This window comes from Diorhabda sublineata, chromosome 6 (assembly GCF_026230105.1).
Source record: "Diorhabda sublineata isolate icDioSubl1.1 chromosome 6, icDioSubl1.1, whole genome shotgun sequence".
In the NCBI taxonomy this organism is placed as follows: Eukaryota; Metazoa; Arthropoda; class Insecta; order Coleoptera; family Chrysomelidae; genus Diorhabda; species Diorhabda sublineata.
In genome coordinates, this window is record NC_079479.1 from 34,870,304 (window position 1) to 35,140,779 (window position 270,476).

At 32.7% G+C, this 270,476-nt stretch overlaps 10 protein-coding genes and 1 long non-coding RNA gene across 14 annotated transcripts; 4 read left to right on the forward strand and 7 right to left on the reverse strand.

Moving 5' to 3' along the window:
* Positions 1 to 430: 430 nt before the first annotated feature.
* LOC130445637 (uncharacterized) lies at positions 431 to 13,316 on the reverse strand. The gene is made up of 21 exons (XM_056781383.1): positions 12,719 to 13,316; positions 11,258 to 11,575; positions 10,882 to 11,174; positions 9,922 to 10,337; positions 9,313 to 9,473; positions 9,199 to 9,252; positions 8,978 to 9,145; positions 8,527 to 8,674; positions 8,068 to 8,193; positions 7,807 to 7,963; positions 6,689 to 6,805; positions 6,542 to 6,632; positions 6,304 to 6,488; positions 5,850 to 6,073; positions 4,807 to 5,343; positions 3,933 to 4,154; positions 2,711 to 2,838; positions 1,948 to 2,170; positions 1,657 to 1,885; positions 1,234 to 1,584; positions 431 to 1,181 (listed from the first exon to the last, which is right to left on the reverse strand). Exons 1-21 carry the CDS (start codon positions 13,113 to 13,115, stop codon positions 573 to 575), a joined length of 5,154 nt encoding a protein of 1,717 aa, XP_056637361.1. The 5' UTR covers positions 13,116 to 13,316; the 3' UTR covers positions 431 to 572.
* Positions 13,317 to 13,818: 502 nt separating this feature from the next.
* Positions 13,819 to 16,509, reverse strand: LOC130445599 (UDP-glycosyltransferase UGT5-like). The gene is made up of 4 exons (XM_056781326.1): positions 15,307 to 16,509; positions 14,756 to 14,978; positions 14,277 to 14,499; positions 13,819 to 14,190 (listed from the first exon to the last, which is right to left on the reverse strand). The coding sequence occupies exons 1-4, from the start codon at positions 16,120 to 16,122 to the stop codon at positions 13,926 to 13,928; spliced, it is 1,527 nt and encodes a 508-aa protein (XP_056637304.1). The 5' UTR covers positions 16,123 to 16,509; the 3' UTR covers positions 13,819 to 13,925.
* A 1,026-nt stretch (positions 16,510 to 17,535) lies between these two features.
* On the reverse strand, positions 17,536 to 22,021 carry LOC130445600 (probable pseudouridine-5'-phosphatase). The gene is made up of 4 exons (XM_056781327.1): positions 21,618 to 22,021; positions 20,982 to 21,209; positions 20,277 to 20,500; positions 17,536 to 20,087 (listed from the first exon to the last, which is right to left on the reverse strand). Exons 1-4 carry the CDS (start codon positions 21,670 to 21,672, stop codon positions 19,911 to 19,913), a joined length of 684 nt encoding a protein of 227 aa, XP_056637305.1. The 5' UTR covers positions 21,673 to 22,021; the 3' UTR covers positions 17,536 to 19,910.
* Positions 22,022 to 22,531: 510 nt separating this feature from the next.
* On the reverse strand, positions 22,532 to 23,611 carry LOC130445601 (protein D2-like). Its single transcript, XM_056781328.1, has one exon. It carries the CDS (start codon positions 23,326 to 23,328, stop codon positions 22,732 to 22,734), a length of 597 nt encoding a protein of 198 aa, XP_056637306.1. The 5' UTR covers positions 23,329 to 23,611; the 3' UTR covers positions 22,532 to 22,731.
* Positions 23,612 to 23,692: 81 nt separating this feature from the next.
* On the forward strand, positions 23,693 to 35,629 carry LOC130445603 (molybdenum cofactor biosynthesis protein 1). 4 transcript variants are annotated; one of them, XM_056781332.1, is made up of 8 exons: positions 23,697 to 24,012; positions 24,066 to 24,159; positions 24,257 to 24,424; positions 24,481 to 24,729; positions 26,163 to 26,365; positions 26,426 to 26,657; positions 28,021 to 28,095; positions 33,461 to 33,534. In XM_056781332.1, the coding sequence occupies exons 1-7, from the start codon at positions 23,932 to 23,934 to the stop codon at positions 28,074 to 28,076; spliced, it is 1,083 nt and encodes a 360-aa protein (XP_056637310.1). In that variant the 5' UTR covers positions 23,697 to 23,931; the 3' UTR covers positions 28,077 to 28,095; positions 33,461 to 33,534. The 4 variants fall into 4 exon arrangements, with proteins under 4 accessions (XP_056637308.1, XP_056637310.1, XP_056637309.1 ...); XM_056781330.1 differs by lacking the exon at positions 28,021 to 28,095 and having other exon boundaries at positions 23,693 to 24,012; positions 33,461 to 35,629; XM_056781331.1 differs by lacking the exon at positions 28,021 to 28,095 and having other exon boundaries at positions 23,716 to 24,012; positions 24,069 to 24,159; positions 33,461 to 35,629.
* LOC130445602 (integrator complex subunit 7) lies at positions 35,541 to 41,431 on the reverse strand. The gene is made up of 14 exons (XM_056781329.1): positions 41,175 to 41,431; positions 40,992 to 41,121; positions 40,650 to 40,934; positions 40,163 to 40,323; positions 39,843 to 40,109; positions 39,634 to 39,790; positions 39,377 to 39,582; positions 39,020 to 39,318; positions 38,780 to 38,965; positions 38,424 to 38,722; positions 37,467 to 37,665; positions 36,985 to 37,281; positions 35,832 to 36,073; positions 35,541 to 35,682 (listed from the first exon to the last, which is right to left on the reverse strand). The coding sequence occupies exons 1-14, from the start codon at positions 41,263 to 41,265 to the stop codon at positions 35,625 to 35,627; spliced, it is 2,877 nt and encodes a 958-aa protein (XP_056637307.1). The 5' UTR covers positions 41,266 to 41,431; the 3' UTR covers positions 35,541 to 35,624.
* Positions 41,402 to 43,629, forward strand: LOC130445605 (glutaryl-CoA dehydrogenase, mitochondrial). The gene is made up of 9 exons (XM_056781334.1): positions 41,402 to 41,654; positions 41,766 to 41,792; positions 41,889 to 42,023; positions 42,257 to 42,490; positions 42,549 to 42,678; positions 42,732 to 42,886; positions 42,939 to 43,236; positions 43,287 to 43,447; positions 43,500 to 43,629. Exons 1-9 carry the CDS (start codon positions 41,573 to 41,575, stop codon positions 43,559 to 43,561), a joined length of 1,284 nt encoding a protein of 427 aa, XP_056637312.1. The 5' UTR covers positions 41,402 to 41,572; the 3' UTR covers positions 43,562 to 43,629.
* Positions 43,630 to 43,717: 88 nt separating this feature from the next.
* LOC130445606 (coiled-coil domain-containing protein 130 homolog) lies at positions 43,718 to 47,331 on the reverse strand. The gene is made up of 4 exons (XM_056781336.1): positions 47,152 to 47,331; positions 45,086 to 45,402; positions 44,769 to 45,029; positions 43,718 to 44,596 (listed from the first exon to the last, which is right to left on the reverse strand). Exons 1-4 carry the CDS (start codon positions 47,159 to 47,161, stop codon positions 44,192 to 44,194), a joined length of 993 nt encoding a protein of 330 aa, XP_056637314.1. The 5' UTR covers positions 47,162 to 47,331; the 3' UTR covers positions 43,718 to 44,191.
* LOC130445608 (uncharacterized) lies at positions 46,788 to 50,139 on the forward strand. Its single transcript, XR_008910066.1, has 2 exons — positions 46,788 to 46,880; positions 49,862 to 50,139. It is a non-coding gene; the product is annotated as an uncharacterized LOC130445608 (long non-coding RNA).
* A 19,759-nt stretch (positions 50,140 to 69,898) lies between these two features.
* Positions 69,899 to 74,133, reverse strand: LOC130445884 (uncharacterized). Its single transcript, XM_056781772.1, has 2 exons — positions 74,060 to 74,133; positions 69,899 to 71,651 (listed from the first exon to the last, which is right to left on the reverse strand). Exons 1-2 carry the CDS (start codon positions 74,131 to 74,133, stop codon positions 69,899 to 69,901), a joined length of 1,827 nt encoding a protein of 608 aa, XP_056637750.1.
* Positions 74,134 to 82,332: 8,199 nt separating this feature from the next.
* LOC130445607 (uncharacterized) lies at positions 82,333 to 197,383 on the forward strand. The gene is made up of 6 exons (XM_056781337.1): positions 82,333 to 82,649; positions 132,157 to 132,359; positions 132,421 to 132,556; positions 158,596 to 158,729; positions 176,622 to 176,868; positions 197,153 to 197,383. The coding sequence occupies exons 1-6, from the start codon at positions 82,580 to 82,582 to the stop codon at positions 197,224 to 197,226; spliced, it is 864 nt and encodes a 287-aa protein (XP_056637315.1). The 5' UTR covers positions 82,333 to 82,579; the 3' UTR covers positions 197,227 to 197,383.
* Positions 197,384 to 270,476: the final 73,093 nt, after the last annotated feature.

Consider the following 270,476-nt stretch of genomic DNA (forward strand, 5'->3'; position numbering starts at 1 on the left):
TTCGCGGCTGATTTTCAAAACTAATTGAGAATAGAATCAAAGACATACCAGGAGATGTAGTCGCGGGATGCAATGGCAATCAAATGAGGAATGACGGAAACTAACAGGCAAATGGCCGCAAGACTAGATCTAGTGGTAGCAAATACGAATACTCATTACATGATGTTGTAATGACCTTGTATAGAATGCTACCACAAATCGAAGGGTGGTGGGTTGTCGACCACCAGTACATCTTAGATGTCGTAGACAACAGACACCGCGATGGAACCTTATAAAATTAGATCCACAGAAATTCTGTGACGAATTGATGCAATGCCAAAAACGTTTTATTCTTGCAGTTTCCACGGGAAAATAAGAATTTATTGTTTAATTTTCCACGAAAACATTCATTCATTATCCTCAATCGTTTCTATAAAAATTTAAACAACAATTGAATTGCTACAGATTTATTTTTAAACAATATTATAACACAATATAAGGATTAATTGATGAAATAATAAAAAATAAATAAATTAATTCTACAAAAATGTAAAAACAATAATAAATCCCTCGAATAAAGTGGTTTAAATGAACTATTTCATTTTGATTAAACCCTTTTCCAGTAAGGATTTATAATAAATTTCACCGTCCAAATCGAACAAATCGATAGAAAGCGGTGCCTTAGAAACAATATTAGCAAGCTTATTTTTACCATACAGCTTTTTCATAAACTGAGTAACATGTTGAATATTTTTATCCGAAACCAATTCGATATTCACGTTAGCAATATGACAAGAAACCGGTAAATCGAACCATTCGGGTCGCATCATTTTAATATCCGTCACCGGTACTGATTCCACGTTACCGAAATCGACGAAAAATACAAAAACGTAACCGCAATCCAAGCCGTCCATGTTGTATATTTGCGCCCTGTACCAAATCATGTCTTCCGAGAATTGGCAAGCGCAAGGCATACCGTTCTCCAGATTTTCTATCACTGGTTGATACTCGATGGTTTTTTGCATTTTCTCGCCCAATTCGAAAAATTCGTCGGTTATAGTTGCGGTTTCTTTCAGTGCAATTTTGTTGTAATCCAATACAGACATTATAGAAACGGCGATTTTTTCGTTTGAATCTCCGTTGGATAATGGTAACACCTTGTAGGTATATTTAGTGGTATCAATTATAGAACCAATTTCGATCTGAAAAAAAAAATGTAATTTGATTTTTAGTATACTGTTAAGAAATAGTTACCAAACCGGATTCTTCATCGACGACGATTTGCTCGTCTTCGATTATCACTTCTTCTTCTAAAACACTGTCGCTATCAGATCCATCGACTAATTTAGGTTCGCTTCTTCTTAAATTCGGGCAAGTATGTACTAAATATTGATTAACGTTAACTCCTTTATCTGTAAAAACTTCTGCTGATGGTATTTCGTCTTCTAATGAACTCTTTATGATTATTTTACTGTATTCGGATACTATGTCCAAGAGAGTTTGGTAATCGGAATCCAACCATGCTCCGGACTTTGGGTATATTTTATGTAGTTTTATTTTTGAAGCAAACGCCGGTATTTGCGGGTACAGAATTTTACGTATCAACTGAAAATTAATTAGAATTAATAAAACATTTTAAATGAGCGAAAAACAATAAACTAAATAGATAATACTCACATTTTTGGAGGAAAGTTTATGATCACTACCGAAATCGATCATCACAACCGTGATATCATCAGGATTGTTCACTTTATAAACTTTTCCCCTATAATAAAGGTCGTTATAATTTATGGTACACAAATGGCCCGGTTGCCAATCGTCATCGGGAGGCGAAGGAGGTTCCTTATCAAAATATTCTTTGATATTCTGCTCCATTTCTTTATAAACATTTTGTAACTTCTCCTCCCTGAGGAAAATATGATAGTCTAAATAAATATGTATGTCGGTATATATCAATTACGTGGTTACCTTAAATATAAAATTCCTCCGGTTTCGGCGCAAGTGATCCAAGCATAAAATTCCGTTTCTTTTATAGAAAAAGGTTCTATCCAATCTTCGATTTCTTCTTCTTCTACGTCATTTTCACACTTCTTCAACTTTTCTTCTTCCTCCATCAATTCGTTCCAATCAGTCAAAGATTTAAAACTTTTTATCGGTTCTTCTTCTTTGTGTTGTTCTATAGACTTTGAATCTAAGAAATACAACACCAGTAACTCATACTGAGACACAACTAGTTCAGATTATTAATAGAAAAAAAGTGTATGTATTTAAAATGGCTGTATACAAAGTTTGATAACTGTAACAAGATTATTCTTCTTTTTTTATATAGATTGGGTCTTGTCTATACGATTACGCAGTCATCGAATGATCTGAAGTATACGGGAAAAAGATATTCATGAAGAAATTGAAGAGACTGTTAATAGGGGAGCTTAGAAGAGGGTTGGGAGCCAAAATAACCTTAGTAACAGTATATTTAGAGAAGAAATATAACAAGCCGATGATTCAACTTTCAATAATACAAAATTTCACTTTATAAACTTTTTAAGTACATCGCACATAGAGTAATGTATCAAAATTTTGTGAAACTTCACATGAAATTGTTACCGAAGTTAAAAAAAATTGAATTTTCTGAAAATAGGAGAAAATTCAACATTAATTGGAACATCTAATGACTGAATTGTTTGTTTTAGATATAAGTGCAAAGATATGATTTTTTTTATAGGACAATTACCTGGTGCATCTTCACTTTTAGTTTCTTCTACGATAGAATCTTGATCTGAACAAGCATCGGATGAAGAATCGAGGCCTGCTGTTTTTTTAATAGCACACAACAAAGGACTGTCGCTGGATTTAGTCGATCTAGAATTTCAAATAACCATCAAATCATATGAAAAATTACGAAAAAAAAAATAAATAATGAATAAGTAAACGACTCTCCGTAGAAGAGCACGGTAATTTCTTTTAGCCGTGGATTGTTTGGGGAATTTTTTGCCTTATTAGTCGCTCTTCACATATTCCCAAGAGCATAACTCTCGAGTCTCATTGTTCTGCCTCCATAACACAGAAACTATTCCCAATGAAGCTATTTTTCTTCTAAAAGTACTACTCCAGTACCAGAGTAGATATTTTTTTCATGCTCGTAGAATTTGCAATTACCACATTCTACCATTCCTATCCAACTCAGTTCCTTAAGCTAACTTAGAACCATCTATATAACAGAAATGTGCATTTCGACCCATATTGACCCATGATTGGTGGTAATTGATTACCATTTCGAATGGATCTGTATCCGTCTTGCTACTTCGAACCGTATTATGCTCCCCAATTGACAGATACCTAGATTTCAAAGAGATAACTTGTAACCTATTCCACTGCGACCTTTTGAAATCTATTCTAATCTAAAAACGCCCAATGCAGCTCCTTGAGTTAGCTTCGAACCATCTGTATCCGAAAAAGTTTTAGATTTCAAGTGATCCATTCCACTGTTACCTTTCGAAATCCATTGTGGTCTTTATTCTTCTTATAGTCTATTAGCTAAAAGACTGAATTATTCAAATATTTTCTTCCCAATGGGTCTCCTATGCCTTATACTGAGAAATGTTGGTTAATACAACCCGTATTCTCTTCTTCTTATTGGCACAATGTATATAAGGACATCTAATAGGGTTCAGATGTCCTGATCCAATATTTTTGACAGTTTTCGTGTCTTTTTCAGGCCTATATTAAATTTGATGATTATTTTATTATAATTTGACTTTGACCTAGTTGGACTCCACCAATTTCTTTGTAATAATTCTAATTAGAAACATAGATAAAAGAGACCTACATTTCCACGTCCTTTTTGAAGGTCTAAGACTAATATTTAATCAAAAAATCATCGTTTTAACTAGATTTTCCCTCATTATGACAAATTTTGCTCATTTAAAAAAATTATGAATATTTTATTCGTATACCTAATTGAAATTTCAGTGTTATTCGGTGAACTTCTTGTACTATGTAATTTGTAAGCGAATCCAAGTTTAATAAGCAACTGATTTAATGAAATAAATTTTGTTTTGGAAGCTTCTAAAGCGCCACCCATTTTGACGTGTGCGTACCACATTTGCATCGGTATTGATTTTCCAGTAGTATCACCTTCTACTCTGGTACCGAATATCTCGTACTTCTCAAACAACCTAAAAAGGATACAAATATAGTTAACATGTCACTACTATTGTTCGAAAACTTGTTTTTCCATAATCGCTGGAGATACATAAAGTTTTAATGCAATTAACAATATTTTTTGTTATTCAGCAAGTTAAATTAATTAGGGAAAGTAATCAACATTCTGTCATAAGAAAATTGAGCTGGAGCTTAATAAAAACATGATTAAGTTAATTTTTCTTCACCTCTCTAAGTGATTTACTCCATCATTGACAAAATTTCTTCCAATTATTTTTATTTTTGAGTTATTCACCGAAATAAATTGATTTGGGAATTTAATCAACATCTAAACACATGAAAATTGAGGTACAACACAATAAGAATATGATTAGGTTGGTTTTTCTTCATTTCTCTAATCGATTCATTTTATAATTGACAATTTTTTTTTGTTTTTTAGTTATTCGATGGTTTCCTTTCCTCTATCTTTCATCAAATAATTGAATAAAACATAAATTAGAACTTCCACCACTACATTACATTAATTGGTCCTTTGATTCTTCCCCGGTTCATATCCGGCTCGAAGGACCAGACAATTGTAATTGTTGTTTTAGTGGTCTTCAGTATAAATAAAATATAGTAAACGTTATAAAGTATCCAAATATTTTTTTTATATTACTAATTTACCTTTCTAAAGCTTCGATAGAAGATAAACTCCATTTGTCCCCTCCCGCTGGTCTAATATTAGCCAAATGCGCCTTATAAGCCACGTTGGGAAATTTACTAAAATATTTATCAAATTCGAATATTTTATTTAGAGAAACTTCCACATTAGCAGCTTTATCATAAACGTTTACTCTATATTTGTTGTTATCAATTTTTTCCAAGATTTTCCCTCTGACATAACTGAAGTTATATAGGACGATACAAAATTCTCCAACGTCCCAAGAGTCCTTAGTCGTACGTTCTTTACTGTAATGAATTTGTAACTCTTTGTTTAAATTCATTTCTATTTGTTCGTTCTTGCAAAACTTTATGTATATCAAACTGGGATCGACGAATTCTACAACTTCGATTTTTTGTTTTACAACGTTGGTATCGTCCTCGTTATCTGAATCGTTGATGGATTTATCGAAACGTTTCAAGAGTGCATCCAAGAGACTGTCGTCTTCGAGGAAAGGCTTCGTTTTGGCATCGTTCCTCGGCCATTCCAAAGTTTGAGATCTATAAATATAAAAGAATTAGCACCGCACATGAAAATAAAATTTATTTTCTAATTTCAACAACTATTTCACATTTCGATGAGTATAAGAGGTATTTGGAAAGAAGATTCACCCCTACAAAGTCTATTAATGATCACAATATTGATATTAACGCCACCAGATTATTGATTATCCATCTTGACTGTATAGGGACATCATTACCCAACCGGGGGACTCCGTTCAATAAGTTCAAGGACATTGAGCCACCGGTCTTCTTCGGTCTTCCACTCTGTGCTAATCACCTTGTACTCTGCACCATAAAACTCGTTCAGTTGTCGATTAATCTCCTCGGGTGGACTTAGCACCTTCCTTCGAGGTTGTAGCTCATTGGAAACTTTATTTTTAGCACTACACTCGTTCATCCAAAATAAATTTTATATTAAAGGCATCGAAACCTAATTTTAATTCTGCTAGATCAATAAATCGATACTATCCGAACTATTGGTTGTATAAATTGTTATTACTAACATTTTTCCTGTTGATACTGCGAAATGTTCCAATACAAGTTGCGTATTTATACATATATCTACGTCACCGACAATTTCAAACAAAGCAATCTCGAGAGGATCAATTTCGTGTACGATCATTTTCATAATTTCCTGCGATCTAAAATATTTTTGAATGAAAATTGTAGCTGTATCTACCCATGTCGTATCTATCGGTTCAACGTGGGCTAACTTCACTAATATAGCCTAAAAAAATTGTTACAATTACAAAAAAGAGTAATTAACAACAAAAGCAATAATATTCACCTGACAAATGACAATTAATGAGTGACAAATGACAACTAATTGATGGCACATGACAAATGACAACTAATAAATGAATTAATGATAAACGACAATTAATAAATGACAAATGACAACTAATAAATGAAAACTCAGTTATGATAATGACAAAAAACAAGTGACAAGGTAAACACCTGACTTTCCAATCTTGTAAAATCTTCTTGCATCATCCGTATGTTCGACCAATCGACTGTAACGTTTAAACCCCAATCGATCAGTAAAACGTGACATTTTTCGGTGGTGACATCTATTTTGTTGACGAGTCCTCTGTGCCAATTACCCCTGATATTATCTTTGTATTCGACTATCACGTATGTTCCTGAAAAACAAAAAATTTAATAGCGGGTTTTTCTCGATAAATATGTAACATACCTTCTATGGGGATGCAATTGTTTTTCTTCGAATTCCTATAGGTTTGTCTAAGGCAGTTGTTCATTTTTTTTAGAGATTCCGAATGCGAAGCCTGCGAAAATTTTTAAAAAAGTTCGTACACCTTTAAATTTACTATGCGATACTTACAATGTGTACAAATATGTGATGAGGATCTATAACGTTTACGATAATTATTTTCTCTTGTTGAAATTTACGAAATTCCGTACTATTGGCGAAAATTTTATATCCACGGTTAAAGGACGTCTGGAAAATTTGAAAATGATTAATTTCTCAAGTATAATATATTATTGATATTCAAAATATTGTAATCTTTGTGAAAAAGCGTTTTTTCAAAATCTATCCATAGAACTATATACTCCGTATGTCGGAAATGACAAATGACACCTCCTTATTGACAAGTGACTAATGAAAAATGACAAGTAATTACTGACAACTTAGAATTGAGTATTGACAAACGACCAAAACATACAAAAATGAATGTATATTCAGTATTTTCAAATTAATCCACAAAACTAAATATTTTGTATGTTATTATGTGTAGGATGAGGAGAAAACAAATAACAAGGTAATCCCAATACTTTTTATATATTTAAAAATATTTTTTAAAACATGTTCTAAGCACAATAAAACACTATTTTCCACTATGTATCCACAGGACTGAAAAACACCATGTGTAGGTTAATTAAACTGACAGTTGACAACTAATTAATGACAGATGACAATAAATGGCATCTACTTATTACCAACTGATTAATGACAAATAAAATGTCATAAATGGAAAATGTCAATTAATTAATGACAAATGACAACTGACAAAGGGGATAAAAAATGACAAATGACAATTTAGTACTGACAAAGGGCAAAAAACAAGTTCAAAGTTTAAAATATAATTTATTTTTATAAATCTTTTGGAAAACCAGTATTTTAAATTCATCCTTCATACCTTGTTATGCAGAGATTAATTAAACTGACAGTTGACATATGACAATAATTAACTATAAACGACAATGACAAGGTAATCACAATTCGTCCGAAACATCCAAAAAATCTCTATTTCAAATGCATCCACAACATACGCCATAATGTGTAAGTTAATTCAAGTGACAATTGACAAATGACAATTAATAACCAATGACAAATGGCAACTAATTAATGACAAATGACAATTAAGAATTGACAAACGACAAAATGATCTAGAAAATGTACTAAAGGCCAAACAAAACTTATCATTATATATTTCACACCTTTTGAGAGGCTGTGGTGTCAGTGTCGCTGACATTGCTGCACATATGACTTAAAATGTCTATAATGGACGTTTGTCCTCTGTCAGATGAAGTTACCATGAGATCGACTACGTGAACACCACTATGGACTTTTTTCACCAACATACTCACTTGCTTCCTGCAAAAATGAATATTGTTAATAAAAAATCTAATAAAATTACCATAAACATGGAAAACATGAATATTTATAGAATAAATTCAAAAATTCGTACGAAAACTTACCCGTTTATTATTCTTGCCATATAAACGTGCGCGTTTTTATTCCAGCTAGATACAGATGGATTAGACAGGGTACACTGAATGGCAAATGCTTTTTTGCGAGATATATCAGGTGTAATTTGTCTAATTCTGTAAATAATCAAAAATAAGCGGAAATGGCACTTCCTCTCAATTATAAAAACACGTTAGTTTAGCGTTTTCGATGTCGCAGAATCCATTTATCGACTACTACTTCCGTTTTACTAATAAATAGATCGGTTTACATCCGGTTTAGCCTTTTGAAGTGGATTTTCCTAGTGATCAGCTGGTTATGATGACATAACCTAAAATAAATTAAACCTGACCTAATCAGAACGTGGATCCAATCCTCAGTGTGCTTAATAACATCAAGTGACAGTTTTTATGACCTCGAAAACGCTAAACTAACGTGTACTTATTGAATGAGGTGGATACTGTACTCACTTAGATACATCAACTGTTTGAGAACTTCCGTAATCGATGAAAAATACTTCATACATTGGTTCCATTTCGCCATTTTTAATTTCAGTAATTCTACCTCGGCACCAAATTTTTTCGTTTCGTGATTGATACAAAACTAAATATAGTTCATCTAAAACAACAGAAAAGTATTAATATATTTCCTAGAGGTTTTTAACGATTGAAAATAGTTATTTAATTCAATAATATTTAACAAAAATAAACCGAAAAATCAAGTAATGCTTTAAATTTATTAAAATGTATACAATATATTGAAAATAGCCTCAAGAGAATAAAAATAATCATGAATTTATAAATCGTCTGTTATTATCCGGCTCGAAGGACCAACTAACCTCACTAAAATATAAATAAAAGCAACACGTCCGAATATGTAGCAAAAAATCGATTAATAGGGAATAAAATAATCCACTCTTACTTAATTGTGGGTGTTCAACCATCGGCGCCCCAAATTTGATGTAATTATTAATATCAGAATTCATTTGCGCAAACTGATATTGAATTTTTTTCAACTGCACGTAGAAACATTCCAAACTTTCTATATGTGTTACTTCAACCATTTCGTTTTCCAATGTAACTTGACGCCCTGTCGACAAATTCCAATAAAAAACAAATAAATAAATAAAAATTGATGTTTACCCGTTTTGAAAGCTTGTTTAGTCGGTTTGGATTCATCGGATAGTACAGTCTTATCTAAAAATTTAAAAAAAATTATACATACATGTAAAAATGGAACAAAAAATTAATTATTACTTAATGAACTTTCCACATCAGTGTCGTAGTACAAATCATTGGCGTCCATTTCATAATCAGACGGAAGATCCTCTCCAGATACCAATCTGAACGTACCGTTGTCATTTTTCTTTAGAGTAAACATTTCTTCCAAATTGTCGATAACAGGTTGAACCTCAAACCTATAATATAAATGTTAATATCGTGGGATTGTGGCAATAAAACGCCAAAGTGTACTCTTTTTAACATGTACTACATATTCATCGAACCTCAAACCTATAGTATACATATAAATGTTATTATTGTGGGATTATGGCAATCAAACACCAAAGCGTACGATTATTAATATGTAGGGATTGAAATAATGGTCGAAATATAACATAACGACTGGAAGATATATCAATTAGATTTCCAGTAAACCGAAAATTCTAGAAAATGAGATAGTGTATATAAAGGAGTATCTAGAAGGAGAATTAGTAAACAATTTGATGTAATAATGACTGTTAGATGTGATAGTGTTAGTTTCCACGTTGTTTTCGATGATGAGAAGATAATTTCAGATCAAACGATTTTGAAATTTCGTTTCAATTCATATTATTTAGTTCTTTATTCCTAAATCCCGATACTTACGTCAATTGTTCCAATTCTTTAGCATCCTCTGATATCAAATAACAAGGAATATCCTGGACCTTTTTAAGATCGAGAGCGATTTGTTTCAAATTCATTTTTTTCACTTCGGCAGCATCGCAAGCAGAGCAGATGGTCTTCAATTCGTTAACGTAATTCTGAACTGTACCGTTCAAATCGTTCACGTTCGTTAATGAACAACCTTCTTTTTCGTAATTGCTTATCTCCTTTTTCAACTGTTTCTCGATACATTGTAACTTGGAGTGGAGGTTAACGAAGTAATTGGAAATTCTTTTTTGTATATTCGCTGTATTGCATGTACGCATATCTCTTAATCGCTTTTGTGTTATAAGTAGCTGCTTCAACGTTTTCTTCGCCTTTTCTCTATTCAATTTGAATTCTTCAATTTCAACTTCATCCTAAAAACAAGTTAGTAGCAAATCAGCTGTAAATATATTCATAAATGGAAATTCCAAGCAAGGAAAAGGGCATATTTGAAAAAAAATTTATTTAAAAATGATTAAAAAGAACCATAATCTTACTAAATCAATCTATTTTGTATTTTTAACTAATTTCCCTAGTAAGCAGCACAAATATTGTTTGGGATAGAAGATATTTGGGGCATTATTTTTAGTTTTGGAATTGATTTACCCCCAAAACAACAACCTAACCTCAATTTTATTATGTGTTTGATTTTATAGGTTCTGGGCCCATCGATGAGTCCATCTCGTCGTTGCTTTTGTTGTTCGAGTGACCGAGCACCAAATCGAACTGGATCTTGCAGGCTATTCAGTTTTCATAATGTAATTAATAGTTTCAATATATTTTTTAATGATCCACAACAAGTATTCTTAAGAACTTTATCACTATTTTTCATCAGTTTCAATTTTTAAACTAAATTAAATATATATCACAAAAAAAATACTCAATCTTCTGATGATAAGTGATAATAATACTACTCACCAATTTTGCCAAATTTTCTTTCGTGTGTCCTTCATGTTTTTCGATAAAACAATAACAGCATACTTCAATATTACAAATGGTACAATAGAAATCGACATCTAACTCATGTTCTGAACAGAATTCTAATTGTGAGTTTGGTTTCTTGTTATCATCTTTGAGAGAAATCTGTTTATGGGACCATAAAGATTTAGCGCTTTTATGCACAGCGGTGCAACAATCAGGGCAATAAACATCGCTGCAATCTTGGCATTTAAGAGTCGCTTTTTTATTGCAGGATAAAAAACAGCAAGTTTCTAAAAAAATTGATCCACACGTATCGATTTACCTGTATCTTGTTTTTTCTGTAAGAAAAATAGAATTGAATTGTTCAACTTACCACCTGTATGTTGCTTTTCGGGTGTCGGACAAGATATTGGAGATATTGACCTTCTATTTTGAACAGGAACCAATGACATAAAATGAGGATTGGCCCTTTGCGTTTTGCACCACATGATATAACCAATAAGGAAGAAATTCGGAGAGAAAAAGTCCTGTAAATTTTCTGGGGAATATCTAGGTGGTAACACAGAAGGATTTTTACAAATTGGACAGAGGACTGCGTTATCCTTAGCTATTTTTTGTATACAATCTTGACACACAGTATGTTTGCAGTTCAAAATCAAAGGGACTTTTCCAACAAAAAAGTTATTTCGATCTAAAAAATGACTTTATATATTTTGAGTCGAAAATATTTCGTTCCGTATCAAAATATGACTTAACATTGATAATTTATGAAATTATATTAATAATAGATCATCTTCAACATGAATATCTAAGGGGATGTGATTTTATCTGACTCTATGTCAGCATTGTATGCTAAAAAGAGACTCATCTCAAAATAATTAAATGTCCTATCTTATGTTACCTCTAAACAAAATTATTAAGTTTGAATATGACATTGGCAAAAAATTCAGTTCTTAATAAAATTTTTTGTAACTTATATGTACATCTCCTGACAGAAACACCCTGATAACCCCGCATAATCCTCAAATAACATCTATTTTCAAATTTATCCTACAGAACCCTCACCTCCAAACTACATTTTCAAGTACACAACTCCAAAATTTTATTGAACTAGTATATTTAGAATGAAGAAGATTCCTGCCCATCTTGCAAAACTGAGTTTCATAGAATCATCAGTCTGTACCTGCTATCATAATTCTCACAATGATCTCAATCACATTTTTCTTGGATGCAACAATTACATTATCAAAACAAATTATGACGGTCATCTTTAAACCTCAATCACCTATTAAATATAGATAACTGTCACACTTTAAATTTTTTGGTAAATTTCACCAAGAATATTAAAATTAATATTCAGTTAGAAGCGTTTAAAAATTCTGTGGCTGATGGGACTTTTTTCTAAGGTATTTTCTATCACAAACACAATATAAATATCAATTTACAAATTTTTGAATCTTTACAATTGAAAGTATGTTTTTCTAATATTTAATGTTTTGTTAATGAAATTTTTCAAGGTCTTGATTGCCTTTTATTCTATTTTCTAAATATTGAGAAGTTTGCCCTATGTAAACAGTGTCACAAAATATTTTAATAAGTAAAAAGTTCAAGAAAATTTATAATTATTTAGTTTTTTTTAATACAAAATATTTTGTAATAAGTCAAAACGTCAAATTTACCTATTATTTTAAACTAATTTTCTATCAAAATAGACATAAAATGAAGAATTTAATTTATATGGTTAAAATGCATACATAAATGGCAATGGCCAGAGTTTTGAGCTTTAGTCTTAGTGTACATAATAACATTAGTTAAATAGTAAAATTATACTTACTAATGAAATCAAACTGTAAAGAGCAATTTGGACATTTATAAATTTTATAATCAAAGTCTCCAGATTTTATTAACGTGTCATTTTTTTGATCACTGTTGGAATTTAAGTTGTAAGTTTTGTTTTTCCAGTTTTGATGAGGGTGTCGTTTATTATATTTTCTATCCTTCTGGTGATTCTGGATGTTTGTTGGAGGAATCATATTTTGGGGATGCCATTGAAGATGAGAATAATTCATCATATTGGGATTATGTTGTATATTTTGTGTATTATGACGGGTTCCTCTATTACTTTCACGAACTCTATCAGCTGCTGTATTTCTAGTGAAATGATCACTATAAAAACTATAATTGTAAGCCTGTCGACTGGAACCGGGTTGGTTCAATTCTAAATTGTACATTTTGTTTAATGTAAATATTCAAATCATTCGAAATCAAAATCCACTTTTCTGTTCGTAAACAATTAACACTATTTTGATTCAAATCGTTACAATGTATAATTGTTAAAAACCATTACGAACGTAAAATGGACCCTCCTCATTACCCACAGATAATCAACTAACAGTATTGTATTAATTATTATTTCAATCTTCAAATCTAACGTCATTCACAGAACTAACACAAATAGTTTTATGGCGCTTTGTTCGAATCTTACTATTTAGAAAATATAAATATAATTTAATAAATTAAAAATATATAGAGGTACATAATTTAAAAGTCATATTAGGTACTGTAAGAATGTATTTTGTGCTAACATGTGAGAGCTTTCCTCTGAGCAGTCCAAATGCTCAAAATGTTCCTTCAAATGACGTCATACATTTCCTCGAAACGACAAATTTGAAGAGAAGAGACGAAACGAACCTTGTTGGATTTAGCGCTTATTTCAAATCTTGATAATGGCGGCCGCAACTGCTAATATTTCTAAGTTGCATTCTATCAATTTTCTATACGTAAATGAAATCCACGATGATAATATGGCCGTTACTCGAAATGATCTCATTGGCGTTAAATGGAACGTACCCTTTATAAAATGCATTAATAACTTGTAATTTTCAATATCTTGTATATACTCTGTGATTTGAGCGGGAAAAAACAAAAACAACATAAGACCTGTGTTTTTATATTTATTTTATTATTTATTACAATATTAAATTTTATGGCAAATGAAATAATAACATTTAAGATATATGAATAATCAATGTTTTTCAATATTATAATTTTTTTGAATTATTTTGTTTGATAAATAATTTTAATGTATATGAAATTATTTTATAAATCGCAAAATTTATCAAAGTAATAGTAGCTGTAACGTCTAAGTAGTAGAATTCGTAAATAGGCATATCTAACGATGGATTTCTTAAATGTTTTCCTCCGTTATGTCTAAGTATGTGCTCTAACCAAAGTACTGCTTTCTCTGTACCAGTTTCAGGTTGATCTAACAGTAAATCGGCCATTTTTATAATATTTTCTTTATATCTGAAAATAAATGAATAGTGGAAATAATTGTTTTTGGATGTCGGTACTTTGTAATTGTTTTGCATTGTCGTGTTTTTCCAACTCACTTTGGATTTTGAATAACCTCTAAAACGATACTTTTAAATTCTTCTTTTCTTGGTAACGGCTTGTGCGGTACGGTTTTTGAAACACCTCTATGTTCCATTCTCCTTGCATTGGCTGCTTGATCTGCGAACATAGGCAACATAACCATAGGTTTATGATTTATGACTGATTCTTCTAGAGATTGCATTCCTCCTTGGGTGATAAAGAGCTTCACATTCGGGTGCCCTAAAATATTCAAAATATCCCGTATTTAATATGTGCAGTACTAATCGTACTATTTTATTCCAAAACTAACCTAATTGACATTTATTAAGAATGAGAAAAGTGGCCGGGCCGGGTCTGTCAGTTAGTGAGAAGTGAAAAAAGAAGAAGATTGCCGACAACAACAGGTGTTAGTGTTTATATTATTAAGTGGTGATAAAGTGTTTTAGTTATGATTCGATAATTAGTATGATATTTTATAACAAGTCGTATTTCTTACTTAGTATATCCTGTTGCGGCGCCCATGGTATTAATTTAATATTTTCAGGTACATCAATTATATCGGTACCATCATATTTCCATAATATTTTATATGGTAATTCGCTAAGAGTATCAATGATTATATGAATTTTTTCGTTTGTCATCATAGAATTTTTTACATTTGTTCCTAAACTGAAGTAAATACATCCTTCTTCGGCATTATCTAAATAAACTTGCAAATCCTATAATTTGATATCGAGTGAAATTATAAAGTTTATACATAGTTAAACATGATCTAAAGATTATTTTTCATATTTCTTATCAAACCACTCAAAAAAATGTGCTTGAAACCAAGTTGATATAAATATGGGAAAACCCAAAGAAAAATAATCAAGTGGATTGTCATTGGGAAAACCTTAAGTATATCAAAGGGAATTTTTAAACCAAACATTAAAAATACTCAAAAAATGTATATTTTCTTTTCTATCTATTTTTTGGCTATAGTTATTAAAATAAATGTATTATGTCGCATGTAAGAATTTTGTGTAGATAATTAAATTTAATAATTACCTTTGGTAAAGGTCGAGGTGGTAAAACATGATTAGCTCCTCCAAATGTAATTGTATTAGGTCCTAGAGGTCTTATATCGTTAATAATAGGATTAGTATTGATTAACAATAAATCAACATCGTTCCATAGTTTTTCAACAGAACGTACTTCTTTTCCAAAGTATTTTTGCATGAGTATTTTCCTTTTAGACACAGCCAACATTTTATAACCATAAAATAAATAGCTGAAAAGAAAACTGATGATCCTTTCTCTAAAACTCAATTGTCCTCCTATGAAAGGTAAAACCATTTCTGGGTACGCTATAGGGTTAAAAGGGTTACCTAAGGCGGTGTAAACTGTAGAACTTACTTCAAAAGGTGATATTACTACAGAAGGACAATTGAATAGATCTGCAAATGCCAAGTATTCCGGTACTAAATTTTCCACTATCACCAAATCGAAGACACTTTCATTTTTTAAGAGGGGTTTAAGGAATGTGGATAAAGGATAATCGAAAGTAACGTCACCAATCCGGTAAATCAGCTCTAATATTTTCAAAACGTTTGCTGTAGGTACTTGAGTATGTAAATCCATCAACACCTGGTGATTGTACATATCGTGCATGTTAATTTCGGTTAAATTTACCAGTTTCGGGTCATGTATAGGGTCCGTAGTGGCTAGGGTTACTTGGTGACCTCTTAAAGAAAGTTCCTTCCATATCGGCCAAAGAGCAGATTGGTGACTGTACGATGGAGTTGGTATAACAACAAGAATTCTTGAAGCATTTGTTTGAAAAGTGAAATAAATGACAGTAATAACTAGAATAATCTTCAACATCTTTAAATCTCGATAAAAACACGACTTATTCTGAAGGAATTAAGGAAAAACATGTTTACTAATAAATTATTATCTTTGAATTACTTTTCTATTTGATATATATATTAATATGAGCAGATTAGATGTTGATAGCACAATAGATTATTACACTGAGAAAAGGTTTCTAAAGGTACTCTGCAATTAAATGTGTTAATAACCATAGGATACTATGAAATAATATTGAAAAGATTTTATATCTCTTACTGTGATTGAAAATGTAAGAAAATTACAGTAGGTTATCAAAAAATTCGTTCTAACCTCTTTTTATTAGAGAGAGGCATTTAGAAATAAGAATTTTCTAAACCACCTTGTATATACTGTGTTATAAGTGATATTATTGTTTCGAAGGATCTTCAAGACCAAAAACTATGGGAAAAAATATGTTATTCCATTATTTCCTTCAGAATTATTACTGAGTACATTCAAATGAAACATTATTGAATACCACTCGTATATATATATTATCAGGTTTCTTATAGATAATTGTAAGATGAGTTTCATAGAAATTCGGGATTATTTTTGTCTTGAAGGACATTGAGAACAAAAAAACGAATTTTTCTTTTATTTCCTCTGGTATTCTTGATAATTAAATTCAAATGAAATATCGACCACCCCTCGTGTCTTGTATTATAAGGTTTCTTATCAATGATTGTATAATTTGTTGGCTTCAATCATATTTTATCTCCTGGAAACAATTCCATTCTGAAATTGAATTGAAAACTACGAGGAAAAACAAAAATATATTTTTATCCCTGTAGTTATTAGAAGAAATCGAAAATCCTTGAATCAACCTTATATAATTAATCTATTTTTAATCAATTGCAATTAAAGCATTGAAATTATAAAGAGGACGGATAATTTATGCATTAATTCTTTTCATTTTATGCAAAAAAATGTAAATATTAAATTTGATAGTAAATTGAGGTTAGAAATATTCATTTTTCTCAATATAGAGATTGTTCTCCGAGTGTATTTTCCTGTATTTCACGTCATAATTGCTTTTTAAAGTTGTTTTTCTTTTGTTTTAACGTGTTACAATACGAGTGTTGCTCAAAAATTAATAAAGTTTTATTTTGGCATTAATTTACCTTCATTCAGTAACCCGACTATCTATATACGACCAGTGGTAATGTTGATTCATTTCGAAATACATAATTTTTTTTTTCATTCCCTTCATCTACCAGAGATTATACACAATTGTTACCAATAAATAATAATAAATGGTTTAATTCAAAAGGCTCGTATGTAAAGTAAGAAATGTTGTTGTTTTTTGCTATTTTCTTGACAGCCCTCGTAACCTATGTCCAGATAATACAATATAAGATATAATTTTCTACTGTCGAGTGGTAATTTGACAAATGAAACAGGATTTAATTCTTAGAAATTTATTTTCTAAAACTCTGCATATAACTGAATTTAAATAAATATCCAACAAATAATACTGAGAAGCGTTGTTAAACTCTTTGGTATTATTATTAAAAATAAATAAATATCTATCTAAAAATATAATTTCATCAGAGGTACTAATAAATATACTACAAAATGTCATTTAATATTTTGAATACTAGAAATGTCAAAGAATTTATAACCTCAATTATTAAAATTGAAATTATATCATTTTAATACTGTGAGAAAATAAAACAAAATGGCAGACTTGGAAGTGAGGGTACAACAAATAAAATAATCAAAGTGAACAAGTACAAAAAAGTGCCGTTTGTTGTTACAAAATTGAAATGCAAAAGTTACCATTTGACGTCTCCATAATATCGTCCATAAAACCAGATTACAAACATATCACGAAACAAAAAGTAGTACAAACGTCAAAAAGAGTAACAAAATTTTTAGGTTTACGGCAGCAACGACAAATTTATGAATCGGCGTTGATTGCGAAATTAGGGTCAAATCGCATGCGTACTTTCAAAATCGTTAGTTTTAAATTCAGACTACATCGATTCAGTTCATCAAGCATGCGTATATTACATCGATTCGGTATCGATTCTAAATTGATCCGCTAACAAAGCTAGTTATGCACAAACATGGAACCATTTTGTTTAACCTTAAATAAGACGTAGCAAAATAATCGGTTTATTTCAATTTCAACTATATAATAACGAAACTGAAAAAAATAATTTATGAAGAAAATCAATTGAAACAAGATCGATAGGAAAGTAAAAAAGCGGGCAGTGATAGAAACTGAAACAGATACTATTGGAAAATATTGATTCGGTTCTCGTAGATAGAGATTTTATGGACATAGTTACAGAATGTATGAAAACAGACAAAAAAAGTGTTGTAACCCGAAAAATATGTCATGAGAAGAAAGTGGACAAAAAAATGAGTAAGGAAATAATGAAAATATACACAAAAAGTTATGTGAACAGGAAATAATATCAAAAGAAGAAAATAGACACTGAGAAAACAATGGACAATAAAATGAGAGTTAAAAGAATAAAAACCTTCACACTTAAAAGTGATTTAAGCAGGAAATAATATCGAAAGAAGAAAATATACACTCAGAAAAAGTAGACAAAAAATGAGAGTGAAAATATGGGGCACAAGAGGAACAAACGCTTGAAAAGGTAAGAGAATAGAAGAATATTAATATGTAGAACAAAATTATCAGCTTCAATTGTGACATTTTCAATAAAAATTCTTTCAATTTGTAAAATTGCGAAATATATTGGAATCTGTTTACGCGATATTCTTATATTTAGCAATAGGAAACAAATTGACTATGTAGAAGTGCAGTAGTAGTCAGGACATTTTTGGAAAAAAATGTTTTTCTCCTAAAATTTTATCGAGGTAAAAAGGTTTTGAATGACACAATGCGGTCATAGGCTTTCTCCAACTAAATTCCGAAAAGAAAGCAAACAGATAAACCAAAGAAATTAACAAAAACAGAAAGGACTCTCAGTAAAGTTAATCAGATACAATATTGATTGAGAAAGCCAAAAAAGAAAGTCCCAAAGTGAATTGTTGAATTCCTATACTTTTTTTAGTTTTTTCTTTCATGTAGAGCAAAAAAAATTTCATCGAATTGCAAAAAATCATTTTTTCCGATTACTTGAAGACTTAGATTGAGATGAAGAGGATATGTAAGGGCTCAGCGACCTAAAGAGTCTATTGTATCCCCCCTTTGGCAATTCTACACTAAATATGTGTAATACAGCTTTCATACAGTCCCAGAGCTTTGATAAATAATAAGTTATTTTCAGTAAGAGAGATTACTTTTGGAGATATCCCTATAATTCACTTTTTAGCTAATTTTTTATAATAAAAAAATAACTTAATTTCATTTAGTAGATCAACAGCATTCAACTGGGTTGTACTACCTAGAAATATTGGTGATATTTTCACTACCACTATACTAAAACCCTTAAAAACACTTTTTGGTCCTTGGAGCCTTCCATTTACGGTTCGAAAGACCATAAATTGTGTTCAACTTCCAAATCTACCATTTTCGTCTAAAAATAAGTACACATGTTGCTCAAAAACAAATACCTAGTATATAAAATCTGTGTAAGATGAATAGTTTAGGTTTTTAAAGGATTTATTAACGTTAAAAAGTCAGAAAAAAATTGCACTACTAGATAACAGGGTCTTGCTTAATAATAAAAAAATCAGTAACGTAACCCTGTAATCATATTACCATTTTAGCAAAAAAAAATTACTAAGAAGCGGCACCTAAATAAATTATCTAACCCGCAGGAATTTTTAAGTCCTTTAGAACGTGTGTTTAAAAAAATTGACTAGTCATAAGCTGGTAGACCAAACAATTCCGGTCTGAAGCTAGTTAATGAATGTAAGACTTGGGTAGCTTGTTTGGTCAGTTCTTTTGGAACGTAAGGAGCCGGTACCATCACGGCTTGCATACCCGCAGATATTGCACCTCTCACACCATTCGGAGCATCTTCGAATACCAGACACTGAAAAAATTACATCGAGGAATAAAAACCTAACCGCAATTGGATCAATAACAACGTTTGTATACTGGAAAGTCAGCTGATACTGTGAAGACTCAATTCAAAATGTCTACCCTCATCCAAGTTCTGTGTTCCAAATTTTTTTGAGTGAAATATTTAAAAACGATCAAATATAAAGTAGAGAATACTTACATTAGACGGTTCGGGTTTATCAGGAAATCTTGAAGCACAAACTAAAAATATATCCGGAGCTGGTTTTCCATTTTTAACGTCAGGATCTGAGCTACCACAAACTATGTGACTGAACAACTTGAAAACTTCTTGATGATCTTTCGTTTTAAGTAGCATGGCTTCTAATGAAGAAGACGTTGCCACCGCTATCGGTACTTCATTCTTATAAAGGTGCTTCACTAGCTCTAGAATATTTAATTGAGTTTTTACTCACAATTACAATGTGTAGTACTTTTTGGTGCATATCAGGATGAAACCACCAGACGAGTATACAATATACACACATTCACTTCTGATTGACTCAAATGAAAGATTTCGCATTTCTCAATATACCTCCCAGTTTTCTCAAACTTATCTCTTTATGCATTGAACCCATTAGTGATTTGAGGGCAGGGGTTAACTTAGGAGCTAGGGGTTCTCTTACTTGAAGTGTACTTATAGGTGAATGCTTTTAAAACAGAGACATAAGCATATTTTACATAGGAAGTGAATGATATACCATAATTGATTATCAAACATAATTATATGATTTAAAAAAACTATTATGTGAACTCAAATTAGATAATATTAATAATAATTGCCTATAAAGAACCGTTTACATAAAGAAAATTATGTATATTCAAATATATAATTTGAAATATTGAAAAATACTGTATTAAGACAAACCTTTTACACCTGGTAATAGAGGTGGATGTGCTAGTTCATCCTGTTGTTTTTTCTTATACACTTTGAGGAATTCTTCTGGTGTAATTGGTAATCCTAATTCTCTAACTACTATTTTAGCAGTGTCCACTTCGGGAGTACCCAATACTTTCAATTTACAATCTTCTGTATAACTTTTCCCGTATTGATCGGCTATACAACCGATAATGTTGTCGTAAACCGATTCTGATTCTGTAACAGTCATAATAAGCATTTCCAGACCTCATTTCATCACCAAAAGAAATAATATTCATACAAAAACTATCTGACATTAATGAGCAATAATTTTATATAAAGTTTTTAAATTTAATTAATATAGTCTTTAAGTGCAAATGTTTAACGATTAAAAATAGCATATATAGATTGGAAATATTTTTTTTTCCTGTAGCTTTTGATATAAATGGTGCTGTAAATAGATTCATATTAAAATAGTTATTTATAAATGTAATATCTAAATATCTTATATAGTTCTTGCTATTTTAAAAATTATACATTTTGCAAGAGCAACAAATTACTATAGTCATTTCTGCATAATTTTTTTATGAATCATTTTTTTTGTTACAATATTCGTTAATTTGATAAAGAAAATTGAATACTTACCGAGTAACAATCCATCCATATCGAAAATTACATGTGTTACTTTTTTAAACTGCATAATTCTTAATCTGCTATTTGTGCCTTTTATTTAAAACATATGCTGCTGATATTCACTTTAAAAATAATCTTCAATGTTCCTTAACCTTGCACTTGTCCTCTACATAGCACATGCGTGCACGTGTATATCAATTTTTAAAAAACGGGGGAATAGAAAAACAATAAACTACAAATTTAATTGAAGATAAAGATGTAAATTATTCATTTTATTAATTTATACGCGTTTTAAAATCAAACCATGTTTTATAATTGTTATAATTCAGTGACATTTATATCAAACATGATGGAATAAGGAAACACCAATCACCGCAATTCTTGATGTCACGTGGTTACCAATCAGTATAGTTTTGAATACACGTGTTTATTTATTTAGAGATTTATAATTAGAAATGTCAATATTTGATTAAAATTAGTTACGAAAATCAATTTATACTCTCGAAAATTCGATTTATTTATTGAGTTTTTATTACGTTCAATTAATATTTTGTATTGTTGATAAGATGTTACTTTTCAAATGTAGGTATGTACAGAAGTTTCCATAATACTTGGTTATGGTCTAAATATAAATTAAATTACTTATAGTTAAAAGACATCTAAGTTCTTAGTTTAATCCCTTAATTTTGTGAGGTTATGAGTACAGAATAAGTCAGGTAAAAATCCTTACAACAAAATATAATACTTTTACTCAAAAAATATCAGTATCTGAAAATACGTGGCTAGGTTAGGAAACATTTTTTTCATCCCCTTTCCTTGCGAGACCTCAAAAATCTTTCTCATCTAGTGTTTAAATTATCCTTAATTTATTGCAATAACCAATAATTTTTATTATAAGACTGCTGAAATTTTAATAAAACAACTTATTGAAAACTGTATTTTTATTTAAACATGTAACCAATACAATTTAAAATATTGAAAAGCTCACATTCATAGAATAATATAAACTTGGAAGCATCATTAAATGATAAAACTATTTTTACCACAAAAAGAAATATTTATTCAAACTGTTACCCTTATAATTAATAATTCACAATACATAACCAAACTTGTTGGATCGTATTAATTAAGCACCCAATTGTTTATACAAAATAGGCACGTAATCATCATATTCAGCTTGATAAAAGTTAGCGGCTACAGGATCTCCGAGATTGTACTTTTTAGCAAACTTTCTAATTGAAAATCCCCCACGATTATCCGCGGATGTATTAGTCAGTCGTTTTTCATCAAAACTCAACTTACCGGATTGCTTATAAACTAGGAAAACATATCTGTGAAGTCCTGTTTTTGGTGGAGGACCTGAGCCGACGTAATCGCTAAGTACTTCTCCCTTGGACACATCACCTCCGGGTATATTTCCAACAAGCCAATGGTGCCATTCACGAAATGTTGGTTCTTTACGACTTGGGGCATCCGGATCGGTCATACAAAGTGTGTAAAAAGCATCCTTATCAGCCGGCCATTTTACATTAGGTGCATCTTTAACTTGTGTCGGAGTTAATTCGTTACCAAGATCAACTTTTACACCGCTCGGATAAGAAACTTCAATTACCTGTTCAGGTGCAACATCGACAACATCTGGAACGACGCAATGCTTTTCCATATTTTTGGTTAACGTTGAAAAATATCTCAACAATGCCGGTTTTCTCAATAATGACAACATGACCAAATCACGTGATTGACGTAATTATAGGGAGAATAAATTTTCGTTGTTGGTAAATTATGAACTATTTTAAGCGCGTTCGTACAAAAAAGTATAAAAACACAAGCCTCGGTAACTTCTTACTTACACGAGAATTAATTATTGGAGCAATAATTAATATTTTTTAAAGTTGTAAATTACAAAACAAATAAAAATAACTGTCAGCTGATCGTATATACCCACTTCGATCAGTTTCTGAAGATTCAGAATCCGATCATAGTTTTAGTTTGAGCAACCATTAATGACATTGATAGATATCACTATAGGCGCGTTCGTTAAATAGTACTCCCAGTGTAATTGATAGATAGAATACTACAAGTAGAATAGTAGAGAAAACGAAGGGGTCAACCAATGTGAACCGGCTTCGCGATATGTTGCGATTAATAATTTGACTTTGACCGCGTTAATTATAGTTTGTAACTTAACAGCGTTCTAGGGAACGAAATATTTACCAATATAAAATGTTTCTTATTCTGTTTTTTGCATAATATATATTCCCGTTAGTGAAATTTTTGGAACAAATTATTTGTTGTATTTAATACTTGAACTTTTATTTATTTAGGAATGCATAAATTGTTTTTTAGAATTTTAAGCGATGTTTCAAAAAGAACTTTTTCTACGAAGATATCAGTACCAGTGGCAAAGGTTATTAATAAATTCTTGTATGTATAAGTAGTTTTAAGTGATTCATATTTCAGGAGGATGTGAAATTACCAACCGTTCTCACAGATTTGTTTGGAAGAAATCATACTTATTTAAGAATTTCTTTAACGGAAAAATGCAATTTGAGATGTAAAATAAATCAATAAATTGCATTGTTAATCTTAAGAAATATATTTTCTCAAGATTAACACCGCTTGCGACGATTCTTAAATACTTTAATTTTAAGGTAAATATTGTATGCCAGCCGAAGGTGTTAAACTAACAGAAAATTCTAAATTATTAACCACAGATGAGGTACTGAAAATAGCCGAACTTTTTGTAAAAGAAGGAGTGACAAAAATTAGATTAACAGGAGGAGAACCTACAATTAGAAGGGATTTAGTTGATATTATTTGTAAGTACATTTCGCTTTGTCCTTAAATCAAATTGATGTGTGATATCATTTCTTAGACAATTTAAAAAAAATTGATGGACTTCAGATCGTCGCAATGACTACAAACGGTTTAGTTTTGACTAAACAATTGGTATCTTTACAAAAAGCCGGTTTAGATATTTTAAATGTTAGTTTAGATACTTTGAAACCAGAAAGGTATGAAGTTATGGCACGGAGAAAAGGATGGCAGAGAGTAATGATGGGTATTGATTTGGCATTCCAATTAGGGTACAATCCTGTTAAAATTAATTGCGTAATGATGAAAGGTAAGTTTATATTCTTCCTTGAATATCTGCAACTTTATTCTGCTTAAAAAAATGGTTTTAAGGGTAGTTTGTTTGTATTATTTAATCTCGAAGGTATGTTGGAGTTGAGTCATTACGTGGGCTCCTTTTTCCACAGTAGTTTCCATTCTCTCCTATCTTGTGTCTTTTGTTTCCTGCTGCCATCTTATTCGTAGATTTTCCTCTGCTATCTTAATTTCTTCTGTCCAGATCCTCTTCGATCAGTTCTTTTTTTTGTAAGTTTGTGCTTCATATATCTTCCTTATTAATCGTTCCTTTCCCATTGTTAATTCTCCTCCTTCTATTTTGTTTTGAAATTAAATTTTTTCTTTATTTTGTCATATCTTGATTTATTGTTTATTTTCTTTAGAAATCTCATTTTAGTACTTTTTATTTTATTTTAATATGGGTGTGGTTACTTTATATGTTTTAGATTAACATTTAAATAGTTTGATGATATAAATGTATGAAGAAAACACCGGACAGCTTTTGATATTTCCTTCTCAGTTGAGTACCACTGTGCTATTTTTCTTGTCATTTTTAATCCAAATTTTTATTTGATTGCTGAAAATAACGGTTTTATTTGGAATAAAATATACCTAAAAATGAAATTAATATCAAATTATCTTTATTGCGGTTTATAAATTGTTTGTTATTTGGATCCAAGGTTATTTTTTAATATAACAAATGGCTTTTCAACATTTACAGCATCTCCACATTCACATCTTTAGTTTGCTTTGCTGTAGATATCTGATTATATGGAATTATTACAACAAACAAACTTTTAAAAATATAATTAATTAAATTATAATATCCTGAATGCGTTCTAGACTTTACAGAATGTTAGTTTCCTTCCAGAATAAGTTGTTTCTTCACTTTTATTTTCTCCTTTAGTATTATTTACTTTTTTACTATCTTCGGTCATTGTAGAGTATATTATTTCCTTTGAATGCTAGTTAATCACACTGTATTTGCTCAATTATGAAAAATAATTGATCTAACATTAAATTTTGAGTAAGCAAAAGCTTTTTCATCATTTTTTCAACTTATTTTACCAGGAGGTTTGCAGAATCAGTTGGGTCATTTAGTTTACAGATGAATGTTCATTAGTTTTTTGCTTTTCTTACTAAGTTTCATTTTGTGATAATCGTTACTTGTATTACTGTTTCTCAATAAAATTATAAATATTGTCTTATCTCTTGATGACTTATTAGTTATTACTTTAGCTTCTCTCTTCTGTTAACGTCCACATTTTAGATAATTTGGTTTTGTTGTCAATTCTGTTTTTTTTATTAATTATTTTCACTTTCATGAGATATTTACCTTTCTATAGCACATATTTGACTTTTTTGCTTCCATGTATGTAATTATGAGTTATGAGTCTAAAGTGTTGATATTAAAAAAAAGAATTTTAGATTTCAACGATGATGAAATATGTGATTTTGTGGAACTTACTAGAGATAAAAATTTTGATGTTAGGTTCATTGAATATATGCCCTTTACTGGTAATAAGTGGGATGTTAAAAAAATGGTGTCTTACAAGGATATGGTTAATAAAATACGTCAAAAATGGCCGGATTTTTCACCTTTGGAAAATAATCCAAACGACACATCTAAAGTAAAGATACATTTAATAATTTTTCGTTTTTTCGTGATGATAGCGAATAATTATTTTAAGGCTTGGAAAGTTCCGGGATACGAAGGTCAAATAGGTTTTATAACTTCAATGAGCGACCACTTTTGTGGTTCTTGTAATAGGTTAAGAATTACGGCTGACGGTAATTTAAAAGTTTGTCTTTTTGGTAATACTGAAGTGTCTTTACGAGACGCAATTAGAAATAAATGTTCCGACGATGATTTAACTGCTCTTATTAGCGCAGCTGTCAAAAGAAAGAAAAAACAACACGCAGGTATGTATATCTTCATTTATAAAGTCGAAATTTAATAAAAAACATTTTCAAATCCAATTTTTAAAGTTTTTATTAGAATTAGAAAACTAAAATGTATTGAAATCAATTAAACACATTACCTGATCACTCTTCTTATAAAACTTTTATTTTTATTATATTTTTTCAATATGAACATTAAATTTTTATTTATTTCTACTTCATTCACGCCCATCAAATTTGTTTATAGAAGTTAATCGAATGAGGTTAGAAATTAATCGAATTATAATCGACGTTAGTTTGGTTATGACAAGTTTATTAAATGATTATGTTTTATTATGTCAATGGCCGAGCGGATGAAAAGAAGAAGAATTTTATTAGCTTACCTTGTTGACATAACAAAAATTTTAAAACGAAACATTTTGAGATGTAAACGTTTGTTATCACGAATATAATAGACTTTAACTGATCTTTTGAACTTGTGACCTATAGTTCATAATAAAATGGATAATCACCAAATATACGATTCGTAAGTTGATGTAATCGGTAAGTTGGGTTAGTGATATTTAATCTAATAGTTTATTTTTAATTGGTAAATAAAATTGGATTTGGAACATGAATAATTCCAGCTCGTTTTAATATTTCGTGTATTAATTTTTCATATAAGTTTCGTTTATTTGCTTTGTGGTGGATAATAACAATCGCCGGGGTTCAGTATTAACAATTTGAATACTAATAAACATTTTTATCATATTAAATCCCTGAAAAATTTTATATAATCTTAATGTATAATATATAGAACTGAATCTTAGAAACTCTATATATTTTTTAATATATTTACCTGATACTATATAAGTTTATTGTAAATATTTCGATTTTGACTAGAAATTATAAAAGGTATACCTAAATAATTTACTAATTGGTTTATAAAATGAAATAGTAAATTTTCTGTTGAACTACATCTCAATTATCTTTGTTATATGTTTAGATGACTTCTTGACCCTCTGTTCCACGGGTGTGGTCTACCAGTTCATGTCAAAACAAAAATCTGTTAAATTCTCACATAACTCTTTTTTAAATTTTAATTTCTACAGTACCTTTCAGACTTATTAAAATTCATGAATTGTTTTTGTGCAATATTGGTTAGTAAAAATAATAATTGATATTTTGTACTAATAGACATTGAAAATTGGGAAATTATTTAGTAAATATTTATTAATTCTATTGTTAGTTCCTTGGTTCCTTAGCTCGAAGGACCAGAAAGTAAAATAATCAGATATTACCAATATTTTCAAATATCCAAAGATAAATAACATAATTATGTTGAAAATTGAGGATTAACCCTTAACCCTTTAACCTCTATTGACTCTAGTAAACTATTTTCCAGGAATGATGAACATATCTCAAATGGCAAACCGTCCTATGATACTTATTGGTGGCTAGAAAGTTATATAGTTAAAAGGTAGAGTAGTTTGTTAAAAATAATCATAATTGCGGTTATGGTCAGTCGTTTTAAAACAAATTTCATAAAAATATCAAGTCAACGTCTTGCTATTTAAGTTTCCGGAATGAAATTTGAAAATTAGATGTGTAAATATAATTTTTTTGTAAATAGAGAGTTTATAGCTACAATAAATAGTAGGGGAAGCTAAAAATAGATTATTTGAAGCAATATATTTCCATTTTTATAATTCAAAAATAGTTTCTTTGGAAGTGACGAAGATACAAATGAAAAATCTCATCTCTATACTAAAAAAAGGTGTTATTTTTTTTTGTTTGTTTGTTTATTATATACTAGAGGAACTGTAAGTAACTGAAGTGCAAGTTGAAAGTACCACCTCTGGTATTTTAGAAGTATCAAATAGGTAAATAAAAGCTCCATCTCTATACTTGACAAACTAGTTATTTTCGAACTGAAACTTAAACCCCATCTCTATAATTAAAAAACTGTTAGTTTACAAGTGTCTGTGGTGGTAGTAGAAGGTCGTCGCGGAATTCATATTTTAATGAATGATTATTAAAAAAGTTCATTTTTGATCATGTTGATTATTAATAAATATTTATTGTGACTAATATCCGGGCGTTTGTGTTTCAATTTATTTAGGTGAGGTACAATAATCGTTCTGGTGTAAACGTTTTTATTTCCATTGCATCAACTTTATCCGCATGACCATTTAGTTGAAATCATATTTGGATTGTTGTCGCAAATAAATCTGTCTCGAGATTATTTTTAAAATATAACTCTTATCGTAATTAGTGATTTATTTGTCTGCATAAAACTTAACCTCAAAAATTTTTTATTTGAGTAACCGACTAAGGAAACGAAAGTAATTTTACTATAAATATAAAATTTCAAGGATTCAGCTTGAGCCATCAATTAAAACTAGATAAAACTTTTGAGTTATGTAATTGTAAAAAAAACTATCTGATATAAAATCAAAAATCGGTTGGTAGTAAATCGGGCTAATACGAGTTCCTTCCAGAAATTGTATGGGATCATTTCAAAAAGGCTAGATTGGATTTTAATTTTGCTATATACCCTCAAAAATATTTTTTTTGTTATACTTGTTAGATCAGTCGTCCCAAAGAGGTTCTATTGGATTCCAATTTTGCTATATACTCTGTTTTTGGTACTTGAGTTTGATCCTGAGAGGCTCAATTGGATTTTAATTTTACTAGATCCTCTTAAAAACCATGGTAGTAAATCAGGTGGATACGTGGGATGGTTTATAATATCCAAAATGGTCCCAAAGATGTTCAATTAGATTCCAATTTGCTCCGTCCTCTTAGGAATCTATTTCTGAAGCGTCAGCTTGTTCCGCAGGAGCTCGAGTGGATTCCATTTTTGCTATATACTCTTAACGACTCTGTTTTTGGTACTTGAGTTTGATCCTGAGAGGCTCAATTGGATTTTAATTTTGCTACATCCTCTTAAAAATCAGTTTTCGGTATAATTTTTACCATTAGAGGAAAAAACAACATGGTAGTAAATCGGGTGGATACGTGGGATGGTTTATAATATCCAAAATGGTCCCAAATAGGCTCAATTGGATTCCGATTTGCTCCATCCTCTTAGGAATCTATTTCTGAAGCGTCAGCTTGTTCCACATGAGTTCGAGTGGATTCCATTTTTGCTATATACTCTTAAGACTCTGTTTTTGGTACTTGAGTTTGATCCTGAGAGGCTCAATTGGATTTTAATTTTGCTAAATCCTCTTAAAAACCTGTTTTCGGTATAATTTTTACCATTAGAGGAAAAAACAACATGGTAGTAAATCAGGTGTATACGTGGGATGGTTTATAATATCCAAAATGGTCCCAAAGAGGCTCAATTGGATTCCGATTTGCTCCATCCTCTTAGGAATCTATTTCTGAAGCGTCAGCTTGTTCCACATGAGTTCGAGTGGATTCCATTTTTGCTATATACTCTTAAGATTCTGTTTTTGGTACTTGAGTTTGATCCTGAGAGGCTCAATTGGATTTTAATTTTGCTACATCCTCTTAAAAACCTGTTTTCGGTATACTTTTTACCATTAGAGGAAAAAACAACATGGTAGTAAAACAGGTGTATACGTGGGATGGTTTATAATATCCAAAATGGTCCCAAAGATGTTCAATTAGATTCCAATTTGCTCCGTCCTCTTAGGAATCTATTTCTGAAGCGTCAGCTTGTTCCGCAGGAGCTCGAGTGGATTCCATTTTTGCTATATACTCTTAACGACTCTGTTTTTGGTACTTGAGTTTGATCCTGAGAGGCTCAATTGGATTTTAATTTTGCTACATCCTCTTAAAAACCTGTTTTCGGTATAATTTTTACCATTAGAGGAAAAAACAACATGGTAGTAAATCAGGTGTATACGTGGGATGGTTTATAATATCCAAAATGGTCCCAAAGAGGCTCAATTGGATTCCGATTTGCTCCATCCTCTTAGGAATCTATTTCTGAAGCGTCAGCTTGTTCCACATGAGTTCGAGTGGATTCCATTTTTGCTATATACTCTTAAGACTCTGTTTTTGGTACTTGAGTTTGATCCTGAGAGGCTCAATTGGATTTTAATTTTGCTACATCCTCTTAAAAACCTGTTTTCGGTATAATTTTTACCATTAGAGGAAAAAACAACATGGTAGTAAATCAGGTGTATACGTGGGATGGTTTATAATATCCAAAATGGTCCCAAAGAGGCTCAATTGGATTCCGATTTGCTCCATCCTCTTAGGAATCTATTTCTGAAGCGTCAGCTTGTTCCACATGAGTTCGAGTGGATTCCATTTTTGCTATATACTCTTAAGACTCTGTTTTTGGTACTTGAGTTTGATCCTGAGAGGCTCAATTGGCTTTTAATTTTGCTAGATCCTCTTAAAAACCTGTTTTCGGTATAATTTTTACCATTAGAGGAAAAAACAACATGGTAGTAAATCAGGTGGATACGTGGGATGGTTTATAATATCCAAAATGGTCCCAAAGATGTTCAATTAGATTCCAATTTGCTCCGTCCTCTTAGGAATCTATTTCTGAAGCGTCAGCTTGTTCCGCAGGAGCTCGAGTGGATTCCATTTTTGCTATATACTCTTAACGACTCTGTTTTTGGTACTTGAGTTTGATCCTGAGAGGCTCAATTGGATTTTAATTTTGCTACATCCTCTTAAAAACCTGTTTTCGGTATAATTTTTACCATTAGAGGAAAAAACAACATGGTAGTAAATCAGGTGTATACGTGGGATGGTTTATAATATCCAAAATGGTCCCAAAGAGGCTCAATTGGATTCCGATTTGCTCCATCCTCTTAGGAATCTATTTCTGAAGCGTCAGCTTGTTCCACATGAGTTCGAGTGGATTCCATTTTTGCTATATACTCTTAAGACTCTGTTTTTGGTACTTGAGTTTGATCCTGAGAGGCTCTATTGGATTTTAATTTTGCTAAATCCTCTTAAAAACCTGTTTTCGGTATAATTTTTACCATTAGAGGAAAAAACAACATGGTACTAAATCAGGTGGATACGTGGGATGGTTTATAATATCCAAAATGGTCCCAAAGAGGCTCAATTGGATTCCGATTTGCTCCTTCCTCTTAGGAATCTATTTCTGAAGCGTCAGCTTGTTCCACATGAGTTCGAGTGGATTCCATTTTTGCTATATACTCTTAAGATTCTGTTTTTGGTACTTGAGTTTGATCCTGAGAGGCTCAATTGGCTTTTAATTTTGCTAGATCCTCTTAAAAACCTGTTTTCGGTATAATTTTTACCATTAGAGGAAAAAACAACATGGTAGTAAATCAGGTGTATACGTGGGATGGTTTATAATATCCAAAATGGTCCCAAAGAGGCTGAATTGGATTCCAATTTGCTCCGTCCTCTTAGGAATCTATTTCTGAAGCGTCAGCTTGTTCCACATGAGTTCGAGTGGATTCCATTTTTGCTATATACTCTTAAGATTCTGTTTTTGGTACTTGAGTTTGATCCTGAGAGGCTCAATTGGATTTTAATTTTGCTACATCCTCTTAAAAATCTGTTTTCGGTATAATTTTTACCATTAGAGGAAAAAACAACATGGTAGTAAATCAGGTGGATACGTGGGATGGTTTATAATATCCAAAATGGTCCCAAAGATGTTCAATTAGATTCCAATTTGCTCCGTCCTCTTAGGAATCTATTTCTGAACCGTCAGCTTGTTCCGCAGGAGCTCGAGTGGATTCCATTTTTGCTATATACTCTTAACGACTCTGTTTTTGGTACTTGAGTTTGATCCTGAGAGGCTCAATTGGATTTTAATTTTGCTACATCCTCTTAAAAACCTGTTTTCGGTATAATTTTTACCATTAGAGGAAAAAACAACATGGTAGTAAATCAGGTGGATACGTGGGATGGTTTATAATATCCAAAATGGTCCCAAAGAGGCTCAATTGGATTCCGATTTGCTCCTTCCTCTTAGGAATCTATTTCTGAAGCGTCAGCTTGTTCCACATGAGTTCGAGTGGATTCCATTTTTGCTATATACTCTTAAGATTCTGTTTTTGGTACTTGAGTTTGATCCTGAGAGGCTCAATTGGCTTTTAATTTTGCTAGATCCTCTTAAAAACCTGTTTTCGGTATAATTTTTACCATTAGAGGAAAAAACAACATGGTAGTAAATCAGGTGTATACGTGGGATGGTTTATAATATCCAAAATGGTCCCAAAGAGGCTGAATTGGATTCAGATTTGCTCCATCCTCTCAAAAATTTATTTTTGAAGCGTCAGTTTGTTCCACAGGAGCTCGAGTGTATTCCATTTTTGCTATATACTCTTAACGACTCTGTTTTTGGTACTTGAGTTTGATCCTGAGAGGCTCAATTGGCTTTTAATTTTGCTAGATCCTCTTAAAAACCTGTTTTCGGTATACTTTTTACCATTAGAGGAAAAAACAACATGGTAGTAAATCAGGTGGATACGTGGGATGGTTTATAATGTCCAAATTGGTCCCAAAGAGGCTCAATTGGATTCCAATTTGCTCCGTCCTCTTAGGAATCTATTTCTGAAGCGGGAACTTGTTCCAGAGGGGCTCAATCGGATTTTTTTTGCCATAACCCCTTAAAATCCCATTTTTGATATACTTCTTACTATTAGAGGAAAATTTTTACAAATTTTTCCAGTCTACATCAAACAGTTTCTACCGAATTAAAATTTTCGGTATCCTTATTGATATTGACGACGTAAACATTGAATTAAATGATAAATTCGTAAAATAAATTGAATTTGACTTCAATTGGTTGATATGAAGCAAATTTTCGGCGTATAAATGTCATCGAAACGATGATACCGATTATTGATTAAATCGCTTATTATTTTCAGATTCCAAAATCAACATGTTTTTGCCTCGCAATAAATTGTCGCACCTTTTCCCGCGCGTTACGTCGTACCAATCCAAAAGACACTGTTCCACCAAACACACCGACGAAGAAGAACTGTCGCACGTCGATAAACGCGGTAAAATCCACATGGTGGACGTCGCCGGTAAAAACGTAACTCAACGTTACGCGACCGCCTCGGCGGTAGTTAAAGTAGGTCCTCGTATCACTCAATTGATCCTCGAAAATTCCACGAAGAAAGGAGACGTTTTAACGCTAGCGGAAATAGCGGGAATCACCGGGGCCAAGAAGACGTCCGAAATCATACCGCTTTGTCACAATATCGTTTTATCCAGCGTCAAAGTGACCGCTCATCTTAACAAAGAAAAAGAAACTGTCGAGATACAGGCTCAGGTGCATTGCGAAGGCAAAACCGGTGTCGAAATGGAAGCGATGACCGCCGTTAGTGTTGCGGCTTTAACAGTTTACGATATGTGTAAAGCTGTTAGCAAAAGCATCGTTATATCGGATATACATCTATTGAATAAAAAGGGGGGCAAAAGCGGGGATTATGGTGCCGAGGTATTCGAATTGAGGGATTATAATAGAAAACCGACGACCGGTGTTTTTTCTCCGACCGTGGGAGTTGTTTAATACGCCGTTTCTTTCGAAATCTATCATTCCATTTGTAAATAGTTTAATTTGATCGTTAAAAATCAAGAATTAGGCGTCATTAGGATAAGAATTTTAAATATGAAACGTCCTCGAGTATTTTATTCACTTCAACCGTACTGTTAATGCTATTCTGACCGAAAAAGTGGTAAAAGATCTAAAAGGACTAAGGACAAAACGTTTTTTTATGATTCTACATTTCTTGGAGACCACACAGACAAATCTAGCTTGAAAAATTGAAGACAAATCGTCTCATCGGTGAGTTCTCATTCTATTTCTTCGGTATAGAAGTCTTCCCTTGGAGAGAAATAGTCGCTCCGGTGAATTTTCATTCTATTTCTTCAATATGGAGTCTTCCCTTGGAGAGAAATCGTCGCACCGGTGAATTTTCATTCTATTTCTTCAATATGGAGTCTTTCCTTGAAGATAAATCGTCGCACCGGTGAATTTTCATTCTATTTCTTCAATTTGGAGTCTTCCCTTGGAGAGAAATCGTCGCACCGGTGAATTTTCATTCTATTTCTTCGATATGGAGTCTTCCCTTGGAGAGAAATAGTCGCTCCAATGAGTCCTCATTATGTTTCTTTGGTATGGAAGTTTTGGCTTGATCATCAGTTTTTATATTGTGTCTTGTGGTTCAAAAAATCTCCGAAAAAGAGGCTCAAATAATGGTGGATGTTACTAATTCTTCGAAATAGATCACGTTATCTAATCCAATCGCTAGCTGAAGAAAAGTAGTTCCGACAAATTAATTAAATCTCCAATTTTATTCCAAGAATGCTGATCGAAAGATTTGTCTTTATGTTTTAAGTCTGTTATTCACGAATTTAAATTTTATAATTCAGCTGTTGGGTTACAAGCAGTGAATCCCATCTCTATACTTCATTTTTTAATTTATGGATGTGGAAATTTCCAAATTTAGGCTTGAAATCTGTATATTTTGATAATGTCCTATTTTCTACTGTATGGATATTTCCATATTTATTGTTATTGACAAAAATTCGAGTCGAAAGTCCCATCTCTAACTTTCAAGAGCAGTTATTTCCGGGTTAAAAGAGATCCAAGTGGAAATTCCCATCTCTATACTGGAAAAATGTTACTTTTATAGTTACAAACAAGTAACTATAAAAATCACATCTCTATACACTTGATAGAGGTGAATTTGAAAGTTTTGTTTGAATATACACTAAAAAAAAAAAAAAGATTTTTTCCTACATGATATCGAGCGAAATAAATTTCATGTTTTCCCTTCTCTTTAAATAATCAATTTTGTAGTTTCGGGTACGGTCAGGGGTATCTGACTCACTACAAACTTCACTTTTTCACTTGAAACAAATAACTTAAATTCCAAGTGCCTTTTAGATAACGATAACAAGTTGAAAATGATTACTTATAGAAAAAAAAGATCACAAATAATAAAGTTTATAATTGTTAACATATTTTTTATTGGAATTGTTTATAAAATATTTTTTTAGTGTAAATATAAATTCTATTAACTAAATAGTCTTTTTTTGTTGGGGACGTACGAATAGGCTGTCTTCCGGCATAAGAATCCTGAAAAAAAAGAAGATTCTAACGAAAACTCAAGAAATATGTTTGTTGATGAAAATCCACATTATTATGGAGGTTAATTGATATATTGATTGATACCGTTGTAATTTTATTGTCCACACACTATATACATTAATAAACATCATACTTACACGTTTGCATTGTTGGCCATACCAGGTACCGTTATAGGAGCCAATTTAGTTTCTTCTGGTACTTTTACGGTTAAAGTAGATTTCGGTCCAGTTTTCCATATATTAGTTTCTTCGTCAATAACGGATGCTTCGACCGATAACAAATATTGCCCACCTCTAGGAAAAGCCAATAAAAATTGAGCGGTGAAAAAATCTTTGTGTGGTGTAACGGTTTGTGTCAAAATTGACACTTGTTCCAGCAGCTACAAAGTAAAAAAATTACACTATATGACAGTTGTTACAAGTGAAACAAGAAATTAACATAACCTAACGTCAGTTTTGATCGGTAAAAAAGAAGAACTAAAATATGACAGTTGTTACTGGTTAAAGAGTTACGTTTGAGGTTATATTTTACATTTTTTAATAAGTTAATATCTTGCAAGTAATATGATTCCGTATATTTTATTATAACATTAATAAAAAAACATGAATTACATTCCTGACTAAAGACGATAAAGTATAAAACGTCTTGTTGACATTCGGTGTGACTGTATCGTACATTATATCAAGTTATTTATCGTTTTCTGTATATTTTAACGAATTGTGATTAAAGAAATTCTGTAAACAAAACGTAACGTCAATTATATTCGATAAAAAATAAGAACTAACAGTTGCCTGACAAATGACAGTTGTGGTTACAAGTGAAACAAAATATAAATACCACGTAACGTCATTTATATTCGATAAAAAAGGAGAACTAAAATGTACTGACATATGACAGTTGTTACTATTGAAAGAGTCAAGTTTGAGGTTATATTTTACACTTTTTAATAAGTTAATACCTTTCAAGTAATATAATTCCGTATATTTTATTATAACATTAATAAAAAAAATGAATTACATCCCTGACTAAAGACAATAAAGTATAAAACGTCTTGTTGACATTCGGTGTGACTGTATCGTACATTATATCAAGTTATTTATCGTTTTCTGTATATTTTAATGAATTGTATTAAAGAAATACTGTAAACAAAACGTAACGTCTGTTATATTCGATAAAAAAGGAGAACTAAAATGTACTGACATATGACAGTTGTTACTATTGAAAGAGTCAAGTTTGAGGTTAAGTTTTATACTTTAGAATAACAATTTCGAAAATTTAACGATACTATACCTTAGGATCCAAACTATCTTTATTTTTCGGATTAGTTTGCAACTGCGAAGTGACGTTAATAATAACCTCGTCTATTTTTCGGAATAATCCCGGTTTCATGCCGTGTTGTATAACGCCCTCTACTTTGACAGCTAATTGCGAACCGGCTTGTACGCTTATAAATTCCCCCAATACTCTAGGTTGCGGTGATATGGCCAACTTCACGCTGGTTGATTGTAATACTTGGAAAAAATACCGGGGTATCGGTAAAGATGCGTTTATTAATATTTCTATTATTTTTTTTAGAACTTCTACTTGCTACAAATATAAATTGATAAATATATCAGTTTCATAACCTCACTTGAACTAAAATAATAAATATTCGCTCAAATAAATTTGGGTTTAGTTAATAAAATCTGATCAATTCTAAGTACATATCAATGTTTGAAGTTAAAATAATTATCAACGGTGATGAAATTTAGGAAATAAATGAAAATACTCACACTATGCGTTATAGTGGAATTATTTTCCTCCGAAACGCTTTGGGCGATTTTTAAAGCGTTTTCGCAAGCCTTTACAAGTTGCTGCGATTCCAATTTAGTTTGCTTGGAACCGAATTCGATGTATTCGTCTTTCAGTTTAGTACCACTCACACACAAACTTTCCACACATTTTTCTAATAAGACACAAGTTTGTTGCAGACTGAAACAAATAAAAGTCATAAAACAATATTCTTTGTACAAGATAAGTTTACGTTTAGGAATAATATTTCCTATCAATCAATTTCCTCCAGTTACCTTTTTACGTAGAAGTTCCAACTATTATATTCATCTTTGGTATTCACTAGATATTGATTTTATCGAGGAATAATTATTTTTTTGGAGCAAGCAAAAAAACTTTCTTTAAAAAAAACAAGTTTTCAACCCTAAAAGTATCTTTAAGGGTTTTAATAATCTGTCCCCAGTGGTTCTTTAAACATGATCTTTACAATGAAATATTATATAAGAGCAATTTTAACATTAACATTCAGTTATAGGTAGTTTCATTTTTCAGTTAAATTAAAATGATCTTATTAGGGAATATAACCAGATCTATTGACAAACACAATAATATTTATTAACTAAAATAAAAGGAAAACCATTCTCATCAACATAACCTCATTAGTTAACATTTCCTAAAATGTGTCTGACATATATGACAGTTTTTGTTACTAGTGAAACAAGACTGCCTCCATAGCTGCTATCCCTTGACTTTGACTATAATTCGCATAGTTCAAATAAACGCAACCTAACGTCTGTTATATTCGATAAAAAAGAAGAACTAAAATGTGTCTGACATATATGACAGTTGTTGTTACTAGTAAAAGAGTTACGGTTTGAGGTTATATTTTCCATTACACTTTCAAAATCTGATAACGTTGTTAAATTATCACCTAACACCTGATATTTTCATGTACTTACATTTGTATGATTTCAAGTGTGGCAGGATCGGCATCGAAAGTTGTTTGATACAATTTCCAATGCATATCACCGCAATTTTTAAAATCCTTGGCGCATTTTCTCAATTGATTCGTAATATAACCGTGCCTCTGGTATTCGTCTCTAGTATTCTGAACTAAAGTGGCTGCTATCGCCGGAGGTGGTACTATACACAATATATTACAACTATAAATCAATTGTAATAAACAATGTAAGTAATCGGTTCTAATTTTCATATATTCCGCTTGAAATGCCAGATTATGTTGAGGGGTACTAGCAGCCTGAAAAGACATTCATCAAAAAATCTTTACAATATTAATTAAACAATATAAACTCGCCTTTAAAGCTGCTATCGCTTTATTATAATGTATCACGGCGGAATCTAATCTAGTGATAAGCGTTTCGGAATCTTCACTGTACAATTCGCATTCAGCTTTGGATAATTCTTTCAAACATATCAACCAAAAGTGGAAATGTTCTGAACTAACTTGTTCAGTAAGTCCAAGGAAAATATGATGCGCCACCTGGAATATTTTTTTATTGAAAAAAAAATAACGATATTGATAATAAAAACATACCTTATGATGACCGTATCTCATAGCAGCTCTTGCTATACAATAATTAGCCCACATATTATTATTACCCACTACTTTCATCACAATATCAAAAGTATCTTCATTCCATTTGTGACCACATAAAGTCTGAAACATCAAAGTACATAACATGGTTTTCGTTTGGGTTTGCAATTGAGTCGGTTCCCTAATTTCATTCAGAGCCGTTAATATATTTATAATAGTATCAATAAGTGGTATTAGAGTTTCCGGTCTTAAACTACCAATAGCGCCAAGAGTTTCACATATCGTCAGAGTATTATCGCCTAAAAAAAATAATCACGTGGGGTTAAATCTGTCGATTATCATCATCTATTTATTTACCATCAACATTATCCAATCGAGTTCCTAACAATTCTACAAATATTTCACAGAATTGATCTTTAGCTTCACATAATTGAACGGCACATTTTAAAACTGTTTTTAAATGTACCGAATGTTTTGTTTTCATAAAAGTTAATAATAAAATTAGCGTTTCTAATGCTGCTGTTATTTCTTCTTCCCCTTCAGTTGGTATATTTTCTTTATAGCTAAAAAAAAATAGATTTAACAAAAAAAAAATTATTATAATAAATAATTACCAATAACACAATATATGGCTGAGTATTTGTATCGCTTGCGCCCCTATTTTGGGTTCTGGAGAATAACAGTGATTGTAACAGAGTTCTCTAAGTTTGGAACCCGATGATCTGTGCTCGTAACACATTTTTGGGGATTCCACCAACACTTGCAACACTCCTAAATGAAAATGTTATGAACATCACAATAATTACAATAAAAAAATACTTACTTAAAGATGGAGACAAAATTTTCTTTTGATCGGTATTCAAAGCAAAATTTATAATCTCATCAATTGCACCTGGAGGCCATAAGTGTGCTCCTGGTTTCGCTAACTCATATAAATGTTGTAATGCTCTCAATTTAATTTCCCAACGAGGATCGCTCTTCAGATAGTTCAATAATAAATTAACCTGACTCGGTATGTCTACTAAAGTGGCTTCAGCTAATTTTGTTAAAGCATTTAAAGTTACTAAGACAAATTCCACAGCGGGATATCCTAAAAATGATTCGAAACAATACTAAATATTTATTTAATTAACATTATTTCACCTGGTAACAGTTCAATACAGAGAGATCTAACCATAGCTGATGTATTTGTATCATGATGCATATATTGTAGAATTGGAATTAGTTGTAGCTTCATATTAGCAGGAGTTGACTGCCTTTGTATCATATCAGATACTTTGTTACACATACTTATTGCAAATGTTCTAAAAATAAGTATTTTATACTAAATAATAATCAAGGGATTTTGAAAATCAACAATTCCACTTTCTAAACAATTTTTTATGGTTTTGTATACTTCTGTCTACTTTCATTTATCAACTTGAGCGGTCATGAAAATTCAATTATTTATTCCAGAAATTCCAAATACTCAAGTCTTAGAATTCTAACATTTTTCTCAATTTTTGTTAAAGCCTACCAATCATATCATACAAAGCTTTCCACAACAGCAAAACTATTCAATTTTATATTTATACTGAATAAAGCGTTTAGAAACAAAGAAATAAAAGCATATATTTGACTAAATTCTTACTTTGACTGTGCTGCGAACTGAACTGCACCATAAATGGCTGCTTCCACTTCAACACTATCATGTGAATCCAGACTACTCCTAATACAATGTTGAATTTGCTGCCGTTCTGGAATAATCGCCGCAACAGCTCCGAATATTCTTATAGTCACAGCTCTAGCAATAGGATCGTTGCTATGTATGACAGTATAAATTCTACGTACAAATTCATCAACGTTTGATATTTTATCTAGATGTTTTTCACTCTGTTGACAAACTCTCAAAACGCATAGTCTCAAAAAATTGTTACTGAAAATTAGAATATCACAGAGAAATAATCTAAATTGTTCTTGTTAGTGTACTTACCCCATACGAAATACATCTGCCAATTTAAGCAGAGATGCATTTATTAAAATCGGGAAAGGATATTTTTCAAATAGTTTAGGGAATCTTACAATAGCTTCACATTGTTCACCTACTTTAGCCGATCTTAAACCTTGTGAAACAATATAATTATACTTTAAATTTCGTACTTTTTTTGGTACAAACCTTTGTCTAGTTCGGTTAAAGCTGAATTGGCATCTTGATCAGGTTCACCTAAATTATTTTCGTTGAAAGTATTTACTCTTACTCCCATCATTTTAACAAATTCTTAATTAAACATTTATTAGAAACAATAATTAAATAGCTTGTTTTGGTATTTTTCGGTAGACTTAACCGCTATATTCTTCTTCTTTTTCTGTCATTACTTTCTATAGAAACAAATGATCTACCAAGTTTTTATAATAAACAATTTATTCATAACCATGATGAATTTAATTAAATAATTAACTTAGTATAGTTATGAAATACGTGACCCTCAGTTGAACTTATGTATACAGTTAATACTTTAATAAATATAGAGATAAGCAATACATGTATGTGCAATTTTAATTATTACGTATTTTATGAATATTACTACAATGTCTTTAAATATATTAAGTAAAACAAAGAAATTATCCAGAAATTTGCTAAGAACTATCAACAAAAGTATCCTTTTTTATATAGTGAGATAAAGAAGTTATTTTTCTAATGTATATATATAATTTAATAGGCAACAACTTTATTATAAGTTTTATACTTTTCTTACCATAATTATAGGTCATTTTCTACAGTTTTCTAATGCAGGTAAGCATATATCTATTATTGGTGTATAATCTAAGAAAAAATTGAAATCTTAATGTTTTTTTTTTCAAAATTTCGTCTATTGACATGTTTTTACAGCTTCATTTAATTGGCAAGACCCTTTAAATTTAGAATCACTATTAACAGATGAAGAAAAATTAATTAGAGATCAATTTAGAGCATATTGTCAAGAAAAATTATTACCACAAATTAAAGAAGCTAATAGAAATGAGGGTAAGTAAATTAAGTGCTTATAAAGTAAGTTTCTTTAACACTTTACTTGCTAGACCTTTTTATATGTTTTTCATAATGAATAGTCTCGATTTAAGTTTCTTTTAATACAAAATTAGTTCTACTTGTTATTTTAAACTGATTTTCTATCAAATATCAAGACTAATTGGAACGAAGAAAACAAATTACTGTGTAAATGGTTTATATTTCTTTAAAAATTAATTTCTTCTTAACAGTTTTTGATAGAGAAATCATGTCCGAAATCGGAGCATTAGGGGGCTTAGGATGTACTATAAAAGGTTACGGTTGTGCGGGCGTATCTAGTGTATCTTATGGACTATTAACACGCGAAGTTGAAAGAGTTGATAGCTCTTATAGATCAGCTGTAAGCGTACAATCTTCTTTGGTTATGGGAGCTATTTATTCTTACGGCAGTCCAGAACAAAAGCAACAATACCTTCCAATTTTAGGTAAAATAAAATCTTTATATTTGAAGGTATTCTAGAGGAAAAATAGTTTGATTTTCAGCAAAAGGGGAATACGTTGGTTGTTTTGGTTTAACCGAACCAAATCATGGTAGTGATATTGGACAAATGGAGACAAAAGCAAAATACGATTCTTCTTCTAAAACCTATACATTAAATGGTAGTAAAACTTGGTAAGTTTCGAATCCAATAATATATAAAAATTAAATAAATAAAAATCTTTTAGGATTACGAATTCACCTATATCAGATATTTTTATTGTTTGGGCTAGATGCGAAGACAATAAAGTAAGAGGTTTCATTGTTAATAAAAAAGAACATGGTAAAGGCTTGGAAGCACCAAAAATAGAAGGAAAATTTTCACTTAGAGGCTCAACGACAGGTAAATTATATATTAACTGATATTTTTGTAGATTTCTTTATCAATTTTTCAGGTATGATTCTCATGGATAATGTAAAAGTACCAGAAGATCATCTACTACCTAATGTTGTCGGTATGAGTGGTCCTTTCGGTTGTCTCAACAACGCTCGTTATGGAATCGCTTGGGGCGCTTTAGGCGCCGCAGAAAATTGTTTAGAAATCGCTAGAAATTATACGCTAGAGCGAAAACAATTTAATAAACCTCTAGCCGCCACTCAATTGATGCAGAAAAAAATGGCTGATATGATAACTGAGATTTCTTTAGGTTTAATGGGATGTTATCAAGTTGGGCGATTAAAAGATCAAAATTTGTGAGTTGAACGTTTTCGGGTGAAATTATTCACTAATTTTTAAATTTCAGGCATACACCTCAAATGATTTCGTTATTGAAAAGAAACAATGCTGGTAAAGCTCTAGATATAGCTAGAACTGCTCGTGATATGTTAGGGGGTAATGGAATATCTGATGAGTATAATATTATCCGTCACGTTATGAATCTTGAGGCTGTTAATACTTACGAAGGTTAATTTTCTGTCAGACGCTTCAAATTATTATTAAAATTGATTAATTTCAGGTACTCATGATATTCATGCGTTGATTCTAGGACGAGCAATAACAGGAATAGCAGCGTTTTAATTATTGACAGAGACAGAAATTTTATATATTTTTATATATATGTTGAAAAATATAAGTTTTATTTTAAATTTGTGTTTTATTTAGAACCTTAACCAGTTTTACAGTTAGCTGGGGCAGCATTGGATTAATAAGTAGTGGGACCTAGGGCTAAAATGGAAATCATAATCAGCTCGAAACTTTTTTAAATATATTAGTTTCCAAATTAATCCAAATTATAAATAAAAATAAATCTTATAAACTGTATAAATTTTTAATTAAAAAACTCGATACAGAGTACAACCTTTATCTAATAACTCCACATTCAGAATTAGTTAAGGGCTCAATATTTTGCAATGTGAAAAAAATGCACAATCATTTGCCAATTGAAATCAAATCTATTACATCTTTTACCGCATTTTGCGATAATTTGAAGGAATATTTACTGGAAAGTGCAATTTTTACTTCAATTTTTTTTAAAACCATATGTGAAATAATAACAAATTATTATATTGTTTGTTTCTTATATATCAAGAAAATGTAAAATTCATGTCACCACCGCCCCTATCTGTGGCTTTACACCAGACACTTCTTCTCCAAAGTTACTGTTCCATTTTTGGTATTACCATTGTCTATTCAACCACTTCTTCACTTTCATTCCGATTCAGATGATCCATAATCTTCAACCAACGATGTAATTTTACATTTTTTAACATCATCATTTTCTGTAACATTTGATTTTCCATCATTAGTCAAGGAAGAACTACTTCTCTTATGAACTATACCCAATTCTTGTTTACCCTGATGTAAAATCTTCATAGCCTTTTCTTCTTTACTCCTTGAAAAATTAACAGTAGGTAGGGAAGATTGAGATATTATATTTTTTCTAATAGTTTCTGTATTTTCAGTTATACTTTTAGATGGTTTTAATTTCATACTGAGAAGCGTCGCTACTTTTTTATCTTCTTCCCTTTCTGGTAGTAGAGGTATATCAAGACTAGATTTCTTCAAAAGAAGCTGGTCTTGGGAGGCCGTTTGCTTCAAATCATAATTAGCTTTCTGTAAATCAACACTTCATTTATGGTGATACCAATAACAAGTACCTCTAAGAAATTTACTACTTTTTAAAGAAGACTAAATGTAAAAAACACTATAAACAATACTCAACTTTAAAATTGTTGTTTAAATGTTATAAATCTAATAGAATTTACAATTCAAATATACAACTTACCCTAAACTGTGCTCTGAGCATCTGATTTGCCGAATAGGAATCAGCCCATACATCTTCATTCCTGGTAAATAATTTGACCAATCTCGGTTTTGCACTATCCGCTGAATTTTTATCCTCACTCCCATGCTCAAGTTTATACATGGAATCGTCGAATAATCTCTTCTGCGTTTCTTTGGTTTCAGGTACGATTTGCTCATTTTTGGTTGGATCCCATCTATTTTCTTGTCGCCTAGCTCCCGACTGAATAACGTAATCTAGATTCTACACAAATATATTTTATATATGATATCATTTCCTCGTATATTTCATGAACTTACTGCTGGATCTGCTCTGATCACAAAATGGTTATCACATAAATGGCATTTCATTTTAAATTCATATACTGGAGTTGTATAGTACATTCCTACTTTTGTTTTTTCCGCGTTGTATCTAACCCCCATTCCGATGTGATTTTTACAACCCTCACACCATATATTATAGGGCATTTCGAAACGAATTATAATAATACCTTTATCTATTTTTCGGGCTCTTTCTCTAAGGGCGTGGGTACCCAAAAATTTATTGAGCCCCCCGACTCTGGGATCATAATCGGGGGGATAATATTTATTTACACCTTTTCTTTCACCCATTGTGTCTAATTAAACAGAATTAAACTTTTTGTCAATAACTCTAGTTTACATATCTGTCAATGATGTCAATTAATAAATTTGACATTGACATACATTAACTGAAATAATTTATAAAATCATCTAATCCAATGTATGGAGAAATTACTAAAGATTGCAAACGTTTTCTAATTCTCTTCTAAGATTCAAATTGGTAATTATTGAAAATATGAAAATGTTATATTCTGTTTATCTATGTTTTATTTTTGAATCAACTTGACAGTAATAGTATAAAAGAAGAATAAGTGACTGAAGTAGTACACGTACAAGATCTCGTTACAGTTTTCTCTTTATTGATTTTACATATATTTCTACTAGTGTATAGATGTCGGTAAAATTCCGGATATAGTAAAAGTTGTTTTATAAGATTTATTGAAATATTAATCACAACCGGAAATCAACTAAGCAATCCAAAGAGTTTAAAGTCTTTAATGGGATGTTGTTTATGCTGAGATAAGATACATCGGCTGTGTAAACACTTCTCGGTAGTGCTGTAAATTAAAACTCGTTTTTAATTATATTTTTTGGAAGTGAGGGTGTAATTTAAAATATAATAATAAAGAGCCACGGTTTTCTCATTATTTTTATTATAACGGTGATTATCACTAGAGTTTTCATTATAAAAAAAAAAACAAGAAACGTAACGTAAGAGATAATAAATTTTAAGAAGTGCATTCGAACAACCAAACCTGTACGAAACCGTAAACAATGCCGTTAAGGATGAAATAAGTGACAGATTTGGAAATTATAGAAAAGAAGTCCGGTCCAAGGTCCACCTTTATTTTTATTTGTCTAATAAAAAGCTTAACGTCTCTACTAAATGAAGATTAATAGCAGCAAGAGGACATAGAACCGACGATAGAGTATAATATATTTGTACGTGTATATGTTGCTTTTCGGGGTCAGAAGTAATGTAATCAAAAGAAAAAAATAATGTCTGCTCTTGAAGATTTTATGTTTAATCTTCACATTCATATACGTAAAAGGTCACCTGATTAAAATGGAAGCTGTTTCAGTTGCGAATTTGATATACGTCTATGATCTTGGGAGACAAAAATTTGAGATTAGAAGAACAATTTTTGATCAAATATGTACATATATACCTACGTTTATTGTAATGATTATCTTAGATATGGAATTATTGATAAAAATATTTATCTATTACCTTTAAACTAGGCAAACATAACTACAACTATTTTTAACAAACTATCATAGATGTCGCTGTAATGATTCATTTAGCTATACGTTTTTCTCAATTAAACCTACGTATTTTTAATTTATCTATGATAATATGTCACTCAGCTACTATAAATTTATGATAGATGTCGTTGAAACAGTCTTCTTTTAATCTGAGGTTAAGAGATGTGATTTTGTTTAATTGCTATTTATCATAATAGTTTATGATATAATTTTAAAGTTTTCTGTTATAGAAATAAGTTGAATAAAAGTAAGTATCTTTATTGTAATAGTTCGTCTCATTGTTATCAATATAATCTCTAAATTAGAGGTCAACAGAAACTATTTGTCTATTAGTATACACTTCCGTTTAATTTATAACGTTGAATGTATTTGTATAATTCACAGATACAATTTTTTATACGATTTAAAATTCGAGACGTATATCGTTATATGTTTCCCCGGGGATATTTCCGAATACTTGTACCTTTATTTATTCCTACAGGCTTCAGAAAATAAATTTTTAATCGTATCTGACTCACCGAGTTCCATATAGATTACTCAAATCAATCAATGCTATTCACTCAATCATCAAACTAAATAACATGCCTTTTAGGCGTTTGATGTTACTTTGCCGGTAGCGATTTAAAAATGAAATAAAATCAAATTCATTTAGATCATTTGGAGGTATTTCATTACCGCCAACTTATTACAAAAACAGAAAAAAATTTATAAAAAATGATGTAGAATTTTTTAATAAATAAAGTTATTCAGAAATATTGGCTGCTTAAAAAACCAGAGGCGTAGAAATCAAAGGGGTTTATGTGGAATATTTAATATTAATAATTAGATATATTTGACAAATATTAATTGGTAAATGCCGAATCGCGGTTTTGGTTGAATAATTATGAATTGCTAGTCTGTATACTGTTTTTCGGGAATAGTTTTTGATAATTTTCAAGGTTGATTTTCAAACTAAAATAATATTTAGGTGCTGACAACTTGATAACTTCAACTAGGACATTTTCTAAATATCGTCACGCAAAGGCGCAGAAGATATGAATTGGATGAATGTTCTTAATTGTTAGCGACATCCCTTTATATTTTAATGGTACCGAGTTAATAGGGAGGAGCTTTAAAATTCGTAAATAAAGTTATCTAGTTAGACTTAAAAGCTTTTAAAGTGAGTCAATGCTCAGGTAGCAGGTGTCTTTCATATATTTAATACGGGTTTATTTCAGTTTTGTAAATGCACTACTTGTTCTGAAAGTTTAAGCCCGCCGTTGAGTTAAGTGCATTCGGGGACTCCCAATTTATATCAAGTCGTCCTTTGTTCGTTCATAATTCGGAGATTTTTTTATCAGCTTTTATGTATAGATATTAAAAGTTTAGTTTAAAATATCAGATTGTTTTGAAACATTAAAAGGTGACAGTAGAATAATCAAACATATTGACAGTTGACAGTAATGACACATTTTTATTACACTAGCACCACAGAACTAAATTTACATGCAACTTCTTCTTGGATATGTTTTGTACGTTCACGAAGATATTTATTTATTTATTTTGATTATTATTATTATTACCAATAACAATTAAAAGTCATCTATCATTGATGACGTTCGTTTGACTTGATCTTATTATTATTTTGATTCTATTTAACTCGTTATGTCACTTTAAATGTGTAAACAATGTTACCAACATGCGCATTTATATTTAGGTCTGAATCATTTCGAAGCTGTCAATTTTTAAATATAAACAGACGCATGCGCAACAGTTTTAAAACTATTTCTGTCTAACACGTTGACTTTTTGTTTTCTAGGAGTTTTATTTTCATAAAAAAAAAACTCTTTTCGTACAATAATCGTCATTATTTGACATAAGCCATCTCGATAAAAACGATAACTAGATAAAAATTGACGATGTGGTGGTTATTAACCCCGAAGGTCATGAAAAAACATCTAAAAGGTAGTTATTGTACAACACAATCCTTATTGTTTACTACAAGTCTCTCAGATAAAGACCACAATATGGGCGTTTTCGTAGTGGGATTGTGGCAAAACAAACACCAAAGCGTACTAACTTTTATTAGTTAAGATTTCGGTGTGATAATTGAATCAATACAAAGCTCGGAATATATTAGAGTTAGTACACTGTATTCCCGATTGGGGATTTACGTTAATCCTTGGAGTTGGCATAAGATTTAAGCGTTATCCTTCAACATAACCATTTACCAGGAGTCAATGGCATTTGGGAGGACGGTTTGTTTTTAGATACATAAATATTTCAAAGGAAATTAATCATATTTGATTTTAATATGCAGTGGTTAACTAAATTCGAAGATATCCTTGAGGCGAGTGTATCCCGTAAAACCGAATGAACCTCAGAGACCACACACTAATTATTCTCTAATCTAATTCACAAAAGCCCTTCCTATAAAACGAGGAATATGACTGTTATATCCACCCGACTGTGAAAGATCGTTCTTAAGGGTAATTGGGAGTTTGGTTTCACCGACACCGGAATGATGTTTGTTAACAAGACGCAAGCACTTTCATAATACGTTTTCGTTGAGGTTTTCCATTTTAAATTTGGGTTTTATCTCTACATAAAAACAAACAAGTGGAAAATATGGTACAACCCTCGTATTATTATTTTTCGTTGTTAATTTTTTGTATTGCATAAAGGTCGAATCGAAATTAACCAATCGAGATCGTGGAATGGTAATTATAAAATTATTAATAGAAAAAAATTTCATATAAATAGACCTAACGTTATCTCGCTATTTCGTATAATTATAATTCGTCAACCCGATTGATATAAATTATTAGATCATCTAGAAACTAGAAATAGTATCAGAAAACATGTTTTTTTTCATATTATGTTGATTTATCACCTGGTTTAATACATATTTCATATATTTCAACGTATGGCATGAAAATAAACATTCTAAATTAAAATTCTGGTTGGTAAACTCACAAACACGTGTCACGATATAGTCCAGGAGCCAATATTTACAACAATTTTTAAAATCAAATAGTGACGAACTCTACGAATGTTTATTAAATCAGATCAATATCATGCAAAAATTGATATATATCTACATTAAAAACACGTTCTAATAAAGAAATTCACAATAATTAATAACATTCAGGGTTATCTCAAAGTAGCTTTTCTAGGTTATATTTACAAAATTATTTTGTTTAGTTTAGATTTTGTATACCAATTTTTAATTTTAATATATTTGAGAAGGTCATTCAAATAAGACGGACGGAAGACGGAACTGAACGACCATATGATATCTCGTCCGACAGGAGCGCCATTCTGGTCAAATTTAGAATTATATACACATACAAAGATGCCTATATAGCAATCGTACATGTATTGAATAAGGAAAGAAATAAGCGGAAAAACGTTCTTCGATTGACGGTTTCTTATGATCTGTGGTTTTGACAACGATCTGTGCGTAATTATATTTGCACGTGTTTTGTTAAGAGATTTATATCGATCCTAATAAACTTGTACTGAAATTTTCTGTATTTCCTCAATCAATTCATCATCAATCAAATCTTAATCTTGAAAGTCATTCATATTAAATATTATAAACTCGAGGTTTATTTCATTAGGAGGTGAATTTGAATTGAATACACATTATAAAAGATGCCTATATAGCAATCGTACATGTATTGAATAAGGAAAGAAATAAGCGGAAAAACGTTCTTCGATTGACGGTTTCTTATGATCTGTGGTTTTGACAACGATCTGTGCGTAATTATATTTGCACGTGTTTTGTTAAGATTTATAACGAACCTAATAAGCTTGTTCTGAAATTTTCTGTATTTTCTCAATTAATTCATCATCAATTAAATCTTCTTAATCTTGAAAATCATTCATATTAAATATTGAATTATTTGTATTATGAATATTTCCAAAAATGAACTAATCAAATGTAGGTATAATAAATAAACAAACTACTTTTGATGTATAATATTATAAGTTAAGTTTCTACCAAATTATTGTTGTGTACTTCATTAGAAGTTGTAGACACCGAATTTTTAGTTATTGGGTAAATAATAGTTGGTAGGGACTTTATTAGGAGGTGAAGAAACCCGGCCTGAAAGTCAGTCAGTTTAGCAGGTTAGTAAGTAAGTAAGTGTATTTTTGCATATGTAACTTGTTGATTCGTAGATTTTGGTGCATGTACAAGATTTCACATAAAGTATGTCTATTATAAACGCACTTTTTAATCCCCGGTTTCAGATTATTTCACTGCACAAATTGATGTTTGAAAAGTGTATAATTTCAATACAATTATGAAGATATAATTTCTGTTTTTTTCAATATTGTCATTGAATTTGCACTGTTTCACATCTTCATCAATTAATTTTTCTATAAATACACCATTTTCGTTAAATTAGTTTCATCTTCATATTTTTACTACTTGTTTTATTAACATTCTACTAATTTTCCCAATTGCAATGATTTTTAAAACAATGTCACTAAAATAATATGAAGTTTTATTTTGAAATTTGTTGTAATAATTAACTTAATATTCGCCATTCTATTTTCCTAAATCCTAAAGTCTCAAAAAACGAAAAAATAGATTTTTAGAGCACTTTTCTTTGACGAAATTTCATGTTTCAATATTTGAACCAATATCATTGATAATAATTAATGTACGCTAGCGGTTAAAAGTTTTTCCCACCCCTCACATATTTAAATTTTTTATTTATTCAAAATGCCAGAAAGCAGATCTCTAGATTCATTAATTTGAGCTGCTATCTTTGAGATTTTTACAACGGTTATAGTTTTAGTCTACCCTGAACGTTTCTTTGTATCGTTATGCATATTTCTTCACTTTGTAGTCCAAGTCCTTGAAGGAAGTGCCTTCTTTAGATGAAGCGGTTACAAATTGCTTCATCAATCCGAGCTTTATGTGTAGTTGTGGTAGCAAAACCTTCTTAGGATCAATCAAAATTTTGTTTACAGTGTTTATCACTAGTTCTACTATCCCATTCACTTAAGAAGCACGATATTTTAAAAGGAAAATAATAAATCTCTTTCTTTATATCGAGGAAAGAATGTACTTGGAGGTTTAGATATCTTTTGCTTTCTGTTTTGAGCCTAGAGCTTCAAAATCATTTAAATTCTGTTTGGGTGAACAGCTATGGTTTTCTTGGAGTAAATTCATTCTCAGATTTAGCTGTCCAAAGACTCAGTCCTTCTACATAGGCGTGAAACACTTTATTTAGTGGTCTGGAATGAATTTTCATTGAAGAAATTATCGATTTGTGAGTTAACCAGATATAGCAGACAAAAAACTGCTTAAAGAAGATCCGTTTTATCATAGGGGTGGTGTAATGGGGTTATTTTATAACTATAGAGTGAAGTAAATAAATAAATTTTCGATTTTTCGGGTACTGGAGTATAATGGAGAGGTCCGGAAACACGGAAATTAGTTGAAATGTATTTAAACTTTCCGCAACTCGCTCTCAAAACAAAGTTGGAAACGAATTAAGCCATCGAGAATGGAATCAACTTCAAACACGGAAAAACTAAAGTTTTGGAGATATTTTAAGTGATTTATATACACAGATAGTAAAGCGCAAAAAAATTGCACGTCAAATAAGGATTTAGAATTCATATAAACTGTCTGCCTTACAACAAATTGTTTATCAGTCGTTTGTAGTTAAGAAACTTGTAGGAGATGATCCGGAATGATTTTTGAACTTCGTTGGGGGAAAATTTATTGATCATAATTTATTTCTGAGCGATTTATAAACATTTTAGTCTGGTAGTATTTAATTCCAACTAGGTCAAGATCAATGGAGTGGACTCCTAGGTTACTAGATCTTATTCCTTGTTATTTTTTCTATGAGGACGTTTAGAAAGTGGAGTCCGCGTTAATAAATAGTAGCTACAAATAAAAAGTTGTAACGAAATGAATTTTTCTTTGTTTGTCTTGTCAAATTTAATGTTTGGATCGGTTCGTGTCACTTTTTAAGGACGGTTTTTATTCGCTTTTAGTCCAAACAAAATCATTCACGTTTCTACAATTAAGATTCATAATTCTTTCCGGCGAGGTCGAGTCTTAACTTTTCAGCTTTATGGAAATTTATTCATGCAAAACTGTTAGGTTTCCTTTGCTTTTCGATTCGTATTTTTTGCTTTTTGCGGTACGGTATGGGACATTTATTAAATGTTGGATAATTTATTTTGTGAAACGGAGCTCAGTTCAAATATGGAATCGTAAAAATTGTGTCAAATATTCTCGGTTCTGGCCACCCGATTCTTTGAAATGAAAATTAAAATGAATGTGTTAGTTTTTCATTTCAACTTTCCCAGATATTAAAATAGACGACTAAAGACCTCGTCAACATATTCGTAAAATATCATATATTTTTTTTAATATTTCCATGATTGCTTCTAAAAATATTGTCAGGCACTCGTATACGTTATTTACGAGGATCATCTTGAAAATTTTCAACCACAACCTGAAGATAATAGATACAGAAGTTAGTTTGTTTGTTAAGTAAGAAACTTCTCAAATAACCCTCGTATTTATATTAAATAATGATGTAGTATTTACGGTTATAAGAATTCGGTTAATTAAAAACTTTGTCAGGGAGAAAATTTTTTATACAAGGACGATATTTAAGGTTATCCGCTGTCACTTTTTTCTGACTCATCGATATGTCATTAAATTTGACAATGACAGCGCCATGACTTTTTCAACCTGAAAGGACATTTTGAGGTTACAGCTTCTACGTAAATTACTTTTCAAGGCTTCGGTGAAATATTATACGACATTAATTTATGAATATAAACACGTAAATTGAAGCTCGGAGTAAATAGAATCCCCAAAATCAAAAACCCATAGCTTACTTATTTCAAAGTAAATTTCCAACAGCATAAACTATCAACGAGGCAGCTTTTAAATTCAAGTCAGAGACTCTCTACGTACGGCATATAATATATCGTGTTTCTGTATTTTGCTTGTGGTCGTGTTGTTGATCCTTCAGACGTCTCTGTGCTCAACAAATCCGAAGGATTATGGAACGCTCCTTCTACTATACTGGCACTGCTCCAAATAGATAGGATATAAGGATAAAGGAGGTTATGTACGTTGTATTCTCTTCTGTTCTCGAATTCTGAACGAGTATTCAATTTCAGTCCTTCTTGTCAATCATACGAAACGTTTGTTGCCATAAGAGAGTTATTTAAAATAATATCTCGGGTTTGGGTATATATGAAAACAAAGAAAAAAGAAACCGACCGAGGAAATGTATTAAATATGAATATTTTTTATGAAAAATATAGATAGGTACAGACATTTTTGTACAAGGTTGCCTATAATTAGGGTCCAAAATGTTTAGAAACAATCAGCTGTTTATTCAGCCGAATTTCGTTCGATATGACCGTCGTCTTAAGTAATTTTACATGCGAAAAGTGTGTGGATTCATTACGTACCGTCTCTCAACAGGTTTCTAATCAAGTACAACATCCCAGTATTAAAGCATCCAACTTATTCGCCGGATCTTACACAACGCGACTTGTACCTCTTTCCTAAAACCAAATCTGCGTTAAAAGGAACATTGAGGACGCACTGTATATACTAACGAAAATATTAATTACGTTATGAGGTACCCTTGTGATATGTATAGTTTAATGAACAATATTAGTTGGTTAATATATTATCCTATTAGGGCGATCCTAGGGACGAAAATTACTTTTCCACACGTTCCTTTCCATTTTCCTCTAACATTTGATTCACCCTTATACTTTTTATTGAGATTAATGAGTCCGGTACTTTTACCTTTCAGAATTTAGGGTGGTTTGTACACGAGACGTGTCTGGACAAGTTTTGTTTTTAATTTTACCTATTAGTTAATATGAAAACGTCGATTTTTATCAGTAGTATAAGTTTCCCAATATTAAATTATTAAACATCCATCGCTTTAGCTCTGTAGTTAAAATTTTTTTCTGTATAAACAAAATTCCCGTATCCTCCCATAACATACCAATTTTGTTTTTCCGAAACGTTCACAGTCAATCGAGTTTAAAATCCCTTTTTATGTTGTTTTCGAAACTTTTAGATTCTTTGTTGTTTCCATGTCTCTTTACATATCTCCCAAATCTTTTTTGTCCAAACGGTTTCGAGCTGTTCTTAATCTTCTGTAAGTATAGGTAGAAAATATAAGAATTCCATTCTTTGTAATTCTTCAACAAATACATCAGAAATAAAGTATAAAATTGGACCTAAACTACAAACGATTGTACAATTTTATTATGATTTAGAATCGGTCGACATACATAAATCGTATCGACGACCCTCGTATGTATCGTAAATTCGATGTAAAACGGAAGTAACGGTATGCTGGAGGGTAAACAATCAACTCTCTGATTAGTTTGCTGCGATTGATCAATCGCAGCTGTTTCGTGTTTAACGTATTTATGGAAATATAAATTAGGCAAGGAAATATACATATATGCAAAAGGTTGGATATTCGTAGAACGGTGTCGAAACCTTCAGATATTATTACATTTGAATAAGACAAACTCGATCATTATTATAATAAATGTCGTGGTTCGAATTTCCACGGTCTTGTACTATAGACACAATTAAAAAGCAACAACAGGATCAGTTTATACAGTTTTTTCCTTAATTATATTATATGTTTAGCATGCAAAATTTGACGTTTCGACTTACCTTCGGTCTTTATCGTAATTATCAAACGCTATTTTAAACTGAAAAGTTACAGAAAATCCATATTATTATTGATTGATAATGACTTATTAGTTCTTATATCGACTAATTTTATCAGCTGTCATACTATTCTAACCAATCGTTCGATTCTTAGTTATCATAGATAAAATTTAAGTATAGAGGTTCAACTTCGGTATATTTGTTTAATTATCAAATTTATAGAGATAGTGACACACTGTTTTCATTCTTTTATTAATAAAACAATAAAATAATTCATTCATATATGCAATAAATTGAAGAATTGTATCTTTATTTTCTTGCACAATCTTGCATAAACTTTTTGAGGGAATAGTTTGTTTTTAAAACTATTAATTCTATCAGCTGTCATACTATTCTAATCAATCATTCGATTATCAGTTACCATAGATAAGATTTAAGTATAGAGGTTCAACTACGGTATATTTGTTTAATTATCAAATTTATACAGATAGTGACATACTGTTTTCATTCTTTTATTAATAAAACAATAAAATAATTCATTCATATATGCAATAAATTGAGGAATTGTATCTTTATTTTCTTGCATAAACTTTTTGAGGGAATAGTTTGTTTTTAAAACTATTAATTCTATCAGCTGTCATACTATTCTAACCAATCATTCGATTATCAGTTACCATAGATAAGATTAAAGTATAGAGGTTTAACTTCGGTATATTTGTTTAATTATCAAATTTATAGAGATAGTTTCATACTGTTTTCATTTTTTTACTAATAAAACAGTAAAATATCATCGAGTTATCGGTCTAGATTACATAATTCATTCATATATGCAAAAAATTGAAGAATTGTATCTTTATTTTCTTTTTTAATTGTCAAATTAATAGAGACGACATACTGTTTTCATTATTTTCTTAGTAAATTATTAAAATATCATCGAGTTATCGATCTAGATTGCATAATACACACTATATGCAAAGGCTTTAATAATTTGTTTTTAAATCGATTAATTCTATCATCATGGTAATCATTCGATTTTCAATTACCATAGATTAGACTTAAATATAGAGGTTTCACGTTATTTCGTTTAAGACTATGACATTTAATGTTTTATATTCGTATAATTAACAAATTAATAGAGACAAAAAAATATTAAATAGTTAGTTGTGATTTTGGTTGGCCTCGCCTTGTTCTTTTGTGCCATTGAACTTATCCAGTTCAAGAAATAAACTTCACAATTTCAAAATTGAGAAATACTTTTCGATATGAGAGTAAAATGCAGCGGCGGTAAGTTAAATATGTAAATGTTGAAGCCGGCGATGTTGAACAATGAAAGTTTTCGAAATTATATACTTTTTCTTCTCATGGTTAGAGAGATTAGACGAGAGTACGCCCTCGAATTTCCATTTTAGATAGGAAACGAATTGAATTTGTAATCGTTTAATCGCGTTCTATTTTCTTGTCGAAAATTCCGAATATTTACAATTCTTCGATTATTTTTTTTGTTTTGGTTCAGTTATGACAACCTTAAATCTCTTAATACTATGAATTAGGTCGATGGCACGATTCCTAATACTAACGTCGATTAAATTGTTTACAAACGACGTCGACGCCTGTATCAAAAGTAGACGCATACCGTACGAACGTTCATAATAATATTGAAACAATAATTAGATTATTAATTTTCGATAAAAGTAGTTTTCTTTTAACGAATAAAGTCACTAACAATTCATCCCCCGTTTGACTAACCTCCTTATTGGTAATCTTCCAAGGTAATCAAATAAGGAGCCATATTCTTCGAAGGAATAAAATACCCCGAGGACCGAGCCACATGATTAAGGGTCACTTTAAAGGAAAATCCTCTGAAATTGAGGCGCTCGTCCAGAGATTGGATATTGACCAAAGTATCAACTCTGCTTTAAGCGGATATGTTCGGGTAAATTTTGGAAAGTTTTCAGTTAGGGATTCATTTATAAGAATATGTAATAGGGCTGAATCATAGTTTGGTACTGGGTGGTCAGCATTTCGGATTATGAAGGTGACTTATAGGTTATGTGTATAGTTTTATGTCGATATTGAATATCGAATAAAAGAAATTGAAAATATTTAGCAAATCGGGAGGGTTTGTGCTGAAATTTTAGAAAGATGTTTATATGAAGGTTGGTTGAATATAGACATAAATCGGGACGTTGATAGAGTTCACAGTATTGTAAATACTGTATTGGAAATACGAGGGATCAAAGTTGTTCAAATACTAATACAAAACATCTGCTTGTTTAAAAAACTGCACACCCCAAAATAATTCGAGCATTGAATTGAAATTTTGTAGAAATGTTTTTGAAGGTCAGTTGTACGTAGAAAAAAATCAGAAAGTTGATAGAGTTCACACTATTGGAAATACGAGGGGTCAAAGTTGTTCAAATACTAATACATAACATCTGCTTGTTTAAAAAACTACACACCCCAAAATAATTCGAGCATTAAGTTGAAATTTGGTAGAAATGTTTTTGAAGGTCAGTTGTACGTAAAAAAAAATCAGAAAGTTGATAGAGTTCACACTATTGGAAATACGAGGGGTCAAAGTTGTTCAAATACTAATACATAACATCTGCTTGTTTAAAAAACTGCACACCCCAAAATAATTCGAGCATTGAATTGAAATTTTGTAGAAATGTTTTTGAAGGTCAGTTGTACGTAGAAAAAAATCAGAAAGTTGATAGAGTTCACACTATTGGAAATACGAGGGGTCAAACTTGTTCAAATACTAATACAAAACATCTGCTTGTTTAAAAAACTGCACACCCCAAAATAATTCGAGCATTGAATTGAAATTTGGTAGAAATGTTTTTGAAGGTCAGTTGTACGTAAAAAAAAATCAGAAAGTTGATAGAGTTCACACTATTGGAAATACGAGGGGTCAAAGTTGTTCAAATACTAATACATAACATCTGCTTGTTTAAAAAACTATACACCCCACAATAATTCGAGCATTAAGTTGAAATTTGGTAGAAATGTTTTTGAAGGTCAGTTGTACGTAGAAAAAAATTAGAAAGTTGATAGAGTTGATAGTATTGTAAATACGAGGGGTCAAACTTGTTCAAATACTAATACAAAACATCTGCTTGTTTAAAAAACTGCACACCCCAAAATAATTCGAGCATTGAATTGAAATTTTGTAGAAATGTTTTTGAAGGTCAGTTGTACGTAGAAAAAAATCAGAAAGTTGATAGAGTTCACACTATTGGAAATACGAGGGGTCAAAGTTGTTCAAATACTAATACATAACATCTGCTTGTTTAAAAAACTACACACCCCAAAATAATTCGAGCATTAAGTTGAAATTTGGTAGAAATGTTTTTGAAGGTCAGTTGTACGTAAAAAAAAATCAGAAAGTTGATAGAGTTCACACTATTGGAAATACGAGGGGTCAAAGTTGTTCAAATACTAATACATAACATCTGCTTGTTTAAAAAACTACACACCCCAAAATAATTCGAGCATTAAGTTGAAATTTGGTAGAAATGTTTTTGAAGGTCAGTTGTACGTAGAAAAAAATTAGAAAGTTGATAGAGTTGATAGTATTGTAAATACGAGGGGTCAAACTTGTTCAAATACTAATACAAAACATCTGCTTGTTTAAAAAACTACACACCCCAAAATAATTCGAGCATTGAATTGAAATTTTGTAGAAATGTTTTTGAAGGTCAGTTGTACGTAGAAAAAAATCAGAAAGTTGATAGAGTTCACACTATTGGAAATACGAGGGGTCAAAGTTGTTCAAATACTAATACATAACATCTGCTTGTTTAAAAAACTATACACCCCACAATAATTCGAGCATTAAGTTGAAATTTGGTAGAAATGTTTTTGAAGGTCAGTTGTACGTAGAAAAAAATTAGAAAGTTGATAGAGTTGATAGTATTGTAAATACGAGGGGTCAAACTTGTTCAAATACTAATACAAAACATCTGCTTGTTTAAAAAACTGCACACCCCAAAATAATTCGAGCATTGAATTGAAATTTTGTAGAAATGTTTTTGAAGGTCAGTTGTACGTAGAAAAAAATCAGAAAGTTGATAGAGTTCACACTATTGGAAATACGAGGGGTCAAAGTTGTTCAAATACTAATACATAACATCTGCTTGTTTAAAAAACTACACACCCCAAAATAATTCGAGCATTAAGTTGAAATTTAGTAGAAATGTTTTTGAAGGTCAGTTGTAGGTAGAAAAAAATTAGAAAGTTGATAGAGTTGATAGTATTGTAAATACGAGGGGTCAAAGTTGTTCAAATACTAATACAAAACATCTGCTTATTTAAAAAATTGCACACGCCAAAATAATTCGAGAATAAAGTTGAAATTTTGTAGAAATGTTTTTGAAGGTCAGTTGTACGTAGAAAAAAATTAGAAAGTTGATAGAGTTGATAGTATTGTAAATACGAGGGGTCAAACTTATTCAAATACTAATACAAAACATCTGCTTGTTTAAAAAACTGCACACCCCAAAATAATTCGAGCATTGAATTGAAATTTTGTAGAAATGTTTTTGAAGGTCAGTTGTACGTAGAAAAAAATTAGAAAGTTGATAGAGTTCACAGTATTGTAAATACGAGGGGTCAAAGTTGTTCAAATACTAATACATAACATCTGCTTGTTTAAAAAACTGCACACCCCAAAATAATTCGAGCATTAAGTTGAAATTTGGTAGAAATGTTTTTGAAGGTCAGTTGTACATAGAAAAAAATTAGAAAGTTGATAGAGTTGATAGTATTGTAAATACGAGGGGTCAAACTTGTTCAAATACTAATACAAAACATCTGCTTGTTTAAAAAACTGCACACCCCAAAATAATTCGAGCATTGAATTGAAATTTTGTAGAAATGTTTTTGAAGGTCAGTTGTACGTAGAAAAAAATTAGAAAGTTGATAGAGTTCACAGTATTGTAAATACGAGGGGTCAAAGTTGTTCAAATACTAATACATAACATCTGCTTGTTTAAAAAACTACACACCCCAAAATAATTCGAGCATTAAGTTGAAATTTGGTAGAAATGTTTTTGAAGGTCAGTTGTACATAGAAAAAAATTAGAAAGTTGATAGAGTTGATAGTATTGTAAATACGAGGGGTCAAACTTGTTCAAATACTAATACAAAACATCTGCTTGTTTAAAAAACTGCACACCCCAAAATAATTCGAGCATTAAGTTGAAATTTGGTAGAAATGTTTTTGAAGGTCAGTTGTACATAGAAAAAAATTAGAAAGTTGATAGAGTTGATAGTATTGTAAATACGAGGGGTCAAACTTGTTCAAATACTAATACAAAACATCTGCTTGTTTAAAAAACTGCACACGCCAAAATAATTCGAGCATTAAGTTGAAATTTAGTAGAAATGTTTTTGAAGGTCAGTTGTAGGTAGAAAAAAATTAGAAAGTTGATAGAGTTGATAGTATTGTAAATACGAGGGGTCAAAGTTGTTCAAATACTAATACAAAACATCTGCTTGTTTAAAAAACTGCACACCCCAAAATAATTCGAGCATTGAATTGAAATTTTGTAGAAATGTTTTTGAAGGTCAGTTGTACGTAGAAAAAAATTAGAAAGTTGATAGAGTTGATAGTATTGTAAATACGAGGGGTCAAACTTGTTCAAATACTAATACAAAACATCTGCTTGTTTAAAAAACTGCACACCCCAAAATAATTCGAGCATTGAATTGAAATTTTGTAGAAATGTTTTTGAAGGTCAGTTGTACGTAGAAAAAAATTAGAAAGTTGATAGAGTTCACAGTATTGTAAATACGAGGGGTCAAAGTTGTTCAAATACTAATACATAACATCTGCTTGTTTAAAAAACTACACACCCCAAAATAATTCGAGCATTAAGTTGAAATTTGGTAGAAATGTTTTTGAAGGTCAGTTGTACATAGAAAAAAATTAGAAAGTTGATAGAGTTGATAGTATTGTAAATACGAGGGGTCAAACTTGTTCAAATACTAATACAAAACATCTGCTTGTTTAAAAAACTGCACACCCCAAAATAATTCGAGCATTGAATTGAAATTTTGTAGAAATGTTTTTGAAGGTCAGTTGTACGTAGAAAAAAATTAGAAAGTTGATAGAGTTCACAGTATTGTAAATACGAGGGGTCAAAGTTGTTCAAATACTAATACATAACATCTGCTTGTTTAAAAAACTACACACCCCAAAATAATTCGAGCATTAAGTTGAAATTTGGTAGAAATGTTTTTGAAGGTCAGTTGTACATAGAAAAAAATTAGAAAGTTGATAGAGTTGATAGTATTGTAAATACGAGGGGTCAAACTTGTTCAAATACTAATACAAAACATCTGCTTGTTTAAAAAACTGCACACGCCAAAATAATTCGAGCATTAAGTTGAAATTTAGTAGAAATGTTTTTGAAGGTCAGTTGTAGGTAGAAAAAAATTAGAAAGTTGATAGAGTTGATAGTATTGTAAATACGAGGGGTCAAAGTTGTTCAAATACTAATACAAAACATCTGCTTGTTTAAAAAACTGCACACCCCAAAATAATTCGAGCATTGAATTGAAATTTTGTAGAAATGTTTTTGAAGGTCAGTTGTACGTAGAAAAAAATTAGAAAGTTGATAGAGTTGATAGTATTGTAAATACGAGGGGTCAAACTTGTTCAAATACTAATACAAAACATCTGCTTGTTTAAAAAACTGCACACCCCAAAATAATTCGAGCATTGAATTGAAATTTTGTAGAAATGTTTTTGAAGGTCAGTTGTACGTAGAAAAAAATTAGAAAGTTGATAGAGTTCACAGTATTGTAAATACGAGGGGTCAAAGTTGTTCAAATACTAATACATAACATCTGCTTGTTTAAAAAACTACACACCCCAAAATAATTCGAGCATTAAGTTGAAATTTGGTAGAAATGTTTTTGAAGGTCAGTTGTACATAGAAAAAAATTAGAAAGTTGATAGAGTTGATAGTATTGTAAATACGAGGGGTCAAACTTGTTCAAATACTAATACAAAACATCTGCTTGTTTAAAAAACTGCACACCCCAAAATAATTCGAGCATTGAATTGAAATTTTGTAGAAATGTTTTTGAAGGTCAGTTGTACGTAGAAAAAAATTAGAAAGTTGATAGAGTTCACAGTATTGTAAATACGAGGGGTCAAAGTTGTTCAAATACTAATACATAACATCTGCTTGTTTAAAAAACTACACACCCCAAAATAATTCGAGCATTAAGTTGAAATTTGGTAGAAATGTTTTTGAAGGTCAGTTGTACATAGAAAAAAATTAGAAAGTTGATAGAGTTGATAGTATTGTAAATACGAGGGGTCAAACTTGTTCAAATACTAATACAAAACATCTGCTTGTTTAAAAAACTGCACACCCCAAAATAATTCGAGCATTGAATTGAAATTTTGTAGAAATGTTTTTGAAGGTCAGTTGTACGTAGAAAAAAATTAGAAAGTTGATAGAGTTCACAGTATTGTAAATACGAGGGGTCAAAGTTGTTCAAATACTAATACATAACATCTGCTTGTTTAAAAAACTACACACCCCAAAATAATTCGAGCATTAAGTTGAAATTTGGTAGAAATGTTTTTGAAGGTCAGTTGTAGGTAGAAAAAAATTAGAAAGTTGATAGAGTTGATAGTATTGTAAATACGAGGGGTCAAACTTGTTCAAATACTAATACAAAACATCTGCTTGTTTAAAAAACTGCACACCCCAAAATAATTCGAGCATTGAATTGAAATTTTGTAGAAATGTTTTTGAAGGTCAGTTGTACATAGAAAAAAATTAGAAAGTTGATAGAGTTGATAGTATTGTAAATACGAGGGGTCAAACTTGTTCAAATACTAATACAAAACATCTGCTTATTTAAAAAATTGCACACGCCAAAATAATTCGAGCATTGAATTGAAATTTTGTAGAAATGTTTTTGAAGGTCAGTTGTACGTAGAAAAAAATTAGAAAGTTGATAGAGTTGATAGTATTGTAAATACGAGGGGTCAAACTTGTTCAAATACTAATACAAAAAATCTGCTTGTTTAAAAAATTACACACGCCAAAATAATTCGAGAATAAAGTTGAAATTTTGTAGAAATGTTTTTGAAGGTCAGTTGTACGTAGAAAAAAATTAGAAAGTTGATAGAGTTGATAGTATTGTAAATACGAGGGGTCAAACTTGTTCAAATACTAATACAAAACATCTGCTTGTTTAAAAAACTGCACACCCCAAAATAATTCGAGCATTGAATTGAAATTTTGTAGAAATGTTTTTGAAGGTCAGTTGTACATAGAAAAAAATTAGAAAGTTGATAGAGTTGATAGTATTGTAAATACGAGGGGTCAAACTTGTTCAAATACTAATACAAAACATCTGCTTATTTAAAAAATTGCACACGCCAAAATAATTCGAGCATTGAATTGAAATTTTGTAGAAATGTTTTTGAAGGTCAGTTGTACGTAGAAAAAAATTAGAAAGTTGATAGAGTTGATAGTATTGTAAATACGAGGGGTCAAACTTGTTCAAATACTAATACAAAAAATCTGCTTGTTTAAAAAATTACACACGCCAAAATAATTCGAGAATAAAGTTGAAATTTTGTAGAAATGTTTTTGAAGGTCAGTTGTACGTAGAAAAAAATTAGAAAGTTGATAGAGTTGATAGTATTGTAAATACGAGGGGTCAAAGTTGTTCAAATACTAATACAAAAAATCTGCTTGTTTAAAAAATTACACACGCCAAAATAATTCGAGAATAAAGTTGAAATTTTGTAGAAATGTTTTTGAAGGTCAGTTGTACGTAGAAAAAAATTAAAAAGTTTATACAGTCCACAGTATTGTAAATACGAGGGGTCAAAGTTTGTTCAAATAGTAATACAAAACATCTGCTTGTTTAAAAAATTTGGGAAACTCTTTAGTTTCCGGAGTTGATAACTTGGTTATCGAAACACGTATCAAACAGTGTGATTATAACAATAATTTGCATAATAAAATCAGTATTAAACTACTTATAGCGCTTTTGTTAAACCATTTTTCGTTCTCGGAACTTTAAAGACAATTGTAGCGCAAATGACTGTTCGCAAATTGCCAAATATAAACTAATTTCCGAAACACTCGGTACAAATACACGGATTATAAACTTTTAATGAACGATAATGGCTAAACTTGCGAATATAAGGAAAACAAAGGAGGGTGTGCGCGAAACTTCTCGCTATTACGAATCGTAGTTTCCTCCGAAACATCTTATCGATCAGTTCGCCAACAACATAATTATTTTGAGAAACATTGACACCCATTTCGAATTATAAACATGACAAAAACAAACTAAAAACACTCTTAAACAGACGTCGAGAATGCATTTTTCACTTTTTAATTCGATTTATTGTCAAAAATAAAAGTTTCAGTCCATCAGTATTATAAATTTGAACCCACGACCGGCGAATCCGGAGATTGACGACTTAGTCCGCGAAGAAATTGACAATTTTTTGATTAATCCTAACATCTAAACTAAAAATTGGGTTTGAGTTCGATGGTTGGCAGGCTAAAAATAACGCGGCGATTAACAAACTCAACCTTGTTGTTAATAAAATGTCAAAAATTAGAAGTACTACAAAGGTTGATGTCTTTTCACACAATAGCCAAATATTCGGCAGATTTTGAGCTTGTAATTGATTCCCTTCGAAATGATTCGATGGATATGATGGCGGTAACAGAACAAATCAAAAATTGGTCGCCGAAGTTGTTTTTGGAGTTAGTTTTAACCGTTGATTCACTGAGATACATGATTTTTATTGAGTTTTCAACAAAATAATTTGCTATCGTTTCTGAAGTAACACGGGGTAAATTGCTTGAATCAGCTTTAATAAAATCAGTTTCAACCTTAACCATTTTCACACTATTACACAACTATTTTCACTATTTTCAATCTTTCACTTTGATAACTACAAAATTCATCAACAAATATGTAAACAAAAATTTGAGGTTATATTTATATATGTTTATTAAAATACAGGGCTTGCTTGCCTTCTTTGTCGTTTTAAAAGTAACAGAAAAGGAAAGACAAAGTAAATAATCAAATGACCAATCAGATTACAGATATAATCACGTCTACTACGTTATTCAACCAATTAGAATTGAGACAAGTATCACACCTATGCGAGGTTGCCAAATATTGAACTAGAAACAAAACGCTTTAAAAATTAAATGTCCAATCTTTTTTATCAAATTTAACAGGGCAGACATTTCTTTTTAAAAAAAGTACCGAATATGTGTCGTCTAAAATTCGTTGAACTTTCATTATTTGTAATAATTTAACATGACTTTGGTTATAGGAGAATTCCCCATTGTCAAAGTAATAGAGACGACATACTGTTTTCATTATTTTATTAGTAAATCATTAAAATATTATTGAGTTATCGATCTAGATTGCATAATACATAAAAATAGGAAAAATATTGAAGAATTGTGTCTTTATTTTCTTGCATAATCCCACTTTTTGAGGGAATAATTTGTTTTTAAATCGATTAATTCTATCAGCTGTCATACTATTCTAACCAATCATTCGATTATCAGTTACCATAGATAAGATTTAAGTATAGAGGTTCAACTACGGTATATTTGTTTAATTATCAAATTTATTCAGATAGTGACATACTGTTTTCATTCTTTTATTAATAAAACAATAAAATATGATCGAGTTATCGATCTAGATTGCATAATACATAAAAATAGGAAAAATATTGAAGAATTGTGTCTTTATTTTCTTGCATAATCCCACTTTTTGAGGGAATAATTTGTTTTTAAATCGATTAATTCTATCAGCTGTCATACTATTCTAATCGATCATTCGATTATCAGTTACCATAGATAAGATTTAAGTATAGAGGTTCAACTACGGTATATTTGTTTAATTATCAAATTTATACAGATAGTGACATACTGTTTTCATTCTTTTATTAATAAAACAATAAAATATGATCGAGTTATCGATCTAGATTGCATAATACATAAAAATAGGAAAAATATTGAAGAATTGTGTCTTTATTTTCTTGCATAATCCCACTTTTTGAGGGAATAATTTGTTTTTAAATCGATTAATTCTATCAGCTGTCATACTATTCTAACCAATCATTCGATTATCAGTTACCATAGATAAGATTTAAGTATAGAGGTTCAACTACGGTATATTTGTTTAATTATCAAATTTATTCAGATAGTGACATACTGTTTTCATTCTTTTATTAATAAAACAATAAAATATGATCGAGTTATCGATCTAGATTGCATAATACATAAAAATAGGAAAAATATTGAAGAATTGTGTCTTTATTTTCTTGCATAATCCCACTTTTTGAGGGAATAATTTGTTTTTAAATCGATTAATTCTATCAGCTGTCATACTATTCTAATCGATCATTCGATTATCAGTTACCATAGATAAGATTTAAGTATAGAGGTTCAACTACGGTATATTTGTTTAATTATCAAATTTATACAGATAGTGACATACTGTTTTCATTCTTTTATTAATAAAACAATAAAATATGATCGAGTTATCGATCTAGATTGCATAATACATAAAAATAGGAAAAATATTGAAGAATTGTGTCTTTATTTTCTTGCATAATCCCACTTTTTGAGGGAATAATTTGTTTTTAAATCGATTAATTCTATCAGCTGTCATACTATTCTAATCGATCATTCGATTATCAGTTACCATAGATAAGATTTAAGTATAGAGGTTCAACTACGGTATATTTGTTTAATTATCAAATTTATACAGATAGTGACATACTGTTTTCATTCTTTTATTAATAAAACAATAAAATATGATCGAGTTATCGATCTAGATTGCATAATACATAAAAATAGGAAAAATATTGAAGAATTGTGTCTTTATTTTCTTGCATAATCCCACTTTTTGAGGGAATAATTTGTTTTTAAATCGATTAATTCTATCAGCTGTCATACTATTCTAATCGATCATTCGATTATCAGTTACCATAGATAAGATTTAAGTATAGAGGTTCAACTACGGTATATTTGTTTAATTATCAAATTTATACAGATAGTGACATACTGTTTTCATTCTTTTATTAATAAAACAATAAAATATGATCGAGTTATCGATCTAGATTGCATAATACATAAAAATAGGAAAAATATTGAAGAATTGTGTCTTTATTTTCTTGCATAATCCCACTTTTTGAGGGAATAATTTGTTTTTAAATCGATTAATTCTATCAGCTGTCATACTATTCTAATCGATCATTCGATTATCAGTTACCATAGATAAGATTAAAGTATAGAGGTTCAACTACGGTATATTTGTTTAATTATCAAATTTATACAGATAGTGACATACTGTTTTCATTATTTTATTAGTAAATCATTAAAATATTATTGAGTTATCGATCTAGATTGCATAATACATAAAAATAGGAAAAATATTGAAGAATTGTGTCTTTATTTTCTTGCATAATCCCACTTTTTGAGGGAATAATTTGTTTTTAAATCGATTAATTCTATCAGCTGTCATACTATTCTAACCAATCATTCAATTATCAGTTACCATAGATAAGATTTAAGTATAGAGGTTCAACTTCGGTATATTTGTTTAATTATCAAATTTATACAGATAGTGACATACTGTTTTCATTCTTTTATTAATAAAACAATAAAATAATTCATTCATATATGCAATAAATTGAAGAATTGTATCTTTATTTTCTTGCATAATCTTGCATAAACTTTTTGAGGGAATAGTTTGTTTTTAAAACTATTAATTCTATCAGCTGTCATACTATTCTAATCAATTATTCGATTATCAGTTACCATAGATAAGATTTAAGTATAGAGGTTCAACTTCGGTATATTTGTTTAATTATCAAATTTATAGAGATAGTTTCATACTGTTTTCATTCTTTTATTAATAAAACAATAAAATATCATCGAGTTATCGGTCTAGATTACATAATACATTCATATATGCAAAAAATTGAAGAATTGTATCTTTATTTTCTTTTTGAGGGAATAATTTGTTTTTAAATCGATTAATTCTATCAGCTGTCATACTATTCTAACCAATCATTCGATTATCAGTTACCATAGATAAGATTTAAGTTTAGAGGTTCAACTTCGGTATATTTGTTTAATTATCAAATTTATAGAGATAGTTTCATACTGTTTTCATTCTTTTATTAATAAAACAATAAAATATCATCGAGTTATCGGTCTAGATTACATAATTCATTCATATATGCAAAAAATTGAAGAATTGTATCTTTATTTTCTTTTTGAGGGAATAATTTGTTTTTAAATCGATTAATTCTATCAGCTGTCATACTATTCTAACCTATCATTCGATTATCAGTTACCATAGATAAGATTTAAGTTTAGAGGTTCAACTTCGGTATATTTGTTTAATTATCAAATTTATAGAGATAGTTTCATACTGTTTTCATTCTTTTATTAATAAAACAATAAAATATCATCGAGTTATCGATCTAGATTACATAATTCATTCATATATGCAAAAAATTGAAGAATTGTATCTTTATTTTCTTTTTGAGGGAATAATTTGTTTTTAAATCGATTAATTCTATCAGCTGTCATACTATTCTAACCTATCATTCGATTATCAGTTACCATAGATAAGATTTAAGTATAGAGGTTCAACTTCGGTATATTTGTTTAATTATCAAATTTATACAGATAGTGACATACTGTTTTCATTCTTTTATTAATAAAACAATAAAATATCATCGAGTTATCGATCTAGATTACATAATTCATTCATATATGCAAAAAATTGAAGAATTGTATCTTTATTTTCTTTTTGAGGGAATAATTTGTTTTTAAATCGATTAATTCTATCAGCTGTCATACTATTCTAACCAATCATTCGATTATCAATTACCATAGATAAGATTTAAGTATAGAGGTTCAACTTCGGTATATTTGTTTAATTATCAAATTTATAGAGATAGTTTCATACTGTTTTCATTCTTTTATTAATAAAACAATAAAATATCATCCTAACCTCCTAACCTCTAAACTAAAAGGCTAAAATTAATGCGGCGATTAACAAACTCAACCTTGTTGTTAATATAATGTCAAAAATTAGAAATACTACAAAGGTTGATGTCTTTTCACACAATAGCCAAATATTCGGCAGATTTTGAGCTTATAATTGATTCCCTTCGAAATGATTCGATGCATAAGATGGCGGTAACAGAACAAATCAAAAATTGGTCGCCGAAGTTGTTTTTGGAGTTAGTTTTAACCGTTGATTCACTGAGATACATGATTTTTATTGAGTTTCGTTTGACACAAGGAGTAAACACCAACTCCCATTTAATCCTGAGGTTTCGAAACCTATTTTGAAGCGCCCCCTATTTCTACAACCCGAATAAAGCAATTGACGGCACCCTGTCATAGCCGCAGCGCCATCTGTAGCCCAACTTTTACAATGTATCGATTACGATTTCGCCATCAAATTAAGAGTCAATTTTCTGGTGCCGACGCGCGGGCTTTTAGACGATAATAAAAGAAAAACAATCCGAAAACGTTTTATAAACAAAAACAATACATTTTTAAATATTTATCGTCAATACAATAACTTTGTTGAGCGTATAAATCCAATCTACTTATCGTACCGATAACTCGTAATTCATTTTCGGTGTGTCGAACGGTCGATTCGAAAATCGCGTCGCCAGGAACCGTTTCGAAATTAATCATGTAATCTTCAATCGCGTCCATCTTATTTACATGTAAAGTAACAGTTTTAATGTCGGATAATCGTAATTTCGCGCATTTTTTCGAACCGACAAGCAATCGATTTATATAATCGACGACGAATCGCGCGGATTTAACCGCTATCGATTTATCGGTCGGTACGTCGATAGTTTCCCGACACGTACACCAGTGACTCGAAATACCGGCTTGATCGCAACTTCTGTTACCATTAATTTTACCAAACAAACTACAACCTCTACTGAATTTTCCGGTATTCGATTCACCGATTAGATTTTCGTGATAAACCAAATCTTTTAGCGTCTCGTGGAGATCGAAAGGAGTAGTGAGTCTCTCGGCGTTTTCAATTAAATTATTCACACCTCGTTCGTACTTGTTCGCGAACCATTCCGGTAGGCGGATGAAAAGAAAAGGTAACCGTTCCTCGAATCTACCTTGAAGCGTTCGGCGTACGCCGCCGAATCTAATGCCGTGGTCGCTCAAAAAAACCGTCGCGGCGTTTTCCAAATGACCGCCGTTCTGCAGTCGCCGGAAAAATTCGTAGTAGGCCTCGTCGGCCGTGCGGGGGTAGTTCAAGTCGTCGTGGGAGATACTGACTTCCCAGAAGAAAGCGAAATAAGGTAGAGCGTTAAGTTTCATAGTAACGACGAATTTTTCTACATAATTTATGAAATCCTGATAAACGTAACGAGAACCTTGACAAATGAACGTGTTTACGTTGAAGTTGTTGCCGATACGTTTCTCCGCGTATCTGCTGAAGTGGCTGTAATAAAAATTCGTCGGTTGTTGTTTGAATCCTTTGAATCCGTAAGTGAACAAAGCCAAATGTGCCGCATCTTCACCGTAGGCTGTTACGTACCCTTCGTCTTTATATAGTTTCCATATGAAAGGACATTCGTCGAAATAATCGTTAGTTTTCGGCGTACAAGTTTTATTTAGTTCTTTAACGTTTAGTCCCGTTAGAATCGGGACGAGATTGGGAAAAGTGTTATCGGCCACTTTATTATAACCTAGAAATTCTACGGCGCCCAATTTTTTCAAATAATTAACCGTTTTGGGCATTTGTCTGTGAAGATTTAGTCTCGATACGGAGTCTAAACCCAAAATTAGTACATTTAGCGGTTGTGGGTGGTCGAATCGTTTTATATTTGTTATTGGTACGAAAGAAAACATGTCTTCGTAGATTAAAATATTGTTATAGTGACAAACGGCTCGGATGAATTCGTATTTGACGTTTATAGATTTTGTAAAGTTGTACCAGATACCGCTGAAACTGATCCTCGTGTCCGATTCGCCTCTTTTAGGTTTCTTTCTGAAAAAACCGTTGTAACGGCATTCTAATAAAGTTGTATCGCTAATATTATAGGCTGATAACGATGCGGTTATCACATAAATCGACGTTAGATTCGACGCTAATAAAGCCGGTTTTCCGTGGTTGCAAATGTGATTTTTGGGTTTTTCGATGAATTTTTTTACGAGTTCGTCGAATGGATCGAAATCTGGTATTCTACATCCTGGTGTATCTACGATGAAACCGACATGTTGTAGAGGTGATGTTCTGGTAGTGGAACTGTCGGTTTTTTTGGAATATTTCCATAAATTGTCGTTTTTGTAAATGATATAAAATACGACGTAGATGAATAATGCGCATAACAGTTTGTATCTGAATTTTGACGTTGGATATCTGGAAGAGAATTGAAAATCGATTAGAATTATATCATTCTGATGTGGAGGAGTCTGAATTACAAATAAAATGGGCTGTTGCTAACCACAGATCTATAATTTTTCAATGTATAATCATCATAATTCAGTTTCCAATAATTTTATGAGAAGACGACATCCTTAAAATATTGATGCAGGGATTTTGTTTCTTTACATTGTAGTTCAAACTAATTAGCTTCAACAAGAGCTGGAATTTCTTCGCCGTCTCCTATATATTTAATCAAATTAAGCGCCTAACAATCCCATAATGAAAAACGACCCTTTAGTTACTGATTCAAACCTTCTGGTTCTTAAAAAAATCCAGTTTTTGGTATTAGAGCCATTTGGGTAGCCTCAGATCTACAGTTTCTTCAATGCCCCTGTATATTCAGTCAAATTAACCACCCAACATTTCCATAATGAAAAAATATCCTTTAGGTACGGATTCGAAGCTTCTGGTTCTTAAAAATTCTAGTTTTTGGTATTAGAACCATTTGGGTAGCCTCAGATCTACAGTTCCTTCAATATCCCCAGTATATTCACTCAAATTAAGCACTCAACAATTCCATAATGAAAAACGACCCTTTAGGTACTGATTCAAACCTTCTGGTTCTTAAAAATTCTAGTTTTTGGTATTAGAGCCATTTGGGTAGCCTCAGATCTACAGTTTCTTCAATGTCCCCTGTATATTCAGTCAAATTAACCACCCAACATTTCCATAATGAAAAAATATCCTTTAGGTACGGATTCGAAGCATCTGGTTCTTAAAAATTCTAGTTTTTGGTATTAGAACCATTTGGGTAGCCTCAGATCTACAGTTTCTTCAATGCCCCTGTATATTCAGTCAAATTAACCACCCAACATTTCCATAATGAAAAAATATCCTTTAGGTACGGATTTAAACCTTCTAGTTTTTTAAAAATTCCAGTTTTTGGTATTAGAGACATTTGGGTAGCCTCAGATCTACAATTCTTTCAATATCCCCTGTATATTCACTCAAATTGAGCACCCAACAATTCCATAATGAAAAACAACCCTTTAGGTACTGATTCAAACCTTCTGGTTCTTAAAAATTCTAGTTTTTGGTATTAGAGCCATTTGGGTAGCCTCAGATCTACAGTTTCTTCAATATCCCCAGTATATTCACTCAAATTAAGCACTCAACAATTCCATAATGAAAAACGATCCTTTAGGTACTGATTCAAACCTTCAGGTTTTTAAAAATTCTAGTTTTTGGTATTAGAACCATTTGGGTAGCCTCAGATCTACAGTTCCTTCAATATCCCCAGTATATTCACTCAAATTAAGCACTCAACAATTCCATAATGAAAAACGATCCTTTAGGTACTGATTCAAACCTTCAGGTTTTTAAAAATTCTAGTTTTTGGTATTAGAACCATTTGGGTAGCCTCAGATCTACAGTTCCTTCAATGTCCCCAGTATATTCACTCAAATTAAGCACTCAACAATTCCATAATGAAAAACGATCCTTTAGGTACTGATTCAAACATTCTGGTTTTTTAAAAAATCCGGTTTTTGGTATTAGAACCATTTGGGTAGCCTCAGATCTACAGTTCCTTCAATATCCCCAGTATATTCACTCAAATTAAGCACTCAACAATTCCATAATGAAAAACGATCCTTTAGGTACCGATTCAAACCTTCTGGTTCTTAAAAATTCTAGTTTTTGGTATTAGAGCCATTTGGGTAGCCTCAGATCTACAGTTTCTTCAATGTCCCCTGTATATTCAGTCAAATTAACCACCCAACATTTCCATAATGAAAAAATATCCTTTAGGTACGGATTCGAAGCTTCTGGTTCTTAAAAATTCTAGTTTTTGGTATTAGAACCATTTGGGTAGCCTCAGATCTACAGTTCCTTCAATATCCCCAGTATATTCACTCAAATTAAGCACTCAACAATTCCATAATGAAAAACGATCCTTTCGGTACTGATTCGAGGCTTCTGGTATTTTCGAATATAAAAATTTGGGGCATCAAACTTGAGATATCGATTCAAGTTTTCTATTTTTTTTTCGGTTTTTGTTTTTGGTATTAAGTCAAATCTTTTCATGATTTAGAAGAGTTGAAGTTACGCAAATCGTTTTATGACTTTGCAGTATCGAATAATAGTCTGAACTAATTTATCTTCAAGATTTTTTACTCGATATAAAAAATTGTTTCGTTACTTTAAAATCAAATTACTCCTTTGTAAAATATTGTTAGTTAAACATCAGTGAATTACCTGAAATATTTCGGTCTCTTTTATAGTTATACCTCTCAAATTCAAAGAGTTTCAGTTTATTTGGAAACGCTTCTTCAATTTCTCTGAATATCCCGACTAATTTCATTTTCCTCGACGACCCTTTGTTCGTTTGTTAAATCTTTTTTTTTTCCAGATACAATGTTAATTTGTTATTCAAAATTCCCTCCAAGATTTTGCAGATAGTGTGCTTGTTAAGCACATCCGAATGCAGGATCGGTTCGTCAAGTTTTTATTATTTAAATAATAGATTATATCAGAATAATATATCTTATAAGTTCAGTTTTTGTATCTCATAAATTTTGTATCTCATCATATGAATAAGCGTTTCCCTTAAAGCGATTTTCTCGTTCAAATTACCAATGCGAGATCCATTAATTATTATATTCGAGTCTATAGATACGTTACTCCAAATTGAGATTCCATTATACGGTTATCGGGGTGGAAATTCGCCATTTTACATTCCGCATTCGGATGTTACCCAAAGAAAATTTCAATATCACGTCAAAAGCGATTTTGTATCGGTAAATTTAGGTTATGTTAGGTTAGGTATGGTAACACGAAAATGTAAAACACCCAGTATCAAAATATCATTTAATAGTAGTTTTCGGAAGGCAATAAGCAATAATTGTTTCATTATTTCGCTCAATTTCGTATCGTACGGCCTCTATTTGTGTTTTAAATGAGAATTATTTGACTTACTTGATCTTCGCATATTTCATATTGTCACTTCAACAACAAATAATGAATTGTTTTGTCGCGCATTTCAAAGTTTAATGTAAATAATTGAGACAAATAATTTTAATCTGATTAAATTTATAACGGTAAATATTTTTTTGGAATATACGAGGCTACTATACGATAGAGGCTATTTAATATTTGACATATGGCAACACTGATGCGAATATGTCAAAACTGACATGAAATTTGACATTTTCAATGTTGAACGTACTCGGCACTAGTTCTATGACTTTTGACGTGTATTAAACCGACAGCAGTCGAATCGAAGTTGTACAGAATGTTAAACTGTATAATAAAACTATTTTGAAAAGCAATAAAGCCTCATCCAATTGAAAATATTTGTTTTTATTTGTCTATCTCAAAACTTATGTAGCAACCCTCGTATTATACCTGATATTTCAGAAGCCGCGTATTCTTCTATTCTTGTTTATAAATTATTCGAACTGATGTAGTTGATTTAATGCAGCTGTTAATACTAAACCGCTTCGTTTTATAATTCTTGTAAATAAAGTTTATTTAATTTCATTGTTTAAATGTTTTGGATAAAAATCTCAGATCCGTTTATTCACTAAACTCACTTGTAAAAGATAAAAATAATATTTCAGTTAACAACAATGTGTTTTATGACAATCCTCGTATATTTATAGATGGTTCTATTTGGTTCGGTTGGACTGGAAACATTTTGATATTCTTTGATTTACCTTTACTTTCGTTTTTGTATTTTCGAGTGTTATTTTCGCTTTTTTGGAATATTAAGATCGTTAATAATTCTGTATAAATTGTTTCTGATCATAGTATCGAAAATCTATAAACCCTCTCCATATACTGTGTAACTTTTATCTATGGTCTTAGTCTAAAATGTTTTGTTGAGTCTTCTTCTTTTTTTTGTTATTTTGCTTCATTTGTCTTAATAAATTATTGGTTATAAACAAACATTCTTGTTTATATTACTAAAGTCTTATATTTTGAATTACTCTGTATAGAATTTACGCGAATGGTCAACCTACATCGTGACAATATAATTTCGCGTCGCATAAGTCTGAACTCGTGTATGTTTATGTAAAAAAATGATAAATTCATGAGAAGCGAATGTAAATTATTGACATCGGTACGTAACAGCTTTTTATTTAGCATGTCACGAGCCTTTTTCCAAGTGCGAATTAAAACCTTTTGAAGTGCTTCATTTGTTATAATTATTCGAGTGATATGACTTTGATTCTACACCGTTTGTATGTTTATTCATGTTTCCTTTCAGTCGAATTTCACTGCTGAAACTAAACTACACATAAATCATTCGACAGTTTTAATAATCATATAAAGAGAAGGAAATCAAACCAGTCGTTAAGGATACGGTAGAACTTGTAAATTAACTGAGATATCTGGAAGAAGCCATACAAAATTACATGACGACAAGGTATGCAATAAACTATGAGAGAAATAAGAAGAGCCAAAAGAATAAAACTATGAAAGCTAGTTAAGATCCTGAATCACGATAGAAAGAGGATTTAACAACAGTAGATGACATCCGAGAAGCTTTTAGGAGAATCATAGAGATTAAATTAACCCTCAACGAAACCCCAAACAAAAATGAAATCAATAAGACAACAACGACCAAGACTAAAATTCAGGATACAACATTTCTGATGAGGTATCATTCAGATTAAATAAACGAACGAGAAACTTGGACTGCTGAAATTAACCCTGTCCATAGATCTCTTCTCTCTAAGACTAAAAGGATTCAACCAGTGCAATACAAACATCTGGGAGTCCGGTTGAGGGCTGTAATCATCCCGGATTTTCATATATTAAGTCCCAGTTTTTTCTTTTATATAAATATAATTTGTTTTTAAATTATAACTGTAAAAAATAATGAGGGAACACCGATGTAAATTACTAAAGAAGGAATGGAATTGGCTTGAAACATAAAAAAAATTGTTGTAGACACCTGGAATTTCGTGAGTACTTAAATATAAAAAGCAAAGTTGAAAAGATATTTGGAAAAATTATCAGGGCATCTGAAATTTTTACTCACAGTTGTAGAATTTAGACAGGTAGAGGACGATTCAGAATACGTACCGAGGTTTTATTAAATTTCTCTAATAGAGTGGGAGGAATGATAACAAATTAATTTAGAAGTGACTACTGAGCCGAAATACGGAATATTAACAAACTCAATGGTATAATTACAAATATTATAAATATAAATAGTTGAGAAGATGTTTTAGCGTTCATTTTATCCACTGATTCGTTTGGTTTTTTTATTTTATTTCGAAATTCGGTATAATCGATACATGCTACATCATATTTTTTATTGCTCTAACATTGTCTTACACGCCGTTTCGCTCAAAAACGATTGGAATCACGGAGAATTGTTAAGGAAGAATGCTTTGTGCTAAGCGGATCCAACAGAGTACTCACATTTCAATTGTGAAAGACCTGAATATAACTAGTGACTATCTAGCAAAGTCGTTCACGACCGGAATTCTTTAGAAACGTATAATGAAGAAGAGAATTTAATGGAACAGTAAATCATTTTTTTCGTATATAGATTTTTAGTTCATTTTATGTAGTAACCTTTAATAATGGAATTTAAATTGATTGTTTCGTAGCTTTGATGATATAAATTAAAAATTTGCGCTTTATTATGAGAAATTGTTTAATTTTTTAAAAAAATATTGCTGCTGTCGCTTTAATACACGTCAAAAGTCATAGAACTCGTGCTGAGTACGTTCAACATTGAAAATGTCAAATTCTATACAGAGTAATTCAAAATATAAGACTTTAGTAATATAAACAAGAATGTTTGTTTATAACCAATAATTTATTAATACAAATGAAGCAAAATAACAAAAAAAAGAAGAAGACTCAATAAAACATTTTAGACTAAGACCATAGATAAAAGTTACACAGTATATGGAGAGGGTTTATAGATTTTCGATACTATGATCAGAAACCATTTATACAGAATTATTAACGATCTTAATATTCCAAAAAAGCGAAAATAACACTCGAAAATACAAAAACGAAAGTAAAGGTAAATCAAAGAATATCAAAATGTTTCCAGTCCAACCGAACCAAATAGAACCATCTATAAATATACGAGGATTGCCATAAAACACATTGTTGTTAACTGAAATATTATTTTTATCTTTTACAAGTGAGTTTAGTGAATAAACGGATCTGAGATTTTTATCCAAAACATTTAAACAATGAAATTAAATAAACTTTATTTACAAGAATTATAAAACGATGCGGTTTAGTATTAACAGCTGCATTAAATCAACTACATCAGTTCGAATAATTTATAAACAAGAATAGAAGAATACGCGGCTTCTGAAATATCAGGTATAATACGAGGGTTGCTACATAAGTTTTGAGATAGACAAATAAAAACAAATATTTTCAATTGGATGAGGCTTTATTGCTTTTCAAAATAGTTTTATTATACAGTTTAACATTCTGTACAACTTCGATTCGACTGCTGTCGGTTTAATACACGTCAAAAGTCATAGAACTAGTGCCGAGTACGTTCAACATTGAAAATGTCAAATGTCATGTCAGTTTTGACATATTCGCATCAATGTTGCCATATGTCAAATATTAAATAGCCTATATGGTATAGTAGCCTCGTATATTCCAAAAAAATATTTACCGTTATAAATTTAATCAGATTAAAATTATTTGTCTCAATTATTTACATTAAACTTTGAAATGCGCGACAAAACAATTCATTATTTGTTGATGAAATGACAATATGAAATATGCGAAGATCAAGTAAGTCAAATAATTCTCATTTAAAACACAAATAGAGGCCGTACGATACGAAATAGAGCGAAATAATGAAACAATTATTGCTTATTGCCTTCCGAAAACTACTATTTAATGATATTTTGATACTGGGTGTTTTACATTTTCGTGTTACCATACCTAACCTAACATAACCTAACCTAACCTAACCTAACCTAACCTAACCTAACCTAACATAACCTAAATATACCGATACAAAATCGATTTTGACGTGATATTGATAGTTTTGGCAGTTTCGACAGTTTCGACAGTTTTGACAGTTTTGACAGTTTTGACAGTTTTGACAGTTTTGACAGTTCCGACAGTTTCGACAGTTTTGACAGTTTTGACAGTTTTGACAGTTTTGGCAGTTTTGACAGTTTTGACAGTTTCGACAGTTTTGACAGTTTTTGACAGATTAAATCCGGCTCGAAGGACCAAATTGAGTAAATATTGTTGTGAATCGAGTAAACGAATTGTTCTAATCATGAAATAAATTTCGGTGGTACTAGATTTTCTGATTTTTCGTTATCAAATGCTAAAATTAATAAATTTTCGTGGTTTCTAATTAAATAGATTTGACCTAATTATGAATAAACGTGTTTTATTTTTTTTATACCCTTCCTTTAACGAAATTAACGATAATTAAAAAATGATGGTGTCACAATTGACAGTATGTAAACAACGGAAGAGTTTTGACTGTTTTTTATTGACTTTTATATATGTATCGATGTACATCCCTTGTGAAATTGAGTTGCGTAAAGCTTTTTGAGGGGTGAAATAATCTCCATTACCTTTTTATTCCGTTCTGTCGTTTATTATTTTACTCGTGGTCCTGTTTTTTATTTTTTTTACCAATCGCTTGTTTCCCATTCTATTGTAGTCCTCTTCTTTTTTTACATTCTGTATCCCATTGTGGGATTCACAGAGCTATTGTGTTTCATTTTATGTAGGTTTTTTGGTTATTTTTTCAAAATTTCAACATTTCTTTCGGTGAAAATTTAATAGTTTGAACTAATTGAGGTTGATTTGTTGAGCAAAAAGAAAAAATAAGACAAATTTTTAGGTCTACTATTAATTTTTTTATGTATAAACTTATTTTTTACTATATTTCGATAAATTTTTCAATTTCCATCATATTTTTTCCAAATTTTCATCAGTCCAATGAGGCAAATTTAAATGTTCTGAATATTCAGACTCTTTTTTGTGGTTTTTTACTTATCTATTCAAAATTAACTAATTTTTTATCATTTGCAACTTTTTGGGCACCATTTTCTCGATTATTTAAACGAAAGAGAAAAATTTTATCATTTTTCCAACAAAGAAACTTCGTTTTAACAAATTTCTTATAATTTTTCCAAATTCCGCCCCTTTTTTAATGCAAATTTATATACGGGGCAAATTTAAATGTCCGTTAAACATTTTTTTAATATTCTGATTATTCTTTGTAGTTTTTTGGTTATTTTTTCAAAATTCACTAATTTATTATTATTTACACCTTTTTGGGCACCATTTTCTCGATTAATCAAAGAAAAGAGAAAAAGTTTATCATTTTTTCAACTTATAAATTTCGTTTTAACAAATTTTTCCAATTTGCCCCCCATTTTTTATGCAAATTTATATACGAGGCAAATTTAAATGTCCGTTAAACATTTTTTTAATATTCTGATTATTCTTTGTAGTTTTTTGGTTATTTTTTCAAAATTCACTAATTTATTATTATTTACACCTTTTTGGGCACCATTTTCTCGATTAATCAAAGAAAAGAGAAAAAGTTTATCATTTTTTCAACTTATAAATTTCGTTTTAACAAATTTTTCCAATTTGCCCCCCATTTTTTATGCAAATTTATATACGGGGCAAATTTAAATGTCCGTTAAACATTTTTTTAATATTCTGATTATTCTTTGTAGTTTTTTGGTTATTTTTTCAAAATTCACTAATTTATTATTATTTACACCTTTTTGGGCACCATTTTCTCGATTAATCAAAGAAAAGAGAAAAAGTTTATCATTTTTTCAACTTATAAATTTCGTTTTAACAAATTTTTCCAATTTGCCCCCCATTTTTTATGCAAATTTATATACGAGGCAAATTTAAATGCCTGTTAAACATTTTTTCAATATTCTGACTCATTTTTTGTGGTTTTTTGGCTATTTTTTCAAAACTAACTAATTATTTATCATTTACACGTTTTTGGGCAACATTTTCTCGATTAATTAGAGAAAAGAGAAAAATTTTATCATTTTTTCAACATAAAAACTTCGTTTCAAGAAATTTTTTATAATTTTTCCAATTTGTGCCCCATTTTTTATGCAAATTTATATACGGGGCAAATTTAAATGTCCGTTAAACATGTTTCAATATTCGGACTCATTTTTTGTGGTTTTTTGGTTAATTTTTCAAAATTAACTAATCCTTTATCATTTACACGTTTTTGGGCAACATTTTCTCGATTAATTAAAGAAAAGAGAAAAATTTTATCATTTTTTCAACATAAAAACTTCGTTTCAACAAATTTTTTATAATTTTTCCATTTTGCGCCCCATTTTTTATGCAAATTTATTTACGAGGCAAATTTAAATGCCTGTTAAACATTTTTCAATATTCTGACTCATTTTTTGTGGTTTTTTGGCTATTTTTTCAAAACTAACTAATTATTTATCATTTACACGTTTTTGGGCAACATTTTCTCGATTAATTAGAGAAAAGAGAAAAATTTTATCATTTTTTCAACATAAAAACTTCGTTTCAACAAATTTTTTATAATTTTTCCAATTTGTGCCCCATTTTTTATGCAAATTTATATACGAGGCAAATTTAAATGCCTGTTAAACATTTTTTCAATATTCGGACTCATTTTTCGTGGCTTTTTTGGTTATTTTTTCAAAATTAACTAATCTTTTATCATTTTCAACTTTTTGGGCACAATTTTCTCGATTAATTAAACGAAAGAGAAAAATTTTATCATTTTTTCAACATAAAAACTTCGTTTCAACAAATTTTTTATAATTTTTCCAATTTGCGCCCCATTTTTTATGCAAATTTATATACGGGGCAAATTTAAATGTCCGTTAAACATTTTTCAATATTCGGACTCATTTTTTGTGATTTTTTGGTTAATTTTTCAAAATTAACTAATCTTTTATCATTTTCAACTTTTTGGGCAACATTTTCTCGATTAATTAAAGAAAAGAGAAAAATTTTATCATTTTTTCAACATAAAAACTTCGTTTCAACAAATTTTTTATAATTTTTCCATTTTGCGCCCCATTTTTTATGCAAATTTATTTACGAGGCAAATTTAAATGCCTGTTAAACATTTTTTCAATATTCGGACTCATATTTCGTGGTTTTTTTGGTTATTTTTTCAAAATTAACTAATTTATTATCATTTTCAACTCTTTGAGCACCATTTTCTCGATTAATTACAAAAAAAAGAGTAAAATTTTATCTTTTTTTCAACACAGAAACTTAGTTTTAACAAATTTTCCATAATTTTCCCAATTTCCGCCCCATTTTTTTTGTAAAATTTCATATACGAGGCCCATTAAACATTTTTCCAATAATTAAACTTCGATCTTCATCGTTGATTAAATGTATTTAAGTTATTAATACAACCGAAATTGAATATCGGAGGGAGTGGCTAGTACTTACCACCCTTATCGTTTACATCGTAGACGGCGATCCCGTCTGACTTTCGAAATTGGGCGGCGGCGCATCGCGGTGAGATTCGTCCGTTTTGTGGCGTCCTGAACGCAGTTTACTGTGACATTTCCACAGATAACAACATATATAGATAAATTCCGGCGTCGTCGCTTTTCTTTCGGTTCGTCGCACGACGTGTCAGTTTTTCGCCGCTCATTAAAACCTTTAAAAACATTTATTTAAACAAATTATCGATGATATAAAAGGAATGTGTCGGGAATGTAAACCGTTCGATTTCAGGACGATTTTTGACTAATCTTAATCTGATATCGAGTTTCAAGTGTTGATTAGTAATTAATATGAAAAAGGATACAGTTTTTTTCCCGGTACAAGGACTCTTAATGTTTATCCTGTTAGCTCATATCGACGGTTCGTACATTACAAATTAATTTCACCCAAATTCATTTAAAATCAAAAGTTTTTGTTCGATACTAAATTTAGAGTCGTAACTTTCACGGTTGTGTCGAAAAACGAAGTTTCAGCTTTCAGTAGTTCACGAAAATTATTCATATCGCTCTTTAAATATTTTTGAGGTTATAGTACAACATTTATTCAACATATCGTTAACAAAAACGTTTCCTAAGTAATGAAATAATAAAGGATTTTAATCAGTTTTATAATTTGGTTCCTCGAAACTAAATTACGAGTAAACATCGATGGGGTTCCGCAAGGTTCCTTTCTTGGTCACTTATTATACACATTTAGACTTTAGAAACATCTCAAATAGTGTTTATATCACTTATCATGGTTCTTCTAGTAGATATATTATCATACAGGATGTCCCAAAAGTAATTGTTTTAATTCTTCATTCATTCTTCATAAAGCGCCGTCTTCAGGTCTAATTTCGTAGCTGGTAGAAGATTTCTAGCTCGAGCTTTCATTTTAAGTCCATACCATGAACGCTTGACAGGATTTTAGACCATACGGAAGCCGCAGTTTAAATAAAAACTCGGTTTTCGCTTCTATTCGAATTCCCGCTCGAACCTACCGAGAATCTCCTCCAAAAACCACGGAATTCTTCTTTAGAATACTTCAGGTCTTCTATGGACTCGTTGCTACCATTCTGGCATCTTCTGCTTTCGTCTAATTGGGCCCCATTCATTGGGTCAGTCCAATTAACGTGTTTTATGGTAAATCGTGGATGGATTGCTCGGTGGACTGAGGCCACTGACGTTTATAGCTCAAGGTTAAGTCTTCTTCTGATTGTCCGACCACTTCTAGGTCTTGTTGGACTTGGGATACCAGTGAGGACACGATTTTTTAGCGATGAACAGTTTTAGTTTCTTCATTATGTCGTAAACTACTTGGACAATCCTCGTATTAGAATAATTGGGTATGAATAAAATATTTTAATTGTTGATCTGGTACATTTTGAAGTATTTTTTCATAAAATTGATTTGTGTAAATATAATTTAGGTTAAATTGGAATTTTCGAGTGGAGAATCTGATCTGCACTTTACAAAATGAGAGGTGAAATATTTGCAGGTTCCGTTCGGCTTTGCCGCAATCACATGAGCTAATCAAAGGGTTGTTTATCATTTTGCGATGCTTATTTTGTTTGAAAATTTAAACGACGTGGTCGAACAAGCACCCCGAAAGTATTTTACTTGGTTAGTATCAATTTTACGTATAAAATACAGAATGATAAATTTAACTTACCCCGTATAAATTATTTTTTAGGGAAAAGCTACTTTGTATTTTTGGAATTATAGTATACGGGGAACGGGGAAATGAATTCCTGAACGAAATGAGAAATTATCTTTTTGAGTACCATTTTTTTTGCTTAATTAAAAAAAAGAGAAAATTTTTTTCTTTTTTTCAACATAAAAACATCGTTTGGTTGAATTTTTTATAATTTTTCCAATTACCGCCCCATTTTTGATTCAAATTTATATACGAGGCAAATTAAAATGTTCGTTAAACATTTTTTCAATATTCTGGCTCATTTTTTGTGGCTTTTTGGTCATTTTTTCGAAATTAACTAATTTTTTATCATTTACAACTTTTTGGGCACCATTTTCTCGTTTAATTGAAGAAAACAGAAAAATTTTGTCTTTTTTTCAACTTACAAACTTCGTTTTAACAAATTTTTCCAATTTGCCCCCCATTTTTTGCAAAATTTATATACGAGGCAAATTTAAATGTTCGTTAAACATTTTTTCAATATTCGGACACATTTTTTGTGGTTTTTGGTCATTTTTTCGAAATTAACTAATTTTTTATCATTTACAACTTTTTGGGCACCATTTTCTCGATTAATTAAAGAAAAGAGAAAAATTTTATCATTTTTTCAACATAAAAACTTCGTTTCAACAAATTTTTTATAATTTTTCCAATTTGCGCCCCATTTTTAATGTAAATTTATATACGAAGCAAATTTAAATGTCCGTTAAACATTTTTCCAAAATTCTGACTCATTTTTTGTGTTTTTTTTGGTTATTTTTTCAAAATTAACTAATTTATTATCATTTTCAACTTTTTGGGGTACCATTTTCTCGATTAATTAAAGAAAAGAAAAAAATTTTATCATTTTTTTTACATAGAAACTTCGTTTTAACAAATTTTTTACAATTTTTCCAATTTGCGTCCCATTTTTTATGCAAATTTATATACGAAGCAAATTTAAATGCCCATTAAACATTTTTTCAATATTCTGACTCATTTTTTGCGTTTTTTTGGTTATTTTTTCAAAATTAAATAATTTATTATCATTTTCAACTTTTCGGGGCACCATTTTCTCGATTAATTAAAGAAAAGATAAAATTTCATCATTTTTTTAACACAGAAACTTCGTTTTAACAAATTTTTTACAATTTTTCCAATTTGCGTCCCATTTTTTATGCAAATTTATATACGAAGCAAATTTAAATGCCCATTAAACATTTTTTCAATATTCTGACTCATTTTTTGTGTTTTTTTTGGTTATTTTTTCAAAATTAAATAATTTATTATCATTTTCAACTTTTCGGGGCACCATTTTCTCGATTAATTAAAGAAAAGATAAAATTTCATCATTTTTTTAACACAGAAACTTCGTTTTAACAAATTTTTTATAATTTTTCCAAATTCCGTCCCATTTTTAATGCAAATTTTTATACGGGGCAAATTTAAATGTCCGTTAAACATTTTTTCAATATTCGGACTCATTTTTTGTGTTTTTTTTGGTTATTTTTTCAAAATTAACTAATTTATTATCATTTTCAACTTTTTGGGGTACCATTTTCTCGATTAATTAAAGAAAAGAAAAAAATTTTATCATTTTTTCAACATAAAAACTTCGTTTCAACAAATTTTTTATAATTTTTCCAATTTGCGCCCCATTTTTAATGTAAATTTATATACGAAGCAAATTTAAATGTCCGTTAAACATTTTTCCAAAATTCTGACTCATTTTTTGTGTTTTTTTTGGTTATTTTTTCAAAATTAAATAATTTATTATCATTTTCAACTTTTCGGGGCACCATTTTCTCGATTAATTAAAGAAAAGATAAAATTTCATCATTTTTTTAACACAGAAACTTCGTTTTAACAAATTTTTTACAATTTTTCCAATTTGCGTCCCATTTTTTATGCAAATTTATATACGAAGCAAATTTAAATGCCCATTAAACATTTTTTCAATATTCTGACTCATTTTTTGTGTTTTTTTTGGTTATTTTTTCAAAATTAACTAATTTATTATCATTTTCAACTTTTTGGGGTACCATTTTCTCGATTAATTAAAGAAAAGAAAAAAATTTTATCATTTTTTCAACATAAAAACTTCGTTTCAACAAATTTTTTATAATTTTTCCAATTTGCGCCCCATTTTTAATGTAAATTTATATACGAAGCAAATTTAAATGTCCGTTAAACATTTTTCCAAAATTCTGACTCATTTTTTGTGTTTTTTTTGGTTATTTTTTCAAAATTAAATAATTTATTATCATTTTCAACTTTTCGGGGCACCATTTTCTCGATTAATTAAAGAAAAGATAAAATTTCATCATTTTTTTAACACAGAAACTTCGTTTTAACAAATTTTTTACAATTTTTCCAATTTGCGTCCCATTTTTTATGCAAATTTATATACGAAGCAAATTTAAATGCCCATTAAACATTTTTTCAATATTCTGACTCATTTTTTGTGTTTTTTTTGGTTATTTTTTCAAAATTAAATAATTTATTATCATTTTCAACTTTTCGGGGCACCATTTTCTCGATTAATTAAAGAAAAGATAAAATTTCATCATTTTTTTAACACAGAAACTTCGTTTTAACAAATTTTTTACAATTTTTCCAATTTGCGTCCCATTTTTTATGCAAATTTATATACGAAGCAAATTTAAATGCCCATTAAACATTTTTTCAATATTCTGACTCATTTTTTGTGTTTTTTTTGGTTATTTTTTCAAAATTAAATAATTTATTATCATTTTCAACTTTTCGGGGCACCATTTTCTCGATTAATTAAAGAAAAGATAAAATTTCATCATTTTTTTAACACAGAAACTTCGTTTTAACAAATTTTTTACAATTTTTCCAATTTGCGTCCCATTTTTTATGCAAATTTATATACGAAGCAAATTTAAATGCCCATTAAACATTTTTTCAATATTCTGACTCATTTTTTGTGTTTTTTTTGGTTATTTTTTCAAAATTAAATAATTTATTATCATTTTCAACTTTTCGGGGCACCATTTTCTCGATTAATTAAAGAAAAGATAAAATTTCATCATTTTTTTAACACAGAAACTTCGTTTTAACAAATTTTTTACAATTTTTCCAATTTGCGTCCCATTTTTTATGCAAATTTATATACGAAGCAAATTTAAATGCCCATTAAACATTTTTTCAATATTCTGACTCATTTTTTGTGTTTTTTTTGGTTATTTTTTCAAAATTAAATAATTTATTATCATTTTCAACTTTTCGGGGCACCATTTTCTCGATTAATTAAAGAAAAGATAAAATTTCATCATTTTTTTAACACAGAAACTTCGTTTTAACAAATTTTTTACAATTTTTCCAATTTGCGTCCCATTTTTTATGCAAATTTATATACGAAGCAAATTTAAATGCCCATTAAACATTTTTTCAATATTCTGACTCATTTTTTGTGTTTTTTTTGGTTATTTTTTCAAAATTAATCAATTCATTAGAAAAGAGTAAAATATTTTACTACAATTGAATACCTTGTAGTCCATCGTGTATATATTATTTTAATAATAAGTTACTTCGTTTTCGATTTTCTCGATAAATGAAACTTTTACATTTTTTTACATTTTACTTTACATAAATTTTTACACTATAATTCGAAAAAACTTCACAAACTATCAAGAATCAGTTAGTTTCGAGTTCTGACGCGAATCTGCATCCAGTACGAGTTCACTCGAATTATGGCCAATTACATTCCCATAAAGTATTAAAGTTTTTCCGTGCGAAAACACATCTTGTTAACGAAATTACCGCCAGCTGCACTTATTCCCATCATTACCACACCAAACTGTAACTTGCTGTTTTAGTTTTTTCCTTTCTCTCAAATTTCACAGAAAATAAATCCAGCTGAGCTTTGATTGTGACGATTTCCATGACCCACATTCCAGATTATTCCGAAAGAAATCAAGCAAACGGTCTGACAAATAGTTTTTTTACGTCTCGTGGATTAGATGACAAAAATTCAAGTAAATTTAGATCCATCCAGGACCGTAAATTTGATTGTTGGGTGTAGGAAATTGGAAGCGATATGTCCAAGTGGTCGATTTAGTCTGAGCAGCTTCACCAACGGCTTCTAATGCTCGTACATTTCGAGTAGAGGCTCTAGAAGATACTCGACCCGATACAGAAGGGAGCAGATCGACTTCTAGGCGATCTAGAGTTGACCAGAAAGCTGGACAACCTAGAGAATAGAAGATAAGTCACGGATAGATACTACCACGAGCTGTCTAACATAATCCCGCCTAGACCAAGACCTACTCGACCGGCAGACATGGCTCGTGGACACTGAGTTTACCTGCGGACTCCCAGAAATTTTTTTTGAGCACTGCAATCTACAAAAGTTCAAGATCAATATCCACGGGCATTTCCACACGACAGGCATCACTTGAATCACGATAAAAGGCTTTTTATGTGTATGGATCAAGGTTTGGTTGAATCAAGTTGGTAAACTGCAGCTTTTCACGGGAAAATGCTGTGAAAGCCATCAAACATCCACTTTATTGGCTTGATTTGGCTATGTGTGATTTGTGGTTTTAACTTTAAGCTAAATAAAGTTTTACTCGATAGACGTTTCACGCAGAGGATGAGAAAGATGATGAATTTCGTCAAAAGACTACTGGCTAATATTTTTAGAATATTTTGATGTATACAAGGTGACTCAAATTGACATAAATAATTTTTTTTGTTTATTAGATTTAAACTGAATAAATTTTTCTCATTTTCTGTATATAAATGAACTTTGACACGTTGTTTTTTCCAACATATTTCATTACGCAACCCCAAGGATACGAGATCAGGTATACCCGACAAAAATTAAGCGAAAACAACCCTTTTTTTTGTTCATTTTTTGTGCGTGTTATCACGAATCGGTGAAGCGGCTTAGTCATGTTTCAAATTCTATACTAGAACGAAACGTTTGTTGGGAAAATTGATCTTTTCAATCAATGAACAGTTGAATGATAATCCAATTATAGAGAGTGACTTTTTAAAATTGTATATAGTTGTCTTACTTTGATGGTAAAAAGTATCAAACTCAAGTAGCAACCCTCGTACAGTGAAAAAATTATACGTTGTTCAAGAAATTACGATTACAATTGATTACTTTGTATTAAACTCATTTTTTGATCCCACCCTGTATAAATTTTGTTCCAAAAAAAGTGAGAGTGGAGATTTCTCATGTCTGGCAGTCAAAAATGACAGTTTTTGTTGTCAATTTGAATATTATTGAATCGTTATTACTAAATTTAAATTTAATTTTTTTTGTTCGAAGAAACCACGACTGCGAGTGAATTAAACTCATTTTTTGAACCCATCCTGTATAAATTTTGTTCCAAAAAAAGTGAGAGTGGAGATTTCTCATGTCTGGCAGTCAAAAATGACAGTTTTTGTTGTCAATTTGAATATTATTGAATCGTTATTACTAAATTTAAATTTAATTTTTTTTGTTCGAAGAAACCACGACTACGAGTGAATTAAACTCATTTTTTGAACCCATCCTGTATAAATTTTGTTCCAAAACAAAGTAAGAGTGGAAATTTCTCATGTCTGGCTGTCAAAAGTGACAGTTTTTGCTGTCAATTTGAATATTATTGAATCGTTATTACTAAATTTAAATTTAATTTTTTTTGTTCGAAGAAACCACGACTGCGAGTGAATTAAACTCATTTTTTGAACCCATCCTGTATAAATTTTGTTCCAAAAAAAGTGAGAGTGGAGATTTCTCATGTCTGACAGTCAAAAATGACACTTTTTGTTGTCAATTTGAATATTATTGAATCGTTATTACTAAATTTAAATTTAATTTTTTTTGTTCGAAGAAACCACGACTGCGAGTGAATTAAACTCATTTTTTGAACCCATCCTGTATAAATTTTGTTCCAAAACAAAGTGAGAGCTGAAATTTCTCATGTCTGGCTGTCAAAAGTGACAGTTTTTGTTGTCAATTTGAATATTTTTGAATCGTTATTACTAAATTTAAATTTAATTTTTTTTGTTCGAAGAAACCACGACTGCGAGTGAATTAAACTCATTTTTTGAACCCATCCTGTATAAATTTTGTTCCAAAAAAAGTGAGAGTGGAGATTTCTCATGCCTGGCAGTCAAAAATGACAGTTTTTGTTGTCAATTTGAATATTATTGAATCGTTATTACTAAATTTAAATTTAATTTTTTTTGTTCGAAGAAACCACGACTGCGAGTGAATTAAACTCATTTTTTGAACCCATCCTGTATAAATTTTGTTCCAAAAAAAGTGAGAGTGGAGATTTCTCATGTCTGGCAGTCAAAAATGACAGTTTTTGTTGTCAATTTGAATATTATTGAATCGTTATTACTAAATTTAAATTTAATTTTTTTTGTTCGAAGAAACCACGACTACGAGTGAATTAAACTCATTTTTTGAACCCATCCTGTATAAATTTTGTTCCAAAACAAAGTAAGAGTGGAAATTTCTCATGTCTGGCTGTCAAAAGTGACAGTTTTTGCTGTCAATTTGAATATTATTGAATCGTTATTACTAAATTTAAATTTAATTTTTTTTGTTCGAAGAAACCACGACTGCGAGTGAATTAAACTCATTTTTTGAACCCATCCTGTATAAATTTTGTTCCAAAAAAAGTGAGAGTGGAGATTTCTCATGTCTGACAGTCAAAAATGACACTTTTTGTTGTCAATTTGAATATTATTGAATCGTTATTACTAAATTTAAATTTAATTTTTTTTGTTCGAAGAAACCACGACTGCGAGTGAATTAAACTCATTTTTTGAACCCATCCTGTATAAATTTTGTTCCAAAAAAAGTGAGAGTGGAGATTTCTCATGTCTGGCAGTCAAAAATGACAGTTTTTGTTGTCAATTTGAATATTATTGAATCGTTATTACTAAATTTAAATTTAATTTTTTTTGTTCGAAGAAACCACGACTGCGAGTGAATTAAACTCATTTTTTGAACCCATCCTGTATAAATTTTGTTCCAAAAAAAGTGAGAGTGGAGATTTCTCATGTCTGGCAGTCAAAAATGACAGTTTTTGTTGTCAATTTGAATATTATTGAATCGTTATTACTAAATTTAAATTTAATTTTTTTTGTTCGAAGAAACCACGACTACGAGTGAATTAAACTCATTTTTTGAACCCATCCTGTATAAATTTTGTTCCAAAACAAAGTAAGAGTGGAAATTTCTCATGTCTGGCTGTCAAAAGTGACAGTTTTTGCTGTCAATTTGAATATTATTGAATCGTTATTACTAAATTTAAATTTAATTTTTTTTGTTCGAAGAAACCACGACTGCGAGTGAATTAAACTCATTTTTTGAACCCATCCTGTATAAATTTTGTTCCAAAAAAAGTGAGAGTGGAGATTTCTCATGTCTGACAGTCAAAAATGACACTTTTTGTTGTCAATTTGAATATTATTGAATCGTTATTACTAAATTTAAATTTAATTTTTTTTGTTCGAAGAAACCACGACTGCGAGTGAATTAAACTCATTTTTTGAACCCATCCTGTATAAATTTTGTTCCAAAACAAAGTGAGAGCTGAAATTTCTCATGTCTGGCTGTCAAAAGTGACAGTTTTTGTTGTCAATTTGAATATTTTTGAATCGTTATTACTAAATTTAAATTTAATTTTTTTTGTTCGAAGAAACCACGACTGCGAGTGAATTAAACTCATTTTTTGAACCCATCCTGTATAAATTTTGTTCCAAAAAAAGTGAGAGTGGAGATTTCTCATGCCTGGCAGTCAAAAATGACAGTTTTTGTTGTCAATTTGAATATTATTGAATCGTTATTACTAAATTTAAATTTAATTTTTTTTGTTCGAAGAAACCACGACTGCGAGTGAATTAAACTCATTTTTTGAACCCATCCTGTATAAATTTTGTTCCAAAAAAAGTGAGAGTGGAGATTTCTCATGTCTGACAGTCAAAAATGACACTTTTTGTTGTCAATTTGAATATTATTGAATCGTTATTACTAAATTTAAATTTAATTTTTTTTGTTCGAAGAAACCACGACTGCGAGTGAATTAAACTCATTTTTTGAACCCATCCTGTATAAATTTTGTTCCAAAAAAAGTGAGAGTGGAGATTTCTCATGTCTGGCAGTCAAAAATGACAGTTTTTGTTGTCAATTTGAATATTATTGAATCGTTATTACTAAATTTAAATTTAATTTTTTTTGTTCGAAGAAACCACGACTGCGAGTGAATTAAACTCATTTTTTGAACCCATCCTGTATAAATTTTGTTCCAAAACAAAGTAAGAGTGGAAATTTCTCATGTCTGGCTGTCAAAAGTGACAGTTTTTGTTGTCAATTTGAATATTATTGAATCGTTATTACTAAATTTAAATTTAATTTTTTTTGTTCGAAGAAACCACGACTGCGAGTGAATTAAACTCATTTTTTGAACCCATCCTGTATAAATTTTGTTCCAAAAAAAGTGAGAGTGGAGATTTCTCATGTCTGGCAGTCAAAAATGACAGTTTTTGTTGTCAATTTGAATATTATTAAATCGTTATTACTAAATTTAAATTTAATTTTTTTTGTTCGAAGAAACCACGACTGCGAGTGAATTAAACTCATTTTTTGAACCCATCCTGTATAAATTTTGTTCCAAAACAAAGTAAGAGTGGAAATTTCTCATGTCTGGCTGTCAAAAGTGACAGTTTTTGTTGTCAATTTGAATATTATTGAATCGTTATTACTAAATTTAAATTTAATTTTTTTTGTTCGAAGAAACCACGACTGCGAGTGAATTAAACTCATTTTTTGAACCCATCCTGTATAAATTTTGTTCCAAAAAAAGTGAGAGTGGAGATTTCTCATGTCTGGCAGTCAAAAATGACAGTTTTTGTTGTCAATTTGAATATTATTAAATCGTTATTACTAAATTTAAATTTAATTTTTTTTGTTCGAAGAAACCACGACTGCGAGTGAATTAAACTCATTTTTTGAACCCATCCTGTATAAATTTTGTTCCAAAACAAAGTAAGAGTGGAAATTTCTCATGTCTGGCTGTCAAAAGTGACAGTTTTTGTTGTCAATTTGAATATTATTGAATCGTTATTACTAAATTTAAATTTAATTTTTTTTGTTCGAAGAAACCACGACTGCGAGTGAATTAAACTCATTTTTTGAACCCATCCTGTATAAATTTTGTTCCAAAACAAAGTAAGAGTGGAAATTTCTCATGTCTGGCTGTCAAAAGTGACAGTTTTTGTTGTCAATTTGAATATTATTGAATCGTTATTACTAAATTTAAATTTCTACTAAATAACAAACAAAAAATTTTCAAAGAGTTTTAAATGACAGTGTATTTTTGAAAAAATATAAAAACTGATTGTATGTGATCCCTGTTATTTTTTTAAAAGAGAAAACACCCGAAACAACCTTTCATGGATGACTTAACACCCTGCAAGGACCGAGAGGATTCGAATAAATGCTAATTTATAATAAAATAATGGACAAATTTCAAAAAGAAAACTATGGTCTGTTTTTCTATAATTCGAAATAAACAAAATAAGGTACAAGTTATAGTATATGATTTTTCATTTCGAATGAACTTTGATTCATCAAAAAATATCAATTATACATTATGATCTGATCGTCATAATATACCCCAATAAAAATTTTCTAAATGACATATTTTTCGACATATCAGCTTAACGAACGAATTTTGAAAACTTTGTGGTAATTTTCCAGAGTCTACCCCGCCCTATTTATTCCAGAATATGTTTGAATTTCAACCTACTAGTCGGAATTCACTAATTAAAACACTATAAGGATTTTTTCCGAGACTGAAACCTTTATTCACTGGACTATAATCAATTATGTTGAAATTTTTTCATTTTTATCAACCCAGAACCATCAAAAAACTATTTAAAATTATTTAATCTATTTAACTAACGTTTGAAAAGGGATAATTCATTTTATATGGTGTTATTTTTTATTAAATCCACCTAAATTCCAAATGATCAAATTTCTCGCAAAGTTAACAGTTAAAATTCACAGTATGCCTGCTGGATTCGTCTTTTATCCCGGCTAGGATTGTCACTTCCTTTTCATTTGGTATTCTATTTCGTAGGAATGTGATATAATGAAAAAAGTAGTTTAAACGTCGAACATTCGCAGATTTTCAATTATGAATGATAAACATTAAACTAGTTTACAAAATTTGACACATTTTGAATATACCAGGGGCCCCGAAAGTCAACTAATTAAGTATCTATTCATACGATTACAAAATTAAATAAGTTGTGTGCGGACGAAGCTTTTCAAAATGGTAACCTGGAAGGTACCCCAGCAGACAGAAAAGCTTCGAATCACTGGATGTGAGGATCCTGGAGGAGGCTCCTGATTCTGCTATCAAATTACCGGAGTCTTGGCAAGAGACTTGGCAATTCGACGTTGTAACTGAGTGCCAGGTTGCCAATTCCTGGCGGTTCAATTGAAACCACCTTCCATCCCTCAAATCTTGAGAGTCGCGGACCAGTTCAATTGCTGTTCCAGCAGCAGCCAGCAACACAAGATAGTCACGTTCCATCAGCATGTTTTTATTTGTCTACCACGAAACTTAAGTAGCAGCCCTCGTATTTTCCTACAATTGCGCCGAATTTCTTGAAAAATACGATTATCGTACACAATTGGGCGAATTAATCCGTGGGGGATAAATCTGGCGAATAGGTTGCATGATGTAGCAAATAAAATCTTCAATTCGTCAGCTGGTTTGTTATCTCGAAACAAAACTTTCTTTTTAGCCAAATGCGGTTGTTTTTGCTCGATTTTTTCGTTCAAAAGTTGCAACAATAATACCCCTCGTTATAGTTTTTGATTTTTCGAGATGGTTGATGAAAATTATCCCAAAAAATCGACGCCACGATCTTGTCCGCAGCTTGAACGGTGTTTGCCTTTTCAAGACAAGGTTCTCCATTTTCAGTCCATTGTTTTGATGATTCTTCTGTTTCGGTTGAGAAATTACGGATCCACGTTTCATCTATGGTTATGAAACGGTTTTATTTATGTGAAACATTCCCAAAAACTTAATGGAAACAACTTCGCGACGTTGTTTTTGTTCCGTTGTAAGTAAACGCAGCAAACGGATTTCTTATGTCCAAAATTTCAGTTAATATGCTTTTTGAAGTGCCTACCATATCATCAAGCTCCTGTACTTTCAGAAGACAATAATCCAGTTGTTCTTTGTGGATTTTTTTCAACATTTCTGGAGCCATCACCTCATTTGGTCGACCACTGAGTTGCTGGTCTTCCTAGGCCGTACAGTCTCGTTGAAACTGTGCTTTTTAATAATTTCCTATTAATAACGGAGAAGCAGTCTCATCCAAAGTAGAATCTAGTTCAGCTTTTATATTGATTGAGCTAAAGCCTTTCAAATAAAAATATTGACGATGATCAATCAATTCACTGAAAACGTTCACTATTAATGGATGTCAAACTAAAATTAAACAAAATGGCGTCTTCAAACTTGAAATATATGATGTGAAGATTGTGTACTTTCTAATACAGTGGGATGTTTCAAGCAACTACCGCCATCTGTAGGCCAGTTTAGGTATCTTACCACATTTTTGGTTTCTCCGCGCGTTCTGGTGATTAAAAATGTCAAACAATACTTTTTGTTCGATAATTGATGTTCGAAAATAGCGACAAACAAATCGAATGTCAATTTCTATCGGTGACATTCCATTTCCCTTGAAAACTATGACGCAGATCGTCATTTTCATTCATTTCGAAGTGACAGATGACAAATATCGCTGATCGATTCGAACGGTTTTCGACACATCGTGAGCCGATGGTATCAACAAGAAGTTTAATTGAATAAAAGCCGTTCGCGTATTATTTTTCTTTTATTTATAGGTGCCATCGATGCGAACTACATTTTCACTTGGCACATTCCATTTTGGAGGAGCTTCCGAAACGGCCGCCGCCCGCGCCGCGCCGTTCTTGTTTTATTTGTAAACAAGGATAAATCAAATCATGATAGACAGTTTGTTGATTCAGGGTAAAATGTTTCTAACTGAACTGCTCCTATTTCACTGGATGAAGTATTCCGCGCTAGATTGTTATGTTCGGCCCGACACTAAAATCGGAAAGCTCAATGAGATAATAATAATGAAAGGAGCCGTAAAAGTTTTGGAGTTCCAAAGAATGTGAGAGGGATCGTAATACTGGAACTGGACGTTTCTTTTATATGTGGATCGATCGTAATAAAATTAATACACTAGTTATTGATAAAAGACGATAATCTGATATGGGAACTCAAATAAAAATTTATTTCTTTCATTTCCTTATTTCTTAGATGTTTTTATATATTTATGTTTCTAAATCTACTTCATTTTATGTCTCTTCTGTTTAAAAATTGGTTTTTTTAAATAATTTTCGAGAGATTGATAAAAAATTGACGTTTCGACTTTTCTTCAAGCCTTTATCGGAATATATTTTTGAGATATTGACGTTTCGACTTTTCTTCAAGCCTTTATCGGAATATATTTTTGAGATATTGACGTTTCGACTTTTCTTCAAGCCTTTATCGGAATATATTTTTGAGATATTGACGTTTCGACTTTTCTTCAAGCCTTTATCGGAATATATTTTTGAGATATTGACGTTTCGACTTTTCTTCAAGCCTTTATCGGAATATATTTTCGAGATATTGACGTTTCGACTTTTCTTCAAGCCTTTATCGGAATATATTTTCGAGATATTGACGTTTCGACTTTTCTTCAAGCCTTTATCGGAATATATTTTCGAGATATTGACGTTTCGACTTTTCTTCAAGCCTTTATCGGAATATATTTTCGAGATATTGACGTTTCGACTTTTCTTCAAGCCTTTATCGAATTATGTTTTTGAGATATTGACGTTTCGACTTTTCTTCAAGCCTTTATCGGAATATATTTTTGAGATATTGACGTTTCGACTTTTCTTCAAGCCTTTATCGGAATATATTTTCGAGATATTGACGTTTCAACTTTTCTTCAAGCCTTTATCGGAATATATTTTCGAGATATTGACGTTTCGACTTTTCTTCAAGCCTTTATCGGAATATATTTTTGAGATATTGACGTTTTAACTTTTCTTCAAGCATTTATCGGAATATATTTTTGAGATATTGACGTTTCGACTTTTCTTCGAGCCTTTATCGGAATATATTTTGAGATATTGACGTTTCGACTTTTCTTCGAGCCTTTATCGGAATATATTTTGAGATATTGACGTTTCGACTTTTCTTCGAGCCTTTATCGGAATATATTTTTGAAATATTGACGTTTCGACTTTTCTTCAAGCCTTTATCGGAATATATTTTTGAGATATTGACGTTTTAACTTTTCTTCAAGCCTTTATCGGAATATATTTTTGAGATATTGACGTTTTAACTTTTCTTCAAGCCTTTATCGGAATATATTTTTGAGATATTGACGTTTCGACTTTTCTTCAAGCCTTTATCGGAATATATTTTTGAGATATTGACGTTTCGACTTTTCTTCAAGCCTTTATCGGAATACATTTTCGAGATATTGACGTTTCGACTTTTTTTCAAGCCTTTATCGGAATATATTTTTGAGATATTGACGTTTTAACTTTTCTTCAAGCCTTTATCGGAATATATTTTTGAGATATTGACGTTTCGACTTTTCTTCAAGCCTTTATCGGAATATATTTTTGAGATATTGACGTTTTAACTTTTCTTCAAGCCTTTATCGGAATATATTTTTGAGATATTGACGTTTCGACTTTTCTTCAAGCCTTTATCGGAATATATTTTTGAGATATTGACGTTTCGACTTTTCTTCAAGCCTTTATCGGAATACATTTTCGAGATATTGACGTTTCGACTTTTTTTCAAGCCTTTATCGGAATATATTTTTGAGATATTGACGTTTTAACTTTTCTTCAAGCCTTTATCGGAATATATTTTTCAGATATTGACGTTTTAACTTTTCTTCAAGCCTTTATCGGAATATATTTTCGAGATATTGACGTTTCAACTTTTCTTCAAGCCTTTATCGGAATATATTTTTGAGATATTGACGTTTTAACTTTTCTTCAAGCCTTTATCGGAATATATTTTTCAGATATTGACGTTTTAACTTTTCTTCAAGCCTTTATCGGAATATATTTTCGAGATATTGACGTTTCAACTTTTCTTCAAGCCTTTATCGGAATATATTTTCGAGATATTGACGTTTTAACTTTTCTTCAAGCCTTTATCGGAATATATTTTCGAGATATTGACGTTTCAACTTTTCTTCAAGCCTTTATCGGAATATATTTTTGAGATATTGACGTTTTAACTTTTCTTCAAGCCTTTATCGGAATATATTTTTGAGATATTGACGTTTCGACTTTTCTTCAAGCCTTTATCGGAATATATTTTTGAGATATTGACGTTTCGACTTTTCTTCAAGCCTTTATCGGAATACATTTTCGAGATATTGACGTTTCGACTTTTTTTCAAGCCTTTACCGGAATATATTTTTGAGATATTGACGTTTTAACTTTTCTTCAAGCCTTTATCGGAATATATTTTTCAGATATTGACGTTTTAACTTTTCTTCAAGCCTTTATCGGAATATATTTTCGAGATATTGACGTTTCAACTTTTCTTCAAGCCTTTATCGGAATATATTTTTGAGATATTGACGTTTCGACTTTTCTTCAAGCCTTTATCGGAATATGTTTTTGAGATATTGACGTTTCGACTTTTCTTCAAGCCTTTATCGGAATATGTTTTTGAGATATTGACGTTTCGACTTTTCTTCAAGCATTTATCGGAATATATTTTTGAGATATTGACGTTTTAACTCTTCTTCAAGCCTTTATCGAAATATGTTTTTGAGATATTGACGTTTCGACTTTTCTTCAAGCCTTTATCGGAATATATTTTCGAGATATTGACGTTTCGACTTTTCTTCAAGCCTTTATCGGAATATATTTTTGAGATAATGACGTTTCGACTTTTCTTCAAGCCTTTATCGGAATATATTTTCGAGATATTGACGTTTCATCTTTTCTTCAAGCTTTTATCGGAATATATTTTCGAGAGATTGGTAAAAAATTGACGTTTCGACTTTTCTTCAAGTCTACGAACGTAAAATTTTGAGCAGCTGCATTAATCAGCCTTAATATCAAGAAAAATCACCAAATGGTAATGGAATATAATTAAATAAAGGTTAGGGAGATGGAAGACGCTATATACAAATTAAGGTCACGTTGATTACCCAATCTGCTCACTATGAACCAAAATTTCAATCGAAAGAACATTTTCCATTCCTCATCGATACGGTTTTTTCAAAATATAACTCTTTGTTATCTCATTTTCCCACCATAAACACATTTTATTATATTTCCAGCTCAATTCCATATATTATTAAATTCAGTTTATTAATAATACAACAAAAGGAGGTAATAAAATAAATCTGGCAGATAATTATAGTTAGAAACAACCCAATTTAGCTCGACTTTTGTTGCCGTTCCATATCCTTTTTATACTTTTATTCACCTAATTGTTTTTAATCCTTCTAACCGCGACCGTCTTTATGTGTCAAAGGGGAGAAAAAAAGCCTCAGACGAGAAACTGGTGTCTCACTTAGGTTCTTATCTGTAGTATTAATCCGAATACACGCCTTTTTTTTTTCATTATCTCTCTGGAATATCATTGGATCGCGTGTTACTCGATCAGATGGTCCGTACCGATTTAGTTTATAACAACACACTGTAAAATCAAAATTCGGGCCACCAATTGAGGTTCATTTAAAATTATGAAAACATACAAAGTAAACATTCATATTCTAGTAAATTTTTCTGAAGTAAAGTTTGGTTATTTTATTGAAATTTACGCACCTACTCATTCTAGGTCATATCGGTGTTTATACTGAAAAATTTCGTGAAATCTGTAGTCAATCACGTTTATAGTTTACTAGTTTAGAAATTGATGGGCAATTTTGGAAAATTACATTTTTCGTATAAATGTAATACCGAATTTTACACACGCCTGGCCGTCAACTCCATAAATCAAACTCCAAAGCTATTTAAACCATTTGATTAACCTCTGAATTTTACACTCAAATAATTTTTATCGGTTTGATGGAAAGTAGGTTCGCGAACGAGGCAAGAATAAGTACGGGGACAGTGCCGGAAACACAATTTTTTAAACCACGGGGTTTTCCGGCGGTTTTTACTACAAAAAAACTTTATTTCTACTAAAGAAATTGATCGAAATCACGTTAATATTTATGAGGAACTAGCCAAACCGATAGATAAATAAGAGACATAAACTTTTGTATGAAATAAATGATTATAAGAAAGCTTTTGACTGTGTGTCGCACCAAAACATGATGATCAACCTGAGCCCTCGAAAATACAACATTATAAACAATCTTTGTTACCCAGATGATGCCGAGGTAGTGGCCAGTAGCCTTTACGTGAATACGTCCAAAACCAAACTATTGGTATTCTCAAAAATACAAAGAAACGCCTCCCAAAAACTCCATGGACGGACCATCGAACAAGCGCCATCTCTGAACAACATGAGGACGATTCTAGCGAAGCGCAACCTCAGCTTGGAACTCCGGACCAGCTTTCCCTGTACGGATGCGAAAGTTGAAACGACTGACCTTGCGATTTATTTATGGTTATCGCAAATTCCAGACGTACCGGAAATTGTAAACGTTTAAAATCGAATCATCGGTATATGCGGGATCAAGACATTTCTTCTTTGTACTTTCCCTTTATGATTGTTGCCTCAATGAGGTTATTAATCACTTTTTTCTCACAGCCAGTCTCGTTCAAATGCACAGTCGAGGTTGATTAATCTATTCGGAATTATGACAACTGATTCTTTTACTGCAAATCAGAAGGCAATTCCAATCTAGCCAATTGAGGGAAAACACGCTGAAGAAAGCTCCTCATTTGAGTCTGTCACGTGACAGAAATCTGTGGGTAAAGTGATGATGAATCCGGTCGAGGTGTCCACTGCAAATTTATTATTTCCAAAGTCTATCGACTGCCTCGCAAATACATTTGCAGTTTCTAACAAAGATAAAAGGACGATGAAGGATGTCTGGGATGTCGATCGACGTAGAGGTTGTCAAATGTCAAATGTCAAACGTCAAATGTCAAATGTCAAATGTCAAATGTCAAATGTCAAATGTCAAATGTCAAATGTCAAATGTCAAATGTCAAATGTCAAATGTCAAATGTCAAATGTCAAATGTCAAATGTCAAATGTCAAATGTCAAATGTCAAATGTCAAATGTCAAATGTCAAATGTCAAATGTCAAATGTCAAATGTCAAATGTCAAATGTCAAATGTCAAATGTCGAATGTCAAATGTCGAATGTCAAATGTCAAATGTCAAATGTCAAATGTCAAATGTCAAATGTCAAATGTCGAATGTCAAATGTCAAATGTCGAATGTCAAATGTCAAATGTCAAATGTCAAATGTCAAATGTCAAATGTCAAATGTCAAATGTCAAATGTCGAATGTCGAATGTCGAATGTCGAATGTCGAATGTCGAATGTCGAATGTCGAATGTCGAATGTCGAATGTCGAATGTCGAATGTCGAATGTCGAATGTCGAATGTCGAATGTCGAATGTCGAATGTCGAATGTCGAATGTCGAATGTCGAATGTCGAATGTCGAATGTCGAATGTCGAATGTCGAATGTCGAATGTCGAATGTCAAATGTCGAATGTCAAATGTCGAATCGGTCCAGCCGATATCAATTTTTATCGAAATTAACGAAAGGCAATTACGTGAAACGGCAACGTTGTAATAAGGAAAAATCGGGCAACTTCGAAAAAATTACGACAGCCCTTTCGTAATTAGACAAAGCGACGAAGTTATGAAACAAAATTCTTTGCTCGAAAAGTAAAAAAAATTAAAGATTCTGCCAGGAATTCCAAAAAAAAAATATTATAGGCGGGGACTTGAGGAAAACTCATTGAAATTATATTTCCGGAAACTAATTTTTAGATTTTTTTGAAAAAATAACAAGCTGTTAATTTGAAAATATGTAAATTTATAAAAAAGTTTATTGCGTTTTTGGGGATCGTGATAAAAATATTCTCGCTGGAAAGTGAAATATTAGCGTGGATTCCGTACTTTGTATTCATCCCCGTGCCCAAAAATTCCCACTCGTGTTTTAAATGTGACTTTCCGCGTTCGTTTTCTAATATACAAAAGTTGCTATTTAACTTTCGAGATATGGCAACATTGATGCGAATATATCAAAACTGACATTTCCATAATGAAGTTTGACGTTTGAGTCATACGTCAAACTATTTGAGTTGTTCACAGATAATTGGTCAAATTTTAGACGTGGATTAAACCAACAGTGTGTCTCGATTAACTAGCTTCGATACTGGTTTTATTATTTCGAGAAGTTCGTGCAAAATACGGACATACCGTGACATTGAGTCATACTTGAGTATTGATTTCACTCGCATACATTCATTTGGCTGTCAAAAAGATTTGTTCGCGTTAAAAAATCACGAAAACAACGTCTCCAAAATCAGATTTTATTCGAATTTAAATTATTTTTTAATAAAATTAACATGAAATCAAATAATTAACAAAACAAAAAACGATTATATTAATTAAAGATATAAAATTAATAACGGACTCTTCTAAATTATTTATAACTGGTGTAGCAGCCTCTCCGTTATCGTTTGTGTTGTTAATGACATAAACATTAGTTGTGTCAATATCTTTATCATCATCATCATCAGTTTTCTGGCTGATCTGGATGATCCCAAAACAATAAAATCATCTTATATATTAAAAAAATTGATCATTTCTATTCCGAGTCCGTTCAGGCGTTCTACCCAACCGATTTGCTTAATTTTTTTTTTCAATGAAAGGTATTGATGCACAGATCAGCCATCAACCATCGGCTTTCATCTAATTTTCACCATTCTCAAGTTATACTCAAAATGCGATTTCCCCCTGTACATTACTTATGGGAGTTTTTCACATACACACGTTCTATCCTCAATATCTCAGGTTCTATTCAAGATAGAGACTTCGTTTTGGTTTAAGAACACTTGCTGAAATACCTTCTTTCTTTTGAGTTTTTGAACACTTAAATCGGTTGAGTTGGAGTGGAGCTAGGCGCGGACATTCAATGTGGAGTTATGGATTTTTGTAGGTTTTCGGCAATTTTTCTACATTCAAAGATCTATATCTCAGGTTCTGATATAGCTACAGAGTTCGTTTTGGTTTAAGAACACTCGCTGAAACACCTTCTTTCTTTTGAGTTTTTGAACACTTAAATCGGTTGAGTTGGTGAGGAGCTAGGCGCGGACATTCAATGTGGAGTTATGGATTTTTGGCAATTTTTCTACATTCAAAGATCTATATCTCAGGTTCTAATATAGCTACAGACTTCGTTTTGGTTTAAGAACACTCGCTGAAACACCTTCTTTCTTTTGAGTTTTTGAACACTTAAATCGGTTGAGTTGGAGTGGAGCTAGGCGCGGACATTCAATGTGGAGTTATGGATTTTTGTAGGTTTTTTGCAATTTTTCTACAATCAAAGATCTATATCTCAGGTTCTAATATAGCTACAGAGTTCGTTTTGGTTTAAGAACACTCGCTGAAACACCTTCTTTCTTTTGAGTTTTTGAACACTTAAATCGGTTGAGTTGGAGTGGAGCTAGGCGCGGACATTCAATCTGGAGTTATGGATTTTCGTAGGTTTTTGGCAATTTTTCTTGATTCAAAGATCTGTATCTCAGGTTCTAATATAGCTACAGAGTTCGTTTTGGTTTAAGAACACTCGCTGAAACACCTTCTTTCTTTTGAGTTTTTGAACACTTAAATCGGTTGAGTTGGAGTGGAGCTAGGCGCGGACATTCAATGTGGAGTTATGGATTTTTGGCAATTTTTCTACATTCAAAGATCTATATCTCAGGTTCTAATACAGCTACAGAGTTCGTTTTGGTTTAAGAACACTCGCTGAAACACCTTCTTTCTTTTGAGTTTTTGAACACTTAAATCGGTTGAGTTGGAGAGGAGCTAAACGCGTACATTCAATGTGGAGTTATGGATTTTTGTAGGTTTTTGGCAATTTTTCTACAATCAAAGATCTATATCTCAGGTTCTAATACAGCTACAGAGTTCGTTTTGGTTTAAGAACACTCGCTGAAACACCTTCTTTCTTTTGAGTTTTTGAACACTTAAATCGGTTGAGTTGGAGTGGAGCTAGGCGCGGACATTCAATGTGGAGTTATGGATTTTTGTGGGTTTTTCCAAACTCTATATCTCGTTAAATAAATCAACACAATTTAAATCTAGTTTTTTAATATATTTTGTGAATAAGGGTATGAATTATTTGAAGATTTCAAGTTGATAAACGATTATTCTGGGTCTGTAGGTTGAGCAGTATTTACCAAAATATCATGGATTTTCGAGCCGGGAGATGATTTACCACAATAAACTATTTCATGCATAATTCTAGTGTCATTAATTAAGTTTCGATTTAGTCGTATCCCGAGTTAGTTTCTCTCACGTCAACCGTGGAAATTACTTCAAGTCATGATAGATTATTCCGAAATTGTTTGCCAAGTTTTCAGACTTGATTATGTCAAATTCATTGACGAGACAAGAGAAAACGACGTTCGTATTTCGAGTTCTACCAACTTTCAAATAAATCCGAATTTATTTGTTATAAAAGATATAAGACGACATCCGAAGTTTCATAAATCATTTCGAAATTAAATCGACGTTATTTTAAATATGCAAATTTAATAGATTAAATCTTATTTTCATGATTTATTGGAAAGAACTAATATCTAATATCAGTTTCGAGGTTTTTAAGATTTTTACAAAAATATAGGCAACGTTGTACAGAAATTCTATACGAATCTGTTTTGGATCTAATCAATTTGTTTTTACCTCCGATTTTCATAGATGGCGCTAGTTACAAGGTTCGTACCAAATGGTATTGTGAATTACTGATTTTATGATCAAAATTTGGTCAAACTCAATATTTTGTCTGTCATCGGAGTTATATTTTAACAGTTTTGACTTTCTTAAATGAGTTTCCGGTACTTGTTTCCGGCGACGTGAGGTTTAAAGGTTTCAAAAGTGAGTTGGCGTTGACCATTTTGGTAACACGCGGCCACATACTTATATCCTTGAGTTGCTGCAAGTAAATTTTATTTTGTACACCTATTTTCAAATCGGACTGCAAACTATCCCCAGTTTTCAGTATTGGGATCACTACAACCTTCTGAATCACTACTAGACGATCCCTTTTCTAGAGATACAACAGAAAACTTCTCGAGACAATGCACCACCTCAAAACATCCGTTTGAAACGTTTGAATTGGTATTTCATGCCACCTATTCGCCAGATTTGACTCCTCGTACCCAGACTTGGATGTTCCAACAATGAAGTCGGTTATTAATGGCTATTTAGAGCCGTTTAAATGATCTCCAAGAACAATAAGTGAATCGTACCATCGAATCAAACAATTTTTGTGCTAAAAACATATTTTCCACCTTCTGGATCACTACTAGACGATCCCTTTTTACGAAATACAACAGAAAACTTCTCGAGACAATGCACCACCTCAAAACATCCGTTTGAAACGTTTGAATTGGTATTTAATGCCACCTATTCGCCAGATTTGACCCCTCGTACCCAGACTTGGATGTTCCAACAATGAAGTCGATTATTAATGGCCATTTAGAGCCGTTTAAATGATCTCCAAGAACAATAAGTGAATCGTACCATCGAATCAAACAATTTTTGAGCTAAAAACATATTTTTCACCTTCTGGATCACTACTAGACGATCCCTTTTTACGAAATACAACAGAAAACTTCTCGAGACAATGCACCACCTCAAAACATCCGTTTGAAACGTTTGAATTGGTATTTAATGCCACCTATTCGCCAGATTTGACCCCTTGTACCCAGACTACGACTTTCCAACAACGGAATCGGTTATTAATGGCCATTTAGAGCCGTTTAAATGACCTCCAAGAACAATACGTGACTCGTACCATCGAATCAAACAATTATTGTGCTAAAAACATATTTTTCACCTTCTGGATCACTACTAGACGATCCCTTTTTACAAAATACAACAGAAAACTTCTCGAGACAATGCACCACCTCAAAACATCCGTTTGAAACGTTTGAATTGGTATTTCATGCCACCTATTCGCCAGATTTGACCCCTCGTACCCAGACTTGGATGTTCCAACAATGAAGTCGGTTATTAATGGCTATTTAGAGCCGTTTAAATGACCTCCAAGAACAATACGTGACTCGTACCATCGAATCAAACAATTATTGTGCTAAAAACATATTTTTCACCTTCTGGATCACTACTAGACGATCCCTTTTTACAAAATACAACAGAAAACTTCTCGAGACAATGCACCACCTCAAAACATCCGTTTGAAACGTTTGAATTGGTATTTCATGCCACCTATTTGCCAGATTTGACCCCTCGTACCCAGACTTGGATGTTCCAACAATGAAGTCGGTTATTAATGGCTATTTAGAGCCGTTTAAATGACCTCCAAGAACAATACGTGACTCGTACCATCGAATCAAACAATTATTGTGCTAAAAACATATTTTTCACCTTCTGGATCACTACTAGACGATCCCTTTTTACAAAATACAACAGAAAACTTCTCGAGACAATGCACCACCTCAAAACATCCGTTTGAAACCTTTAAATTGGTATTTAATGCCACCCATTCGCCAGATTTGACCCCTCGTACCCAGACTTGGATGTTCCAACAATGAAGTCGGTTATTAATGGCTATTTAGAGCCGTTTAAATGATCTCCAAGAACAATAAGTGAATCGTACCATCGAATCAAACAATTTTTGAGCTAAAAACATATTTTTCACCTTCTGGATCACTACTAGACGATCCCTTTTTACGAAATACAACAGAAAACTTCTCGAGACAATGCACCACCTCAAAACATCCGTTTGAAACGTTTGAATTGGTATTTAATGCCACCTATTCGCCAGATTTGACCCCTTGTACCCAGACTACGACTTTCCAACAACGGAATCGGTTATTAATGGCCATTTAGAGCCGTTTAAATGACCTCCAAGAACAATACGTGACTCGTACCATCGAATCAAACAATTATTGTGCTAAAAACATATTTTTCACCTTCTGGATCACTACTAGACGATCCCTTTTTACAAAATACAACAGAAAACTTCTCGAGACAATGCACCACCTCAAAACATCCGTTTGAAACGTTTGAATTGGTATTTCATGCCACCTATTCGCCAGATTTGACCCCTCGTACCCAGACTTGGATGTTCCAACAATGAAGTCGGTTATTAATGGCTATTTAGAGCCGTTTAAATGACCTCCAAGAACAATACGTGACTCGTACCATCGAATCAAACAATTATTGTGCTAAAAACATATTTTTCACCTTCTGGATCACTACTAGACGATCCCTTTTCTAGAGATACAACAGAAAACTTCTCGAGACAATGCACCACCTCAAAACATCCGTTTGTAACGTTTGAATTGGTATTTAATGCCACCTATTCGCCAGATTTGACCCCTTGTACCCAGACTACGACTTTCCAACAACGGAATCGGTTATTAATGGCCATTTAGAGCCGTTTAAATGACCTCCAAGAACAATAAGTGAATCGTACCATCGAATCAAACAATTTTTGAGCTAAAAACATATTTTCCACCTTCTGGATCACTACTAGACGATCCCTTTTCTAGAGATACAACAGAAAACTTCTCGAGACAATGCACCACCTCAAAACATCCGTTTGTAACGTTTGAATTGGTATTTAATGCCACCTATTCGCCAGATTTGACCCCTTGTACCCAGACTACGACTTTCCAACAACGGAATCGGTTATTAATGGCCATTTAGAGCCGTTTAAATGACCTCCAAGAACAATAAGTGAATCGTACCATCGAATCAAACAATTTTTGAGCTAAAAACATATTTTCCACCTTCTGGATCACTACTAGACGATCCCTTTTCTAGAGATACAACAGAAAACTTCTCGAGACAATGCACCACCTCAAAACATCCGTTTGAAACGTTTGAATTGGTATTTAATGCCACCTATTCGCCAGATTTGACCCCTTGTACCCAGACTACGACTTTCCAACAACGGAATCGGTTATTAATGGCTATTTTGAGTAGCTTTTTGTTTTTTTTTTGTTGGGTGAGTTACTTTTGGACTGATCCTCGTATTATCGCGGTCATATAATGATAATGGAGATCCCCTTTAATACTATATTAAACACGAAACTTCAATTTTTCCACACAATACAAGAACCTTATCGAAATCGTAGCTTACAAACCAAAAGAAGGGATTTGAAACTGCCGTCCCTCAGAAGATGATATTGCGAAAGAACTTGCGATAGAAGCTTAAATTCGGCATGCTCGGACAAGGATTCGATTTTATTTAGGAGCAATTTTGAATACCCTTGAAGTAATAAAAGACCTTCGCGTCACTCTTATCTGAATCGATGCGAAATTACGTAACGTATTCGATATTTGTTAATTGCGTTCTTATTCACGGATCGCGTACTTTCCAATTGACATCCTGATGTAATATAACGTTTATCCGACTTGGCAACGCCGTAAACTGATAGAGAAATAACTCGACGGTACCTTCGTCCCTTATTTCGCATTCGGAACGGCGAAAGGTTCATTATGGAACCTAAACAAGTTGAATTAATAAAATAAAAAATGAAATTTTTCTACCTCTCGCTATTTTTAATGAGAATTTTCGTTGAGCGTTTCTTTGAAATTTTTTCACACGTGAAACAATGTAAATGGAAGTATGTTCGAAAGACTCGATCAATGTTACGATGAAAAATGTAATAATATGAAGGAGAAGAAGAGCGATGAAGAAAAAAATGGTGAAGTTCCGAACATTCCGCTTATACGGATTTATATAGTTGCTTTAAATTACAATTGTATAAAGCCGGGCTTAAACGAGAACAAGAGTTCGTGATGGGAATCGTATAATTTTGATAGAGTTAATAAACGTACGGGGTTTTCCTTTACGAATTTCCCGCTTCTTTATACAACTCTAAACGTATTTATTCCACGACCTGACAAACAATCGTTTTTTTATTTACAATTGGAGGAAAAAACTCTCCAATTCAATTAAGCTATTGAAGTTCACTTTTTCCTTGATGGACTGTAACTGGTCCAACGAAAGAAAACACAGTTTGAGCAAACGCAGCATCCGTTTTGCAAACAGCTTTCTGGTGATCAAATTTCCAGTTAGATCTAGGAATTATACGATTATCCGGTACCGTTTTGCGGATTTTTTCGTATTTGGTGATGTTTTCATATGAATTTTAGCGACCATGAGTTTATAACTTTACACCAGAAGCAAAATAATCATCAAAACAATGGACTTTAGAAGGAAAACCGGCTACGAAGAAGGCAAACACCGTTCAAGATGTAGACAAGGTTATGGCGTCGATTTCTTTGGGATAATTCTCTTTGACTATCTTGGAAAAGGAAAAAACCATCAACGATAAGTTTTATGCGACGTTTGAGCGAAGGATTCAAGTAAAAACGATCCGATTTGGTTAAGGAGAAAGTGTATGTTTCATCAAGACAATTCAGCAGCTCGCGCATCCGTATTTTAGCCCATGGATTCAATTTTGGTTATGGGATGCACGCATCCAACGAGGATTGTTACGTGAACAGTATGTCGATTTACGATTTTATTAATACAAAAAGTTACCACATCGCGAAACTTGGAATTACTTGAAAAATTTGAATCGTGTTAATTTTTCCATCATTTTCATTGCGAAATATCTTACTAGATATTTGTCTGCTACTCAAGTGTGGATCGTCTTCTAACAGGTGACAATTATCTATAGTTTAATGCGACGTTTGAGCGAAGGATTCAAGTAAAAACGATCGAATTTGGTTAAGGAGAAAGTGTATGTTTCATCAAGACAATTCAGCAGCTCGCGCATCCGTATTTTAGCCCATGGATTCAATTTTGGTTATGGGATGCACGCATCCAACGAGGATTGTTACGTGAACAGTATGTCGATTTACGATTTTATTAATACAAAAAGTTACCACATCGCGAAACTTGGAATTACTTGAAAAATTTGAATCGTTTTAATTTTTCCATCATTTTCGTTACGAAATATCTTTCTGGATATTTGTCTGGTACTCAAGTGTGGATCGTCTTCTAACAGGTGACAATTATCTATAGTTTAATGCGACGTTTGAGCGAAGGATTCAAGTAAAAACGATCGAATTTGGTTAAGGAGAAAGTGTATGTTTCATCAAGACAATTCAGCAGCTCGCGCATCCGTATTTTAGCTCATAGATTCAATTTTGGGTATGGGATGCACGCATCCAACGAGGATTGTTACGTGAACAGTATGTCGATTTACGTTTTTATTAATACAAAAAGTTACCACATCGCGAAACTTGGAATTACTTGAAAAATTTGAATCGTGTTAATTTTTCCATCATTTTCATTGCGAAATATCTTACTAGATATTTGTCTGCTACTCAAGTGTGGATCGTCTTCTAACAGGTGACAATTATCTATAGTTTAATGCGACGTTTGAGCGAAGGATTCAAGTAAAAACGATCGAATTTGGTTAAGGAGAAAGTGTATGTTTCATCAAGACAATTCAGCAGCTCGCGCATCCGTATTTTAGCCCATGGATTCAATTTTGGTTATGGGATGCACGCATCCAACGAGGATTGTTACGTGAACAGTATGTCGATTTACGATTTTATTAATACAAAAAGTTACCACATCGCGAAACTTGGAATTACTTGAAAAATTTGAATCGTTTTAATTTTTCCATCATTTTCGTTACGAAATATCTTTCTGGATATTTGTCTGGTACTCAAGTGTGGATCGTCTTCTAACAGGTGACAATTATCTATAGTTTAATGCGACGTTTGAGCGAAGGATTCAAGTAAAAACGATCGAATTTGGTTAAGGAGAAAGTGTATGTTTCATCAAGACAATTCAGCAGCTCGCGCATCCGTATTTTAGCCCATGGATTCAATTTTGGGTATGGGATGCACGCATCCAACGAGGATTGTTACGTGAACAGTATGTCGATTTACGTTTTTATTAATACAAAAAGTTACCACATCGCGAAACTTGGAATTACTTGAAAAATTTGAATCGTGTTAATTTTTCCATCATTTTCATTGCGAAATATCTTTCTGGATATTTGTCTGGTACTCAAGTGTGGATCGTCTTCTAACAGGTGACAATTATCTATAGTTTAATGCGACGTTTCAGCGAAGAATTCAAGTAAAAACGATCGAATTTGGTTAAGGAGAAAGTGTATGTTTCATCAAGACAATTCACCAGCCCGCGCATCCGTATTTTAGCTCATAGATTCAATTTTGGGTATGGGATGCACGCATCCAACGAGGATTATTACGTGAACAGTATGTCGATTTACGTTTTTATTAATACAAAAAGTTACCACATCGCGAAACTTGGAATTACTTGAAAAATTTGAATCGTTTTAATTTTTCCATCATTTTCGTTGCGAAATATCTTTCTGGATATTTGTCTGGTACTCAAGTGTGGATCGTCTTCTAACAGGTGACAATTATCTAGAGTTTTATGCGACGTTTGAGCGAAGGAATCAATTAAAAACGGTCCGATTCGGTTAAGAAGAAAGTGTTTGTTTCATCAAGACAATTCACCAGCCCGCGCATCCGTATTTTAGCTCATAGATTCAATTTTGGGTATGGGATCCAACGAGGATTGCTACGTGAATAGTATAGTGAACGTGAACGATCGGATTTGATTGCGATGATCATTAATGAATAAAAGTTTGGTTTGGTACATCAATTTAGCCCTCATTTGACAAAATGGCGCGGATTAGTAGACTACAAAAGCAAATTGACAATAAACCTGACATTTTTTCAAACTCCTTACCAATCTAATAACATGAAAACCGATATAGTGAAATCGGGATGCTTTTCCGAGTTTGTAATAGTATTTTGGAATTTTATTCGGGATCTTAAATATAAGTGATACCTTGTATTTAGAAAACAATTAGATGGAATCACGTTTTCTGGATAAATCGTCGTCGCGAAAAACTATTAGACTTCTAAAAAGTTTTTTAAATTACGAGGAAAGAAAATCAGTCAAGTATGAAATCACATCTCGCCGACATTACTGCAAACAATAGAACTAGAAATTGGATCAGAGGAAACAAAAGACATTGATTAATGATAGTGGAAGAATTTTGCCTTGATGTAAACTGCACCCACATCCTCTTGATTGATTATAAAACAAGTGGATGTTAAACCAAAACTGAACTAACACTAGTTTTCGAAATTTGTCTTGTTCGTTTTTGATTTTTTTATCATATTTGAGAGCTTGTTGAGATAATTCAGCTTGATCAACATCTCGAACAATCAATTTCTGATAAATATATACAGGGTGACTCAATAAAATAGCTGGAAGTATGTAACTATGAAGCGTTTCTCGGGAGTGAATAAATTACATATTTTCCAATACGCCTTCAATGAAATTCAATTTTTAGTGTGGGATTCACGCATCCAACGAGGATTGTTACGTGAACAGTATGTCGATTTACGTTTCTATTGATACAAAAAGTAACCTCATCGCAAAATATGAAATTATTTGAAAATTTTGAATCGTTTTCATTTATCCATCATTTTCATTACGAAATATTTCGCTGGATATTTTTCTGGTACTCAAATGTGGATCGTCTTCTAACAGGTGACAATTATGTAAAGATTTATGCGACGTTTTGGCGAAGGATTCAAGTAAAAACGATCGAATTTGGTTAAGGAGAAAGTGTATGTTTCATCAAGATAATTCGCCAGCTCGCGCATCCGTATTTTAGCTCATAGATTCAATTTTGGGTATGGGATCCAACGAGGATTGTTACGTGAACAGTATAGTGAACTTAAACGATCGGATTTGGTTAAGGAGAAAGTGTATGTTTCATCAAGATAATTCGCCAGCTCGCGCATCCGTATTTTAGCTCATAGATTCAATTTTGGGTATGGGATCCAACGAGGATTGTTACGTGAACAGTATAGTGAACTTAAACGATCGGATTTGGTTAAGGAGAAAGTGTATGTTTCATCAAGATAATTCGCCAGCTCGCGCATCCGTATTTTAGCTCATAGATTCAATTTTGGGTATGGGATCCAACGAGGATTGTTACGTGAACAGTATAGTGAACTTAAACGATCGGATTTGGTTAAGGAGAAAGTGTATGTTTCATCAAGATAATTCGCCAGCTCGCGCATCCGTATTTTAGCCCATAGATTCAATTTTGGGTATGGGATGCACGCATCCAACGAGGATTGTTACGTGAATAGTATGTCGATTTACGTTTTTATTAATACAAAAAGTAACCTCATCACAAAACTTGGAATTACTTGAAAAATTTGAATCGTTTTAATTTTTCATCATTTTCGTTGCGAAATATATCGCTGGATATTTGTCTGGTACTCAAGTGTGGATCGTCTTCTAACGGGTCACAATTATCTAGAGTTTTATGCGACGTTTGAGCCAAGGAATCAATTAAAAACGGTCCGATTTGGTTAAGGAGAAAGTGTATCTTTCATCAAGATAATTCAGCAGCTCGCGCATCCGTATTTTAGCTCATAAATTCAATTTTGGGTATGGGATGCACGCATCTAACGAGGATTGTTACGTGAACAGTATGTCGATTTTAATTTTTCCATCATTTTCGTTGCGAAATATCTCCCTGGATATTTGTCTGGTACTCAAGTGTAGATCGTCTTCTAACAGATGACAATTATCTATAGTTTAATGCGACGTTTTAGCGAGGGATTCAAGTAAAAACGATCGAATTTGGTTAAGAGAAAGTGTATGTTTCATCAAGACAATTCAGCAGCTCGCGCATCCGTATTTTAGCTCATAAATTCAATTTTGGGTATGGGATGCACGCATCTAACGAGGATTGTTACGTGAACAGTATGTCGATTTTAATTTTTCCATCATTTTCTTTGCGAAATATCTCCCTGGATATTTGTCTGGTACTCAAGTGTAGATCGTCTTCTAACAGATGACAATTATCTAGAGTTTAATGCGACGTTTTAGCGAAGGATTCAAGTAAAAACGATCCGATTTGGTTAAAGAGAAAGTGTATGTTTCATCAAGACAATTCAGCAGCTCGCGCATCCGTATTTTAGCTCATAAATTCAATTTTGGGTATGGGATGCACGCATCTAACGAGGATTGTTACGTGAACAGTATGTCGATTTTAATTTTTCCATCATTTTCGTTGCGAAATATCTCCCTGGATATTTGTCTGGTACTCAAGTGTAGATCGTCTTCTAACAGATGACAATTATCTATAGTTTAATGCGACGTTTTAGCGAGGGATTCAAGTAAAAACGATCGAATTTGGTTAAGAGAAAGTGTATGTTTCATCAAGACAATTCAGCAGCTCGCGCATCCGTATTTTAGCTCATAAATTCAATTTTGGGTATGGGATGCACGCATCTAACGAGGATTGTTACGTGAACAGTATGTCGATTTTAATTTTTCCATCATTTTCTTTGCGAAATATCTCCCTGGATATTTGTCTGGTACTCAAGTGTAGATCGTCTTCTAACAGATGACAATTATCTAGAGTTTAATGCGACGTTTTAGCGAAGGATTCAAGTAAAAACGATCGAATTTGGTTAAAGAGAAAGTGTATGTTTCATCAAGACAATTCAGCAGCTCGCGCATCCGTATTTTAGCTCATAAATTCAATTTTGGGTATGGGATGCACGCATCTAACGAGGATTGTTACGTGAACAGTATGTCGATTTTAATTTTTCCATCATTTTCGTTGCGAAATATCTCCCTGGATATTTGTCTGGTACTCAAGTGTAGATCGTCTTCTAACAGATGACAATTATCTAGAGTTTAATGCGACGTTTTAGCGAAGGATTCAAGTAAAAACGATCCGATTTGGTTAAAGAGAAAGTGTATGTTTCATCAAGACAATTCAGCAGCTCGCGCATCCGTATTTTAGCTCATAAATTCAATTTTGGGTATGGGATGCACGCATCTAACGAGGATTGTTACGTGAACAGTATGTCGATTTTAATTTTTCCATCATTTTCGTTGCGAAATATCTCCCTGGATATTTGTCTGGTACTCAAGTGTAGATCGTCTTCTAACAGATGACAATTATCTATAGTTTAATGCGACGTTTTAGCGAGGGATTCAAGTAAAAACGATCGAATTTGGTTAAGAGAAAGTGTATGTTTCATCAAGACAATTCAGCAGCTCGCGCATCCGTATTTTAGCTCATAAATTCAATTTTGGGTATGGGATGCACGCATCTAACGAGGATTGTTACGTGAACAGTATGTCGATTTTAATTTTTCCATCATTTTCGTTGCGAAATATCTCCCTGGATATTTGTCTGGTACTCAAGTGTGGATCGTCTTCTAACAGATGACAATTATCTATAGTTTAATGCGACGTTTTAGCGAAGGATTCAAGTAAAAACGATCGAATTTGGTTAAAGAGAAAGTGTATGTTTCATCAAGACAATTCAGCAGCTCGCGCATCCGTATTTTAGCTCATAAATTCAATTTTGGGTATGGGATGCACGCATCTAACGAGGATTGTTACGTGAACAGTATGTCGATTTTAATTTTTCCATCATTTTCGTTGCGAAATATCTCCCTGGATATTTGTCTGGTACTCAAGTGTAGATCGTCTTCTAACAGATGACAATTATCTAGAGTTTAATGCGACGTTTTAGCGAAGGATTCAAGTAAAAACGATCCGATTTGGTTAAGGAGAAAGTGTATGTTTCATCAAGACAATTCAGCAGCTCGCGCATCCGTATTTTAGCTCATAAATTCAATTTTGGGTATGGGATGCACGCATCTAACGAGGATTGTTACGTGAACAGTATGTCGATTTTAATTTTTCCATCATTTTCGTTGCGAAATATCTCCCTGGATATTTGTCTGGTACTCAAGTGTAGATCGTCTTCTAACAGATGACAATTATCTAGAGTTTAATGCGACGTTTTAGCGAAGGATTCAAGTAAAAACGATCCGATTTGGTTAAGGAGAAAGTGTATGTTTCATCAAGACAATTCAGCAGCTCGCGCATCCGTATTTTAGCCCATAGATTCAATTTTGGGTATGGGATACACGCATCCAACGAGGATTGTTACGTGAACAGTATGTCGATTCACATTTCCATTAATACAAAAAGTAACCTCATCGCAAAACATAAAATAACTTCAAAAATGTGAATCGTTTTAGTTTTTCCATCATTTTCATCCATCCATTCAATATCTCGCTGGATATTTGTCTGATACTCAAGTGTGGACCGTCCTCTAATAGGACACAATCATTTAAAGATTTGTTTACAGTCGATGGAGTTTTTCTACGTCCCAATTTTGGATGAATATTTGACTAAACCAGTTTCGTTGAACTAGGGGGATTTGGGATTTCGGTTAGGATATACATTATTAAAGATATGATACCATATTAAGTTTACGAAAGTTTCCTTTCGGTAAATTCGAAGTAGAATTGTATGAAACACCTCTAAACGTTCATTTAATATGAAAAACGTTGTGAAAATGAATTCGTTTCACGTGATAATCGAATATTAAAACAATTTTCCTAATCACGAACATAACTTCTAAGTAAGGCGATGGTTAATATCCAACCCCTAACATAATCTTTCCCATAAATATTTCACTCCTCATCATTCTTCGTTCTCGTTTTTCTTTATTTTTTTTTTTTGGTAAATAATGAAAAAAGCTGGGCGAGACAAATTGACAAGCAGTGGTGCGTTGTCGCGAACTTCTTATTAAATAATAAAAATTAATTGCGACACTCTAAACGGTCCCGAGAAAGCTTCTCCGTCGCCTCGTAAAACAGGAAAAAGCTTTTACATTTAATACGATATTCATATATCAGGGGGGAAATTGCATCCGTGGTAGTCATTGAAAAAAAATTTTATGATTATTTTTGTCTAACTACCAACCAATAACTTTTTAACGGTTTTTTTTTATCCCGAAAGAAAATTGAACGCGTCAAAAACATGAAACTTTTTGTACCTTGTACACCACGGCCAAAAGGATCTGTCCTGTCCCATTTTCTTGCTGCTATACTGATGCTTCCAGCTGTTATATCAAGCTCAGAATGTAGCTGTAGCTGCCGGAGATCTTCATCTTCTATTTAATGCACTCCCGGGTGTAGTGCTTTGGAGTTTCGTAGTATCTCACAGAAATTGATTCAAAATCGATTATATCATGTCCCAAACTCGGATCTTCCCGTATAACTTTCTATCCACTTTTTATGGATCTCCTTCTATCCCCAAGAAATCTTTTTCTATGAATTTAATCATGTCCAAAATGTCTTCCACGTAAATCTGTATTTGTTTTATTTGTCCTAGGATTAATCTTCTTTTTTCCATAATAGATCTGTTCCTTCTGGAATATCTTTCTTCATATTGGCTCCAAATTGCCTCTCCACCTTTTTATGTCGTCGATTTTTACTTCGAGTGCCAATTGGAGATGGCGTTTTCTATTTTGTACACTCCCAAGTGTAGTGCTTTGGAGTTTCGTAGTATCTCACAGAAATTGATTCAAAATCGATTAAATCATGTCCCAAACTCGGATCTTCCCTTATAACTTTCTATCCACTTTTTATGGATCTCCTTCTATCCCCAAGAAATCTTTTTCTATGAATTTAATCATGTCCAAAATGTCTTCCACGTAAATCTGTATTTGTTTTATTTGTCCTAGGATTAATCTTCTTTTTTCCATAATAGATCTGTTCCTTCTGGAATATCTTTCTTCATATTGGCTCCAAATTGCCTCTCCACCTTTTTTTGTCGTCGATTTTTACTTCGAGTTCCAATTGGAGATGGCGTTTTCTATTTTGTACACTCCCAGGTGTAGTGCTTTGGAGTTTCGTAGTATCTCACAGAAATTGATTCAAAATCGATTAAATCATGTCCCAAACTCGGATCTTCCCTTATAACTTTCTATCCACTTTTTATGGATCTGTTTCTATCCCCAAGAAATCTTTTTCTATGAATTTAATCATGTCCAAAATGTCTTCCACGTAAATCTGTATTTGTTTTATTTGTCCTAGGATTAATCTTCTTTTTTCCATAATAGATCTGTTCCTTCTGGAATATCTTTCTTCATATTGGCTCCAAATTGCCTCTCCACCTTTTTTTGTCGTCGATTTTTACTTCGAGTTCCAATTGGAGATGGCGTTTTCTATTTTGTACACTCCCAGGTGTAGTGCTTTGGAGTTTCGTAGTATCTCACAGAAATTGATTCAAAATCGATTAAATCATGTCCCAAACTCGGATCTTCCCTTATAACTTTCTATCCACTTTTTATGGATCTCTTTCTATCCCCAAGAAATCTTTTTCTATGAATTTAATCATGTCCAAAATGTCTTCCACGTAAATCTGTATTTGTTTTATTTGTCCTAGGATTAATCTTCTTTTTTCCATAATAGATCTGTTCCTTCTGGAATATCTTTCTTCATATTGGCTCCAAATTGCCTCTCCACCTTTTTTTGTCGTCGATTTTTACTTCGAGTTCCAATTGGAGATGGCGTTTTCTATTTTGTACACTCCCAGGTGTAGTGCTTTGGAGTTTCGTAGTATCTCACAGAAATTGATTCAAAATCGATTATATCATGTCCCAAACTCGGATCTCCCCATATAACTTTCTATCCACTTTTTATGGATCTCCTTCTATCCCCAAGAAATCTTTTTCTATGAATTTAATCATGTCCAAAATGTCTTCCACGTAAATCTGTATTTGTTTTATTTGTCCTAGGATTAATCTTCTTTTTTCCATAATAGATCTGTTCCTTCTGGAATATCTTTCTTCATATTGGCTCCAAATTGCCTCTCCACCTTTTTTTGTCGTCGATTTTTACTTCGAGTTCCAATTGGAGATGGCGTTTTCTATTTTGTACACTCCCAAGTGTAGTGCTTTGGAGTTTCGTAGTATCTCACAGAAATTGATTCAAAATCGATTAAATCATGTCCCAAACTCGGATCTCCCCATATAACTTTCTATCCACTTTTTATGGATCTCCTTCTATCCCCAAGAAATCTTTTTCTATGAATTTAATCATGTCCAAAATGTCTTCCACGTAAATCTGTATTTGTTTTATTTGTCCTAGGATTAATCTTCTTTTTTCCATAATAGATCTGTTCCTTCTGGAATATCTTTCTTCATATTGGCTCCAAATTGCCTCTCCACCTTTTTTTGTCGTCGATTTTTACTTCGAGTTCCAATTGGAGTTTGTCGTTTTCTATTTTGTACACTCCCAGGTGTAGTGCTTTGGAGTTTCGTAGTATCTCACAGAAATTGATTCAAAATCGATTATATCATGTCCCAAACTCGGATCTCCCCATATAACTTTCTATCCACTTTTTATGGATCTCCTTCTATCCCCAAGAAATCTTTTTCTATGAATTTAATCATGTCCAAAATGTCTTCCACGTAAATCTGTATTTGTTTTATTTGTCCTAGGATTAATCTTCTTTTTTCCATAATAGATCTGTTCCTTCTGGAATATCTTTCTTCATATTGGCTCCAAATTGCCTCTCCACCTTTTTTTGTCGTCGATTTTTACTTCGAGTTCCAATTGGAGATGGCGTTTTCTATTTTGTACACTCCCAAGTGTAGTGCTTTGGAGTTTCGTAGTATCTCACAGAAATTGATTCAAAATCGATTAAATCATGTCCCAAACTCGGATCTTCCCTTATAACTTTCTATCCACTTTTTATGGATCTGTTTCTATCCCCAAGAAATCTTTTTCTATGAATTTAATCATGTCCAAAATGTCTTCCACGTAAATCTGTATTTGTTTTATTTGTCCTAGGATTAATCTTCTTTTTTCCATAATAGATCTGTTCCTTCTGGAATATCTTTCTTCATATTGGCTCCAAATTGCCTCTCCACCTTTTTTTGTCGTCGATTTTTACTTCGAGTTCCAATTGGAGATGGCGTTTTCTATTTTGTACACTCCCAAGTGTAGTGCTTTGGAGTTTCGTAGTATCTCACAGAAATTGATTCAAAATCGATTAAATCATGTCCCAAACTCGGATCTTCCCTTATAACTTTCTATCCACTTTTTATGGATCTGTTTCTATCCCCAAGAAATCTTTTTCTATGAATTTAATCATGTCCAAAATGTCTTCCACGTAAATCTGTATTTGTTTTATTTGTCCTAGGATTAATCTTCTTTTTTCCATAATAGATCTGTTCCTTCTGGAATATCTTTCTTCATATTGGCTCCAAATTGCCTCTCCACCTTTTTTTGTCGTCGATTTTTACTTCGAGTTCCAATTGGAGTTTGTCGTTTTCTATTTTGTACACTCCCAGGTGTAGTGCTTTGGAGTTTCGTAGTATCTCACAGAAATTGATTCAAAATCGATTATATCATGTCCCAAACTCGGATCTCCCCATATAACTTTCTATCCACTTTTTATGGATCTCCTTCTATCCCCAAGAAATCTTTTTCTATGAATTTAATCATGTCCAAAATGTCTTCCACGTAAATCTGTATTTGTTTTATTTGTCCTAGGATTAATCTTCTTTTTTCCATAATAGATCTGTTCCTTCTGGAATATCTTTCTTCATATTGGCTCCAAATTGCCTCTCCACCTTTTTTTGTCGTCGATTTTTACTTCGAGTTCCAATTGGAGATGGCGTTTTCTATTTTGTACACTCCCAAGTGTAGTGCTTTGGAGTTTCGTAGTATCTCACAGAAATTGATTCAAAATCGATTAAATCATGTCCCAAACTCGGATCTCCCCATATAACTTTCTATCCACTTTTTATGGATCTCCTTCTATCCCCAAGAAATCTTTTTCTATGAATTTAATCATGTCCAAAATGTCTTCCACGTAAATCTGTATTTGTTTTATTTGTCCTAGGATTAATCTTCTTTTTTCCATAATAGATCTGTTCCTTCTGGAATATCTTTCTTCATATTGGCTCCAAATTGCCTCTCCACCTTTTTTTGTCGTCGATTTTTACTTCGAGTTCCAATTGGAGTTTGTCGTTTTCTATTTTGTACACTCCCAGGTGTAGTGCTTTGGAGTTTCGTAGTATCTCACAGAAATTGATTCAAAATCGATTATATCATGTCCCAAACTCGGATCTCCCCATATAACTTTCTATCCACTTTTTATGGATCTCCTTCTATCCCCAAGAAATCTTTTTCTATGAATTTAATCATGTCCAAAATGTCTTCCACGTAAATCTGTATTTGTTTTATTTGTCCTAGGATTAATCTTCTTTTTTCCATAATAGATCTGTTCCTTCTGGAATATCTTTCTTCATATTGGCTCCAAATTGCCTCTCCACCTTTTTTTGTCGTCGATTTTTACTTCGAGTTCCAATTGGAGATGGCGTTTTCTATTTTGTACACTCCCAAGTGTAGTGCTTTGGAGTTTCGTAGTATCTCACAGAAATTGATTCAAAATCGATTAAATCATGTCCCAAACTCGGATCTTCCCTTATAACTTTCTATCCACTTTTTATGGATCTGTTTCTATCCCCAAGAAATCTTTTTCTATGAATTTAATCATGTCCAAAATGTCTTCCACGTAAATCTGTATTTGTTTTATTTGTCCTAGGATTAATCTTCTTTTTTCCATAATAGATCTGTTCCTTCTGGAATATCTTTCTTCATATTGGCTCCAAATTGCCTCTCCACCTTTTTTTGTCGTCGATTTTTACTTCGAGTTCCAATTGGAGTTTGTCGTTTTCTATTTTGTACACTCCCAGGTGTAGTGCTTTGGAGTTTCGTAGTATCTCACAGAAATTGATTCAAAATCGATTATATCATGTCCCAAACTCGGATCTCCCCATATAACTTTCTATCCACTTTTTATGGATCTCCTTCTATCCCCAAGAAATCTTTTTCTATGAATTTAATCATGTCCAAAATGTCTTCCACGTAAATCTGTATTTGTTTTATTTGTCCTAGGATTAATCTTCTTTTTTCCATAATAGATCTGTTCCTTCTGGAATATCTTTCTTCATATTGGCTCCAAATTGCCTCTCCACCTTTTTTTGTCGTCGATTTTTACTTCGAGTTCCAATTGGAGATGGCGTTTTCTATTTTGTACACTCCCAAGTGTAGTGCTTTGGAGTTTCGTAGTATCTCACAGAAATTGATTCAAAATCGATTAAATCATGTCCCAAACTCGGATCTCCCCATATAACTTTCTATCCACTTTTTATGGATCTCCTTCTATCCCCAAGAAATCTTTTTCTATGAATTTAATCATGTCCAAAATGTCTTCCACGTAAATCTGTATTTGTTTTATTTGTCCTAGGATTAATCTTCTTTTTTCCATAATAGATCTGTTCCTTCTGGAATATCTTTCTTCATATTGGCTCCAAATTGCCTCTCCACCTTTTTATGTCGTCGATTTTTACTTCGAGTGCCAATTGGAGATGGCGTTTTTCTATTTTGTACACTCCCAAGTGTAGTGCTTTGGAGTTTCGTAGTATCTCACAGAAATTGATTCAAAATCGATTAAATCATGTTCCAAACTCGGATCTTCCCTTATAACTTTCTATCCACTTTTTATGGATCTCCTTCTATCCCCAAGAAATCTTTTTCTATGAATTTAATCATGTCCAAAATGTCTTCCACGTAAATCTGTATTTGTTTTATTTGTCCTAGGATTAATCTTCTTTTTTCCATAATAGATCTGTTCCTTCTGGAATATCTTTCTTCATACTGGCTCTAAATTGCCTCTCCACCTTTTTTTTTTGGTCGATTTTTACTTCGAGTTCCAATTGGAGATCTACGTCTGAAGTTTTTGCTACTTTCTCTTTGTAGTAGTGATCCCCCTGGGACTATTTAATTCTGTGGTCTCCAAGAGTTGTTTCTCAGTTCACCCAGTGCTTCTGGGTGAACTGAGTAGCCTAGTGGCGCTCCCAAGCCAGGCAAAAAGAGGTGGATTGAGGGGATAAGCTAGCAGCCTACAGAAAAGAGATGAATCGTTGAAAATATCGTGGATAAGACAAATTCCTCAACTTCTTTACTGCTTTTAACCTAACTTTGATTCGATGAAACATTTCTTGGAGGTCTTCTTCAGGATCCAGAATGGATTCCATCTACTTTATCATGGTTTTGTCGATGTGATCCATGGTTTTAGAAATTTTCCATGCAACCCGATTTCCGCGACATAGAAAAATGAATTACTTGAGTGAGAATTTTCTATTGAAGCTTCCATATCTGTGCTTCATTAGTTTCATACATAGGGATAAGATTTATTTCCATTACAACACATCATACAGGGTGTCCCACGACGAGTTAAAACTATTTGTATATGGTGAAATACTTATAGTAGATTCATGAAAATTTCTACGTTTGGGTTTTCGGATACGATCTTTTTAACTAATATATTATCAAAGATGGCCGACTTCCGGTTCTACCGGAAATTGACTGTAACTTTGTTATTTTGAATAGAACATACTATATATTGATACATTTTGGAAATCTACGTGAAATTTTAGTATACTTTTGTTAAAAAACTTTTTTCAAAAAATTCATACTTTTCGAGTTATTAATTTTTTTGTGAAAAATTTGATAGTTGTAGACCCTTATAAATTATTTTTTTACGATGATACCCTTAAAGATATGAAAATGGTTTCTACTCGGTTGCTTTAAGCAAGGTTGGAGGTATTTGAATATATGTTGAAAAATTGTTCATTCCATACAGGGTGTGTATAAAAAGTGTTCAAAGTTTAATTTCATAAATATCAAATTTCTTAATTTTTTTATATAGAACCACCCGGTTTTTTCGATATTAATGCATTCAGGGGTAAAAAATAAGGTAACTTTTTGTATACTTTCTTATACTTAAACCTTACCGTTAGCCAGATATTAAATGTTTTCTGAAAATATTTAGAGATGAGGATGTGTTCTAAATTTTATTTTATATCTGGATAACGGTGAGGTTTGTGTATAGGAAAGTATTTGAATTTTCCTTATTTTTTACCCCTGAATGCATTAAAATAGAAAAAACTGGGTGGTTCTATTTAAAAAAATAAACAAATCCGATATTTATGAAGTTGAAATTTAAATACTTTTTATACACACTCTGTATAAAATGAAAAATTTTTCAACATATATTCAAATACCTCCAACCTTTTTTAAGGACACCGGGTAGAAACCATTTTCATATATTTAAGGGTATCATCGTAAAAAAATAATTTATAAGGGTCTGCAACGGTAAAATTTTTAACAAAAAAATTAATAACTCAAAAAGTATTTTTCGAAAAAGGTTATTAGACAAAAGTATATTATAATTTTACGTAGATTTCAAAAATATATTAATATACAGGGCGTTCTATTTAAAAAAATAAAGAAATTTGATATTTATGAGGTTAAACTTTGAACACTTTTTATACACACCCTGTATAAAATGAACAATTTTTCAACATAGATTCAAATACGTCTAACCTTGCTAAAAGCAACCAAATAGAAATAATTTTCATATATTTAAGGGTATCATCGTAAAAAAATAATTTATAAGGGTGTGCAACGGTCAAATTTTTAACAAAAAAATTAATAACTCAAAAAGTAAGTATTTTTCGAAAAAACTTATTAGACAAAAGTATACTATAATTTTACATAGATTTCAAAAATATATTAATATACAGGGCGTTCTATTTAAAAAAATAAAGAAATTTGATATTTATGAGGTTAAACTTTGAACACTTTTTATACACACCCTGTATGAAATGAACAATTTTTCAACATATATTCAAATACCTCCAACCTTGCTAAAAGCAACCGAGTAGAAACCTTTTTCATATCTTTAAGGGTATCATCGTAAAAAAATAATTTATAAGGGTTTGCAACTTTCACAAAAAAATTAATAACTCGAAAAGTATGAATTTTTCGAAAAAAGTTTTTAGACAAAAGTATACTAAAATTTCACGTAGATTTCAAAAAATGTGTTAATATACAGGGTACACCATGTATATTAACTGTTTTATACATCGCAGTTATTAAAAACATTTTAATTTACCCATAAAACTTGTTAGTCCAACTTAAATCTTTCACGAAGTAAAATTCAACTCAGACATGTTCGGTGAGTTATGGCCCATTTCGATTTCATTGCTCTATAAAAGGGCCAGCAAAGTATTTTAGTTTCGTATAAATACATAAAACGGGCAAAGCTGGTATATGGTCAGAGTGGTAGTTTTTTTTTTGATTACTTTCCTAACTTCCCCCTCATAAATAGAAAAGTTTTTTGGCTTTTAACTTCCAAATATATTCCCTAAAAATGTGAAAGTTCTCAAAAACTTAGAGGACGAACTCTTAAAGTAAACACAAGGACCACACCTTAGGGAAGTATCGATTTTGATTAAGGTGACTGATGAATTGCTTGACAGTTTTTTTGGTATCTTTGCATCCCAAGCATTTTTATATTCAAATTCGAATTTCGCGCTCTAGGAAGGGAATTTTGAGAGGTTAGGTTCGCAACACCGATCGAGACTTGCGTCACATAGATGTAAACACAATAAAAAACGAAGAACATTTTCAAAAAAGGTTTTTTGAATTTATTCTGGCCATCCAAGAAAGAAGTTCACAGTTTACATTATATTTTATCTATTTTTTATCGTTTGAAATCAATTTATCCGAAAAAACTACAAGAATTGAATGTAAAATGTTGTATTCATTTGAGAGCTCTATAAAATTTTTGTTTTTACTCAACAATATAGAGAATAATCGATTTATTACTACTTAATTCTTCTTGGAAACAAGTGCAAGACTTGCGAGAGTCTTCCTGCAAGACCAAGACCAAGACTGCACCCTGCAAGACCTAAATTAAGACCAAAGAGCCAGACCAAGACCAAGACTGCACCCTGCAAGACCTAAATTAAGACCAAAGAACCAGACCAAGACCAAGTCTGCACCCTGCAAGTCCTAAATTAAGACCAAAGAGCCAGACCAAGACCAAGTCTGCACCCTGCAAGTCCTAAATTAAGACCAAAGAGCCAGACCAAGACCAAGACTGCACCCTGCAAGACCTAAATTAAGACCAAAGAACCAGACCAAGACCAAGTCTGCACCCTGCAAGTCCTAAATTAAGACCAAAGAGCCAGACCAAGACCAAGTCTGCACCCTGCAAGTCCTAAATTAAGACCAAAGAGCCAGACCAAGACCAAGACTGCACCCTGCAAGACCTAAATTAAGACCAAAGAGCCAGACCAAGACCAAGACTGCACCCTGCAAGACCTAAATTAAGACCAAAGAGCCAGACCAAGACCAAGACTGCACCCTGCAAGACCTAAATTAAGACCAAAGAACCAGACCAAGACCAAGACTGCACCCTGCAAGACCTAAATTAAGACCAAAGAGCCAGACCAAGACCAAGACTGCACCCTGCAAGACCTAAATTAAGACCAAAGAACCAGACCAAGACCAAGTCTGCACCCTGCAAGTCCTAAATTAAGACCAAAGAGCCAGACCAAGACCAAGTCTGCACCCTGCAAGTCCTAAATTAAGACCAAAGAGCCAGACCAAGACCAAGACTGCACCCTGCAAGACCTAAATTAAGACCAAAGAGCCAGACCAAGACCAAGACTGCACCCTGCAAGACCTAAATTAAGACCAAAGAGCCAGACCAAGACCAAGACTGCACCCTGCAAGACCTAAATTAAGACCAAAGAACCAGACCAAGACCAAGACTGCACCCTGCAAGACCTAAATTAAGACCAAAGAGCCAGACCAAGACCAAGACTGCACCCTGCAAGACCTAAATTAAGACCAAAGAGCCAGACCAAGACCAAGACTGCACCCTGCAAGACCTAAATTAAGACCAAAGAGCCAGACCAAGACCAAGACTGCACCCTGCAAGACCTAAATTAAGACCAAAGAGCCAGACCAAGACCAAGACTGCACCCTGCAAGACCTAAATTAAGACCAAAGAGCCAGACCAAGACCAAGACTGCACCCTGCAAGACCTAAATTAAGACCAAAGAGCCAGACCAAGACCAAGTCTGCACCCTGCAAGACCTAAATTAAGACCAAAGAGCCAAACCAAGACTAACTTGATCTTTGGTGCGGAACTCAGCAATTGCTTCTTCATTTGAGCTGAATTTCTTTTCAGCGAGCAATTTTTTGAGATCAGCGAATAGCTAAGAGACAGATCGACTGTTGATCGATGCTTGGTGCTTCTTTATTTTGCATCCAAACGATCTAACAACCCAAAATATTGAAGTCATAACTTTCCCAGCTGATTTTTTGAGCATTTGCACGCTTCGGACCTGGTTCGCCAGCTGTAGTCCACTCAGTCATGTTATTTTTGATCGACAGTGAAAAAAGCTTTCTCGTGGTCAAAAGTTTACGTATAATTGTGAAAACACTGCCTTCTGATGTATTTACAGCCTAAGCTATTTCACGCAATTGCAATTTACGATTAGATATAACTAATTTGATGTTTTCTGGAGTAATCACCTCAATCGAACGTCCACCATCATCAGTGACTGTACGACCACGTTTAAATCCAGTAAACCATCAACGAATGGTACTTTACGATAGAACAGAGTCCGAATAATACTTTTGAAGCTTGTACGGTATTTTTTATTCAAAAACAACGATAAGTTAACACACAAAATTGCTTTGAATTCATTGTATCGCAAATAACAAAAGTAGCTTGACTTAAATGGCTGTCACTTTTTTCTGACTTATGTCAAAGTCATGACATTTGACACGTAGTCTTTTGACAGTTGACACTTTATAAACGTCATATGGATTTGACAATGGCAGCGCCATCTGTGCGTCAGTCGCACGACTTATCTTGCGATGTGATATATTGGAGAAAATCACAATTTTTTCAGTACTTAATAGCAAATAATCGATTGCCATTTAGTTTTAATACATTTTCATGAACTATATCATTCTAAACGTTGTTTCTGTTAAGTAATAAAAGTAGTTCTGGAAATATAACATCGTCTGAAAGTAACAGAAAAAAAAATATATATAAAACTTGTCGCGAAAAGCTATAAAACATTCGTCAACGACTACACTCTACGGATTCGAAACTGGAACTCCATTGGGCTTAAACCCAGAAGCAGATAAAATCCTGAAACTTTTGTATAATATCCTGTCATCCCCTAATCTCTCCACCTGAAAAATGTATTTTTCTTGAAGGTAATAATACAACCGCCTTAAGAATTTATTCCTCACTATATTTTCGCCAATTGAAACTAAAAAGTATTGTGGGAAATACAATGGCGATTAATGATAAGAAATCACGACTTTTCATTGTTTTAAATAGTCAACTGAAGGAAAAAATATTTCCATAGTAGTTAAAAACGTTAGATTAATACGAATATTCAAGAGGAAATCCGTTTATGTAACTTCTGGAGCAAATTCCAATCCGCGGACATCGCACAAACGATTTAATAACCACTCTCTTGATCTGGAGCGTTTTCGTAGTGGGATTGTGGCAAAATTAAACACCAAAGTGTGCTAACGCTAATAAATTTCGAATACTTATGTATTCATCGTCTAGGACTGGAATTATGGTTTGTATTAGTTAGATTATACTCGGTTGTAACATCCAACTTTGTTATTATCAAGATAGAGGTGGGGATACGGTGGTTATTCGTTCATTGATCTAATTCCGTGGACTCAATCTCCACGTAACTCCACGTAATGAATCACTCACTTCTTTGTTTTGGTTCCAAAGTCTAAATCTGCCTTGTCTTGATCTAAGCCTTGCTTATGGCCTTCTTCCTCCAAATTACCTCCAATTTTTACAAGGTTTCCAGTCGCCCTTCCTCCAAAACACCTCCAAACCGTTACCGAGCCTCTGCAGTGTTTTTTCAGGACTGCACAGGGATTTAGTAGTTCTTCCTTCGATATGTCCATGAATACTCGAATTTAACAAACTTTGATTCATCGCTACGTAAAACTCTTTAATTTTGACGTGTTGGACAGCTTTTTTCAATCTCCTTTTCATTGCAAAAGACAGATCCTTAGATTCGTTAGAAAAGACACGAATTTTTCATCACAAACAACATCATCATTCATTGTTATTCATTAATTTAGACAAAACTTCGGATAAAACAAATAAACAAAATCATCCAAAATAAAACTGTCAACTGTCAACATTGAGGTGGCTAGAGTCACTCCAGAGCGACTGCAGAACGTCCCGAAAGCGTTTTGCAGTACGGAACTGTCACTTTCACAACATGGAACAATCAAAACGCAACTTTCGGTATGTAAATGAATACAGAACGAAACAACTTGCATCAACCGTTAAATTATGATAATAATTATGTACGAGGCGATTTTAAAATGTAACTTTGTAATAATTACGAATATTAGTACTTGTTATATCATTTAGACAAAACTTCGGATAAAATTAATTTCAGAAAATTAAAAATTTAAGGTTATTCAAGCGAAACTGTCAACTGTCAAAATTGGAATGTCTAGAGTGACTCCAGAACGTCCCGAAAGCGTTTTGCAGTACGAAACTGTCACTTTTACAACATGGAACGCTAAAAACGCAACTTTCGGTATGTAAATGAATACAGAACGAACAACTTTCAGATGGCTTCGTTTTTAGGAAACATTTTCCTTAAAACTTAGCTGTACAAGGAAACACTGTTAGAGAAATGAACATGCATCGGTTGAGTTATATGCATTAAACTTGTATCAACCGTTAAATTATGATAAATAATTACGTACGAGGCCATTTTAAAATGTAACTTTGTAATAATTACGAATATTAGTACTTGTTATATCATTTAGACAAAACTTCGGATAAAATTAATTTCAGAAAATTAAAAATTTAAGGTTATGCAAGCGAAACTGTCAACTGTCAAAATTGGAATGTCTAGAGTGACTCCAGAACGTCCCGAAAGCGTTTTGCAGTACGAAACTGTCACTTTTACAACATGGAACACTCAAATACAACACAGAACGAACAACTTCCAGATGGCGTCGTCTAAAAAAAAACTTTTTAGTAGATATCTATTCTTCTATACGGAGTTTTGTACTCGATTAAAATAAAAAAAGTGATTCGATTCTTACTGATAATTCCTACATCATATTTCAATCGATACACATTGAATTTGACAAATTTCATACTTCAATCATTCCCATTAATCTCTCTATGTATTGGTGACAACCGCATTGAAATACGTTCAGTGGTAATTGAGTTTATGGCGAACAGTGACGGATAAAAGCAGTAGAGGACGAATGTAAAGTTAATTTTCGTTTTATAGTTTTCAGGAATTCGTATTGTGATGGATTTATTCGATTCAAAACTTTTTTCACCGAAAACTCGGATATAAATATGATAGGATAGAAATTGGAAGAGGATCCCGAATGGGAAACAAAGGAATAAAAATAGCTGAAGACGCAGTGGTCATCTCAGAAGACGAAGATAACTTACAAAGGCTCCTGTATAAACTGAATCTTTTACCATCCGGAGAACCGAGAAACTCAAACAACAAAGGCGTCGTTAATATCAGGATACGCAGGATATATGGCAACCAGGAGCAAAGTCAGAATATACAAGACCTGCTGCGTGAGACATTACATCATTTGACCAGAAGAGAAATGATGAAATAATGAAGATATTTGACATCCAGGATGTGGCGAGATGACCAGATTGTAAAAGAAGAAAAACTGAATATATCCTGACCACCAGGACGACCAACTACAAGATGGTATGAAAGCTGGTCTTCATCATCCCAGCTGCAGCTAGGGAACCGTTGATGTAAAGACCAAGTCCTAACGTACGATGAAAAAGAAGAAGAAAAGTAGAGGCGGGATTTCTTCTGAACTCTTGATAGCTGGAAAACATTTTGAATACGTTATACTTTATACTAATTTATGATTCATGCGAAATGTTTAAAAATTAATGTTTGCAGGATGTATTTGTGATAAATGCCACGGTTAAATGTGCCTTTTTTGTTTTGCGGGCTTTAGATGACGTCAATTGCTAAGCCTGACAGTTACTTTATCATATTTGACACTTTAAGTCATTCATTGACATTAGGAAACGTCACATTTTTCATAACCTCAGTTATGAAAAGTACTTATGTAAATCTTTACTTAAATTACTGTAAAAATTGACAATTATTTCATTATTTCAAATATTGGAAACAAAATGAATATTCTCTCGAATTTCTTGTCTGTTAATTTCATCTGAAGCAGTGAGACATCTACAGGTATGCCATCATTATGGTCCAGAATGTTTTCGGAAATTTTTTTCTTATTTTCCAACGAACTATCAACATATCCTTCGGTTAAATTGGATTTTCATCTTTTATTTTCAGAATATCTGCCTCCTGAAGCAATTTGTACTTCAACAGTACAGGTAGACCCAGTAGAATGGGTCTACTTGGGTCGTGATTTACAGTAGGAGGTCTAAAGTTTCCAACGGTCTTTTTCTCGACAGTTCAGCCTTCCTGAAGGCTTCCGGAGTCCCTAGTATCGTCGCGGCCTTCAACATTTCTGGTATCGTCACCTCTTTTGGTCTTCGCAGGTCGTACGGTCTCGTCTAAACTTTGCTACCCAATATTTCACTGTTAATAACGAAGGAGCGGTCTGATTCAAAGTAGAATCTAGTTCAGCTTCCATATTGATTGAGCTAAAGCCTTTCAAATAAAAGTATTGACGATGATCAATCAATTCACTGAAAACGTTCACTATTAATGGCTGTGAAACTAAAATTAAATAAGATGGCGTCTTCAAATTTGAAACATATGTTATATAGATTGTGTACTTTCTAATACAGTGGGATTTTTCAAGCAACTACCGCCATCTGTAGATCAGGAGAGGTAGTTTTGATACAAAACCGTATGTGCGTTCTAGTCACTTTCTCAGCGCTTTACTGCGAAAACGCTTGATTTCACAGAAAAACACAAAAGACATTATTTGTAGATAATTTTATAAGGAACAATTTTTATAATAACCACTATTGATTTTCGAGCAGTAGTTAGCGAGATATTTGATAAAAACTGTCATCACAATGTTTTTGTTTGTATTTGATGGTTTAAAATGCCTAAAATGACTAAGAATCGTACAACATACTTTGTAGAGTTTGTTTAGCCGAAGAAAATTTTTGATAAACTCAATTTCTTAAATTTTTTGTTATAGTTAATCTGGCATTGGACGTGTCTGTAGTTATACCAATTGCGGCACGAGTTCGAGACACGGTTTCCCTAAAATGTAAATACGACCTCGAAGGCGAACCTCTGTATACTTTGAAATGGTATAAAGGCACCAAGGAATTTTACAGATACATTCCGAAAGAGCTACCCAATACGCAGACCTTCAGTTTACCTGGGATTAATATAGATGTAAGTTAGTTTGTTTTTTTTATAACCGCATCGTTCGTTATCGCGTTTATATTTTTTATAGAAGGACAAAAGCAATCCCAACAACTTGGTGTTAACAAACATTCAACCGGAAGTTACCGGACGATATAAATGCGAAGTTTCTTCGGATGCGCCGAATTTTTATACCCTATTTCAATCAGGATATATGTATGTTATTGGTAAGTGATTTTCCATCATTCAATCATATATTTTGATGTGGGTTTTGCTCAGGCTCCTCTTCAACCGAACCAGTTATTCGGTACCCAAAGATGGGCGTCCATATCGGTCTTTATTATGAAATTGATCACGCCTTTTTGATCAATCTTTTTCTTTTGACATTCAGAAAGATCCATCACCATCAAAAACACGTACATTTGTTTTGCTTCAGTTAGAATAACTACCGAAACTTACATTATGGATGTACCTCGTATAGCCTCAAACTTACATTATGGATGTACCTCGTATAGTCCGAAACTTACATTATGGATGTACCTCGTATAGCCCGAAACTTGCATTATGGATGTACCTCGTATAGTCCGAAACTTACATTATGGATGTACCTCGTATAGTCCGAAACTTACATTATGGATGTACCTCGTATAGCCTCAAACTTACATTATGGATGTACCTCGTATAGCATGAAACTTACATTATGGATGTACCTCGTATAGCCTCAAACTTACATTATGGATGTACCTCGTATAGCCCGAAACTTGCATTATGGATGTACCTCGTATAGCCCGAAACTTGCATTATGGATGTACCTCGTATAGTCCGAAACTTACATTATGGATGTACCTCGTATAGCATGAAACTTACATTATGGATGTACCTCGTATAGCCTCAAACTTACATTATGGATGTACCTCGTATAGCCCGAAACTTGCATTATGGATGTACCTCGTATAGTCCGAAACTTACATTATGGATGTACCTCGTATAGTCCGAAACTTACATTATGGATGTACCTCGTATAGTCCGAAACTTACATTATGGATGTACCTCGTATAGTCCGAAACTTACATTATGGATGTACCTCGTATAGCCTCAAACTTACATTATGGATGTACCTCGTATAGTCCGAAACTTACATTATGGATGTACCTCGTATAGCCCGAAACTTGCATTATGGATGTACCTCGTATAGTCCGAAACTTACATTATGGATGTACCTCGTATAGTCCGAAACTTACATTATGGATGTACCTCGTATAGTCCGAAACTTACATTATGGATGTACCTCGTATAGTCCGAAACTTACATTATGGATGTACCTCGTATAGTCCGAAACTTACATTATGGATGTACCTCGTATAGCCTCAAACTTACATTATGGATGTACCTCGTATAGCATGAAACTTACATTATGGATGTACCTCGTATAGCCTCAAACTTACATTATGGATGTACCTCGTATAGCCCGAAACTTGCATTATGGATGTACCTCGTATAGCCCGAAACTTGCATTATGGATGTACCTCGTATAGCCCGAAACTTGCATTATGGATGTACCTCGTATAGCCCGAAACTTACATTATGGATGTACCTCGTATAGCATGAAACTTACATTATGGATGTACCTCGTATAGCCTCAAACTTACATTATGGATGTACCTCGTATAGCCCGAAACTTGCATTATGGATGTACCTCGTATAGTCCGAAACTTACATTATGGATGTACCTCGTATAGCCCGAAACTTGCATTATGGATGTACCTCGTATAGCCCGAAACTTGCATTATGGATGTACCTCGTATAGTCCGAAACTTACATTATGGATGTACCTCGTATAGTCCGAAACTTACATTATGGATGTACCTCGTATAGTCCGAAACTTACATTATGGATGTACCTCGTATAGCCCGAAACTTGCATTATGGATGTACCTCGTATAGTCCGAAACTTACATTATGGATGTACCTCGTATAGTCCGAAACTTACATTATGGATGTACCTCGTATAGTCCGAAACTTACATTATGGATGTACCTCGTATAGTCCGAAACTTACATTATGGATGTACCTCGTATAGTCCGAAACTTACATTATGGATGTACCTCGTATAGCCTCAAACTTACATTATGGATGTACCTCGTATAGCATGAAACTTACATTATGGATGTACCTCGTATAGCCTCAAACTTACATTATGGATGTACCTCGTATAGTCCGAAACTTACATTATGGATGTACCTCGTATAGTCCGAAACTTACATTATGGATGTACCTCGTATAGTCCGAAACTTACATTATGGATGTACCTCGTATAGTCCGAAACTTACATTATGGATGTACCTCGTATAGTCCGAAACTTACATTATGGATGTACCTCGTATAGTCCGAAACTTACATTATGGATGTACCTCGTATAGTCCGAAACTTACATTATGGATGTACCTCGTATAGTCCGAAACTTACATTATGGATGTACCTCGTATAGCCCGAAACTTGCATTATGGATGTACCTCGTATAGCCCGAAACTTGCATTATGGATGTACCTCGTATAGTCCGAAACTTACTTTATGGATGTACCTCGTATAGTCCGAAACTTACATTATGGATGTACCTCGTATAGCCCGAAACTTGCATTATGGATGTACCTCGTATAGCCCGAAACTTGCATTATGGATGTACCTCGTATAGTCCGAAACTTACTTTATGGATGTACCTCGTATAGTCCGAAACTTACATTATGGATGTACCTCGTATAGCCCGAAACTTACATTATGGATGTACCTCGTATAGTCCGAAACTTACATTATGGATGTACCTCGTATAGTCCGAAACTTACATTATGGATGTACCTCGTATAGCCCGAAACTTGCATTATGGATGTACCTCGTATAGTCCGAAACTTACATTATGGATGTACCTCGTATAGTCCGAAACTTGCATTATGGATGTACCTCGTATTGCAAGGGTTGTAACTGAAGTTTTGAAACACACAAATAAAAAAAATATTTATAATTGAATATGCCTTTATTGTTTTTCGAAATATTATCCATTAAGATCTATATATTTTTGAATGCGTTCTAATAAATGTTTTCCATTTCTCTAAACGATTCGATTTGGAATCATCAACCGCTTCTTCAGGTGTAAACAAGAAATGTACGACGAATGACTGATTAATTCGATGTTTTGACTGTTCAAGAACGTTTTTGTTTGAACTGATGTATGACAGCTAACATTGTCGTGGTGAAGGATTAGTATTCTACGATCGGCTTTACGAACACTCCTAGCTGGTGTACCAGTCAGAATAGACCGTTCTACGTTGCTCTAATCAGTGTTGCCATATCTCAAAACATAAGTAACAGCCCTCGTAAACCACGACGAGTTAAAACTATTTGTATATGGTGAAATACTTATAGTAGATTCATGAAAATTTCTACGTTTGGGTTTTCGGATACGATCTTTTTAACTAAAATATTATCAAAGATGGCCGACTTCCGGTTCTATCGGAAATTGACTGTAACTTTGTTATTTTAAATAGAACATACTATATATTGATACATTTTTGAAATCTACGTGAAATTTTAGTACACTTTTGTTGAAAAACTTTTTTCAAAAAATTCAAACTTTTCGAGTTATTAATTTTTTTGTGAAAAATTTGATAGTTGTAGACACTTATAAATTATTTTTTTACGATGATACCCTTGAAGATATGAAAATGGTTTCTACTCGGTTGCTTTAAGCAAGGTGGGAGGTATTTGAATCTATGTAGGAAAATTTTTTATTTTATACAGGGTGTGTATAAAAAAGTGTTCAAAGTTTAACTTTATAAATATCAAATTTCTTTATTTTTTTATATAGAACCACCCGGTTTTTTCGATATTAATGCATTCAGGGGTAAAAAATAAGGTAACTTTTTGTATACTTTCCTATACTTAAACCTTACCGTTAGCCAGATATTAAATGTTTTCTGAAAATTTTTAGAGATGCGGATGTGTTCTAAATTTTATTTTATATCTGGATAACGGTGAGGTTTGTGTATAGGAAAGTATTTGAATTTTCCTTATTTTTTACCCCTGAATGCATTAAAATAGAAAAAACTGGATGGTTCTATTTAAAAAAATGAAGAAATTTGATATTTATGAAGTTGAAGTTTAAATACTTTTTATACACACCCTGTATAAAATGAAAAATTTTTCAACATATATTCAAATACCTCCAACCTTTCTTAAAGCCACCGGGTAGAAACCATTTTCATATATTTAAGGGTATCATCGTAAAAAAATAATTTATAAGGGTGTGCACCGGTCAAATTTTTAACAAAAAAATTAATAACTCAAAAAGTATGTATTTTTCGAAAAAGGTTATTAGACAAAAGTATATTATAATTTTACGTAGATTTCAATAATGTATTAATATACAGGGCGTTCTATTTAAAAAAATAAAGAAATTTGATATTTATGAGGTTAAACTTTGAACTTTCAAAGATGGTAGACTTCCGGTTATACCGGAAGTCGATTGTAACTTTGTTATTTTAAATGAAACGTACTGTATATTAATACATTTTTGAAATCTACGTAAAATTTTAGTATATTTTGTCTAAAAAATTTTTTCGAAAAATGCATACTTTTTGAGTTATTAATTTTTTTGTAAAAAATTTGACCGTTGCAGACCCTTATGAATTATTTTTTTACGAGGATACCCTTAAAGATATGAAAATTGTTTTTATTCAGTTGCTTTTAGCAAAATCAGACGTATTTGAGTTTATGTTGAAAATTTTTCATTTTATACGGGGTGTGTATAAAAAGTATTTAAAGTTCGACTTCATAAATATCAAATTTCTTCATTTTTTTAAATAAAACTACCCTGTTTTTTGTATTTTAATGCATTCAGAGGTAAAAAATGAGGAAAATTTATGTATACTTTCATATACCCAGACCTCACCGTTATCCGGATATAAAATAAAATTTAGAACACATCCGCATCTCTAAAAATTTTCAGAAAACATTTAATATCTGGCTAACGGTAAGGCTTAGGTATAGAAAAGTATACAAAAAGTTACCTTATTTTTTACCCCTGAATGCATTAATATCGAAAAAACCGGGTGGTTCTATATAAAAAAATAAAGAAATTTGATATTTATGAAGTTAAACTTTGAACACTTTTTATACACACCCTGTACGGAATGAACAATTTTTCAACATATATTCAAATACCTCCAACCTTGCTTAAAGCAACCGAGTAGAAACCATTTTCATATCTTTAAGGGTATCATCGTTAAAAAATAATTTATAAGGGTCTACAACTATCAAATTTTTCACAAAAAAATTAATAACTCGAAAAGTATGAATTTTTTGAAAAATTTTTTTCAACAAAAGTATACTAAAATTTCACGTAGATTTCAAAAATGTATCAATATATAGTATGTTCTATTCAAAATAACAAAGTTACAGTCAATTTCCGGTAGAACCGGAAGTCGGCCATCTTTGATAATATATTAGTTAAAAAGATCGTATCCGGAAACCCAAACGTAGAAATTTTCATGAATCTACTATAAGTATTTCACCATATACAGATAGTTTTAACTCGTCGCGGGACACCCTGTATATGTCTTTCTTTGTTCGCTTATCTGACAGTCAAAGTGAAATTAGACAAGCTGTATAATATTAAAACAAATCTCAGTGTATTCCTCTCACGCTCCAAATAAGAATCATTCTAATTTATCACGGACAAATTTCAGAAAGTGACATTTGAAACAATAAGTTTAATTTCCACTAGAACGTTCGAATTAATTAATTAATTAATTAATATGCTTACTTGACGATGTTGCGCGAAGCTGGTTTCGAAAACGAAACAAAAAATTTCACATATTACAGATCCCTTTGTAATCAAGTTTGGTATTTATATAGTCGCGTGTCGGAACAAAAACCATCAACTAAAAATCAAATTTTGTTTTGTGGTTAATACACACAATGAATCTGATCCCTCTATTGTGCATGCGACAGTTGAACTGTTTTCGACGAGATTCACTCTGGTATCATTCATCAACCGACCGTTGACATTATTTTGAGGTCAATTATTCAAAAAGAGCGAATTCGATAATATTATTATCCCGAAAATACTATTTTCTACACAATCAGATTGCACTTCGCACATCGCACTTCATTAATTTATTGAAACAAACTCCTGGGTGCGCGCCGACTCGTGATCGTAGTTGCCATTAAGATTAAACAACTCGGATTATTTTTATTATAGAATTAATAATAAAAATAAAGTATTTATTTATATACAGTGTATTTTAGTAGGAGATAGGAGATAGTACTTTGTACTATCCATGTAAAATTAGTGAGTTTTTTTAACATTGTCCAGTAAAAAATTTTCTTTTCGGTCAGTTTTTAAAATTATTTAGAAAATTTTGTATTCTAGTTCCAAATTTTTGGAGTATAAATGAATACGTCATGATTTGTATTATGTAGTACGATTACCTTTTCGTTTACCGGAAATATCCCCGTCACGAGTTGTCGCATTCTTATCTCAACGGATCAAAAATCGTCACGATTCACGCGTGTCCTAAAGGACAAACCTTATTATAAAAAGAAACCTAGGTATTCATCCAAACAAATGTTAGGTTAGGTTAAAAAGGTTAAATGACATCGCAGGTTCCTTCAAGTGCGAGGGTTTATTAAGTCATAAAATGATCGAAAGAGGGCGCAGCGAAATGGGCCGAGGCGTGTGAAAATGTTCCAGAATAGGCTTTCCAAGGAAAAGTTTGTGAAAATAAGAGAATAATATATTGAAAACTAAAAAAATGTACTGTCGAAAACATTAGAAAGAATTTTCGAGTCGGAAAACATCTTCGTCGGAAACTGTACGCTAAATGAATTAAGCTAATTTCAACGAAAACTTTTAGGCGTCAACCGAATATTCCAATTCAAATTTGGACTTTTCCCAATGGCGTAAATTCTTCGGGAATATTGAAAGAAAGCCACTTAACTCGTTGGCAACTAGTAATAAATGGCTGAACATTCATTCCGAGGCTGATACTCTAGACAGGTTACCCATATCTCAGGGACGCCAAAGTTGCGCTCCATTTGTCATTTCGTTGTAGGCCATTGTGGCGTTGTCCGATGACGGAATGGGAGGGGGTTGAAAAAGAAGTTTCGAGCATATTGCGTTCTACGGTTTACACGGATATTCGTACGACTATAAATCTGAGAGATATATTGTGCGTTATGAATTTAAAATAAGTACGAAACAAATAGGTAGTCTGAAATAAAAAGGATTAACCCTCCCGAAATTATATTTATCTGTAAAGTTGTCTATTGAAAAATATATAATAAGGCTGTGACGTAAAACGAATTTTTCATACGGACCCTCGTACACGACCGAGTTGCACGCGTTTTAAGATTTGGAAATCAGAACTTTCGTGAAAAAATATTGATAACCAATAAGGATTTACCAAAGAGGTTTCTTATATGGAAAAACTGATGGAAAATTATTTATTTTATGTGGGGTTATCCTGATCTCATCCTGGTGTAGATTTCGTCAGGATAATCTGGAAAGAAATAGTCTTCATTCTAGTACGGAGATCCTTAGAGAATCCTCGCATTTACAAGACCAGGAAAACTTGAATTAGAATCAACAAATCTTCAATAGATTTAATCTTCATTCTAGTACGGAGATCCTTAGAGAATCCTCGCATTTACAAGACCAGGAAAGCTTGAATTAGAATCAACAAATCTTCAATAGATTTAATCTTCATTCTAGTACGGAGATCCTTAGAGAATCCTCGCATTTACAAGACCAGGAAAGCTTGAATTAGAATCAACAAATCTTCAATAGATTCAATCTTCATTCTAGTACGGAGATCCTTAGAGAATCCTCGCATTTACAAGACCAGGAAAGCTTGAATTAGAATCAACAAATCTTCAATAGATTCAATCTTCATTCTAGTACGGAGATCCTTAGAGAATCCTCGCATTTACAAGACCAGGAAAGCTTGAATTAGAATCAACAAATCTTCAATAGATTTAATCTTCATTCTAGTACGGAGATCCTTAGAGAATCCTCGCATTTACAAGACCAGGAAAGCTTGAATTAGAATCAACAAATCTTCAATAGATTCAATCTTCATTCTAGTACGGAGATCCTTAGAGAATCCTTGCATTTACAAGACCAGGAAAGCTTGAAACTTGATACGAACCTATTTCATTTCCAATAAGGTGATCTTGAGAGGCTCCTTTTATGGAAATTTAATGGAAAATTAATTTATTTTGAATGGGATCATCACGATGGTTCCTAGCGTCGACCTAGTCAGGTCTGCACTAATAAAGTTAACCTCATTTCAATCTGTTGAGGTTATCGAAGGAATTGAAGAAAAAAATCGGGTTCTCGTGTATTTTTCCCGTACAGAACCGATTTCCATGAGATCCTGTGACATAAAAATATAATTTTCGGTTCAGACAGTCGTAGTTTTCTCAAAAATTCCATCACAACCCTTATTTTTAGCTAAAATCCATACGTGTACGATTTAAAACGCAAACTACTGGAAACGTACGCAAAACCAAATAATCGAAAAATCGTTTTTCATAAAGGATATAATGGAAAATTCCGCAAATTACTTCGATTTATTAAATACAGTTCGTCGAAATGAATTGCCATGAAAATTGCGTTAGTGTTTATACAGTTTACAAAAACAGACGTTAACGGCTCCATGGAATTAATCAATGGAAATTGGTTTATGTCGGAGGAATTCGAATTTGTCATTCGGTTCTTTTTGAATCGTCGGATATTAATTCCACGTTCCCGTGAAATGAAATATGTTTGTCGCAATTAAAAATCTGGTTGATGATTTATCCACAAATACTAAACTTCTTCTTAGTCAGTTGCAGTCCATTTTTAGGCGGATACCTCCTCCACAACTGCTCACTTTGAGCACTCCGGCTCTTTTTAACCTCTCAAGTTTCCAATAAGGCCCCTTTCACACGACAAAGATGCAAGTTTACGCAGCCTTAGTTCAACAGCGGTACGACTTGATTAATCGCTTTCGAAATCATTTCTTGAAGGAGCGAGGAGTTTTAATGACCCCCCACGCATTGGGGGGTCATACCAACGAAATATAAAAAGGAAATTCCATTAGGCCGAACTTAATCCAAGTGATTAGACTCGAATTAAATTAGTAAGGCCTCCGCGATCCTAAAACGTGGAATCCATAATTGAATACAGCAGTTTCGAATTTTTTTTTACCAATTTCATAAAACAAATGTTTACAGTTTCTTTTTTATTTCGAAATACACGCGAAAATATTGAATGGAAACTGTATAATTCGACGTCGGTTCGTATTAATTTCGCGAGAATGGCGTACTTGAAATTTATGAAAATAAAATTGAAAAATAAATTATGGCAAGCCGGAGTCACTTGTACACAAAAGCATAATATCTCTTTGCGAGCTTAAGAGCTGGAAAGTTTTATTTCGAGAGTTGTTTCCTCTTTTTTGTAGTTGGGTACTCTAAAGGGATGTGCTCTTTCTTAAATTGAGCCGTAATTCCAATAAACTGTGCTCGTGTTCGCGACAACCGGAACCTGGTATTTCCAACGTTTTTGCTAGTCACCCTTCAGGATAGGACTGGGAAATGTATGCAAATTATATTGTTAAGTGTTAGTTTATCAAGTACGATGACAAGCTTTATGGTAAATGTTCAAGACGAGCCCCTCTAAACGAGTTGTTTCTACACCTATCATAATAATGTCAATATTTTCATTATTGTCAAATGTCAAATGTCAAATCTATCAAATATTTGACATTTGACATTCATTACATCAAATTCAAACTCGTTGAATTTGGATCAACTTGAAAGACAATAAGACGCAGATTTGGCCTTATAAACCTCTCTAAAACGCCATCTCAACCACTAAGAGCGGAATCTTATCAACCACATTTCAAAAATTATCGGGGAAAGATGATTAGGGCCTCGATAATTATTTAACTTTGAATTTTACACGGCTGCAGCGTTTTATCGATTGGAGCATTGTCGTTCATTTCTACAGTTATCAAAAAATTTTTTTCGATGAAAATAATGTCTTTAATGTCAATATTTTCATTATTATCAAATGTCAAATGTCAAAACTATCAAATATTTGACATTTGACATTCATTACATCAAATTCAAACTCGTTGAATTTGGATCAACTTGAAAGACAAGAAGACGCAGATTTGCCCTTATAAACCTGTCTAAAACGCCATCTCAACCACTAAGAGCGGAATCTTATCAACCACACTTCAAAAATTATCGGGGAAAGATGATTAGGGCCTCGATAATTATTTAACTTTGAATTTTACACGGCTACAGCGTTTTATCGATTGGAACACTGTCATTCATTTCTACAGTTATCAAACAATTTTATCGAAGAAAATGATGTCTTTAATGTCAATATTTTCATTATTATCAAATGTCAAATGTCAAAACTATCAAATATTTGACATTTGACATTTATTACATCAAATTCAAACTCGTTGAATTTGGATCAACTTGAAAGACAAGAAGACGCAGATTTGCCCTTATAAACCTGTCTAAAACGCCATCTCAACCACTAAGAGCGGAATCTTATCAACCACATTTCAAAAATTATCGGGGAAAGATGATTAGGGCCTCGATAATTATTTAACTTTGAATTTTACACGGCTGCAGCGTTTTATCGATTGGAGCATTGTCGTTCATTTCTACAGTTATCAAAAAATTTTTTTCGATGAAAATAATGTCTTTAATGTCAATATTTTCATTATTATCAAATGTCAAATGTCAAAACTATCAAATATTTGACATTTGACATTTATTACATCAAATTCAAACTCGTTGAATTTGGATCAACTTGAAAGACAAGAAGACGCAGATTTGCCCTTATAAACCTGTCTAAAACGCCATCTCAACCACTAAGAGCGGAATCTTATCAACCACACTTCAAAAATTATCGGGGAAAGATGATTAGGGCCTCGATAATTATTTAACTTTGAATTTTACACGGCTACAGCGTTTTATCGATTGGAACACTGTCATTCATTTCTACAGTTATCAAACAATTTTATCGAAGAAAATGATGTCTTTAATGTCAATATTTTCATTATTATCAAATGTCAAATGTCAAAACTATCAAATATTTGACATTTGACATTTGTTACATCAAATTCAAGCTCGAATTTTTATTCGCTTCGAAGTGCATCGAGCGCGACATCTTTTGTTGGATTTGGATCAATTTGAAAGACAAGAAGACGCAGATTTGGACTTATAGTTATGGTCTTTTACACGGCTGCAGCGTTTTATCGATTTTGCCATGGAACACTGTCATTTGTTGATAGTTACGACGTTGTATCAAGTAAAAATACATTTGAATGACGTCGTCGAGAAACTGGGAATGTGAGATACGAAAAAATAAATCCTGGTAGGTCAAAAACAAGAATCATTAATAAAGAAAATATGATTTTAAATTTAGTGGAACAAAATCTAATAGTTAGCGTCTTTTTCGAGTACTTGGAGGTTAATTAAAAAGCAACAGCTACATCCTTATCATTACAGACCAGTCCAAGCGCCATTACGAGAAAAAACAGCCCTTAAACCAAATATTTTTCACAATTTTTGTTTGTTCAACGTGTTTATATTTGATCAAATTAACAGCTGACCCGACCTAATTCTATCTCACACTATTTTGTTCTATATAGTTGGTAGCCACGTTTATATTAATTTTTAATTTAGTTAAGTTGGCAGGGGACAAGTGACAAGTGACAGTGACACAAAAATTGTGACCTAACCTAACCGATTTGTAATTTTTAAAAACTTTTAAGTTCGGCAAGAGTTTCGTTAATCGAAACAAGCATAATTTCGCAGCAAAGAACCCAATCCCACTGAAAATAACAACACGACGTCTTTTATTTTGAATACGAAAATTTTTTACTGAGCAAAACCCAAATATCTTTCTGTCTATCCGAGATAGATAGAATCACCTTTTTTTGAAACACCTTGTATATGTCTTGTTTCGTTAATAATCATGTTTTGTGTCTATCCATTCACCCATTGATTTTCGTTTTGCAATATCGATGTTTTTTGGAAAAAAAAAGCTGATTTTGTACGATTTTCACGAAATTAATTCATCACCAAATGTCAAATGTCAGTTTTGACATTTTTTACATCAGTTTTGCCATACCTAAAAGCTTAAATACCAAATGTCAAAACTGACAATGTCAGTTTTGACATTTTTACATCAGTTTTGCCACAATAAAAAACCAAACTGAATAGAATTTTAAATCTGATATCTATTTAAGATAATTAGAATCAATTAAAATATTAATTGAGCTTATTATACGTATATCAGAAGCGAGTTGAAATATTTTAACGACATAACCTCATCGAGGAAACTCAGTACGTCTTTTTAGGTTATATTTTGCGTTCGAATAATGATAACAAACTTAGTTTCGTATTGATAAACTTGTAATAAATCTCAATCTGATTAATTTACCAAGTTTTTCATCTTTATTTGTAAGTTTCTGACGAGGGTTAATAATTGGTGGCTGTTAATACATTTTGTAATCTTTATTGAATAAACTCCTGGCGGAGTTGAAGTGTATGAACACAGAAATTATGTATGCCGATGATGTAGCATTGTTTTCGGTCTCCTAAGAGATTACCCGGCGTTGTTAGATAAATTTTATAGCGGGAACAGTAACAATAGCTTCCGAACTCAATTTCCCTGGATAAAACAAAACGTTTGTGCTTTATAACAAATACTAAAATGATGATTAGGTGTTTATCTTTCCGCACGACATAATTTAGATACTAAAAAAGTATTATTAGATTGTAGACTTATATTCCAGCAAAAGAATCATTTCAATTTGTTAAAAAACGGCGTAGATTATAAAAAAAAAACCAACAAGATATGAAATAAATTGAAAAAATACTCATTTTTCATATTTTGGAATAGAAAATTTGTGTTAAAGCGAAAAAGTGAGGTTATTTTACCTCTCAAGCGGGATTTTCCAGGCTTGCCACTAAACTAGTAGGGAAATTTCGAACTTTACCAACAAGAATTTGAAATGACATCGATTCAAAACGTAGAAAATGACATTTACAAATTGAACATGTCAAAAAACAGCAATAAATTGTCGTAATTACGAGGTTTATCCGTAAAATAAAATACCCGACGAATTATCACAATAGAAACACGTTTATTTGCATTGTACGATACTAATTTCTGAAGCTTAGACTTAGACATAAACGTTAAGCCACTTAAACACGTCACCGTATGTCATCTGTCAACGTACGACGTTTGTCTATTAAATAACGAGACTGCGCGTCTAGGTTAGAGGTTAGAAAAAGATTTGCTTTCAACAAAGAAGACTTCCAGCACCGCTAATCGGTTCGAACAGGTAGTTTTCGTAGTTATTTCGTCCGGAATTTATGGTTAGCCAAAACGTCGGTCGCCATGGAAGTCTGGACGTCCATCTTTCATGGTCACCAAGATATGAATGAATGTTTATTTTACGGACCTCCTCGACCAATCCGCCCATCAGAAAAAAGTTTTCCCTCATACTAGAAGTACGATCTTTGATAAAACGCAGTAAAAATGTTTATTTGACGGATGGAAGACTACCAGAACGTTTCAATTTTTTCAAAATTTGTTCGCTTGTTATTGCGAACATAAAATTAAAAATTGAGCATCCAGATATCAAAAACTAAAATAAAACATCGAAGAACCCGACAAATCATCAACCATTTGTAGTAGTTTTGTTGTCTAATCGGATCCAATTTCAACAGAATGTTTGTACATTTGACATGTAAAAATTTCCATTTATTTTTCACTCGACAGAGTAATGCGTCGCAATTTCCGAGCGGTAATCCTTCTCTTTTCGTCCCCGTCTACAGCAATCTACGGTTTTACCGTAGAAACGGCATATCGTGGTTCAAATAAGGCCACTTTCGCTATTAAACCCCGTCTCTTCTTTCCAACAGACCAACGGGACTAATCAACCGAACTTGGTCTTGATGGATGGCCAGACGTTCCACATGGAAACGACTGGAAGCGAGACAAACCGTAATTAGCAGTTCGATACGCACAGAAAAAGGGAAAAACTAGAAGAATTAATCGGAATTTTACGTTTAGATTTGCTATCAAATATTTGGGTTAATAAGTGCTGCATATAAAACATTCAACAATTCGCGAAACGTTTCGCATTGCTCGATATTCTGTAAGATTTCAAGAATCGTGTTTAGAAAGATGAAAATTCCGGAAAAGTACAAAAGATAGAGAATTTTTTCATAGTTGTATAACAATAAGGAAGAATTTGACTTCAATATTCATAACCCGAATGGATATACTTTATTCCTTTGGTGGAGTTCTATCTAGAAATATCGATTTCATCGAACTCAATTAAATAACTCGAATTCTAGAGACGTTTTCTCGAAATATATCTCACTTAATTGAATTCTTACATTTTTTTCTTGTTCTTTTGATAAAACTAATACTTTTTCAAATATACAGGGTGATTTATTGATGTGATAAAGTTCGGTACGTCCTTTGTCCTTTGAGACAAAAATTTTTACGTTTCAGTATTATTTACAGTTTTTTTTTTATATGAAACACCCAATATTTCGTTGCATATTTGATGACTTTACAATAGTATAGGTTATACGGGGTATGTGAAGAAGTTATAACGAATTTCAAGTTCAATATCCTGTACAAAATACGAGATAATCAAGAATGAAGATATAAAAGTTGAATCAAAATAGTAGTACATTATTTTTTTGGTGATTTTTTTTTAAATCACCCTGTATTTTATGAATTAATAACTGAAGTACTTAAAGAGACGATTAATAATATGGTTAATGGACGAATCATCTAATCAACGGACGGATTCATGAACGATTCGACGAATCAATCAATAAATGAACGAATCTATAAACGAATCTTCGAAAAAATCAATGAAGCAATCATTAAATCAATGGAATAATCAACGAATTAATGGAAAAATCAAATGAACAGTTAATGAATCTATAGATCAACGAATCAATAAAACATTTGACGAATTAATGGAACAATCAAAAAAACAATTAACGAATCAATGAAACATTCAATAGAACAATCAACGAATCAATGGAACAATTAGCGAATCAATCAAACAATTAATGAATCAATGGAACAATCAGAGAATCAATAAAACAATCAACGAATCAATGGAACAATCAACAGAACAATTAACAAATCAATGAAACATTCAATAGAACAATCAACGGATCAATGAAATGAACAATTAACGAAATTATAGAACAATCAGCGAATCAATCAAACAATTAATGAATCAATGGAACAATCAACGAAACAATTAACAAATCAGTGAAACATTCAATAGAACAATCAACGAATCAATGAAATGAACAATTAACGAAATTATAGAACAATCAGCGAATCAATCAAACAATTAATGAATCAATGGAACAATCAACGAAACAATTAACAAATCAGTGAAACATTCAATAGAACAATCAACGAATCAATAAAACAATTAACGACTCAATGGAACAACTAACGAATCAATGGAACAATCAACAAAACAATTAACAAATCAGTGAAACATTCAATAGAACAATCAACGAATCAATTAAACAATCAACGAATCAATGGAACAATCAACAGAACAATTAACGAATCAATGGAATAATCAAGGAAACAATTAACAAATCAATGAAACATTCAATAGAACAATCAACGAATCAATGAAATGAACAATTAACGAATCAATGGAACAATCAATAGAACAATCAACGAATCAATAAAACAACTAACTAACGAATCAATGGAACAATCAACAGAACAAACAACGAATCAATCAAACAATTAACGAATAAATGGAACAATCAACGAAACAATCGAATGAACAATTAATGAATCAATGGAACAACTAACGAATCAATGAAACATTCAATAGAACAATCAACGAATCAATGAAATCAACAATTAACGAATCTATAGAACAATCAACGAATCAATAAAACGATTAACGAATCAATGGAACAATCAACAAAACAATTAACAAATCAGTGAAACATTCAATAGAACAATCAACGAATCAATTAAACAATCAACGAATCAATGGAATAATCAACAGAACAATTAACGAATCAATGGAATAATCAAGGAAACAATTAACAAATCAATGAAACATTCAATAGAACAATCAACGAATCAATGAAATGAACAATTAAGGAATCTATAGATTAATTAACGAATCAATCAAACAATTAACGAATCAATGGAATAATCAACGAAACAATTAACAAATCAATGAAACAATCAACGAATCAATCAAATTAACAATTAACGAATCAATGGAACAATCAATAGAACAATCAACGAATCAATAAAACAACTAACTAACGAATCAATGGAACAATCAACAGAACAAACAACGAATCAATCAAACAATTAACGAATAAATGGAACAATCAACGAAACAATCGAATGAACAATTAATGAATCAATGGATCAACTAACGAATCAATGAAACAATCAATAGAACAAACAACGAGTAAATAAAACAACTAACTAACGAATAAATGGAACAATCAACAGAACAAACAACGAATCAATCAAACAATTAACGAATAAATGAAACAATCAACGAAACAATCGAATGAACAATTAATTAATCAATGGAACAACTAACGAATCAATGAAACAATCAATAGAACAAACAACGAGTAAATAAAACAACTAACTAACGAATAAATGGAACAATCAACAGAACAAACAACGAATCAATCAAACAATTAACGAATAAATGAAACAATCAACGAAACAATCGAATGAACAATTAATTAATCAATGGAACAACTAACGAATCAATGAAACAATCAATAGAACAAACAACGAGTCAATAAAACAACTAACTAACGAATAAATGGAACAATCAACAGAACAAACAACGAATCAATCAAACAATTAACGAATAAATGGAACAATCAACGAAACAATCGAATGAACAATTAATTAATCAATGGAACAACTAACGAATCAATAGAACAATAAACGAGTCAATAAAACAACTAACTAACGAATCAATGGAACAATCAACAGAACAAACAACGAATCAATCAAACAATTAACGAATAAATGAAACAATCAACGAAACAATCGAATGAACAATTAATTAATCAATGGAACAACTAACGAATCAATAGAACAAACAACGAGTCAATAAAATAACTAACTAACGAATCAATGGAACAATCAACAGAACAAACAACGAATCAATCAAACAATTAACGAATAAATGAAACAATCAACGAAACAATCGAATGAACAATTAATTAATCAATGGAACAACTAACGAATCAATGAAACAATCAATAGAACAAACAACGAGTAAATAAAACAACTAACTAACGAATAAATGGAACAATCAACAGAACAAACAACGAATCAATCAAACAATTAACGAATAAATGAAACAATCAACGAAACAATCGAATGAACAATTAATTAATCAATGGAACAACTAACGAATCAATGAAACAATCAATAGAACAAACAACGAGTCAATAAAACAACTAACTAACGAATAAATGGAACAATCAACAGAACAAACAACGAATCAATCAAACAATTAACGTATAAATGGAACAATCAACGAAACAATCGAATGAACAATTAATTAATCAATGGAACAACTAACGAATCAATGAAACAATCAATAGAACAAACAACGAGTCAATAAAACAACTAACTAACGAATAAATGGAACAATCAACAGAACAAACAACGAATCAATCAAACAATTAACGAATAAATGAAACAATCAACGAAACAATCGAATGAACAATTAATTAATCAATGGAACAACTAACGAATCAATGAAACAATCAATAGAACAAACAACGAGTCAATAAAACAACTAACTAACGAATAAATGGAACAATCAACAGAACAAACAACGAATCAATCAAACAATTAACGTATAAATGGAACAATCAACGAAACAATCGAATGAACAATTAATTAATCAATGGAACAACTAACGAATCAATGAAACAATCAATAGAACAAACAACGAGTCAATAAAACAACTAACTAACGAATAAATGGAACAATCAACAGAACAAACAACGAATCAATCAAACAATTAACGTATAAATGGAACAATCAACGAAACAATCGAATGAACAATTAATTAATCAATGGAACAACTAACGAATCAATGAAACAATCAATAGAACAAACAACGAGTCAATAAAACAACTAACTAACGAATAAATGGAACAATCAACAGAACAAACAACGAATCAATCAAACAATTAACGTATAAATGGAACAATCAACGAAACAATCGAATGAACAATTAATTAATCAATGGAACAACTAACGAATCAATGAAACAATCAATAGAACAAACAACGAGTCAATAAAACAACTAACTAACGAATAAATGGAACAATCAACAGAACAAACAACGAATCAATCAAACAATTAACGTATAAATGGAACAATCAACGAAACAATCGAATGAACAATTAATTAATCAATGGAACAACTAACGAATCAATGAAACAATCAATAGAACAAACAACGAGTCAATAAAACAACTAACTAACGAATAAATGGAACAATCAACAGAACAAACAACGAATCAATCAAACAATTAACGTATAAATGGAACAATCAACGAAACAATCGAATGAACAATTAATTAATCAATGGAACAACTAACGAATCAATGAAACAATCAATAGAACAAACAACGAATCAATCAAATAAACAATCAACGAATCAATTTTATGTGAGTTCGTAATTCAAATTTTATCAATATTTGGTTTTCAAATGAATGTTCTACATAATTTGAGCGTTTACATTATATCTATGAATCGAAATGAATCCATTGTATTTAATTCAGGGGAATGTGGTGGCCGTGCAAATAGACCTCGCCGACCAATCCACCTATTAGTGAAAATGTTATCAAAATGAACATTTAGATTGTGAGGAAGGGCTCCATCTGCTAATGTCTGCAAATAAATGTCAATTGAGGGGAATAAATAAAACCGTCTAGCGTGAAATCAGCTTCGTCAGTAAAGAGTACTTCAACGAGTCTTGCTGGATAATCCTCCACTTCCATGGCGAACACTTTCTGGATGTACAAGAGGCGAAGAAGCTCTTCTTGGAGAACCTTAGGAATAGTTGTCGTCCTGAAATATAATAAAAATTAGTTTACTTGCTTTATTCAGTACGCAATGTTCTGGCTGGAGTTACCGGAAGCCAAATCATACATCAAATTCACGTCATCTACTCTGTATATCATTCGAATAGATGAATATCCAATATTTTGCTAGATTTGATTAATTATTGGCTCGGTTTCGTCGTCCATAACCAATCGACGAAAAATGTTGTCGATAACAGCGAAATCCGAATTTATATATTTGTGTGGTCAGCCAGGCAGAGATTACGAACAATCCAAACATATGTGCCCGCAGGGCGGCTCCCTCGACTAGATCAAATTTAAAACATCAAACAAAAATCCGTAGTCAGGGAATATTTATACACGCTACAGACTGTCGGGGTTGACGAAACTGCCTTTTTTTTTTACCGCCTCCTTTCCAACGACGACGCATCAGTGGCAACAACTCGGAGGTGAAACTTTCTAGACGATCGGAGATGTTGAAGTTGTTATTAAATTCGAAAATTCATGTTAGATACGAATGAAAAACGAGAAAACATCCGAATCAGATGATTTTTGATATATAGACACGTCAAAAAATATATTTTAACTTTACGTTATGGAAAAAGTTCGAATTTTTATACAATCAGACGGAAAGACAGAAAAAAAAAAAGAGATAACAAAAATTATGAGATATTGAGTCGATAAACGAATCCGCAAATGAATCAACGAATCGATCAACAGATTAACGAATCAATTAAAAATTGAACGAATCCATTAACGAGTTAACGTAATAATCATCAAATCAAATAAATAAAGAATCAATCCTTCGACGAATCATTGAAACAATCAACGAATCGATCAACAGTTGAACGATTCATTAAAATAGTTAATGGAATAATCAATGAAATCCTTCAAACAATCATACAACAAATCTCTACAAACAATTCTCTTGACGAATTAACGAATCGATGACTAAATCCTCTAAAGAATCAATAAAACATTCAACGAATCAATAAATAGATCAACGAATAGGTTCTTCGACGAATCAATGGATTATTCAAGGATTTATTCATCTCTTAGAGGATCAACGAATAAATCGTCCAATGAACGAATCGATATACGACAACCTTAACGAATTAATGAAACAATCAGTGAAGCATTGAAACAATCAACTAATGAATTACTGAAGCTGTCAACGAATCAATTATCAATGGAAACATCGTCGAATCAATGAACGAATGAATGGAACAATCAACGAATCAATTACTGGACGAATCATCTCATCAACGGACGAATCCATCAACGTCGACTCGTTGATGGATGATAAAACAATTAACGAATCAATGAAACAATCAGAGAATCAATCAAACAATTAATGAATCAATAAAACCATCAAAGAATCAATGGAACAATCAATAAAACAATCGACGAATCAATCAAATGAACAATTAACGAAACAATGGAACAATCAACGAATTAATAACTGAAGCACCAAACGAATAAATTAACAATCTGATCAATGGACGAATCATCTAATTAACGAACGAATCCATCAACAAATGAACGAATTTATAAACGAATCCTCCGACAAATCAATGGAACAATCAACGAATCAATCAAATAATTAACGAATCAATGGAACAATTAACGAATCAATGGAACAATTAACGAATCAATGGAACAATTTACGAATCAATGGAACAATTAACGAATCAATCAAATAATTAACGAATCAATGGAAGAATTAACGAATCAATGAAACAATTAACGAATCAATGGAATAATTTACGAATCAATGGAACAATTAACGAATCAATGAAACAGTCAACGAATCAATCAATGGAACAATCAACGAATCAATGGAACAATCAATGAATCAATCGCACAATTAACGAATTAACGGAACAATCAACGAATTAATAACTGAAGCACCAAAACGAATCAATTACCAATCTGATCAATGGACGAATCAATCAAATAATTAACGAATCAATGGAACAATTAACGAATCAATCAAATAATTAACGAATCAATCAAATAATTAACGAATCAATGGAACAATCAACGGATCAATAGCACAATTAACGAATTAACGGAACAATCAACGAATTAATAACTGAAGCATCAAACGAATCAATTAACAATCTGATCAATGGACGAATCATCTAATTAACGAACGAATCCATCAACAAATGAACGAATTTATAAACGAATCCTCCGACAAATCAATGGAACAATCAACGAATCAATCAAATAATTAACGAATCAATGGAACAATTAACGAATCAATCAAATAATTAACGAATCAATGGAAGAATTAACGAATCAATGAAACAATTAACGAATCAATGGAATAATTTACGAATCAATGGAACAATTAACGATTCAATGGAACAATTAACGAATCAATGGAACAATTAACGAATCAATGGAACAATTAACGAATCAATGAAACAGTCAACGAATCAATCAATGGAACAATCAACGAATCAATGGAACAATCAATGAACCAATCGCACAATTAACGAATTAACGGAACAATCAACGAATTAATAACTGAAGCACCAAAACGAATCAATTACCAATCTGATCAATGGACGAATCAATCAAATAATTAACGAATCAATGGAACAATTAACGAATCAATCAAATAATTAACGAATCAATCAAATAATTAACGAATCAATGGAACAATCAACGGATCAATAGCACAATTAACGAATTAACGGAACAATCAACGAATTAATAACTGAAGCATCAAACGAATCAATTAACAATCTGATCAATGGACGAATCATCTAATTAACGAACGAATCCATCAACAAATGAACGAATTTATAAACGAATCCTCCGACAAATCAATGGAACAATCAACGAATCAATCAAATAATTAACGAATCAATGGAAGAATTAACGAATCAATGGAACAATTAACGAATCAATGGAATAATTTACGAATCAATGAAACAATTAACGAATCAATGGAATAATTTACGAATCAATGGAACAATTAACGATTCAATGGAACAATTAACGAATCAATGGAACAATTAACGAATCAATGGAACAATTAACGAATCAATGAAACAGTCAACGAATCAATCAATGGAACAATCAACGAATCAATGGAACAATCAATGAACCAATCGCACAATTAACGAATTAACGGAACAATCAACGAATTAATAACTGAAGCACCAAAACGAATCAATTACCAATCTGATCAATGGACGAATCAATCAAATAATTAACGAATCAATGGAACAATTAACGAATCAATCAAATAATTAACGAATCAATCAAATAATTAACGAATCAATCAAATAATTAACGAATCAATGGAACAATTAACAAATCAATGGAACAATCAACGGATCAATAGCACAATTAACGAATTAACGGAACAATCAACGAATTAATAACTGAAGCATCAAACGAATCAATTAACAATCTGATCAATGGACGAATCATCTAATTAACGAACGAATCCATCAACAAATGAACGAATTTATAAACGAATCCTCCGACAAATCAATGGAACAATCAACGAATCAATCAAATAATTAACGAATCAATGGAAGAATTAACGAATCAATGGAACAATTAACGAATCAATGGAATAATTTACGAATCAATGGAACAATTAACGAATCAATGGAACAATTAACGAATCAATCAAATAATTAACGAATCAATGGAAGAATTAACGAATCAATGGAACAATTAACGAATCAATTGAACAATCGAAGAATCAATAAAACAATTAACGAATCAATGAAACAATCAGAGAATCAATGAAACAATCAACGAATCGATGGAACAATCAATAAAACAGTCGACGAATCAATCAAATGAACAATTAATGAATCAATGGAACAATCAACGAATTAATAACTGAAGCACTAAACGAATCAATTAACAATCTGATCAATGGACGAATCATCTAATTAACTGACGAATCCATCAACAAATGAACGAATTTATAAACGAATCCTCCGACAAATCAATGGAACAATCAACGAATCAATTACCGAAGTATTTAACAAACAAATTAACGAAACAATGAATGAACGAACGAAGTGTTTAGTAAATTCAGATTATAACGAATAAGTGCGTTAATTATAAGGCGTGGCGTTCGAAAAATATTATTCGACAAATATAAGGAAATACGGTCCTGTATTTCAACTTAGTTTAGTTTTTAGCCATCTGCAACAGATTTCGCAAATTATTTAGCTGTCTGAACGTGCGTACATTAATTGGATTTTTCTTTTGTAGCGAAGTTAAAGGAAAACGGATAAATTGTATTCCAAGCGATTTCGTTTCGTATCAAAGTTCCTGTAGGTAACGAAAAAAAAAAAAAAAAAAAAGAAAAAGAAAAAAGGAAAAAAAAGTATGATGAAGAATTTTCTAATTACAAGATCTTTTCTTTTATATACATTTGATTTGTTCGGTAAACGAAACTGACTAATTATTATCAGTAGGATTTATTTTTCTCAAATTCGTCTCCCCAATAAGGGAAATGTACGTATTTATACTTAATGGGGTGACAATTAATTCAACCCCAACAAATATATTACTTAGTAACCAAGGACTTCATCTTAAGCTACTAGTTTTTTATATCTGATCTTCCAGCAAAAGTTTTCCTACTCTATTCGGTACCGACGTTTTTCCTTCTGATCCAGAGAACGTGCAGCTGTCTTTTCCGACCAGTTTGACTCTATTTTATCGTCCATTTAAACGAAAATGCTTTTTTAAACTCTAATAGTACATTCGCCTCGGATACTACGTCTCTTTTGGCCATAGTTTCCTAATACTGTCTTAGTTTGTCCAATATTGAATCAGTACTGATTCTGGTGTGCAAATTTGAGCTACTCCTCAGCTGATTTATCTATTTCTTTCTACTCAAACAAACCCTTACTACTCATAACAAAGTAGTTGTTATTTATAAGAGAGACAGACAGAGTCGGTTCATGCTAAAACTACTAAAAGATAAAGTAAGAATATCGGTGTACCGTTTTGTATCTCTCTTCGATCTATTCTGATTGGATCGCCGAGACGTCGAAGTTTCGGGTGGTGGAAACGTCAAAGGCGGAGATTAACAAGCTTCGATTTTATTGGCGAGTAGTAAAAGGCGGGGATTAACAAGCTTCGATTTTATTGGCGTGTAGATAGATAGATAGATAGAGAGAGAGAGTGGTAAAGTGACGTTATTTCTTTTTGTTTCATTTTTTAATATATTGTTCATGGGATATTATTTAACGAGATGATAATGCGGGGCAATTACCCTAAATCTACACGTGACGCACTTAAAGTCATCCTATATCAAACAAAGTTTTCGCATTTTCCATTTCCGCGGTCAAAAGTTATTTCGTTTGGACTATATTTACAATGGTCTCTTATACACACCCATTAAGGGTAACTTAAATTAGATAGTCGACTGTTTTTGAGTCGACGTGAATACGTAGACAAACAAACTAATTTATAAACAGCTTCGGGGTAATTCATATATATATATATATATATATATATATATATATATATATATATATATATATATATATATATATATATATATATATATATCTTTGTGAAAACGACAGCAGTTTCCTTATGATATCGTATAAAATTGTTGTTTAATCAAAGTAGCGTATTAAATTTGGTATACAACTCGTACTATATCATAGAAAACGAATTGAAATTACGTTACGTCAAACGTCATTTGTCTATACGTCGAATGTCAAGTTAAAAACGTCAAATGTTGCACCTTGTTGGTTATCGAAAGGAATATTTCGACTGAAATTTGTACCTTTTATTTTATTGGCAACTTCGTCATAAGTTTTAGAAATATTGTTTCACAATAGGATTTATTTGAGCGTACGAATCCGACTGTCACTACATCAACAAAGATTTATATCTAACCGTTGAACTGAAACTGATTTACTTGCACAACACGAGCTTTACAGAAAACCAACTTTATTCTCAGTGACATTTGGATAGTCTCGGATAAGACCTAACACGCCTTTTTAACTGTCCAATAAAAACTAAAAAAAAAAACGAGAAATTTTATATTTTTGATATACATTTACGTGCACAACTTTTTCTAGAAGCGTCCCACGAATATTATGACAGTTAAACAAAGTTGCCATATTTGGAAACTAGTATATAGGTTAGGTTAATTGAAAAAATGAGGTTATGTTGAGAAATTTGATAAAATTTCGTTCGAAAAACGTTGTATTAGCATAAAACCTTTTCAACATCGAGAAAGATAAATATTAAGCTAGAGATAAACTCAAAATATCTATTTGTATGTTTATTACAGTAGAATGAACATCATTAAGGTTCATCGAACGTATCTCGACGGTGATTGACTCGATCGATATTTACGTAAGCCTTCCTGGATATACGTCTCTTTTCAAACAAGAAATATTTATTGATTAACTGCTTCAATTATCATACAAAGTGCGTAACTTCTCGATATAAACTTTGTACAATGTTTTTACATTTATTTATCCGTATACAAGGTCCTAGAGGTACTTAGTTTGACCTAGAGATGGCGATAGTTGCTTGGAAGGTACCACGAATGTTTCGAGTTTGAAGATGCCACATCAGTGTCTTGGAGATCGAGTGTTTGGGAATGTTTTACATAAATAAAACCGTTTTATAACCACGGATGAAACGTGGGTCCATTATTAAACAACCGAAACAAAATAATAATGAAAACAATGGAATGAAAAGGGAGAAACGGTTCCAAAAAGGAAAATACCGTTCAATCTTGAAGCAAGGTCATGGCGTTGGTTTTTTTGGATACTCGTGGAAGAATTTTCTATCTATTTAACTTGAAAAAAGGAAAAACAACGTTTAAGCGTAAAAATCAAGTAAAAACGGCCGTTTTTAACTAAGAAGAAAATGTTTTTTTATCAAGACAATGCACTAGCTAACAAATCCCGTATCGCAACGGTAAAAATTATTAAATTAAAATTTGTATTGGTATCTCAGGCAACCTATACGCCAGATTTAGCCCCCATCGAATTATTTTATACAATATATATATTTTCATTGTATATTTTTTCGTTGCAGATGTACCGGACGATGATCCTGTTCTCGCTTTGGAAAAGGATGTGCTGGAAGTCGGTCATATTTTGAAAGGAAACTGCACGTCGCCACCTTCATATCCTTCGGCGAATATAACATGGCTTCTGAACGGGAAAAAGGTACGAAATAATATGTTGGTTAAACAACACGAGAAAACCAATCTAGTATCAACACTCACCGATTTAGTAAGATATATAAAAGTTATCGAATTGTTTTAGCAATAGTTTGCTAAAAGTCTCTGAAGATGGTAATTTGGTTACCGAAACTACCGTCGATTTGAACGATTTATCAATAACGATAATTAAGTATACAGAATGTCCTTTTATCAATTGATAAAAATGCTTATAGTCCGGTCAATTTAGACCTAAAAATAGTTTGAAAAATCTTAGGTGCGATACCAAAGTTAGTCGGTATCAAAGGTCAAAATGTTTTTGGTATTACATGTCCTGTCTCCTTTTATCCATTTTTTCCCTCTTTCCGATCCTTTGAAACTTGATTCATGGGCTATAAGCCAAATTTTCCTTTTCTTTTATCTTTTTACTTCTACAACTTTTCTTATCAGACTTTTTGGAGTTTCCCCAAAATCACTTCATGTATTATCTTATCCATCTTCAATTTCCTCAATTGCTTCATCTATTCTGTTATTATACAGATCCGTATTTACATTTTTAAACTATATAATTTTATGTTTAGTAAAATCTATAAAAGTTATCGAATTGTTTTAGCGATAGTTTGCCAAAAGTTGGGTTAAAACAATAAAATTCGATGGTCTATAGTTCGAATATCGATTATCGTTATTCAGTTAACCGAATAAACATTGTAAACTGATTTTTTTTTAATAAAACACCCTCTATATATATATACGTAAATAAAATTACGGTTGTTCAACTAAACTTTGGCTTACGTAGTCGAAGTTTCACGACGAAAATCGAGGTTAATGATCCGATTCATTTGTTTATTGAGAGAAAATGGCTGCCTTGTAGCTGTCACAATCATAACCTCAATTTTTTTGTATCCGAAAATATATAGAGTGATCCTCGTATAGTTTATACAGTTTTTATTGTTCAAGTACTGACACGAAAAACGAGGGGATGTATTTGAAAAAATAAATTCGGGCAATATTGTAAGTTTCGTATACAATCCAGATCCGTATCTTTATTTTTAAACTATACAAAAATGTCGTTTTCTATTTTTATCGGTTTAATCTGTTGTTTGTTGTGTATTTAGTCCAGTGAATAAAATTTTGTAGAAAAATTCATTATCTATTAGGCTAGAAAGGTTTGGAATGGATAGTAACTTTTATTTTTGAAAAAAGAACGTTCGAAGGGGTCTCAAATGGTACCAGTCAAAAAATACTGTGTACTTTGAAAGGTTATATCTCGGTTAATTTTGAAGGTGAGAAAAAAATAATGGAAACAATATTTTTATTAAAAAAAGTACTAACTTTTTGTTCCTTAGCAGTTTTATCGTATCTTTGATATTTTTCAAGTTATTTTTAATAAAAGATAATTTTTTTAAAAAAGTTAATTAATTTGTTCATTATAATCATAATTTTGTCCAGAATGAAACTTTCTAAACAATTCAAACTTTTTGATTTTATTGATTGTATTGAATTAAAACGATTTGCAAATTATAAACTTTCTATTTCAATTAGGGTGGCAATATCAAGGGTAGATACGATTTTTTTTCCATAAAATGAAGGGATTCCATCTTATTTTCGTCATAACTTCCTTATTTTATGTAATACAAAAATTTTTAAAGTCTCATTTTGAAGGTTTTTAAAATTTCTTTAAAAATTAATCAGTACATTTTTTTCGTAAAATTAACCGTTTTCTACTTATTTAATTTTCGATTTTTCAAAATCTTTCGTTCACTAAATAATCTCCATATTTAATGAATCATAACTCGGTTGATATTAGGCCTATAATCAAAAGAAAAAAACGATTATTTCAATTTTTTTAAAAGCTACTTTCAGCCTCTCTACAGTTTTTTCGATAAAATTTGTATTTCTTGTGGAAAATCACACTTTTTTTCAAAATTTCAATCACGTATAACTCAAAATGTGTACAAAAAAACTTCGTAGACTAATTTGTGCTTAAAATTATTTTTCTTATCGATTTTTTTGGTAAATTTTAAAAATCTCACGTAAAACCCTTTATCCACTGTACTAATTCAACATCCAGGATGTTCTCTAAAACAACACGTCGACGCAAAACTTGTTTTATCACAAGTTATTGACGAAACAGCCTTGAAAGGACGATAAACCTTCTGGTATCACTCCACGTCCTTTCATCACGCTAAAATGAATAAAATTATTCAGAACAACTTTCCATCAGTACGAGTGGAGACGAGGAAAAATATTGAAACAGAAAAAAAAACTAACAACGGAAATTTCATTGGTTTAATACGTTTAAAAAGATCTACTTCGAGTTGAATATGATTTGAATAAAGGAAAGGAGCAAATGGAAAATATTACCGAGCGCAGTCCTTATATATCCTTAAACCAATAAGGAAAATTGATTTTTTTCCCTTTTATAATGGAAAACGTTGAATAATACTAATCAGATCGATAAAATACTCACTATAGGGTGGAGTACAACAACTAGTTTATTAAAAGACACTTTAAAGAGTCGTCCTGTAAAATTACATATACAGGGTGTCGCATTTAAGTCCATATTTCAGTTCGAATCATTTTTAGGGTCGGAAATCCAAATTTTGTAATCACAACATCACCCTGTATATATATGGATGTGTAAACGCACTATATAAACCTGGAAAATATCTAATATTATAACTAATTAAAAAAGTACAGATCAAATAATAATTTACAGTATAAAAAATCGTTTTAATTAGACTTAATTATAATTGGATTAACATTTTTGTTTTCACTGACATTCTTTTGTGTATCTTCGTGGAAGACTCTTAAGAAATTTCCGGATTCTATTGGAAAATTGAAGAGAAAAGATTGAGCGAAAAAAAAGCATAGAAAACTTCGAGGGAAGTAGTTTTGATATGGATTTAGACAAAGTTACAAATCCACGAAAACTGCTTTATAATTATCTCAATTCTATTCTTACTGGCGAATTATTTACTTAACAAGAACGAAAGTTTTCATTCTGACGATTAAGAGCTTCATTAAGAAGCTATTCTGAAAATTTGAGTTCTATATAACGAAACTTACGACTCAATTTTCAAGTATAGTTGGTTAGGTACTTGAATTTTGAGATATGGCAACACCGATTGAAATTTTTAATAGTTAACGTACTCTTGTATATTAATTTAGTTATTTTTATGTTTGTTTTTTAGTTTTTACGAGCTTTTTTTCTATAATTTGTAACAATTTTTTGACAATAAAGCGTTCGAGTGTCAAAACGACCTTTCAAAAATAATTTTTTCGATCAAACATTTATTCATTCATATTACAATTATAGTAATGATAAAATCAAATCGATATTATATGGAAATATGAAGAAAATGTTTATAAAACTGTTGGTGTTTACGAATTTCGAAAAGTGAAAATGGCGGCTGCGTAAACTATCAACGCACGCGTAAATAAATTTTCCAAATTTTGACGTCTTCTGTCTGTCCAATCGAACCTAACCTAACTTAACCTAACCTATTCGCATTGTGACAACACCCATACACAATTTAAACGTGTCATAACTTATTAAGACTAATCTAGAACTACAATTGATTCAATTTCTCTTAAACTTTTTCTTTTTATTTATGAAAAACGAAAATTTAAAGAAAATACAGTTAATTAGTGAAAATCCTTCGCGTTGAGGTCGTCCACATGCATGGGATATTGCAGCAATTATCTGACCACCTTAAACCTTCTGAACAATCCATACATCGCCAGTTCAAGCTAAAAAATTGATTTCTACAAACAATCCAAGCAGAATCCGTATCAAAAATAAGGAAACCTCGTGATTCTGGTGGAATTTTGAAGACCAAATAATGATTTTACTGAGGATTTATTAAATAAACTCTATATTCGTCATATTCTTTTTCAACTTTGTCATAATCAGCATCTATTATTTAAATTTGGATTTTTTCCAATCTAGTCCAAATATTGCTTCCTGGGGAAGCTAAAAAATTGATTTCTACAAACAACCCAAGCAGAATCCGTAGCAAAAATGGGAAAACCTCGTGATTCTGGTGGAATTTTGAAGACCAAATAATGATTTTACTGAGGATTTATTAAATAAACTCTATATTCGTCATATTCTTTTACAACTTTGTCATAATCAGCATCTATTATTTAAATTTGGATTTTTTCCAATCTAGTCCAAATATTGCTTCCTGGGGAAGCTAAAAAATTGATTTCTACAAACAACCCAAGCAGAATCCGTAGCAAAAATGGGAAAACCTCGTGATTCTGGTTGAATTTTGAAGACCAAATAATGATTTTACTGAGGATTTATTAAATAAACTCTATATTCGACATATTCTTTTACAACTTTGTCATAATCAGCATCTATTATTCAAATTTGGATTCTTTCCAATCGGGACCAAATATTGCTTCCTGGGGAAGCTAAAAAATTGATTTCTACAAACAACCCAAGCAGAATCCGTAGCAAAAATAAGGAAACCTCGTGATTGTGGTGGAATTTTGAAGACCAAATAATGATTTTACTAAGGATTTATTTAATAAACTCTATATTCGTCATATTCTTATACAACTTTGTCATAATCAGCATCTATTATTTAAATTTGGATTTTTTCCAATCTAGTCCAAATATTGCTTCCTGGGGAAGCTAAAAAATTGATTTCTACAAACAATCCAAGCAGAATCCGTAGCAAAAATAAGGAAACCTCGTGATTGTGGTGGAATTTTGAAGACCAAATAATGATTTTACTAAGGATTTATTTAATAAACTCTATATTCGTCATATTCTTATACAACTTTGTCATAATCAGCATCTATTATTTAAATTTGGATTTTTTCCAATCTAGTCCAAATATTGCTTCCTGGGGAAGCTAAAAAATTGATTTCTACAAACAATCCAAGCAGAATCCGTAGCAAAAATAAGGAAACCTTGTGATTCTGGTGGAATTTTGAAGACCAAATAATGATTTTACTGAGGATTTATTAAATAAACTCTATATTCGTCATATTCTTTTACAACTTTGTCATAATCAGCATCTATTATTTAAATTTGGATTTTTTCCAATCTAGTCCAAATATTGCTTCCTGGGGAAGCTAAAAAATTGATTTCTACAAACAACCCAAGCAGAATCCGTAGCAAAAATGGGAAAACCTCGTGATTCTGGTTGAATTTTGAAGACCAAATAATGATTTTACTGAGGATTTATTAAATAAACTCTATATTCGTCATATTCTTTTTCAACTTTGTCATAATCAGCATCTATTATACAAATTTGGATTCTTTCCAATCTAGACCAAATATTGCTTCCTGGGGAAGCTAAAAAATTGATTTCTACAAACAACCCAAGCAGAATCCGTAGCAAAAATGGGAAAACCTCGTGATTCTGGTTGAATTTTGAAGACCAAATAATGATTTTACTGAGGATTTATTACATAAACTCTATGTTCGTCATATTCTTTTTCAACTTTGTCATAATCAGCATCTATTATACAAATTTGGATTCTTTCCAATCTAGACCAAATATTGCTTCCTGGGGAAGCTAAAAAATTGATTTCTACAAACAACCCAAGCAGAATCCGTAGCAAAAATGGGAAAACCTCGTGATTCTGGTTGAATTTTGAAGACCAAATAATGATTTTACTGAGGATTTATTAAATAAACTCTATATTCGACATATTCTTTTTCAATTCTGTCATAATCAGCATCTATTATACAAATTTGGATTCTTTCCAATCTAGACCAAATATTGCTTCCTGGGGAAGCTAAAAAATTGATTTCTACAAACAACCCAAGCAGAATCCGTAGCAAAAATGGGAAAACCTCGTGATTCTGGTTGAATTTTGAAGACCAAATAATGATTTTACTGAGGATTTATTAAATAAACTCTATATTCGTCATATTCTTTTTCAACTTTGTCATAATCAGCATCTATTATACAAATTTGGATTCTTTCCAATCTAGACCAAATATTGCTTCCTGGGGAAGCTAAAAAATTGATTTCTACAAACAACCCAAGCAGAATCCGTAGCAAAAATGGGAAAACCTCGTGATTCTGGTTGAATTTTGAAGACCAAATAATGATTTTACTGAGGATTTATTAAATAAACTCTATATTCGACATATTCTTTTTCAACTTTGTCATAATCAGCATCTATTATACAAATTTGGATTCTTTCCAATCTAGACCAAATATTGCTTCCTGGGGAAGCTAAAAAATTGATTTCTACAAACAATCCAAGCAGAATCCGTAGCAAAAATAAGGAAACCTTGTGATTCTGGTGGAATTTTGAAGACCAAATAATGATTTTACTGAGGATTTATTAAATAAACTCTATATTCGTCATATTCTTTTACAACTTTGTCATAATCAGCATCTATTATACAAATTTGGATTCTTTCCAATCTAGACCAAATATTGCTTCCTGGGGAAGCTAAAAAATTGATTTCTACAAACAATCCAAGCAGAATCCGTAGCAAAAATAAGGAAACCTTGTGATTCTGGTGGAATTTTGAAGACCAAATAATGATTTTACTGAGGATTTATTAAATAAACTCTATATTCGTCATATTCTTTTACAACTTTGTCATAATCAGCATCTATTATTTAAATTTGGATTTTTTCCAATCTAGTCCAAATATTGCTTCCTGGGGAAGCTAAAAAATTGATTTCTACAAACAACCCAAGCAGAATCCGTAGCAAAAATGGGAAAACCTCGTGATTCTGGTTGAATTTTGAAGACCAAATAATGATTTTACTGAGGATTTATTAAATAAACTCTATATTCGTCATATTCTTTTTCAACTTTGTCATAATCAGCATCTATTATACAAATTTGGATTCTTTCCAATCTAGACCAAATATTGCTTCCTGGGGAAGCTAAAAAATTGATTTCTACAAACAACCCAAGCAGAATCCGTAGCAAAAATGGGAAAACCTCGTGATTCTGGTTGAATTTTGAAGACCAAATAATGATTTTACTGAGGATTTATTACATAAACTCTATGTTCGTCATATTCTTTTTCAACTTTGTCATAATCAGCATCTATTATACAAATTTGGATTCTTTCCAATCTAGACCAAATATTGCTTCCTGGGGAAGCTAAAAAATTGATTTCTACAAACAACCCAAGCAGAATCCGTAGCAAAAATGGGAAAACCTCGTGATTCTGGTTGAATTTTGAAGACCAAATAATGATTTTACTGAGGATTTATTAAATAAACTCTATATTCGACATATTCTTTTTCAATTCTGTCATAATCAGCATCTATTATACAAATTTGGATTCTTTCCAATCTAGACCAAATATTGCTTCCTGGGGAAGCTAAAAAATTGATTTCTACAAACAACCCAAGCAGAATCCGTAGCAAAAATGGGAAAACCTCGTGATTCTGGTTGAATTTTGAAGACCAAATAATGATTTTACTGAGGATTTATTAAATAAACTCTATATTCGTCATATTCTTTTTCAACTTTGTCATAATCAGCATCTATTATACAAATTTGGATTCTTTCCAATCTAGACCAAATATTGCTTCCTGGGGAAGCTAAAAAATTGATTTCTACAAACAACCCAAGCAGAATCCGTAGCAAAAATGGGAAAACCTCGTGATTCTGGTTGAATTTTGAAGACCAAATAATGATTTTACTGAGGATTTATTAAATAAACTCTATATTCGTCATATTCTTTTTCAACTTTGTCATAATCAGCATCTATTATACAAATTTGGATTCTTTCCAATCTAGACCAAATATTGCTTCCTGGGGAAGCTAAAAAATTGATTTCTACAAACAACCCAAGCAGAATCCGTAGCAAAAATGGGAAAACCTCGTGATTCTGGTTGAATTTTGAAGACCAAATAATGATTTTACTGAGGATTTATTAAATAAACTCTATATTCGTCATATTCTTTTTCAACTTTGTCATAATCAGCATCTATTATACAAATTTGGATTCTTTCCAATCTAGACCAAATATTGCTTCCTGGGGAAGCTAAAAAATTGATTTCTACAAACAACCCAAGCAGAATCCGTAGCAAAAATGGGAAAACCTCGTGATTCTGGTTGAATTTTGAAGACCAAATAATGATTTTACTGAGGATTTATTAAATAAACTCTATATTCGACATATTCTTTTTCAACTTTGTCATAATCAGCATCTATTATACAAATTTGGATTCTTTCCAATCTAGACCAAATATTGCTTCCTGGGGAAGCTAAAAAATTGATTTCTACAAACAACCCAAGCAGAATCCGTAGCAAAAATGGGAAAACCTCGTGATTCTGGTTGAATTTTGAAGACCAAATAATGATTTTACTGAGGATTTATTAAATAAACTCTATATTCGTCATATTCTTTTTCAACTTTGTCATAATCAGCATCTATTATACAAATTTGGATTCTTTCCAATCTAGACCAAATATTGCTTCCTGGGGAAGCTAAAAAATTGATTTCTACAAACAACCCAAGCAGAATCCGTAGCAAAAATGGGAAAACCTCGTGATTCTGGTTGAATTTTGAAGACCAAATAATGATTTTACTGAGGATTTATTAAATAAACTCTATATTCGACATATTCTTTTTCAACTTTGTCATAATCAGCATCTATTATACAAATTTGGATTCTTTCCAATCTAGACCAAATATTGCTTCCTGGGGAAGCTAAAAAATTGATTTCTACAAACAACCCAAGCAGAATCCGTAGCAAAAATGGGAAAACCTCGTGATTCTGGTTGAATTTTGAAGACCAAATAATGATTTTACTGAGGATTTATTAAATAAACTCTATATTCGTCATATTCTTTTTCAACTTTGTCATAATCAGCATCTATTATACAAATTTGGATTCTTTCCAATCTAGACCAAATATTGCTTCCTGGGGCACAGTCTCAAGCCGAAGACTTGTTAAAATAGAAGTCGAAACGAAATTTTCGATATTTCTGTACAAAACACGATTGTTTAAATATGAAACGCATTCAAATGAATTACATCATAAATAACAAAGTGAAAGAATGTTAATTTACTGAAACATCATCAAGTTGTGCTGCAACAATTTGGAATCTTCATACAGCGAACCAAATAGACTCTATTCTTTATGTTAATTGGTTTAAAACTACTTGTTTAACTCGATTATATATGTATATAGACCACTACGATTTTTTCCCATTTTAATTTCTTGTAAAACTCAAACAGCGAATATCCTCGGAGACCCATTTAGAAAATGAACGAGTAAATTTAAAATAGACCGGAAAGATAAAGGAAAAAAGCTTCGAAAGCACCACTACACTCAACTACAATAATGCAAAAAAAAAAACATAAAATGATAGTTATCTTTTGTTAATAGTAAATTTTGTTAATATATTACACGTACTGTTAAAAAATTGGTAACGATGAGGAAGACCAATCAACAAGATTTAATGTAGAGGACTTAACATCCCTGGAATCGTCTCAAATGATGTTCTGCAACTGTAGAAATAGATCAGAACAATCAACGTACGAAATCATTTCTTTGGTAGTTTAATTAGCACCATCTCCAATAGATGCGGAGTACTACAGCTTGCCTTCTACATCCCAACGTCTGATTAACACCAGCATCTATGATTTTTTCTATATCATATGGTAGAGGTCTTTTTCCTGCAGATCAGAAAGCTGCCCATGCCAAAAACAAAGCGAAAAGACAGTTCCCAATAACTAACGTTCGATTGATTTAGTTCCAAACATTGCCAAGGTCATGGAGAAGGTTTGTTTAGTAGCTTTCTCAAATATCGATCTATCCAAGTCTCAATCGATGGACAAACCTCGGAAAAGTTTGAAGACAACGCTTGTTTTTAACGATCTTCCGGAAAAATCTAAAAACTCGGTTGTATAATGATGTAGTTGCTCGAATCAACCGCCTCAATAAACTTTTCTACCACCCAAATCCGTGGGAAGCAACCACCACTATCAATATCGATTCTGGAACGGGATGGAAGCGATCTGATTGAGTTTAAACACCCAGGTTGCTAATTTTATCATTTGGTTCTATCTGGACATGAGATTTCACCAAAAATTAGCTTGTTGGGTATCGAGGTTGGAAGGTGTGATCAATTTAGCAAAAGCAGCTTCGTAAAAACTCGGATCAAAAAGCTGTTTAACTTCTAATCCTCTATAAGGCACAGGCTGGCACTTTTTGAGCTCGGATCCCAAGAGTATCCTGAGGATGCTCGATTCAATACATAAGCGATGCAGAGTTGATCAGAAACCAGGATATCTTAGAAAATAGAATAAAAGTCGTCGATCTGATTCCGTTTTACGGAAAATGCTTTCCCCAGGTGTCTAACTTGTACCTGCAGATACCCAGAATAATTTCACGATTCATTTCTTTGGAGAAATGTTAAGTGGTTGAATCAGCTATCAAGGACGTCTTTAGATCTCAGCTTCTACACGTGAAGTTTGTTTCCTTTTGTTGGTTTTTGTTTGAAAAACCAGGATATCTTAGAAAATAGAAGAAAAGTCGTCGATCTGATTCCGTTTTACGGAAAATGCTTTCCCCAGGTGTCTAACTTGGACCTGCAGATACCCAGAATAATTTCACGATTCATTTCTTTGGAGAAATGTTAAGTGGTTGAATCAGCTATCAAGGACGTCTTTAGATCTCAGCGTCTACACGTGAAGTTTGTTTCCTTTTGTTTGTTTTTGTTTGAAAAACCAGGATATCCTAGAAAATAGAATAAAAGTCGTCGATCTGATTCCGTTTTACGGAAAATGCTTTCCCCAGGTGTCTAACTTGGACCTGCAGATACCCAGAATAATTTGACGATTCATTTCTTTGGAGAAATGTTAAGTGGTTTAATCGGCTATCAAGGACGTCTTTAGATCTCAGCTTCTACACGTGAAGTTTGTTTCCTTTTGTTTGTTTTTGTTTGAAAAACCAGGATATCTTAGAAAATAGAAGAAAAGTCGTCGATCTGATTCCGTTTTACGGAAAATGCTTTCCCCAGGTGTCTAACTTGGACCTGCAGATACCCAGAATAATTTCACGATTCATTTCTTTGGCGAAATGTTAAGTGGTTGAATCAACTATCAAGGACGTCTTTAGATCTCAGCTTCTACAGGTGAAGTTTGTTTCCTTTTGTTTGTTTTTGTTTGAAAAACCAGGATATCCTAGAAAATAGAAGAAAAGTCGTCGATCTGATTCCGTTTTACGGAAAATGCTTTCCCCAGGTGTCTAACTTGGACCTGCAGATACCCAGAATAATTTCACGATTCATTTCTTTGGAGAAATGTTAAGTGGTTGAATCAGCTATCAAGGACGTCTTTAGATCTCAACTTCTACACGTGAAGTTTGTTTCCTTTTGTTTGTTTTTGTTTGAAAAACCAGGATATCCTAGAAAATAGAATAAAAGTCGTCGATCTGATTCCGTTTTACGGAAAATGCTTTCCCCAGGTGTCTAACTTGGACCTGCAGATACCCAGAATAATTTCACGATTCATTTCTTTGGAGAAATGTTAAGTGGTTGAATCAGCTATCAAGGACGTCTTTAGAACTCAGCTTCTACACGTAAAGTTTGTTTCCTTTTGTTGGTTTTTGTTTGAAAAACCAGGATATCCTAGAAAATAGAATAAAAGTCGTCGATCTGATTCCGTTTTACGGAAAATGCTTTCCCCAGGTGTCTAACTTGGACCTGCAGATACCCAGAATAATTTCACGATTCATTTCTTTGGAGAAATGTTAAGTGGTTGAATCAGCTATCAAGGACGTCTTTAGAACTCAGCTTCTACACGTAAAGTTTGTTTCCTTTTGTTGGTTTTTGTTTGAAAAACCAGGATATCCTAGAAAATAGAATAAAAGTCGTCGATCTGATTCCGTTTTACGGAAAATGCTTTCCCCAGGTGTCTAACTTGGACCTGCAGATACCCAGAATAATTTCACGATTCATTTCTTTGGCGAAATGTTAAGTGGTTGAATCAGCTATCAAGGACGTCTTTAGATCTCAGCTTCTACAGGTGAAGTTTGTTTCCTTTTGTTTGTTTTTGTTTGAAAAACCAGGATATCCTAGAAAATAGAATAAAAGTCGTCGATCTGATTCCGTTTTACGGAAAATGCTTTCCCCAGGTGTCTAACTTGGACCTGCAGATACCCAGAATAATTTCACGATTCATTTCTTTGGAGAAATGTTAAGTGGTTGAATCAGCTATCAAGGACGTCTTTAGATCTCAGCTTCTACAGGTGAAGTTTGTTTCCTTTTGTTTGTTTTTGTTTGAAAAACCAGGATATCCTAGAAAATAGAAGAAAAGTCGTCGATCTGATTCCGTTTTACGGAAAATGCTTTCCCCAGGTGTCTAACTTGGACCTGCAGATACCTAGAATAATTTCACGATTCATTTCTTTGGAGAAATGTTAAGTGGTTGAATCAGCTATCAAGGACGTCTTTAGATCTCAGCTTCTACAGGTGAAGTTTGTTTCCTTTTGTTTGTTTTTGTTTGAAAAACCAGGATATCCTAGAAAATAGAAGAAAAGTCGTCGATCTGATTCCGTTTTACGGAAAATGCTTTCCCCAGGTGTCTAACTTGGACCTGCAGATACCTAGAATAATTTCACGATTCATTTCTTTGGAGAAATGTTAAGTGGTTGAATCAGCTATCAAGGACGTCTTTAGATCTCAGCTTCTACAGGTGAAGTTTGTTTCCTTTTGTTTGTTTTTGTTTGAAAAACCAGGATATCCTAGAAAATAGAAGAAAAGTCGTCGATCTGATTCCGTTTTACGGAAAATGCTTTCCCCAGGTGTCTAACTTGGACCTGCAGATACCTAGAATAATTTCACGATTCATTTCTTTGGAGAAATGTTAAGTGGTTGAATCAGCTATCAAGGACGTCTTTAGATCTCAGCTTCTACACGTGAAGTTTGTTTCCTTTTGTTTGTTTTTGTTTGTAAAATACTAAGACGGAATCCTAGTGATGATATTCCAGATCCAGCGTTTATGGTGGTTATCATTTTTAAGCAGATAAATTAGGAATTGAATCGTAACTTCTCGTGTTGAATAATCTTCTGAACTTGATAATCTTCAGTTGGGAGTGTTTTTGATGATGATAAATCATCGAAATATATAAAAACCAACACGCGTTCGTAAGATATATATTTTGAGGCGTGCCTGAAAAATCTCGTGTCTCGATTCGGAATCACAAACTTCGGCAATATTCATTAGTTAATTCCTCCAACAACTTCCATCTGAAAAAAGGTCGCAAGAAAAAAACAAGAAGCCGATTCTCGCGGGAGTCGAAAACTTCTGTAAATTCGACTTTCTACCAATTTGTTTTCTCTCGCAAACCTATTGAAAAAATACCTTTCAGTAAATAACCTAAAACTTTGACAATCAATAGCGAACTTTAAAACTTTGTTACAGATAAATGAGCGGTACCTGAAGCGCATACACATCCAACGGAACACAACAAAATGGCGTCGAACAATACCGTGAGATTTATTCGGTAAACGCGGGCCGCTTTAAATGATTATTTACATAAATTTCGATGTTTTGTACGAACAAACAACATTCTTCCATTTAAAGTCTTCATCAATACAAGTTGAGAAACGATTTTTAACATTTCGTTATAAACCGATTCTCCATTTCACTTTGTTAACGAATTTTTTAATACAAAAGTTTTTAGTAACTGTAAACAGTCTCTGAAGATGGTAATTTGGTTACCGAAACTACCGTCGATTTGAACGATTTATCAATAACGATAATTAAGTATACAGAATGTCCTTTTATCAATTGATAAAAATGCTTATAGTCCGGTCAATTTAGACCTAAAAATAATTTGAAAAATCTTAGGTGCGATATCAAAGTTAGTCGGTATCAAAGGTCAAAATGTTTTTGGTATTACACGTCCTGTCTCCTTTTATCCATTTTTTCACTCTTTCCGATCCTTTGAAATTTGATTCATGGGCTATAAGCCAAATTTTCCTTTTCTTTTATCTTTTTACTTCTACAACTTTTCTTATCAGACTTTTTGGAGTTTCCCCAAAATCACTTCATGTATTATCTTATCCATCTTCAATTTCCTCAATTGCTTCATCTATTCTGTTATTATACAGATCCGTATTTACATTTTTAAACTATATAATTTTATGTTTAGTAAAATCTATAAAAGTTATCGAATTGTTTTAGCGATAGTTTGTCAAAAGTTGGGTTAAAACAATAAAATTCGATGGTCTATAGTTCGAAAATCGATTATCGTTATTCAGTTAACCGAATAAACATTGTAAACTGATTTTTTTTTAATAAAACACCCTCTATATATATACGTAAATAAAATTACGGTTATTCAACTAAACTTTGACTTACGTAGTCGAAGTTTCACGACGAAAATCGAGGTTAATGATCCGATTCATTTGTTTATTGAGAGAAAATGGCTGCCTTGTAGCTGTCACAATCATAACCTCAATTTTTTTGTATCCGAAAATATATAGAGTGATCCTCGTATAGTTTATACAGTTTTTATTGTTCAAGTACTGACACGAAAAACGAGGGGATGTATTTGAAAAAATAAATTCGGGCAATATTGTAAGTTTCGTATACAATCCAGATCCGTATCTTTATTTTTAAACTATACAAAAATGTCGTTTTCTATTTTTATCGGTTTAATCTGTTGTTTGTTGTGTATTTAGTCCAGTGAATAAAATTTTGTAGAAAAATTCATTATCTATTAGGCTAGAAAGGTTTGGAATGGATAGTAACTTTTATTTTTGAAAAAAGAACGTTCGAACGGGTCTCAAATGGTACCAGTCAAAAAATACTGTGTACTTTGAAAGGTTATATCTCGGTTAATTTTGAAGGTGAGAAAAAAATAATGGAAACAATATTTTTATTAAAAAAAGTACTAACTTTTTGTTTCTTAGCAGTTTTATCGTATCTTTGATATTTTTCAAGTTATTTTTAATAAAAGATAATTTTTTTAAAAAAGTTAATTAATTTCTTCATTATAACCATAATTTTGTCCAGAATCAAACTTTCTAAACAATTCAAACTTTTTGATTTTATTGATTGTATTGAATTAAAACGATTTGCAAATTATTAAGTTTCTATTTCAATTAGGGTGGCAATATCAAGGGTAGATACGATTTTTTTTCCATAAAATGAAGGGATTCCATCTTATTTTCGTCATAACTTCCTTATTTTATGTAATACAAAAATTTTTAAAGTCTCATTTTGAAGGTTTTTAAAATTTCTTTAAAAAATAATCAGTACATTTTTTTCGTAAAATTAACCGTTTTCTACTTATTTAATTTTCGATTTTTCAAAATCTTTCGTTCACTAAATAATCTCCATATTTAATGAATCATAACTCGGTTGATATTAGGCCTATAATCAAAAGAAAAAAACGATTATTTCAATTTTTTTAAAAGCTACTTTCAGCCTCTCTACAGTTTTTTCGATAAAATTTGTGTTTCTTGTGGAAAATCACACTTTTTTTCAAAATTTCAATCACGTATAACTCAAAATGTGTACAAAAAAACTTCGTAGACTAATTTGTGCTTAAAATTATTTTTCTTATCGATTTTTTTGGTAAATTTTAAAAATCTCAGGTAAAGCCCTTTATTCACTGTACTAATTCAACATCCAGGATTTTTTCTAAAACAATAAGTCGACGGAAAACATGTTTTATCACAAGTATTGACGACAACTTCATTTATTTCCCTTTCATTATCAAATTTTCCATATCTATTGAGTCGAATGCTATTTTTAAATCGATGAATGTAACGTATAAATGTCACGATGATTGACGCACGCGCGGAATAGTTTCTGTGCTGTTCAGACAGATGTAAAAATAATATTTTCGTTCAGTTCGATCGAACATTTCATATATTTTATTCGTTATTGTTTAGATTGTAAACAATTCGAATGGTATCAACATCGCGTTAATCAAAGTTGAAACAAATAAATTTCACCCAAACTGTCTACTAATGACGCATAAATGTTTAAACTAATTTAACGAAATTTGTTTGTATTTTACGTAAACATTGTATACTAGACAATTTAATTGACAATATATATATACACAACTCGATTCAATTAGAGTCCGTTTTGACGGCCGATGATTCGATCGGATTTTTTACAGGGTGTTTCCTAAGTTATGTCGAATAATTTCCCGTACACTTGCGTGATAAGTTATCGAGATCGGATTGTTTTAAATACCAGGATGTTATGGAATCTTGTACGATACGATTTTTAAAACAAAAATCCAAATAAGTTGGGATTTCTGCAACAATCTCTGAGGACGATAACTTGGTTATCGAAACGGTTATGATCTCGGACGCCCCGGAATGCTTTCTGCACTTTCTATTCCCTTATTTGAAATTCGGAATCCTTCACAAGGGTCCTTATTGGTCTAGGTCGAATTTGAAACCACCGGAGTGGAAAATCCAGACATATAGTACAAAAAAACTTCAATTAGACACGTTTTTCATTTAAAACTGAAGATGTCGCTTGAAGTCGAAACGTATTCTAGATCGTGTATATAGGGTGTATCGAATAGGACGTTATTTGATTAATTCGGAGTGAGATTTCTCCATTTAAGGCGATCAACGAATCCTCCAAAAGTTTTTGAACACTGGGTGGTTTGAAAGCTCTATAATACCAGATATACCTGGTCTAAAACAGGAATTTTTGGAGTAATCTCCTTTTAAGTCCGAATACTTTTCCCAGCGATGTCAAAATAACCATTGAGCTCTTCATGGAAAGGTCTTTGCCTTGTTTGAAACCTATTTTCCCTTCTCAGTTCCATCCATGGTTTAATGGTACTTTTTGAAATGCCTACCATGTCTTCTACGTCTCGACGATTATCCAGTGGTTTTCCTGGAATTTTCACCTCATTTAGTCGATCTTTTCGATGCTAGAACCTAGTTCAGTTATTAGATTAGTTGCTTAGTTGGTCTATGGTCTGATCCATCGAAGACGTTCGTTATTAACGGCTGCCAATCAAATACAAACACAGCGATTTGTTTTCGAGGAACTCCCTCCATTTCTAGATCAAATTCGGTACTTCTGGGACACTCCTCGTACTTGCTAATGTCTTCTGGTGTCAATCCTATTGAAAATACGGATCACAGGCAGAATTGAGCACCAGAAACCTTCAGAAAACATATCGAAACATATTTATGAACAAATCAAAATTAATATGGATCAAAATTGATCATTTGGGATCATTTGGGATTTGTATTTGGTCTTTAGGAGTCGTTGATTAATTCGGAGTGAGATTTCTCCATTTAAGGCGATCAACGAATCCTCCAAAAGTTTTTAAACACTGGGTGGTTTGAAAGCTCTACAATACCAGATATACCTGGTCTAAAACAGGAATTTTTGGAGTAATCTCCTTTTAAGTCCAAATACTTTTCCCAGCGATGTCAAAATAACCATTGAGCTCTTCATGGAAAGGTCTTTGCCTTGTTTGAAACCTATTTTCCCTTCTCAGTTCCATCCATGGTTTAATGGTACTTTTTGAAATGCCTACCATGTCTTCTAGGTTTTGACGATTATTCAGTGGTTTTCCTGGAATTTTCACCTCATTTAGTCGATCTTTTCGATGCTAGAACCTAGTTCAGTTATTAGATTAGTTGGTTAGTTGGTCTATGGTCTGATCCATCGAAGACGTTCGTTATTAACGGCTGCCAACCAAATACTAACACAGCGATTTGTTTTCGAGGAACTCCCTCCATCTCTAGATCAAATTAGGTACTTCTGGGACACTCCTCGTACTTGCTAATGTCTTCTGGTGTCAATCCTATTGAAAATACGGATCACAGGCAGAATTGAGCACCAGAAACCTTCAAAAAACATATCAAAACATATTTGGGATCATTTGGAATTTGTATTTGGTCTTTAGGAGTCGAAATTTTTTATTCATTTCGTTTATTATTTCAGATAAACGATACACAACGACGAACCTTTCCAGTTAGTACATCGACTAGTACGAAAAAAGCCCCACTGGTCACTTATTCCGAATTGGAAGTGGAATTAGAGGACAGACATTTTTATTCTGGCAAAGCCACGATTGCTTGCTACGTCAATATATTCGATTTATATAAGAAACGGAAAGAATTGGTTGTGGAAGAAGACAGACCCAGACCTAGACCATCTTCAGTGCTAGGGAATAGAGATTCGTCTAATAGTAAGTATATACAAGGCTTTCGCGGCCTTCGTTCCATTATTTGGATGTTTCTTCGGCTATCGTCGAAGGCTAATTGACGTTTGGCCAAATCAGAAGTTGCCGGGAAACTCCTGAAGTTGGCGAAACGTCAAGGTACTAGTAATCGTTTTCGACAACAACCTAATAGCCCTGAAAACGCACAATTAATATAAATATGGTTTCTTTGAAGCGAATAAAATATTGGACAGAATCACAAATTATGTTACAAAGACTGCCGGTTCATATACATGACCGAAGCTTTGCGAATATAAAAAGGATGTAAAAGGATCTCTAGGAAATGAGAAAAGTTGAGGTTGGAAACTTTTCAGAACCAACTTTCTTATGCTTATTCATTTTTAACGATAAAACAGGAAAACAAAATCATTTTAGTGATGAAATCTTGATTATTTTAGTGTGTAAACAATGAAATTAATAAAATACGATGAATAAGGACGTATATTTTAATATGAGATAATTCACGTGCCCAAAACAAGTCAATATTGTTGAGTCCTTCGTTTAATTATTATAGTCGTAGATAAAACGTAGTATTCAATGTGCGGTAATAGTTATAAGTCACTTAATGAAGCTTAAGCTGCATCTACGGTCATTACAAAACGTAAAAAATAAATAATTTATTTGTTATTGTTGAATGTTTGAATATTGGATGGATTATCGTTAAATTGTATTTTTATTTAAACTAAATGTCAAATAATTTAGTCCGTTCCTGGTGGTCTACGGTTTCAGCCGAAGTATTTAATATCTCAAGAATGCCGTTGGGGTTTAATATGCAATTTTCATACTTCGGATTCCAGCCGTGGCGTGTATCTTCTTTATGGAAATCCGTGTCTGGTAACATGTTAAAATTCGGATAACATCGCAAAAGTGGCAATCATGTTTGATGTGGGACATTTCAAATTTATTATGCAATCACTAACTACGGATAGTTCAATACAAGGGACTGGGAAGTAACGTCGTTTTCGCGCATGTCGATTTTTTATTGTCATTTGTCAGGTTATTGTATATTTCGAAGACGTTTTGAGGTTATAGTAACATATTCACTTGTTTACAAACACTTTTTGAGGTTATAATGACATATTTACATGTTTAAAATGACGTTTTGAGGTTATATTAAGATATTTACATGTTAACAGAGACATTTTGCGGTTGTGCTGACATATGGACATGTTTACAAAGAAATTGTGAGTTTTATAGTGATAAATTCACGTATTCACAGAAACATTTTGAAGTTATAATGACCCATTTACATGTTTACAATGACATATATGTTTTAAAAGACGTTTTATGGTTATATTGGCATATTTACATGTTTACAAAGATATTTTGAGGGTATGATGACATATTTACATGTTTACAAAGTCATTTTGAGTTTATGATGACATATTTACATGTTGATAATGACGTTTTGAGGTTATAGTGACTTATTCACATGTTTACAATGACATATATGTTTTAAAAGACGTTTTAAGGTTATATTGCCATATTTACACGTTTTCAAAGACGTTTTAAGGTTATATTAAGATATTTATATATTAACAAAGACATTTTGCGGTTGTGCTGACATATGGACATGTTTACAAAGAAATTATGAGGTTATAGTGAAATATTTACATATTTATAAAGACGTTTCAAAGTTATTTTGACATTTTTACATGTTTACAATGATATTTTGAGGTTATATTAAGATATTTACATGTTAACAGAGACATTTTGCGGTTGTGCTGACATATAGACATGTTTACAAACAAATTTTGAGGTTATAGTGATAAATTCACATATTCACAGAAACATTTTGAAGTTATAATGACATATTTACATGTTTACAATGACATATATGTTTTCAAAGACGTTTTAAGGTTATATTGATATATTTACATGTTTACAAAGACATTTTGAGATTATAATGACATATCTACATGTTTACAAAGACATTTTGAGGATATGATGACATATTTATATGTTTACAATGACATATATGTTTTCAAAGACGTTTCAGGTTATATTAAAATATTTACATGTTTACAAAGACGTTTCAAAGTTATTTTGACATTTTTACATGTTTACAATGACATTTTGAGATTATAATGACATATCTACATGTTTACAAAGACATTTTGAGGTTATGATGACATATTTATATGTTTACAATGACATATATGTTTTCAAAGACGTTTCAGGTTATATTAAAATATTTACATGTTTACAAAGACGTTTCAAAGTTATTTTGACATTTTTACATGTTTACAATGACATTTTGAGGTTATATTGACATATTTACATGTTTACAAAGTCATTTTGAGTTTATGATGACATATTTACATGTTTATAACGACGTTTTGAGGTTATAGTGACTTATTCACATGTTTACAAAGACTTTTTGAGGTTATAATGACATATCGACATGTTTACAATGACATATATGTTTTAAAAGACGTTTTAAGGTTATATTGCCATATTTACACGTTTTCAAAGACGTTTTAAGGTTATATTAAGATATTTATATATTAACAAAGACATTTTGCGGTTGTGCTGACATATGGACATGTTTACAAAGAAATTATGAGGTTATAGTGAAATATTTACATATTTATAAAGACGTTTCAAAGTTATTTTGACATTTTTACATGTTTACAATGATATTTTGAGGTTATATTAAGATATTTACATGTTAACAGAGACATTTTGCGGTTGTGCTGACATATAGACATGTTTACAAACAAATTTTGAGGTTATAGTGATAAATTCACATATTCACAGAAACATTTTGAAGTTATAATGACATATTTACATGTTTACAATGACATATATGTTTTCAAAGACGTTTTAAGGTTATATTGATATATTTACATGTTTACAAAGACATTTTGAGATTATAATGACATATTTACATGTTTACAAAGACATTTTGAGGTTATGATGACATATTTATATGTTTACAATGACATATATGTTTTCAAAGACGTTTCAGGTTAATTTAAAATATTTACATGTTTACAAAGACGTTTCAAAGTTATTTTGACATTTTTACATGTTTACAATGACATTTTGAGGTTATATTGACATATTTACATGTTTACAAAGTCATTTTGAGTTTATGATGACATATTTACATGTTTATAACGACGTTTTGAGGTTATAGTGACTTATTCACATGTTTACAAAGACTTTTTGAGGTTATAATGACATATCGACATGTTTACAATGACATATATGTTTTAAAAGACGTTTTAAGGTTATATTGCCATATTTACACGTTTTCAAAGACGTTTTAAGGTTATATTAAGATATTTATATATTAACAAAGACATTTTGCGGTTGTGCTGACATATGGACATGTTTACAAAGAAATTATGAGGTTATAGTGAAATATTTACATATTTATAAAGACGTTTCAAAGTTATTTTGACATTTTTACATGTTTACAATGATATTTTGAGGTTATATTAAGATATTTACATGTTAACAGAGACATTTTGCGGTTGTGCTGACATATAGACATGTTTACAAACAAATTTTGAGGTTATAGTGATAAATTCACATATTCACAGAAACATTATGAAGTTATAATGACATATTTACATGTTTACAATGACATATATGTTTTCAAAGACGTTTTAAGGTTATATTGATATATTTACATGTTTACAAAGACATTTTGAGATTATAATGACATATTTACATGTTTACAAAGACATTTTGAGGTTATGATGACATATTTATATATTTACAATGACATATATGTTTTCAAAGACGTTTCAGGTTATATCAAAATATTTACATGTTTACAAAGACATTTTGAAGTTATAGTGAAATATTTACATGTTTACAAAGACATTTTGAGGTTATATTAAGATATTTACATATTAACAAAGACATTTTGAGGTTATAATGACATATCTACATGTTTACAATGACATATATATTTTCAAAGACGTTTTAAAGTTATATTGACGTATTCACATGTTCACAAAGACATTTTGAGGTTATGATGACATATCTACATGTTTACAATGACGTTTTGAGGTTATAGTGATATGTGATACGTCTGAATGATAAAGTACTAGACTATTTTTGCCATTTGTGGTAAAACGACAAAACAAATACCAGAATCAGGGTAGTTAAGCAACCAAAAACTCTTCCAATATTCCTACAGGTTCACTAAATATTAGTAAATAGCACAAATGGTTGTTTTAAATTCAAATCTAATGGATCAGAAAGACCAACAAGATCAGATAATGATATTCTACGGGAGAACAGCAAATTCGTGTCAGACGTCCGTGAAATAAGTGATTTATAGGAATTTTAAGGTTAATTAATTAGCTGTAGGTAGTTAGCGTCCATATTGATGTCCAAAAAGTACCTGTGGGATGAGTTCTAAGTGGTAAGCTAAACTAGTAAGTTGATATCGTCCAGAAACAATTTGTGGCCCCAAAAAATACCCCGTTTAAAGTTTAACTGGGTAAAAACTTGTCTTAGCCTCATGGACATCCCAAAGAGGCTCTTCTGTAGCAGTTGTTTGAGGCAGCTTCATGAAGTGCACCAAAGGGGGTTTTGTGAAGATGAGTTTCACCATTTTGACACCACAGATAACCGACTACAAGTAGTGATAATACAATAATACAGATTTTTTTGCTAGAAAAACTAAAAATTCTCTATTCAGTTAATGGCGTTCCGTAGACCTAGTTTCGGTGCGGTTTCAGTTGAAAAAGAATCGCTTCTAAATTATGTTTGAAACAAAAAAAATTCAGCCGCCGAACAATATTATCCAGTTCCAGTTTTCCACGCGCAATAAAATTTTTTTCGTATCATCAACGTAAATTATAAATTACTCGAACGAATCTAATAATTCAACCCTTAAAATTCACCGCATATCTTCTCGTATAACGAGAAAATAAAAATCAAAACATTCCCTAACAATGAAAATATGAGACGCAAAACGCCGCCTCGATCCTCATAAAAATGCTTCCATGAATTTATAAGTTTTATTGAAGTTTTGGCGCTCCCGGCAGCGAAATTTATGGGTACTGTCTTGCCGGCAAACGCCACTACCCCACTGATAACTTCGATACCAGTATTTCCTTCTAGAATTTTCCCTTTCCATCCCCTTATGAAATATTACCACTACTCTATTGATTTGCTTAAAAAGCATCTGTGGACGGTGACTAAATCATATAGAGTGAAACATAAATAACACGAATGTAAGTTATTTAACGAATATGACGTACATCCGACTTACCAGATGACATAAGACGTTTGTCTATGAGTGTCAACTGTCAAACTGTCAAAAACGTTGAATATATAAACAAAGATGGTAGATATCCGTGGTGAGTAATTCAGTTTTGAATTTTTCGAGAACTGAATTATCTACAATCATTAAAATATCAATTTCTTTTTCATTATATTATTATAATCGATTGGAAGCGTTTTTGATGAAAAATCTTTATTGTTTTCTATGTGAAAATGATGGGAAAACGTTCGGTGTCACTTGTAATAAAACGACAAAAAGTTAATGACTTTCCTACGACAAACATTCCTTCAACAATGGGTAATCAATTTTTCCACAGCTAAAAAAGAATAAAAAAGTTTCGCGATGGAAAGGGATGATGAAATTGTTCGACAAAACTGAGCTGATATTATATTTTAATTAACTCAGACAATGTCGGATCTTCTCGAAAGATCGTGACTTGGGGATAAATAAAAAAAATTAGACAGGTCGGAAATTTCGGTATATTAGATGTAATTCTGACTGTGTTGAATTTGATCATGAGATTATTCGAAAAAGTCCTCCTCGAGACGAAAAATTTTGATAAACTTCGAAAGACTTTACGAGACTGCAGATGATAACAAAACAGAAGATTTAAAAAATTTTTTACATTCTTTAACGTAATACAAAATTTGTATTAGACAAAATCTTAATAAAACTAGAGGAAACGTGTATGGATTTCAAAATATGGATCCGGAAGATAACAAAGACTTCGGAAGATTTCAAGAAACTTTGAAATTCTTGAAAATATTCTAAAATCTTCTTAGGACTAGAGGAGAGGTTAATGAGGTTCAAAATATGATTCAGAAAGTCACAAAAGATGTTAAAAGGTTCAAATAAAACTCGAAATATTCAAAAATACTACAAAATCCTTAAAAAACTGGAAAAAAAATTCGAAAAACTTTTATAGATTCGAAAATATGAATCCGGAAGATAACAAAGACTTCGGAAGATTTTAAAAAACTTTGAAATTCTTGAAAATATTCTAAAATCTTCTTAGGACTAGAGGAGAGGTTAATGAGGTTCAAAATATGATTCAGAAAGTCACAAAAGATGTTAAAAGGTTCAAATAAAACTCGAAATATTCAAAAATACTACAAAATCCTTAAAAAACTGGAAAAAAAATTCGAAAAACTTTTATAGATTCGAAAATATGAATCCGGAAGACAACAAAGACTTCGGAAGATTTTAAAAAACTTTGAAATTCTTGAAAATATTCTAAAATCTTCTTAGGACTAGAGGAGAGGTTAATGAGGTTCAAAATATGATTCAGAAAGTCACAAAAGATGTTAAAAGGTTCAAATAAAACTCGAAATATTCAAAAATACTACAAAATCCTTAAAAAACTAAAAAAAAATCGAAAAACTTTTATAGATTCGAAAATATGAATCCGGAAGATAACAAAGACTTCGGAAGATTTCAAGAAACTTTGAAATTCTTGAAAATATTCTAAAATCTTCTTAGGACTAGAGGAGAGGTTAATGAGGTTCAAAATATGATTCAGAAAGTCACAAAAGATGTTAAAAGGTTCAAATAAAACTCGAAATATTCAAAAATACTACAAAATCCTTAAAAAACTGGAAAAAAAATTCGAAAAACTTTTATAGATTCGAAAATATGAATCCGGAAGATAACAAAGACTTCGGAAGATTTCAAGAAACTTTGAAATTCTTGAAAATATTCTAAAATCTTCTTAGGACTAGAGGAGAGGTTAATGAGGTTCAAAATATGATTCAGAAAGTCACAAAAGATGTTAAAAGGTTCAAATAAAACTCGAAATATTCAAAAATACTAAAAAATCCTTAAAAAACTGGAAAAAAAATTCGAAAAACTTTTATAGATTCGAAAATATGAATCCGGAAGATAACAAAGACTTCGGAAGATTTTAAAAAACTTTGAAATTCTTGAAAATATTCTAAAATCTTCTTAGGACTAGAGGAGAGGTTAATGAGGTTCAAAATATGATTCAGAAAGTCACAAAAGATGTTAAAAGGTTCAAATAAAACTCGAAATATTCAAAAATACTACAAAATCCTTAAAAAACTGGAAAAAAAATTCGAAAAACTTTTATAGATTCGAAAATATGAATCCGGAAGATAACAAAGACTTCGGAAGATTTCAAGAAACTTTGAAATTCTTGAAAATATTCTAAAATCTTCTTAGGACTAGAGGAGAGGTTAATGAGGTTCAAAATATGATTCAGAAAGTCACAAAAGATGTTAAAAGGTTCAAATAAAACTCGAAATATTCAAAAATACTACAAAATCCTTAAAAAACTGGAAAAAAAATTCGAAAAACTTTTATAGATTCGAAAATATGAATCCGGAAGATAACAAAGACTTCGGAAGATTTTAAAAAACTTTGAAATTCTTGAAAATATTCTAAAATCTTCTTAGGACTAGAGGAGAGGTTAATGAGGTTCAAAATATGATTCAGAAAGTCACAAAAGATGTTAAAAGGTTCAAATAAAACTCGAAATATTCAAAAATACTACAAAATCCTTAAAAAACTGGAAAAAAAATTCGAAAAACTTTTATAGATTCGAAAATATGAATCCGGAAGATAACAAAGACTTCGGAAGATTTCAAGAAACTTTGAAATTCTTGAAAATATTCTAAAATCTTCTTAGGACTAGAGGAGAGGTTAATGAGGTTCAAAATATGATTCAGAAAGTCACAAAAGATGTTAAAAGGTTCAAATAAAACTCGAAATATTCAAAAATACTACAAAATCCTTAAAAAACTGGAAAAAAAATTCGAAAAACTTTTATAGATTCGAAAATATGAATCCGGAAGATAACAAAGACTTCGGAAGATTTCAAGAAACTTTGAAATTCTTGAAAATATTCTAAAATCTTCTTAGGACTAGAGGAGAGGTTAATGAGGTTCAAAATATGATTCAGAAAGTCACAAAAGATGTTAAAAGATTCAAATAAAACTCGAAATATTCAAAAATACTACAAAATCCTTAAAAAACTGGAAAAAAAATTCGAAAAACTTTTATAGATTCGAAAATATGAATCCGGAAGATAACAAAGACTTCGGAAGATTTCAAGAAACTTTGAAATTCTTGAAAATATTCTAAAATCTTCTTAGGACTAGAGGAGAGGTTAATGAGGTTCAAAATATGATTCAGAAAGTCACAAAAGATGTTAAAAGGTTCAAATAAAACTCGAAATATTCAAAAATACTACAAAATCCTTAAAAAACTGGAAAAAAAATTCGAAAAACTTTTATAGATTCGAAAATATGAATCCGGAAGATAACAAAGACTTCGGAAGATTTCAAGAAACTTTGAAATTCTTGAAAATATTCTAAAATCTTCTTAGGACTAGAGGAGAGGTTAATGAGGTTCAAAATATGATTCAGAAAGTCACAAAAGATGTTAAAAGGTTCAAATAAAACTCGAAATATTCAAAAATACTACAAAATCCTTAAAAAACTGGAAAAAAAATTCGAAAAACTTTTATAGATTCGAAAATATGAATCCGGAAGATAACAAAGACTTCGGAAGATTTCAAGAAACTTTGAAATTCTTGAAAATATTCTAAAATCTTCTTAGGACTAGAGGAGAGGTTAATGAGGTTCAAAATATGATTCAGAAAGTCACAAAAGATGTTAAAAGATTCAAATAAAACTCGAAATATTCAAAAATACTACAAAATCCTTAAAAAACTGAAAAAAAACTCGAAAAACTTTTTTAGATTCGAAAATATGAATCCGGAAGACAACAAAGACTTCGGAAAATTTCAAAAAACTTTGAAATTCTGGAAAATATTCTAAAATCTTCTTAGGACTAGAGGAGAGGTTAATGAGGTTCAAAATATGATTCAGAAAGTCACAAAAGATGTTAAAAGGTTCAAATAAAACTCGAAATATTCAAAAATACTACAAAATCCTTAAAAAACTGGAAAAAAAATTCGAAAAACTTTTATAGATTCGAAAATATGAATCCGGAAGATAACAAAGACTTCGGAAGATTTTAAAAAACTTTGAAATTCTTGAAAATATTCTAAAATCTTCTTAGGACTAGAGGAGAGGTTAATGAGGTTCAAAATATGATTCAGAAAGTCACAAAAGATGTTAAAAGATTCAAATAAAACTCGAAATATTCAAAAATACTACAAAATCCTTAAAAAACTGGAAAAAAAATTCGAAAAACTTTTATAGATTCGAAAATATGAATCCGGAAGACAACAAAGACTTCGGAAGATTTCAAAAAACTTTGAAATTCTGGAAAATATTCTAAAATCTTCTTAGGACTAGAGGAGAGGTTAATGAGGTTCAAAATATGATTCAGAAAGTCACAAAAGATGTTAAAAGATTCAAATAAAACTCGAAATATTCAAAAATACTACAAAATCCTTAAAAAACTGAAAAAAAACTCGAAAAACTTTTTTAGATTCGAAAATATGAATCCAGAAGATAACAAAGACTACAAAAATACTACAAAATCTGTATAAGACAAGGCAAGACTTCAAAAAATGAGTTCAGGAAGCATCAGAAGATATAAAAAAACTCAAAAACCCTTGTCAATAACTCACAAAACTTGAATAGAATCAAAAAATAAATTCAGAAGGTAATAAAAGGTTTCAAGAAATCTCAAATTCCAGTTCACAGAAAACGGAAGGGCTGCGAAAGAATTCAAACAACTTAGAAGACATCAAAAAACTTACATAAAACTCTCGAAGACAATGAATTCTAGAGAATTCAGAATATTCCAAGAAATTTGAAACAATTTCAAAATTCAATGATAAACTCCAATAATCTTGAATAGTTTTTGTGACGAATTCTAAAACATATAAAAGATTTCTCCAAATAATCTAAAAAAACTTTAAAACACTACAAAATATTTTAAAAGACTTCACTTGAAAATTAAATTACATAAATACCATTCCAAATGTAATAAAAAAACTACGAGAGAATTTACAACAAAACAGATGGAAAAAATTCCAAAAAATACTTAAAAAATGAGTTTACAAATCTTCAAAATACTTGGACTGCGAAAGAATTTAAAACTTACAAAAATTTTGAAGACATCAAAAAACTTTACATGCTTTCAAAAAACTTACATAAAACTCTCGAAGACAATGAATTCAAGAGAATTCAGAATATTTCAAGAAATTTGAAACAATTTCAAAATTAAATGATTTTTTTGATTAAATTAATTTTTCTAATGGATTCCAAAACATACAAAAGACTTGAAAATTTCTCAAAATAATCTAAAAAAGCTTCAAAATACTACAAAACATTCTAAAAGTCCCCACTTGAATATTGAATTACATAAATAGATTACGAAAGAATTTACAACAAAACAGATGGAAAAACTTCCAAAAAATGCTTTCCAAACATCAAAAATTTTTCTATGAACTCGAAGATATGTATCCAAAATATCTCAAAAGACTTTAAACTAATAAAAAAAGTAGAATCCTCAAGTGGTATCAGGTAGATTACTACACGAAAACATCCGAAAATTCTAGACAATGAAAATAGAGATCAGGGTTTGCCAAACACCACTTTTCTATGACGCAGTGGTATGATGAAGCCGAAGATGACGCAAATGATATAGACGAAATCCTAAAAGACGATTACTTAAAATCCGAACTTGAAAGTGCCCCAGGAGTTTTAGAAGGATTCTCCTAGTGGAAATATCGTTTGAAGTATCACTCCAAGCCCCGAATTCACTCAAATAACCATCAGATACGAATATGATTTGGTCAAACTGAAAACGCTTTTGATTTTCACTATTTTCAAATCATATTTTGAAAATAAACAGATGACTCAGACGCCACATCCTTCGAGCGATATTAAATAACGGTTTGATAATCCCCCAGCTGCAATTCCATCAATTTTTGATACAATCAGCAACAGAAGACGAAATCCCAGTTAACTTTGAAGGTGGTCGCAGCTAATTACCTACCACCCAACAATACTAGTCCACCTTTTCGACGGTGTACTAAAAGTTGTTAATATTCCTCGACGTTTCGTTTAATTGTCGTTTCAAAAACAAAAACGTCGTATAAAAAGTAAACTTTGGTTTAACTATGGTAGTTTAACTGCCGAACCGACTGGATAAGAGTTTGCGGCTATCAAAACTTTAATGACCCTTTCATTGTTTGGATAATGCTACAATGTACGGAATGGGAACGGAGGCAGCTGTTAAACTCCTAATTATATACATTGTTTCGGACAATTCGTGAAAGTGTTTGACCGGAAATTTTACGGCGTCCCACGAACCTCCAATGGAAACGTTTCCGATTCCAACGTTCGAAATATACAAATTAACAACGTCTCGCGTTATTTTTAATTCGATTTCGCGTTACGAGTTCCATATACGAGGAGATACCCGCGGAATTGCGTACGTGGAGCTTTTGTAGTACTGATTTCTGCCTTACCTAGCGCACCTCGTCGCCGGTGCGGTGCCGCGCGAACCGTTGATAACAAACTTCGTTCTGGACGTCCCGAATCGATGAAAATAATGGAAGAATTCAATTGATCAACTGTCCGAAATCAATGGAATATCCTGGAGCTCGGTTCGGTGAACAGGTGACTGGTTCTTCCACTATTACAACGCATCTGCACAATCAATATGCACCTTATTCGCCTGACCTGGTGCCGTGCGACTTTTTCTTGTTTCCACGCATGAAAAGTTCTGTTAGATGATACTATAGAGAAAACTGAAGTGTATGAGGGGTTTTCTCGACGATTGATGACGAATCTCGCTCTGGACGTCCATAAACTGCCCGGATCCATGAAAATAATGGAAGAATTCAATTGATCAACTGTCCGAAATCAATGGAATATCCCGGAGCTCGGTTCGGTGAACAGGTGACTGGTTCTTCCACTATTACAACGCATCTGCACAATCAATATGCACCTTATTCGCCTGACCTGGTGCCGTGCGACTTTTTCTTGTTTCCACGCATGAAAAGTTCTGTTAGATGATACTATAGAGAAAACTGAAGTGTATGAGGGGTTTTCTCGACGATTGATGACGAATCTCGCTCTGGACGTCCATAAACTGCCCGGATCCATGAAAATAATGGAAGAATTCAATTGATCAACTGTCCGAAATCAATGGAATATCTTGGAGCTCGGTTCGGTGAACAGGTGACTGGTTTTTCCGTCATTACAACGCATCTGCACAATCAATATGCACCTTATTCGCCTGACCTGGTGCCGTGCGACTTTTTCTTGTTTCCACGCATGAAAAGTTCTGTTAGATGATACTATAGAGAAAACTGAAGTGTATGAGGGATTTTCTCGACGATTGATGACGAATCTCGTTCTGGACGTCCATAAACTGCCCGGATCCATGAAAATAATGGAAGAATTCAATTGATCAACTGTCCGAAATCAATGGAATATCCTGGAGCTCGGTTCGGTGAACAGGTGACTGGTTCTTCCACTATTACAACGCATCTGCACAATCAATATGCACCTTATTCGCCTGACCTGGTGCCGTGCGACTTTTTCTTGTTTCCACGCATGAAAAGTTCTGTTAGATGATACTATAGAGAAAACTGAAGTGTATGAGGGGTTTTCTCGACGATTGATGACGAATCTCGCTCTGGACGTCCATAAACTGCCCGGATCCATGAAAATAATGGAAGAATTCAATTGATCAACTGTCCGAAATCAATGGAATATCCTGGAGCTCGGTTCGGTGAACAGGTGACTGGTTCTTCCACTATTACAACGCATCTGCACAATCAATATGCACCTTATTCGCCTGACCTGGTGCCGTGCGACTTTTTCTTGTTTCCACGCATGAAAAGTTCTGTTAGATGATACTATAGAGAAAACTGAAGTGTATGAGGGGTTTTCTCGACGATTGATGACGAATCTCGCTCTGGACGTCCATAAACTGCCCGGATCCATGAAAATAATGGAAGAATTCAATTGATCAACTGTCCGAAATCAATGGAATATCCTGGAGCTCGGTTCGGTGAACAGGTGACTGGTTTTTCCGCCATTACAACGCATCTGCACAATCAATATGCACCTTATTCGCCTGACCTGGTGCCGTGCGACTTTTTCTTGTTTCCACGCATGAAAAGTTCTGTTAGATGATACTATAGAGAAAACTGAAGTGTATGAGGGATTTTCTCGACGATTGATGACGAATCTCGCTCTGGACGTCCATAAACTGCCCGAATCCATGAAAATAATGGAAGAATTCAATTGATCAACTGTCCGAAATCAATGGAATATCTTGGAGCTCGGTTCGGTGAACAGGTGACTGGTTCTTCCACTATTACAACGCATCTGCACAATCAATATGCACCTTATTCACCTGACTTGGTGCCGTGCGACTTTTTCTTGTTTCCACGCATGAAAAGTTCTGTTAGATGATACTATAGAGAAAACTGAAGTGTATGAGGGATTTTCTCGACGATTGATGACGAATCTCGCTCTGGACGTCCATAAACTGCCCGAATCCATGAAAATAATGGAAGAATTCAATTGATCAACTGTCCGAAATCAATGGAATATCCTGGAGCTCGGTTCGGTGAACAGGTGACTGGTTTTTCCGCCATTACAACGCATCTGCACAATCAATATGCACCTTATTCGCCTGACCTGGTGCCGTGCGACTTTTTCTTGTTTCCACGCATGAAAAGTTCTGTTAGATGATACTATAGAGAAAACTGAAGTGTATGAGGGATTTTCTCGACGATTGATGACGAATCTCGCTCTGGACGTCCATAAACTGCCCGAATCCATGAAAATAATGGAAGAATTCAATTGATCAACTGTCCGAAATCAATGGAATATCTTGGAGCTCGGTTCGGTGAACAGGTGACTGGTTCTTCCACTATTACAACGCATCTGCACAATCAATATGCACCTTATTCACCTGACTTGGTGCCGTGCGACTTTTTCTTGTTTCCACGCATGAAAAGAACGAGACAGGAGCTTGCTGCTATCTCTAAAAATGAGTTCAAACAATGTTTCGAACAGTGGAATCGTCGCTGGGACAAATGCATTACTGTTTTGTAAATATTTGTGAATATAAAGCATTTAAAAAACAATTTTTGGGTACTTCCTCGTATATATACTCAGATATCATTATTTCTATCATCATTGGTCGTTTTTAGTAGAAGGAAATACTAAAATATCGTTTAGAAACAGCAGTCAGGGAACACAAAGTAGGAACGATTTTTATGTCATGTTTTCGAAATCGCTGAATACGATTCTGGAAATATTTTTTCATCAAACGAAGTAAAATAGTGATAAAAACTAGATTTAGTGGAAATAAATTTTATATCGTGGCCAGTTAATTAAATATTACTGTATGAAGACGTGATTGGGTTTAAGTCGATTTGATGCCTCTAAACAACCTCGAATATATAGCATAAACGACATTTCGAGAATTCTAGGAGGTAAACAAAGAAACACAAATAAATAACAAGACTTTTAAGGAAATTAGTTGAAAAGAAAACAATGCAAACAATCGCTGTTAAGATAAAAATGTATATAAAAACAAACTTGATACAAATTCCGGTTTCGCCGAAGTATAGTCTTTTATTATAACCGGACAGGACCAGCTGCACGTCGGGGACGAGTTCGTAACTGTATATTTTGCTTATTTTTAAAACCACACAGTTACAATTGTAACAAAAGGTCGTTTTCATAAAAAAAAGGACAAATTATTACTCCGAATCATCAACACGTTGTTGTTTTTGATCTACTGTGAACAAACCCGGCACCCATTTTGGAAATTGTTACTTCATAAACGTCATATGGATTTGACAATGACAGCGTCATCTATGTGTAAGTCACACGACTTATTGACTGATGTAATATGTAAGTTTTAGTCTCAATTCCGTACCTAGCTCTACCAAAGACTTATAGAGCGTCAAATATCAGTATAACTAGTTTTTTTTCATCGAATAGAATGTTTTTGGGCGCTAATCGACAAAACATATACACAAATAAGTATACAAAACGTGAAATGAAGTTTATATGCGCGTGTCTAATCTCTAAGCGCAGCGTAGATCCGCTAGGCGTTCCAGTATAGAAAATACTGTTCCTTCAACTTTATATTACGGGTATAGATGACGTTTCAAGTTCAATTACCTTTTTTGCGTTTGCTAATATCCGATCTTTCAGGAGATTTCGTTAATTACCGATCGTTTTCGAGTTCCACCCTGTCCGACGGGTCTGCGAGTATTACGTTTCACTTTCGCCGCGAACGAGGGAAAAGGAGCGCAATAAAAAAAAGGAGAAGAAGAAGAAGAAAAAAAAAGGAGAGGATCAATCGAAAGATTCTTACGTGATTGCAAATTAATGTTCATTAGATGAGTCAGCACCTGATAGTACGAGAATTAACGAAAGAAATTTATTTCAATCGAATACAAAGAACGCCGGAATTTCGTATTTTATATTGCAATTAATCCAGATTAGAAGAAAGCCGAAAACTCGAAAAACGCAGTGGTGGATTTTGAGAATTTGAAAAAGTGTTCGGAATTTAAATAAGCTTTTAGCTTATTAGAATGCCAACGCTTTTTTTTTAATCCGAATCGGTTGTGTCACGTGCTAAATCGTTCCAAACATTTAGAGCAGATATTTCAATTAGAAAAAACAACAAACACACTATATTAAATACAGATGGCGTTGACGTTGTCAAATCCGTTTGACGTTTATGAAATACCGACCAATCGAAAGGTTATGTGTCAAATGTCATCACATTTCGATTGAAATCGATTAAAATCGATCGAGAAATGACAGCCATTTAGATTATTCGAAAAAGTCCTCCTCTAGACTCCAAAAAACTGACAGATCTTAAACAATTTTGATAAACTTCGAAATATGAATTCAGTTCATCAAAAGACTTTACGAGACTGCAGATAACAACAAAACAGAAGATTTAAAAAACTTGTACATTCTTTAACGTAATACAAAATCTGTATTAGACAAAATCTTGATAAAACTAAAGGAAACGTGTATGAATTTCAAAATATGAATTCAGAAGACAACAAAGACTTCGGAAGATTTCAAGAAACCGAATCCGAATCGGTTGTGTCACATACTAAATCGTTCCAAACATTTAGAGCAGATATTTCAATTAGAAAAAACAACAAACACACTATATTAAATACAGATGGCGTTGACATTGTCAAATCCGTTTGACGTTTATGAAATACCGACCAATCGAAAGGTTATGTGTCAAATGTCATCACATTTCGATTGAAATCGATTAAAATCGATCGAGAAATGACAGCCATTTAGATTATTCGAAAAAGTCCTCCTCGAGACTCCAAAAAACTGACAGATCTTAAACAATTTTGATAAACTTCGAAATATGAATTCAGTTCATCAAAAGACTTTACGAGACTGCAGATAACAACAAATACAGAAGATTTAAAAAACTTGTACATTCTTTAACGTAATATAAAATCTGTATTAGACAAAATCTTGATAAAACTAAAGGAAACGTGTATGAATTTCAAAATATGAATTCAGAAGACAACAAAGACTTCGGAAAATTTCAAGAAACCGAATCCGAATCGGTTGTGTCACATACTAAATCGTTCCAAACATTTAGAGCAGATATTTCAATTAGAAAAAACAACAAACACACTATATTAAATACAGATGGCGTTGACGTTGTCAAATCCGTTTGACGTTTATGAAATACCGACCAATCGAAAGGTTATGTGTCAAATGTCATCACATTTCGATTGAAATCGATTAAAATCGATCGAGAAATGACAGCCATTTAGATTATTCGAAAAAGTCCTCCTCGAGACTCCAAAAAACTGACAGATCTTAAACAATTTTGATAAACTTCGAAATATGAATTCAGTTCATCAAAAGACTTTACGAGACTGCAGATAACAACAAATACAGAAGATTTAAAAAACTTGTACATTCTTTAACGTAATATAAAATCTGTATTAGACAAAATCTTGATAAAACTAAAGGAAACGTGTATGAATTTCAAAATATGAATTCAGAAGACAACAAAGACTTCGGAAGATTTCAAGAAACCGAATCCGAATCGGTTGTGTCACATACTAAATCGTTCCAAACATTTAGAGCAGATATTTCAATTAGAAAAAACAACAAACACACTATATTAAATACAGATGGCGTTGACGTTGTCAAATCCGTTTGACGTTTATGAAATACCGACCAATCGAAAGGTTATGTGTCAAATGTCATTACATTTCGATTGAAATTGATCAAAATCGATCGAAATCGATCGAAAAATGACAGTCATTTAAGTATTTTTAATACAACGAATTTAACGTATTAATTTATCATTGTTTATTGATAAAAAATGGTGTTTAAGCTCAGCAATGGCTACAAAAGTGTTATCCAGTATTATGGTGAACGTTCTGGTCGTTCAATTGAGGTGGTTGTTCCAAAAAACGCGTTGATGATTCAGAACAGTGTTCGGCAACGTAAAAATCAGTTTTTCGTGATAATGGATGGAATGTAGATCCATCACTTTACTCCGGAATTAAGAATATCATCATCCGAGTGGATTAGAGCCAGTTAACCACGTTCCAAAGGCACAACAGTCAGCTGGGAAGGTTATGGATCAGCCTATCATACTACGTACAGTTGTTGGATCGTTGGAATGCAAAAATCGAAGGAAAAGTTTTCTCTGTTTCACCAAGACAACGCACCGATTCGCAAGTCGATGGCAACGATGGTTAAATCGCTTCCTCATCTACCGTATAGTCCAGATCTGACCCCTATTCGTCAAAAAAATGCTCGTCGAGGAGATAATTTAAAAAATGTTGGCAACGGAAATGAAAATAAATATGAAGTGTTGGGGAATCGACGTTGCCAAATCCGTTTGACGTTTATGAAATACTGACCAATCGAAAGGTTATGTGTCAAATGTCATTACATTTCGATTGAAATCGATCGAAATCGATTGAAATCGATCGAAAAATGACAGTGGTTGTTCCAGAAAACGCGTCGATGATTCAGAACAGTGTTCGGCAACGTAATAAATCAGTTTTTCGTGATAATGGATGGAATGTAGATCCATCACTTTACTCCGGAATTAATAATATCGTCCCCAAGTGTTGGGAAATGTTTTACATACCGAAAAAAGATTTTCTTGAATCATCGAAAACATTTTTGGTTTACATATTATATTCAGCGGTTTCCGAATGCAAAATTAAGAATTAAAAGTGCGAGTGCCCTTTCCACATCACGCGTAAAGTCGACTTTTATCCGAAATATTTTCAGAAAGCGGCTTTAATTTCTCTAGAAACTGAACTGATATTAAAATACTTTCCAGACAATCCAAGCTCGACTCGAATACCTCCGACCCTCATTGTTGTTGTATTTTACATAAAATTTCAGATTATTAAATAACTTTATATAAAGCGACGTTCGAATGAGACATTTTTTCGGTATTTACCCAAATTTTTCTAGTTAACAAACATATTTTGAAGCATCTTCTAACTGATACAAGTCAAACATCATTATTCCCAAACGTTATACAGTTCTGGAAGAATTGAGCTGTTCCTTGGTGCTCTTTGAGTCTTCTATTACTCCGGATGACGCCTTTCTGTGACTTCCAACTCCTCCTTTCAACCTAGTGCATTGTCCTCTATGTTTGACCTTGGCGTCTCTTAGTTTTTCAAACTTTATTCCTGTCGCTTTCTATTTTTACCTTCGATTGGTACTGAATTCCTTGTTTTTTCGTTATTTCCATCTGCTGTGTCATTATCGACATATACCATACATACCGGGGGGAATGGGGCGCTCCATGGAGCCCTTGGATTCTTCTTGAGGATCTCCAAAAGCAGCTCGTACATTCCGGGTTTCAAATTTTGGAGTTTTTTCACTCAATGTATCTCTGGAATTTTGAGCCAGTGATTCAGACGTGCACCCAGAGCATCACGATACAAACTACTACAAAATCTTGACGTTTGTTGACGAATTTTGTGAATATTTTGTAAACGAGACAAAAAAAAACGTTTCTGGTTCAAATTTATTAATCTGTTTCGTTTCTATTGGTGAAACTTCTTTATCATTATCCCTGGACTTTTAAGACAGTGATAAAGGCGGTTCTCGGCACACCGTGAATAAGTAAAATTGCCCAGTCCACGCACATCACACGATAATGATTATAAATTGCCGCACTTAATCCCTTAGGCCTCTTAAGCAGGGCAGGCTCCACCGATTTCATTTAATGTCGACGTTGATTGAATCTCCAGTTATTTCATCACTTTTTTTTAATACAAAAACTTTACGACTCTGATATTCTGAAGCATGTTGACCGATTTGAGTCGGCTCTTATTTATTTTGTGATAACATCGAAAATATTTCGTGCTGATGTGACCTTTACATCGAAAACATGATCGACAAATGTTAGATAACTTCCAGACACTCTAGTTGTTGTACCATTCGATATATCTGCGACTCTAAACTAAAAAACTTTTCCTTTTTCCACTAGCTTAACTTTTAGTAGTCGAAAAATGTTTTGTTTTATCATATTTTCAAATAATTTCTCTGGAATTTCTATCGCTACAGTTAGATAATGTTTTATCTGATCCTCCCTGTATTAAATTGTAGTCAACAACTTTCTGAATTGTAATTGAATTAAGCAACATCTCACTTTTCAAGTAATTTCCTAATAGTTCTTCGTTAAGGACGAAAAAATTGGGATAAAGTTTCGAAGGAATTCAATTATTCGGCCATATGTTCAATATGTGGATTGCCCTCAACAGACTGAGACTCCTGATTTCCCTAGGGATGGTAACCGATTCTTTTTAGGGATGATGCAGAATTGTGGTTGCTTCGCGTTCATAAAAGAAAAAAACTCGAATTAATTTAGTTTTATATGAAAGAAACGAAAGTTGCGTGTCAAATTCAATTTATAGGCAACTCTATATACCGACTATAAGTATTGAGTGTTGCATATATTTCTCCGCTTTTGTGTAATGTCATTTAGGGTTATGTTTACTAACATTTTTATTATGATAATATCGGATTTTTTTACTTGTTACAGGTTTCGCAGTCGTTCCATCGGACTTCGTTTTAATTTTGAGTCTTATAAACGGACTTATCGCCTGTTTACGGTAACAATAAAAAGGATTCCTTGCAAATTTTAATAATTTCTTGTACATAAGTTTTTAAATGAATGAAAGATTGTTTAGTGAGGTTAACATCGAAGTTAAAGGTAATGCACCATCATTTTTTCTTTTTCTTTATTAAACCAAAAATAAGAAATAAAAAAAAATTAATGGATTTCATACATATCTTCAAATTTATCTTTCTCGAATCTATATAAAATTATTATAAATCGATAATTGGTGGTTATACAAACGAAAAATTGTTTTACAAGTACCGATATGAATTTTTGGAAAAAACTAATTGAATTATGGACGAATTAGGTATAATCAACTCAGGGGATGCACAAACAAGGGTGTGGGGATGAAAATACTTGTTTTAATTAATAATAATTAGCGCCTAGCCGTATTTATTTACTAATTTTTATCAAATGTTTCGTTAAATATGAAATACTGAATTTAGAATTTCCAGAATTCGCTCAAAATCCTCTTGCTTGATTTTTCATGTGTAGTTGCTCTTTACTTTTAGAGTATACGTTTCAAATTTCGCCAAAAACGTTCAATTGAGACCAATTAAGGTGCAGAACTCAAAATTTCCCTCAGGATGTTTTTTTCTTTTTGAACTACAATGACCTAGATCTAATACACTATTTTTCATGAATGCTGGCACGTACGGAATTTCCAGAAGGACAAATATGTGCTGCATGCATCATTTCCGTGCATGGAAAAAATTTTGTTCAAGGTCAAAGGTAAAAAAAATGAGTTTTTCGTGAATATCAGCAAAACGGTGAGTTTTATCATGAAAATACCTCAGATAAAAATTGTAGATCATGAAATTATCTACAAAAAACGCATTTATACTTTTTTTCCTACGAGTCACCGTTTCTGAGATATAATGATTCAAAAAATTGTAAAAGTTGTCGTATTTAGTGGTTTCATCATTTTCAGCAGTAAACTTTTCTTACCAACATTGAAATGAACCGAGACTTGTTGTGAGTAAGATATTATCAATTGACGTTGTTAAAGTTCTGCAGCTTTGATATTTCTTGTGCAATCATTATAACCATTAAATAAGACAGTAAATCTGAAACCTTATGTCTTTTACAACTTTTTGCATCATTATATCTCAGAAACGGTAGCTCGTACGAAAAAAAGTATCGATATATTTTTTGTAGATAATTTCATGATCTATAATTTTTGTTGGAAGTATTTTCATGATAAAACTCACCGTTTTGCTGATAATCACGAAAAACTGATTTTTTTGATCTTTGACCTTAAATAAATTTTTTTCCATACACGGAAATGATGACGAACTTTCATATGTTATTTTTAATCATATTTCAAACAATTTTATTAATTTTAAGCCTTTGACATATATTACAACTCTAGAACTATATATACGTATCGTACTCATGCATGATATGTCGATTACAACTTTTACAACTTTTATCTCAGAAACGGTGACTCGTAGGAAAAAAAGTATTGATATGTTTTTTGTAGATAATTTTATGATCTACAATTTTTGTCTGAAGCATTGTTATGAAAAAACTGACCGTTTTGCTAAAAATCGCGAAAAACTCATTTTTTTGACATTTGACCTTTAATAAAATGATGGGAATGGGAAGGGTATGATGGAGAACTTTCAAATTTTATTTTTAATAATATTTCAAACAATTTTACCAATTTTAAGCTTTTGACATATATTACAACTCTAGAGCTGTATATACGTGGCGTACTCATGCATGATATATCGATTACAACTTTTACAACTTATATCTCAGAAACGGTAGCTCGTACGAAAAAAAATATTGATACGTTTTTTGTAGATAATTTCATGATCTACAATTTTTGTTCAAAGTATTTTCATGATTAAACTCACCGTTTTGCTGATATTCACGAAAAACTAATTTATCGCATCAATAGCTTGCTTACGTCACCAGCGCCGATCGAGTTTCGCATTTACACCACGTTGTTTTGTTTTAATATCACGTCGTGTCGTATCAGTCGTAGTTTAGAGGTAGTTTTAGACAACAACGGTATTTCCCCTTTCTCATTTTAACACATTTTACTCGCTAGGTTGTTCAAAAATGGACGGATTTTTTGTCCCCGCGCCCTAAGCTGCATTCCAACGGAATAAAATCCGTTTTCTAACATTTAATCAAAATAACAACAGTCTAAGTACTATACAAATGTTATTTATTCAAATTATTTTTTGATGAATAGGATCTGCCGTTATTGTAGATTTACTCTAACACACCCTATAATTCGAGTTTTGTTTTCAATTTTTTATTAACGATTTCTAAATACGAAGTAATTCGATTTTATACCTCACCACACTGAAATAAATTTCGCTCTCCGTGTAAATAATGATTTTATTTGTTATATGTAGTACCAAATGGCGTTTGTAAGTTTCGATAAGAAGTTATCGAGTTTGATTGGTACTCCTATGTGATGAAATACATTCCGTTATCTAACATCGGAAATCATAATCAGAATTAAGTATCTGACAAAGAAAATTTCGAATATGGAAACGTGATTTAATGGTTTTATAATATGACTGAAAGTATGGTTTTATGTAGGATTTAAACTAGACCTTTCTTTAATAAATATTACAGCAAATTCACGCTTAATATTTGCTGTAATTAATAGTTAATGTTTTCCAGGAATTTAATCAATTGTTTATGCCACTTATGTCACTTGTCTACTATCACATATAAGTCAGAATCCGTACGTTTAATTTTTTTGAGGTTATTTTATGTCACTTGTCTACTATGACACATAAGTCAGAATCGGACAATTTTATAATGATTTGAATACGTACGTTTAATTTTTTTAAGGTTATTTTATGTCACTTGTCTACTATGACACATAAGACAGAATCGAACAATTTTATAATGATTTGAATACGTACGTTCAATTTTTTTGAGGTTATTTTATGTCACTTGTCTACTATGACACATAAGACAGAATCGAATGGTTTTATTATGATTTGAATACGTACGTTTAATTTTTTTAAGGTTATTTTATGTCACTTGTCTACTATGACACATAAGTCAGAATCGAATGATTTTATTATGATTTAAATATCCCCACTACATTTCTTTGTATCAAGAGTTGAATCAAATCAAGCAGAACAACATCTCGAACGCATCCAATCTGTTCAAAGTGTTAATTTCAATGTCCAGCCTTCCATCCCGTTCAATAGAACGCATCATACGTAGTAATTTGTGAATTTTATTTTGAGGTTAAGATTAAAATAGATTTTTCGATTAAATGGCTTCAATTTTGTTGACAAATGGTTCCGATACGACGTAACCACTTTAAGTACAACAATTGTTTTCTTTAAAGGATAATTTCTCGATCAATTGACCATCAAGATTGGGTGATTTAAATACGTACGTTTAATTTTTTTGAGGTTATTTTATGTCACTTGTCTACTATGACACATAAATCAGAATCGAACAATTTTATAATGATTTGAATACGTACGTTTAATTTTTTTAAGGTTATTTTATGTCACTTGTCTACTATGACACATAAGTCAGAATCGAATGATTTTATTATGATTTAAATATCCCCACTACATTTCTTTGTATCAAGAGTTGAATCAAATCAAGCAGAACAACATCTCGAACGCATACAATCTGTTCAAAGTGTTAATTTCAATGTCCAGCCTTCCATCCCGTTCAATAGAACGCATCATACGTAGTAATTTGTGAATTTTATTTTGAGGTTAAGATTAAAATAGATTTTTCGATTAAATGGCTTCAATTTTGTTGACAAATGGTTCCGATACGACGTAACCACTTTAAGTACAACAATTGTTTTCTTTAAAGGATAATTTCTCGATCAATTGACCATCAAGATTGGGTGATTTAAATACGTACGTTTAATTTTTTTGAGGTTATTTTATGTCACTTGTCTACTATGACACATAAATCAGAATCGAACAATTTTATAATGATTTGAATACGTACGTTTAATTTTTTTAAGGTTATTTTATGTCACTTGTCTACTATGACACATAAGTCAGAATCGAATGATTTTATTATGATTTAAATATCCCCACTACATTTCTTTGTATCAAGAGTTGAATCAAATCAAGCAGAACAACATCTCGAACGCATACAATCTGTTCAAAGTGTTAATTTCAATGTCCAGCCTTCCATCCCGTTCAATAGAACGCATCATACGTAGTAATTTGTGAATTTTATTTTGAGGTTAAGATTAAAATCGATTTTTCGATTAAATGGCTTCAATTTTGTTGACAAATGGTTCCGATACGACGTAACCACTTTAAGTACAACAATTGTTTTCTTTAAAGGATAATTTCTCGATCAATTGACCATCAAGATTGCGTGATTTGAATCCGTACGTTCAATTTTTTTGAGGTTATTTTATGGCACTTGTCTTCTATGACACATAAGACAGAATCGAACAATTTTATAATGATTTGAATACGTACGTTTAATTTTTTTGAGGTTATTTCATGTCACTTGTCTACTATGACACATAAGACAGAATCGAACAATTTTATAATGATTTGAATACGTACGTTCAATTTTTTTGAGGTTATTTTATGTCACTTGTCTACTATGACACATAAGACAGAATCGAATGGTTTTATTATGATTTAAATACGTACGTTTAATTTTTTTAAGGTTATTTTATGTCACTTGTCTACTATGACACATAAATCAGAATCGAACAATTTTATAATGATTTGAATACGTACGTTTAATTTTTTTAAGGTTATTTTATGTCACTTGTCTACTATGACACATAAGTCAGAATCGAATGATTTTATTATGATTTAAATATCCCCACTACATTTCTTTGTATCAAGAGTTGAATCAAATCAAGCAGAACAACATCTCGAACGCATCCAATCTGTTCAAAGTGTTAATTTCAATGTCCAGCCTTCCATCCCGTTCAATAGAACGCATCATACGTAGTAATTTGTGAATTTTATTTTGAGGTTAAGATTAAAATCGATTTTTCGATTAAATGGCTTCATTTTTGTTGACAAATGGTTCCGATACGATGTAACCACTTTAAGTACAACAATTGTTTTCTTTAAAGGATAATTTCTCGATCAATTGACCATCAAGATTGCGTGATTTGAATCCGTACGTTCAATTTTTTTGAGGTTATTTTATGTCACTTGTCTTCTATGACACATAAGACAGAATCGAACAATTTTATAATGATTTGAATACGTACGTTCAATTTTTTTGAGGTTATTTTATGTCACTTGTCTACTATGACACATAAGACAGAATCGAATGGTTTTATTATGATTTAAATACGTACGTTTAATTTTTTTAAGGTTATTTTATGTCACTTGTCTACTATGACACATAAATCAGAATCGAACAATTTTATAATGATTTGAATACGTACGTTTAATTTTTTTGAGGTTATTTTATGTCACTTGTCTACTATGACACATAAGTCAGAATCGAATGATTTTCTTATGATTTGAATACGTGTAACCGTCAAAAAAAAACGACCTGTAAAATTATTCGTTTCGTTCCCGCAGTATGGGTTTTCATCGCCCGAAGTACCATTCGTTAAATAAACATTATATAGAAATAAATTCGGACAATTCATCAAAATATTCTCTCCTGCGTGTTTGAGCAAAAAATACTTATAAAATTGCGTGCAGGAAGGGTCTAATATTTTATCACCCTTAAAGAGTTTTTGTAAGGTTCGCCTGTCACACCACACCCTCTACTTTAAGGGCTCTAAGGGCCTGGCTTTCTCTTTTTATATAAGTTATTATCCATTTCACTGCTCGTTATATTAACAAACACTTTGTTGCGAAATAATTTTTTTCGACGCGGATACAATGTGTCTCAAACAAAATCTTCATTCCAATTTTGTTGTTGTTTTCGAGGTTAGGTTTGTTGCGGGATTTTGAATGTTGATTTCAAACTACTCAATATCTCAATAACTTTTTGTGGTATTCGTCGAATAAAAGGCAAATTATTGTAAAGAAAAACAGGTTTTTGAAAAGTTGCGAATACTTTACGTTTCCAAAATAAAATAAGGTTAGAAATTAGCCTCTAACCAACAAGGGCCGGACTCAGAATTTCACCAATCTGGGGGACGTAATATACGAGTGCTGTTAGTCAAATTTTGAGATTAATAAGGTTCACATTTTCAAAAATTGTTTTTCAAAATATCCTCCATTGAAATCGATATATTTTCGCAAGTGTTTTAACCAATTATCGAAGCGTTTTTTCCATTTCTATTGAGGTACCTCTGCAATTACTGATTCGATGTAGCAGCCCTCGTATATTGAGTATCTGCACATGTTTTTTAAAGGGAAAAAATCCATAAAACTCTCCACAGTGTACGTAAGTGGTAGGAAAATTTATTATCATTAGTTTATCAGAAGGAAGAAATCGATGGGACCGTAATAAATAACGAGGACTTGATTGGGGTTGGAAAAACCTGTTTTTTCACAGGTTAAAAGTAGTTTTTTTCTATTATTTCAATCAAAAATTAACTTTTCGAGAAATAAAAACCAAGTTAGATCAATTTAATTGAGAAAACTTTCGGAAAATTGACTAATTTTTGATATTTAATTAGTAAAATTCAATTTTTGTCCATTTTTTTAAAACAAAACTAGATCAGAATGGGACAAACACAACGAATATTCAGTTTAAGATCAATATTTCATAGATTAGTGCGGGGACTTTATTTTTTGTTAAATTGTAGCTAATGAAGAGAGGGATATTTTAAAAATACTATCATTTTAAAAAATAGTCGTTTTGTGTGTAAAAAAACTAGTAAAACATCCATTTTACTGGAAAATGATACGTTTAAGCAGCGATCTCGCATGAAAAATAGCTGGAAATAGTCGATTTATACGGAAAACTGTTCAGAACTAAGATGTATGAACAGCAGTTTCGCAATAAAAATATTTTATACGGAAAAAACTTCTTGATTCAGCGTTTAAGCTTTCTTATGTTGGATAGTAAGTTATTTGAACAACGGTTTGCTTGAGGGATCCTCAAACTTTAGAATTGAAATGTTTGCACATTATTTTTACTACAAAATAGTTATATTATTGACCGAAAAAAAACTTTAATAAGCATCAAACTAATCAGATATTTGAACAGCAATTTCATTACAAAAAGATGTCGAAAATATTTGTTTTATACGTAAAAAACTTTGGAAAATCAATAAAGCTTCAGTCTGGTGGAAAATAAATTGTTTTGACAACAATTTGACAACAAAATTTTCTAAAAACACGTGTTTTATCAATAAAAATTGATCTATGAAGAATTCTGATGTTTGAACAGCAATTTCATTACAAAAAGATGTCGAAAATATTTGTTTTATACGTAAAAAACTTTGGAAAATCAATAAAGCTTCAGTCTGGTGGAAAATAAATTGTTTTGACAACAATTTGACAACAAAATTTTCTAAAAACACGTGTTTTATCAATAAAAATTGATCTATGAAGAATTCTGATGTTTGAACAGCAATTTCATTACAAAAAGATGTCGAAAATATTTGTTTTATACGTAAAAAACTTGGGAAAATCAATAAAGCTTCAGTCTGGTGGAAAATAAATTGTTTTGACAACAATTTGACAACAAAATTTTCTAAAAACACGTGTTTTATCAATAAAAATTGATCTATGAAGAATTCTGATGTTTGAACAGCAATTTCATTACAAAAAAATGTCGAAAATATTTGTTTTATACGTAAAAAACTTTGGAAAATCAATAAAGCTTCAGTCTGGTGGAAAATAAATTGTTTTGACAACAATTTGACAACAAAATTTTCTAAAAACACGTGTTTTATCAATAAAAATTGATCTATGAAGAATTCTGATGTTTGAACAGCAATTTCATTACAAAAAAATGTCGAAAATATTTGTTTTATACGTAAAAAACTTGGGAAAATCAATAAAGCTTCAGTCTGGTGGAAAATAAATTGTTTTGACAACAATTTGACAACAAAATTTTCTAAAAACACGTGTTTTATCAATAAAAATTGATCTATGAAGAATTCTGATGTTTGAACAGCAATTTCATTACAAAAAAATGTCGAAAATATTTGTTTTATACGTAAAAAACTTGGGAAAATCAATAAAGCTTCAGTCTGGTGGAAAATAAATTGTTTTGACAACAATTTGACAACAAAATTTTCTAAAAACACGTGTTTTATCAATAAAAATTGATCTATGAAGAATTCTGATGTTTGAACAGCAATTTCATTACAAAAAAATGTCGAAAATATTTGTTTTATACGTAAAAAACTTGGGAAAATCAATAAAGCTTCAGTCTGGTGGAAAATAAATTGTTTTGACAACAATTTGACAACAAAATTTTCTAAAAACACGTGTTTTATCAATAAAAATTGATCTATGAAGAATTCTGATGTTTGAACAGCAATTTCATTACAAAAAAATGTCGAAAATATTTGTTTTATACGTAAAAAACTTGGGAAAATCAATAAAGCTTCAGTCTGGTGGAAAATAAATTGTTTTGACAACAAAATTTTCTAAAAACACGTGTTTTATCAATAAAAATTGATCTATGAAGAATTCTGATGTTTGAACAGCAATTTCATTACAAAAAAATGTCGAAAATATTTGTTTTATACGTAAAAAACTTGGGAAAATCAATAAAGCTTCAGTCTGGTGGAAAATAAATTGTTTTGACAACAATTTGACAACAAAATTTTCTAAAAACACGTGTTTTATGAATAAAAATTGATCTATGAAGAATTCTGATGTTTGAACAGCAATTTCATTACAAAAAGATGTCGAAAATATTTGTTTTATACGTAAAAAACTTGGGAAAATCAATAAAGCTTCAGTCTGGTGGAAAATAAATTGTTTTGACAACAATTTGACAACAAAATTTTCTAAAAACACGTGTTTTATCAATAAAAATTGATCTATGAAGAATTCTGATGTTTGAACAGCAATTTCATTACAAAAAGATGTCGAAAATATTTGTTTTATACGTAAAAAACTTGGGAAAATCAATAAAGCTTCAGTCTGGTGGAAAATAAATTGTTTTGACAACAATTTGACAACAAAATTTTCTAAAAACACGTGTTTTATCAATAAAAATTGATCTATGAAGAATTCTGATGTTTGAACAGCAATTTCATTACAAAAAGATGTCGAAAATATTTGTTTTATACGTAAAAAACTTTGGAAAATCAATAAAGCTTCAGTCTGGTGGAAAATGATTCGTTTTGACAACAAAATTTCCTAAAAACACGTGTTTTATCAATAAATGATATGAATGAAGATTTCTGATGTTTGAACAGCAATTGCCTGATAAAATATATTTGTTTTAACAAAAAATATGTCCTGATTAATCATTAATTGCTAATTATATCAATATTCCCTTTTTTCCCTACGTTTTCAGTAAGTTTTTTCGCAATTTTAATACCACATTCATCTAAATTATCACTATCGATCTAAGAAACATCCATCTGCAAGAAAAACTATGTAATCCACCGACGAAAAATAAGATATTATGTAAAAAATTGTCGTATTTTCACAATTCCTCTCAATATTTAGTTATAAAATTGTACAGCCGTGTTTTTATTATTTCTAAAAACAACCAACTCCAAAATTGATTATAACGACTAAGTGGTTTTTCACACCGGAGTTTCTCCCTGGAAAAATTGAAGTGATAAATATTTGAATCGACTCAAGCGCGGAATTCAAGAGGGGAATGAAGTTGCCCAAAAGTATTTTCTGAAAAAAAAAGCGGCCACGTTTTTATTTTTCATAAGATTACTTTGGATAATGGAACCCGTCTCTGCAACCAATACAAAATAATTCCAATCCATTTTGCTGTAATTTTCAGTGGAATAACTTTTGTTTTATGAATAATAATATATTCAAATCGATCCAAAAAATGTTCAGAAACGTTTCATTTTGATTTTGAACACAAATATTTCGAAAAAGTGCATATGGATCGTTAATTATTAGGTTTTAAATGTCAAAAACTGTGTATATGCTATGAAAAATATTGTTTTAACTTGTTTTTTTATATAAACTTCGTTATGAATAATGAATATTTCAAAAAAACGTGCCAAAAATGGACTACTTTGCATTAAAAAATCCTAAACGAAATGCATATGGTAAATACAGTAAATAAATTCATGATAAACTATTCAATTTCTTATCTAGAGTACGAAATTTGATTTTGGGGGGATAATCAAGTATTTAAGGCACGATTTATGAACAAAATTTCATCTACAACCAATAAGATTTATTGCTTTAGCTCATGGGACCGTTTTTATATCATTTCCTTCTCCATTTTGTCTAATAATAATTTGTTTGATGACCCCGTAGATTAATAAACACCTGAACTTCTCTAGGTATCTATTTCTATATCATTTTCTTCTTCAATATGTCCTTTACTTGAATAGGCATTGAAAAACTGAGATAGTTGAGGTTTTCTTGTGAAACCTGGCTCCAAAAAGACTCGAAATGAAGGAACGTCAAATAGTAAAGTTATACTTGAAGACAGAACAGAAAAATAGTCCAAGAAAACAATTATTATATCAATATTTTCAGTTTGTCGTCGATATTTCTTAGAAATTTTGTTCAAATCTTGAAAATGGACTAACCTTTGAAGAAAAAACAATTAAAAAATACTAGGCTCTATTTTAGAGTCGTTTAAATAACGATCTACGTGCTCTTTAGATATGTTGTTAACAGATCTCCTAGTTTGCCCAACGTATATCACACTAGGGTTTGTATGATTTATATAAATATCTTATGCATTTCGAGAATGGATATTAACTATCATCTCAACAATAAATGTTGATTATGTAAAAAAATGTTGAGGTCGTAGTGTCGTTTTGTGTAAAAATAAATTCTGGACTGTCTAGATTAAGAATTATTTAATGTAAAACGTTTGTTATCAGATGTCTGCAATAAAGAAAGTATTTGTTATATGTAGTTTTGTGTTTTATTCGAAAACAAAAGCTTGTGTCAGAAGGTAAGCTAAATCCTATTGACTGCGCCAGTTATAGATATTCCTGAGGTGGTCGAAGTGAGTTTCCAAAGGTTCGCAAACAACTCTGACTCACAAAAATTGATCTAGTAAAATTTTTATGACAACGTGGATGATAAAATTCGAGACAAATGTCTAAAAACGAATGATTTTAAATAAAAAGCGATCCTATTGACTGTGCCAGTTATAGAGATTCCTGAGTTGGTCCAGGTGAACATCCAAACGTTCGCAAACAACTCTGACTCACAAAAAAACGATTAGATTCACACAAAATAAAACTAGAACAATTTTTATGACAACGTGAATGATAAGATTCGAAACAAATGTCTAAAAGCGAATAATTTTCATAAAAAAGCGATCCTATTGACTGCGCCAGTTATAGAGATTCCTGAGTTGGTCCAGGTGAACTTCCAAAGGTTCTCAAACAACTCTGACTCACAAAAAACGATTAGATTCACACAAAATAAAACTAGAACAATTTTTATGACAACGTGAATGATAAGATTCGAAACAAATGTCTAAAAACGAATAATTTTCATAAAAAAGCGATCCTATTGACTGCGCCAGTTATAGAGATTCCTGAAGTGGTCCAGGTGAACTTCCAAAGGTTCGCAAACAACTCTGACTCACAAAAAAACGATTAGATTCACACAAAATAAAACTAGAACAATTTTTATGACAACGTGAATGATAAGATTCGAAACAAATGTCTAAAAACGAATAATTTTCATAAAAAAGCGATCCTATTGACTGCGCCAGTTATAGAGATTCCTGAAGTGGTCCAGTTGAACTTCCAAAGGTTCGCAAACAACTCTGACTCACAAAAAAACGATTAGATTCACAAAAAATAAAACTAGAACAATTTTTATGACAACGTGAATGATAAGATTCGAAACAAATGTCTAAAAACGAATAATTTTCATAAAAAAGCGATCCTATTGACTGCGCCAGTTATAGAGATTCCTGCAGTGGTCCAGGTGAACTTCCAAAGGTTCGCAAACAACTCTGACTCACAAAAAAACGATTAGATTCACAAAAAATAAAACTAGAACAATTTTTATGACAACGTGAATGATAAGATTCGAAACAAATGTCTAAAAGCGAATAATTTTCATAAAAAAGCGATCCTATTGACTGCGCCAGTTATAGAGATTCCTGAAGTGGTCCAGTTGAACTTCCAAAGGTTCGCAAACAACTCTGACTCACAAAAAAACGATTAGATTCACAAAAAATAAAACTAGAACAATTTTTATGACAACGTGAATGATAAGATTCGAAACAAATGTCTAAAAACGAATGATTTTAAATAAAAAGCGATCCTATTGACTGCGCCAGTTATAGAGATTCCTGAAGTGGTCCAGTTGAACTTCCAAAGGTTCGCAAACAACTCTGACTCACAAAAAAACGATTAGATTCACAAAAAATAAAACTAGAACAATTTTTATGACAACGTGAATGATAAGATTCGAAACAAATGTCTAAAAACGAATGATTTTAAATAAAAAGCGATCCTATTGACTGCGCCAGTTATAGAGATTCCTGAAGTGGTCCAGTTGAACTTCCAAAGGTTCGCAAACAACTCTGACTCACAAAAAAACGATTAGATTCACAAAAAATAAAACTAGAACAATTTTTATGACAACGTGAATGATAAGATTCGAAACAAATGTCTAAAAGCGAATAATTTTCATAAAAAAGCGATCCTATTGACTGCGCCAGTTATAGAGATTCCTGAAGTGGTCCAGTTGAACTTCCAAAGGTTCGCAAACAACTCTGACTCACAAAAAAACGATTAGATTCACAAAAAATAAAACTAGAACAATTTTTATGACAACGTGAATGATAAGATTCGAAACAAATGTCTAAAAACGAATAATTTTCATAAAAAAGCGATCCTATTGACTGCGCCAGTTATAGAGATTCCTGAAGTGGTCCAGTTGAACTTCCAAAGGTTCGCAAACAACTCTGACTCACAAAAAAACGATTAGATTCACAAAAAATAAAACTAGAACAATTTTTATGACAACGTGAATGATAAGATTCGAAACAAATGTCTAAAAACGAATGATTTTAAATAAAAAGCGATCCTATTGACTGCGCCAGTTATAGAGATTCCTGAAGTGGTCCAGTTGAACTTCCAAAGGTTCGCAAACAACTCTGACTCACAAAAAAACGATTAGATTCACAAAAAATAAAACTAGAACAATTTTTATGACAACGTGAATGATAAGATTCGAAACAAATGTCTAAAAACGAATGATTTTAAATAAAAAGCGATCCTATTGACTGCGCCAGTTATAGAGATTCCTGAAGTGGTCCAGTTGAACTTCCAAAGGTTCGCAAACAACTCTGACTCACAAAAAAACGATTAGATTCACAAAAAATAAAACTAGAACAATTTTTATGACAACGTGAATGATAAGATTCGAAACAAATGTCTAAAAGCGAATAATTTTCATAAAAAAGCGATCCTATTGACTGCGCCAGTTATAGAGATTCCTGAAGTGGTCCAGTTGAACTTCCAAAGGTTCGCAAACAACTCTGACTCACAAAAAAACGATTAGATTCACAAAAAATAAAACTAGAACAATTTTTATGACAACGTGAATGATAAGATTCGAAACAAATGTCTAAAAGCGAATAATTTTCATAAAAAAGCGATCCTATTGACTGCGCCAGTTATAGAGATTCCTGAAGTGGTCCAGTTGAACTTCCAAAGGTTCGCAAACAACTCTGACTCACAAAAAAACGATTAGATTCACAAAAAATAAAACTAGAACAATTTTTATGACAACGTGAATGATAAGATTCGAAACAAATGTCTAAAAACGAATAATTACCAATAAAAAGGAATCCTATTGACTGCGCCAATTATATTTTTTATATAAAAACAAATTTTAAATATTAAAAGTACAAATTGAGAGAAATATTTAAAATTTTTAACAGTAATTCTGCTTGTTGTGTGTCTTTAAAGATTTGTAAAACAAACTGGATGATTAGTTTGAAATTATATCTCAAACAAATTAAAGAGGAATAAAGAAAAACGATAAAATACTACAAAGCAATTTAAAAGAAGAATGAAGAAGTCAAAGAACATCTATACAACTCACAAAAATATGGTGTAGTGGTTCGAAAAACCTTGAAGGAAAAATAATTTGATCATGCGTGTTTTGGAAATGAAAAAAAATAAAAATATGGTAGAACAAGTAATAAAAAACATCGATGGAAGAAAGAAACTAGAAATTGATGTACAAATTAAGTGTGTCCAGAAAATAGGAGAACGAACCTGCATTATTGAGTTGGAAAATTCTGAAAATAGGATCTAAGAAAACGAAATGAAAATCTTTGCTAAACGGGAAAGAAATAAAGGAAAAAGATAAGTAAGGATAGAAAAAAATACCATAGAAGGATGTGTGTGGTGCTGGAATCAAGAACAGAAAAAGTTGATGACATAAAAACCGGAACATGCAGAATCAGAAACCTAGAAAAAGACAAATATAGAAACATTGCAAGCGTTGAACAAGGATCAAGATATAAGAAAAATAACTGAAGAAGATATGACAAAAGGAGAAGATACAGACGAAGACAAAACTGTTGATTTGAAATCTAGTAAATTGAATAATGGACACAATGAGTAAAAAACGAAAAAAACCGAATGAAAATTTGTGTACAACCTTGAAGTAAATCGCAATATGTCTACTTGATACTTGATATGAATTGTTGAAGGTTTCATCCAGTATATGAGAAACCGGATTGACGAACTTCTCTCGCAGGTAATTTATTCAGTGTCACGATTGTTTTTCGAGATTCAAATTCCATCTAATTTATTCAAGTTCACGTAAAACTCAAGATCATTGTTTTATTTCCCGAAGGGCTCATAATCAATAATGAATACATTATTGTAAATATTAATTGTGTTACCATGAAGAAGACATCCGAAATTTTATGTATAATAGTCCGGGGAACTTGGAAAACCTTCATTAACTTTTCCTCTTTCTTGAAACAAGACATCTGCATCCACCAGGAGCTTTGGCAATAAGAAAAGACACAACCGCAAGTTGGTACAGAATTTTATGGACTGGTGAGTCAAAGTTTGAGATTATTGGGTGTTTGTGCGCAGGTCAAAGAAAGAATGGTGGACAGGACAATGGACAGGAGAAGAAATCAATCCTATTGACTGCGCCAATTATATTTTTTTAAATAAAAACAAATTTTAAATATTGAAATTGCAAATTCAGAACAATATTTCAATTTTTTAACAGTAATTCTGATTGTTGTTGTGTCTCAAAAGATTTGTAGAACAATCTGGATGATTAGTTTGAATTTATATATCAAACTAATAAAGAAGAATCAAGAGGAACAATAAATACTACACGAAGAAAACGAGCAATTGAAAAAAAGGAAAAATTCATTAATTTTGGTTTTCAATTGATTCAGTTTACTTGGCCGTCATTTTCAAATGAGAACATTCAAGAACAACTTTTTTAGAAACATTCCATTCGTATTTTCCAATAAAATCAATTCAATTTTAGTATTTTCATTATGTAGAGCACATCAGCTCGAATCGACCTTCTTGGCGACAGGATCTGAAGATTTTCACTGCCTAATCACTGATTTTTGACGTTCAGGATGTCTAAATTGATTAATAAATCCTCCAGTCAAACCAGAAGACTTCCTAACGAATTCCACATCCTTTTTTACTGTTTTTTCAAAAAATTAAGCTCCACCAGTCACACCTGAAGACTTTCCGCTCGAATCTACCTTCTTGAAGACATGTTTTGAAGATTTTCACTGCCTAATCACTGATTTTTGATGTTCAGGTTGTCTAAATTGATTCATAATTCCTCCAGTCGAACCAGAAGACTTCCTGACGAATTTCCCATACTTTTTTTACTGTTTTTTCAAAAAATTAAGTTCCACCAGTCACACCTGAAGACTTTCCGCTCGAATCTACCTTCTTGAAGACATGTTTTGAAGATTTTCACTGCCTAATCACTGATTTTTGATGTTCAGGTTGTCTAAATTGATTCATAATTCCTCCAGTCGAACCAGAAGACTTCCTGACGAATTTCCCATACTTTTTTTACTGTTTTTTCAAAAAATTAAGTTCCACCAGTCACACCTGAAGACTTTCCGCTCGAATCTACCTTCTTGGAGACAGGTTTTGAAGATTTTCACTGCCTAATCACTGATTTTTGATGTTCAGGTTGTCTAAATTGATTCATAATTCCTCCAGTCGAACCAGAAGACTTCCTGACGAATTTCCCATACTTTTTTTACTGTTTTTTCAAAAAATTAAGTTCCACCAGTCACACCTGAAGACTTTCCGCTCGAATCTACCTTCTTGAAGACATGTTTTGAAGATTTTCACTGCCTAATCACTGATTTTTGATGTTCAGGTTGTCTAAATTGATTCATAATTCCTCCAGTCGAACCAGAAGACTTCCTGACGAATTTCCCATACTTTTTTTACTGTTTTTTCAAAAAATTAAGTTCCACCAGTCACACCTGAAGACTTTCCGCTCGAATCTACCTTCTTGAAGACATGTTTTGAAGATTTTCACTGCCTAATCACTGATTTTTGATGTTCAGGTTGTCTAAATTGATTCATAATTCCTCCAGTCGAACCAGAAGACTTCCTGACGAATTTCCCATACTTTTTTTACTGTTTTTTCAAAAAATTAAGTTCCACCAGTCACACTTGAAGACTTTCCGCTCGAATCTACCTTCTTGAAGACAGGTTTTGAAGATTTTCACTGCCTAATCACTGATTTTTGATGTTCAGGTTGTCTAAATTGATTCATAATTCCTCCAGTCGAACCAGAAGACTTCCTGACGAATTTCCCATACTTTTTTTACTGTTTTTTCAAAAAATTAAGTTCCACCAGTCACACCTGAAGACTTTCCGCTCGAATCTACCTTCTTGAAGACATGTTTTGAAGATTTTCACTGCCTAATCACTGATTTTTGATGTTCAGGTTGTCTAAATTGATTCATAATTCCTCCAGTCGAACCAGAAGACTTCCTGACGAACTTCCCATACTTTTTTTACTGTTTTTTCAAAAAATTAAGTTCCACCAGTCACACCTGAAGACTTTCCGCTCGAATCTACCTTCTTGGAGACAGGTTTTGAAGATTTTCACTGCCTAATCACTGATTTTTGATGTTCAGGTTGTCTAAATTGATTCATAATTCCTCCAGTCGAACCAGAAGACTTCCTGACGAATTCCACATACTTTTTGTACTGTTTTTTCAAAAAATTAAGTTTCATTACATGAAATTTTCGTACGAGCAAAAATTGACGGATGGTTTACTGTTTATCTTTTAGTGAAACTAATTTTCTATTCCGCATTGAAAAATATCACACTATTTCTAAGAATCAGCATTTGGATAATTTAACCGGAAGATAGTTTTAGAAAGCATTTTCTCGTTATTGTTGTTCGTCAATTACATTTCTTGTCTCATAACATGAAATATCGTTTTGATACCATCCCTTAATTCGCCTGCGACTCTCGACGTAAATGTTCGCCAACAAGTGAAGCGGTAAATTACATTTGACAATTGCTTGCATTGAGCTGGTGTCGGTACCACAAAAGGTCGAATTAGTGGAATCGGGAGAAACGCCTTCACATTTCCACTTGGAAAGCGAGATTGACTCAATATAGGTTTCGTTGGATCGAAGGGGATGAAGGTCGATTTCAAGTAAAAAGTGTTAATAAGAATCGCTATTTTCACATTTAAATCGACTATATCGCTTAAAAGATTGTTCTAGGCGAAGGAAATTATATAAATCGCTCTTTTTTACATCGTTTTATATGTTCTTGATGCTAAATAGTCTTAATTTCAATCTCAAAATGGTTCTTGAGGCCGACCCTGTTCAGTTACAATGGAATTTAAAAAAAATCGGCGGATTCGCGCGGTGCTTTTCACATTTTTTATAAATGACCAACTTTTCGTTATAGCGGGCGGTTTATTCACAGTATTTCTTTTAAATAATTTCAAGAAAAGTCTATTTATTCATTTATTTTGATCCTTTTTTTTTCTAGAACTTCGTAGAATTCTATTTGGGGTATATAAATGAGTTTATGTAGCGCAGCTAATTAAGCTTTTAATAAATAGTCGTAGTATATTTATAAATCCTTCTTTAGATTATACACGTTGTCCCTGTAAAGTTACGAATTATTAACAATTGAGCATGAACGGCGCTGGCCTTCAGAAATTATACGTAAATATATATTCTGATTTCGCAGGCCTATATCTCAGAAACGAGGGGTCGTCTAATCATTGCCGTTTTGCATCAAATCGCGAAAAATCTTTTTTTTATCTTCAGCCTCAAAAAAAAATTATTTTTAATAATTTTACTGCTATAACTTGGGGTTTATAGTATTCAAAAAGTCGTGTGACTGACATACAGATGTCGCCGCCATGACATATATGAAGTACCAACTGACAAAAGACTATATGACATTTTGATTAGTGAGTGAAAAGTGACAGTCATTTAAGTGAAACTACTTCTGTTTTTTTCAAAAAAAATTTCAAGTGTTAATGAGAAAAAATATTGTACAAACTCAGAAATGGCTTCAAATCCGGACTCTGCCCCATCGAAACGAACCATTTGTTATATGAATTGCTGAATTCAAACGTGGTAGTACAAATAGCAATGATGGTGAACGTTCTGAGCTTCCAAATGAGGTGGTTGCTCCATAAAACATTAAAACGTCAAAAAGGTCCACAAAAAGCTCAGAAATGGCTTCAAATCCGGACTCTGCCCATCGAAACGAACCATTTGTTATATGAATTGCTGAATTCAAACGTGGTAGTACAAATAGCAATGATGGTGAACGTTCTGAGCTTCCAAATGAGGTGGTTGCTCCAGAAAACATTAAAACGTCAAAAAGGTCCACAAAAAGCTCAGAAATGGCTTCAAATCCGGACTCTGCCCCATCGAAACGAACCATTTGTTATATGAATTGCTGAATTCAAACGTGGTAGTACAAATAGCAATGATGGTGAACGTTCTGAGCTTCCAAATGAGGTGGTTGCTCCAGAAAACATTAAAACGTCAAAAAGGTCCACAAAAAGCTCAGAAATGGCTTCAAATCCGGACTCTGCCCATCGAAACGAACCATTTGTTATATGAATTGCTGAATTCAAACGTGGTAGTACAAATAGCAATGATGGTGAACGTTCTGAGCTTCCAAATGAGGTGGTTGCTCCAGAAAACATTAAAACGTCAAAAAGGTCCACAAAAAGCTCAGAAATGGCTTCAAATCCGGACTCTGCCCATCGAAACGAACCATTTGTTATATGAATTGCTGAATTCAAACGTGGTAGTACAAATAGCAATGATGGTGAACGTTCTGAGCTTCCAAATGAGGTGGTTGCTCCAGAAAACATTAAAACGTCAAAAAGGTCCACAAAAAGCTCAGAAATGGCTTCAAATCCGGACTCTGCCCATCGAAACGAACCATTTGTTATATGAATTGCTGAATTCAAACGTGGTAGTACAAATAGCAATGATGGTGAACGTTCTGAGCTTCCAAATGAGGTGGTTGCTCCAGAAAACATTAAAACGTCAAAAAGGTCCACAAAAAGCTCAGAAATGGCTTCAAATCCGGACTCTGCCCATCGAAACGAACCATTTGTTATATGAATTGCTGAATTCAAACGTGGTAGTACAAATAGCAATGATGGTGAACGTTCTGAGCTTCCAAATGAGGTGGTTGCTCCAGAAAACATTAAAACGTCAAAAAGGTCCACAAAAAGCTCAGAAATGGCTTCAAATCCGGACTCTGCCCCATTTAAACGAACCATTTGTTATATGAATTGCTGAATTTAAACCTGATAATACAAACAGCAATGATGGTGAACGTTCTGAGCTTCCAAATGAGGTGGTTGCTCCAGAAAACATTAAAACGTCAAAAAGGTCCACAAAAAGCTCAGAAATGGCTTCAAATCCGGACTCTGCCCCATCGAAACGAACCATTTGTTATATGAATTGCTGAATTCAAACGTGGTAGTACAAATAGCAATGATGGTGAACGTTCTGAGCTTCCAAATGAGGTGGTTGCTCCAGAAAACATTAAAACGTCAAAAAGGTCCACAAAAAGCTCAGAAATGGCTTCAAATCCGGACTCTGCCCCATTTAAACGAACCATTTGTTATATGAATTGCTGAATTTAAACCTGATAATACAAACAGCAATGATGGTGAACGTTCTGAGCTTCCAAATGAGGTGGTTGCTCCAGAAAACATTAAAACGTCAAAAAGGTCCACAAAAAGCTCAGAAATGGCTTCAAATCCGGACTCTGCCCCATTTAAACGAACCATTTGTTATATGAATTGCTGAATTTAAACCTGATAGTACAAACAGCAATGATAGTGAACGTTCTGAGCTTCCAAATGAGGTGGCTGCTCCAGAAAACATTAAAACGTCAAAAAGGTCCACAAAAAGCTCAGAAATGGCTTCAAATCCGAACTCTGCCCCATTGAAACGAACCATTTGTTATATGAATTGCTGAATTTAAACCTGATAGTACAAACAGCAATGATGGTGAACGTTCTGAGCTTCCAAATGAGGTGGTTGCTCCAGAAAACATTAAAACGTCAAAAAGGTCCACAAAAAGCTCAGAAATGGCTTCAAATCCGGACTCTGCCCCATTTAAACGAACCATTTGTTATATGAATTGCTGAATTTAAACCTGATAATACAAACAGCAATGATAGTGAACGTTCTGAGCTTCCAAATGAGGTGGTTGCTCCAGAAAACATTAAAACGTCAAAAAGGTCCACAAAAAGCTCAGAAATGGCTTCAAATCCCGACTCTGCCCATTGAAACGAACCATTTGTTATATGAATTGCTGAATTTAAACCTGATAATACAAACAGCAATGATAGTGAACGTTCTGAGCTTCCAAATGAGGTGGTTGCTCCAGAAAACATTAAAACGTCAAAAAGGTCCAGAAAAAGCTCAGAAATGGCTTCAAATCCGGACTCTGCCCCATTGAAACGAACCATTTGTTATATGAATTGCTGAATTTAAACCTGATAATACAAACAGCAATGATAGTGAACGTTCTGAGCTTCCAAATGAGGTGGTTGCTCCAGAAAACATTAAAACGTCAAAAAGGTCCACAAAAAGCTCAGAAATGGCTTCAAATCCGGACTCTGCCCCATTGAAACGAACCATTTGTTATATGAATTGCTGAATTTAAACCTGATAATACAAACAGCAATGATAGTGAACGTTCTGAGCTTCCAAATGAGGTGGTTGCTCCAGAAAACATTAAAACGTCAAAAAGGTCCACAAAAAGCTCAGAAATGGCTTCAAATCCGGACTCTGCCCCATTGAAACGAACCATTTGTTATATGAATTGCTGAATTTAAACCTGATAATACAAACAGCAATGATAGTGAACGTTCTGAGCTTCCAAATGAGGTGGTTGCTCCAGAAAACATTAAAACGTCAAAAAGGTCCACAAAAAGCTCAGAAATGGCTTCAAATCCCGACTCTGCCCATTGAAACGAACCATTTGTTATATGAATTGCTGAATTTAAACCTGATAATACAAACAGCAATGATAGTGAACGTTCTGAGCTTCCAAATGAGGTGGTTGCTCCAGAAAACATTAAAACGTCAAAAAGGTCCACAAAAAGCTCAGAAATGGCTTCAAATCCGGACTCTGCCCCATTGAAACGAACCATTTGTTATATGAATTGCTGAATTTAAACCTGATAATACAAACAGCAATGATAGTGAACGTTCTGAGCTTCCAAATGAGGTGGTTGCTCCAGAAAACATTAAAACGTCAAAAAGGTCCACAAAAAGCTCAGAAATGGCTTCAAATCCGGACTCTGCCCCATTGAAACGAACCATTTGTTATATGAATTGCTGAATTTAAACCTGAAAGTACAAACAGCAATGATAGTGAACGTTCTGAGCTTCCAAATGAGGTGGTTGCTCCAGAAAACATTAAAACGTCAAAAAGGTCCACAAAAAGCTCAGAAATGGCTTCAAATCCGGACTCTGCCCATCGAAACGAACCATTTGTTATATGAATTGCTGAATTCAAACGTGGTAGTACAAATAGCAATGATGGTGAACGTTCTGAGCTTCCAAATGAGGTGGTTGCTCCAGAAAACATTAAAACGTCAAAAGGGTCCACAAAAAGCTCAGAAATGGCTTCAAATCCGGACTCTGCCCATCGAAACGAACCATTTGTTAAATGAATTGCTGAATTTAAACCTGATAGTACAAACAGCAATGATAGTGAACGTTCTGAGCTTCCAAATGAGGTGGTTGCTCCAGAAAACATTAAAACGTCAAAAAGGTCCACAAAAAGCTCAGAAATGGCTTCAAATCCGGACTCTGCCCATCGAAACGAACCATTTGTTATATGAATTGCTGAATTCAAACGTGGTAGTACAAATAGCAATGATGGTGAACGTTCTGAGCTTCCAAATGAGGTGGTTGCTCCAGAAAACATTAAAACGTCAAAAAGGTCCACAAAAAGCTCAGAAATGGCTTCAAATCCGGACTCTGCCCATCGAAACGAACCATTTGTTATATGAATTGCTGAATTCAAACGTGGTAGTACAAATAGCAATGATGGTGAACGTTCTGAGCTTCCAAATGAGGTGGTTGCTCCAGAAAACATTAAAACGTCAAAAAGGTCCACAAAAAGCTCAGAAATGGCTTCAAATCCGGACTCTGCCCATCGAAACGAACCATTTGTTATATGAATTGCTGAATTCAAACGTGGTAGTACAAATAGCAATGATGGTGAACGTTCTGAGCTTCCAAATGAGGTGGTTGCTCCAGAAAACTTTAAAACGTCAAAAAGGTCCACAAAAAGCTCAGAAATGGCTTCAAATCCGGACTCTGCCCCATTTAAACGAACCATTTGTTATATGAATTGCTGAATTTAAACCTGATAATACAAACAGCAATGATGGTGAACGTTCTGAGCTTCCAAATGAGGTGGTTGCTCCAGAAAACATTAAAACGTCAAAAAGGTCCTCAAAAAGCTCAGAAATGGCTTCAAATCCGGACTCTGCCCCATTTAAACGAACCATTTGTTATATGAATTGCTGAATTTGAACCTGATAATACAAACAGCAATGATAGTGAACGTTCTGAGCTTCCAAATGAGGTGGTTGCTCCAGAAAACATTAAAACGTCAAAAAGGTCCACAAAAAGCTCAGAAATGGCTTCAAATCCGAACTCTGCCCCATTGAAACGAACCATTTGTTATATGAATTGCTGAATTTAAACCTGATAGTACAAACAGCAATGATAGTGAACGTTCTGAGCTTCCAAATGAGGTGGTTGCTCCAGAAAACATTAAAACGTCAAAAAGGTCCACAAAAAGCTCAGAAATGGCTTCAAATCCGAACTCTGCCCCATTGAAACGAACCATTTGTTATATGAATTGCTGAATTTAAACCTGATAGTACAAACAGCAATGATAGTGAACGTTCTGAGCTTCCAAATGAGGTGGCTGCTCCAGAAAACATTAAAACGTCAAAAAGGTCCACAAAAAGCTCAGAAATGGCTTCAAATCCCGACTCTGCCCATTGAAACGAACCATTTGTTATATGAATTGCTGAATTTAAACCTGATAATACAAACAGCAATGATAGTGAACGTTCTGAGCTTCCAAATGAGGTGGTTGCTCCAGAAAACATTAAAACGTCAAAAAGGTCCACAAAAAGCTCAGAAATGGCTTCAAATCCCGACTCTGCCCATTGAAACGAACCATTTGTTATATGAATTGCTGAATTTAAACCTGATAATACAAACAGCAATGATAGTGAACGTTCTGAGCTTCCAAATGAGGTGGTTGCTCCAGAAAACATTAAAACGTCAAAAAGGTCCACAAAAAGCTCAGAAATGGCTTCAAATCCCGACTCTGCCCATTGAAACGAACCATTTGTTATATGAATTGCTGAATTTAAACCTGATAATACAAACAGCAATGATAGTGAACGTTCTGAGCTTCCAAATGAGGTGGTTGCTCCAGAAAACATTAAAACGTCAAAAAGGTCCACAAAAAGCTCAGAAATGGCTTCAAATCCCGACTCTGCCCATTGAAACGAACCATTTGTTATATGAATTGCTGAATTTAAACCTGATAATACAAACAGCAATGATAGTGAACGTTCTGAGCTTCCAAATGAGGTGGTTGCTCCAGAAAACATTAAAACGTCAAAAAGGTCCACAAAAAGCTCAGAAATGGCTTCAAATCCCGACTCTGCCCATTGAAACGAACCATTTGTTATATGAATTGCTGAATTTAAACCTGATAATACAAACAGCAATGATAGTGAACGTTCTGAGCTTCCAAATGAGGTGGTTGCTCCAGAAAACATTAAAACGTCAAAAAGGTCCACAAAAAGCTCAGAAATGGCTTCAAATCCCGACTCTGCCCATTGAAACGAACCATTTGTTATATGAATTGCTGAATTTAAACCTGATAATACAAACAGCAATGATAGTGAACGTTCTGAGCTTCCAAATGAGGTGGTTGCTCCAGAAAACATTAAAACGTCAAAAAGGTCCACAAAAAGCTCAGAAATGGCTTCAAATCCCGACTCTGCCCATTGAAACGAACCATTTGTTATATGAATTGCTGAATTTAAACCTGATAATACAAACAGCAATGATAGTGAACGTTCTGAGCTTCCAAATGAGGTGGTTGCTCCAGAAAACATTAAAACGTCAAAAAGGTCCACAAAAAGCTCAGAAATGGCTTCAAATCCCGACTCTGCCCATTGAAACGAACCATTTGTTATATGAATTGCTGAATTTAAACCTGATAATACAAACAGCAATGATAGTGAACGTTCTGAGCTTCCAAATGAGGTGGTTGCTCCAGAAAACATTAAAACGTCAAAAAGGTCCACAAAAAGCTCAGAAATGGCTTCAAATCCCGACTCTGCCCATTGAAACGAACCATTTGTTATATGAATTGCTGAATTTAAACCTGATAATACAAACAGCAATGATAGTGAACGTTCTGAGCTTCCAAATGAGGTGGTTGCTCCAGAAAACATTAAAACGTCAAAAAGGTCCACAAAAAGCTCAGAAATGGCTTCAAATCCGGACTCTGCCCCATTGAAACGAACCATTTGTTATATGAATTGCTGAATTTAAACCTGATAATACAAACAGCAATGATAGTGAACGTTCTGAGCTTCCAAATGAGGTGGTTGCTCCAGAAAACATTAAAACGTCAAAAAGGTCCACAAAAAGCTCAGAAATGGCTTCAAATCCCGACTCTGCCCATTGAAACGAACCATTTGTTATATGAATTGCTGAATTTAAACCTGATAATACAAACAGCAATGATAGTGAACGTTCTGAGCTTCCAAATGAGGTGGTTGCTCCAGAAAACATTAAAACGTCAAAAAGGTCCACAAAAAGCTCAGAAATGGCTTCAAATCCCGACTCTGCCCATTGAAACGAACCATTTGTTATATGAATTGCTGAATTTAAACCTGATAATACAAACAGCAATGATAGTGAACGTTCTGAGCTTCCAAATGAGGTGGTTGCTCCAGAAAACATTAAAACGTCAAAAAGGTCCACAAAAAGCTCAGAAATGGCTTCAAATCCGGACTCTGCCCCATTGAAACGAACCATTTGTTATATGAATTGCTGAATTTAAACCTGATAATACAAACAGCAATGATAGTGAACGTTCTGAGCTTCCAAATGAGGTGGTTGCTCCAGAAAACATTAAAACGTCAAAAAGGTCCACAAAAAGCTCAGAAATGGCTTCAAATCCGGACTCTGCCCCATTGAAACGAACCATTTGTTATATGAATTGCTGAATTTAAACCTGATAATACAAACAGCAATGATAGTGAACGTTCTGAGCTTCCAAATGAGGTGGTTGCTCCAGAAAACATTAAAACGTCAAAAAGGTCCACAAAAAGCTCAGAAATGGCTTCAAATCCGGACTCTGCCCCATTGAAACGAACCATTTGTTATATGAATTGCTGAATTTAAACCTGATAATACAAACAGCAATGATAGTGAACGTTCTGAGCTTCCAAATGAGGTGGTTGCTCCAGAAAACATTAAAACGTCAAAAAGGTCCACAAAAAGCTCAGAAATGGCTTCAAATCCGGACTCTGCCCCATTGAAACGAACCATTTGTTATATGAATTGCTGAATTTAAACCTGATAATACAAACAGCAATGATAGTGAACGTTCTGAGCTGTTCCAGAAAACATCAAAAAAGTCCACCAATTGGTTATATCTAACAGTAATTTGAAATTTCGTGAGATATCTGATACTTTTAGGATATCAGAAGGCAATTAAGTACGAAGATTTGACCAAGAGAAAGCTTTTTCTGAAAATGGGTTTCGCGTTTACTCACAGTCGGTCAAAAATAACATAACTTAGAACAGTTTTTGATCATGTTTACAAGTAAAAAATCAAATTTCTTGCGTCGATATGTGACAATGGAGGAAACGTGGATAGATCACTTTACTCCGGATTCAAAACGATCATCTTCTGAGTGAATTGCAGTCGGTTAACCACGTCCGAAGCGTCTAAATTCGAAACATCAACTGGGAAGGTTTACGGCTTCAGTTAAATTGAACGAATTACACTTCGAATTGCTTCCTCATCCACCGTATAGTCCAGATTAGCCCTCCAGTGACTACTGGCTATCCACTGATATCAAATAAATGATCCCTGGTAAGGAATTCAGCTCAAATGAAGAAGCAATTGCTGAAATTGAAGCCTATTTTGATGCAGAAGACAAATTCTGGTACTAACATCGAGAATTTCGAAAAAAACGCTGGAATGTTTGTATTATTTTTGAAGGAAATCACATAAATGAATCATCTGGATCTTATCATCATCATCAGAGCGAACTGCAGTCGGTTAACCAACTCCGAAGCGTATAAATTCGAAACATCAACTGGGAAGGTTACGGCTTCAGTTAAATTGAACGAATTACACTTCTAATTGCTTCCTCATCCACCGTATAGTTCAGATTTGCTCTCCAGTGACTACTGGCTATCCACTGATATCAAATAAATGATCCCTGGTAAGGAATTCAGCTCAAATGAAGAAGCAATTGCTGAAATTGAAGCCTATTTTGATGCAGAAGACAAATCCTTCTACACACATCGAGAATTTCGAAAAAAACGCTGGAATGTTTGTATTATTTTTGAAGGAAATCACATAAATGAATCATCTGGATCTTATCATCATCATCAGAGCGAACTGCAGTCGGTTAACCACGTCCGAAGCGTCTAAATTCGAAACATCAACTGGGAAGGTTACGGCTTCAGTTAAATTGAACGAATTACACTTCTAATTGCTTCCTCATCCACCGTATAGTTCAGATTTGCTCTCCAGTGACTACTGGCTATCCACTGATATCAAATAAATGATCCCTGGTAAGGAATTCAGCTCAAATGAAGAAGCAATTGCTGAAATTGAAGCCTATTTTGATGCAGAAGACAAATCCTTCTACACACATCGAGAATTTCGAAAAAAACGCTGGAATGTTTGTATTATTTTTGAAGGAAATCACATAAATGAATCATCTGGATCTTATCATCATCATCAGAGCGAACTGCAGTCGGTTAACCAACTCCGAAGCGTATAAATTCGAAACATCAACTGGGAACGTTACGGCTTCAGTTAAATTGAACTAATTACACTTCGAATTGCTTCCTCATCCACCTTATAGTCCAGATTTGCTCTCCAGTGACTACTGGCTATCCACTGATATCAAATAAATGCTCCCTGGTAAGGAATTCAGCTCAAATGAAGAAGCAATTGTTGAAACTGTTGAATATTTTGATGCAAAAGACAAATCCTTCTACACACATCGAGAATTTCGAAAAAAACGCTGGAATGTTTGTATTATTTTTGAAGGAAATCACATAAATGAATCATCTGGATCTTATCATCATCATCAGAGCGAACTGCAGTCGGTTAACTACGTCCGAAGCGTATAAATTCGAAACTACAACTGGGAAGGTTACGGCTTCAGTTAAATTGAACTAATTACACTTCGAATTGCTTCCTCATCCACCGTATAGTCCAGATTAGCCCTCCAGTGACTACTGGCTATCCACTGATATCAAATAAATGCTGGCTGGTAAGGAATTCAGCTCAAATGAAGAAGCAATTGTTGAAATTGAAGCCTATTTTGATGCAGAAGACAAATCCTTCTACACACATCGAGAATTTTGAAAAAAACGCTGGAATGTTTGTATTATTTTTGAAGGAAATCACAAAAATGAATCATCTGGATCTTATCATCATCATCAGAGTGAACTGCAGTCGGTTAACCAACTCCGAAGCGTATAAATTCGAAACTACAACTGGGAACGTTACGGCTTCAGTTAAATTGAACGAATTACACTTCTAATTGCTTCCTCATCCACCGTATAGTTCAGATTTGCTCTCCAGTGACTACTGGCTATCCACTGATATCAAATAAATGATCCCTGGTAAGGAATTCAGCTCAAATGAAGAAGCAATTGCTGAAATTGAAGCCTATTTTGATGCAAAAGACAAATCCTGGTACAAACATCGAGAATTTCGAAAAAGCGTTGGAATGTTTGTATTATTATATATTATAGTGTTATTGGATTAGTTCACTCTGTATATTTTATGCTAACAGTGGATGCTAAATAAAATTGTTAGCATTGCAAATGAGACAGCTCCATCGAGCCTTTATTCAGTATAATATCGCTGTGTTTGTCACCTAGAGATAAACATGTTATTGTTCGGCATAAGTACTGTACCATATTAACATTTTATTGCCATTAATTACATTTACCTCTAGTGCTTTCCAAATAAAATTAAGTGTTGATTTCTGTTCGTGAGAGCTTGATTAAAATAGTTATCTCCCAGTGAAAAACGGCCCGTTTCTTTGTCCGTCGAGTAAAATTTGTTGAGAAAACAAAATGGATTATCCTCCGCCATTTTCTTCGAATGAATCGACCTAATCACCGCTAAAATTCCACAAAAATAACATGGAAATCGAAATAACTTCCGGCCATTGATCATAAAAAGAAAAACGCTTATGAAGATCCATCAATTCACTCGATGTGGACGCTTCAAACGTCGTGATTAACAAAGGGAAAGTTTGACAAGTCTTCTACTAGTAAAAGTCTTCGCACACTTGGAAGACTGATTGGACACCATTATTGAGAAAGCTCTTGAAAACTTATTTTTCCAATAACTCACGTTGTAGGTGATACCAAATCCCCAAAAAGAATAAGGCAAAATCATTGGGTGTCAAATAAGGACTATACGGTGGATGAAGCATCACTTCGATGTTTTAACTGTTCAAAAACGTTGATGTAGCATTCGAAATTTCGTGATTTAAGGTTTTTATCCAATTAACCGATAAGTTGAGACGTTGATATAGCGGAAACTACCGAAATGATTAACGTTTTCTAAGGTTATAGCTTTCAAGAACAATCAAGTCATTTCTCTATAGCCCGCGGCCGTGTAAACGTATTTGCAAATAATTTTCCTAGAAGGAGCAAGTCGACTTCTCATTTCTGGCTTTATCATTTAATTTTCGAGTGGATTCACGCAATTTATTCAACATACTAACCATGTTTTACCTATTATGTTTCGAATTTATCGTAATACGATGTGTTTATGAAGACACATTCCGTTTTCTAAAAGCTAAAACTCGATCAAATATCCAAAACTATCTAATAACTTCAATAGTTTGGTGATTACCAACGTTCAAAGTTTCTTTTGAATCAAGCAATATGCTTGAATCGCCTAAAATTCTCCCAATTGAGTGACATAGAGAAAGATCTGAGTGTAGAGCTTGAAATCATGAGGCCAGCAGCTTTCCATGTCGTTTTAGAGCAAATTTTGAACGAGATTATGCTTTAGGGGTCTAGAACCATGAAGCTAACAACTTTCGACGTCGTTTCAGAACAGATTTAGTGCGAGATTTTGCTCTAGACGTCTGGAAATCGTTTTAGAACAGATTAAAAACAAAATATAATCGAAGGGTTTGAAACCATGAAGCTAGCAGCTTTCCATGTCGTTTTAGAGCAAATTTTGAACGAGATTATGCTTTAGGGGTCTAGAACCATGAAGCTAACAACTTTCGACGTCGTTTCAGAACAGATTTAGTGCGAGATTTTGCTCTAGAGGTCTGGAAATCATTTTAGAACAGATTAAAAACAAAATATAATCGAAGGGTTTGAAACCATGAAGCTAGCAGCTTTCCATGTCGTTTTAGAGCAAATTTTGAACGAGATTATGCTTTAGGGGTCTGGAACCATGAAGCTAACAACTTTCGACGTAGTTTCAGAACAGATTTAGTGCGAGATTTTGCTCTAGAGGTCTGGAAATCATTTTAGAACAGATTAAAAACAAAATATAATCGAAGGGTTTGAAACCATGAAGCAAGCAGCTTTCCATGTCGTTTTAGAGCATATTTCCAACGAGATTATGCTTTAGGGGTCTAGAACCATGAAGCTAACAACTTTCGACGTAGTTTCAGAACAGATTTAGTGCGAGATTTTGCTCTAGAGGTCTGGAAATCGTTTTAGAACAGATTAAAAACAAAATATAATCGAAGGGTTTGAAACCATGAAGCTAGCAGCTTTCCATGTCGTTTTAGAGCAAATTTTGAACGAGATTATGCTTTAGGGGTCTAGAACCATGAAGCTAACAACTTTCGACGTAGTTTCAGAACAGATTTAGTGCGAGATTTTGCTCTAGAGGTCTGGAAATCGTTTTAGAACAGGTTAAAGTCAGTCTATAATCGAAGATTCTGAAATCATGAAGCTAGCAGCTTTCCTTGTCGTTTCAGAGCAGATTTCGATCGCGATTATGCTTGAGGGGTCTGGAACCATGAAGCTAACAACTTTCGACGTCGTTTCAGAACAGATTTGGTGCGAGATTTTTGCTCTAGAGGTCTGGAAATCGTTTTAGAACAGGTTAAAGTCAGTCTATAATCGAAGATTCTGAAATCATGAAGCTAGCAGCTTTCCTTGTCGTTTCAGAGCAGATTTCGAACGAGATTATGCTTGAGGGGTCTGGAACCATGAAGCTAACAACTTTCGACGTCGTTTCAGAACAGATTTGGTGCGAGATTTTTGCTCTAGAGGTCTGGAAATCGTTTTAGAACAGGTTAAAGTCAGTCTATAATCGAAGATTCTGAAATCATGAAGCTAGCAGCTTTCCATGTCGTTTCAGAGCAGATTTCGATCGCGATTATGCTTGAGGGGTCTGGAACCATGAAGCTAACAACTTTCGACGTCGTTTCAGAACAGATTTGGTGCGAGATTTTTGCTCTAGAGGTCTGGAAATCGTTTTAGAACAGGTTAAAGTCAGTCTATAATCGAAGATTCTGAAATCATGAAGCTAGCAGCTTTCCTTGTCGTTTCAGAGCAGATTTCGAACGAGATTATGCTTGAGGGGTCTGGAACCATGAAGCTAACAACTTTCGACGTCGTTTCAGAACAGATTTGGTGCGAGATTTTTGCTCTAGAGGTCTGGAAATCGTTTTAGAACAGGTTAAAGTCAGTCTATAATCGAAGATTCTGAAATCATGAAGCTAGCAGCTTTCCTTGTCATTTTAGAGCAGATTTCAAACGCGATTATGCTTGAGGGGTCTGGAACCATGAAGCTAACAACTTTCGACGTAGTTTCAGAACAGATTTAGTGCGATATTTTGCTCTAGACGTCTGGAAATCGTTTTAGAACAGATTAAAAACAAAATATAATCGAAGGGTTTGAAACCATGAAGCTAGCAGCTTTCCATGTCGTTTTAGAGCAAATTTTGAACGAGATTATGCTTTAGGGGTCTAGAACCATGAAGCTAACAACTTTCGACGTAGTTTCAGTACAGATTTAGTGCGAGATTTTGTTCTAAACGTCTGGAAATCATTTTAGAACAGGTTAAGAACAAAATATAATCGGAGGGTCTGAAATCATGAAGCCAGCAGCTTTCCATGTCGTTTCAGAGCAGTTTGAGTGCGAGCTTATGCTCTAGGGGTCTGAATCCATATAGCTAGTAGCTTTGGAAGTCGAAGGATCTGAAACCATGAAGCTAGTAGCTTTCTATGTCGTTTCAGAGCAATAATGATAGAATTCAGTGGTTTATAGTTGAGTACGGGACATTTAGAGTCAACACAAATCGCTATAACTCTTTCTATACACCAGATTTTACCCTGGCTATTAATATCGCTCGATCTGTTTCCAATTTACATCATGGTCCACAAATTTATTTTCTATGCAGTTGATGTAGATTGAAAATTAGATTATTATTGATTGAATAGTCCAATGAAATATGAAAAATTTAATTATTCATCATTTGAATGACGACTATAATATAATATAAAATAATCCGAGGGGGCTAAATCTGGCTAATAAGATAGCAATCCAAACTCGAATTCACTAATTGTGTGTGTGTGAACTGGTGAATTGTCTTGATGAAGTTGTTTTTGCTTGATTTCTTCTTTGGAGCCGTTTTTCTTTCTTCAGACCATTATTTTGATTGTTCTTTTGTATCAAATATGAAGTTATGGAACCAAGTTTCATCTATTCTTTTGAAACGATCCAAAAATCGCTTTATTTCTGTGGATCGAGTACTTTCCAATACAGTTATATTTTTCGAGCAACTAGAGCCATCTCTGGGTTAACCCGGGTATTTTTAGGACCATCCTCGTATCAACGAATATGGATGTTTCCTATTTTTGTTAATCGGAATATATTTGGATGGATTTTTTTCGTTCCTTAATCAATTTCGTGTTTCTTGTATACGCTCGCTTTTGTTGTAAAGTTCCGGTTGTTAATAAAACTTTTTCGACTAATTCATTTCGCTCAATCTCAAACGAAAACGTTCGAAAATATACTCGAACAATTTCGAAGTCATATCAAGCGGCTTGATTACTTTAAGAAAGTTCGCCCTACTCGCGAAACTTCTGTCTACGCTTATGCATATTTTAATAGAATAAAATTTCCACTAAGACCTGCAGGTATTGCGACCCGGGGAGTCTTCCGGAATGAATTTGAATGTCATTTTCGATTCTTCTCTAGGGCGCAAACAACACGAGATATATTCCTCGCCTACTGCGCTATATTCGAAAATTGAATAACAAAACAACTGGCTGGTATTAAAGAAAACGCATTTCAAATTTAATAGATTTCCTTTTTATCGTTGCTTCAATGGTTATGTGTACATATGAGGATCTAGTAAAAACCTCGAACGATAAGTGGAATTTGAATAATTTATGTTTGATTATAGAACAAATATCGAAATTTGTAAATAGTCCGGTCAAATTAGACCAAAAAATAAACATAAATTATCGCCAAGCTGAAAATTGGTAAAATTGTTTGAAATATGGTTAACAATAATATTTGAAAGTTTCCCATCGTTTCCGAGTATGGAAAAAATTTTATTAAAGGTCAAATGTCAAAAAAATGAGTTTTTCGCGATTTTTAGCAAAACGGTAAGTTTTTTCATATCAATGGTTTAGACAAAAATTGTAGATCATAAAATTATCTACAAAAAACGTATGAATACTTTTTTTCCTGCGAGCCACCGTTTCTGAGATATAAGTTGTAAAAGTTGTAATCGTCATATCATGCATGAGTACGCCACGTATATATATAGCTCTAGAGTTGTAATATATGTCAAAAGCTTAATTTAAAATTGGTAAAATTGATTGAAATATGGTTAACAATAATATTTGAAAGTTTCCCATCGTTTCCGAGTATGGAAAAAATTTTATTAAAGGTCAAATGTCAAAAAAATGAGTTTTTCGCGATTTTTAGCAAAACGGTAAGTTTTTTCATATCAATGCTTTAGACAAAAATTGTAGATCATAAAATTATCTACAAAAAACGTATAAATACTTTTTTTCCTACGAACCACCGTTTCTGAGATATAAGTTGTAAAAGTTGTAATCGTCATATCATGCATGAGTACGCCACGTATATATATAGCTCTAGAGTTGTAATATATGTCAAAAGCTTAATTTAAAATTGGTAAAATTGATTGAAATATGGTTAACAATAATATTTGAAAGTTTCCCATCGTTTCCGAGTATGGAAAAAATTTTATTAAAGGTCAAATGTCAAAAAAATGAGTTTTTCGCGATTTTTAGCAAAACGGTAAGTTTTTTCATATCAATGCTTTAGACAAAAATTGTAGATCATAAAATTATCTACAAAAAACGTATAAATACTTTTTTCCTACGAACCACCGTTTCTGAGATATAAGTTGTAAAAGTTGTAATCGTCATATCATGCATGAGTACGCCACGTATATATATAGCTCTAGAGTTGTAATATATGTCAAAAGCTAAATTTAAAATTGGTAAAATTGTTTGAAATATGATTAACAATAATATTTGAAAGTTTCCCATCGTTTCCGAGTATGGAAAAAATTTTATTAAAGGTCAAATGTCAAAAAAATGAGTTTTTCGCGATTTTTAGCAAAACGGTAAGTTTTTTCATATCAATGCTTTAGACAAAAATTGTAGATCATAAAATTATCTACAAAAAACGTATAAATACTTTTTTTCCTACGAACCACCGTTTCTGAGATATAAGTTGTAAAAGTTGTAATCGTCATATCATGCATGAGTACGCCACGTATATATATAGCTCTAGAGTTGTAATATATGTCAAAAGCTAAATTTAAAATTGGTAAAATTGATTGAAATATGGTTAACAATAATATTTGAAAGTTTCCCATCGTTTCCGAGTATGGAAAAAATTTTATTAAAGGTCAAATGTCAAAAAAATGAGTTTTTCGCGATTTTTAGCAAAACGGTAAGTTTTTTCATATCAATGCTTTAGACAAAAATTGTAGATCATAAAATTATCTACAAAAAACGTATAAATACTTTTTTTCCTACGAACCACCGTTTCTGAGATATAAGTTGTAAAAGTTGTAATCGTCATATCATGCATGAGTACGCCACGTATATATATAGCTCTAGAGTTGTAATATATGTCAAAAGCTAAATTTAAAATTGGTAAAATTGATTGAAATATGGTTAACAATAATATTTGAAAGTTTCCCATCGTTTCCGAGTATGGAAAAAATTTTATTAAAGGTCAAATGTCAAAAAAATGAGTTTTTCGCGATTTTTAGCAAAACGGTAAGTTTTTTCATATCAATGCTTTAGACAAAAATTGTAGATCATAAAATTATCTACAAAAAACGTATGAATACTTTTTTTCCTACGAACCACCGTTTCTGAGATATAAGTTGTAAAAGTTGTAATCGTCATATCATGCATGAGTACGCCACGTATATATATAGCTCTAGAGTTGTAATATATGTCAAAACTTAAGTTTAAAATTGGTAAAATTGTTTGAAATATGGTTAACAATAATATTTGAAAGTTTCCCATCGTTTCCGAGTATGGAAAAAATTTTATTAAAGGTCAAATGTCAAAAAAATGAGTTTTTCGCGATTTTTAGCAAAACGGTAAGTTTTTTCATATCAATGCTTTAGACAAAAATTGTAGATCATAAAATTATCTACAAAAAACGTATAAATACTTTTTTTCCTACGAACCACCGTTTCTGAGATATAAGTTGTAAAAGTTGTAATCGTCATATCATGCATGAGTACGCCACGTATATATATAGCTCTAGAGTTGTAATATATGTCAAAAGCTTAATTTAAAATTGGTAAAATTGATTGAAATATGGTTAACAATAATATTTGAAAGTTTCCCATCGTTTCCGAGTATGGAAAAAATTTTATTAAAGGTCAAATGTCAAAAAAATGAGTTTTTCGCGATTTTTAGCAAAACGGTAAGTTTTTTCATATCAATGCTTTAGACAAAAATTGTAGATCATAAAATTATCTACAAAAAACGTATAAATACTTTTTTCCTACGAACCACCGTTTCTGAGATATAAGTTGTAAAAGTTGTAATCGTCATATCATGCATGAGTACGCCACGTATATATATAGCTCTAGAGTTGTAATATATGTCAAAAGCTAAATTTAAAATTGGTAAAATTGTTTGAAATATGATTAACAATAATATTTGAAAGTTTCCCATCGTTTCCGAGTATGGAAAAAATTTTATTAAAGGTCAAATGTCAAAAAAATGAGTTTTTCGCGATTTTTAGCAAAACGGTAAGTTTTTTCATATCAATGCTTTAGACAAAAATTGTAGATCATAAAATTATCTACAAAAAACGTATAAATACTTTTTTTCCTACGAACCACCGTTTCTGAGATATAAGTTGTAAAAGTTGTAATCGTCATATCATGCATGAGTACGCCACGTATATATATAGCTCTAGAGTTGTAATATATGTCAAAAGCTAAATTTAAAATTGGTAAAATTGATTGAAATATGGTTAACAATAATATTTGAAAGTTTCCCATCGTTTCCGAGTATGGAAAAAATTTTATTAAAGGTCAAATGTCAAAAAAATGAGTTTTTCGCGATTTTTAGCAAAACGGTAAGTTTTTTCATATCAATGCTTTAGACAAAAATTGTAGATCATAAAATTATCTACAAAAAACGTATAAATACTTTTTTTCCTACGAACCACCGTTTCTGAGATATAAGTTGTAAAAGTTGTAATCGTCATATCATGCATGAGTACGCCACGTATATATATAGCTCTAGAGTTGTAATATATGTCAAAAGCTTAATTTAAAATTGGTAAAATTGATTGAAATATGGTTAACAATAATATTTGAAAGTTTCCCATCGTTTCCGAGTATGGAAAAAATTTTATTAAAGGTCAAATGTCAAAAAAATGAGTTTTTCGCGATTTTTAGCAAAACGGTAAGTTTTTTCATATCAATGCTTTAGACAAAAATTGTAGATCATAAAATTATCTACAAAAAACGTATAAATACTTTTTTCCTACGAACCACCGTTTCTGAGATATAAGTTGTAAAAGTTGTAATCGTCATATCATGCATGAGTACGCCACGTATATATATAGCTCTAGAGTTGTAATATATGTCAAAAGCTAAATTTAAAATTGGTAAAATTGTTTGAAATATGATTAACAATAATATTTGAAAGTTTCCCATCGTTTCCGAGTATGGAAAAAATTTTATTAAAGGTCAAATGTCAAAAAAATGAGTTTTTCGCGATTTTTAGCAAAACGGTAAGTTTTTTCATATCAATGCTTTAGACAAAAATTGTAGATCATAAAATTATCTACAAAAAACGTATAAATACTTTTTTCCTACGAACCACCGTTTCTGAGATATAAGTTGTAAAAGTTGTAATCGTCATATCATGCATGAGTACGCCACGTATATATATAGCTCTAGAGTTGTAATATATGTCAAAAGCTAAATTTAAAATTGGTAAAATTGTTTGAAATATGATTAACAATAATATTTGAAAGTTTCCCATCGTTTCCGAGTATGGAAAAAATTTTATTAAAGGTCAAATGTCAAAAAAATGAGTTTTTCGCGATTTTTAGCAAAACGGTAAGTTTTTTCATATCAATGCTTTAGACAAAAATTGTAGATCATAAAATTATCTACAAAAAACGTATAAATACTTTTTTTCCTACGAACCACCGTTTCTGAGATATAAGTTGTAAAAGTTGTAATCGTCATATCATGCATGAGTACGCCACGTATATATATAGCTCTAGAGTTGTAATATATGTCAAAAGCTAAATTTAAAATTGGTAAAATTGATTGAAATATGGTTAACAATAATATTTGAAAGTTTCCCATCGTTTCCGAGTATGGAAAAAATTTTATTAAAGGTCAAATGTCAAAAAAATGAGTTTTTCGCGATTTTTAGCAAAACGGTAAGTTTTTTCATATCAATGCTTTAGACAAAAATTGTAGATCATAAAATTATCTACAAAAAACGTATAAATACTTTTTTTCCTACGAACCACCGTTTCTGAGATATAAGTTGTAAAAGTTGTAATCGTCATATCATGCATGAGTACGCCACGTATATATATAGCTCTAGAGTTGTAATATATGTCAAAAGCTAAATTTAAAATTGGTAAAATTGATTGAAATATGGTTAACAATAATATTTGAAAGTTTCCCATCGTTTCCGAGTATGGAAAAAATTTTATTAAAGGTCAAATGTCAAAAAAATGAGTTTTTCGCGATTTTTAGCAAAACGGTAAGTTTTTTCATATCAATGCTTTAGACAAAAATTGTAGATCATAAAATTATCTACAAAAAACGTATGAATACTTTTTTTCCTACGAACCACCGTTTCTGAGATATAAGTTGTAAAAGTTGTAATCGTCATATCATGCATGAGTACGCCACGTATATATATAGCTCTAGAGTTGTAATATATGTCAAAACTTAAGTTTAAAATTGGTAAAATTGTTTGAAATATGGTTAACAATAATATTTGAAAGTTTCCCATCGTTTCCGAGTATGGAAAAAATTTTATTAAAGGTCAAATGTCAAAAAAATGAGTTTTTCGCGATTTTTAGCAAAACGGTAAGTTTTTTCATATCAATGCTTTAGACAAAAATTGTAGATCATAAAATTATCTACAAAAAACGTATAAATACTTTTTTTCCTACGAACCACCGTTTCTGAGATATAAGTTGTAAAAGTTGTAATCGTCATATCATGCATGAGTACGCCACGTATATATATAGCTCTAGAGTTGTAATATATGTCAAAACTTAAGTTTAAAATTGGTAAAATTGTTTGAAATATGGTTAACAATAATATCTGAAAGTTTCCCATCGTTTCCGAGTATGGAAAAAATTTTATTAAAGGTCAAATGTCAAAAAAATGAGTTTTTCGCGATTTTTAGCAAAACGGTAAGTTTTTTCATATCAATGCTTTAGACAAAAATTGTAGATCATAAAATTATCTACAAAAAACGTATAAATACTTTTTTTCCTACGAACCACCGTTTCTGAGATATAAGTTGTAAAAGTTGTAATCGTCATATCATGCATGAGTACGCCACGTATATATATAGCTCTAGAGTTGTAATATATGTCAAAAGCTAAATTTAAAATTGGTAAAATTGTTTGAAATATGATTAACAATAATATTTGAAAGTTTCCCATCGTTTCCGAGTATGGAAAAAATTTTATTAAAGGTCAAATGTCAAAAAAATGAGTTTTTCGCGATTTTTAGCAAAACGGTAAGTTTTTTCATATCAATGCTCTAGACAAAAATTATAGATCATAAAATTATCTACAAAAAGTATATCAATACTTTTTTTCCTGCGAGCCACCGTTTCTGAGATATAAGTTGTAAAATTTGTAATCGTCATATCATGCATGAGTACGCCACGTGTATACAGCTCTAGAGTTGTAATATATGTCAAAATATTTGTCAAAACATTTGATTTATCACGTGTAAAAAGTGGAAAACATTATTCTGAATCATTAACATGTTTTTGATCGACTGTGAATAAACGCGGCATCCATTTTGTAAAAAACTTTGTCATGATCAAAAGTTTCATGCATAACTGACTTTTGATATCTTAATAGCAGCAGCTATTTCACGCAATTTCAATTTACGATTAGATACAACCTCTTTATGGACTTTTTTGATGTTTTTTTTTTAAGCAACCACCTCAATTGGAAACTCAAAACGTTCACCATCAGCAGTGACTGTACGACCACGTTTAAATCCAGTAAACCATCAACGAATGGTACTTTACGATAGAACAGAGTCCGAATAACACTTTTGAAGCCATTGCTGAGCTTGTACAGTATTTTTTTACATCAAAAAACAATGATAAATAACAAAAGTATTTTCATTTTTTTATAACTAATCGAAATGTCATTAAATTTGACGCATATGGCTTTTGAAAGTTGGTACTTCATAAACGTCATACGAATTTGACAATGACAGCGTCAATGACAGTGTCAATCACACGATTTATTAAATGATGTTATATATATACACAAAAAATGTCGTGGATACTGCGAAAATTCAAGATTCCCGCTGTAGTAGCTGTTTAAATTTTCGGTTTTTAATATTTGGCCATCCAAGGAAGTCACAATGAAAATTTGGTCGTGAATTTGGTAGAAACTGTCAACGAGTTCGTTGACAGAAGATGAATGTGATAGAAGAAAATAAATTTTCTGACATTTTGACGTTTCAGATGGTGCTAAGGTCGCGGTGTCAAATCAAAGAACCAAATAACGAAAAATTTCCCAAAATAAAATCATTTACAATGAAAAATTTCTCTAGTGGCGGTTTTTCTATCCCAGAATTGATCTGTTTTCATCGTCATTTCGATCGTCGTTATAATTATTTATAAATTAAAAAAACAAATTACAAAAAATCAACCGGAACATTCAACCGTTCGAATTCGATTATATCCATGTTTTGCCTTTAATAATTACTTTATAGAAAGCCCGATTGAAAATCATATTACTCTAGAAATCATCTGATGACAAGTAACTCTCATTAGCAGCACGGTTTGTATGTAAACGTAGCTGATTAACTGCCAACAGTTCAGTAATTTTGAACTGATCGAAACTAACGTAAATTATAGAATATTCAATGCGTTGGCTCGAAATTTGATATAAAATCGAGTATTTAACATGGGAAAACACTATTATTGAAAAGGAAATAACACAAATAAGACGAATATCTTTCGAAAACGCGGAAATATGAGACCAGAATCGCTGTATCATCCGCAGACGTTTCTACGGAAGCAACATCTGTTGTAAGGACATCAGCAGTTTACCAAATCTTGTCAAAAACCTCAGCAAACACACTAGTTATTGAGTATCTGTGTACTACCACCAAGATCTGAACCGACTGTGACTAGTAACTTCAGCAGGTAGATAATTCTGATTTCCATAGCTACCGTTAAGTTGCCAACGCATTTCGTGGCTTCTACTCGACGTCTGGTTCGTTCCACAGCCCCAATTTTGCTCACCAAAAATGGCCCGTTCGGCATTAGGTCGATTTGAACGGACCTCCATCGGGGTTTCGTTCTGACTCGGCGTATCCTTTATCTTGTCGATAAAATGGGCGTCAGGCTGATAGATCTTTATGATTGGATAGTTTCGATGAGGTGGGAAATAAAACAGCCTCGGCACTTCGTTAAATCTCATAGAATAACTTTCCAAATTGAGGTGTAAATCTGTATGCAAATTGAAAATGCCGACATGGGATTCGGAGTGCATCTAATCTATGAAATCTTTCAAAGGATTAACATAAAACATCCTAATAGGAAATTGGAGAATACGTTAGATGCGGATTTTCGGGAAGTAATCGCGTCCCTTATCGATAATTATGGGCTATGGTTTCCAAATGATGCCGAAACGAAAATAAAATTAGTTTATGTGATATTTAAACTTTGAAATCGATCCGTCTTCGCTAGCGATCGATTCCATTTTCGTAATTGTCATTTACCTCTTTTGGACGATAAAAAATATATTTTCGACTATAAATACCAACAAAAAGTTTCACATTTTTGGTAATTATCTAGATTTGGTTAAAATTTTAGTATGTTATAGAAAAAATTACACTGACAAGCAAAAAATTGAAATTTAATGGGCAAAATTCAATATTTTGTTGTTAGGAAAGATATGGAACGGAAAAAATAAAAAAATTTGACACTAATAATCTTCTCAGCTCCTGGGCAGTTCTTCTGATTAATTTCATGTTTAGTTTGTTACATTTAATCGTTCGGTGGCTTCTGTGATAACTTTTATTAATTATTAGCCGATAAAAACTACAGTTTCTATAAGAAAATATATAAAATAGAAATAAAATGTTGTACTGAGTAACCATTACATTAAATGTTTCTTCTGTACGAAGTGCATTAGTAAATCGAGTGCGGTGAGAACCGGAATCAGTCGTATATTCCAGTCGACACTAGATGGTGGCAAATTATTGTTCCCCGATGCGTCGTTCTCTTTCAACAACCCAATAGCTTCGTTATCTATGGCAGATACCCTAATTTATGAACTTGCGTACTTTCCAAATGTAAAGACTGTGTTTACAAAGAAAGAACCAATAAATTCTAGTTTACATTTGACGAAAAAAAACTATTTTGATAAGATATATACTTAATCCATATATTTTATAACGAAAGCCATACGAAATACTTGAGATTAAATATAATTCAAATCCTCAAAAATACTTCTTACTTACCTTTAAATTTAATTATTTTATTTTTTTAATTTAATTTAATTATTAAATCGATAAACAGAATTAAAAATAATAATTCATAGTTCATAGATCATAGTTCATAACTCACAGTTCATAATTCATATTTCATAGTTCAAAATTCATAGTTCATAATTCATAGTTCATAATTCATAGTTCATAATTCATAACTAATACTTCATAGTTCATAATTCATAGTTCATAATTCATAATTCATAATTCACAGTTCATAATTCATAGTTCAAAATTCATAGTTCATAATTCCTAGTCCATAATTCATAGTTCATAATTCATAGTTCATAATTCATAACTAATAGTTCATAGTTCATAGTTCATAATTCATAATTAATAGTTCATAATTCACAGTTCATAATTCATAATTCATAGTTCAAAATTCATAGTTCATAATTCCTAGTTCATAATTCATAATTCATAGTTCATAGTTCATAGTTCATAGTTCATAATTCATAGTTCATAATTCATAGTTCATAGTTCATAATTCATAGTTCATAATTCATAACTAATAGTTCATAGTTCATAATTCATAATTAATAGTTCATAATTCACAGTTCATAATTCATAATTCATAGTTCAAAATTCATAGTTCATAATTCCTAGTTCATAATTCATAGTTCATAATTCATAATTCATAGTTCATAGATCATAGTTCATAACTCACAGTTCATAATTCATATTTCATAGTTCAAAATTCATAGTTCATAATTCATAGTTCATAATTCATAGTTCATAATTCATAACTAATACTTCATAGTTCATAATTCATAGTTCATAATTCATAATTCATAATTCATAATTCACAGTTCATAATTCATAGTTCAAAATTCATAGTTCATAATTCCTAGTTCATAATTCATAGTTCATAGTTCATAATTCATAGTTCATAATTCATAACTAATAGTTCATAGTTCATAGTTCATAATTCATAATTAATAGTTCATAATTCACAGTTCATAATTCATAATTCATAGTTCAAAATTCATAGTTCATAATTCCTAGTTCATAATTCATAATTCATAGTTCATAGTTCATAGTTCATAGTTCATAATTCATAGTTCATAATTCATAGTTCATAGTTCATAATTCATAGTTCATAATTCATAACTAATAGTTCATAGTTCATAATTCATAATTAATAGTTCATAATTCACAGTTCATAATTCATAATTCATAGTTCAAAATTCATAGTTCATAATTCCTAGTTCATAATTCATAGTTCATAATTCATAATTCATAGTTCATAGATCATAGTTCATAACTCACAGTTCATAATTCATATTTCATAGTTCAAAATTCATAGTTCATAATTCATAGTTCATAATTCATAGTTCATAATTCATAACTAATACTTCATAGTTCATAATTCATAGTTCATAATTCATAATTCATAATTCATAATTCACAGTTCATAATTCATAGTTCAAAATTCATAGTTCATAATTCCTAGTTCATAATTCATAGTTCATAGTTCATAATTCATAGTTCATAATTCATAACTAATAGTTCATAGTTCATAGTTCATAATTCATAATTAATAGTTCATAATTCACAGTTCATAATTCATAATTCATAGTTCAAAATTCATAGTTCATAATTCCTAGTTCATAATTCATAATTCATAGTTCATAGTTCATAGTTCATAGTTCATAGTTCATAATTCATAGTTCATAATTCATAGTTCATAGTTCATAATTCATAGTTCATAATTCATAACTAATAGTTCATAGTTCATAATTCATAATTAATAGTTCATAATTCACAGTTCATAATTCATAATTCATAGTTCAAAATTCATAGTTCATAATTCCTAGTTCATAATTCATAGTTCATAATTCATAATTCATAGTTCATAGATCATAGTTCATAACTCACAGTTCATAATTCATATTTCATAGTTCAAAATTCATAGTTCATAATTCATAGTTCATAATTCATAGTTCATAATTCATAGTTCATAATTCATAGTTCATAATTCATAGTTCATAATTCATAGTTCATAATTCATAGTTCATAATTCATAATTCATAATTCATAGTTCATAATTCATAGTTCATAATTCATAGTTCATAATTCATAGTTCATAATTCATAGTTCATAATTCATAGTTCATAATTCATAGTTCATAATTCATAGTTCATAATTCATAATTCATAATTCATAGTTCATAATTCATAGTTCATAATTCATAGTTCATAGTTCATAGTTCATAGTTCATAGTTCATAGTTCATAGTTCATAGTTCATAGTTCATAATTCATAGTGCATAATTCATAATTCATAGTTCATAATTCATAGTTCATAATTCATAGTTCATAATTCATAGTTCATAGTTCATAATTCATAATTGATAATTCATAGTTCATAGTTCATAGTTCATAATTCATAGTTCATACTTCTTGTTCGTAGTTTGTAGTTCGTAGTTCGTAGTTCGTAGTTCGTAGTTCGTAGTTCGTAGTTCGTAGTTCGTAGTTCTTAGTTCTTAGTTCTTAGTTCGTAGTTCATAGTTTGTACTCATTCAAAATCCCCAAAAAAACACCTTTTCTCTACAAGATTGTTTACAAAATATAATAAAATACCATATAAAGTAAGTAGGGTTATGTTTTGAGCTTTCCCCATAAATGTTTAAATCATAAATAGTTTAAGCTAAATATTTGAAACGGTAGATTTTGTGAGGAGAATGTACTTAAACAAAAACAAAATCACCGGAGGCAAATTCAACGAAATTAACATTTTTTCGAGTGTGGGTTTCCTACAGTAAATAATTTTATTCAAAATCTATTATATATCAACCAGTGTATGTGTGTGTGTGTTTTCCCTTCATCCCTTTATTGTTCAAAGCTCGGAAATGTAATGACGTCATTATAAATAACATAACTTTGAAAGATACAAGCGAGTTTCTTTGGAAACCTTAATTGAGCATCGCCCAGCAACTGGAAACCAAAACGGTATATACATATAAATATATCTTAAAACTCATATTTAACGTAACGGTTGTTAATATATAAGGTCGTTAAAAAATAATGAAGTTAATTGTAATACACGATAAATCAAAAACGTGTAATTCGATCTGATTAACAATCACGTACCACTAGATACACTATATTAAAATTATAACAAACTTTGTGTTTAAAACATTCACTTTTATAAACTTTTCATCTCGTTTGGTGATCCAAGTTTCTAATTTCATAGTTTTTCACAATATACCGATCGAATTTCGTGAATCTTCTGTTGATATATTAAAAAGTTGACGTAAATAATCAGTCGATTCAAAATTTGGATACGTATAATCAATTTCACGTTATTTCATGTTTTTATGTAGATTGTAAACTCGTTTCGGAATACATTCATGATAGATGAGTGTATATATATATATATAAATCAATCCATCAAATTGACAGATTCGTCATAGCGTTCAACACCGGTGGAATTACCAACAAAATTATGGCAAATCAATAAAAGAATTTCGTTAAATTGAAAAAAAAACTTCGACTGAGTGCTCTAAATTGTTGCTAGAGACCTGTGGGGACAATTCTCTATCTGGTGCGCGTGTTTTTGAGACGTCCAAGCGCTTTAGTAAGTGTTGAAGATAACCAGCACCCAAACAGTAACCAAAATCAACCAAATTGCGAGTGCAGATCGTCGAATGAGCATCCGCATGATGTAAAACGCCGATAAAGAAACAGTTAGAAAAATTTTACACACGGACGAAGTTGGTGCCAAAAAATGTGATCCCTGAGCAAAATCTCTTGAGTCAACTGGTCTGCTCAGATTTCCTTGACAGGTTAGAAAGATCTGCTTTGAAACTGACCCGATGTGAGTCGATGGAAGCGGTAAAGCAAAAAACTCCAGACCTCCTGAAGGACTTCACCAAAGAAGACTTCCAGCACTGCTTGGATCAATGGAAAAAACGTATGGAAAGATGTGTGGCGAAGGGATGGAAGTATATTGAAGGGAAGCATCCTTGTATGGATGAAAGTTAAGTTCCTCTTGAAGAATAGGATATACAAGAGAATTAGACACCACCAGGGTGCATTCATAGTCACCGTAGACTACAAGATCGAGCCTTTATTATCAGGTGATAAATTTGGATGAAACTTTTGGTAAGATCGTCACCAGAATGTTTTCATCGATAAATATTGATGAAATTTGTGCGTGATTTCGATACAATTTGTTGATTGATTCGTATTTGGGGTGGAAGAAAGTATTCTGTTGGCAATTTCAAATGAAACTGTCAACTGTCAACATTGAAGTGTCTAGAGTTACTCCAGAGCGATTGCAGAACGTCCCGAAAGCGTTTTGCAGTACGGAACTGTCACTTTCACTACATGGAACACTCAAAACGCAACTTTCGGTATGTAAATTGAATACAGAACGAAACAACTTGCATCAACCGTTAAATTATGATAATAATTATGTACGAGGCGATTTTAAAATGTAACTTTGTAATAATTACGAATATTAGTACTTGTTATATCATTTAGACAAAACTTCGGATAAAAGTAATTTCAGAAAATACAAAATTTAAGGTTATGCAAGTGAAACTGTCAACTGTCAATATTGGAATGTCTAGAGCGACTGCAGAACGTCCCGAAAGCGTTTTGCAGTACGGAACTGTCACTTTCACTACATGGAACACTCAAAACGCAACTTTCGGTATGTAAATTGAATACAGAACGAAACAACTTGCATCAACCGATAAATTATGATACTAATTATGTACGAGGCGATTTTAAAATGTAACTTTGTAATAATTACGAATATTAGTACTTGTTATATCATTTAGACAAAACTTCGGATAAAACAAATAATTTCAGAAAATTAAAAATTCAAGGTTATGCAAGTGAAACTGTCAACTGTCAATATTGGAATGTCTAGAGCGACTGCAGAACGTCCCAAAAGCGTTTTGCAGTATGGAACTGTCACTTTCACTACATGGAACACTCAAAACGCAACTTTCGGTATGTAAATTGAATACAGAACGAAACAACTTGCATCAACTGTTAAATTATGATAATAATTATGTACGAGGCGATTTTAAAATGTAACTTTGTAATAATTACGAATATTGGTACTTGTTATACCATTTAGACAAAACTTCGGATAAAACTAATTTCAGAAAATTAAAAATTTAAGTTTATGCAAGAGAAATTGTCAACTGTCAATATTGGAATGTCTAGAGTGACTGCAGAACGTCCCGAATGCGTTTTGCAGTACGGAACTGTCACTGTCACTACATGGAACACTCAAATACAATACAGAACGAACAACTTCCAGATGGCGTTTTCTAAAAACGAATTAACAATCTGTATAAACTTTCCAATATTAATAATAACGTTTAGTTCTCTCACAGTGTATATTTATATAGTTTTCTACTGAAGTGATTTTAAAAATCTGCTATTTTTCATTCCATAAATTCCGAATTTAGAGATAAACAACTCCCATAAAAAAGATACGAAGTCCTCGGAGCGAATTTTCACTCAATAGCCCAAATAGAATAAAAATTTTGTGTAGCCATCACCATTATTCAGCGATCAGAGTACACTAATATTGTAGAGTATTGAAACGTGCCGTTCTGGCGGCCCACGTAGCTTTTAAATCCTTCAGGACTATAAATTTATCGGTCCTGAACTCTGGAGTCTATAAGCTGAATACACGAGTAGTTTGTTTGCCAGGAGACTGCCTTGCCGCCCGACTGTAAGGGCTTCTGGATATTACCTCATATAAAGCTATTTGTTTGGAAATCCCAAGAAATGGTTGGCGAGGCCTTATGGGCTTTGACGTGTCGGTTTGTCGTTAACTTTTTCTTCCGAGAAAACTCATAAGTCCGAAAAAAAAACTATAAACGGAAAGAATGGAAAATAATTTGTTTTCCTTTCAAACAAAAAGGTTTTTAATTAATATTAAATTCGTTGTATCCAAAAAAAAATAATTCTTTTATAGACGATTAGTACCGGGGAGTTTGGTTTAAACAGGATACCAGACGTGACCTTCAATTTTTCTCGTATTTCTATTTATTTAAAGAAATTTATGAATTGAATTAATCTCACCGAGTAACGCCACTGTTTATCGCAGAGTTTCTGACAGGAATTTTGTACACACAGCTCACGATCGATTAATTTCGATGTTTTCATTGGTAAACAGTGGAGATGATGAGTCCACGTGGACTGACCGAATTTTATACGGGGAGTAAATATTGTTTTTCATTTCTCAATTTGGTATTTGGTGCGTTATCATAACTGTCTCCAGTAATTGACATTGGAAGAACTTTAGTCACTTTTCTAACCGTGAAACCGACCGTTAGTTTCAATACTATCCCATGGGTGCGCGCATGGAAATCGGGATTGTTAACTTGACAAAAAAATACGAATTTCAAATTTCCTACATATGTAGCACATAGATGATTTGGCAACGTTGTTTTGGCATATAAGTTATATCTAGGAAGTATTTTTTTAGGGACGTATTGTCCATTATAGACAATGGATAATGGAAATATATTTAGGTTAGGTATTACTTGGTACGAACCTTGTAACTAGCGCCATCTATGAGAATCAGACGTAAAAACAATTTCAATTGATTTATCAACTTCTAAAACATATTCGTATGAAAATTCGATACAGTGTTGCCAGTTATTGCGGCGAAATCGTGAAAATCACAAACAATATCAAATCAAAAACAGTTTTGTATCTAACCTAGAAACGGGATCGACTGTTTTTGAAACACCCTGTTTCATTACATTTCTATTTGTTAAAACTATGAGATTTTTAAATTAGTTCTCCATTCTTCACCATTTACCCAAGGTTTGCGTTTAAAAGAAGTATGCAGCTTCATTTTCCATAATTTTTTGGAAAATTATTTTTGGACCTTATTGACTCGCATCTTATCTTCTGAGGTTCGTGTGGTACGACTCAATTTGATCGAATCTTCAAATTACAAAAGAGAGCTGTTAGATATTTACTCGGAATAAACGTCAGGGCTCTCTGCAAGGACTTCTTTAAAAAATTCTGAATATTCCTTCCTTATTTATCTTTGAATCCGTTTGCCTAAGCTCTAAGTCAAATTTCAGAAAGATCGTTGCTCTTAGGAATGCGGAGCACTTTCAACTGCCAACTCTACGTTCAGAATTAGTTGAGGGCTCGATATTTTACAATGCAAAAAGAGCACAATCATTTACCGATTGAAATCAAATCGATATCATCTTTTTTCGCATTTCGAAATAATTTTAGGGCATATTTCCTGGAAAATATCCTGTAAAAAGGTTTCATTTTTGCTAAAAGCCCCCTCAACTGTCTACCTCACGTTCAGAATTAGTTGAGGGCTCGATATTTTACAATGCAAAAAGAGCACAATCATTTACCTGTTGAAATCAAATCGATTTCAGTTTTTCGCGAATTTCGCAATAATTTGAGGCATATTTCCTGGAAAATATCCTGTAAAAAGGTTTCATTTTTGATAAAAGCACATTCAACTGTCTACCCCACGTTCAGAATTAGTTGAGGGCTCGATATTTTACAAAGCAAAAAGAGCACAATCATTTACCGATTGAAATCAAATCGATATCATCTTTTTTCGCATTCAGCAATAATTTGATGGCATATTTCCTGGAAAATATCCTGTAAAACGGTTTCATTTTTGCTAAAAGCCCCCTTAACTGTCTACCTCACGTTCAGAATTAGTTGAGGGCTCGATATTTTAAAATACAAAAAGAGCACAATCATTTACCGATTGAAATCAAATCGATATCATCTTTTTTCGCATTCAGCAATAATTTGATGGCATATTTCCTGGAAAATATCCTGTAAAACGGTTTCATTTTTGCTAAAAGCCCCCTCAACTGTCTACCTCACGTTCAGAATTAGTTGAGGGCTCGATATTTTACAATACAAAAAGAGCACAATCATTTACCGATTGAAATCAAATCGATATCATCTTTTTTCGCATTCAGCAATAATTTGATGGCATATTTCCTGGAAAATATCCTGTAAAAAGGTTTCATTTTTGCTAAAAGCCCCCTCAACTGTCTACCTCACGTTCAGAATTAGTTGAGGGCTCGATATTTTACAATACAAAAAGAGCACAATCATTTACCGATTGAAATCAAATCGATATCATCTTTTTTCGCATTCAGCAATAATTTGATGGCATATTTCCTGGAAAATATCCTGTAAAAAGGTTTCATTTTTGCTAAAAGCCCCCTCAACTGTCACCTCACGTTCAGAATTAGTTGAGGGCTCGATATTTTACAATACAAAAAGAGCACAATCATTTACCGATTGAAATCAAATCGATATCATCTTTTTTCGCATTCAGCAATAATTTGATGGCATATTTCCTGGAAAATATCCTGTAAAAAGGTTTCATTTTTGCTGAAAGCCCCCTCAACTGTCTACCTCACGTTCAGAATTAGTTGAGGGCTCGATATTTTAAAATACAAAAAGAGCACAATCATTTACCGATTGAAATCAAATCGATATCATCTTTTTTCGCATTCAGCAATAATTTGATGGCATATTTCCTGGAAAATATCCTGTAAAAAGGTTTCATTTTTGCTAAAAGCCCCCTCAACTGTCTACCTCACGTTCAGAATTAGTTGAGGGCTCGATATTTTACAATACAAAAAGAGCACAATCATTTACCGATTGAAATCAAATCGATATCATCTTTTTTCGCATTCAGCAATAATTTGATGGCATATTTCCTGGAAAATATCCTGTAAAAAGGTTTCATTTTTGCTAAAAGCCCCCTCAACTGTCACCTCACGTTCAGAATTAGTTGAGGGCTCGATATTTTAAAATACAAAAAGAGCACAATCATTTACCGATTGAAATCAAATCGATATCATCTTTTTTCGCATTCAGCAATAATTTGATGGCATATTTCCTGGAAAATATCCTGTAAAAAGGTTTCATTTTTGCTAAAAGCCCCCTCAACTGTCACCTCACGTTCAGAATTAGTTGAGGGCTCGATATTTTAAAATACAAAAAGAGCACAATCATTTACCGATTGAAATCAAATCGATATCATCTTTTTTCGCATTCAGCAATAATTTGATGGCATATTTCCTGGAAAATATCCTGTAAAAAGGTTTCATTTTTGCTGAAAGCCCCCTCAACTGTCTACCTCACGTTCAGAATTAGTTGAGGGCTCGATATTTTAAAATACAAAAAGAGCACAATCATTTACCGATTGAAATCAAATCGATATCATCTTTTTTCGCATTCAGCAATAATTTGATGGCATATTTCCTGGAAAATATCCTGTAAAACGGTTTCATTTTTGCTAAAAGCCCCCTTAACTGTCTACCTCACGTTCAGAATTAGTTGAGGGCTCGATATTTTACAATACAAAAAGAGCACAATCATTTACCGATTGAAATCAAATCGATATCATCTTTTTTCGCATTCAGCAATAATTTGATGGCATATTTCCTGGAAAATATCCTGTAAAAAGGTTTCATTTTTGCTAAAAGCCCCCTCAACTGTCTACCTCACGTTCAGAATTAGTTGAGGGCTCGATATTTTACAATACAAAAAGAGCACAATCATTTACCGATTGAAATCAAATCGATATCATCTTTTTTCGCATTCAGCAATAATTTGATGGCATATTTCCTGGAAAATATCCTGTAAAAAGGTTTCATTTTTGCTGAAAGCCCCCTCAACTGTCTACCTCACGTTCAGAATTAGTTGAGGGCTCGATATTTTAAAATACAAAAAGAGCACAATCATTTACCGATTGAAATCAAATCGATATCATCTTTTTTCGCATTCAGCAATAATTTGATGGCATATTTCCTGGAAAATATCCTGTAAAAAGGTTTCATTTTTGCTAAAAGCCCCCTCAACTGTCACCTCACGTTCAGAATTAGTTGAGGGCTCGATATTTTAAAATACAAAAAGAGCACAATCATTTACCGATTGAAATCAAATCGATATCATCTTTTTTCGCATTCAGCAATAATTTGATGGCATATTTCCTGGAAAATATCCTGTAAAAAGGTTTCATTTTTGCTAAAAGCCCCCTCAACTGTCACCTCACGTTCAGAATTAGTTGAGGGCTCGATATTTTAAAATACAAAAAGAGCACAATCATTTACCGATTGAAATCAAATCGATATCATCTTTTTTCGCATTCAGCAATAATTTGATGGCATATTTCCTGGAAAATATCCTGTAAAAAGGTTTCATTTTTGCTGAAAGCCCCCTCAACTGTCTACCTCACGTTCAGAATTAGTTGAGGGCTCGATATTTTAAAATACAAAAAGAGCACAATCATTTACCGATTGAAATCAAATCGATATCATCTTTTTTCGCATTCAGCAATAATTTGATGGCATATTTCCTGGAAAATATCCTGTAAAAAGGTTTCATTTTTGCTAAAAGCCCCCTCAACTGTCACCTCACGTTCAGAATTAGTTGAGGGCTCGATATTTTAAAATACAAAAAGAGCACAATCATTTACCGATTGAAATCAAATCGATATCATCTTTTTTCGCATTCAGCAATAATTTGATGGCATATTTCCTGGAAAATATCCTGTAAAAAGGTTTCATTTTTGCTAAAAGTACATTCAACCATCTACTACACGTTCAGAATTAGTTGAGGGCTCGATATTTTACAATTCAAAAAGAGCACAATCATTTACCGTTTGAAATCAAATCGATTTCAGTTTTCCGCGAATTTCCCAATAATTTGAGGCATATTTCCTGGAAAATATCCTGTAAAAAGGTTTCTTTTTTGCTAAAAGTACATTCAACCATCTACTACACGTTCAGAATTAGTTGAGGGCTCGATATTTTACAATACAAAAACAGCACAATCATTTACCGATTGAAATCAAATCGATATCATCTTTTTTCGCATTCAGCAATAATTTGATGGCATATTTCCTGGAAAATATCCTGTAAAAAGGTTTCATTTTTGCTAAAAGTACATTCAACCATCTACTACACGTTCAGAATTAGTTGAGGGCTCGATATTTTACAATGCAAAAAGAGCACAATCATTTACCTGTTGAAATCAAATCGATTTCAGTTTTCCGCGAATTTCCCAATAATTTGAGGCATATTTCCTGGAAAATATCCTGTAAAAAGGTTTCTTTTTTGCTAAAAGTACATTCAACCATCTACTACACGTTCAGAATTAGTTGAGGGCTCGATATTTTACAATACAAAAACAGCACAATCATTTACCGATTGAAATCAAATCGATATCATCTTTTTTCGCATTTCGAAATAATTTTAGGGCATATTTCCTGGAAAATATCCTGTAAAAAGGTTTCTTTTTTGCTAAAAGTACATTCAACCATCTACTACACGTTCAGAATTAGTTGAGGGCTCGATATTTTACAATGCAAAAAGAGCACAATCATTTACCGTTTGAAATCAAATCGATTTCAGTTTTCCGCGAATTTCCCAATAATTTGAGGCATATTTCCTGGCAAGTACCTCCTGTAAACAACGTCTTTTCAAATATTAATATTTAATACTGGGTATAATGTAAACTGGTTTCATTTTTGCTAATTATTTCCTGTAATTTCGTAACTCATTGTGGATTTGTTGTATGTACATACTGAAATTTTATTTAATTCGTAAATTTATTTAATTGTTTTTGTTTGTGACAAACAAACATTGAATCGTCGTCTTTTAAGATGGAATTTTCAAAATAATTATATACAGTATACAGTCGAGGAGGTATTATGAAGTGAAAAATAATTATACGGTCTGGTGGAAGAAACTTAATAATTCATTCCATGTCCTGAGCATCGTCTCTAAGTGAGGGTATTTAATGCTAACCTACTTTCTGTAAATCGTACCCTTAAAACAAACCCGAATGTGTTTTATTTCACTTCGTGACACTAATGGCCTTATATTTCAAATGTTTCCAATGCTCAAGACTTTCGGAGTCACTTATTTGGTGTTTTTTAATATTTTACGAGACAAAACGTTTTTATATATGAAATATTTTTAATTTTTAGCACAATTTTCGATTTGAAAAGGCAGTAGACTTGATGCCAGTACGTATTTATACACAGTGGGTTCATATAAAAAAAGGTTTTTTAATTCAAATCAGAAGGTCGGGTAGATAAAAATAAAAAATTGTATACAACGTTATAAAACCAAAAAGGAAAAGACAATAGATCCAGATTGAAAAATCGAAATGACCCACTTCCTGAATATCGTCTCAAACGGATCCATTTGTTTTGAAATCCGGACGAAATTGGATCGGACCGTATACTTTTACTGAATTACAATATATTCGGGATCGTAAAGATTGAACGCGATTGTGTTTAGGTGCAATCTAACAAATCAAATTTACGTCAAATTCGAATTCATTTGATATAAAAAAAGATTATCGCGGAAAGTCTATTTCAAATCCCCTAAAAGATTGAATATCCTCCAGTCGCCGAAACGATTTTTTCATTATATCATTCGGTTTCGAAATAGAAAATTTTTATAGTACAAGAAAATTCGCAAGTTCGTGTTAAATAAATCAGTAAAACCGCATTACACGTAAATACAGTTTTTGGCGTAAAAAAAATTTGAAAAAGTTTATTTCAATCTTCTTGAGACTGACGGTCAACTGAAGACTCATAAACTGATTGATCATTACTGTTGAAAGCAACTTCTTGATACGGATCTCATTGGTATTCTTTTGTTGGTGATTTTTGTTCCGTTGGGGCATCTCTGGGTTTCCCCTAGGACTTAGAAGTCTTGTTGAAACTCCAGAAGAAGTCGCGGAGCTGCTGTTGAGAACGCTGAGTCCTCACGTCTAACTGGTGGTGGTGTTAGTGCCTCCAGCCGACTGATTATACCTAAAACAAGGAAACTTCTGCTGGAAATTCTGAGTAATCAAACTCCAGAAGGGTCGTGGAGCTGCTATTGAGAACGCTGAGTCTTCGCGTCTAACTGGTGGTCGTGTTAGTGCCTCCAGCCGACTGATTATACCTAAAACAAGGAAACTTCTGCTGGAAACGCTGAGTAATCCAACTCCAGAAGGGTCGCGGAGCTGCTATTGAGAACGCTGAGTCTTCACGTCTAACTTGTGGTTGTGTTAGTGCCTCCAGCCGACTGATTATACCTAAAACAAGGAAACTTCTGCTGGAAACGCTGAGTAATCCAACTCCAGAAGGGTCGCGGAGCTGCTATTGAGAACGCTGAGTCTTCACGTCTAACTTGTGGTTGTGTTAGTGCCTCCAGCCGACTGATTATACCTAAAACAAGGAAACTTCTGCTGGAAACTCTGAGTAATCACACTCCAGAAGGGTCGTGGAGTTGCTATTGAGAACGCTGAGTCTTCACGTCTAACTGGTGGTCGTGTTAGTGCCTCCAGCCGACTGATTATACCTAAAACAAGGAAACTTCTGCTGAAAACTCTGAGTAATCACACTCCAGAAGGGTCGTGGAGTTGCTATTGAGAACGCTGAGTCTTCACGTCTAACTGGTGGTCGTGTTAGTGCCTCCAGCCGACTGATTATACCTAAAACAAGGAAAATTCTGCTGGAAACGCTGAGTAATCAAACTCCAGAAGGGTCGTGGAGCTGCTATTGAGAACGCTGAGTCTTCACTTGTAACTGGTGATCGTTTTAGTGCCTCCAGTCGACTGATTATACCTAAAACAAGGGAAATTGTGCTGGAAACGCTGAGTAATCAAACTCCAGAAGGGTCGTGGAGCTGCTATTGAGAACGCTGAGTCTTCACGTCTAACTGGTGGTTGTGTTAGTGCCTCCAGCCGACTGATTATACCTAAAACAAGGAAATTCTGCTGGAAACGCTGAGTAATCAAACTCCAGAAGGGTCGTGGAGCTGCTATTGAGAACGCTGAGTCTTCACTTGTAACTGGTGATCGTTTTAGTGCCTCCAGTCGACTGATTATACCTAAAACAAGGGAAATTGTGCTGGAAACGCTGAGTAATCAAACTCCAGAAGGGTCGTGGAGCTGCTATTGAGAACGCTGAGTCTTCACTTGTAACTGGTGATCGTTTTAGTGCCTCCAGTCGACTGATTATACCTAAAACAAGGAAACTTCTGCTGGAAACTCTGAGTAATCAAACTCCAGAAGGGTCGTGGAGCTGCTATTGAGAACGCTGAGTCTTCGCGTCTAACTGGTGGTCGTGTTAGTGCCTCCAGCCGACTGATTATACCTAAAACAAGGAAACTTCTGCTGGAAACGCTGAGTAATCAAACTCCAGAAGGGTCGTGGAGCTGCTATTAAGAACGCTGAGTCTTCACGTCTAACTGGTGGTCGTGTTAGTGCCTCCAGCCGACTGATTATACCTAAAACAAGGAAACTTCTGCTGGAAACGCTGAGTAATCAAACTCCAGAAGGGTCGTGGAGCTGCTATTAAGAACGCTGAGTCTTCGCGTCTAACTGGTGGTCGTGTTAGTGCCTCCAGCCGACTGATTATACCTAAAACAAGGAAACTTCTGCTGGAAACGCTGAGTAATCAAACTCCAGAAGGGTCGTGGAGCTGCTATTAAGAACGCTGAGTCTTCGCGTCTAACTGGTGGTCGTGTTAGTGCCTCCAGCCGACTGATTATACCTAAAACAAGGGAAATTGTGCTGGAAACGCTGAGTAATCAAACTCCAGAAGGGTCGTGGAGCTGCTATTGAGAACGCTGAGTCTTCACTTGTAACTGGTGATCGTTTTAGTGCCTCCAGTCGACTGATTATACCTAAAACAAGGAAACTTCTGCTGGAAACTCTGAGTAATCAAACTCCAGAAGGGTCGTGGAGCTGCTATTGAGAACGCTGAGTCTTCGCGTCTAACTGGTGGTCGTGTTAGTGCCTCCAGCCGACTGATTATACCTAAAACAAGGAAACTTCTGCTGGAAACGCTGAGTAATCAAACTCCAGAAGGGTCGTGGAGCTGCTATTAAGAACGCTGAGTCTTCACGTCTAACTGGTGGTCGTGTTAGTGCCTCCAGCCGACTGATTATACCTAAAACAAGGAAACTTCTGCTGGAAACGCTGAGTAATCAAACTCCAGAAGGGTCGTGGAGCTGCTATTAAGAACGCTGAGTCTTCACGTCTAACTGGTGGTCGTGTTAGTGCCTCCAGCCGACTGATTATACCTAAAACAAGGAAACTTCTGCTGGAAACGCTGAGTAATCAAACTCCAGAAGGGTCGCGGAGCTGCTATTGAGAACGCTGAGTCTTCACGTCTAACTGGTGGTCGTGTTAGTGCCTCCAGCCGACTGATTATACCTAAAACAAGGAAACTTCTGCTGGAAACGCTGAGTAATCAAACTCCAGAAGGGTTGCGGAGCTGCTATTGAGAACGCTGAGTCTTCACGTCTAACTGGTGGTCGTGTTAGTGCCTCCAGCCGACTGATTATACCTAAAACAAGGAAACTTCTGCTGGAAACGCTGAGTAATCAAACTCCAGAAGGGTCGTGGAGCTGCTATTGAGAACGCTGAGTCTTCACGTCTAACTGGTGGTCGTTTTAGTGCCTCCAGCCGACCGAGGAGTAAAAAAATTGTTGCTTCAACTTTGTCGCATCGCTTAGCAAATATTTGTGCCTCAATAGTCAGTTATTAGGTAGTATCCGTGGAGTTTGAGCCTTCCAAATCGTTGCTTTTCCCAACTTTGTTTTCACTTTCACACTTCGCTGTCTGGAGCAAGTGGAGAATGCAATAATAAAAAAACTGTCGCTCGAGATTCGATGAAACGCTTTGGATTCGAAAGTGCCATCGAAATAGTTTGCTTCAAGGTTATCCATTTTGATTAATTCAGATTAAAGTCTAATTTTATCCAAGTACGAAGTAATGCAATTTTCTATCGACTTGGAGCTTTCCTTCACACATTTTATTACATTTTCCTCGCAATTGAGTAAATATTAATCCAATTAACAGGGCTTGGGGTTTTCCCCGGCGCTAATTCGATTTTTTTTAAACGAAATTTTCACAACATATCGACAGGTAGTTGACAGAAAAATACGATTATATATAAAGAAGTAATTTCGGTATTTTAAATTAAAATCTATCGGACGTCGTTTTGTAGGTTAATTTCTCAATATCTTAAGTTGGTAATTGAAATTCTAACCTCATTTTTTGATTGAAAACTAACCTATTTATTAGGATGTCTCCATCTTGTTTTTATTGACGTTTCCACAAAGTTATTCACACAATTATAGAATTTATTTATATATTTCGATTATTCAGATTGAATAAAATATTATTTATTAGTATTTAGAACTCGATGAAAAGTTGGAAAAATTTAGGAATGGCTTCGAGGAAAATGCACGGGCTCCAGACCACTTCGAGGCTTCTCTAGAGCGGCTCCCGACTGAGCTTTCGAAACTTTAATTCACTTTACATGTTTCGAAATCTCGGTTTTTAGTTTACATTCTTATCTTCTCGTACTTACAAGAAATATTCGAAAAGATATTTCGAAATTTTAGAAAGAACATGTTCGTAAATAAAATTATTCGAATCGAAAAATAAATTCAGATGGCTGTCACTTTTTTCTAACTAATCGACATTTGACATATACTAATTTGAAAGTTGGTACTTCATAAACGTCAAATGGATTTGACAATGGCAGCGCCATCTGTGTGTCAGTAACAAGACTTATTAAGTCATGCGATACGGCTTCAGTGTGCACTATTAGGAACGCATCTTCATTGTTTATTTAATGGAAAAATGTATCTGAAAGAACAGATTTTACACGATTCGGTTATTTGAAATATTTCCCTAGAAGGACATAATAAATTGTATGACGTATTTGCGTATTTGACATTTCATAGCCGCCATTTGCCAATAGACTGATGCCAATTGACGTATGACATTAGAACGTGATGTTAAAGTTATTTATCTTTCTTAGTTTGTTTGTTTATGATAGTATTTTGACTTTACTTGTTTTCTATTCGTTATTTTCCAAAATATCGTCCGTAAATATACAAAAATAGCCGCACATACGTCAAAAATAATAACGAAAACAAATCAAAAGTTTATGAATAGGATGAGGAATTTGATATGAACGTCAAACGTCAAACGTCACTCGCGAACATCGACTATCTAACTCTAGCTATTGACAGATATATGGCGGCTTTTGTACGAAGAATGTTTCTCAACAAAAAATCAATAGCTGTTGACATTATTTTAAATTCAATTTTTCGCAATATGAAAACTTGACGTTTAATTAAAGTTTCCGAGGAAAATTCATCCCTAATCTTATTCATTACACCCCAAATTTAACCATCCATCAATTTTTCCTTCAATATTTCCATCATATCGATATTAATCAATAAGAAAGGGGTGGATGGAGGAAAAAGCTTTTATGCGATAAAATCCCAGATTTTTAACCATAAGAAAATTCTCATTCAGCGACTTTTCAACACTTAATCGACAACTTTCGTAACCCAAGAGCTGTTCGTTGTACGTACACCAAACAATAGACAATACAACCTTTCTTTTTTATCAAAACTCTGTTTTATGGTGGAAACATTTTAATTTTTTGATATTCTCGGCACTATTTCGAAGTTTGCGCTCGACTAGAGCGGTTTTACCACTTAATGGAACCCGATCGAAATCCGGAAATGACAATTTTAGAATAATGACACTAATTTCGAGAATTTACTCGATTTTTACTAAAAATATAATTTCTGTCGTACAGATTTTTATCACAGATACCGGAGATTTGCATAAAGTATTTAATCACCCCGCGTAGCTCCACACTACCCATTTTTTTCATCATAAAAAATACGATAAAAGTCATAAATAGAGATGTCGTTTTAGATATGTAATCAGTTTCTTTAAAAGTTATACGTATCCACACTCGGAAGGTGTTTCAACTGATGCGAGAGGAAAAACAGTTTACAATGAGATATGTGTCCTTTCCCGAAAGACAAACAGCTATTTCCATAAATAACTGCCGGTTTATTGCCGTCATTAAAATAATTTTCGGTGTTCACCGCATCCACAAGTGAAATATGATCACAGTTTTCTATTAGAATTCCAAAATGTCTTTTATAATGGTTGCCTAACCGACAGAAAGCTACATGGGGCATTTTAATGCAAACCTCGTCTACTTTTACCCGCTTTCGTGGTGTCAACAGCAGGCGAAGTTGCCGAAATATCCAGAATACTAAGTGTATTCATAAATTTACTCAATTATTTTTTATACGGAAACAAATCGGTTGCTCAGTACATTGATATACTTCGAATACGATAATATTCGAAAAAAATTTCACCGATATAAATCTATCATCGCGATTAGCGGCCCGAACTATTCCTTTCATCGAAAATGGACTTGGTCATCGAACTCGGCCGTTCCAAGAGACTGGATCCTTCTCCATAATGCGAAGACAGCTCCTTGAGTGATGGCAGACATAATGGGCATTTCAAAAAGTGCAGTACATCGTATAATAACCGAAAATTTGGACACGAAAAAGCTGCGTCCAAGATGGTTGCCGCGTTTGCTCAAAATAGAGCAAAACCAGTGTCGCGAAGATGTTTCCGTCGAGCCGAAACTTTGGATGAAACGTGGATCCATTAATTAACACTAGAAACAAAAAAATAACCAGAAGAATTAAAGTAGAACCGGCTCCAAAGAAGGTAAAGACCGTCCCATCTGCAAGCAAGATCATGGCGTCGGTTTCTTGAGATATTTTCCATCGGATACCATGGAAAAGGAAAAACAATCAACGTCGAGTATTACGCGTTTGAAATCAAGTAAAAACGACCGCATTTGGTTGAGAAGAAACTGCCGACTGATTATACCTAAAATAAGGAAACTGCTGCTAGAAGCGCTGAGTAATCACACTCCAGAAGGAGTCGCGGAGCTGCTATTGAGAACGCTGAGTCTTCACGTCTAACTGGTGGTCGTTTTAGTGCCTCCAGTCGACTGATTATACCTAAAATAAGGAAACTGCTGCTGGAAGCGCTGAGTAATCACACTCCAGAAGGAGTCGCGGAGCTGCTATTGAGTACGCTGAGTCTTCACGTCTAACTGGTGGTCGTTTTAGTGCCTCCAGTCGACTGATTATACCTAAAGTAAGAAAACTGCTGCTGGAAGCGCTGAGTAATCACACTTCAGAAGGAGTCGCGGAGCTGCTATTGAGAACGCTGAGTCTTCACGTCTAACTGGTGGTCGTTTTAGTGCCTCCAGTCGACTGATTATACCTAAAATAAGGAAACTGCTGCTGGAAGCGCTGAGTAATCACACTCCAGAAGGAGTCGCGGAGCTGCTATTGAGTACGCTGAGTCTTCACGTCTAACTGGTGGTCGTTTTAGTGCCTCCAGTCGACTGATTATACCTAAAATAAGGAAACTGCTGCTGGAAGCGCTGAGTAATCACACTCCAGAAGGAGTCGCGGAGCTGCTATTGAGAACGCTGAGTCTTCACGTCTAACTGGTGGTCGTTTTAGTGCCTCCAGTCGACTGATTATACCTAAAATAAGGAAACTGCTGCTGGAAGCGCTGAGTAATCACACTCCAGAAGGAGTCGCGGAGCTGCTATTGAGTACGCTGAGTCTTCACGTCTAGCTGGTGGTCGTTTTAGTGCCTCCAATCGACTGATTATACCTAAAGTAAGAAAACTGCTGCTGGAAGCGCTGAGTAATCACACTTCAGAAGGAGTCGCGGAGCTGCTATTGAGTACGCTGAGTCTTCACGTCTAACTGGTGGTCGTTTTAGTGCCTCCAGTCGACTGATTATACCTAAAATAAGGAAACTGCTGCTGGAAGCGCTGAGTAATCACACTCCAGAAGGAGTCGCGGAGCTGCTATTGAGAACGCTGAGTCTTCACGTCTAACTGGTGGTCGTTTTAGTGCCTCCAGTCGACTGATTATACCTAAAATAAGGAAACTGCTGCTGGAAGCGCTGAGTAATCACACTCCAGAAGGAGTCGCGGAGCTGCTATTGAGTACGCTGAGTCTTCACGTCTAACTGGTGGTCGTTTTAGTGCCTCCAGTCGACTGATTATACCTAAAGTAAGAAAACTGCTGCTGGAAGCGCTGAGTAATCACACTCCAGAAGGAGTCGCGGAGCTGCTATTGAGAACGCTGAGTCTTCACGTCTAACTGGTGGTCGTTTTAGTGCCTCCAGTCGACTGATTATACCTAAAATAAGGAAACTGCTGCTGGAAGCGCTGAGTAATCACACTCCAGAAGGAGTCGCGGAGCTGCTATTGAGAACGCTGAGTCTTCACGTCTAACTGGTGGTCGTTTTAGTGCCTCCAGTCGACTGATTATACCTAAAATAAGGAAACTGCTGCTGGACGCGCTGAGTAATCACACTCCAGAAGGAGTCGCGGAGCTGCTATTGAGTACGCTGAGTCTTCACGTCTAACTGGTGGTCGTTTTAGTGCCTCCAGTCGACTGATTATACCTAAAATAAGGAAACTGCTGCTGGAAGCGCTGAGTAATCACACTTCAGAAGGAGTCGCGGAGCTGCTATTGAGAACGCTGAGTCTTCACGTCTAACTGGTGGTCGTTTTAGTGCCTCCAGTCGACTGATTATACCTAAAATAAGGAAACTGCTGCTGGAAGCGCTGAGTAATCACACTCCAGAAGGAGTCGCGGAGCTGCTATTGAGAACGCTGAGTCTTCACGTCTAACTGGTGGTCGTTTTAGTGCCTCCAGTCGACTGATTATACCTAAAATAAGGAAACTGCTGCTGGAAGCGCTGAGTAATCACACTTCAGAAGGAGTCGCGGAGCTGCTATTGAGTACGCTGAGTCTTCACGTCTAACTGGTGGTCGTTTTAGTGCCTCCAGTCGACTGATTATACCTAAAATAAGGAAACTGCTGCTGGAAGCGCTGAGTAATCACACTTCAGAAGGAGTCGCGGAGCTGCTAATGAGAACGCTGAGTCTTCACGTCTAACTGGTGGTCGTTTTAGTGCCTCCAGTCGACTGATTATACCTGAAGTAAAGAAACTGCTGCTAGAAGCGCTGAGTAATCACACTCCAGAAGGGTCACGGAGCTGCTATTGAGAACGCTGAGTCTTCACGTCTAGCTGGTGGTCGTTTTAGTGCCTCCAATCGACTGATTATACCTAAAGTAAGAAAACTGCTGCTGGAAGCGCTGAGTAATCACACTCCAGAAGGAGTCGCGGAGCTGCTATTGAGAACGCTGAGTCTTCACGTCTAACTGGTGGTCGTTTTAGTGCCTCCAGTCGACTGATTATACCTAAAATAAGGAAACTGCTGCTGGAAGCGCTGAGTAATCACACTCCAGAAGGAGTCGTGGAGCTGCTATTGAGTACGCTGAGTCTTCACGTCTAGCTGGTGGTCGTTTTAGTGCCTCCAATCGACTGATTATACCTAAAGTAAGAAAACTGCTGCTGGAAGCGCTGAGTAATCACACTTCAGAAGGAGTCGCGGAGCTGCTAATGAGAACGCTGAGTCTTCACGTCTAACTGGTGGTCGTTTTAGTGCCTCCAGTCGACTGATTATACCTAAAATAAGGAAACTGCTGCTGGAAGCGCTGAGTAATCACACTCCAGAAGGAGTCGTGGAGCTGCTATTGAGTACGCTGAGTCTTCACGTCTAGCTGGTGGTCGTTTTAGTGCCTCCAATCGACTGATTATACCTAAAGTAAGAAAACTGCTGCTGGAAGCGCTGAGTAATCACACTTCAGAAGGAGTCGCGGAGCTGCTAATGAGAACGCTGAGTCTTCACGTCTAACTGGTGGTCGTTTTAGTGCCTCCAGTCGACTGATTATACCTAAAATAAGGAAACTGCTGCTGGAAGCGCTGAGTAATCACACTTCAGAAGGAGTCGCGGAGCTGCTATTGAGAACGCTGAGTCTTCACGTCTAACTGGTGGTCGTTTTAGTGCCTCCAGTCGACTGATTATACCTAAAGTAAGAAAACTGCTGCTGGAAGCGCTGAGTAATCACACTCCAGAAGAGTCGCGGAGCTGCTATTGAGAACGCTGAGTCTTCACGTCTAACTGGTGGTCGTTTTAGTGCCTCCAGTCGACTGATTATACCTAAAATAAGGAAACTGCTGCTGGAAGCGCTGAGTAATCACACTCCAGAAGGAGTCGTGGAGCTGCTATTGAGTACGCTGAGTCTTCACGTCTAGCTGGTGGTCGTTTTAGTGCCTCCAATCGACTGATTATACCTAAAGTAAGAAAACTGCTGCTGGAAGCGCTGAGTAATCACACTTCAGAAGGAGTCGCGGAGCTGCTAATGAGAACGCTGAGTCTTCACGTCTAACTGGTGGTCGTTTTAGTGCCTCCAGTCGACTGATTATACCTAAAATAAGGAAACTGCTGCTGGAAGCGCTGAGTAATCACACTCCAGAAGGAGTCGTGGAGCTGCTATTGAGTACGCTGAGTCTTCACGTCTAGCTGGTGGTCGTTTTAGTGCCTCCAATCGACTGATTATACCTAAAGTAAGAAAACTGCTGCTGGAAGCGCTGAGTAATCACACTTCAGAAGGAGTCGCGGAGCTGCTAATGAGAACGCTGAGTCTTCACGTCTAACTGGTGGTCGTTTTAGTGCCTCCAGTCGACTGATTATACCTAAAATAAGGAAACTGCTGCTGGAAGCGCTGAGTAATCACACTTCAGAAGGAGTCGCGGAGCTGCTATTGAGAACGCTGAGTCTTCACGTCTAACTGGTGGTCGTTTTAGTGCCTCCAGTCGACTGATTATACCTAAAATAAGGAAACTGCTGCTGGAAGCGCTGAGTAATCACACTCCAGAAGGAGTCGTGGAGCTGCTATTGAGTACGCTGAGTCTTCACGTCTAGCTGGTGGTCGTTTTAGTGCCTCCAATCGACTGATTATACCTAAAGTAAGAAAACTGCTGCTGGAAGCGCTGAGTAATCACACTCCAGAAGGAGTCGCGGAGCTGCTATTGAGTACGCTGAGTCTTCACGTCTAGCTGGTGGTCGTTTTAGTGCCTCCAATCGACTGATTATACCTAAAGTAAGAAAACTGCTGCTGGAAGCGCTGAGTAATCACACTCCAGAAGGAGTCGTGGAGCTGCTATTGAGTACGCTGAGTCTTCACGTCTAGCTGGTGGTCGTTTTAGTGCCTCCAATCGACTGATTATACCTAAAGTAAGAAAACTGCTGCTGGAAGCGCTGAGTAATCACACTCCAGAAGGAGTCGCGGAGCTGCTATTGAGTACGCTGAGTCTTCACGTCTAGCTGGTGGTCGTTTTAGTGCCTCCAATCGACTGATTATACCTAAAGTAAGAAAACTGCTGCTGGAAGCGCTGAGTAATCACACTCCAGAAGGAGTCGTGGAGCTGCTATTGAGTACGCTGAGTCTTCACGTCTAGCTGGTGGTCGTTTTAGTGCCTCCAATCGACTGATTATACCTAAAGTAAGAAAACTGCTGCTGGAAGCGCTGAGTAATCACACTCCAGAAGGAGTCGCGGATCTGCTATTGAGTACGCTGAGTCTTCACGTCTAGCTGGTGGTCGTTTTAGGGCCTCCAATCGACTGATTATACCTAAAGTAAGAAAACTGCTGCTGGAAGCGCTGAGTAATCACACTCCAGAAGAGTCGCGGAGCTGCTATTGAGAACGCTGAGTCTTCACGTCTAGCTGGTGGTCGTTTTAGGGCCTCCAATCGACTGATTATACCTAAAGTAAGAAAACTGCTGCTGGAAGCGCTGAGTAATCACACTCCAGAAGGAGTCGCGGATCTGCTATTGAGTACGCTGAGTCTTCACGTCTAACTGGTGGTCGTTTTAGTGCCTCCAGTCGACTGATTATACCTAAAATAAGGAAACTGCTGCTAGAAGCGCTGAGTAATCACACTCCAGAAGGGTCGCGGAGCTGCTATTGAGAACGCTGAGTCTTCACGTCTAGCTGATGGTCGTTTTAGTGCCTCCAATCGACTGATTATACCTAAAGTAAGAAAACTGCTGCTGGAAGCGCTGAGTAATCACACTCCAGAAGGGTCGCGGAGCTGCTATTGAGAACGCTGAGTCTTCACGTCTAACTGGTGGTCGTTTTAGTGCCTCCAATCGACTGATAATACCTAAAATAAGGAAACTGCTGCTGGAAGCGAAGAATTAAAGTAGAACCGGCTCCAAAAAAGGTAAAAACCGTCCCATCTGCAAGCAAGATCATGGTGTCGGTTTCTTGGGATATTTTCCATCGGATACCATGGAAAAACTACCGCATTTTGTTGAGAAGAAACTGTTAAATCATCAAGACAATACAATTATGACCAAAATTAATGAATTAAAGTTTGAATTGCTACTTAATGCCGGATTTAGTCCCTTTGGAGTCCCAGACTTGAAAATATTGTCGAGGAAACTGCTCCGAACGTGAGATTATATAAATCCGTCCAATAGTTTTGAAAACTCCTCGAGTGGACTTCATACTTTTGGTGACTTTTTATTGGGAAACGTAAACAGTTTCGGTAAAGTTGAAACTACTTTTACGAAGTTACACAGACCAAACTAGATATTTACCATTATAGATTCATGAGAATCGAAAGTTGACGGTGATGCTCTTTACAAATTTTTCAACTTCTTCTCGATTACAACTTAAACGTTAAACGCATTTAGTTCGATCAACGATGAATAATTTAAAAGACTGCAATTGATTCAGTTAAAACGCGACAGAGGCTTGGGGAAACGGCGACCGAAAGAATTCTGAAGGAAGGAAGACAAAAAACGATCCCAAACATACCTCGAAGCTACGCAAAGAGTATTTGGAAGAATTGGGAAGGTAGAATGTACTGAAAGAAATGATTTGTCCGTCACAGTCACCCGACCTCAACCCGATTGAATTCTTGCGGTACAAACTGGACAAGAAAGTCAATTATTGCACCTGGATGTGAAGAAAATCCGTGGGAATCGTCCTTGATATAGTACAAATCCTTTCTGATCATTAATCCACCACAAAACTGCTTCTATATATCCTGCAGGTCGGATTGAATCTAGTGGAAGGCTAGATCTGGGTTTCACAGTGGTATCCGGTGTTTTATTGGATCAAAAACTTTGTGGGAGTACTGGAAAAACAGGGGATGAAGCTAATCGAGAACCATTCGTTGCTGAAATATCACGAAAATCATCACCTTCCACATGGGGTGTGAAAAAACTACTTCGTTATCGTCCTGGTGCTGTAGAATTCAGGTATCCAGGCTTAAAATAGTGTCTAACCACCGAATTCTTCAATGCAGCTTCGATTTTCCTGAAAATTTAGAATTTACCTCATCTCGCCCTCCGTATCTGCACGTTCGAAAGGTGTACAAGTTGTTTTAAGGGAAGAAAAGCACCCCTTATCGAAAAATACCGATATTATAGGTTTTCCTACTTTTTTTCAATTTAAATGTTTTTCTTTTATGCAGTATAAATATCTTAACTTATTGTATTATAAGAAATTTGTATATTTTGAATAATCAACCCTTAAAAATCTTTAAAAACTACCCTTCTGATGAAAATAATATAAAAATATAGTTTTTTAACGATTTAAAACGTTGCAATTTCATTTTTACCGTGAAAAATTCATAAAATTTGATTGTTTATCAATTTTTATTATTCAACCCTTAAAAACTACCCCTTTTAAGAGAAAGAAATAAAAATAAATCTAATTACTGCCAATTAGATTTTGCTTTCTTTTTGTTATTAAAGTTTCTTGTCTCTACTTGAAGTAATTTTCAATTTTCTATACCCTACCAACCCTTAAGAGCTACCCCTTTGATAAAAAGTGAAAAAAATATTTTTTTAATGATTGTCAATGTTTTGAATTTGATTTCTTTCGGTATTCAAGTGTATTTTCCAAACACGAAGTGATTTTTCATTCTCTACACCCTGACACCCCTTAAAAACCACCCCTTTACAAAAATTATAAGTATATCATCTCTTGGTACTCTCAAATGTACCTACAGGTAACTTACTATCAACAGAAAAACTCCGTGCGCCAAAATTCATATTCAATAATTCACAAAAAATATTTCAAATTTTTATTTTTTATGTAACTCCATTAATTTTGAAGCTATCACGTCATAGTAAAAACCATTTTAAAGGTAATTTTCAGGGCTATAAGTCTATGTATGTTTGAAGAGCTTGAGTCTCTCCATATTTTATTAATAAAGGGTCAAAGGGCTGTGGATAAGCAATTCTCGTATTACAGTGACAGATTAATTTGGTTATAACTTCGTCAATTTTTATGCTACAAAAAAATAAAAAAAATAAAAATAATCGTCATAAAAAATGCTTTAATTTGATTGTTTATTTATTTTTGTATCTCTTATAGTTATGGAGAAAAAATGAGCAAAAAAAATTTTTTGGAAAATCAAAAAAAAATATTATTTAATACTCATTTTTTTCCAAAATTATGCATGTCTAATCAGACAAACTTTTATATGTCGTAAATAACATCCAAATAAAGTATTTGGTGCAAGGATTAAGTTTAATTTTAATTTTCAATAAAATGGCATTAGTTTTAGTGGAATTTTTTTTCAGCTCTAACTATTTTACATCATATCTCCCTGAAATTTCAGTCGAAACGACTTTTTTCAGTAGTCGTTCGAAAGGTCTTTTTAAGCTCTTCAAAAAGTGTTCTATGACTTTTTTTCGAAAAATGTACCATTTTCCCGTTATTTGAGGTTAAATACTCAATTACGTAAAACAAAACTATTAAAATATCTATAACTTGCTTTAGGTACAATATTAAGATCTTAAAATATATCCCAATCTCTTAGTTTTTTTATGAGCTTTATTTTTGTCCATCACACTTTTTTCGATAAAATGCATAATTACAGAGTTATACGTAAAAAACTATTTAAAAACGCGGTTTTTTTAACGTACTTTTCAATTGCGAATAACTCAAAAACTATTGATCTGACGAAAAAACTTTATACGACATTTTTTACTATAAATTTTCTGATATTTCGATTTCTGGGGTTATTTTTGGTGAAAAATTTTCCACTCCCGCACTTCGGCACCATTTAGATCTCGCTTTTCGGATACACACCAATCATCTGTCAAAATTTCAAATAAATCGGTGCCGCATTAAAAAATTCGTAGAGGAAATGCTTCAATACCTGGCCTATATTCTGAATAGTTATCGCCGTCGTCATTTTCGATTATCGAAATTTTTCAAAACCTTTTCTTGATGATCTTTACCAAACAGGCGAAATTTTGTATTTTGTTAAATATGCAATTTACACAATTTTTTTTCTAAACGATTGTAAGTTTCCTGCAACATACAATACGACTCCAATTATATTTATAATAACCAAACCGCCCTCGAACTCTCTAGTGTTATCGATTGTTGGAAGATATTGCGTGATATTGTACATTATAGAGAAAATATCCAATCGAATTTCACAGATTTTTCTCGATATAAGAAGCGATCCAACAACGAAATGAATCTACACTTGTACGAGTAATTTTGTTTAAACTGATTCGTTATTTTTCAATTATATATCGTCGATTTCAAAAAAGATTTCGATAGACTAATCCACGATTCACATTTTCTACGATCCTAAGCAAGGCAAAGCAATATCGAGAGTGTGGATAGGGTTCATCCTTTGTCTATGGTGGCGATTCCAAAATTCCGTACACTTTCATATTTTTTGAATTATCAAGCAGTTTTGAGGAAGATCTATCATTTGTTCGAACCATTATGCAAAAAAATCAGCATGTACTTTCTTTTTAACTAAATAACTGCGTTTAAACGAATCATTTACACACCTAAATAAAATTCTACTAAGTTCTAGAAGGAAAAGAAATAAATAAAAAATTGTCTGGAAGAAATACAGTAAGTAAACCGCCTGCTACTGAAAAAATTTTATATACGTCGCGCGAATTCGCCGAATCTTTGGAATTTCATTGTAGCTGGACAGAAACGGCCTAGGGAACTGTTTTGCGAACTTGTTCGTAACAATATTTGAATCTCACACTGACGAAGTCAGCAACAGGTATGAAAAATCTATTATTAATTATAATATAATAATTTGTATATTAATAAAAAATAAAAATACCCCTACAACGTAATGTGCTAGATGGAATTTGTGGAACCGTTGGCGATATTCATACTGAACACACAGTTTACACTACCACTACACCAACACTCACAATTATACTGTCTGACGCGCGTTTCGACGAGACTGAAGACTGTTTACTATAAAAACACTCACAATTAGACTGTATGACCCGCGTTTCGACGAGACTGAAGACTGTTTACTATAAAAACACTCACAATTAGACAGTATGATGCGCGTTTCGACGAGACTGAAAACTGTTTACTATAAAAACACTCATAATTAGACAGTATGACGCGCGTTTCGACGAGACTAAAGACTGTTTACTATAAAAATATTCACAATTGGACAGTATGACGCGCGTTTCGACGAGACTGAAGACTGTTTACTATAAAAACACTCACAATTAGACTGTATGACCCGCGTTTCGACGAGACTGAAGACTGTTTACTATAAAAATATTCACAATTGGACAGTATGACGCGCGTTTCGACGAGACTGAAGACTGTTTACTATAAAAACACTCACAATTAGACAGTATGACGCGCGTTTCGACGAGACTAAAGACTGTTTACTATAAAAATATTCACAATTGGACAGTATGACGCGCGTTTCGACGAGACTAAAGACTGTTTAATGTAAAAATATTCACAATTAGACTGTATGACGCGCGTTCCGACGAGACTAAAGACTGTTTACTATAAAAATATTCACAATTGGACAGTATGACGCGCGTTTCGACGAGACTGAAGACTGTTTACTATAAAAATATTCACAATTGGATAGTATGACGCGCGTTTCGACGAGACTAAAGACTGTTTAATGTAAAAATATTCACAATTGGACAGTATGACGCGCGTTTCGACGAGACTAAAGACTGTTTAATGTAAAAATATTCACAATTAGACTGCATGACGCGCGTTTCGACGAGACTAAAGACTGTTTAATGTAAAAATATTCACAATTAGACTGTATGACGCGCGTTTCGACGAGACTAAAGACTGTTTAATGTAAAAATATTCACAATTAGACTGTATGACGCGCGTTTCGACGAGACTGAAGACTGTTTACTATAAAAATATTCACAATTGGATAGTATGACGCGCGTTTCGACGAGACTAAAGACTGTTTAATGTAAAAATATTCACAATTAGACTGTATGACGCGCGTTTCGACGAGACTAAAGACTGTTTAATGTAAAAATATTCACAATTAGACTGTATGACGCGCGTTTCGACGAGACTGAAGACTGTTTACTATAAAAATATTCACAATTGGATAGTATGACGCGCGTTTCGACGAGACTGAAGACTGTTTACTATAAAAATATTCACAATTGGACAGTATGACGCGCGTTTCGACGAGACTGAAGACTGTTTACTATAAAAATATTCACAATTGGACAGTATGACGCGCGTTTCGACGAGACTAAAGACTGTTTACTATAAAAATATTCACAATTGGACAGTATGACGCGCGTTTCGGCGAGACTGAAGACTGTTTACTATAAAAATATTCACAATTGGACAGTATGACGCGCGTTTCGACGAGACTAAAGACTGTTTAATGTAAAAATATTCACAATTAGACTGTATGACGCGCGTTTCGACGAGACTGAAGACTGTTTACTATAAAAATATTTACAATTGGATAGTATGACGCGCGTTTCGACGAGACTAAAGACTGTTTAATGTAAAAATATTCACAATTGGACAGTATGACGCGCGTTTCGACGAGACTAAAGACTGTTTATAATGTAAAAACGCTCACGATTAGACAGTATGACGCGCGTTTCGACGAGACTAAAGACAGTTTAATGTAAAAATATTCACAATTGGACAGTATGACGCGCGTTTTGACGAGACTGAAGACTATTTAATGTAAAAACGCTCACGATTAGCCAGTATGACGCGCGTTTCGACGAGATTGAAGACTATTTACTGTAAAAACACTCACAATTACACTATCTGACGTGCGTTTCGACGAGACTGAAGACTGTTTACTGTAAAAACACTCACGATTAAACAGTATGACGCGCGTTTCGACGAGACTGAAGACTGTTTAATGTAAAAACGCTCTCAATTGGACAGTATGACGCGCGTTTCGACGAGACTGAAGACTATTTACTGTAAAATCACTCACAATTACACTATCTGACGTGCGTTTCGACGAGACTGAAGACTGTTTACTGTAAAAACGCTCACGATTAAACAGTATGACGCGCGTTTCGACGAGACTGAAAACTATTTACTATAGAAACACTCACGATTAGACTGTATAACGCGGTAAATGGTCTTCAATCTCGTCGAAATGCGCGTCATACAGTGTAATTGTTAGTGTTGGTGTAGTGGTGTTGTAGACAGCGTATTCAGTACCCACAAAAGGTAATAACGGCTCTATGATATCTCTTCTTCATTAAGTTTTCCAATCGTATATTTCCCAATACCCAGCGTAATATTAACCGTCATCAACACTTTCAAATAAATAATTTAAAACAATGGAATATTTATTATTTATCATTAACTGTTCCAATATAAGCGATTTTACATAGTTGACTCGACCGAATCACGTTTTACAAATTGCGTTCGTCCATATTCTCACCCCGTACAATTTTTTTAATAACTCGACAACGGAACCGTCAGCGAAACTAATGTAGCCGATTCCGAAGTCGTGGGTTAGCGATAAATTGGAGAATTTGCGGTTCGACGGGGGGTTGGACGGAGAGTAAGCCCCAGAAATGACTTTTCGAAAGGGCATATCCAGGTGCTAGCTCAGTGTGCCGGTTTGCTAATGACGTCGGAGTCCGCCAGCCACATCCGTAACGCGGCGGAGAAATGGCTATAGCGATATAATCTGCTGATATACCGTTCGAAATACCTGCGGTAGCACTTCCGCCATTGTGAAAATTCATAGGTGCGATATTAGCTTCCACTACCTATTCTCGGTGTATTTCTGTTTATGTATATCTCGGATACTGACTTATAGCTTTCCCTTTAACGCTTCGTTCGTTCCGGTTTTTATTTATTCGGGTTTGATGATCATAAGGGTTGACGCTTTAACTTTCTATCCGTTTTCCGGAAAATTTTACAACGCTAAACTTCATTTAAATAAAAGAAAGTCGCTTGAATCATATCAAAAAAACGTTCTAGCTTCAAACCGACCGACTTGGAAGACCCCAAATTAACCTCAGCCCACCGAGCAACTCGTCCACAACACGTATTGAAGCCGGG

Bases quoted from the DNA above. Each gene is read 5' to 3' on its own strand.
- LOC130445637 (XM_056781383.1), bottom strand. From the start codon at position 13,115: ATGTACAATTTAGAATTGAACCAACCCGGTTCCAGTCGACAGGCTTAC. The intron at 9,253-9,312 runs GTAATAATTAAT...TTAAATTTTTAG, and splicing joins TGATGTGGAAAGTTCATTAA to ATAAGACTGTACTATCCGAT. The intron at 5,344-5,849 runs GTTAGTAATAAC...TTATATTTATAG, and splicing joins GCAGTATCAACAGGAAAAAT to ATCTCAAACTTTGGAATGGC.
- LOC130445599 (XM_056781326.1), bottom strand. From the start codon at position 16,122: ATGTTGAAGATTATTCTAGTTATTACTGTCATTTATTTCACTTTTCAA. The intron at 14,500-14,755 runs GTAAGAAATACG...TGAATATTTTAG, and splicing joins GCCGCAACAGGATATACTAA to GGCACCCGAATGTGAAGCTC. The intron at 14,191-14,276 runs GTGAGTTGGAAA...ATTTATTTTCAG, and splicing joins GAGGTTATTCAAAATCCAAA to ATATAAAGAAAATATTATAA.
- LOC130445600 (XM_056781327.1), bottom strand. From the start codon at position 21,672: ATGCAGTTTAAAAAAGTAACACATGTAATTTTCGATATGGATGGATTG. The intron at 20,501-20,981 runs GTTTGTCTTAAT...TAAATATTCTAG, and splicing joins TCTATTACCAGGTGTAAAAG to AGCTAGTGAAGCACCTTTAT. The intron at 20,088-20,276 runs GTAAGTATTCTC...TAATTTTTTCAG, and splicing joins ATAAACCCGAACCGTCTAAT to TGTCTGGTATTCGAAGATGC.
- LOC130445601 (XM_056781328.1), bottom strand. From the start codon at position 23,328: ATGTTGTCATTATTGAGAAAACCGGCATTGTTGAGATATTTTTCAACG.
- LOC130445603 (XM_056781330.1), top strand. From the start codon at position 23,932: ATGCATAAATTGTTTTTTAGAATTTTAAGCGATGTTTCAAAAAGAACT. The intron at 24,160-24,256 runs GTAAAATAAATC...TTTAATTTTAAG, and splicing joins GGAAAAATGCAATTTGAGAT to GTAAATATTGTATGCCAGCC. The intron at 24,425-24,480 runs GTAAGTACATTT...ATCATTTCTTAG, and splicing joins GGATTTAGTTGATATTATTT to ACAATTTAAAAAAAATTGAT.
- LOC130445602 (XM_056781329.1), bottom strand. From the start codon at position 41,265: ATGATGGGAGTAAGAGTAAATACTTTCAACGAAAATAATTTAGGTGAA. The intron at 38,723-38,779 runs GCGAGTTTATAT...ATGTCTTTTCAG, and splicing joins AAGCGATAGCAGCTTTAAAG to GCTGCTAGTACCCCTCAACA. The intron at 36,074-36,984 runs GTATAGTATCGT...TTTACTTTGTAG, and splicing joins AAGATAGTTTGGATCCTAAG to CTGCTGGAACAAGTGTCAAT.
- LOC130445605 (XM_056781334.1), top strand. From the start codon at position 41,573: ATGAATATTACTACAATGTCTTTAAATATATTAAGTAAAACAAAGAAA. The intron at 41,655-41,765 runs GTATCCTTTTTT...CCATAATTATAG, and splicing joins GCTAAGAACTATCAACAAAA to GTCATTTTCTACAGTTTTCT. The intron at 43,237-43,286 runs GTGAGTTGAACG...TTTAAATTTCAG, and splicing joins CGATTAAAAGATCAAAATTT to GCATACACCTCAAATGATTT.
- LOC130445606 (XM_056781336.1), bottom strand. The intron at 45,030-45,085 runs GTAAGTTCATGA...ATATTTGTGTAG, and splicing joins TGATCAGAGCAGATCCAGCA to AATCTAGATTACGTTATTCA. The intron at 44,597-44,768 runs GTAAGTTGTATA...GTTGATTTACAG, and splicing joins TGCTCAGAGCACAGTTTAGG to AAAGCTAATTATGATTTGAA.
- LOC130445884 (XM_056781772.1), bottom strand. From the start codon at position 74,133: ATGAAATTAGTCGGGATATTCAGAGAAATTGAAGAAGCGTTTCCAAAT. The intron at 71,652-74,059 runs GTATAACTATAA...AAAAACCGACAG, and splicing joins AAACTCTTTGAATTTGAGAG to TTCCACTACCAGAACATCAC.
- LOC130445607 (XM_056781337.1), top strand. From the start codon at position 82,580: ATGAAAAAGGATACAGTTTTTTTCCCGGTACAAGGACTCTTAATGTTT. The intron at 82,650-132,156 runs GTTCGTACATTA...TTTTTGTTATAG, and splicing joins CCTGTTAGCTCATATCGACG to TTAATCTGGCATTGGACGTG. The intron at 176,869-197,152 runs GTAAGTATATAC...TACTTGTTACAG, and splicing joins GAATAGAGATTCGTCTAATA to GTTTCGCAGTCGTTCCATCG.